Raw genomic sequence first — 207,810 nt, 5'->3', positions numbered from 1 at the left:
GTCGGTGACAGAGGGCAGCCCCGTCTGCCCAGACTGACTTATTACCGGCGGTGCAAACTAAGCTCTCACTGTGGCCGTACACGGAACAGAACTGACTGAAAACAACTGAGATAATCAGACACAACAGTCAATTATAGCATCCAGTTTACCTCATGCAATACTCGGTGACATGGTGGCATGTTACATGCAGAGCAGCCAGGCTTCATGTTTATGATTCAGATGCAAAGGTAAAATCTCTCCAGCTCTCCTTTTTGTGTGTGGCATGACCAGGGCATGCCCCAGCTCCCTCAGGTACAGTAAATCCAGTCATATGCCCAACGTTCTAATAACCTCCAGTTTGAGAAGTTCCATATTCAGATGGTGAAGGCAGCAATGGCAGCTTTTCTTCTTTAAAATGACAGTGTCCCAATCCACCCTGACTGTGTCGTTATGTCTTTATGTTTAGGAGCCATTGTAAATATAAGATCTCCAGTGTGGTTTTGTTTCCTCCTTTGCTTCAAATCACGGTGGAAGAGCCTTAGAACCAGAGAAATCAGTCTGTACATGGTCTTTTATTTTGAAAATTCACCAGCGTGTTTGAGCTACTACTCTGCTAAACTTCCTCCCCTGATCTCTTCAGCTTCACGCTGAACAATAGGCTTGGGCATTTTTACTGATTCAGAAAGCCAAGCAGCTTTTCTGAGCCTTCCAAAATCAGCAGCTTATTCTGTGAGCAGGGGAAAACTTCCAAGGGGAAGTGTCTACAAAGCTTACCCTGTAGGAATTAGAAAAAAGTTGAGAAGAAGTAAAACTAAACAGGAAACTTGAGAACCAAAGATTACAAAATAAAACAGGAAATGAAAGGACAGCAGTCAATACAAAACTTTCGGATAAAACAAAGGTTACTTTATGCATCTTTTGTTCTGGAAAAACAGTTTCTCATTATTTTAACAACGTTAAAGAAGTAGACATGGATGTCATGACGCAACTACAAAGCCTCCCTCGGTGAATAAGTAAACTAAATTTGATGAGTCAGCTTGGAAGGTTGTTCCTCACTGTCAGTGGAAAATTTGTCAAGTTACTGAAATCAGATCATATCTCATACAGGCAACTTTTGTGGAGCCAGTAAATCTTGGGGAGAAGATTGGAACAACATGCTATAAGATACTCCTGTCCTGTCCAACTCTGGGTCGTGCTGGTACTCGTCTGGACTTTTTTCAGGCTGATATCAGAGGCAGCAGAGGGCACATGAGTCATGAACCAGCCCTTTCACCTTCTCTCTGTGGGGACGGATGGAAGAATGAGATCTTTCCAGTCTCCTTTTTGTCCCTTTTATAAACTTCATGTTTATCTTTATTTGTTGGTCTGGCTTCTTTCTTCTCTGACCTTTCGTGTTATTGGATGCATGAAGTTTGGTAGTTTAGTCATGTTGTCGCAGCTTTCATGACTGAGTGTTTCCGACTCTCTGATGATGTTTGTCAGAGACCGATTGGGCCAAAAATGAAGACTTTGTGTATCTAATCTATATTGGGACAAAACCATAATGCTGTTTCCATTACATGTTTGAGAAGAAACAGCGATAATCTTTATTTTTGTCTAATGTAGTTTGACTTCTTCACCATGAACTCAGTCGCATCACACGTTTAATGCTTTGTTTTGATTTTACTTGATGTACTTTTAAATATCTCACATCATTTAGTTATGTTATTTCCCATCCATTTATCGAGCCAGAAAAGATTACTAGAGATAAAGCGACAGAGGGTCAAATGAAAACTGGACAAAATAAGGAGAGCCGTGGAGACAAAAAGATTCATTGAAACACAGATTCAGGCAAACAGAGACAGAAAAGAAGGAGAGCGGAGGATTTCCTGTCTCGAGGTTTCAGACGATGAGTCTGTGAGAGAATAGGCATCCTGCCGCTTGTGAAGTTTTACTACAATCTGGAGGATCATTCACTGCCCAACAGAGAAGAGAACAGACAAATATGACGTGCATTTCACATTTGCACTGAATGATTAAATATTCTGTGTATTTCTGCATGTTTAACAGCCAAAGAATTCAAAGATGAGGCACAAAGTTAACTTCCAATTAATACAGTTAGACTCAAAGTCTCTGACATCAGGAGCTCCATCTGGTTATAACCTGATTCACTTGTGCCTTGAACTGTTGTTGTGTTTTGGTGCTATATAAATACAATTGAATTGAATTGAACTTGTTGATGATTGTTTTTGTAGTTGACCACTGGTCACTAGAGTGGTCATTCAATGTGACTCAGTGATACTCGTACATGTTTGAGATATAATTCTTTGCTTTTTTACACGCCGTGCATTGCTATACTTTACTTTAATTTGCTTTGCTCTTTGGACTACTTTTGGAGGTTGATCTGATATATCAACGATCAACGGACCCTGACCCTAACCCTAACCGTAACCCTTTAATAAACAGTAAGCAGAATTGATATTGTCCTTGCAACATTGGAATTTCATAAATGCACGAATGGCTTGGCGCGCAAAGGAATAACGTCACAACAATGTGATTGGTCACTTGCAATGTTGAACCTGGAACAACATTTTCATGATGGTCTGGGAACAACACCAACACGAGGATATCAGATCATCCACTTTTGGATTATTCAACAAATACACAACAACACCAACAAGCATTTGAACCCCAGATGCATTCATCTGTATGTGTGTGTGATTTAAATGTTTATTAAAAAATAAAATGCTGCGACTGCTCAGTCAGAGTAGAAAATAAAGTGAATTTGAGCCTCTCTGTCACCTGTTTATAGACAAGCTTCAATTGGAGTTGGCACACGCTCCACCTCACTGCTAGCTTTCTATTAGCATCATAGATTGTAGAGTTGTTTGCATTCGTAGGTGTCTCTCGAGCTTTAATGTCATATTTACAGGTGTACATTGTTCTTTCAGGATTGAGTACAGTTTGTTCTTTGCATCACGTTGTTTTCACTTCTCAAAAGTCATAGATCTCTCTGCACATCACACGATTTAAGCTCAAATGATTATTACTGAAGGCATGTTTAAAGATCCTCCTTTTCTATCCAACTGTCAAAGGAATAATTGTTTATTCATTGATTAGTACCGTAATATAACAGCTAAATTTATTACAGTAATGTGTTATAGTACTGTATCCTTGGTTAAAGTTAACTATCCAGATACATTTTAAGATATTTTATTTAAAAAAACAAGTAGAAAATTTTTAACTTGCACTGAATTCATGTGAAATTAAACACCTTCATCTTCTATGTGTTTCTACAGAATTCATCGTTTTAGCTGACAATAAGGGATAAAATCCATAAAAATCCAACATGATGTTTCACACTGTAGGTGAACTTTGTAAAGTATCAAGTATAAATATAAAAAAAATAGACAAGCATTATAGACAGGATATATAAATGTTTAAAGTCTACATCAGGTTCATAAGTGTACATTTCAAAATGTAAAACATATATCTGATTATTTTTGACACAAACATTAGCACACAAAATCCAGCCCTTTGTTGTGTCCTGTCTATTTATTCAGTGCCAATCTTTGCTGTTTCTACTGTGTGAGAAAAAAACACACTTGTAATCACTGCAGATGAACAAACACATGGCTTTTCTCACATTGCTTGGAAAGGTTGAATCTAAACAGAACTCAATTAAAGCTGTCGCTACCAGCTGTGACAACACTGCATTTAAGTTTACTGTAGCAGCTCCACCTGCTGCTGTCTAATAACCAGGTGATGGACATTCAGACGTTTCTGCCAGCACCACATTTAACGGGGTTTGGTCCTTTGTGCTACATGGCACGATGAACTGGAGGGAGGCCAAGGTCTCAAAGGCACAAAACAACAAGTCCAGATGATGTTGGTTGTTATGGCAAACATGGCACACAGTGTAATGGTACCAGAGACAGCACACAGCCAAAGATTTTATGTTCGAGCCAGGAAAGCTGAACACAAACCTAAACAACAGCAGGGCACTTTTACCACATCCAGCACTCAATGCCAAATAACCGCACCAGAGGATGGAGACGTGTTCGCTTACACCAAAAACACGAAGAAAAGTTTAAATGGAAGAAAAAGCTGCACTTCAGAGTGTTTGTTTGAATCAAAGACTAAGTCCTTACTTAGATGAAGTGAAATTGTTCAAAGAGAATGCATTATATCTTTGCTTATTTTCTGTTATATAGCCATACAGTTGGAGGATGATCATATTAAACATGTAACAAGTAATCCATGTAATCCTCAGGCTTTTCTTCTCTTGTAGAACCAGTTCACCCCCGAAAAGGTGCTAGAAAGAGGGAGGTAAAGTGACAACATTAAAAGTAAGCAAATAAATATCAAATGTCCATGCCATCGGAGATGTGAGCGGAGGAGGTGAGGAAAGGATGTGATGTGAAAGGAGATGAGGTAAAGGGGACAAAACACAAAACATGACACATGATTCCTTGCATCTTCATTTTAAAGTGATGCCAATTAAAAAGCTGCACCACAAAAGGTTTTTGTTACAGCCCAACACTTGATGTCAAATGTAACAAATGTAGCAAATCTAACAAATGTAACATCTGTAACAATCTAACAAAGATCACAATATTCTTATCTTTAAGGTCAGTTTTAATTAAAGCAACTTTTGGATTACAAGGAGGAGTTGTTCAAAGAGTAATGCCCACTGATTTTCTATTAAAGCTTTGTCCCATGACTGTTTTTTATATTCTGAAGGTAAAAGGATACACCTGCATACACAACAAGATGCAGGACACAAATAGTCTTGTAGTAAAACAGGAAATAACCAAAAACATAACTGATACTGAAACACAAGACTAATCCTAAAGTAAGGACAGGGGAACGGTGCATATAAAAAGAGTAACAGTATGTCTGGAGCTCTATCACTGTGCACTGCAGCATGTGTAATACCGTGTGTCCACACAGTGACTGGCGGGCACAGTCAGCAGGGTGTGGAATAATGTCTGAACCTGCTGGTACTATGATGCTGTGATGGACGAGGTGATGATCCTCTGCACACTTTCTAACAGTCAGCACCTGCAAAAACAGTGACAGGCTGCAACCTGAGAAGCTTTGACTCATTAAAGGAAATAACAGAGGGAAGGTTTTACACATGCAAACTGGATGGAAGAATGGATTGATGACAGGATGAATGGATAGTTTGTGTCTACTTTGCTACGATAAATTCATTACAAAAAAATCTTTCGATCCAATTCAGTTTTATTTAGATCGCACTAGTGGCACGGTCTTGGGTTTAGGGCCCACTATTTTGAGTTTTTAAAATTTCACTGCTTTTGTTTCTAGTCTATTATTATTATGTTTTGGTTTCCTTGGCGTTTATGAGTTTTTCCTGATTGCTTTTAGTTTCCTGTTGTATTAGTTTATGTCTCTAATTTAATAATAAATGACTTGAGGTTTATTAGCTCCCTTCCTGTTCCGTTTGTCATCTCCCCGTGTTTTGTTCGTTTGTGTCACTTTGAAGTCGTGTCTCCATGTTTGTTAGTCTTTGTCTCATCTCTCTGTGTCCTCTCTAATGTCCCATGCATGTAGTCGGTCTGGTCTCTGTGTCTTAGTCAGGTTTGCATCTCTGTGTTTAGAATCTCGGGCAGCTCGACTTGCGTGAAGAAAAAATATTGCCGTAAACAGTTTATTTTGTGACACCACGAAACAAACGATAGATGTTTTTATATCATCATCCGATACATATTGTTATATCGAACAGCCCTAGCGTCCCTCATGCTATGATTCTGATTCATATAGTTTAGTCTTCCTATTCTGGTGATTTATGAGTTTCAGCAATAAACCTATTTATTATTTTCACTCTTTGCTTCCGGAGCCCCTCTTCTGGGTAACTCGCCACACAGCGTTACCCATAACAGCCAAATCACAGCAGCCGCCTCATGATGTTTTATGGACCCTAGCTCATTTTTATGCCATCCATCCATCTTCTTCCACTTTATCCGAGGCCGGCGCAGGGGCAGCAGCCTAAGCAGAGAAGCCCAGACCTCCCTCTCCCCAGCCACCTCCTCTTGCTTATCTGGGGGAACACCAAGACGTTCCCAGGCCAGCCAAGAGATATAATCTCTCCAGCGTGTCTTGGGTCTGTCCCGGGGCCTCCTCCTTCTGGGACATGCCCAGAACACCTCACCCAGGAGGCGCCCAGGAGGCATCCTTGTCAGATGCCCGAAACTCCCCAACTGGCTCCTTTCGATGTGGAGGAGCAGCGGCTCCACTCTGAGCCCCTCCCAATCGACTGAACTTCTCACCCTACCTCTAAGGAAGAGGCCAGCCACCCTTCGGAGGAAGCTCATTTCCGCCGCTTGTATCTCGTTCTTTTGGTGACTACCCACAGCTCATGACCATAGGCAAGGGTAGGGACGTAGATCAATCGGTAAATTGAGAGCTTCGCTTTTATGCTCAGCTCTCTCCTTCATCACGACGGACCGGTGCAGCATCCACATCACTGCGGCTGCAGCACCAATCCGTCTGTCGATCTGTGTGTGACACTGCAGTAAAATGTATATGCTTTAAGCTGCTGTATTGTTGTGTCTTATATTTGTTTACATGTAAGCATTATGAACTGTTTCTGTCATGGTCCAGGGTCTTTGACCTGTTTCAGTTGTTTCTCAGCCTCCACCACTCTCAGCACTGGAGCCCCCCAGGGGTGTGTTCTGAGCCCCCTGCTGTACTCTTTGTACACATATGACTGTGTGGCCACTACCAGCTCCACCACCATCATCAAGTTTGCTGACGACACCGTCGTGGTGGGCCTGATCTCTGATAACAACGAGACGGCCTACCTGAAGGAGATTAGGAATCTGGAGAACTGGTGCCAGAGGAACAACCTCCTTCTAAACGTCAGTAAGACAAAGGAGCTGATAGTGGACTTCAGCACTAAGCAGGAGAGGAACTACCAGACCCCCGTCATCAACGAGTGCCCAGTGGAGAGAGTGGACAGCTTCAAATACCTCGGAGTTCACATCACGCAGGACCTGTCATGGTCCTGTCACATCAACTCCGTGGTGAAAAAGGCCCGACAGCGTCTCTACCACCTCAGACGCTTGAGAGACTTCCAACTGCCCTCCAAGGTGCTCAGGAACTTTTACTCGTGCACCATAGAGAGCATCCTGGCGGGAAACATCTTAACCTGGTTCGGGAACAGCACCATGCAGGACAGACGACGAGCTCTACAGAGGGTTGTGCGGTCAGCTGAGCGCACCATCCGCTCCGAGCTCCCTGACCTGCACTCAATCTACAGCAGGCGGTGCTGGACCAAGGCCAGGAAGATGGTGAAGGACCTCAGCCATCCCAACAACAGACTGTTCTCTCTGTTGAGGTCAGGAAAGCGATTCCGCTCCCTGAAGACCAACACAGAGAGACTGAGGAGGAGCTTCTTCCCGCAGGCGATACGGTCTCTCAATCACACCACCACACAGTACTGACCCACACATACAGTTCTTACACACACACTGGACTTTCTGGACTTTGGTTTTGCACAACACTGGTCACTATATTCTTCATTTCCAGTTAATACTTGTACAGTTGCTGTTATTGTGTATATATTTATTTATATTTAGATTTCTTCATACATTCTTATATAGTTCTATATTGTGTATTTTGTTGTACAGTTATTTTATTTTCAACTTTAATTTATATATTTTATCTTATTCTTCCCAGTTAAATTTACCCTTCATTCTAATTTGTGTTGTACAGTTATTTCATTTTTAACCTTAATTTATATTTTATTCCTTCCTAGTTAAATTTACCCTTTTTAATTTTTCATATTTATTTCCTATCTTATTCATAGCCTTTTCCTTTTTTGTTCTCTTTAGGTCACGAGCAGTTGTCCAAGCATTTCACTGCATATCGTACTGTGTATGACTGTGTACGTGACAAATAAAAATTTGAATTTGAATTCATTTGTTGTTTGCTTCTTTGAAAGTATGAGTTAATCATCTTCTAGTTTCTGAACACGTCATTTTCCAGTGACTCTGAGTTTGTATTTATAGTTGTGGATTTCTGGTCTGTCCTAGTCTCTTCTCTGTGTTTTGTTATTCCTTCAGTCTCCCCGGTCATGTCTCCATGTCTGTTTCTCCTTGGTCTCAGTGTCAAGCTTGTGTGTCTTAGTTTGTTTTTTCAAGTGTGTGTTACTTCTTGTTTTACTCGATGGTCTCCTGTGTATTCTGTTGCTTTTGCTTCCCATGTCTAATTTCTCTGGATTAGTGTCAGCTGTGATCCCACCCTTGGCCTGTTCCCTCGTTATCCTCCTTGTGTATAAATTGTCTGCATTGTCCTCTGTTTTCTGTTATATTCTTCCCATATTTTTTCCTTCTTGTCTTAAAGGTTTGATTCTTCCTAGTTTTTTTTTGTTATTTTGTTCTTTAGTTTAATAAAACTACATATTCGTTTACTCCCTCTCTTCCAAGTCCTGCGTATAGGTCCTACCTCTGCCAGCCACACAGCCGCCATGACAGTTTGATTTTCTGTCATAGAGCAAAGAGGTGAGAAATAGGAGCCGTCTTTGAATATGTAGCAGAAGAACATTCTCACATATCACTAATTATATTTGCCTATGGGAACTGTTCTTCGTCAGTTAATTCAGTTTATTATTGATTGAATTAAGTTATTGTAAATAAATGGTAGGAGAAATATATAATCATTAAAATAGGGATTATGCTTTTCATATCCACAAGTCCGCTTGAGTCCCAGTGATTTAAATTTCATCATTAGAAGGTTAGCATGATGATACACAGTGTATTTAATCCATATCCAGACATATCTGATGTTTGCACCGTTTAATCAAGAAAATCAAACAGATTATGTGAATATTCAGTTTTAGCTGGTTGACACATTTTACTCAATCACACAATAACTGCTCACTAATTAAGTACTTTACATTATAATACACCAACTACAAGGACGTCAAGCTAACTTCAAAGGAACGACGACTTGACTGTGTGAGTCTATAACAGAAAATAGCCAAGAACTAACAACAGATTTACATTTGCCGCTGTGATACGCTTTAACTGCAACTTTTAAAATCCCAAACTGTAACTTGCGCCGTAAGCTGACGTGTACCTCGCTTGAATCAACTACATGTTGCATCAGCACAGCCCACATTGACCGCGGCTTTCCTGTTCAGTGCTCTTGTTTTATCTTGTATATTTCCAAAGGACTTTTTTTTTTCTTCAACCAATTTTTGAATCAATTGGAGGAGAACTGATTAGCTTGAAGAGAGAAACTCCACTGACAACTAGTGTTTTGGCCTTGAAGTTGCAGAGAAAACTGAGGTCTACATTCAAGGAAGTGCCAAAGTTAAAATCAAGCTTAAAGAGATTGATAAGATGCAATTTCAATATGAAGATCAACAGGAGACCGAAAATCTGTTTCATCTTCAATGAAAAAATGATCCAACCTACAAATTTGGTCCACTTCAGCCCAGAGTTAACCAAACATCAGTATGATTCTCAAAAAACATTGTATTGTTACCAACTGAACACCGCTGACCATGAGCAGGTATCATTTCAATGGTCTGTTTTTTTTTAAAGTTATGTGGTACAGAAAATTCAAAATGTAAAATAAAACTGCCCTGGGGTGTTTTCTGTTTAGTTTTAAAGAGATAATAATGTGATATTTTATGAAGCAGTCTCATTGTTAACGTACAGTAGCATGTAAATTATGATATCTCCTACCGTCAGTGTTTCTGACAGGAATGCTTTCAGTGAGGGAGTAAAAGCATATCTTTCCTTTAAAAAGTGGAATTTACTGCAGTTACATCCTCAGAAAAACCTTTTAGAGTCTAAAAACTTGTCATAAACTGAGGAAGATTTCCCACCACTGGGATAATCATGTTTATACAGCATTATCTGCTTCATTCTAACTGTATCATAGAAGTTATTTAATGTGTGATAACAGCAGCTATGAAGATTAACGAGGTCACTTAGCGAATTAATTATTCAGGAAAATGTTTTAAAAAGGAGTTTTAAAGCGACTGGTGGTAATTCACTAATTAAATCTCTATAATTGGAAAGATGTTGGTGGATTATTAATAAAGAATTTAACACATCCTCGTTTTCAGAGTGTCTGGCTCTGTGGCCAGTCAGTGGCTGGGCTTAGACATGTGGGCAGGGTAAATGTATGTTTGACAGTTATAGAGAGGAATTTGTAGGAGGTCAACCTGCAGCCGGTGGTTCCTGACAGGCTTTTAAATCCTTGTGTAAACACACTACAGCTCCCCAAACTGCAGGGTAACATTAACCCTCATCAATCAAACTTCACCACACACTCTCAACACATCGCAGTGCTTCATGCTACAATCTTAGCACATAGACATTTGCTCTTCAATCATAAAGAAACCTAAAGGTTAATGCTGTTGTAAATCATTCTTCTGCACATTTTCTTTCACAATTAGTGTTGAAAAAAGCCTGAAGATGTATAGTAACTGTACTATAGTGGAAAAGCCTGAACTGTTTGATGAACTGGTTTTATTATTTTCTCATGCTTTTTATCCGTTTAATAGTTGTCTTAATTTGCCGATCTTAATTTTGTTGTTACTTTTTGGATGTTGTTAATTCTGTCAGCCTTCAAAATTACAAAATTAACTGTTTTCATTTTCATTTTTCACTGGTTGATTAGCTTCAGGAACCAAATGTATTTGTTTATGGCTCAGTCACAACAGAGTAAAACTAGGATGTCAGTCTCTTTGAGAAAAAATATTTTTCTGCTTTGTGATCAATTAGTTCGGATGAACAAGGTGTGTTAATTGCCGAACATGTTGCAATCAATCTGAATCAGTCTGCAGTAATCAAGGCTTTTTGTCTGTGGCGTGTCTCGTTGTAGTAGGGGACGGGACTCAGCTGTTTATATTCTGGTTGTATTCTGGTTATATTCCTATATAAAAGAAAACAGCTGAGCACATAGTGAGTGGTATTTTCAGTTAAATTGCAGTTCTGCAGCAACTTTGTATTTGCAACTTTGATTTATCAAAGTTAAACACTGTATTATCATAAACGGTTTAGTCGCCATTAGTATGGCGTTATTTTTGTGCCACTATTCTGAGCGCACGTAAAAAAGGTTTGCAGGTGCAAGTGTTGCATTTTGAGGAGAAATTTATTTTGAGTGAAGAAAAGCTGAATTTGAGTGAATTTCCTGTGTGCAAAAAATGTATTTCAGTGTTTGCTATTATCCACACACACAACAGCAGCCCCTCTCGCTCAGTTTTTGCATTTGCTCTCACTCGCAATGTGTTGCTCACGCTCTCAACATTTCTGCCCGTGCGCGCTCAATACTTTCTGTACACAAAACCAGTGTGCCTTTTGTGTGCCACTGGCTCAATACAAAACCAGCCAATTACAGACTTGGATGCAAAAATATCTGATTGGCTGTTTTGGTCTCCAATCAGCTCGAAATGCAATATCGCAGAATCCATTTTGTCCAAAACTCAAACGAGGCAGTGGTGGAGGAACACAGAGTGGCGGAGTTTGAAATATTACTTTTTCTGGGTCACAAAATAAACTTTTAAGATATTTTCATGCGAGAATGGTGCTGTGTAAACTTCTAATACCTGCTCGATTCATCAAGACATCACATATTTCCATAATTGCTCTAACGTTTTCGGAGATGCCTGTTACCCACCAGTTGACCGCATAGCTGGACTGGCCATTGGGCATACCGGGCATTTGCCTGGTGGACTGATGGTGATTTTTCATTTTTATGTTTGTTTGTCTTTGTAATGGTATTAACAATGAAAGGTGGTGGATTAGCCAATTGGTCATGATCAACTCTGGGCTGGACCAATTAAAATACATCTGTATTGAGAGGAAAAGGAACGCGATTCGTCCTGTAGTTCAGCTAGAATGAAAAAAAGACAAAGCTGGAGTTATTCTGTCCTTACGTTGCTCAGCTGCCTCTTCTCCCCTCATTCTCTCCCCTCCCTCTCCTGTTGCTACTTCAATCATGAAACTGATCAATGATCAGCTGATCGTCTCTCTTGTTTGTTTATCTTCCACTTTGCGCCAGAAACAGGAAACCAGCGGACGTCGCGCTAAACAACAGCAGCACGTTCAAGTTTGATCAGCTGTTGTTAGAATTTATTTAAAATTAATTTCTAGTATCAGCTGATGTTTGCTGGAGCCACAGAAAGCTGCTGCTCATGATATCGGTTTGGAAACATGAAGGTGATACAAATCATACATATATACCAACAAGACAGTGTACATCACTGTTGCAACAGCGTTTGTTTTAGTTCAAAGGCTTTATGGTTTTTCCTGTAATACCTGGTGGTGTAGTCGGTGATTTTTCTGTCAGTTCAGCCTTTTATATTATGTTTAACCCGAGTGACCACCCGGTCAACTGGTGGGTAACAGGCATCTCCGAAAACGTTAGAGCACTTATGTGATGTCTTGATGAATCGAGCAGGTATTAGAAGTTTACACAGCACCATTCTCGCATGAAAATATCTTAAAAGTTTATTTTGTAACCCAGAAAGAGTAATATTTCAAACTCCGCCACTCTGTGTTCCTCCACCACTGCCTCGTTTGAGTTTTGGACGAAATGGATTCTGGGATATTGCATTTCGTCATTTCGAGCTGATTGGAGACCAAAACAGCCAATCAGATTTTTTTGCATCCAAGTCTGTGATTGGCTGGTTTTGTGGCACAACTATAACGGCGTACACAAAGAGTTGAGCGCGCACGGGCAGAAATGTTGAGAGCGCGAGCAACACATTGTGAGCGAGCGCAAATGCAAAAACTGAGCGAGAGGGGCTGCTGTTGTGTGTGTGGATAATAGCAAACACTGAAATACATTTTTTGCACACAGGAATGAATTTTGTTCACTCAAATTCAGCTTTTCTTCACTCAAAATAAATTTCTCCTCAAAATGCAACACTTGCACCTGCAAACCTTTTTTTTATATGTGCGCTCAGAATAGTGGCGCAAAAATAACGCCATACATTAGAGCCCGTTCTCCCTCCCAATGAATAATATACCGATGATTTGTCACGTCCCGAGACATTCCATGGGAACGCGAAGGTGACCGTCCTCGTTCCTATGCTACACGCCATATTGTGCATGAAATTGAAAAAAATAACGCTTGTATTCCAGCCCTAACCCTAATCTTATCTCTAACGTTAACCACCACCTTAGATAGTTAGAAAGTGTTTTCCACAGCGGTTTAAGTGAAATAAACATACATGTGTAGGTTCATTACAAACGGTTATCATGTTTCCTCATTTTTCCAAACTCGTAGGGACGTGTTGGGTGGCCGAAAGCGTAATATACTGACGATTTGTCATCGTAGCATTGTTGCATGTTAAGATGGTGACTGACTGTGAGTGGTCACAGACCTGATCCCTGTCTTTGAAGCAGCAAAACTTTTAAATGCAACAAGAGTCCCTGTTCGCTGCATGCTGTCTTAATAATGTTATTGTTGTAGTCTCCAACCACAGTTTACTTTATTGAGACTGTTGCTTTAGGTTTAGACCTTAGAAATACTTAATTAGCTTTCATGGTATGAAACAGCTGCAACAAACAGGACAAAACACAAACAAGAGGAGAGAGTAAAGAAAAGTTAATGAATAGCAAGAGAATAGAGGAGAGGTGCTCAGTGCATCATGAAAAGTCCCACAGCAGTGTCGACCTATAGCAGCAAAGGTTTAGAGTCACCTGAGCCACACCTAACTGTAAGCTGTAAAGATTTAGGCCAAAAGTACTGCACTAGGTTTTGACAAAAAAGTACAGGGTTAGGAAAAAGTAGGCTTTGATTATATGGATGGATATATGGATTATAACAATCTGCAAGAAGGTTGTCAGTCCCATACGAGTTAACAGGAGTGCCCACTGGTAATTTGTATGAGAGCGATAACCACTGATAACAGCCATTCAGTCTGGTGATGTTTCAAGTGTGTAGAAGATCCCAGCTTAATGACAGACCTACTTTCCAGGTACTTATTATTCTCAAAAAGGAGGCCGTTACCATGATTCCACAGAAAGGAATTAGTTTAGGGACTATCAAAGACCGATGTGCATGGCCTGAAAATACTCATGTACATTTACACTTTGCAAATTTTAGGACATGCTGACAGCACCTAAAGGTTAATAAAACAAGTGTTTGAATGTTGATTTATTAATGTCAGGACTGGCTTTAGCACATAATAAACTCAGAAACTTTACTGCCAAATAGTAACAGGAACAAAAAATAGAAACAAAACAAACATATCATCATGCATGCACTTGCTTGCCTCTTTATAGCCTGTTGTTCATCACTCTAACAGACATCCCTTGTAATTGTTCTTCTCACCAGCAGATCATAAATAACCAATAAATCACAGCCAGAGTCTTTATAAACCAATCAGCTCTGCATGTGTGTGTAGTACAGCACTTGGCTCTGAGGACCCCAAACCATATAAAATCTCTTATCTTATCTATGTTTTCTTTCCAGATTGGCTGGCAGTCACAAAGGTTGCAAACACACTCGTAAACCATAAATACACACTCAGCCATTGTTCCATGTTTCCCTTGGAGCAGATGTATGTTATCAGACTCCAAAACCATGACATGGGCCAAAAGCCATTAGTGCTGCATGAAAAAAGGGGGTGTCCCTCCTAGTCCACACAGCCAAGATACCCGCTGAGGATTGTCAGGAAAAATTATGCGTAGTATTAGTTATGACAGATGGGTTTAAATTGTAGGTTTCAACACAATCTACACGATCTGCTGGTGATTGTGGAGTTCGAGGACTGTTTGGTCCGCGCATCCCTGTAGGATGCTTCTTTAATGGTGTCTTGTGCAACAGATGCTATTCACTCATTAAACTCCAGTAACGCCCAGTTTCAAACATTCACACACGCTAGTAACATATTGTTACAGTCCATTTCTAGTCTGATCAAACTTTCTCCCTCTTCACTCAATCGTTGTTCATTTATCTCCATTTCTGTGTCAGTACAATTTTCTGTTGGTTCCCAGGCTGGTGCAGCAGGTGGAAGTAAACGCATCATTCAAGTTTAAGGATTTACTGCAAAAGTTAAAAAGCCACTTAAATGGTGGAGGTTGAGTTATGGAGTGGGTAGATCAGGCTGGTGAGTTTTCTTTGCAGAGATGAATCTCAGGAAGTATTTGATGATGCTCTTGACAGAGCGCTCGTCCATAAGTGCACAACAGGAAGATAAACTGATGGATCACAGGTGTGTCAGCCAGAGATCCAACAGCAGGAGGTCCTGCCACTGTCACATCTCAGACACACACACACATGCTACAAATTGAAGTCAGCTAATTGTACCTTAACTACACAGGAAGAAGAAAGCACGACTGATGTCTTTCTTCTTCCTTTTTATCTGCCCATGTGGAGCTAATTGAAGTACCCTGTAATAGAAGTAGCAAAATAATTGTAATTGTAGTGTATTACTGACTTAGTAAGCTGTTAAATTACTGCATTCTCCAAAAAAGTAATAATAGTAACATACTAGACCCAGCATCGTTTTTTTAAATTATTATTATTATTTAATTGAATGAGCTTAGTATAAGTAAACAAACCCTTTACATGTATTCTTGGGAGGTCTAGTAGTCGTGGTCTAAACTTAGCACTTACTTTCATAGCCTGGCCCTGTGATATAGTGTAAAGTGTTTTGTGGATCATCTTTTGTGAGTTGTGCTGCTGCGATAACAGTAATCATGATTTAACAATGACTAATGACGAGTTTAGAGAACTGGGTCAAGTAGTAGGTCAACTTTTTCATTTTCTAAAAAGTATTGTCACAAAAACAGAAGGTCGAAACGATGCTTTGCTATGTTTGCATGCAGTTGTTGTTATTATTGTTATTATCCATAAAGCGGGTTCTTTAGCTCAGTTTGTGTGTGGACACGTAATCAAAGTGAGACTGCACTCAGCTGCCACTCGTACCACACTTTTGAAAATAACAGCTGATGAAACAAGCTGTGGTTTTGTGTTTTTGTGCAATGGGCAGTGAGTTAAAGTGAGTCACATCCTGTTTTCTTTCTATAGTCTAACTTTAAACTAGATTATGTAATTCTGTAAAAACCATATAGACACTGAGGAAGAACTACATATTTCATATCCTTTTTTAGATAATCATGACGTTAGCAGTTTCCTCTTTTTTCTGGAAACAAAGTGGCACTATAAAGTTTTAGACGACATCGCGGAGACGCTTGAACAAGCGCACTGTTTGGACTCAAAGAGACGACCAAAATAATGAAGCTCCTGCTGCTCATCCTCACGCTGATGACAGGTAAGACTACTGATTAGTAATATTACACATTCATTATTATAATAATTTCATGTATATGATGACCAGAAATTGTTGCCATTTACAGTCATGATAAAAACAAAGTAAGCTTTAAATTTTAGATTCTGTAAATCCTAAGGGTTAACATGTCACAACATAATGAAAGGTCTTAATATTAGGTATAAACAGCCTTAGATGAACAACGACACATGATTTATTACATGACGTCATTTCAGAGAAGACATCAGCAGTGATCTTAGAGAAGCAACTGCTGCTGCCCATCAATTTGTGAAGGGTTTGTAAGACTATTTCAAGTCATACAATTTGAAGTCCATCATTCAAAATTTAGAGTGATTATTCATGAGTGGAAAACACCCAATCTTCTCAGAGGTGAATATCCCAACACCTTTATACCAAGGTCATCTGCAAAAACTGGACATTAATTTAAATGTTTTCTTCTTCATTTGTTGATTCATTTTTTCAAACATTTCTCTGACTTGGAGGTTTAGAAGTCTTATAATCAGAAAAATGAGCAAATTGGAAAAAAGTTGAACTGTGCTGTGAGAGTAGTGGTGCCACTCTTAACGACCTTGAGCATCTACATGAAATGAAAGCCTTCCTGATAGACCAAAAATACGAAAAGATCAGACTAATGATTGAATCAGGTTCTTCCATCAGGGCAGAGGTTTGGTCTCTAATATGTACAGGGGGGGTGGGGGACTCCGGGCCTCAAGGGCCGCTGTCCTGTAGGTTTTACATATCACCTTGGTTTAACACACCTGAATCAAATGATTGGTCCATCACCAGACCTCTGGAGAACTTCAAGACATGTTAAGGAGGTATTTTTTGCCATTTAAATCAGCTGTGTTGGATCAATGACACAACTAAAACCTGACACCGGCCCTTAAGGCCTGGAGTTCGCCCACCTCTGATGTAGAGACCGTCCCATCTTCTATTGTTTTGAGAGAAGAGGTTTTGACCAATTTTCAAAAAGCAAAAATCACAAACCTGTTGGAAAAGTTCAACATGCAGTTTACTCATAGTGACGACTGTGTAGCAACATCATCTCTCTCAAATCAGAAATACTAAAAATATTCAAAACAACTTTTTGTCTTTGATCTGCAGGTCGTGGTGCCGATGGTGATGATGAAGATGAAGTGGAGGCATGCAAACAAGGATGGGTTCAATTCATCTGCAAATATCCTGGAGCAAATAAAAAATATGACCACGTCAATGTAGTTTTTCCCAATAGAACAAGCTTACGAAGCTCTCTGAAGGATGTTTGGGAAGATAAAGGCAGATTTTCTCTGTACCATGATACAAAACATAAAACTCTGATGGTGGGCATCAGAGATCTTAAACAAGCAGACTTTGGGACGTACAGATGTGAATTTGATCAAGGCTCAAACAGATCTCCTGTCATAAAGAAATTGGATTGTGGTAAGAAATGTGATTATTATTGTTGTTGTTGATGTTATTAGTACAACACAAGAAATTAATAACTAAAATCAGATTTCCTCACCTGTATTTTGGTATTATATAGTTTGTTTCTATCACACAACATAAATCATAGTTTGGAAATGTAAAGATTTATTACAGATTACAGGTTAAACGCATGTTTACATTACTTTGTTTGTTTTTTAATCTCAGAAGTTACTTTACATCTCAGACTTTTGAAAGGAAATTTCACAGTTTGCTCGTGTCTTCATCTGTTTCACACCTTTGTCAGCACACGAGGAAGTTAAAAATGTTAAAGTAGTGTGTGACAAAGTACAAGTTACATGTTGTGATATAATGAAGCACATTCAAATACTTTATTGTCCTTGTTTGGGGGGTTTTGTCTTTATTTTTATACAGAAAACTGCCAGCAGCCATTTACTCAAACTGTGACCAGAGCAGCTAACATCAAGTGTGATTATCCAGATGATGATTTCAAGTCCGGGGTCCAGTTTTTCTGCAGAGGGGAGAATTTCACCTGTAACGATATTTTGTCAACAAAAGGTCAGAGGTTAAACGGGAAATTCAGACTCACAAACACCAACAGAGGCTTCAACGTGTCCATCAGGGATGTTTCCTCACAGGACGCTGGTGTCTACTGGTGTGGAGTGGGATCAAAGGATGGAAGCTACAGAGTTTCACTCAAACAAATAAAACTGGAGGTTGAAGGTGAGAAAAATAATCTAGTATGTGTGTTTCTATTTATGTGCTCCACATGTTTTCATGTCTTGCTCATGTATTAAAATGCACATCAGTCATAGTAGAAACTCCTACAGTACGAGGTAGAGGGTTGGGTTTTTTTGGGGGTTTTTTTGCATAATCTGGTCAAAGGGTTTGACTAGTTTCTAATTATTTGCAGGGAATGATTTAGTCTTTTATTTACATTTTTAACATTTATTTGTTTCATTTCTTTGCCTTCTCTTTTTGATAGCACATCTCTTTTTACACACACACACACACACACACACACATACACACACACACACACACACACACACACACACACACACACACACACACACACACACACACACACAGTGTGTGCAATGAGTGCATTGGTTCTCTTTTGTTGACGTTCTTGACAATCTAACAGTTTTGTGTACAAATGTTGAAGAAAGAGGAACATATAGTATATTTGATAGAAGAATACAAATTAAATGTTATTTAGAATCTTTAAACAAAGAGTGAAACAGGACATTTCAGACACACAACCTTTGTTTTCGGACTATTCTTTGCTATTGAAAGCTCATTATAAATGGCCAAATGTGAACAAATAATCCATGTGAGACAAAAATTCGTGCTTCAAAATCCTCTACTTTTTTCTAATGTTTGATCTATAAGTAATGAGAGTAACTCAGAGATGATATCCCTATTATGGTCATCTAATACATTTGAAATAAATACAGGCAGTAAAAAAATGGTACAATCATTTCATTGTATTTTATATATTATGTCTCATGAAAAAAGAAACTAAACTTGGCAGCGATGTTTCCAAATAATGAACTTTTTTTAAATTCACTAAATATTGTTAATTTATCTGTAATAATGGCAGCTTGTTAATTTACTATTGTTTCAATGCACAACTTACATACTTTTGTGTACCCAGACCCCTCCACTACATCCTCCACTACATCACTGAATCCTTCATCTCCAGCCACCAATTCTACAACCCAGACACCTCCTGTGACAGGTCCCTGTGAGAAAGTGCTCTTATTGATAGATTAAAAGAGTCTGTCAGCATATTTATGTGAATTCTATTAAACTGACAGTTCTAGCAGACATGTCTGTGTTTACAGCTCTATTGTGATATTTCTTTCTGATTTTTGTCTTACAGCTGGTTCTCCTTTAACTGTGGTCATCACTGCGGCTGTCCTCGTTGCTCTCCTGCTACTTGTGGTTATTGCGGTTTTCACCTACAAATGTAGGTAAAATATAAATTTAAAATGCCCATTCTAACATAGTCATGTATAAAGTATCTAAAATATATTTACTTTTCAGTAGTCAGACACATTTAGCGGTTCATATATTAGTCAATTAAATTAAAAGAAACAAATGTAAGTCTGTCAGTTTGGACAGTTTTTTGTTAGGTAAAGAAAAATGTTTTTCACTTCTTTATGCTTTCTTATTTTTCTCTGTCAGGTTTTTCATGGTCAAAACACAGAAAGAATGGAGAGGCACAGAACAAAGAAGTATGTATACATGTCTGTGTGTGTGTGCGCGCGCATATATATATATATATATCTTAGGGGTGCAACGATACACAAAATTCACGGTTCGGTTCGGTTCAATACTTTGGTGTCACTGTTCGATATTTTTTCGATACAAAAAAGGTTCATGCCTTTTTAATTTGTAATATATATATTACAATATTATTACAATAAATATATATATATTACTTTATTATTACATATATTGTTTTCCCGTGTAAAAACTGTTTTTCAGTAAAATTTCATAACCAGTCTAAATCAGGTTTACACATACGGCATTTAACAGAACAGTGTGTGCACTTTAGTGAAAACCTGTTTGCAAGAAACTCAAATATAAAATCAAGTTTACATACATGTTGTTGTCTCTGGCTGCTGCTGGTTATGTTTTTTGTTTTTTTTGCCTGTCCCGTTTGGCTCTTTTGCATCAGAATTGTTGTCTAAAGGCAAAGAAAGATGCCCAACGGATTTACTTTACCAAATTGACCATCCCAGCCTTGCCGTAATGGTCCATTTGATTCACCTTTTATTGTTTATTTTATTTTCACTTACTGAATACGGGACAGACTTGACTGGGGGAAAGAAGGGGAGAAAGAAAGAGGGAAAGAGAAACAGCTGAGAAGAGGGACGGGGGAGAAGGGCAAAAGACAAAAACCAACAGAACGGGCAGAGAAAAAAAAAAAGCATATATCAATCACCTGGATCACCTGCTGAGAAAGAAAAAAGAAAACAAGCAGAAGAGAACAAGAGTAATAGAATAAACAGCATCACAATGATATATGGGAATATGACAGTAAATACTAAATATTAAACATTATTGTGCAGCACATAAGATCAACAGAACACAGTGTGCTTTGAGGTAGGAGCCAAAAAGGGTGTAGTTTGTGGGTGTGATCACCCGTGTGTACACCTGTGAGCATGGACGCGCTTGTTTTTTGTTTTTTAAAAGGTTCCTTCATGTAATAATCTGCTAGAGGGTGTGGGGGGGCCACAGCCCCGTCCTCCAGGGCATGAAGCAGGTATGGAGGAGATCAAAACTCCAGACATCCAGAGGCCCCCAGAACACAAGAGACCAAGGAAGACCAACAGAGGGGCAGCCGCGCCACTGTCCCAGAAAGAGCTGAGGAGAGTCCCAGATGAGGGCTCACTCAGCAGCCGCGGAGCAGAAGCCAGGGGGGGTTGCAGTGACGCACTCGTGAGCTCCGCCGGCAGCCAGCTGCGCCTGAGTGACCGAGCCCCAGGCCGAGAGGCCGGGGGCACCCCACCTCCGAAGTGGCCCGAGCGAGCCCCAGGCTCCAGGCCCCGATAAGCGGCCGCCAAGGAGTGAGCCGGTGTGTACCTGGACGCCCATCCCCGGACACAAAGAACCACCAACGCACCGATGTCTGAGGGAGTCCGCCACTGGCAGGGGAAGTGGTGGTAGGGGGAGATAGACCTCCAAACCTTGGAGGGCCTGAGATGTCCCCAGAGAGGTGGCGCCTGACACCCAACCTGACATATAGACACAGACATACAGGCACACACAGACACAAACATCCATTCCCACCCTCATGCTCTCATATGCACTTACTCCACACTCAACCAACGTGGAGACAGACATAAAGAGACGCTGTACACACGATCACACTCCCCAAGCGTACTCTATGAACCGGGTCTAGGTACCCTTGCCCCTGGAGGGGGGAACTGCACCCAGACCCAGGTGGTGTTACCCTTTTCCCTGCGGTGGGGGGAGGCAGACCGCCCCGACTCTGCAGCAGCAGGAAGGCCCCACACTCCAGACCGCAGTCGGACGGCCAACTCCTCCTCCTAGCCCCCCCGCTCCAGCAGGTCGCAGAGAATGGGGTGCTGGTTATGTTTACAGTGATGCCGGTTTCAACTGCAGTGCTCCTGAAAGCCCCTGAGCTGGATTTGCACCTGGGCAGTAATTAGCAGGTTTTAGTGATAGAGAGCAATTCCATTTTTTAAGGTCTTTAGTACATGTAATGCTTACTATTAAGATTGGATATAAACCTTTTTTGTGTTTGTCATTTTTTAGGATAATATCCAAGAGGCAATACACGAGTCTTCCCAGAAGTCCGTCACAAGACCTGCAATGAAAACAGTTTATGCCACTACCAACTTCCCCACAAACCCAGCTTTCTTCATGCATGAATCCAAAGTCAAGGTTTAAAACATCTCTGGTGAGGCTGACTCTGATACAGATTGTAGTCAGTGGAAACCAGGCCAGCATGATACGAAGTCTACAGCAAATCATCCATCCAGAGTTTCAATTGACAATTTCTTTTTTTTTCTTTTTTTTCTTTTTTTTTTCTTATTGGGGGGGGTGTGTAGAGGAAGAACATTATATATATATATATATATATATATATATATATATATATATATATATATATATATATATATATATATATATATATATATATATTTTTTTTATTTTTTTTTTTTATTATTATTTTTTTTTTTTTTCAATTGACAATTTCTACTCCCTGTCGTTGCAATGCCACTGCGGCACTGAGAAGGGTTAAGTCCTGACTGCTCCTCTATTTACTGCTTGCTTTCTAGCTATTAAAATTTGATGATCTGGGAAATTTCAAACCTTTTCTTGATGCATCCAAAATCTATAAGAACTTTTCAGCTGTACAGATCTAGGGCAGTGACCTGGGTGGGAATGAATGTGATTATTTTGCCAGATCCTATGTTATTTACGTTTATATTTTTTTCCTTTATTTCACTTTTGTAATCCTTCTCTTCTCTATTTGTTTATATGTATGAAGGAAATATTCTTAATAAAAAAGCCATTGTTTAAAATGATGATCTGAAAAATGTAAGATGTAAAAAATATGCAAAAAAACATTAAAAGAATAGAAAAAAAAATCAGAAAGATGGCAGAATACTTGTTCACAGCACTATATTAAAAAAATGCAAGCCTATTATAGGCCAAAAAAGGGAAGACATGGTGTGTTTGCCACCCACGGTTACCTGGACAAGCAAGGACAGAGCAGGAATCTGCCCCCCACTGTTGATCCAAACCAGCAAATCTACTTAAAGATAATAGGCTACGTTCACACTGTCTTAATGCTCAATTCCGATTTTTTGATCAAATCCGATTTTTTTGTCTGCTCGTTCACACTACAAATAAAATGCGACAGCAAACGTGCTCTAGTGTGAACGCTCAAAGCGGCCGCATGCGCAAAAGAAGACGTCACACACAACGCGCTCTGGTTAGACCCAGAGCAAACAATATTGTTTGACTGATGGCCCTTAATATAAAGACTTCGGACTTTACGTTTCCCAATTTTTACTTTAAGTTATTTTGTTATTTACATAATAATGTAAATAACCTAATAATGATCCTTATTCCTGTTTTAGAGGAGCGGTGCTTCAAAGGATAGCTGCAGATTTCTGTCAGAATCTGCAGATTATACAGTACAAAGAAAATGTTCACGTTGTCTTCCCAACAGTTTCACTGACATCTACACTGGATGGCCAGGAAGCGTTCGCGGTGTCTTCTCCGGGGCTGATAATTAGCGTCTGTCTTGTGTCAGTGACGTAAAAGACAGATTTAATGCGACATGACCGTCAAACAGCAGTCGCTTCCTAAAACATCGGATATGTATCGTGATGCGCTTTCGCCTGCAGTGTGAACGTAGCCTTAGTGTCATGGTTGGCTGTGTGGCAGGCAGGCAGGAAAAAAGGACCCAAACTTGACACTGAGAGAGACATGAAGAATATGACACAAAACAGAGAAGACAGTGACTTAAACTGAAGGCCAGAACACCAAATAAAGTAAAGAGAACAAAACTAAGAATAACCCTTAATACCAAATCAAACCAGCACAACTCAAAAACCCAAACAAATCATATATTTAGAAAAACAGAAAAAGCTGGGTCACAATGACCCAGAACCGTGACAATTAGAGCTGCACCAGGAACCTTTTTATGCTATTTTTAAAATTATTATTCATTTGTTACTTCCCAAATGTGCACTTTTACTTGCCTGTTCGCAGCTTTTTTTTTTTTTTTACCTTTGTTTCTGTTTTTTGTGCATGGTCGCCATGACGTCAGGTTCAGTCGATGCTACTTTCAGCTGCTCCTTTGTTACAAAGGGTTTCCAAAGTACATTGCCATTTTTTTTATCCCCATCCTGACACAACCCCCATGGGATGTGTTTCCTCCCAGGATGAAACCATTCATGTTTTTAAGCAATTCTTCTTCATCATCATATTAATGATTGTACCTTTTTATTTTGTTCTTTTCTTTCTCAGTTACAGTTTGTATTGTAGTTGATTTGGAAAATTTAAAAAAGCTTCTGATGATGCTATTAAAAAAGTTTTGCATTTGCATCTCGTGTGGTCTTCTCGGTTTATTACAAACTGTATGTGTTTAAAGACTAAAAAACAATATTTAGTGCTTGCACCAATGCATCTGAATACATCAAGACTTAACATACAATACAACATATTTACAGAGGATGGTGCTGTCAGACTGAAATCTATAAACAACAATTTTAGTTTAATTGTTGTTTAAGATTTATAAATACAGTAGGACACCATGACCCTGCTTGTCCTGAAAAACACATTTCTTGTAATAAAAACTCTCTCCATGTCTGCTGTCGTCCCTGGTTTTTAGTTCTTTGGAGCTTTGCATTCTTGCTTATTATTAGATGTTTTCTCTTTGTTTACTTTGGGCTTTATTTTCTTATTTATTTAATTAAATTCATGTTTCATGTTTTCCAATGTCATTAATGGTTATTTGTTAAAACTTCTTCACATTCTGCGTTTGGCTTCTTACCCTGTCTCACTGTCTGAACGTGCCCACCTGTGTCTCCTTCCCCCAGCTGCTGTAAAACCTGTGACGCTTAATCAGACTGCATCAGCCTTATCAAATATGCCAATCCTGCACTTAATTTTATAAACAATGAACGTATAGTATAGTTATGATGGAATGGTGCAAGGACCCATACAGAAGTCTGCTGGTTTTGGCGTAGCACCTGCCAGAGCAGAGGAGTTGGACAGAACCTGGTGTGAGGGCTCTGCGATGATTTTGCCTGCCTGTTTCCTGACTGGATTTGAATTGAGGGCAAGTCTGCTTCAATAATTTCTTTCTATAGAGCTCACTGTCCTGTTTTATGGCTGATCCAAATTATGCAGTGATGGACGAGCAGACTGGATTATTGCAGTATATTTTACTAGGACACTGTGGATCCCAGAAACCTGAAGGTTTCCACAGCAGACAGCGCTGTTAAGTAACTTCATGGGGGACAACGGCTCCTCCTGTCATCTCTCTTCGAGTTCTGAGCATAATCATCTCTAACTGCACCACAAGGCCAGCTGTTCAACCCACGACTGTATGCAAACTCATTGCTAATGAGTCAGATGACTGTCATGTCACGGCTGCAAACTGAACTGCAGTCGTTTGTGTAGAGGGAGAAGAGCAGACGAGAGGTCACACCCCTGAAAGGGGAAGTGCTGATTAACACCAGCCACACCTGCTGCTTCCTGTCTGTTAGAATAATGTGCGTTGTCTTCATGTCTTCACATTTTTAACTTTTTTGTGATCTCGCTCTAGCTGTGTGTGTCTTTGCCTGCCACACACAGCGTATCATGACATAAAACTACTGCATTCATGCAGTTTGTCTTTCATGCAGTCTGGTCAACAGTAGCAGGTGAGGAGTAATCAGGAGTTCGTGGAGAGTGTTAGGTTGAGGCAGAAACACGGCGAGGAAGAGGAAGATGGGGGCAGGGTTACTTTTAGTTTGCCCAAAATATAAACTGAGGAAACACGGCTGTGCACACAACCACATCACCCCAGACATGAAAAGAAGAACTCAGAGTTTCAATTTCTTAAAGATGACTTCAGCATTCAGGACCAACAACATGAAAAGCAGTTTCCTGCTCATTATGTTCCTGCTGACAGGTAAAAACTATAACTATGGCTTTATTACTGATATTAGAGACAGAGAGATCTGTTACTGCATCTTAAGCAAGTAGCTTGAATCAGTACATCCTGTGGGCTGGTATGGCTACAGCTCTCTTTGAATATCTTGAACATGAGCTTAACAGACTCACTGCTCCACTTTTTTAACCACGGCACATTTTTCAACTTAACAAACATAAGCTATAACCAGATAATACGTTATTATTTTCTGCACTTTATTGTAATGCAGGAGTGAAAGTAAAATTAAAAGTGAGTGACGCTCCTGGAGGTTTGAATTATCCAGCTAATTAAAAATATGCAATAAAAGTCACATCAGACATGTTTTGGCCTCATCACAATTATAGAAAAAGATGGAATAAGTCCAAATACAGTTGCCAAAGTTCAGATTTATTGTTTTTATTATTGATATATGATAATATCAAATAATATGGTATTAATTAATCTTATTGATGTACTAATGCAGACAGACTGTGTTAGAACGTGTCTTTAGAGTTTTGTTTGAACCTGATTTATTTTAAGTGACTGAGGTGAAGTAAATATTTGTCCTCAGCCTGTGAGATGTCACAACAGAATGAATGCAGAACATGGGTTGAAGTCACCTGCAATACACTAAAAACTAAAGAAACACATTATGTAAAGTGTGAAAGCAACCAAATCCCAAAGGGGGTCTTCATGGAACTTAAAAGTGAGGAATCCTGTAAGAAAATGTGCAAAAATTCATCTGGCAAAGAGAAACCATCTGGTAAGAATTTCATTTTTGAAAATCCAGTCATCTTATATCTAAAGTTTTGCTTATTTTAATTTAAAAATGTCAAATGTAAGAAACACACAAAATTAGTTTAGTTTTACTTTTTTTCTCCAGCCTGAAAGCAAAAGTCTGACAAGTCTAATTACTAAATGATTTTCTCCTCCAAGTCTTCATTTTTAATAAGATAAAGTTGCATTTAACAGTAAAAGGCAAATTTAATGAAAATTAAATAATTTACAACTTCAAATACAATAATTTGGATAACTCATATGACATACACCTTAATGTATTTCATTTGATTATTTGCTCAATCTACCTTTTTTCCTTTGTAGTGAAAAGCGTATGCCTGAAGCAATTTAATCAAATTGCATACAGAACAACTAAAACCACGATCAAATGTGATTATGAAGGAGACAACAAACCATTTTTTTTCTGCAAAGAGAAGAACTCTGTCTGTGAGAACATGGTAGAATCTCCTCAACAGTCAAACAGCAGATTCACTTTCACAAAGACAAACAGAAACTTCAGCCTGTCCATCAGTAACGTGTCCTCACAGGATGAAGGTGTCTACTGGTGTGGAGTGAAATTTAAAAAAGAGGTCGCGCTCCAAAAAATACAACTGAATGTGGAACGTGAGTAACTCTCGTAATGTCTTCCAGTTGTTCAAGGTTCAAGGTTCTTTATTTGTCACATGCATAGTTATACAAGTATAACACAGTGAAATGCAGCCTGACACGCTCCTCGACATGTGCAAAAATGTGTGTGGGGGGGGGAAGAACATTATATATATATATATATATATATATAGTATATAAACTGGGTGAATGTGCAGTAGTAGCAGCAAGCAGGTGAATTCTGTACATTAATATGAATAGACATCTGACTATTTTACAGGATAGACAATAAACATATTTAAAATTAAAGGAATTGAAATGTACATTGTGCCTTGGTTTAGAGTGTCTGGAAGAGTCCTGACTCAGTCAATTATAGATGATGTGAGAGGGCGGGTGTGTGTGTTTAGGGCACGGATGGCTTGGGGATAGAAGCTCCCCTTGAGTCTCTCTGTCCTTGCCCGGAAGATGCGGAACCTTCTACCAGATTGCAGAAGTTGGAACAGTTTGTTGCCAGGATGGGACGGGTCCTTCAGTATCTGCGCTGCTCTAGTCCGGCATCTTCTGGTGTAGGTGTCCTGAAGCGGGGGGAGAGCAATCCTGCAGCAGCGTTCTGCTGTACGGATCACTCTCTGGAGAGCTTTTTGGTCCTTCACACAGCTGTTCCCGAACCACGATGTCATGTTCTGTGTGAGGATGCTCTCCACAGCGCCTGTATAGAAAATCCTGAGGATCTTTGGAGAGACCCTGAACTTCCTCAGTTGTCGTACGTGATACAGGCGCTGCCTAGCCTTTTTGGTCTGGACCTGAATGTGGGCAGCCCATGTCAGGTCTGAGGAGATGTGGACACCGAGATACTTGAAGGACTGCACCCTCTCCACTGGAGCTCCATTGATGATAATGGGCTTGTAGTCTCTGTGCTGACTCCTTCTGAAGTCCACCACCAGCTCCTTGGTCTTGCCGACGTTCAGCTGGAGGTGGTTGTCCTGGCAACATGATGCCAGATTCTTCACTTCATCCATGTAGGCCGCCTCATCGTTGTTGGAGATGGCACCCAACACCACTGTGTCGTCAGCAAACTTCACAATGGTGTTGGAGCCATGGGTGGCCACACAGTCTGAAGTGTAGAGGGAGTAGAGCAGTGGCGAGAGGACACATCCCTCTCAGTTGCAGTTTCCATTTTATTTAAAGGCATGCCTAAATACAGTGTTTTCAAGTACTTGCTTTCTTCTGTTTTCTACAGATATTACTAATTTCACAAGATCACCAACTGCTGGTCAGAACTTCACATACTGGTGTAAATGCAAAGAGAAGGTCTCAAAATCAATCTGTAAGGGAGACGATCCATCTATATGTCAAACTCTAGTAACGACCAATGAGCCTGATAAGAACAAGAAGATTTCCATAAATGATAAAGACAAGACAAATATTACTGTTACAATAAGAAATGTAACAGCAGATGACAGCGGGACATACTGGTGTCGAGCGAAAAACGACAACCAACAAATCTGCAACAGACTGATCCTGACTGTAGGTGAGTCACGCTGTTTTATTCTGTGGGTGTTATCTGACATGTTCACAATGTACAGGATATTACAGAGCAGTAATAATTCACACAAACTTTATCTATAATAACAACATACGTTTGTCCTGTTAAATTTCAGCCAATAAAAAGTCTTCGAAAGTGAAGACTTCTGATATCTGATAATAAAAACTCAATAAACCCTTTAATTTTATGTAAAGAAGCAAACCAGGAAAACGTTACATGAGCGGAAGTGGTTTGATACAGAAACAGCTTTAAGACAGTAACGTGGGCGTGTTCAGCTGATAACCTTTAGTGTCATTAAGGACTGAGATTGTACAACTAAAATGATTTAACATTAACTTTAAAATAACTACACAGAATCTTAAATCTGTGTGCTTCCACAACTTTCAGTCTGCTCTGATTGCAGACCTGTGAGACCTGCAGTGAGTCCTGTATATGCTGCGAAAGAATCAGTTTAACAGGCTCTGTATGGTTTCATCAGCCACTTTTAGAAGTCAGTCCCATTACTCTAAAACAGACTACCAAGCATACAGAGTACCTACAGCAATGCTGCTACATTTGTTTTCATTTCCTGCTCCTCCCTTTGAGTTGTGATGTCTGAAAATTATCAACCAAAGCTAAAAATCTGCGGTTCCAGCTTCGAGATCAGGGCTTAAAGGAAAGATAGACATTTACACAAGTGTGAAGAATCATTATCAACGGTTCTAAGTGTCCCAATGAGCTATGAAAGTGTGATGTCAAGCTATGAACATTAGCAGGATGCTAAATTCAAATAAATGCAGCATTAATCGGTTATATTCATGCAGTTAATTTCTGCTGCATTAATTGTGTGTTTTTGTCTCTGTGACAATAAACCATAGGTAAAAGTTGGATCAGGTCAATTTTAGAAACTACTGACACAAATTTGGGATTAAAATGTATTATTAAGGTCCTTGTTTTAACAGAAGGATCAAAAAAGAAGAAAATAAACTTTTTAAACTGACACATTTTGTCTTATTTATCAAATTAATTAAAATAAAAATCAATAAAAATTTCAAACATTTTCATAATTACAACTTCCTTGACCTTCATTTTTCTTTCAGGATCACCAACAACATCCACGTCTACCATTTCATCAACTACAGCGACGACTACAGCTGCAGCTGCAGCTGCTGGGACACGTGGTGAGAGAGGACTTTTAGTTTGTTTTAGTTTTTACTTTTTCATTTAAGTAAAATTCACTTTAAATTCCTCAGCATAGAAATGTGTGCGTCACAAACGTTTTCTTTTTAACTGATGCTGAATATGTTTCCGTTTTATTTGTGAGGCGTCTCTGAGGCCATCATTTCTGTGATCGTCTGTGTGGCTGTGCTGCTTTTTGTGATACTGATGATCCTAATCTATAAACGTAAGTTACTGTTTGTTTGCACAACATTACTAGATATGCTAATTTGTACCCACAAACCACATTCATGTACTTCCTTATCTCACACTGTCTAAAAACACAGCAGCAAAAGTATCCTGACATTACTTCATTAAAGCTGATAATCTTTGTAAATGTCCACTTAAATCCAAAACATAAACTGCTCGTTTATGTTTTGCTGTCTTTGTTTTCTGTTTAACAGGATTTTCACGTTCAAAAAACACAGGAAATGGTGCAGCAGCATGCCGTACCAAAGAGGTTTGTGTGGAAATGTTGCTTTTTTTTACTGTGCAACACTTCTGCAGCAAACAGGATCAAAACCTCGTTTTCTTCCCAGTGTGTTCATCCGAAGTTCACCGTGCATAGGATCTCTTTTCTTTATCTGGCTTCACTTTCCCAGAATAGGTGTCAGCATGTTCACATGAAGGAGGCGCTGTTGGCAGCATGTCACTGATCAGGAACAGTTTTAATCTCGTTCATTCATCTGCAATCACAGCTCATGGTCATTAGTTTTTAGTTTGCTGTCTTACCTTAGACATAACCAACTCAGCATAGCCAGTGTTGGGAAGGTTACTTTTAAAATGTATTCCACTACAGATTACAGAATACATGTCCCGAAATCTACAGTGGGATGCAAAAGTTTGGGCAACCTTGTTAATAGTCATTGTTTTCCTGTATAAATCGATGGTTGTTACAATAACAAATGTCAGTTAATTATATCATATAGGAGACACACAACGTGATATTTGAGAAGTGAAATGAAGTTTATGGATTTAAAGAAAGCAAAGACTTCACCATAAATAGACATGTAAATGTTATTTCCACACACAACAGTTGTGTAGTCAGAGTTCTCTCACATGACCAAAAATAATGATCATATTACTTCAGTAAAGAAATCAAATACACTGCTTAAAAAAATAATAATTTCTCATTCTTCCCGTGAAGGACTGTACCTATGAGGAGATACAGGAGCGCCTCCAGCTGCCAGACTCAGAAAATGCAACAAACACAATTTATGCCACCGTCAGCTCTCCAAACCCTGTGCCCTCAACACATTATGCTACCATTAACTTTCAAAACTCCGATAAAGCTGCTGCTGAGACAGTCAGACTCGGCTACTCTGCCTGTGAATATTCTACTGTGAAGTTTCCCAAATGTCGAACTGACTCGAGTGACACCCAACTGTACCCGCCGACTGAGGAGCCGCTCTACTCAACAGTCAACAAGCTAAGAAAATGAGATCATTTATTTAAAGAATATAACAGATTTATGAATAAAAATAATGTATTTAGTGTTTGAGTCACAGTGATTTTGTGATGGTGTTTTGGTGCTGATCTGTTCTGAGATCTTAGATTTTATTTCCCTGTGAAGATAATTATTAAAGCCTATCAGGAAGATACGGACCTGCCTCTTTCACAGGAGGAGAAGCCAACAAAGAGGTCAAGTGCTTTTGTACCACACTGTGGTACGATACACAACATCCACACTTAGAGCCACTGACTTTAACCACAATGAATATGAAAGTATCCTAAGCATCTGGATTGAATAATAATATATCAAAAGAATTAGCTGTTATTTATAACTTAACTCTCTACAGCACAGCATTGCTGCTGGGCAACAACATGCCCAGTACATGTGAAATGAACTGAGCCAACCAATCAGAGTGTTGGAAAAAGTATCAAATTTCAGTCCTATAAGATGTTCGAGTCACTGTCGAGCAGTATTAGGACGGTGGGGCATCCTGTTCTGACACATGGTCACAGGACCAGATGATGTGTGAAGCTGCCATTGTAAGTGTAATTAAAATGACAAACTGTAAATAAAAGAGTACATGTGAGTGTAAGAAGATATAGAGGGTTTTTTTCATGTTTCATGCTGTGTTTTCATTTTGAATGTTAAAAAAAAAGTTTTTTCCTTCTTTCCATTGCCCTTGTGTGATAAAGGGAACTTTTTAAGGGAGCCATATGTAATACACACACACACACACACACAGATATATATATATGCATGTATGTATATACCACTCCTATGTTCTTTGTCCCACTTCAGTCTAAGATCGTCTGTAACCATGTAACCATGTAACCAAAACTATGAATTGTAATTTTAAATGGTTTAAAAGTATAGAATAGCATATGTAGGCAAGTATATTTCTCCTTTTGTTATCAAGAAGCAAAGACAGAAAGGGGAAAAAAAGAACAAACAGGGCAGGGTTTGGTGGTTGAATCATCCGTCCCCACCAATGCCAAAACCAAATCTACGCCCTTGGACTATAAAAGTCAAAGTGAATTGAATCAAGAGTAAAGATGAGGATTCCTGTGTGCACAGAAACAAAAAAGTGATGTGTCTGAAGTGCAATGTGCACCTCTGTTTTACAGCACAGAACTCTCTCTTCAACACTTTCTATTGTTTTTATTGCTTTCAGTTGTGTTATGATCTATGAGTTATGTTTATATATATACTGTTGTTGCACAATGTTTCCTCTAAGCAATGAAAAATATCTTGAAGAGGTTGTCTGGAATACATTTTTTGTATCAGTCAGTAAATGATGTTAAATCATTTCCAGCATGTACCACGAAAATGTGTGCAGTAGTAGTTAAACAGTTTGCTTGACTTCAATATTTTCATGCTTAAATATATCCACGGTGCTGTGTGTATCGGACATATTGTTTACATCAGTGTTTTTGCTTTGTAAGAGATAATTTACCCCTGCTGTACATAGAAACCGCCTGGAAGCTGTCCGTCTGTCTACGGTGCAGTTTTATGAGTTATAATGTGACCAGTTTTAATCGGGGGGATAATTTATCATGTTTATTCAACAACTGTTTGTCAGTTTTATATTTGTCATACATTTCATTAAGAAAACACGAACTGCACGAGTATTCTGTCTGTGATATTAGAATCAATTTGTCAGTTTGTTACTATTCTCCTTTTAATGAGGTTTTTAATGAGCAGCAGATACAGTAGATGGCAGCATTGAGCTCTTGGTTGCCTCAGAAAACACAACCTAAAAATCTGTGGCAAAACAGAAAAACAAGCAATTCCATAAAGCAGGTTTTAGAGATCCCAGCAATGAAATCAACATTAGAGTCTAACAGGAGGTCAAAGGGGAGACAAGACTATATACACTTCAAAAAAAAAAGAGATCGCTTGGAAGAACTGAACATTGTTTATTGAGACAAAATAATTAATGTATTTGGTGATTTGACTTATTTCAGACACAACAGAATGCAGAAGGGAAAAACTACTGGTTCATAACTAAACAAGGCAGAGGACACCAAGAGGGGGAAACACTGAGTAGCGAAAGACCGCGTGGGGCCTGAAAACGATGTGCAGGGAGTTCGCTGTTCCCTACAGCTCTAGTGACCCTCGAGCTCCCGGCTAGCTATCAAGGAGCACTTCGGAGCACTTTTGCAAATATGTGATATCTTGATAAACCGAGAAGATATTTGAAGTTTACACAGCTGCATTCTTGCCTGAAAATATCTTAAAAGTTTATTTTGTGACACAAAAAGAGTAATAAGAGTAATATTAAAACTTAGTAGCTGCTGCCATAAAAAATCAGAGTAGAAACTTATATTTTTTACTGTAACAACCACAAACATGTTTAATGAATCACATTTCATAACTTTAAATGCAAATATAAATGGTCAATTTTAAAATCATATGCACAAGTTTTGCAAACCACAAAGTTATTTGCAGCCATTTACCTTTTACCCTTTTTTTATAACCATTTCAAACTATTTACATAACAATCAGCTGTTCTACATTCAATAAGATGCCACACAAATTATTTGTGCCACTCCAAAAATTTATGTCCACTAAAGGAGAACATCACAGCCTGATACCTGCAGATCTATCATTCCTGTTTCTACCTGGAGACAGCAGTCGCCTCATTGTTCGGACACACAACACAAAACTATCCACAACACTACACACTAATTACACAAGACAACACATGAACTACACTGACTACTTTATTCTTCCTCAGCCAAGCAGCAGCACTCATGCGATTGTTTTGCCCTCTTAGCTCCAGGTGTTGTGCCAAAAAGAGATCCCTGTCAGAAAGCGATTGCCATCCGGAGCGCGCACAGCTGCTTAAAGCTGTAGCGCCCAGATTACTTACAGCTACATCTGATATAAGGTGCCGTAAACTGATCACAATAGTAATGCGACCGCATTTTCTTGTTAGTAACGGTAACGGCGTTGTAATGATAGGAATAGTAATTAGTTAGATTACTCATTACTGAAAAAAGTAACGGCGTTATTCCCAACACGTATGCTGTGTGTGTTTTCTCAATGCTAGTTCAGAGTCTGTTCCTAGTTTTTGGTTATGCTTTCTGATTTTTTTAGTGTTGAAATACCTACAGCAGTAAAGTTGCCTCTCTCAGTTTTCCCCTCTTGTGTTTGGGTCCTATCCTGCCTGCTGAACATGAAAAGATGTGATGCAACACAGGTTTTAAACAGCTGTGAAAATCACTGAATTCTGTTTTTAAAAGCATATTTACAACACAAATATTTCAGAGTCATTCTAGTATAGACTGTACTGCAAAATCATGTGAGTCATATCCTGTTATTTTAAATTGATGATGCAACACTATTAAAAATATATAAAGACAGCGAAGCATGAGTCAGCTTCTTTTCCTAATTTCTATTTAGTCATCACCACCACTGTCTTCATTTCTCCCACGCCCCAGTAAAAACTGTATCAGTTAAAAACTAAATAAAGATTTCAACTAAAAAAATCCCCCAAAACAAACAAAAAAAGCCTTTACTTCATGTTACAACTCATAAAGTCATTTTCTGAACTGCTATTCCTGTTTGTGGACTTCCTGTTAATTTAAACTCAAACCACATCTAGTTTACTGACGCAAAGTAATGAGATATGAAGGTGGGAGGAGTTCTTTTTAAAAGTAAAACAGGGTGAGGACAGACAGAAATTCACTAACATCAGTCGAGCTCAGGAGACAATCAAGATTTGAAGATGAGCATCCAAAAACAACAGATGAAGTTGCTGCTATTCATCCTCTCACTGATGGCAGGTAAAAGGTTTCTACCACATCATATCTGGTATTACATGCTAGTCGCTGCTATACTGTTATGACATCATGTTATGGAAACATTTATTACAACATACATTTTTGCCTCCAGTACAGTTTTCTATATAGTCAGTACAGTTTCAGTGATGTGCTTCTGTACTGTGTTTATAACTGATAACTATATGAGTTTACAGAAGCATGCGTTCATGCAGACAGATTAAAATACTGAGAGAATAAAATCCCTCTCAGTAAAGAGACAGTTCAGTTGTTTTTATGTGTTAGACAATAAAACTTTTATTATTGTGCTTTTTTTCAGAAATATAAAACAGTAACTGTGAATCTTCAAAGCAAATTTTCAGTATCATAAATTAATTTATTAAATCATTTTGCAGAGAATAGTCTAAGAAGCTTAGAAAGAAAAGCGTCTGGAGTTTGACCCACACTCATTTTCACACCTTGGCCCACGTGATTAGGTAGAGGATCAATAAGGTGTCCGTGACCTTCTTGCGGACACTCCCATAGGGCTTAAAATCTGGGACTCCACCATTTGCTCTTAGAACTCAATTCAATTCAATTCAAATTTATTTATACCAAATCACAACAACAATCGCCTCAAATATATATTTATATTGTACAGTATATCCTATAATAATAGATACAGAGAAAAACCCAACAATCATATGACCCCCCTATGAGCAAGCACTTTGGCGACAGTGGGAAGGAAAAACTTCCTTTTAACAGGAAGAAACCTCCGGCAGAACCAGGCTCAGGGAGGGGCGGGGCCATCTGCTGTGACCGGCTGGAGTGAGAGAAGGAAGACAGGATAAAGACATGCTGTGGAAGAGAGACAGAGGTTAATAACAGATATGATTCAATGCAGAGAGGTCTGTTAACACACAGTGAGTGAGAAAGGTGACTGGAAAGGAAAAACTCAATGCATCATGGGAATCCCCAGCAGCCTATGTCTATTGCAGCATAACTAAGGGAGGATTCAGGGTCACCTGGTCCAGCCCTAACTATATGCTTTAGCAAAAAGGAAAGTTTGAAGCCTAATCTTAAAAGTAGAGATAGTGTCTGTCTCCAGAATCCAAACTGGAAGCTGGTTCCACAGAAGAGGGGCCTGAAAACTGAAGGCTCTGCCTCCCATTCTACTTTTAAATACTCTAGGAACAACAAGTAGGCCTGCAGAGCGAGAGCGAAGTGCTCTAATAGGGTGATATGGTACTACAAGGTCATTAAGATAAGATGGGGTCTGATTATTTAAGACCTTGTATGTGAGGAGCAGGATTTTGAATTAAATTCTGGATTTAACAGGAAGCCAATGAAGAGAAACCAAATGTTGCCATGTTGAGGCTGTCATTTTTTGCATCTACATGGATGTTGAAATCACCCACAATAATTATTTTATCTGAGCTCAGAACTAAATCAGATAAAAAGTCTGAGAAATCAGACAGAAACTCTGTGTTAGGCCCAGGTGGACGATAGATGATAACAAGTAAGACTGGTTTCTGAGTTTTACAGCTGGGGTGGACGAGGCTAAGCATCAGGCTTTCAAATGAAGCTTGGCTTAGAACTGAAGAAGCTTCTCGGATGAAACATCTTCAAGAAAAGTCCAGACGCTTTTCTTTCCAAACTCCTTATACTACAATGACCTGGATGACTGAGAACCTTGACAGACATTTTGCAATTCATTTGTTATATATCGAGCTAAAAGGCACGGCTACAACACAAAAACACAACATTTCAAAATTGTTCACAAAGAATGAAACTGAACAAGAAGAAATAAAACACTTGTATGTTTTGTCATACACCATAATTATGCATTCATATTAATCTAACTAATTTAGATCAAACTGGCCATTTAAAACAAATGTAATAAGAGACATTAAAATAAATAACTGTGTGTGACTTTTGACATCTGACATGATGTGAATATTTGTCTTTAGGTTGTGAGCGGATGTCAGAAGCAGCACCCTGCGAAGGAGAGTGGGTTAAATTCATCTTCAATCAAAAAACAAATGGAAGATTTCAAATGGAAAAAGTTGTTAATCTTCCTCAAAAAAACAAAATAAACCCTGGCAAGTTGATCGTCAAGGAGCTTAATAATGCCGACAGCAACGGAAAACAATCCAAAGACACAGAATTTGAAGTTGGTACGAAGTTGTGGGTTTTTTGGTCCCATAAAAGAAACTTTATTTGCAATGTTAAATAAGATAAATGTAATGAAGAGTAAAATATCTGATACACACTTTACTGTGTTTTATCTTGGTTTTCTTTTTTCCCTTTAGATAAAGATGGGTGCCCCAAACCATTTAATCAAACTGCATACAGAAATAATAACACCACCATCACCTGTGATTCTCCTGATGGAAAATACAAGCCCGCTTTTTTCTGCAAAGAGGATAACTCCACTTGTCAGAACGTTTTACCAAAAAGCCCTTCTCCGCAGCCAAACTGGAGAATCATGTCAACAAACACCAGCAGCAGCATTTCCATCAGTCATGTGTCCTCACAGGATGCTGGAGTCTACTGGTGTGGAGTGAAATCAGGTGACAAAGAGTTTTCTCTTCAACAAATACATCTAGAGGTTAAAGGTGAGTAATTCACATCTTCACCCTCTTATGTTTAAATTTTATATCAGGGCATGACTAAAATACTACATGTTATAGTGCAGATGTAAATGAAGAAGTTCCATGTTACTGAAGAGCTTTACGATAAGAACACAGAAGGCAGGGACTTTACTCCCGATACTGCAAAAATGAACTTGAATTTGAATTTATTTATTTAAAAGGGACAGTGCAGTTTAACATAGTCCAAGTACAAACATGAAGCTGATGTAACGCACATAAGTTTATAGCTATTGCTAATTGTCAACAATTGTCCCTTGTTGGGCTTACAATCAAAATAGATACATTTTACAATAAAGCATACACTTTCATAAAACCAAATGACATCATAAATACAATTACAGTTAATAGACAATAAATTAAAATAATATTAAAATTAGTTAAAATGGCTACATCTCTGATTTCCTTTTAACCAAACTTTAACCTTCAATGTAAAGGATCTGATGTCTGTAATCAATTTGATTTTGGTTGGAAGTGTGTTCCACAGATGGCAACGCCTTTATGGAAAAAGCTGACTGACCAAATAGATCTTATATTAGTCCATGTTTTATCCTTTGAATCCCCTCTTGCATTTGCCATTCAATTGGGAAGGGAGACACAACAGTGTCAGAATGAGGCTCTCTGTGTTGTACGCAATGTCAATCAGTCTATTTCACTTGCTGGTTTTATCTGTAAATATATTGCAATATAATAGCTTGCAGTTGCCGTTCACCTTGCGATTACTATCTTGTCTCTGGATGTATCCATCCTATTTATACATTTAAAGACTAATTTAAGAAAACATAAATGATTAAAACTCTTAAAACTAAGTAGATTATATTTCTTTAAAATGTGACAGTGATGCCACCGAACAGAGTTTTTATCCATTATTTTTAAAGATTGGTTATATAAGGACACCACAGGCTGAATTATAGATGGTGTTGCCTGGGTCCAAACTGTCATACAATATGAAAAATGAGAGAATATCATAGAATGCATAAATAACTGAGCCTCTGAACTAGGTATATAGTGCCGAATCAACTTAAAACAATTCAGATTAGCGTTGACCGTCTTAGAAATCTTCTTTACATGCTTGTCAAATTTAAGATGTGAATCTAAAATTATTCCCAGAAACTTAAAATCTTTGACCTTTTTTATTTCTTTGTTCCTTAACTTGATTTTAAAATCATCAGATGAACTTAGTTTCCTAATAGAAAAACACATAGAAACTGTTTTTTTCTTTATTCAATACAAGATGATTATGTTCCAGCCATTGTTGGACATCATTTAGATGTGCCGATAAGGTGTCTGCTGCTTCACCAGGTGACTTAGCTGGTACGTGTATAACTGCATCATCTGCATAAAGTTGGCAGCTAGCTTTTGGACAACTGGCAGGCAAATCATTTATAAACAAACTTTCTCGTTTGGCTCTCAGCGAAGGCGGTCGCACTTTTCTCCTCTCCTCTCCCTTATCTTCCCTGCTTATGTCCTTGTCTTGTCTCGTGTTTTTTACTACTTTTCCCTGGAACATTCTCTCACAGTCTGTTCTCTAAAACCTAAAAGAGGAATTATGGATTGGATCAACTGCTCCCTAAATGCAATTGACACCCCTTTCTCAACGAGAAGTTTGGGCTCGGGTGAGCCTGAGTGCTGAAGATATCTACCTATTCGGAACCATGATAACAGGGTTCTTGCTGATCGGAGCTGGCTTGGCCCTGACTTATCGAAGAATTAAGAAAGCGGAACCGGCTGTTCAAACCCCCACAGGGCTGCCCGCTGGGATTGGAACGATGGGAAGAGGCATGAGTTTCTCAAAATGGGCTCATTGAGTGCAGCACGGATAAGATCTTGGAGAGGCTACGGCTGCTGTGAATACTCAGAATAAGATCTCTGACTGCAGACTGGATATATCTCGAAAGGGCTAGCCCAGAATAACATCTCTGGGCGCAAATTGGTGGACATCTCGGGGAGGCACACTGCCGTGAGTTCTCAGAAATCGGCTCCTTGAGCACAAGAAATGACAACATCACAGAACGCAAGTATGGCGAAGCTCGCGGCTCTCCAAGGCTGCCATATCGCGCCATTGGCCCCTCTGGCCAACACCAGTAGGAGGTAGGGTAAAGTGTCTTGCCCAAGGACACAACGACCAGGACAGAGAGCCCAGGGATCGAACCAGCGACCTTCCGGTTACAGATGCGCTTCCCAACCCCCTGAGCCACGGTCGGCCCCGTGTTTAGTTTGTTCCTTCCCATTCCATGCAGGCCACCTGGGTTGGCTGGTAGACTGTTTACTTAGCCTGGCAGGGCGAAGGACACTGTCTCAGCTGAACTATGGACACGCACACATACACTTACACTGATAAGCACACACTCATCCCCCTCCCTTTCCAAACGCCTTTGATGCTTGATTCCTGCGGGGGAACACGGCGGGGCTGTGTGCCGCGCTGGAATGGTAGCGCTGTGCAGGGCGGCTGCTGTGTTCGCTTCGGATTACTCCTCACCCCCCACCCACCCCTGTGGCTTGTCATGTCTTTCACAATGTTGTGCTGTGGACAATTATGTGCTTTTTGTGCAGAGGAGTTTTTTTGTTTCCTGTTCTCGTGCTGTCCTACCATGGAAGCACAGCATGAGTAGAGGTCTCTTTTTTTCCCTCTTGTACTTTCCCATTGTAGTGTACATTTCAGTGTTTTTCTGTAATGCTACCGATCTCCGACTTGTATCCCCATGTGATGTCTGTGTTGTGTAAGGTCGGGGGGGGGCATTTCACTGCAGGACAACCTGCATGTGGCAAATAAAGCTTTGATTGATTGATTGATTAAATAGCAATGGGCCAAGTACAGATCATTGGGATCACAATACCCATTCTGTTTTCCAACATGGATGACTTTTCTTTATCAACCCTCACACACTGCTCTCTTTTGTGAAGATAGGACTCAAACCAATCAACTGCTTGCTTTGCAAAGTCAAATTTTATCAACTTGGAAAGAAGTATGTCGTGGCTGACAGTGTCAAAAGCCTATTTTTGGTCAAGGAACACTGCACCCACAACTTTACCATTATCCAGATTACACTTAATATTTTCAACAAAATAGCAATTTGCCATTTCTGTGGAAAATTTTGGTCTAAAACCAAACTGCATTGGATGAAGCAGTTGATTAGTCTCTAAGTAATCAATTAACTGTGCTGCCACAGCCTTCTCAAGCACATTTGAAAGAACAGAGTATGGAAACTGGACGATAATTACATATCAAGTCACGCTCCCCTCCTTTAAAGACTGGAGTAACTACAGCCCCTTTCCACTCATGCTAGAATGCTAGAAATTATAAATATGTTTGCAACAAAACATTTTTCTTTTAATAGAAACATTTGAAGATCATTTTAAAATAACTTTATTGTGACGTTAAAGGATAAAGTAAGACATGTTTTAAGTATTTTGTCGAGGTCCAGTTTATAAAAAGCTGTGAAAAAATGTTGTTTTTTTAATGTATCACTCTGAATGTATCACTCTCATGCACATATCTTTCTTTCTACATAGCACTTTAATTCTTATTGTCTGCACTGAAGCACCGCAGCAATTTCCTAATGTTGTAAACCTCAACATCTGGCAATAAACCCATTCTGATTCTGATTCTGATTCTGATTCTGATTCTGATTCTGAAATGTTTTCAGTGTTTTCAATATTTTTTTTTAGAGTATTTTTCATTATTAATATTTTCAAACTTTATTTTTGTAAAATTCCTCAACAGAGACCTTCTGGATGGTTAAAAAAAACAAACCTGTGGGTTAATATTTTCTCTTTGGTCTTTCTTTTATTTTACAGATGGCTTAGAAGTTATCATCAGTGTTACTGTGTCTGTAGCTGTGCTCCTGCTGTTTCTGATAGCACTGATCCTCATCTACAAACGTAAGAATGTTCGCAGTTTCAAGATATCTTTTTTATTTCATTAAATTAATGGTCTTTGGCAATTCGTAGTTAAACCAGATTTACATTAAAACCAAACTATGAACTACTAATAAATAATTCTGCTTGGTTGCTATTTTAGGAAATGGTGCAGCAGGACGTCATGTCAAAGAGGTTCGTGATGAAATTATTTCTTTTTTTACTTTTATTTATCAAAACTGAGTTGAATTGAAAATCACAACAGCAGTCACCTCAGGGCACTTTATATTAAAATAAAGCCCTACAGTAATGGAGAGAAAACCCCAACAATGAGATGGCCCCTTATAAGCAAGCGCTTTGGCGACAGTAGGAAAGACAAACTCCCTTTTAACAGGAAGAAACTTCCAGTAGAACCATGGTCAGGGAGAGGAGATCATCTGCTACAGCTGGTTGGGGGTGAGGGGAGGGAGACAGGACAAAAGACATGCTGTGGAAGAGAACTACAATGAGTAGTAATAATAAGTAATGATTCAGTGCAAAGAAGTGTATAAACACATAGTGAGTGAGAAAGCTGACTGAAGGAGAAACACTCAATGCATGATGGGAATCACCCCCACAGCCTACACCTACTGCAGCATAACTGGGAGAGGATTGAGGGTCACCTAATCCAGCCCTCATCTGGTTTCACAGAAGAGGGGCCTGACAGCTAAAGGCTCTGTCGTCTTCCTTATGAAGCAAGAACTACACAGTCGACAGACGGATGTTAAAGTTGTTTCTTAATGTTTGTGACATTTCTGCAGGTTTATTGTAAATTCTTATTTATTACATGGTGAACTTTGCTTACTTGGACTTTCCAAGTCATCATGTTACACTATAATCCTATAATTGCTGTGCTGTTAGGTCAGTGGAATAGGTTGTAGTGGAAAAAGGTTGTGAGATTCAGTCTCCCCAGTGATTTAGCTTTCAATAATCTCTCACTCTTCTTGTAACTGTTTGTTTTATTTTTTCATTATAAACATAATATAAAGACGTGAGTCTAGACAACAATGTAAACTCTCCAATGTCTGCAAAACGTCAATTTTGGAATCATTTCAGACTTCACGACAAGACAAAAAAATGTCAGCTGATGGTTATTCAAGGCTGAATAGTAGAAAAAAATTGTAAAAAAAAAGCATATTTTTTGTTTCTGGCAACATAGGAACAATTTTTATGGATAGTGTTTAGACATAAACTCATTTTCTGCTTATTGTTGAAGGACTGTATCTGTGACGAGAGACAGGAGAACCTCCAGAACCCAGAAAATGCAGTGAACTCGATTTCCATCAGTGCCAATAATCCCATAAACCACACTGCCTCGCCACATTACGCTGCCATCAACTTTCAAGTGAGGTCTGAAAAAGCTGGCAGTGTGATACTCCAACCCAGCTCCTCTGCCTGTGAGTATTCTGCTGTGAAGTTCAGCAAGTGTCCAGACGACCTGACCGTGACCGAACCACACAGACTGGTGAAGTAGATCCTCCACTTATCAGGCAAAATGAAAATGAAAAAAAGATCAGCTCTGTGAGGAACATGTTTGTTGTAAAATTGTTAAAAATTAGCAAGGAATCATGTGATTACTTTTGGGTTTCGGGATTTAAACCAAGCTATTTAGATGAAAGTCTCACATTTTTGTGACAGTATTCGTCTGTTCGGGGGTCTTAGACTTCTGCCAGATTATCTACCGGTTCACATCAGCAGTGAAATGCATTGTGTCTCAATGGACCTGAGATAATGTGTTATACCATGCTGTGGTATCATGCACAGAGTTGAACACAGTTCATTCAGCCCAATGCAGAGTTTAAACCAGTTCAGAGCACAGTTAGTGGAGGTGAATTTAAGCTGATACTAAAATGGAAATGAGGCACACGGGGAAATTTCGTCAAATTAAAGTCTGGTCTTCAATCACATCTTAATTGTTGTTATATTTACAGTTGAATGTGATGGTTTACAGAGACAAAAGTACAAAAAACGTGATGCACAAATACTTACGAAGCTAACTGTGTCACCACATGGACAGGTCGATCCACCGTTCTCTACCAGTCAGAATAGTGGGCGGTTACTCAGGGAGTGAACTGGTCAGCAGTCCCACATAACATGAAAACAATCAAAAGTGATGTTGTGAGTTTGACACACAAACCAGCTTTTCAGGATTGAGATCATCAGCAGTTGCACCAGTTTGTTTTTACAGTGCTGTTAATGATGTAAAGTTGGGAAATAAATACAGACTGTGGGGGATGTGTCATTATTATCTTTTTGTCATCAATTGCATCATGTCTCTGTGGAAGTCAGAGTTTCAGGCTGCATGTGAGAACGGTGTAGACTCAACTGATTCTCCTCGCAATAAAAGAATTTTCTATGAAAGTACTAAACGTCTATTTCTGTCACACTGTGCCACACACTTCCTGTTATTTATACTTAAACCACTTATTTCCTCTTTATCAACAAGAAGCAATAAGGTTGGTGAGAAAATAAACTTAAAAGGGAAGGACAGAGAGAGATGAGGGAACAAAGTTTTAGGTCAGAGAAGAGAAACAATCAAGAAACAACACTGGACGCCAAACACCCGAGAGACAAACAGCCAAAGGCAAACTAGTCTGACCGACCATTCTAAGTACTAAGACACATTTTAACCATAAATGTAGACAACAATTAGTTTCGTATACTTGATGATATATAGTTTGTTGTGAGGAGGCAGTGCTAACCACTGTGACCACACTCTGACACACACTTGTACATCCACACTCAAGATGAAATCTCAAACCAAATAAGGGAAACGATCAAACCTGGTGATGGTTTTTAGTCTTTACTTTCAAATTTTCTCCCCTGGTGCAGAAATATTGGAGAAAACTGTTAATGTGCTTGATTTGTCTGTAAGAGTTAATATGCGAGATTAGTGTCATCCTGGTTTGACAAACAGCAGATCGAGTTGTGTTTATTTCTTCCAGCTGTTTGTGTGTATTAAATGTGATTCATAATTCAGTTCTTGAATTTGAATGAATTGGCTTTGATAATGAACACAAAGAGAGGGTCAGACAGATGGTACAACATGAATACTTTTGTGAGACAAGTGAGCTGTTCCGCACAAAGTCACTAAACAAAGATTGTAAACAGATATAAACGCACACTTTCTATCATTTTTGTGTCTTGAAAGTGTACAAATGTTCTGTCTTTACTTTCAAAGGTTGTGTGTTTGGTCATGGGACTGCTTATATGTGCTTCTTTTAAAACCACAGCTATTTTAATCACCACCACCATCTTTTTCTACTCCATCACTTCCTCATTCTCAAATCACACCCTCAAATATTTGAGTTATGAGTTAACCACAGCAAACATTTCTGGCACAACTTCACCTACTTTCAAGGTTTGAACCAGCTGACATATACCGGGTTAGTATTGGTTAATTGGTTAAGTCACGCCCAAGTAAATACTGGACTAAGTCATTAATGATGAAGACGGGGTGAGGAGACATAATCCACACCTGTCTTAAAATACATGCATGAAATACATAAAAGGAATATTACAAATATACAAAAAATGATAACAAAGAAAAACATTTAATTCAAAAAAGAAGTCAGTGCAGCAGTTAGATTTAAAAACAAGAGGACATCATCACATGGATAAACATTTGTGGAAAGGTCCTCATTTATGTCTCTCAAATTCAGACTTAAAACGAGACATCTAGAATGTTACTCCCTCTTTTACTGAAAAAATAAATAGAAATAGATAAATAGACAAACATTACCCGTGTGAGAATGATTGACAGAGCAAAGTAACTGGTAAAAAAGAATAAAAAAAGGGTACAGTTCACAAAAACTCATTGATAGAAAAATCCTCATTCATACCTCTAGGGTGCAGACTCGTAAAACTGAATATCCAAAATGATTCTCTATTAAAATTAATATTACCACCTCATTGGTTTAGTTTAATGGCTAGATCATTACATCATTCGTCTTTGAGGAAGTTGAGTCATGATTTAACCTCATATAACTCTGAACGAGGTGGGACTATTTCGACCAAATGATATTATCTCATGTTAGTTTACAGTGACAGGATATTTGTAGAATGTGACAATCAAATATGTGATTGAAAAGAGCTACAAGTGATTGCATAAGGGAATGTTTTCATTGAGCATGCAGACATCACTCCCTCTGTGATTACATTTGACTAATGACATCAGCACTGCTTGATGTGCTGGAGGATATTAATGAGCTTTAGTTGACAAAACGACAACAAGGAACACTGAGCCGCCATCTTAAATAGCGGCTCGGGCAATCAGACAGATCAACGGCAGGTGGTTGATGAGGCCAGGTGCCTGGGCCACGGGCGGGAGGTGAGAACTGCCAAGATGAGCTCGGGCCAGGCAGACAGAAGAGAGGGAGAGACAGCAACACAAACACATGGACTGAAACTAGGTCAGCCAGGGAGACATGGAGACCATCACAAGACAATAATGAAACTAATAAAAGTAACTTACTATAATTTACTCTACTTATCTAAAAATCTTTAAAAACACTGGGTGCAAAGTGTTTTGACAACCAAGCAAATACAAATACTACATTTAAACAGAAAGATGGACATTAGTGTCAAAGAGTAAAGTTAGGACAGAAGACAAAAAACAACATAGTGGACACAAATAAAATTATTAATAGAACCGAGTAAACAAGAATAATAAAAAAGATTTGCAAATGACTTAAACCCATAAGCGATGATCATGGACCAATGAAAAAACATGATAAGTAACATCACAGTATGATCTAAGGAGCTTGGAAAGAAAAGCGTCTGGACTTCTGTAAGTCGCTTGAAGACGTTTCACCTCTCATCCGAGAAGCTTCTTCAGTTCTAAGGTCAAATGGTGGAGAGTCCCAGATTTAAGCCCTGTGGGAGTTTCCCACTGAGAGGGACAAAGGCCCCCCTAATGATCCTCTACCTAATCACATGAGCCAAGGTGTGAAAATGGGTGTAGGTCACAGGAGCTTGCAAAGAAAAGCGTCTGGACTTCTTTAAGTTGCTTGAAGACGTTTCACCTCTCATCCGAGAAGCTTCTTCAGTTCTAAGGTCAAATGGTGGAGAGTCCCAGATATAAACCTAGTGGGAGTAACCCCCCACAGAGGGACAAAAGGACCCCCTCATGATCCTCTAATCGCCTGAGCCAAGGTGGGAAACTGGGTGTAGGTCACAATCAGCCAGAGTTTCAGGTGTGTTCATTGTGAAACCTGGCCCCACCCTATCATGTGATTTCCTGAGGTCAGATGGCCCAGGATGTGAGTGGGTGTTAAGGCGTCTGGGGAGGGAACTCAAAACTGGATTATAGATGGCAGACAGTTGTTGTCTTAAACCACCACCTCTGTTCAAAGATGGTCGCTCACAGTGGACATAGATGGCTTCTTTCACTCCTCTTTCAAACCATCTGTCCTCTCTGTCCAAAATGTGAACATTGGCATCCTCGAAAGAGTGACCTTTGTCCTTTGGACTGCCGTTTCTTGTCCCGTGGAGGTGGCAAAATAATTTTGGAAATTGTTGGACTCATCCTGTGGTTAGATCTAATCATAATTCCTGTTTATAATGATCACTGGTGTCGTTATCAGGTCTGTCATTACTCTGTAAAACTTTTTCAGTTTTAGAGGCCATAAAGCTATTTCATGTTTACAGTTTGTAGTTATAATCGTCAGTTTCAGAATCTGCAGACAGAAAGGATTCGTTTTTATTGTAGTGGTCGCACGGTGGGTGAAATAACAACTTTAATTTAAAAGATGTAGTTTTGATGATATTTTATATGTAAAATATCAGATGACTCGTGTAGTTATTCCTGTAATAAAAATGAAAACACTCAAGATGATCTTCAGAAGCGGGATGCCTTTTATTATCATTTTATTATAAAACAGAAACCAAACTCAGGTGCTGCTTCTCCACTTCCCACATTAAACCAAACTGTTTTGGCAGAAGATAATTCAATAGCAATTAAATAATACAATATGACATATAACCATACAAAAACTGGCACATAGCAGCTCACCTGTATCATATATTCAGTGTCAAAGCCCAGTGCGCCCATGTCTTAATGAAGATACTGTTACTATGCCACAAGTATAAATGTACACTTCAGTCTGACACACTGGTTCAATCACATTAACACCATTTGACAAACATTTCACTGTGACATGTATGGTTTCAACAGAGAGAAGTCTAAAAACATGTCTCTGTTTCATCGTGGTGAAGAGTGACCTGATCGTAAAAGCGACTCTCGATTTACTGGTTGATCTACGTCCCCACCCTCACCTCTGGTCACGAGCTTTGGCTGGTGACCGAAAGAATGAGATTGTGGATGCAAGCAGCGGATATGAGCTCACTCTGAAGGGCGGTTGGCCTCTCCCTTAGTGATAGGGTGAAGAGGTCAGCCATCAGGATGGGTGGCTGGCTCCTTCACATTGAAAGGAGCCAGTTGTTGAGGTGATTCGGGCTTCTGACTAGGATGCCTACTGGGCACCTCCTAAGTCAGGTGGTCTGGGCATGTCCCACCAGGAGGAGGACATGCTGTAGAGATTATATCTCTCGACTGGCCTGGAAACACCTTGATGTTACCTGGGCAAGCTATAGGCGACTATAAAAAAAAAAAGCTATAAAAAACGATACGTAAATCGCTCCGTGTGCTCTGCTGAAATAAGAATCTGCCTCCTTGTTACCTGCTTTGACCTGTTTGTGACAATCATCTTGTGTTATGCCATCATCACACTGTTATCCACTGGACTTTTTTTTATTTTAGGCCAACTCATTACCACAGTGAGTAGTACCACGGGGTCAGGGGTGGAGGGGCGATTTTTGAATGTATACTGGTAAAAAACACATTTGTTGGGATGTTAGAGACTGGAACTCTCTACTGTGCAGTTTTTGTTGTTTGCTTTTCTAAAGTTGTGATCATGTAGTGTTAAAGTTTCATTAATGTTTGCTGGTTTTATTGTAAGTTGATGACATGAGAGTGGATATTAAATAGCATTAAATGAATAAAAATAAATGAACTGTTTTGTCTTTCATGTTATATTCCTTTAAGACAACAAACAAACATATTTTAAGAGACTGTGATAGTAACAATTTTTGCAAAAAAATGAGAGCTAACCGATATGGACAACAAATACAAGTCTTGTGCACATTACACCTACAGGAGCTGTTCAGCTACGGAAATACCACAAAGCTCCAGGTGCAGTTTTTTACTGATGGTGTTTGCTGATGATAATGAGAGAAGAGGTGTGGAAGTCTGCAGTCACTGAGTCAGTAATGTTAGTCGCTGTTATGCGCTGTGGCCTCAGCAAACTTCATGTGACCCGGGTGCGAGATGTACATTAAATGAAACGATGGTGGTCTGCCTCTCCCCACCGCAGGGAAAAGGGTAACACCACCTGGGTCTGGGTGCAGTTCCCCCCTCCAGGGGCAAGGGTACCTAGACCCGGTTTGTAGAGTACGCTTGGGGAGTGTGATCATGTGTACAGCGTCTCTTTATGTCTGTCTCCACGTTGGTTGAGTGTGGAGTGAGTGCATATGAGAGCATGGGGGGGGGGGGGGGGGGGGGGGGGGGAATGGATGTTTGTGTCTGTGTGTGCCTGTATGTCTGTGTCTATATGTCAGGTTGGGTATCAGACGCCACCTCTCTGGGGACACCTCAGGCCCTCCAAGGTTTGGAGGCCTATCTCCGCCCACCACCACTTCCCCTGCCAGTGGCGGACTCCCTCAGACATCGGTGCGTTGGTGGTTCTTTGTGTCTGGGGGTGGGCGTCCAGGTACACACCGGCTCACTCCTTGGCGGCCGCTTATCGGGGCCTGGAGCCTAGGGCTCGCTTGGGCCCCTTCGGAGGTGGGGTGCCCCCGGCCTGGGGCTCGGTCACTCAGGCACAGCTGGGGGCCGGCGGAGCTCATGGGCGCGTCACTGCAACTCCCCCTGACTTCTGCTCCGCGGCTGCTGAGTGAGCCCTCATCTGGGACTCTCCTCAGCTCTTACTGGAACAGTGGCGCGGCTGCCCCTCTGTTGGTCTTCCTTGGTCTCTTGTGTTCTGGGGGCCTCTGGATGTCTGGAGTTTTGATCTCCTCCATACCCGCTTCACACCCCGGAGGACGGGGCTGTGGCCCCCCCACACACTCCCTAGCAGATCGTTACATGGAGAAACCTTTGGAATGCAAGCGCGCGGATCCACACAGGTATGCACACGGGTGTTCACTGCTCGTAGACCCAAATTACACCTTTCTTGGCTGCTACTTCGAAGCACATCTGTCCTGCGTGCTGCACAACAACATTGAATATTTAGTATTTACTGCTGTTTACACTTAGCTAGATTAATGCGATGGTGTTGTGTTTAGTATGTTGCTTTGTTTTTTTTTCTGCTTGTTTTCTATTCTTCTCTCAACAGGTGATCCAGGAGATTTTTATTTTTTTTCTCCCCCCCTTTCTCACTGTCCCTCTCCCCTTCTGTTTTTCCTTTCCTTCCTCTTTCTTTCTCCCTTTCCTATCCCTCACTCATGTCTGTCCCGTCTGTAACATCTGAAAATAAAATATAATAAATAATAAAAACAAAGATCGACCAAATGGACCAATACGGCAATGCCACGATGATCCATTTGGCAAAGTAAATCCATTGGGTATCCTTGTTGGTCTTCAGACAACAATTCTGATGGCTAAAGAACCAAATGGGACAGGCAAAAAAAAAAAAAAAAAAAAAAAAAAGAATCGATTAAGCTAGGTGGCTAATATGTATAGCCATGTAAATGTGTTAATAATGTCGGTTTAAATGCTTTCCCATGATTATTTTCATGTTGGCTGGAAATAAAATACTTTTATATAAAATAAAATACCCCTTGTTATTAGTGCAGATTACTGCAACTTCTGCATGACAGGCGTGTCTGTTACACGCTTTGTTGTGATATCGGGTGTAGGCAGTGATTAAGATGCTAGTTGTGTTCAATACATTCCAATTTTATTTATATAGTGCCAAATCACAACAATAGTTGCCTCAAGGTGCTTTTTATTTTAAAGTAAAGACCCTGCAACCCCGCTGTGAGCAAGCATTTGGCGACAGTGAGAGGGAAGAACTCCCTTTTAACAGGAAGAGCCAGAGATGAATAAAAACAAATGATTTCATGCAAATGTATTTGTGTGGTCACACTTTGTCCAGTCTGCAAACTAGACAGAAAACAGAACAAACGTATCAATATTGAAGAAGAAAAAAAAAAAAAAGAAAAAAAAATGAAACGATGGTGACCATGCACGTTTTATCTTTGCTTTTAACTTAATATGCTTTTAGCCATAGAACCAACAACCCTTGAACCTGTACGTGTAAAAGGAAACATTCTTGTAAACCACAGAAAACATCAGAGGAAGTGGTTTGATACTGAAGGGTGGTGGCTAATTTTGTGTGTTTGAGATGAATTACTACCTGCAAAGAGATTTTGAACTCTAATGAGACTACCTATTGTAATGAGATATATAAATAAAGTATATACGTACTGTGTAGTATAAACCACAGGAATAGTGAACTGACTAAAGGGATAAATTTCGTAACATAAAAAAGGGCAGATTTTTAGAGTAGAATACAAAAGAGTAGAATATGAGTAGAGTATAAATTATCTCAAAAAAGAAGTATTAAAAAAACTCTTGTCTTAGCCCCAGTGGGTCTGTGATATGAAGGGAAACTAAGCAGGTTTTTATTTTTGTACAAAATTATCTCTGAGATTACAGTTAGCTGAAGCTGTTGATGTAAGCTATCATTTCCCAATAAGCAAAACCAGCTACTCTTTTAGTTTAGTTAAAAACAGCTTTTAAAACTAGAGGTCTTAAATCTGCAAACCTGGATCACTAAAATGGTCCAAACCTGCAGTTTCTCTCTCTCTTTTTAAATCAAATGTGCAATCAAATGATCCCAGGAGTGACATTTTACAAAACATTAAGTGTCTGAATCATCCCAACACTGAATTCTTGTTTTGGTCATGAAAAAATATTCAATTTAGTTACATTTTTTGTAAATGCACTTTAAATTGTAATGCACACATAATAAGACACTGGAACTGATTTTAATGTATCTTTAAATGGCTCATTAGTTGTTTACAGAACATAATTGTACTTTTTTAGACACTGAAAGGATTTGCCAGTAATTGACAAAATCTTAAATATGTGAAATGATTTTTCATGCTGCCCATAAAAACATGTAAAACGTATCTAAAGTATGAAAAAGAAAGTCGATATAATAAATGCTACTGCCACAACTGTTGGACATGACTGCCAGGCTGTCACAGCTTTCCAGTTCAACCAGGGAAATTTTCACCAACTCATTCACCCTGACGCACACAGCATTTATTTCCTGTTTACTGGCAATCAAAAGAAGTAAGTTACACAGAGGGAGGAGCTGTGTTTAAGGAAAAAAATTAAAAAGGACAGACAGGAAGGTGGGGCAAGAAAGTTTAAAATCACATACGGGTGAAATTCAAGAAACAACCCTGGAGAGTCTCAGACAAACCAGTGAAAGCAAACAAGCCGAGGATACATCAGACTCTTAAAGAAGCATCAGCACGCAGCACGGTGATGTTACTGCTACTACTCATCTTCTCACTGACAGGTAAAAAGATAACTAACACTTGTTAATACAACAGACTACTGAATGTTACATTGCAATACATATGCTGCTGGTGATTATGTGTTTTGGAATGGTTTAAGCTTTTTATTTTTATTTTTATTTTTTTTCAATTTCTTACTTTTTAAGTCTGTTCATATATTTTAAAAATGGCAAAAAGGTTTTTACAACTCAATCAAACAATCACATTTTAATCATATATAATATATAAATAGAAAAACTAAAATTGTGCTCATGCACGTTAATAAAATATACCATCTTAAAAATGTTAACATTAATTATGTGCACCATTTTTTTTCTTTTACATAACACATCTTCACCTTGTTTATTAAAGCTTTTAGGAAGTAAAACGTCTGATTGGATAATCTCGGGTCGTACCATCTGAACATAGCACCCTGAGTCTATCGCTACAACAAACACTGAATTTAAATAGTTACATGGATGAGACATCATGAACCAGGCAACAAATCAAAAACAGGTCTTAGTGTACAAATATCTTTGTGGTATAAGAAGTGCTAAAAATTGTATTTCTCTCATACATTTCAAGAACAAACATGCGTGCATGAAATTAATGTTGACTTTGACTACGTGGCTGCAGCTCCAGATTCTTACAAAGAGATTTTTTTCATTTTCAGGTTGTGAATCTGAAGTGAGAGCATGTCACCATCGATGGGCTGAAATCACCTGCAAATATCCTGAAACAAATAACATATATCAGTACACTGATGTAGTTCTTTCCAATGGAACACCTGTACAAACCTCTAAGAAGGACGTGTGGGAAGATAATGGCAGATTTTGCCTCTACCATGATACAAAAAATAAAAATCTCAAGGTTGCAATAAAACATGTTAAAGAGCGAGAGTTTGGGAAGTACAGGTGCAGGTTTTTTCAAAGATCGAACTTATCTGACATACAGGAAGGAAAACTGGAGACTGGTAAGAAATATCATCATCATCACCATCATCCTTGTGTCAGACACCAGACGAGGCACACACAGGAAATCAGAATATTTGATTAAAAAAATCGATACAGAATAAAACAGGAGTTTCGGAAACACTGGGAACTTTTTTTCTGGCTCATGAGCAGTCCTGAGCTGCAGTACAAACTTTTCTAAAACATTTCCACAGTTAGTGAGTCCCCATCTATTCAAAGTAATGGAGCCAAGGACATTTCAAAAAGTCACCTGAACATAAAAGAAACTTGACAAGTCCTTAAAATAAACTGCTTTAATTCTCTGATTTGTTTACAGAGCATATAAACTGCCCGCGAACATATCTCAGCGTGTACAGAACAGCGAACAGCACCATCACATGTGATTATCCAGATGTTTACGAGTCCCACATAAAGTTCTTCTGTAAAAAGAACCGTTTTACCTGTGAGGACATTTTATCAACGTCAAAAGGGACGTTTACTCGCACAGGCAGCAGCCGTGCCTTTAACATTTCCATCAGTCATGTGACCTCACAGGATGCTGGTGATTACTGGTGTGGAGTGGAATCAAATGATGGAAGTTACAGATTATCACACACACAAATACACCTGAAAGTTATAGGTGAGTATTCCACATGTTCAGTATCACAGGTTTAAATGATAAAAGCTGGCTGATAAGCTGAAGGCAAATATTTGTCTTTTTGTCTTCAGATATTGAACCTTTGCCATCAACTATTGGGCAGAACTTCACTTACCAGTGTAAGTACAACCGGGATGCCTCCTCATGTATAAAATTCATCTGCAAAGGAGAAGATTCAACTGTATGCAAACAGCTAGTAACCACCACAGAGCCTGACGTGAACCAGAGATTTATAATGAAAGAGAACAACGGGAGTATCACCATTACAGTGAGAGAAGTAACAGCAAACGATAGTGGGATATACTGGTGTGGAGCAAGAGTCCCTCACAAACACAATCAAACACATGACGACTTCTTTGATGGGTTTAATTTGACTCTAGGTAAGTTGTGCTGTTTGTTGTGTGGGTGACTGTCAAGATCAACCTATCAAAGAAAATATATGTCACTTTTTAAGACATTTGCTTGTAGTCAGTCAGAAATCAAAAGGAAATGTGAGGTAACACAGACTGTTTTCTCCTGGACTATAAGTGGAATATTTGGGCTATGCTACAAACATAATTAACAGCAATAGCAGTGTAATATTTTGTGATATAACAACATCACGTCTTTAGTTTCCCTAGTGCACATAAGAATGGATAGAAATTAAGAAAGGCTTTAAGGTACTGGTTAAAAAACTTGACCCAGGATACAACATCATAAATAAAAGTTTCTTTTAAATTTTACTGTGTGACAGTCCTGTGCAGGCTTAACCTGTAGAGTTACAAGGTTTAGTAACAAAATACCAGCATTTTAAATATTACACTTAAGCTAGGACACTTTTGTCTTTGCATTTGTCTTATGTTGCATCACCACATAAGTCCTCCTTTCCCAACATTGTGTCATCAGTGATAGCAAATCCTTGGGAAAAGTGAAAAATGCCCTAATTATATTTGCCCTAATATGCAGCCTGCAAGCTGCAAGCAGATGATGAAATGTTCCCTTTTCTCTAACATATCATCAGAAATATCCCAAATTTCCTTAAAATATGACATCATTTTAAAAGGTTGATCTCCCACCCCTACTAACTTATACTTAAAAGTGCAGTCAAGACCTTTAGTTAATTATTTAACATCAATATTATCGATAATGATCTACACCAGAAACTGTGTATTAAAAACATACATTGGTTTCTAGACTTTTGAAGTCTGACTGATAAGGTTTTGGGTGCCACCATGTTGTGTGTTCCATACACTGTAACAATGAAACACACAGAAACACATCTGCTTATTAGACTGCTAATGCTAGCATTCTATTACCTGCATGGCGTGCACCACATAGCAGGCTGTACAAATCTGTTCAGTCACGCACACCTCAAATGCTACTGAAAGGTCTGGATCAGAACTAGTGAAAGTCAGGTCAAGGGATTAATTAATAGGTGCATTATTTGCATCGGTTACAAAGTCTGCAAAAGTATATTCTGCAAAAGCACTTGACAAAGTTCACTGTATGAATGTAATAACCTCTGAGGCTGTTGCTGTTTATGCTTCAGTCTTCCTGCACCACCTTCACCACCTGCAGAGGTGTGACGTGAATATTTACAGGTTTATCTTGATGAACATTCATTTTCCTATATATATTTAATATGAAGGGGAAATCTCAGAACACAATACTTTTTAGAAAAACTTTTCCCTCACAGTGCAGTCTTCTTGATATTCAAGGAAAACATATAACACGTTCACAGCGTCAGTGTTTTCACCTGGGAGGGCACTAGTCCTAGAGTCCATCAGCCTTAAACATCTTTACTTAGCACAGTTTAATCTGCACGATATCTGAAACTCTCTGTAACTAGCTTTACTGCAACAGAAGAATTTAGTTTAGAGATGTTATTATAATGTCTAGTGTCTGTACTGCTGAACCTTTGACGATATGTTGCTGTGCAGGATGTGAAAAATGATTTCAAAATATTTCTGTCTCAAAACAAACAAAAAACCCCAAACAGATTCTCATCGTTTGATCTTTTTCTTAAAGGAATAAGACTTAATATTCAAAATTGTGTGTTTTGCATATTAACGTCAGTTGTTTCAGTTATATAAGACATACGACTTTCTGAACACTCTCCTTTTCTTCAAGGTCTGAAACAAGGAAGTATTCTCCATCCACATGAGAATAAGAATTTTGGTGAGAGTGTACATTTACTATCTCGCAGAAAACAAACAGACATTTTCACGACATCCTCGGACATTGTTGTGTGATGATTGCATGTGAATCAGTTTCCAGTCATCCTGACTCTTTTTGTTTTTTCTGAGGCAGTCGTCGTGTTGACCGTCTGTATGGCTTTTCTGCTGCCAGTGCTGCTGATGGTTGTGATAGTTTTGATCCTTATTTACAAACGTAAGTTCATTTATCACTTACCTTCATTTTTACATCTATATCTAATCATACATCTGGCAGAAAGTTGCCGTGAGCAGGGGGGCAGACAGGTGAGATTTCCAGATCTAAGATGTCAAGACGGAGTGAGCAGCAGAAGGCGGTGGTTAGTTTCTAGCAGGTAAAAAGTTGGCGAGAAGGACCAGTGACAGAGGAGGCCGAACAGCACTACAGTGGTACTAACAATCTGGCGGAAAGTGAAGGTCTCAGCCGGTCCTTAAATACTGACAGGTTATTACTAGAGATGAGCCGTAGTTGAGGGAAGCTGGATGTGAGAATCGGAGCTTCCGGAGTGCATTGTGGAAAAATATGCCAAACAACAACACACACACTGGATCCTGACAGATGTCAAATGAAGAGCTAGTTAAGTCTCAGTTCAGTCATGTGTCGAAATGAATCTACGTTGTTCTGTTTCTTTTCGATTTCTCAGGCCTTTCATCTTCAAAGGATACAGGAAGTGAAGCAACAGCACAGTATATCAAAGAGGTGAGTGAATGGTGCTCTATGTGTGACTGTGGCAGTGTGCTATGATCCATGCAATCACAGGGAGGTTTCTGATGCAGTACCATATACTTGGCTGCCAGCAACCACATGCCAACCAATCAGTCAATGCATATTTTTTTCCTAAAGACCTGTGGTTGCCAGGGGGGTCACTGACACCTCTCTAGTCCACTGTGTGCAGGGAATAAGCAGTTTCCTGGCAACTGCCAGCACCAACAGCAACCAGTCAGAGAATACACATGAAAGTAGAGTCACTGCCACATCATCACTCGCCAGTCTCTAGACCTGTGCGGCCGAGGCCTGACCTTATAGTACCTGCTAACACTGACTGATTGAAAGCTCTCCCAAGTGAAAAAAAATAGTGAACTGATTTAATGGATGCATGATTAATAATCCCTGGTTTAGCTTTTTTGGCCATTTTCATATCATTTTATTTGCCAGCGTTCTGAACTAAGCATTGCTTAACAGTTTTAGCAACACCAATTTGAATTTCAAGATGTACAGATAATGATTGATGGTAAACCTCATCAGATCAAATATAAACAGTTCAAACTGTATTTTCTTCTCCTCTTTCTGGAAAGGACAATATCTATGAAGAAATAGAGGAGCATTTCCAGAGTCCAGGCTCAGAATATGCCACAAACACAGTTTATCTCACCGTCGATCATCCTACAAACCATCCTGCCTCACTCCATTACTCCACCATCAACTTTCCGATCAGCTCTGACATAGCTGCTGCTGAGACACTGATCCTCACACCCAGCTCATCGACCTGCAAATATTCGACTGTGAAGCACAGCACGAGTCTGACGACGTCGACTGCCACACACCCACCCAGACCTCCACAGGAGCCTCTCTACTCAAAAGTCAACAAGTTGAAGCCAAGACAGAAATAAGGTCTGTGAAGAAATATGAAATACATTGACTGATTTATGTCAAATCGTGTATAGTAATTAAAATAACAAAGAGGTGCAAAACAAGTGTATCAAAATGTTGGCAACATGCTCCCAAACTGAAAAGGAAGTGCGCTGACGTAGAGCTTGACATGTTTTGAAACCAGTCTGATAAGATGAAACTTGCGGTGTTCTGTTGCGTAGATAAATTCTGTCTACATTTCCTTCCTTGAGGTGTTTTTGGTTACAAAATATGAATTTGCTTGCATACGTTTCTTGTTTGTCCTTGTGCTTTCATGAATGCTGGTCTAGTGATAGGATTCACACAATACTGTAATATTTTTATGGTCACAGTTCCCACATTTCTTAGTGGAATCTTGTGATATTTGGAAATGATAAAAATAGGTTAAATCCAAGATTTGGAAGGAAATCTATTTTCAAATCAAACTGGAAATGTCTTTAATCTCTTGACGTGGTTATGTGAAGTCCATATTCAGCAAAAAAGCCTTGATCATGTTCATGTTGCAGTAAGTCAGAGTAAGCCTTTACCTCAAACTGAATTAAATAAAAATTACAGAAAAGTTTATTTAAATACACATAGCAGCATCATTTTTAATAAAATGACATCAGGATGCTGAGCCTCCACTGGTTTAAATCTGCACTCTCCATCATTCTCCCTTTTAGACTCTCAGTGATGCGATCCACCCCTGTCAACCTCAAACCCACCTCAGCTGGAGCCATCCAAACCTCAGTCTACATCCTCACCACCACCACCTGGACTCTGGTGGGTCCTGTCCTAAAACTGCTGGGATTGTGTTCTGCCATGATGAGCTGCTGGAGTCTGACTGCCAAATACAATCATTTCTCTATGTCAGTAAATCATGTTCTTTTAAGTGAACTCTCCTTATTGAAACACTTTTGAGACACATCCCTGGTGTCCTTTTAACAACCCCACAGACTGCAGTGATGGGAATAACGGCGTTACTTTTTTCAAGCAGCTGCGCACGCTCCCGCGGACGGTAATCACGATCACTGTCTAACACAACACCTGGAGCTCAGGGGGCAAAACAATCACATGAGTGCTGCTGTTTGACTGAGGAAGAATAAAGTAGTCGTGGTAAGCCAATCACATGACCACTTCAAGACAAAGCAACAAGGTGACATATACCAGTTTATAAACTGTGTTGATAGGCCACGTAAAACCAGAGTCGTGATAAAAAATATATACGCGGCGTTTTTTCCTCAATAGTTTCGTCACATTTACTGTCTAAGGACAGCGCAGCGAGACCTCTCTGCTTATGAGCAAAAAAACAAACAAAAAAACCCAAAGTTTTAGGAGTGACGCGAGAGAGAGAGAGAGAGAGAGAGAGAGTTTTGAGATGTGAGAGATTTGAGAGATTAGCGTGTTTGGAGTGTGTAGTTAATGTGTTGTCTTGTGTAGTTAGTGTGTAGTGTTGTGGATAGTTTTGTGTTGTGTGTCAGAACAATGAGGCGACTGCTGTCTCCAGGTAGAAACAGCAGTGATACACCTGCTGCTGTCAGACCTGCAGGTATCAGGCTGTGATGTTCTCCTTTATACTGGACAGAAATTATTTTTTTGGAGAGGCACAAATAATTTGTGTGACATCTTATTGAATGTAGAACAGCTGATTGTTGTGTAAATAGTTTGAAATGGTTATTTAAAAAATCAAGGTAAAAGGTAAATGGCTGCAAATAATTTTGTTGTTTGCAAAACTTGTACATAGGATTTTAAAATTGACCATTTATATTTGCATTTAAAGTTATGAAATATGATTCAATAAACATGTTTGTGGTTGTTACAGTAAAAAATATAAGTTTTTCTACTCTGTTTTTATGTTTTTTGTCTGACTTTAGATCAATTGTGTTAATACAGTCTGTCAAAATGAAAACATGACTGTAAATTCAGACACGTGAGGTTGTGCTGAGTAGAATGATACCAAACAAGACAAAGTAAATAGTTTTTAAAGGTAAAATGTGGAGGAAACATCAAAAGTAGTTAAAAATGGCCAATTATACCCTGGAACCCAGAGGGTTAAACATTTTTAAGTACCGCAATAGTTATTTTTCAGGGAATTAGTTACTTTTAGAATATTGTAACTCAGTTACTAACTCAGTTACTTTTTGAAGAAGTAACTAGTAACTATAATTAATTACTTTTTCAAAGTAACTTGCCCAACACTGACAGACTGTACATATGAACAATTCACAAACGATTTCAGCATTTGTCTTCTAAGTCACTTGTGCCAATGTTGAATGATTTGCATTTTACAGGGATCACAGAAAAACCTCAGCTAGAGGTTCAGATTACTTGGTATGTTTTACTGGGGAGAATGAGACAGATGTGCTGTGGGTGCTACTTTTTACAACATCTGAGGTTAGTTTAACACAACAAGATCACTGTTTAGAGCAAAAATTAATTACTTAAAAACACTGTTTTTGTTTAACTGGTGATATTTCCATGCATAAGGTTGATGGGGAAGTGGCAGCAGGCACGTTTAGACAAAGCTGTGAGAAAATGTTCTTGTCTCATTTTTCCCATCATATTGTTCTCACTCCAGTGTTATTTGAGGGTCGCCAACCTTGCAGCTAAAGCATACAGTGTACATTATCTGTACTGATGGAGTGAAGTCCAGTCCACTAATACCACCTGCAGTAAAGAGCCATTATCTAGAACCAGATTAACTTCCGACACATCTTTACTTGGCTTACTGATCAGATTTTAAATCCCATTTCATGTACAATACATCTGAAACTTTGAACACTTTTCTGTTCCTGCTTCTTGTAAATAAACTATTACCTAAATAAAATGTTGTTGTGTATTTATATTGAGCTGACACCAATGAGAAAACTGTCTGTTTATACACCTTGAGCTTTAGAAATCATCACTCCTATCATTTGGTTCTTAGTTCTTACTTGGTGGTACAAGCAAGAACTAACCCAACTAACATCAACTGTACCAACCTGATTCAAACCTGTTTTTAATATCTATAATCAAACAAAATGATATATAAATGACATATATAAGTATGATGGGCCGTCTGGACCAAAAATGCCAGGGCTGGTTTGTTTTTTTGCCATGTCGGAGTTGCACAGCAGTTGCACAGCAGTTGCACAGCAGTTGCACAGCAATCAGCAGTTAAATTAACATGTCATTTGTCGATCTAGGCGGAAAAAAGTTCTTCAAAATTAGTTTGAAAATTTCATGAACGATGCAAGCTGGTAGATTGGGAAACCAGCAGAATAATAATAATAATAATAATGGATTGGATTTATATAGCGCTTTTCAAGGCACCCAAAGCGCTTTACAATACCACTATTCATTCACTCTCACATTCACACACTGGTGTAGGCAAGCTACAGTTGTAGCCACAGCTGCCCTGGGGCAGACTGACAGAAGCGAGGCTGCCATATCGCGCCATCGGCCCCTCTGGCCAACACCAGTAGGCAAGTAGGGTAAAGTGTCTTGCCCAGGGACACAACAACCAGGACAGAGAGCCCAGGGATCGAACCGGCGAACCATCATAGATACATTTATATTAATCATACGTACAATTCATCATAATATTAATATCACTACAGCTTTACTACTACTATATTTATAGTATAGTAGTATAGTTGCAGACTTTTTTCCCCCATAAAGTTAGCTTAGTACTGTCAAACAGGAGCCGCCTTTATATGTTGAAATCCATGAAGCTCAGTTTATATTACTGAACTGTGCAAACAAAAGAAACCCGTCTCCTTCTAACTGATAAAAGCAGTTTTCTATAATACCTACAAACTGCTATTTTTGTCACGCAGTTTCAAGACTTCCCGTTAATCAAAGCGTGATATGATTCTCCACCACACACGCCATTTATTTCCTGTTTACCACCAATTAGAGGAAGCAACATACAAAGCGGAAGGAGCTGTTTAAGACAAAAAAAAATGGACAGATTGAAAAGTGGGGCAGGAAGATTTTAGGTAACTTAAAACCGAAATTAATGAAAGATCACTGCAGACCAACAGACTGAGGAGGGAAAAAGACATCAGGAAACAAACCGCAGATAAATAATTCAGACTTCAAGATCTTAAACAAACATCCAAAACCAGATAATGAAGTTTCTGCTGCTACTCGTCCTCTCAATAACAACAGGTACAAACATTCATTTGCTAACACATTAACACTCAGAGTTTATCTGAATGTATAATATTATATATAACAAACGTATTTTTGATGTGGTGTAATCTTTTTTAAGACCGCTTAACACTAAAGGGATGCAAACTGTATGTAGAAACAGTCTGACAGTGAACCTGAAGGAAATCCAGCTGCAAATAATAAAATACTCAAACTCACAAACTGAACAATAATTTTGAAAAGACACTGTACAATATTTTAATTTACTTAAAAATTTGCTGTCACATACACACAGTTGTGATAATCATAAACACACAATTAATGATGAATTTAAACATTTACATGTGGTGCAGGGACAATTCTTAATATGTGCAAATTTTATAAAAATCATCATGTTAAACATATCACTGTGGTGCAAATATATTATTTCTGTGGGATAAGAAATACTAAATAATGCCTTTCATTCGTCTTCATCACTTCATCTACTATCTAGTAAAAATCTAGTAATTTCTGTGACACAAATGTCTATCTTTAGTTTTTTTTATGTGAAAAAAATGGGTTCACAGTAAAAGAAAACAATCTCTGCATTAACAAACCATTTCTGATTTATAATTATAGGACGTACATTTTTCTGTCACTTTTTTATTATTATTATTGTTAATTATTTCTTACAATATAAGCTCAAATATTTGTGCTGACAGCATTTCTTTATTAGGTCCAGAAAAACTGAGACGTGCTGGACTGGAAGGGCAGTTTCACTTATGTCTGAACCATGAAATGATTACCAGAATATTTTTTTTAACTGGAGCATTTATTAAACTTTCTGACAATTGAAGAAATACTTTAATTTGTATATTTGCTAATTCTGGCATTTTTTTCTGTTTATTACTTAAAAATGTATTATGCACATTTTTTTGTTTTAGATTTTTCAAGAGGACTCACACTGATGATATAGAAGTCACAAAATCTCACATATCAAACGTGAGACACTATAGAGGTTAAGATCAAACCGGACTGCGTGTGGCTGACAGTGTAAAATGAGAATGAGATTCCTTTTGGAGAACATGATGTAATATAACAGTTTCTTTGATTTGCAGGTTGTGAGGTCAGCTTTGGAATGAAAGCATGTCACCAAGGATGGTTTCAAGACACCTGCAAATATCCTGAAATAAATAAATCACATCAAGACAATGATATAGTCGATTCCAATGAAACAACCATTCAAAGCTCTGAGAAAGATGTGTGGGAAACTGAAGGCAGATTTTACCATGATACAAATAGGAAAAATCACCAGGCAGCCATTAAAGACCTTAAAGATAAGTGTAAATTAAACCGAAGATCAAACTCGACTGACAGAAAAGACGAGGAACCAGAACCTGGTAAGAAATGTAGCACATCTATCATTATTATTATTATTAGTAGTAGTAGTAGTAGTATTATTATTATAAAAATGAACTGGATCATGAGAGACCTAAGAGATCTATTCCCCATGTATTTCAAATCATTGCCAAAAGACTTAGGAAAATTAATTTGAACATGAAAGAAGCATTCCAAGTCCTCATAAGATGACAAATATTTGATTTCACTGTTTTGTTTACAGAGCTTGAGAGCTGCCAACGAACACTGAATCTCATTTTGTACAAGAAAACATGTGACTCTCCTGGAGATGATTACATGTCTGGGTTCACGTTTTTCTGCAGAAAGAACAATTTCACCTGTGAAGATATTTTATTAACAAATCATCCTCAAAAGTCGAAAGGATTAATTATTCTCACCAGCCATGGCTTTAGCGCCTCTATCAGTCATGTGTCCCGATGGGATACTGGTGTCTACTGGTGCGCAGTGGTATCAAATAAGGGAAGATTTTCACTCAAACAAGTAAAAATTAACCTCTTAACCCCAGCGCCCCTATGTGAGTATTACGCATTTTCAGCTTCTGAGTTTCAAATACACAAAAACAAGTCTCAAATATATCATGTTTTTCTTTTTTTCTATTTTCTACTCCTATAGATGCAATAAAGAAATCAGCCACTGTTGGACAGACCGTCACCTATTGGTGTAAATACAAACAGGATATCTCCTCACTTAAAAAATTTTTCTGTAAGGGAGACGAGCCATCTATATGTAAGCCTCTCATAAACAACATAAACAGGTTTTCTATGAATGATAACCATAGAAAGAATAACCTTACTATAACAATGAGAGAAATAACATTAGATGACAGTGGGACATACTGGTGTGGAGCAGAAAGACCCGACAACCAAACAAGCAACGTTTTCTTTGGCAGATTGTTCCTGACTGTAGGTGAGTCACGATTTTTATATTATTTCAAATTATAATAATTCCGTAAGGACTATCAACAAAATGAGTCACTTTGAGATGTACAGTAAACCACAAAAGGAGTTCCATGACAGGAATTCTTAAAACGTATTTAAACGTAGTTTCTAACGTAAAAAGCTAAAGTTTGCCCAAACATGAAAGATGGATGTGTCCACTGACCTGTCATCTGTTTCTTTCTAAACTTTTTAAAAGTCTGAATGTTTGGATTTTGGACACCGTCAGGTTGTTTTTTGGAACCAGAGGTGATCATACTTACATAATATGATGGAGTGCAAAATTATTAGTTAATTCTAGCAAGCTGCAATTTTGAACTATATGACTGCAACACACAAATATCTGTTCATCAATGCTGAGAAGGACTATAATGCTATAAATGTACTAATGAAATAGCGCAAACGTGGATGATCTGCACCACACAAAAGGTGCTGCAGTCACAGCAGCTGCTAACTGTGAGAAATCCAATTATTATTTTAAAAAGAGTTACCCGCATACAGCTGATGTGAAGAAAGGGATTTTTAGTAGCAGCCGTCTCTGTTTTAAGACCGGATGTACAGTTGTACATTTCCCGTAACTTTATTTTGCAGTCAGCTGCTACTGTGAAGACGGACTCCAAAATCATGTCCAAAATACAAAGAGCAGAAGGTGGGAACAATCACCATTGCTGTGTCATAAAAAATCTAATGATCAATTTTGATGTTTGAAGAGTGTGCAATCGATTGTTTGTTTACACCACTCAACAAAAGCAGAACTGCATTACAGAATCAGAAGACACATCGTCCACATTCAGAAGCACATCTCTGTATAGTGACAGTTATTATGATTTAAACAGGCAAATGTTCAGTATTCAAGCTAAAGGTGAACAATAGTCAAACCAGATGTTCCCCCGTTATGTCGATATCAGCTAGTCAAGTACACACCTACACAGCATGTTAACAAACCGTGAAAAAAAGCCACACAAAAAATGAACGATTGCTGGTAAGGGTTTTACACATTAGTATTTACAAAGGGTATGTTGTGACTTACCTTCAAAATTACAGCGGTCCTTCACTATAACATGGTTCACCTTTTGCGGCCTCGCTATTTCGCTGATTTTTATTAGTGCACTTTTGCATTTTTATTTTTTTTTTACAGTGCATTGTGTTCTGCTTCCTAATCAGTTGTAGATCATTGTCGATCTCCTCCGTGCCGTCTCTCCTGTACAGAATCGCTACATCGATCGCTAGCAGTGTGACTCTGAAGTGCAATACTGTATGTTTGTAAGTTTCCCCCCAATAAACACAATGCCGACGAAACGTTTTTCAAAGGCACCTGCGGTAGCATCCAAAAGGCAGAGGAAGCGCAAAAAGTTGGACTTCTGATTCATTAGTGTTGAATTCTCTCGCAGCTGCTCTATTCCCATGCTCTGGACCTGAAAACTGGGTTTGATCTTTGGTTTCATTCAATAATACTGGACTTATCTTTCTACAAAGGTTTGAACCTTGAGAGAAATGTAAATTGCTGTTGATTCATTCATTTGGTTGACTTGTTTTGGGAAACCTGACCGTAAACAAGGCATGAATATCGCACTGGAAACAAAGCGCTATACAGTTTTCCCACCGGAAGCAGCATATGCTAAGGTGCACATAGTCTATTAGAGGAACTATAGATTGTGTTAGTTCCACATTGGCATCATTTATTATCCCCAAAGTTTGCTGCTTGATCAACACACTTAGTCTTGATTTTAAACCACATGGTCGTTCTCTAAGTGGAGTGACTGAAATAAATAATTGTTTGTTCTCACTACGAACATGATAAACTGATTTCCAACCAAGACCCATTCCTGTAAAAAGTCAGTTCTGTTATTATAACTCTAACAGCAACACAGCTCAGCAGTAGCATGTACAGCTGCTGCTGTTTTTGTTTTCATTTCCTGCACCTCCTGTAACCCACAGAAATGCAATAGCAGGAAATTATCAGCCACAACTGAAATCGCTGACATCGCATCAGTTTTGAAATTCTTTTTTTAAATCTTTGTCTTCTGTCATTTAAAATGTAGTTTAAATTAACCTCATCAAGTTCACATTTTTCAGGGTAATGCAACACTGACAACGACACTTCCTATTCATAAAACATTGTCTATTTTTTCAGCGACACTAGTTTGACACAGTGTAGTTTGCGGACTTCTTCAGTGGTTTTCATTACATTGTAGGCTCCCTGATAGTCAACAATTTCCAAGATATTGGGTTTTCTTTCTTTTGTTTTTAATTTAAGGTGATTCTTTAAGTGGCTCCATGGTGCAATACTTTACAAATGCATCTAAAACACAAAAGATTCTCAGTTCATGAGTGGGAGGAGACACAAACTGCAGGGTTACATCAGCAAGGGTGTCTGGTATAATAACTCAAGACATGCCAAATCAAATATCTGAAATGTATTTAAAAGTTGTTTTTTAAAGTTTTAAAAGCAAAAAAAATGTTTAGCAGTAGAACTCAATGATATAGGTTTTTATTTCATATGTTTCACTTATAGAAAAGAAAAGGCTTTAATGACGAGGACTGTCTCTTGTTGTTCAAGGCGAGTCTTTCATGCAAAATTTCAGGGTACAACATAAAAGCACACAAACTGTCACAAAGCATCTTTGTACTGAGTTGAGCAAAAGCTTTTTTAGCATTATAAATCACCGTGCATTTTAGTAGTCATTCATGTTGCTGTACCTAGAGTGCTGTGTGGAAGTCTGAGGTAACACACACACACACAACTTTTTTGTAACTATTGTGTAAACCTCAGAAAAAAGCAATCAGGATCATTAATCAAGCTGGATTTAGAGACCACACTAATGTTCTACTTTTAAAGACTAAAATCATGAAGTTCATGGAATTCATAAAATATAAAACTGCCAAATTATATACATGTATAATTATGATATGTTATGTTATGTTACTCTGTTATGTACAGAGGATGTTGTTTTCCACAGAGAATAACCTGGGGCGAAATCTGAACACTTAATGTTAACAGTTAAAACCTGTTGTGTTTCCATTTGTGGAGTAAAACTGTGGAACATTGGGTTTTTTTATTTTAAAACCTGCTTTTAGAAAAAGAAGAAATTAATGAAATTGATGACTGATTGTATACATTATTATGCAAATTCATATCAGATTCCTATCTAGCGTTATATTTATACATAGATTTTTCATTTCTTTTTCCTCTTATTTTGTGTGTGGGGTGAGTGTTTACAAGCACTGAGGGGAAGTGGGGGTAATGATGAATATCAAATCAAATTAAATCACTTTTAGTGTCACATCACGTGCAGGTACACTGGTACAGTACATGTGAGTGAAATTCTTGTGTGCGAGCTTCACAAGCAACAGAGGTGTGCAAAAATACAATAACATAAGAACAAGCAAAATATAAGAATGGCTAAATCTGAGAGTTATATGAATAAATATATGTACAATATAAGAGTTTATATGCCTTACTGAATGTGTATACTAAATATGTATATTTACGTGTCTGTATATGTGTGTGTGTGTGTGTGTGTGTGTGTGTGTGTGTGTGTGTGTGTGTGTGTGTGTGTGTGTGTGTGTGTGTGTGTAATTTTACAAATTAAATAGAGTAAACAATAAAATAAAATATATAAAATACACAGAGGTTGGTAGTAGGATATTGAGCAAAACAAGTGGCATTAATGTACAGTATGGAGTGCATAATGTTGAAATTCCAGTAGTGAAGGCGAGGTGTCTATGAAGTGTTCAGCAGTCTGATTGCCTGGTGGAAGAAGCTGTCTCTCAGTCTGCTGGTTCGGGATCGGATACTGAATATGGTGAATTGATAGCGTGTTCAACATTGGGTAGGAAGTATGTACATACATGTTGTCTGTGAAGGTTCTCAGTCATCCAGGTCATCGTAGTCAAAGGAGTTTGCAAAGAAAAGCGTCTGGACTTAAGTTACTTGAAGACGTTTCACCTCTCATCCGAGAAGCTTCTTCAGTTCTAAGGTCAAATGGTGGAGAATCCCAGATATAAACCTAGTGGGAGTAACCCCCCACAGAGGGACAAAAGGACCCCCTGATGATCCTCTAATCGCCTGAGCCAAGGTGTGAAACTGGGTGTGGGCCCCAATCAGCCAGAGTTTCGGGTGTGTTCATTGTGAAACCTGGCCCCACCTTATCATGCGAATTCCTGAGATCAGATGGCCCAGGATGTGAGTGGGCGTTAAGGCGTCTGGGAAGGGATCTCAAAACTGGATTATAGATGGCAGAGAGTTGGTGTCGTAAGCCCCGCCTCTGTTCAAAGATGGTCGCTCACAGTGGACATAGATGCTTCTTTCACTCCTCTTTCAAACCATCTGTCCTCTCTGTCCAAAATGTGAACATTGGCATCCTCGAAAGAGTGTCCTTTATCCTTAAGATGCAGATGGACTGCTGAGTCTTGTCCTGTGGAGGTGGCTCTTCTATGTTGTGCCATGCGCTTGTGAAGTGGCTGTTTGGTCTCTCCAATGTAGAGGTCTGGGCATTCCTCGCTGCACTGTACAGCAAACACCACATTGTTAAGTCTGTGTTTTGGCGTTTTATCTTTCGGGTGAACCAGTTTTTTTGCTGCTCAGACAAAAAACTGGTGAAGATGAAGTCCAGATGCTTTTCTTTGCAAGCTCCTTTGACTACATACATGTTCCTACTCCATAATTGAGTGGGTATTTGATGCCCTTTATATTTTGTTTATTTTGTGTTAGTAAGTGTATACATTTGTCATGAGCAAGATGGCCCCTGTTTGTTTACTTTTCATGTTGTGCTAGTGTCTTTGCTACACTTTTGTCCAGCGCACTTCGCATTTATGATCTCCATGCGTTATTGGCAATCAAATCTGCTATGGATAATTTTCAGAGTCAACGAAACAAGGTTGTTTTCCCACCGCCGCTTGAGCGCGGCGCAGCACCCGGTTTACCTCCATTCTTGCTGGTCAGCTCTTTTTTGCTTCCAAGGCCTCATCGGAGGAAGCAGAGAACTTGGTCTTCAGGGGCTTACTCTTGGGCTGCTGCTGGTAAGATACGCCAGAAACTTGTTGGAGCTGGATTAATCCCCACGACTCCCTGTGTTTACCATCCGGGCTGTCACCTGAAAGCATGGAAAGCCACGGCTCATTGCAGTAGGAACCCTGATTTGCTGTGTGGCTTACCACATTGTGCGGACTCTACCCCTGTCCCGGTGGGATGCAAAAAGTGAATTGATGCCCGCTCAATTGCCAACAAGTCTTATATTTTAAATGACTTGTTCTGTGCAAAGAAGCTTGACTTCATGTTTATGAGACGTGGCAACGTGAGAATGAAGTCTCACGTCTTTTAGAGCTTTGTCCCGCAGACTGTTCATTTCTCTGTGCACCTCTGATATCTGGACGAGGAGGTGGAACAGCTGTAATTTTTAAAAAGACATTTTTATGCCAGATGATCTCTTTGAGCTGTTACAATTCTTTCGAGATGATCATGATAAAAATTGGAAGAGATTAGCCCCTCTACGGTATCTTAATTTATCGTCCACCTGGGTCTGCTGCAGCTTTTCTTTCAGACTTGCAAGAACTTTTAACTTCCACTATTAAACTGGTCATGGTCATCATTGTTTGAGACTTCAACATTCATGCAGAGGACTCATCAAATAGTACAACTAAGGAATTCCTGAGCATCATGCACTCTTAATTTTGTTCAGCATGTATCAGCCCCTACTCACACTGCATGGCATACTCTGGACTTGGTCTTCACTTATGGCATTTCCCTTGACCAGTTGGATTTAAATGACGTCGTTTTTAGCGATCATAAGACAGTCTCTTTTGATGTATCTGTCAACTCAGAGTCTCTTCCACAAGGGTTTATTAGGCGCAGGCGTTTTATTGATGACTTTTATTTCTAAATGTTCTCCCTTTTTTGATTTTAAGACTTCTTTTGACGATGTTGAGCTCCACATTAACTCTTTTAATGAACACTATCTTGCCATTCTCCATCAGGTTGCTCCTTTTGAAACTAGGCATTGTTCTGTTCGGTCCCGTACACCCTGGTTAAATAATCAATCTTGTGGTCTTCGACGCTCCTGTCAGAAAGCAGAGCGTCTCTGGAAGTTCACTGGTCTGGTTGTCCATCGTGAGCAATTCAAAGATCTTCTTCACTTATAAAACGAGTCTGTGAAAAAGGCTAGATCCTCTTATTTCAATAATCTTATAAATCGTCATAAGAATAACTCAAGAATTCTATTTGATACCATCAACAGTATTGTTTCTCCTCCAACTCAGCATGCTCAGTTACTTTCTGATTAAGATTGTAATACTTTTCTCCATCACTTTGTAAATAAGGTGATGGACTTGAGATCCAAAATCTCCTAAAGTGCCTCCCCTTATGAAGATGCCCCTCGGTGTCCTGGGTCATGTACTTCCTTTTCTCCAATCACACTTAATGATTTAATTACAGTGATAGGTAAAATGAAATCCTCACCATTACTTCCCTTTGTCCTGTCTGGGACTCTCAGCAGCATTGGTCCCACATTGCTATCCGTCATCAACAGCACACTGAGGCAAGGTTGTGTTCCATCCTATTTTAAACATGCTGAGGTAACTCCTCTATTGAAAAAACAGCTCTACTAGTAATTACCAGCCTATTTCAAAATTGCCATTTTTAACAAATTACTGTAAAGAAATGTAGAAAATCTGTTCAGGTCCTTAGTATGCAGATTATAGATTGCTGACCCTTTTCAGTCTGGCTTTCAAAAGCATCACTCCACTGAGACGGCTCTCTTAAGGGTCTATAATGATTTATTAATGGCTTCTGATGCAGGGGATTGTTCTGTGATCGTTTTGCTTGACCTCAGTGCAGCCTTTGATACCATCCATCCATCCATTCGCTTCCACTTATCCTTGTCAGGGCGCTGGAGCCTATCCCAGCTGTCATAGGGCGAGAGGCGGGGTACACTCTGGACAGTTCGCATGTCTGTCGCAGTGCTAACACACAGGGATAGACAATCATTCGCACTCACATTCGCTCCTGCATTTTCACCTATAGGCAATTTAGATTTTTTAATTAACCTATCCCCACAAAGTGCATGTCTTTGGACTGTGAGAGGAAGCCGGAGTACCCGGGGAGAACCCACGCTGTGAGGTAACAGTGCTAACCACCATGCTGCCTTTGATACCATTGACCATAAAATTCTACTTAACAAGTTGAAGGTTTTGGCTGGCCTATCTGGATCTGCCTGGTTTTCTTCCTAATTATCAGATAGGACCTTTTCTGTTAGGACTGACAGGTTTACCTCTAACATCACCCCCCTAACCTGTGGGGTTCCACAGGGTTCAGTTTTGGGTCTATTATGATTTTCTTTTTATATTCTTCCTTTAGCTGGCATAATTCAATCTTATTATGTCTATGCCGATGACATTCAGCTGCATATGTCCTTTAAGCCTCACCAGCTGGGTAGGCTGTCCACCTTAGTCCAGTGTTTAACTCAAATCTCTGATTGGCTTTCTAACAATTACCTTATTTTAAACAAAAATAAAACAGAGACCATGACTGTAGCTCCTTAAGAACTACAGTCTAAAATCAGTCAAGTTATTGCCTCTTTCTTTCCTTCTGCCAAGTCAAATATTCGAAATCTTGGAGTAAGCTTTGATTCTTCTCTGGACCTCCTTCCTGCTTCTTTCATTTAAGGAACATTTCTAAACTCCAACATATGGGTTCCTCAGCTGAATTATAAAACATTGTTCATGTATTTGTGTCATCGTGTTTAGATTATTGTAGCGCCCTGTTTACCAGCTTGGACAAATCATCTCTTTCTCGCCTCTAAGCTATACAAAATGCAGCGGCCAGGCTACTACCATGCTCTAGCAAGCGTGCTCACATTACCCCCATTTTATATTATTTACATTGGCTCCAAATAGATTTTAGAATTCGTTTTAAAATTCTTGTTTTAACATAGAGCACTAAATGGCCATGCCCCAGATTATTTATCCAAGCTTCTTATAAAAGCACACAGCCCCACTCCCCCCCATCATCCTGACTGACACCCCCATCACCTCTGTGGACTCATTCCGCTTCCTGGGTACCACCATCACCCAGGACCTGAAGTGGGAGCCCACCATCACCTCCGTCATCAAGAAAGCTCAGCAGAGGATGTACTTCCTGAGGCAGCTGAAGAAATTCAACCTGCCAACACGGACGATGATGCAGTTCTACACCGCAATCATCGAGTCCATCCTCACCTCCTCCATCACCGTGTGGTACGCTGGAGCCACTATCAGGGACAAACAGAGACTGCAGCGTGTTGTGCGCTCTGCTGAGAAGGTGATTGGCTGCAGACTCCCATCTCTGCAGGACCTGTACACCTCCAGGACATTGCGGCGTGCAGCCCGGATCTCAGCTGACCCTTCTCACCCTGGACACAGTCTGTTTGACCTGCTCCCCTCAGGCAGGAGGCTCCGGTCCATTCGCACCAGAACCTCTCGCCATAAGAACAGTTTCTTCCCCTCTGCTGTTGGACACATGAACAATAACCATATGACTGTTCCCACCACTAACACATGACCCTACGCTGTGTCACTGCATCATTCCATGTTTGGCACTGATCACCACCTGCACTCATGTATATATCTTTCTACGTAACACTCTTAATTCTTATTCTCATGTATAGCTCATGCACATATCTTTCTACGTAGCACTTTTAATTCTTATTCTTACTGTTATTTTTTCATGTCTATTTAAGCGCAACTTATGACACTATGTTTGCACTGAAGCACCGCAGCAATTTCCTGATGTTGTAAACCTGCTCAACATTTGGCAATAAACCCCTTTCTGATTCTGATTCTGATTCTGAAAATACACCACTGCCTGTTGTCTTTGGTTCCAGGCTCAGAGTTTGTTGGTTGTTCCCCGAACATGACTGAACATTGCATATGCATTTATATTTGATTTGTTTGTCTTATATGAAGAAAATAAAACGTTTTTCCTCATGAACAGATGCAAACACAGCACCTGATGCAGCTTCTAAAAGTCATGGTAAGAGATTACACTTAATGTTTTAATTCTTGGTTGTCACTACGAACATGATAAACTGAGTTCCAACCAAGACCCATTCCATACATTTAATGTTTTAAAACTGTTGCTGAACACGAGTGAGGTGAAGATGTTCACGAGGTTTAAAAAGAACAGTTTCATTTAAATTTCTCTACAGTCTCAAATAAAATTACACAAGCGTCCACAGTCTGGGAGATAAAGCCATGCTGACTTTTTGTTTGCCTTCATTTCCTCAGATGTAGGGATTGTTGTGATCGTCTGTGTCACTTTGCTGCTGCTGCTGCTGCTGGTGTTTGTGATCGTCTTGATCCTTATCTACAAACGTAAGTACATTTTATTATTCATTTGTGGAGCACAGAACGACCATCACTTCCTTCCCTGTGTTTTGTACATATGATGTCTAAAATCCCACAGCAGACAGGATGATGTTAGCAGCTTCTATTCATTTTTATTTGCTTTTTGAAATTGATATTTTAATATGTAAATACTACATTATCAATGAAACTCTTACAGTTCTTTCTTTAAATGTCATGGAGCTGGTGGAAGAAATTGAATTTATTTTTATGAGATTTGTAGAAATTTGATCAATTTGCACTATTTCTTTTCTGTTTGGCAGGAATTTCAAAATTACAAAACACAGGAAATGAAGCAGCTGTGCAGAATATAAAAGAGGTGAGTGACTTAGGCTGTGTCATGTGTCATGTCTGTTCACTGTATTGCATTGTAATGTATTAGTATTATTAATGTAATGCCTCAGAAGTCTGATGGTTGAGCTGGGAGTGACTCCTCAGTTGAGCTTGTTACAGTAACAATAACTAAGCATTAAGTTGGAAAAGCAGAGATATGAAGGATTTTTCTCTCTTTAGAAAAGGTAGAACCTTTAATTCATCAGTGCTTGCTGTTTTTGTTTGAAAACACAGCTGCAGCGCACTCACATCCAGAGCCTGGATAAAGCTCTTAAACATGTCTGACAGTTTTACTACTATTTACATTCACAGCTGTGGAGTGTTAAGTCAGGCTTGGTGGGACTGCTATATTTTTATGAACTGGAAGTCTGACTTGAGCCAGTTCAAGATACCTGATTTAAAATGGAACACAAGTCAGAGTTGTCACAGATCTAACTATAAAATCTATATGGATGAATTGTAAAAAGTCAGAATCAGGATAACTATTCTTTTATTGTCATTAAACATCAGATGTTCAACGAAATTAGAAGCAACTCCCAGCTGCAGCATTTTGAATAGATAACAATAAAAACACAACCTATGGGTATTGCACTTGTCACACTTGTTGCTGGAGTGAGCAGGTCAGTCTGTAGCGTAGAGGGTGTAGAGCAGTGGGCTCAGCACACACACTCGTGGGGAGCCACTGCTCAGTGCACAACTGGAGGAGAGGCGGGGGCCTCCATAGAGCTGTCATACTTGGAGAAACTATACAGTGAGACCAAAACCACTTTTTGTTCAGGCGTTTTAATCCTGTATTGTTGATCATTATAATGTGGTAGTTTATGGAGATTACCTTGCTTTTGGGTTAAGGTGCAGGTGGAGAGAATCTCAAGTTTCTGGCACTTTTGGGTGGGGATTTTTCAGCTGGGTTGCTTCTTGCTTTCATGTGATGAAGCCCATTTTACCAATGAAAATGTGATTGTTAGAGGAAACCAGTTTCTTAATGATCTTGTGTGAATATGCTCAAGAAATTATGACCTAACCATTGCCAGATCAGTGCATCAATGTTAAGTTGTAGCCAGCTGGCTAACTGGATCTTGCTTGATAATGTTATCACAAGAAAAGTCACAATTGAAATGAGTTGGCCAGGAATTTTATTTGCGCTTTGCATGGAAAAGGCTTCCTGTTAGATCAAATATAAACTGTTCAACGGTGTGTTTTCATTCTTTCCTGCAGGAGAATATCTATGAAGAGTTCCAGGAGCACCTTGAGTATCCAGACTCAGAAACTGCAACAAACACAGTTTATCTCACTGTGAATCCCCCAAACCAGCCTGACTCACTGCATTACTCTACCATCAACTTTCAAAGCAGGTCTAACAGAGCTGGTGGTGAGACACCGACTGTCAAACCCAGCTCCTCTGCCTACAAATATTCTGCTGTGACGTTCAGCAAACATCCGACCAACTCATCTGTTAATCAGCTACACAGACCTACAGAGGAGTCTTTGTACTCCAGAGTCAAAAGGACTGGAAAAAACTAAAACGGGAATTAGAGTTCATTTCTCTTGTTAGAAATGTATAAATTACAGAACCTGCATGGCCAAGAATTCAGGTCATTACATCTGTGTTAAATCACTCAACTAATGTGAGGACTTGCGATCTTTTTACACTGATCCATACTGAGCTCTTAGATATCAACTGGTAGAGTCCCAGCGATACAAGGCACACTTGATGCTGCTTTGTTTGAACAGGCGTTCCCGCTGACCAGCCTGTTTGGACTTTGGGATTAGACTTGTTCAAGTTTAAACCCATCATGGGTTGGCTCAGGCAGCCTGGGCTGGGGTGTAGGCATGTGTTTCAGCTAACTAACATTAGCAAAAGTCAAATTCAGGTTACTGTAAATATTATTTAAGCAATGATTTAAAAAATCCTAAACAGTCCTGATTTTTATCTTTCGATCACTCAATGTCATCTATCTGGAAAAGTGCACACATTACTCTGCTGTACAACCACAGTGTCACTCTTGATATCAACAAAAATCAAAAATTATTTCTATAGCACATAATAATGCAACAAAGTTGATCAAAGTGCTTTGCAGTTGGTCAGACCAATAGTATAAGACAGTTAGAATAAAAACAGTCAAGAAGGAGGGCGAGAAAACAATATGGGTAAACAGCATAACTAGCCACGAAATTACCAACTAGTTTGAATTAAAAGCCAGACTAAAACAAGAAGTTTTAAGATGCAATTTAAATGACTGGATGGAGTCGAAGGAACAAATATAAGGAGCGAGGTTATTCTAGAGTCAGGGTGCTACGATAGCAAAGGCCTGATCACCTCTGGACTTCAGACGAGACCTCGGTTGCGTCAGGAGCATCTGATTGGAAGATCTTAGTGCTCTATTAGGAATATACAAATGGAGGAGTTCAGACAGATAGCTGGGAGCCAAATTGTTTAGAATTTAAAAGGTAAGCAAGATAATTTTGAAATTGATACGATCTTCAACAGGGAGCCAGTGTAAGTTGACTAAAACTAGTATGATTTGACAGCTGCGTTTTGAACTAACTGGAGCCGGTGAAGAGAAGAGAAGAATATGGGCGGCCCGAGTAGAGGGAATTTCTTCCCTACCTTCCCTTTTTCAATTAGAACTCCCAGTGGCTCCTTTCATGGAGGAGGAGTGGCTCTACTTCAAGCCCCTGCTGAGTGGTCCTCACTTTATCTCACTTATCTCATTTCTATCACTTTTATCCACAATCACATTCTTTCATTTAGTGACTGAAAAAAATTATAATCAGTTATTTCTGTACCTTAATAATAATCATATCCTCTCACAGCATAAACTTGGTTTTCAGATTGAAATACTTCCCAACTAATGCTCTCTTAAAATCCCGTGTTCTCTGCCGATCGTGGTCATCTTAAAGTGGTGATAGCTGTAGGTCTGACTAAAGCTTTTGACTTGGTTCATTCTTCTTTCTTTCTTTTTTTTTTTTTTGATCTTTAGCCATCAGAATTGTTGTTTGAAGGCCAAGAAAGATGCCAAGCGGCTTTACTTTACCAACTGGATCATCATGGCCTTGCCATATTGGTCCATTTGATTGACCTTTATTATAATCATGTATTTATTTTATTTGGTTTTCGGATGTTACAGACAGGACAGACATGACTGGGGGAAAGGACAGAGAGAAAGAATGAATGAAAGAGAGGGAGAGAAAGAAAAATAGAGCGGGGAGAAGAGACGGTGAGAAAGGGGGGAAGAAAAAAAAGGAAAAACAAACACAACACCTGGATCACCTGTATGGAGATTAAAAAAACAGAAGAGAAAACAAACAAGAAAGAGCAACATAATAAATACAAGTTCATCCTTCTTTCTTTAGATGAGCTTAGTGTTATTGGTCTTTCCCAACATGCACTGATGTGGTTTCAGTCTTCTCTTTCTCTTATTGCGCTTCACCAGAGATGATCATTGTTTTCATTCAACATTAAATAAAGATTGTCTTCATTTTCTTAATATTGTATATATATATTGATATATATATATATATATATATTGATATATATATATATATATATATATATATATATATATATATATATATATATATATATATTGATATTGATATATATTGATATATATATATATATTGATATGCAGATTTCTGTTAGGCTGTTCTTTTTACTATGTTTTACAGACTCTGTCATCTTACAGACTTACATCTTCACCTTGGTTTAAGACATAAGTTTGTGATATACCACTCGTACCAATTCATCATTAAATGTAGTGACTTTGACTTGATTTTCTTAACTTGATTGTCTAAAACAATTTTTTTGTTCCTTCTGTTTCAAGTCGTGCTCTAAAATGTTCCGTTGAGATCCTCATTAAGGTCTCTTTTGTACTGACAGAAGTTTGTGAAAAACCTTTATGTTTTAGGTTCCTGCTGATTGGAATTTGTCACCTTTAATCTTTTTGTCTTTAGCAGCTGAATCAGTTGTTGTTGTTCTGAATTAGTTATATATGATCTGCCTTTGTTGTATTATGTGTTCTGTATTGTTCTGTACAAATGTTTGTTTAGACGTTGAGGAGTTCATCCCATTAAAATGAATTTGAAGGAAAGAGCTTAAAAATTAATTCCTGGTTGCTTCAAAAGTTTCTGAGCAGAAATCTGCCCTTGATCATGACAGGGTTGAAGCTTCATCGATTGCTGTTTATTTTAAATCGTGTTTATATTTATGTCAAGCTCCATTTGTGTATTTTTTTAAAGACAAAAGAGATCATAATTTTTTTAAGATGTTCAAATTTTATTAGGCAGAGGAGGTGTCCTTAAAGAATGAATCTGTAGTTATATGTAGTTTTGTGGACTGTATAATAAAGCAAGTTTCAGGTAGCCGTGATATCTGTCCATCGTTCAGTTTCATTTAACATCAATCATCAGTTCAAGTAATCAAATGAAGTCCAGGAGTCAACTCTGAGCATGAAAGAGTGTCGTTGGCAGTACATGACAAACAATTATAAAACTTGGACAGGTGAGCTGCCAGCAGAGTGATATATTTTAGAAAAAAAAATCTATATATACCAAGAGGTTAGACACATAAATGCAGACTTCACAACCAAAGCAGCAGTATGTAAGAGTAGTGCTGTGCAGTTATATAGCATTTATAATAGCTCCTTGAATAATTGTTAGGGTCTGCAGTGAGCAGTGTTGGGAAGGTTACTTTTAAAATGTATTCCGTTACAGAATACAGAATACATGCCCCAAAATGTATTCTGTAACGTATTCCGTTACGTTACTCAATGAGAGTAACGTATTCTGAATACTTGGGATTACTTAATATATTATCATGCTTTTTACAACAACGTGAATGTACTATTGCTGTGTGATTTATTACTGAAGGTCCGCGACTCCGAACTGTAGTAAAGGGACCTCTGTCTAATACGGCGGGGTCCCTGTCGGCTCGTAGCCGAAAACTAGCTTTACTTTGTTGTGTGGGTCAACTTTTCTTGCGAGAGACAGAGAGAGGCGTTGAAAGGCTGCTCCAACGGAACTTATTGTTTTCGGAGGAAAACACGAACACGGTGTACAGTCGAGTCTTAATAGCTTACTTATGTTACGAGATCGATCAACTTTAGACCAGACAACAAACGACAGAGGCTCCGGAAAAGTGCAATCAAACGATGAGTTTTATTGTCACAGGAGAACACATCAACATATGTCTTCTAATCAAAATACATGTTGTGAATACTTATAAAGCAGTGGGGTACACGCCCCCCCATGGCGTCAATGACAGATTAAAATAGGTTCCAGACATTAGTCACAGTTACTCGTACATCTTGTACATCTTTTAATAGCTATAAGCAGACATAGAACTTCTCTTTTCTATAACACCTTCCATACAAGGTAATAATCTTAAGCCCTCGGGGTCTCTGAGGCTAATTATTGACTCTGCTCATCTGTTACCAAGTAGAATAAAATGCAACAGGTTTGCAACAAGAAGCTGGAAACCTTGGGGCCTCTGCTCAGGCCTATTCCTAGATTATATGTATTATGTGTACTGTAAGCATGCATTGCAGTTATCCTTCTATGTTCTAGTTTCCCCTCAGCATGGATCATCTGGACACTCTCACCAGTGAAGCTTAAAACCTTCTAGAATGGAACATCAACTCTTAACCAAGCACATTTATGCATTGTGTATAAAATGAACTCAACCTGTAAAAATAGAAAGGTCAATGTGATGACAGACATATTCAATGCAATATAAACCCCGTAGGAAATATTACTGATAAATGATACTGTAAAACAAGTTATTAATACATTCTTCATAAGGCAGATTATATGGTAGCAATAAAAGAATCTCTGAATCCCAACACTTACAACTGGGCTCGTCAGGCACTCTTCTTGGCTGCAGTGGTTATTATTATATTTACATGCTTCCAGCTCCCGTTTTTCCTCGATGAGGACTCGTACCTTTCCACTCCCCTTTTTCTCCCTCCTCGCGCTCACAGACCCATAACGTGTATGGCAGTCCATTCTCCCTGCAACACGGACTACAGTCAAAGGATCTTGCAAAGAAAAGCGTCTGGACTTCTTTAAGTTACTTGAAGACGTTTCACCTCTCATCCGAGAAGCTTCTTCAGTTCTAAGGCCAAATGGTGGAGAGTCCCAGATATAAACCTAGTGGGAGTGACCCCCCACAGAGGGACAAAAGGACCCCCTGATGATCCTCTAATCGCCTGAGCCAAGGTGTGAAACTGGGTGTGGGTCCCAATCAGCCAGAGTTTCGGGTGTGTTCATTGTGAAACCTGGCCCCACCTTATCATGCGAATTCCTGAGGTCAGATGGCCCAGGATGTGAGTGGGCGTTAAGGCGTCAGGGAAGGGATCTCAAAACTGGATTATAGATGGCAGAGAGTTGGTGTCGTAAACCACCGCCTCTGTTCAAAGATGGTCGCTCACAGTGGACATAGATGCTTCTTTCACTCCTCTTTCAAACCATCTGTCCTCTCTGTCCAAAATGTGAACATTGGCATCCTCGAAAGAGTGTCCTTTATCCTTAAGATGCAGATGGACTGCTGAGTCTTGTCCTGTGGAGGTGGCTCTTCTGTGAAGTGGCAGTTTGGTCTCTCCAATGTAGAGGTCTGGGCATTCCTCGCTGCACTGTGCAGCATACACCACATTGTTAAGTCTGTGTTTTGGCGTTTTGTCTTTGGGGTGGACCAGTTTTTGTCTGAGCGTGTTGCTGGGTCTGAAATGCACCGGGATGTCATGCTTGGAGAAAACTCTCCTGAGTTTTTCTGATACACTGGCTACATAGGGGATGACATGTTGTTACGTCTGTCTTTCTTGACATCCCGGTGCATTTCAGTCTGTCTCGAGCAGCCCGCTGGAAAGGTGTATTTTCGAGCAGGCGTCAAATATGAAACAGGGGCGCCACCTGGTGGACAAATAAAAAAATTACAACTCTAAGGCCCCTAGTTCAAAATGAAACTGAAAGTGGAAACATGACGATTACATTAGCGGTAATTATTTTGCAGTGAAAAATAGCGTTTATAATGGGTTTCAATGGGACACACATCGACCACTTGGCACAATAGTGTAAGTTTATCTGTAGCTTAGCCACTGAAGCTAATTTAAGGAAGTCAGACTGAAATTTTAAAATTAAATGTAACCGAACTTTTTTTTGGAAAATCTGGCTATATTCCATTCAACACAGTGCAAATGGCTTGGATACGAAGAACACAAAAGCCACAAAAAGGTCCCAAGACAATCTACGGGTATTATCCTCACAAAAACATGAAAAAGATCTGGATACTTCATTATGTATTTAATGACACATTAAGCACAGAGTGTGGTTAAAAATGAACCGAGTCTCCTGCCCTTAAAACCTAAAATGTCAGAGTTTCAGTCTGCAGTGTAAAGAGATTCATTTACTTATAACTGATTCCATTCCTAGTTTTTATTATAGAACTATTAAGTTATTTCTGATGTTCAGTCACATGCTTCTACCAAACTGCCCTTTTCACACCCAAACGAGCCACTTATTTCCTGTTTAATGCAAAAAGTTGTGTTTGTGTTTGTCAGAGGGGGCGGTGGTGTATGGGCCATGAGAGGAAGAGGGAGGCATGGTTAGAATGGTAGGAGTGAAAAATTTTGGCCACAAAAACTGAAAATCAGCAAACAAAACTGCCGAGCAACAGACTGGAGACACAAACTGAAGACAAACAACGAAGACATAAAGCTTCAAAACCAGTATAATGAAGTTACTGCTCCTACTCATCCTCTCTCTGACCACAGGTAATACGATTACTAACAATTGCTTACAGTGATAACAGACTTGAATATTAATTATTATATTACTGATATATAACGTTTTTTTCCAACACATTTTGTTCTAGTTTGTTTTAGTTCTAGTTTGACCTTTTTTAATCTGTTCGTATAAAAACTATGTGTAAAATTCTACGGTAATACAAAAATCATCTATGATTACACAAAGCTCGAGGCTCACAAACTCAAAAAAGGCTTGTAAGCATAGCAGCTTATTTTCTTTCATTTTCAGGTCGTGAGGCTGAAGTGAGAGCATGTCACCATCGATGGGCTGAAATCACCTGCAAATATCCTGAAACAAATAACAAATATCAGTACATTGATGTAGTTCTTTCCAGTGGAACACCTGTACAAACCTCTAAGAAGGACGTGTGGGAAGAAAATGGCAGATTTCGCCTCTACCATGATACAAAAAATAAAAATCTCAAGGTTGCAATAAAACAGGTTAAAGAGCAAGAGTTTGGGAAGTACAGGTGCAGGTTTTTCCAAAGATCGAACTTAACTGACATACAGGAAGGAAAACTGGAGACTGGTAAGAAATCTGACATCTGTTCAAATAATAATAATAATAATTATATATTAATCAATTTCCATAATCTGCAAGTCCTCATCGATTTAAAGTCACTGCCTATGGAGCTAAATTTTAAATACTTTAATTCTCTGATTTGTTTACAGAGCATGTAAACTGCCCGCAAACATTTCTCAGCGTGTACAGAACAGCTAACAGCACCATCACATGTGATTATCCAGATGTTTACGAGTCCCACATAAAGTTCTTCTGTAAAAAGAACCGTTTTACCTGTGAGGACAATTTATCAACGTCAAAAGGGACGTTTACTCGCACAGGCAGCAGCCGTGCCTTTAACATTTCCATCAGTCATGCGACCTCACAGGATGCTGGTGATTACTGGTGTGGAGTGGAATCAAATGATGGAAGTTACAGATTATCACACACACAAATACACCTGAAAGTTATAGGTGAGTATTCCACATGTTCAGTATCACAGGTTTAAATGATAAAAGCTGGCTGATAAGCTGAAGGCAAATATTTGTCTTTTTGTCTTCAGATATTGAACCTTTGACATCAACTATTGGACAGAACTTCACTTACCAGTGTAAGTACAACCGGGATGCCTCCTCATGTATAAAATTCATCTGCAAAGGAGAAGATTCAACTGTATGCAAACAGCTAGTAACCAGCACAGAGCCTGGCGTGAACCAGAGGTTTATAATGAAAGAGAACAACAGGAGTATCACCATTACAGTGAGAGAAGTAACAGCAAACGATAGTGGGATATACTGGTGTGGAGCAAGAGTCCCTCACAAAGACAATCAAACACATGACGACTTCTTTGATGGATTTAATTTGACTGTAGGTAAGTTGCTTGTACAATTTATCACTAATTCTTAACATGTTTCTGTTCTATTGAGTTTCATAGAACTCTTACAAAATAATGTTAGCAATAATATTTGATTTATCTCTTGCATTAGGTAAACATCTTTTATGTTTCACTTGTGCAAGAGATGGTTTTAATTAGTATCTTAAAAATACAGAAAAGAAGTGACAAAGCTGGATGAAGACGTTCACACAGTTTATAAAAACATAAAGAAAAAGCTTTAACAGTGAGGACTGTGGTTTTTCTCAGAAACAGGTCTTCTAACCACAGCAACCACCCCAGCTCCTCAGAGTTCTGGTGAGAGACTTTATTTAATTTATTTAATATCTTAAATCTGCTATGAAGGCAAGTGCTGAAGCTGGATTAAGATGTTCACACTGTTTATGAAAACGTAGAAATAAACTGATGATGTGAAAGTCTTAAAACTTTCAAAAGGTTTATCTTTCCTATGTTCTTCAGCACCGGCAGTTGAACAATAATGTCATGCTGAATAATTTTCTGGTCTAAATTTCTGTGATGTAGTGATGACCTTGATCCTATGTGTGGCTGTGTTGCAGCTGATGTTTGCAATCATTTTATTCCTTGTCTATAAACGTGAGTACATTCATTTTCATTTCTCAAAAATAAGACAATATTGAGATTCTTCCATATTTTGCACAGATAACATCTAAAAATCCACAGCAGACAGAGTGACATTAGCAGAGTCCCCAAATTCTCCATCCCATGACTTCTGAACACAAGTTATGATTATCTTTTCAAATTTCTTGTTAAATCAGATTAAATCAAAATGGAAAATAGTTCAGTGATAATGATCAGTGCAACTCTGGCAGTTCTTTGCTGGACAGTTTTTCAGAAGCAGCCAGTGGAGGCAGCTGCATATCAGTTTAGTGAAATGTGTTTATTTTCTCTTTTCACTTTGCAGGAGTCTCACATTTAAAAAATGCTGAAAATGGAGCTGGAGCATCGTATGTCAAACAGGTGGGTGCATGTGTCTGATATGAAGTATAGTTAATGCAGCAATGTTTTGATACAACCATTAGTTAACTTTTTCATGTATTAGTCAATTTTTATACTGAGGAGAGAGCAGCAACAAAGGTACAAAAAACAATGATGTGGTGGATTTGGATGAGAGGGGAGAGTTATCATAGTAAGCTGAATCCATGAAAGGATGCACTATATGGATTTCAGTCACCCAAATTAAACCACAGACTTTCTAGTCTTTTAGTAAAACCATATAATTTGTCAGACAATCAACTAAAAACTCCCCAAAAGCACAAAAGAAATCAAGAAATCCAGTTCATTACCTCTTAACTAGTAGAGAATATTCCAAACTAAACCTCCTCATCAGCCTATCCAGTATGATAGGTATGAGTATTCATCCATCACCTCTGTGGATTTGTCATCCTGAGAGAAACCACTCAATGAGGGTTTATTATGGTGATGTTGCTAAGCCTCACTGTTTAATGAGTATTGTTGAGAGTAGAGGCAGCAATGTTGTACCAAGTGATCTAAAATAACTATGTAGTGCTATTTCACATAAAAGATTGCACTCATAAATGCAGCAATTTATAAACAACCAATTAGTTAAAACAAAAGTATTTTCCACACAACGAGGAAGTAACGTTGATTAAATTTTAGGGACATAATTTTATTATTGACTCTCCTCATCAGGCCAGCTATTAATCTCTAACTGCATGGACATTATTTAAGCTCGTATCCAAAAAACAGAAATAATGTTGACATATTGCTCAACATGTCTTGCAGCCTGTCTGAAGAGATTAAATTTGTAGCGTTCTGTAGAAAACCACTGCCTATGTTTCCTCTGCTGAGAGGTTTGTGGCTTTGTAATCCATCAGATAAAACTCCAGCGACATTTTACATCAAGATGTTCTGAGTCCTGCTTTCATTTTGCTTGTCTGAACTAGATTCAAGGTACTTGGTTAGTACTGTTGTCTCACCAGTGGAGATTCTAGAGTCTGTTGTAGCTCAAGTAAATATTAACAGGGGGCACCTCGATCCAGTGTTTGTCACCATTATGTTTTAAATCCGACACCAACAACAAGCACAGACCAAATTCAAATTTTATTTGTCACATACACAGTACAACATGTAGTGAAATGCTTGTGTATGAGCTGTGGACAGGCAGCAGACGTAGCCATGCCATTCCAGGGCTTGGTTTTAGCATGGGGGGTGTCTAGCCAGGAGACCCTTACTGGATAACCAGTTGCTGGTTTTTTCTACCATCAGCTTGAAAAAACACAGCAATTAGTGCATGTAGTAGGTGTTAAAGGTACCACGCTGCAGTGTTTTGAATCACATCTATCTCAAAGACTCCAATTTGTGCATGTAAATGGAGAGTCCTCTTCACACACTAAGGTCAATTATGAAGTTCCGCAGGGTTTTGTTCTGGTACCATTTCTGCTACATTATACATGTGTCTGTTAGGCAGTATCATTAGAGGGCATGGTATACATTTTCACTGTATACACACCAATTGGTAACTGCAGGCATGTCTTAAAGTCCAGGATGGCCTCTAATTTTCTGCTTCTAAATTCAGATAAAACTGACGTTATTTTACTCGGCCCTGAAAATCTTAGAAATATGGTATCTAAGCAGATTCTTACCCTGGATGGCATTACCTTGGCCTCCAGTAACGCTGTGAGGAATCGTGCAGTTGGTCTTGACCAATAAATGTCCTTCAACGCACATATTAAACAAATATGTAAGACTGCTTTCTTCCATTTGTGCAACATCTCTACAGTTAGAAATATCCTGTCTCAGAGTGATGCTGAAAAACTAGTTCATGCATTTATTACTTCCAGGCTGGACGACTGTAATTCATTATTACCAGGATGTCCTGAAACCCTGAAAAGCCTTCAGTTAATCCAAAATGCTGCAGCAAGAGTCCTGACAGGGACTAGAAAGAGAGAGCAGATTTCCTCTTCATTGGCTTCCTGTTAAATCCATAGTCAAATTCAAAATCCTGCTCCTCACATACAAGTCTAGAATAATCAGGCCCCATCTTATCTTAACGAAGTTATAGTACCATATCACCCCATTAGAACACTTAGCTCTCTGACTGCGGGCTTGCTTGTTGTTCCCAAACCTTCAGTTTTCAGGCCCCTGTTCTGTGGAACCAGCTTTGGATTTGGGAGACAGACACCCGCTCTGTGTAAAAGCATATAGTTAGGGCTGGATCAGGCGACCCTGAATCCTCCTTAAGTCATGCTGAGGTAGGATTCACCCCCAGCATGTCGCAGCAGCAGCTCCCTGAGCCTGTTAAAAGGGAGTTTTTCCTTCACACTGTTTCAAAAGCATTTGCTCATGTGATTGTTTGAATTTTTCTCTCTTTTCTTGTATTACAATATGCTTTTTATTCTGCTTTTTATTGTAGGATAATGGCAACAACAAATACCTTGAGGTAGCTGTTTTTACACACACACACACACACACACACACAGACAGACAGACAGACAGACAGACAGACAGACAGACAGACAGACAGACAGACAGACAGATAGATAGATAGATAGATAGATAGATAGATAGATAGATAGATAGATAGATAGATAGACAGACAGATAGATAGATGCTATTCTACTACAGATGACAAAATTTAGGTACTGTTTCATCATAGAAGATTGAATGTAATGAACCTTTAGCCATGCTAAAAGAGGAATATGTTAAGTTAAATTCAAATTTCCTTTCTTTTTTATAAACTTAACGATGTAGTTTTAGTGCCAACAGCTAACAGTATGTTATAGTCGAAGTATAAAGGAAAAAAATGAAAGGAATCACTGAGTGAAGAGCAAAACATTACTTCAGAATGCTGTGTGGCTGCCTGTGTGTATACCTTATTGTATGTATTCTCTATTGTCTCAAACACAGGTACCCAGTAGTAACAATTTGGTATAATTATTATTTTAGTTGTAATTTGTAGTGCAGTTTATATCACAAGTGTTGTGACTGTGTCTAAACAATGTTTGTCGTTCTCTTACTGAAGGTCTGTGCTGGTGAGGATACACAGGAGCACCTTCAGGTGTCAGAGTCAGAAAATGCAGCAAACTCAATTTAAGTTAGAGCCAACCTTCACTCTGTGCTTTCTCGCCACATTATGCAAACATCAACTTTCAAAGCTGTTCTGTCAAAGCTGCTGGTGAGGTACTCAAACCCAGCTCCTCAGCCTGTGAATGTTCTACTGTGGAGTTCAGCAAATGTTCAACCAGCCCGACTACCTTTCTATCAGCTAAAACAACAAAGGGGAATGTTTTTCTGATTACTGCACATTGCCAAAAAATGAGGTTTAAAGTTAACACAGTCAAACAAGAAATACTTTTTATTCTCAGAGTTCATAACAGAGTTGGGCAAAAATAAATATCATTTTTAAAAATACTGCCCTTTGTTCCTAGAATAGTCTGTAGAACAAAATAAAACTGTTAGAACTTGTTACTGTGACTTAATAGACTTAATAATTTAAGTCAATTTAAAGGATCAACAAAATAGATATGAGACAACGAGATTACTCTTAAAATTGATTTGAAATTCATTGTTTTGTGGTTGGGTACGGGCTGGTTGTATTCACTCAAACATGTACGGTTTGACAGCTGTATTTGTGTGACAGCTGATTTTTGTAATTGTTACAATTTCTCCTCCTCTCTTGGGCACATAAAATGTTACTAAATAAGGAGAAATAAAAAACAAAGAATTTAACACCCTGCTTCTGGCTTGATAAGCAAAAGAAATTCCATAGAAATTCCTCGAACACGTTTTAAGACCAGAGGAGACGTTTTAGAGCGGTGGCCCCCAGGTTGTGGAATGCGCTCCCTCCATCATTACGTTGCCTTGATTGTATTTATTCTTTTAAAAAGCAGCTTAAGACTCATTTGTGCTGAACGTTTGACTGTGTTGTTTTTTATGTATATCTGTTTTTATATTACTGCGAAGCACTTTGTGGTTGTGCTATATAAATAAATTGAATTGAATTTTTCTGACTGTAATTATTAGGAATAATAGGAATATTCACAATAAACAATAAAAAGTCATACCATTCCCCTGGTTCTTTCTCTAACGTCTTTATTGTTCTACTAAATCTCAACTTTAGCAATTTCATGTAAATGTTTTATAAAACTATTCGTTGGTGCTTAGAAAGTAGTCAGCCTAGACCCAGTGGGAAATCAGGGTTGTAATACAGTGCTACAACCCTGCTACAGTTAGCTCTGCGATCACAGCCAGGTCCAGCTGCTGAAGACAATCATCAGCTTCCAGTCAGCAAAACTGTTGGGTCTGCGCTTCAGCAGGCCTGCTAGTTCAGACTTATTCCTGTGAACAAAGCAAGACAGAACACTTTAACCGTTTGATAAGCAAAAACTGGTGATCATCTCCCCTCACCCCTGTATGTGGCTTAGCTTCCTCCAAAGGTTTACCCTATACAAACACAGGTGAGGAGATAAAGAGCAGGAAGTAAATCATCCTCACTAAATAAGGACACGAGAACCTTACTTGAAATGTCTGCAGGTAAAAACTATAGCTAACTGTCTCCCCCACCATTCAGCAGGCCGGGGAGGGGAACAGAAACAGAGAATGTCTTTGATCACACAATTAAAGTAACACAATGACAACATTTAACAATTTCAACCTAACAAAAACCTTTTTTACGCAAAACTACAAAATTAATTATGACAGGTTTTATTAAAGAGTTAAAGAAACCAGAATTTCAAGTTAACGTCCTGTTATTTGATAAGATTATGAACCAAAATTAGATTGTTATGATCTTAAAGATACATTCTTTAATAAAACATGCATTATAATCAGAAGGAATTTTTAGCATTTTGAAATACATACATACATACATACATAGTTGTCACATGTCTATCTGCTGGTCTTGCAGTGACCACTAGACAGTATTTATTTTGGGCTTTCAGTCAGTGTGTTCAAAGGGTTCAACACAAACCACGGGACAGCAGAAATAAAAATGTCTGTAAGGCTTTTTTCTCTTCACAAGTTGAACTTCTTCATCAGTCTTTTAATCGTGTTGTTTAACAGAGGTGACAAAATAGACACTCTTCACTAAAGTAGAAGTACAAACACTTATCTTAAAAATACTCTGGTAAAAACTGAAGTCCTGAACCAGCTTCTTTATTCAAGTAACTGTGAAAAATTACACACCCTAAAAGTGCCCAAAATATTTTGAGTTTCGTGTTTTCAGAACTGTGTACATACATGGTGTATGTGTATACATTATAAACATATCTAATATAATTATATCTATTAAAATTATATTGTATGTCTTCTATTCCTTTTCATTGGGGTCTCGTGTCATGTGTAAAAACATGATTTACTGTTTATCCATCCATTCGCTTCCGCTTATTCTTTTTTGGGGGGCGCTGGAGCCTATCCCAGCTGTCATAGGGCGAGAGGTACAAAAAGTGCGTAACTGTGCAAAAAGGTGTGCCATTAAATAACCATCTGTTTTGCAGACAAGATTGCAAGAGATACACAAACTGTATTAAACCCAATTTAAAAAAAGATGGTTGATTCAGTGACTTTCCCTAGAAAATTGAGAATTTGATTCAGAGAATGAAAAGCAGTGTTTTAGCTGTGTCATGTGAAGGCTGTGTGCAGGCAGGAGTGGTGAAATGGAGGACCTACAGTGCAGACTCCAGAGACAAAATGTGAACTCAAAAGTAACAAACTTCAAAATATAAACATGAACTCAGGCAGAACACACAGCATGAATGCGACACTGACACAGAGAAACACATGGCTAAAATACACAGAGGGAGCAATCAGGCAATGGGTAACAGGAGGGAAACACAGCTGGGGCAAATCAGGCCTAACGAGACAGGGGAAGCAAAACCAGACACATTAACATAAGACATCACTTCAAAGTAAAACAGGAAACATAACACAGAGATGCGGACTTGACACGGGGATACAGCAACTATGGATCACAGACAGAAAAGCAGAACACTAAAACTCTAACAAAACCCACATAAAGAACCTAAACTAAGAATAATCCTATAACCCATAAGACAAAGCTAGAATATAATGAAATAAACAAAATCAAAGAACCAAAAACACAAAACACTGGGTGGACGACCCAGGCACCCTAACAAGCTGTCCATCTTTCTCAAACTTACACATACCAATAACTTCCTCTTTACTAAAAATGAGAGTGTGTGATGTTGAAAGGGGGCATTAAAAACAATTTCAAAATGGGAAGTACAAACAGGAAGGAGCAGCAAGAAAATGTAGGTTCCATAAACCATGAAGTTAAGAATAGACACTGGAGAGCAACTCAGCAGCCAACAAGCAAATGGGAAATAACTGCATTTGAATACTTTAGTCATACAGATGTTAAAGAACAAAACAAACATAATGAAGTTACTTCTACTGCTCATCCTCTCACTAATGACAGGTAAAAAGATTACTAACCCTGATATTATATAATAATGAGTGCTGTACTGTATATTACATTATATGTTCTTATTATGGTGTTAAATCATACACAGTAGGACGTTTGAGTTTGAGCTTTTTATTTTCTGCTTATGTACTGTCTTCATAACTTATAATAATTTACTTTGAAACAGGCCATCTTTTGGCAAAAATAACGAGTTTTCACAGACTTAAATATGATTTGCAGACCTCATTTAATCCTCTAGTAAAACTAATGACATTATCACTCAGTAAAATACTTGTAATAAAAATGTTGACATTTACTTCTGATGATGCTGTTGCTACTACTATTGCTTTAAGCCAGTTTAGAGTGCAAAACCAAGCCAGGCTTAATTCAAAGTTGATACCAACCATGGGTGAAACAATGTGGGAGACAGAGGATTACAGAAGCAAATAGTCTGAGTTCATTTTTAGCTGTTTTACAGCTTTTTTTAACCTCATTTAGAAGAATTAGAAGACTAACACTTAATTTCACATCTGTGTTATTTTTGTGAAATTTCTCTTTGCCAAAATTTTAATTGTTATGTGTAATGTCCTATGAAATGGGCACTCATTATATACACTAAAACACAGTGTCTTCAAACTAGAAGCATTTAAGCTTCTATTTTTATTTAAAGTGTAAAGTTTTGTGTGTGTGTGTTTACGTCAGAGGTTTTGTGTCCACGTTTAGGAAACGCCCCTGAGCAGATGTAAGAGGAAACCACAGATTTGGAAAGGCAGAGAGTGAAAAAAAAAACTATTTTAATGAACAATGTGTTTTAACAACAACATAACTCCAAGACAATAGAACAGGAACATGAGCTCAGTGGCATCAAACAGGAACAGAAGAACACAACCAGTAAAGGCAAAATGACACACAAAAGCAAAAGGCAAAGTAAAACGGGAAGTGACAAGAAAAAGGAAAACTACAATGAGCTCATGATGTAACAAGCCAATTGTGACAGATTACAAGTAACTTTAAAAAAGAAAGAAAAAAAGGTCTCTATGCCCTCCTGTAGGCCCCCCACCCACAGGAAGCACTGTGGGGGTAGGGTGGATTGCGTGTTGTGGCAGCCGAGGGCAGAGGCCCTGACGGACCGATCCCTGGCAACCGAGGCTGGCGGTGTGGATATGAAACATCAGCTCTCTGGTGGGGTAGGATCCTGGGTCAGTATGTGAGGTTGAGAGGTACCAGCCAGATATAATCAGGCTCACCTCTACACACGGTTTGAGCTCTGGAACCAGTGTCCTTGTTGAGAGGCAGCAGGCTGGGGTGCGTAGCCTGGTGTCCCCTCGGCTTCCTTGCCTGTATGTCGGGGCTTTTGAATGAGAGGGTTTGTTCTCAGTGCGTCCAGGTCAGGGAACGGGTCCAGCCTGTCATCTGTGCAGAACAATAGATCAGAGACAATGCATTCGATTTTGTCGCTCAAAGTATTCTGTGGGACATGATCCACTATTATGGGGTATCTGGTCGGTTGTTGCAAGCTATTTGGTTCTTATACAACTGCTGCAAGAGCCTGGTTTGCATTGCCAGCAATAATTTGGACTATTTCCTGGTGGGTTTTGAACGCTGCTCTTTGTCATTGATTGTATTCTTAATTCTTGTAGACAGAATTTCTAGGCATAGCCAGATGGTGGAAGGTTGTTCAGTGACTTGTGCAGTCACAGGGTCTTGTTCAGAGGGAAGCGGGAGGTCGATAGATGGATTGGTACTGTGGCTGCAGAGATGAGGCCGCTGTACTGCAGCTTCCATTGTGCAGAAAAGAGTGCTGTGAGAGCAGTGTTGGGGAGTAACAGAATACACGTACGAGCCCAGTTGTAAGTAAGCTGTTAAGACTTAGAAGTACACTGTGTTTGTGGTTGTGGTTTGGGAACACGGTGTTGTATTCTGGTCTCATGCACGACAGACTACAGAATACCCCAACGGGGTAGTTAGGTTTATTAACAAGTCATGTGACTCAGATTGCCTCTCTGTCATGTACAACAACAACAACATACAGCCTAACGTTCCGGCCCGACACTCACTTACTGGTGTCACACTCTAAAACGTCCGTGTAGCAACACAACCTACTGTGGAACACAATGCATCCTGTAGACAATAATTCACATTATTACATCCCTTCTTTTTTTTTTTGAAAAAACAAAAGTTTGTTTTTGTTTTGTTTTTTCTTCTTCTTACTGAGGGAGAAAACAATATGAAATACTCAAAGAATACAAAAGCATTCCACTATTAAAACATGTACAGTTCTGCAAACTATAGTGAACATTCATTTCCAAAGAATACACAACTCTTCCCTTCAGACAATACAGGCTGCCAAGTCCTCGTTATGTAACACAGTCCTTGTGTCATGATTCTGCTGTGCGGCAGGCAGGAATTGGACCCAAATGCAAGCTCACGGAGGCAGGAATGAACTCAAAACAGCTTTATTGCTGGAGAGAAAAAACATACAAACTAAACTGGAGACTGTAACGTATTACACGGAGAAACACACGGCCATGAATGAGGGAGAACGCGACACTGAACTGAGGGACACGTGGACATAAATACAGAGGGTTAACGAGGGAAGTAGGAGCACACGGGGAACACAGCTGACACTGATAATCATAACGAGACACGGCAGGAGTAAACACAACACTGACGGGAGACTGTCAAAGTAAAACAGGAAGTACACAGAGGTGCAGACAGGAGGAGAGGGAGAGAGCACGGGGAGAACACAGACATAATGGGCTGGGGAAACATGGAATAAAACACAAGGAGGGGAGACGAGGACTCACCGATACACAGATGGGCACACAGGGGCTAAAGTCACATGGGGAAATCAAATAGGGAACATCTTAACAGAACCACCCAGGAACCAAGGCATAAATAAAGAACAAAATACAAAACACACGAAGAAAGCTGGGCCAACATGGCCCAGGATCATGACACCTTGTACCAAAGTGATGGAAGCACTCTGCAGCCTGGTCTCAACCTGACACCCCCTGAAACCTTGTCAGTCTTAATCTGCTGCTCACGAGTGTCTGACTGAGCTGCCACTGAGTGGCTCAGCACCCCAGTGTCTGTCATGACGTTTTCTTAATGCCTGCACGCCTCAGGTGCCTCCTCATTCCCCCTCAGGACATTCCCAGAGTCCAACTGCACCTCATAGGACCTCAGGTGAATAGTCCACTCTCCCGCTCCAAGAGGAATGCCGGTCAAAATGCTGAACTCTGACACTGTTCCGTAGCTTCAAAGAGTTCATGTTTTGGTGCTTCAGTTTCATCGCAAACTCCTGCAGGGCTGGAATGACTTTCGGCCTCAGCAGGTTCATCCTGGTTGGCAAAAGGGTCTGTGTCCTTCTGCTGAGAAGCCTCTGAGCTGGCCTTGTGATGGTGTGCTGCGATGGTCAAGAATCGCAAGATACGGGTCATGCTCTGCCATTTTTGCCTTGAGCAGCAGCCTCTTTGCTGTCTTCACTGCCGATGCAGCTTTCCCATTTCTCTGAGGGTAACCTGATGAAGATGTTTTGTGCTGGAAGTCCCACAGTCGACTAAATCTCTCAAATTCACCAGGCGTATACTGTGAACCATTATCTGAATCTGAAATTACTGAATGCACATAAGCATTCTTTGCAACCGTTTGGGTTTCTTACAATGGTCTCTGAGGGTTTGTGATCACTGTGTACTACCATTTTACGACCATATGTGTACTGATGAAACTTCTCCATACAGAAAACTACAGTTTTCTGGGCATAACCTTGCTCTGTACGTGTAAGTGCTCTACTCACAAAAGCCAGGGGCTTACGCTTCTGCACGAGTGCTGCACCGAACCCTTTGTCCAAAGCGTCACATTATACGGTCAGCCCAGAGGCAGTAGTATCTCAGGACTGGAGCCTCTGCTATACTCTCTTTCTGTCTCTGGAATGCGTCCTCGTGTCGAGGTGTCCAGTTCCACTCACTGTATTTGTGTGTCAGTTGTCTCAGTATGTCACAGTGGTCAGACAGATGTGGGCAAAACTTTGCTAAGTAGTTCACCATACCTGACAGTCTCTGTACTGCCTTCGTGAATGTAGGTCTGGACATTTGCTCTATAGCCCTAACCTTCTCTGGGTCTATTTTCAGACTGTTGCTTGTCAGCTGATGTCCAATGTACGTAGTCTCCTTCTGTTCAAGTTTAAACTTTTCTGCGTTCAACGTAATGTTTTTCTGCCTGCAATGAGTCAAAAACTTTCTCAGCTTCCCGTCATGGTCACGTACTGCTTCAGCATCTGTGTCTCTGGGGTCAGTAATCAGCACATCATCTGCAATGATGTAGATCCCTGCCAGTCCATCCAAAGCTTGGGTGAGCTTTCTCTGGAACACTTCTGGAGCTGGACTTATCCCCATCGGCATCCTCAGCCATCTGTAGCTTCCAAACGGAGTCGAAAATGTTGTCAGGTAGCTTCACTCCTCCTCCAATTTCACGTGCCAGAATCTACTCTTCATGTCGCAGACAGCCTTTGATAGATCAGGCAGGGCTTTGTTTAAGAGTTTTGGATCAATGCACACCGTTAAGTTCCCAGTCTGCTTTTGGACCACAACCATCCCACTGATCCAGTCTGTGCTGCATTCTACTGGTGTGATGATCCCTCTGCGCTGAAGATCTTAAAGCTCCTTCTTTAATGGAATATCTATTTCCTACCCAGCAGAGTAGTAAGGTTTATTAGCAAGTCATGTGACAACAACAACATACAGCCTAACGTTCCGGCCCAACACTCACTTACTTGTGTCACACTGTCACACGTGTACACATGGAGCCCGACTTATTAGACAGAGGTCTCTTTACTACGGTTAGGAGCTGTAAATTCCGACACCACTTCACATTTAAAGTGAATCTGACCTGCCAGCAAACAAGCTGCTCTCAGCTGGAAGTAAGTTCTTTTTAAAAAACTAGCGTTAGCCTAATGCAACTAACTTGTTTTAGTTGTGGTAGTTACCTGGGTTATGTGCCACCAAAGTATCTTTGATGTACTATTGCTGTCTGATTTATTACTATTAATGAATGTTGCATTAACAACCTGCTAGCTGCAAATAATCATGTGCAGTTATGAAAGCAGACAAAAAGAAAACATCACTGATACAGGAATAGTTTTCTACGAGATCGCTGCAAAAGTGCAGCCTTACCTAATGTCCACCTACTGTTACTCATTTTAAATAAAGATTTAAAAATCTAGTTGGTGTTGGTATGGCGAATAATCTTCAGTAATAGTAATAAATCACACAGCAATAGTACATTCATGTAGTTGTAAAAAGCATGATCATATATTAGTAATCCAAAGTATTCAGAATACGTTACTCTCATTGAGTAACAGAATACGTTGCAAAATACATTTTGAGGCATGTATTCTTTAATCTGTAGTGGAATACATTTTAAAAGTAACCTTCCCTAAATACCATCTTCGGACACCCCTGTGCGATTTTATTTCAGTGACCTTTATCATGTGAATGTTTGCTTTAGGTTGTGAGCTGCTGTCAGAAGAGAAGATTTGCACAAAAGGATGGGTTGAATTCACCTGCAAACAAAACACAACTAGAAAATGTCAAATGACTAAGGCTTCAACAACTGAGCAAAACACTCTCAGAGTGATCATTAAGCAACATCAGACGAAGAATTCATCAGCTGACAGAGAGGAATTAGAATTTAAAATTGGTAAGAAGGAATAATTTCTTATTCACATTCATATATGCTGTGGCTGATTTTAATTCACATTGGTCAACACATTCATAGTTTGGATTACTGTATCTAAATAAATGGATCATGTGAGCCTTTCCTTTCCAGAGAAAAAGACATTTGTGAGTAATACTTTTTTTTTTCCCAGCAAAACAATGCCCAAAAGCATTTCATCAAATTGCATACAGAACAGCTAAAACCACCATCAGATGTGATTATCCAGAAGACAAATACAAGTCGTGGATCAAGTTTTTCTGCAAAGGGGAAGGTTTCACCTGCGAGGACAATTTATCAACAAAATCTTATCCAAAGTCAAACAGGACATTCACTCCCTCAAACATCAGCCATAGCTTCAATATGTCCATCAGTAATGTGTCCTCTCAGGATGATGGTATTTACTGGTGCGGCGTAAGATCACCTGAGGGGATTCATCATGCTGCACTCACAAAAATAAAACTAAGTATTAAAAGTAAATAACTTATCTTTTCCACTTTAAAGGTTTACGTTTTATATTTAGGAACTACTAACGTATGTTTGCCTCTGTTTTCCACAGATATTAAGAGCTTCACAAGATCACCAGCTGTTGGAGAGAACTTCACGTACTGGTGTAAATATAACCAGACTCTCTCAAATTGTACAAAATTTATCTGTAAGGGAGAAGATCCATCTATATGTACACCTTTAGTAAGCACCAGAGATCCCAATAGGAACAAGAGGTTTTGGATGAATGACAATAAAAAAAAGAAAAATATCACCATGACAGTGAGAGAAGTGACAGCGGACGACAGTGGGACATACTGGTGTGGAGCAGAAAGCACCAATGAACACCAAAGTAACAGGTTCTTCAACAGATTGTCCCTGACTGTAGGTGAGCCGTGCTATTTTATTATCTGACCCTGGGTCATAATGCACAGCATATTAAAGCAGGCTCATTTTGCACATATATTTTACTTTTAATTCATTATTTATAATGTTTTATTTTTTGCAGTTTTAATAAAATCATTTTAAAAATAAAAATATTAAAAAATAAAGACTTTTAATCGTAACTGTTAGCAAGAAAATGACTTTAAAAGAATTTAAAAGAAACGAACATGCCAAAAAGGTTTGACACAGAACGAGCTTTAAGAAAAGAGGATGTGCTTATACTCGGCACTAAAAATGTGTGTTTTCTGATTATGAGGTATTACTACATTAGGTTAATAAATGGTAAATGGACGGGTTCTTGTATTGCACTTTTCTACTCTGAGCACTCAGAGCGCTTTATACAACTTGTTCATTCAACAAATCAAATCCATTCACACAAGCACTTTTCTAGGTTTTCAGTGCAACCTAACTTACATTCTATTACACATTCACACTCTGATGGATGCATCGGAGAGCAACCAGCGGTTAGTATCTTGCACAAGGATATTTGGCATGCAGACTGGAGCAGACTGGGATCGAACCCCATCGAACACAAGACTTTTACTGGCTAACTTCACTTCACTTTGCTAACATTACATTTTGTAATGCCACTTTAAAAAGTGGAGAGGAAAACGAGATGGTAACCTCTAAGCTGGTGTCTAAAAATTATAAATATTCTTTTTTTCCAAATTGATGATATTATTTTATCCTTTAATTAAACTCTGTTAATCTAATGCCTCAAAGTAGAGTCTGAATGCACATTTGTTTCCTTCGGTTTCCACCAATCATTTACGTCTGCTGTTTTTTCAACTACAGGACCCACTGCATCTGCTGAGAGTCATGGTGAGAGAGTACATGTGGTATCCTAAAACTTCTGCAGCTTATGAGAACTGGGAAAGTTTGTGGCTGTTCACATAACAATTTTTATTTTTTAAATTTCTTAAAAACTGCTCCTTTCACATTTTCCAACAAAGACAGTTCGGGATGTCAATGCTGGGATGATGAATAATGCTGGAAAATTGTTGTTTGGTTTATGCTGCAGGCATTTCTGACGTTGGAATTGTTGTAATCATAATAACTGGGTTGGTGTTTCTGGTCGTTTTCATCCTTGTTTACAGACGTAAGAACTTTCACTAAATCCTTTGTACATCATCAGTCACACAAACATGTTTGCTGCTTTTCTCCAAAAAAAGAAAAAACACATCCCTGTACTTTTGTACAAATGCTATCTAACAATCTGCAGTATACATGATGCATGACATTAGCTGACATAGATTTTTTAAAGTTATGAAAGATATCATCTTTGCTGAGTTCTCATCATATCAGACATTTAAAAACAATCAAACTAGAAAAAATGTAAATCTTTAACAGATAATTTTGCTTATTTCTTGATTTTCTGCTTCGTTTCTGCCAGGAATCTCCTTTTCAAAATGCAGAGGAGCTAATGCAGCATTGCAACATGCCAAAGAGGTTAGTGTGGAATTTTAGTTTGTTTATTTATTTATTTTCATGTATAACTGGTGACAATCCAGGAAACATAGTTGAAATGTCTCCCCAGTTAAAACCTCCTGGACTGAACTGCAGACACACAGATGTTGGCTCATAAAGGATGAAATATATTTCACATTACGGCAATAATGAAAGAAAATATACATTCCTTTAAAATATATTTTACTGGCAACTAATGATTACAACTAATCAGCACATTGCAACATAACCTGCCGCAATGTTTTTTTAATCATTTTGAAAATGATTGTAGGGTGTATTTATCATAAAACATGACAGCAATAAATCATACAGATGAATAAACATCCAAAAGTTTTATGTGATTTTATATGAAGTTTTTAAACTATATTTTTTTATTTTGTAGTTGAAGGACTGTACGTATGAGGAGATACAGGAGCGCCCCCAGCAACCAGACCAGCCAGAAAATGCACTGACCTCGATTTATGTCACTGCTAGCGTCCCCACAGATGTAGCTGCCTCACCACTTTACGATTGTATCAACTTTGAAAGCTGCTCTGACAAAGCGGGTGGTGAGGCGCTGAAACGCAGCTCCTCTGCCTGTGAATATTCTACTTTGACATTAAGCAAATGTCCAACCAACCCGACAATCACTCAACCATCCAGACCTGCAGAGGAGACTCTCTGCTCAGTAATCAATGAGCCTGAGCCAAAATGAAATGTGCTTTTTAAAGCGTGTTATATTCTGTGGAGCTGGGCAGGTGTAGGTGTGTGGTGCTGCTCTTTCTTCCACTCTCTCTCTCTTTTCTCTCCAGGGCCCACATGCCGCTCTTTTCCCCAGTCGGCACCTGGACCCACTCGGCCATTAACCCCGACATTATAAAATCCAGGTGTTGTTTTCTAGTGTATGAAACCGAGGTTGAGCAAAAGAAGAGCCCGGTAATGTATTTTGGAGTTGTGTTTGTGGGAGCAGTGTTGAAATCTAGTGATGGGCAAATTAAGCTTGTTTTGAAAAAGTGTTTGTTACCCAGTTTTTCAACACGGTGCTATTTGGCGACATCTGGTGGCCAAGAATATGAAGAGCAGCTTGGAAAAGGAAAAATGAACTGCTAATGATGCTCACACTCAGCTCGCGCAATCGGACTACTGTTGTGGTCCTCTTAATATGTCTTTGGGGAGTTTTTTCTCTTTCTTTTTTTTGTGCGTGCATATTTCTTATGTATGTTTTTGGTTTGGCTTTTGACTTAAGATAACACAACGTTATTATATTTGCTTTTTTATTTAGTAATAGCAGAATGTCCTTCTTTCCTGGTGAATTGTGTCATGTTTTTCTTTTTGTTTTGATATTGATATAACAGCACTGCTGTCTCTTTGTGTCGATAAGAATAAAGTTTATAATTTAAAAGTTTCTGTATTATTTTGCTTGTTTCTTTCTCTCCCAGCTCTACTTTTGTTGCTCCCCACACCCTCCTCGGGCCTCCGTCTTGGGGACATAACAAAGAGTTTAGATGAAATCTGCAAATGATGTCATAATTGGTGGAAAGTATTTCCCAGAAGGATGACTGGCTCAGTGATTTTATTTAGCACAATGACTGGTTCATAAAATGTGAGCTGGTCACACAGACTGTAAATAACACATTGTGTGGAAGAAAGAAAGGGTCATAGATTCCTTTATCAATTCATCTATCAGTAATCGATCAGGGAATTTAAAAAAAAGAAACTAATAACCAGAACTTATCTAAACTAAGAACAAATCAGTCTGTGTGTGCTGTCGACTCAACCACTCAATTAACTTTTACCAGGCCATTCTTTGACATCTTACTGTCAGTGACAAGTTAACAGGTCCGTGTATCACAGTGATGTAGTTAGCATCACTTCCTGCTTTCAAGATAAGTGTTTTTCTGCATGTCTGTGGTCATGCAGCAGTTTATTTGTGCCACTTCTTGATCCCACAGGTTTTTAGTTGGAAGTTAACTCATCGTTATTTTTGCTGCATTGCCAACACCAACCTCTCTCAGGGTTAGAACAGTTCCTGTTCCTGGCTCTGCTTCTGCAGAAATGATGCAGGCTCATTTGAGCTTACAGGGTTTACAGATTACATCAATTTACAGATGAAACTGGGCCTTAAACATCTGGTTTGCAGGATGAAAACGACAGATTTTGTGACGTGAAACTAAAGATTTGATTAAATTGGCTTGGTTAGTGATTCACATTTACATTACTACTATAAATATTCTAAAACGATTTTAGAGTTCAGCAAACTACCTGACGTTGTGAATGAATGTGGTGGGAAACATGTCGCTTTCCCATCATTCGACATGTTGTCTTCGAGGTGTTTTCAGTCGAGGTTTAAGAGACTAAAATATTTTCTTTCATCTCCAGTTCAGACAGTGTTCAAATTTTCTGGAATCAGTGTCATTCGACATCATGTGGTCACATACAAATAAACGTTGCTTTGCTTTTGTGAAATATTCTTCATAGCCTAACCTTGACGTGATGGTGCAGTAAAAACTAAAAGTATGAAGCTATTTCTCAGAGGTGGGACCAAGTCATTGTTTTGCAAGTCTCAAGTAAGTCTCAAGTCTTTATCCTCAAGTCTCAAGTCAAGTCTCAAGTAATGTCAGGCAAGTCAGAGTCGAGTCTCAAGTCACTGGTGTAAAAGTCCGAGTCAAGTCACAAGTCTGAAACTTTGAATTTCAAGTCCTTTTGAGTCTTTAAAAAAAAAAAACAACGAAAAAATAATGTTGCAGTTATATGCTAAATGTAAATATTAGACCATGTAATTTTAAAATCTGTGTTTTTCTCAACACATGACAAAATAGTGAACTTAGAAAATATACACAAATTGTGAAATTGCACCTCTTTAAAATGCAGCTCAATTAAACCTAGCTCCAAGAATAATTTTCACCGACAGTTCTGAGATAAGCTGCATGTTATTCTTGGATGCGGTTGTAGGACCGGCTTTAAAACCGCATGACAAAAATATCATACACATTAAAAAAAAACTGTATCACCAACGTAGCCTGGACAACATTTGCTAGTTAGATGAAGTCAGCTATCTCATCGTAGCATATTTATAATCATACGGTTCTTGGAGTGAGTGCACACACTCATGAAGTTTCGTAACTTCCGGTCACTGCAACAAGCCCAGGTACAGTTTACCGACGGATGGGTGCAGGACCTTGAAATGCACCGTGTAGAACGAAAGACCATCGTACGTATCATAAGTTTACCAGTCTCACAAATCGTCTTCATAAATACACATTCATTAACCGTTTATTAATAGGACCTTTGAGCTCAACGGTAATTAATTAGTAGTGGAAATAATTTCTGGTAGCATCACAGAAATGTAGCAGTGACAATAATACTGTATGCTGTAATCGTACTGGGCAATTAGTGATACAAAAAACCTGTTTTATCCTGTGAATAAAAGTATATGTTTTTGTCAATGTACCATAATAACAGAAGCGAAACGCAATATTGTGTCAGGACAATTCACTATTTATGCACAATAAATAAAGGAGCATAGCGCGACAATTTCTGTTCAGCGCCAGACTTACTTGTAACCTATATCACCAATTATGTTATGAAAATGACGTATTAACTACAACAGCAGACTGACCTTCGTGTAAATGCTTGGAGCAGACTAACCTGTGAGCTGGAGTGTTCTGGGACGTTATATTTGATCTTTGAATGGCTGCAATCCAGGCCATCCATCGCGTCTTTGTTACTTCGGAAACATGGCTCGAACAATTTCTCTTCAACGACGTAATCCGATAACAACCGATCTCTTTACCCGTCGGCTTCCCGTGGCTGTCGTGTGACCGGCTATTGCAGTTAATAATACAACGGCTTCTTGACATTTTTGTGTTTCTTTTTATCGCTGTGATTTCAATTGAAAGCCTGCGTGCGCTAGTACCTCTTGCCACGAGTTCCCAGAATCCTTTGCGGTTCTACCCGTGAATGACGTCACATTTTCAATCTCTATATAATATGCGTGTTAAATTTTATATTTGGGGTAAAATATCAAGTCTTTTCAAGTAAACCGGTTCAAGTCCAATTCAAGTCCCAAGTCATTGGTGTAAAAGTCCAAGTCAAGTCACAAGTCTTAGAACATTTTTTCAAGTCAAGTCTAAAGTCATAAAATTAATGACTCGAGTCTGACTCGAGTCCAAGTCATGTGACTCGAGTCCACACCTCTGCTATTTCTGTCGTGCTGTCTGATCATTTCCTTTGTCCCACGCAACACTTACCTCATCTTTACTGCCAATGATAAGATCGTAACCTATGACAAAATAACATTAAACAGAAAAGTTAGTGTGAGGAAACTTTAGGTATTATGTGACAGAAATTTAAGCGACCAACAGAAGAGCCAGCGTGACAAAAGGAAGCTAACTGCAGATCTGAAACCAACATAATGAACTTACTGCTACTACTCATCCTCTCACTGACGACAGGTAAAAACATTACTAACACATACTTACAGATATCTCACACTAAGCAACACTACATATACATATGTGACACAGATGTCTGATTATCTATAGTGTTAACTGTATGAGAAGGGGTCCTACCTACTAAACACAGAAAATTCAATAACAGGACATAACAGGATACTAACATTTCTCTTTGATCTGCAGGTTGTGCTGCCTATGGTGATGATGAAGATGTTTTGATGGCATGCAAACAAGGATGGGTTCAATTCATCTGCAAATATCCTGAAGCAAATAAAAAATATGACCACGTCAATGTAGTTTTTCCCAATAGAACAAGCTTACGAAGCTCTCTGAAGGATGTTTGGGACAATAAAGGCAGATTTTCTCTGTACCATGATACAAAACATAAAACTCTCACGGTGGGCATCAGAGATCTTAAACAAGCAGACTTTGGGATATACAGATGTGAATTTGATCAAGGCTCAAACAGATCTCCTGTCAAAAAGAAATTGAAATCTGGTAAGAAATGTGATTATTATTGTTGTTGTTGATGTTATTAGTACAACACAAGAAATTAATAACTAAAATCAGATTTCCTCACCTGTATTTTGGTATTATATAGTTTGTTTCTATCACACAACATAAATCATAGTTTGGAAATGTAAAGATTTATTACAGATTACAGGTTAAACGCATGTTTACATTACTTTGTTTGTTTTTTAATCTCAGAAGTTACTTTACATCTCAGACTTTTGAAAGAAAATTTCACAGTTTGCTCGTGTCTTCATCTGTTTCACACCTTTGTCAGCACACGAGGAAGTTAAAAATGTTAAAGTAGTGTGTGACAAACGCTCTGGTGACAAAGTACAAGTTACATGTTGTGATATAATGAATGACATTCAAATACTTTATCGTCCTGCTTTGGGGGGTTTTGTCTTTATTTTTATACAGAAAACTGCCAGCAGCCATTTACTCAAACTGTGACCAGAGCAGCTAACATCAAGTGTGATTATCCAGATGATGATTTCAAGTCCGGGGTCCAGTTTTTCTGCAGAGGGGAGAATTTCACCTGTAACGATATTTTGTCAACAAAAGGTCAGAGGTTAAACGGGAAATTCAGACTCACAAACACCAACAGAGGCTTCAACGTGTCCATCAGGGATGTTTCCTCACAGGACGCTGGTGTCTACTGGTGTGGAGTGGGATCAAAGGATGGAAGCTACAGAGTTTCAGTCAGACAAATAAAACTGGAGGTTGAAGGTGCTGTAGGTTTATTATTAATCATGTATCATATATTTAAGTCCATATATCAAACCAATTAAAAAGTCCAGGAAACATTTTTTCAGGATCTAAGAGTCAAAACATTCTGGTGTGTTTCTGTGAAGGACCAGTGTTACTTTTGCTACCTGATGCATGTTTGATGTATGTCTTAATCTTTTGTTGGACAAATACAGTTAAATATAATTCTCACTGTTTGTTTATAGAGCCATCAAGAGCATCACCAACTTTCACACAGTCAGCTGTTGTTCCTCACGAGAGCTCTGGTAAGAATCTGTGTTTGTCCACAAAGGGAGTGATGACTTTGAAGTCTCTAACATGGTCATGCGGGCCCTGTGTGAGAGCACTTTGGGGAGACATATGTCCAGCAGAGTAAGTCTGTAGTCAGAGAAACCCACACTGGGCATGTGGTCATGAAATGTAGCAGCCTATACCACAGGCTGACATTTTAGTCCTCCAGTCAGATACTGCTGCTGCAAAGTGGTCTGCTATATTTATTTAAGGGTTTAGGCATGCCTAGATTTAGGAGAGCATATGCCCACACTCTAGGTGTAGACTGCCCTACTCGGGCCCAGATATGGCCCAAATTACACACAAGTGCTGGGACCCACAGTGCAGGTCACACATGTGTCTCTTGGTGCATTACCACCAGTGAATGGTATGGAGCGAGGACCACAATGCTGCTCTAAGGGTTTCACCAAATTCAACTGGTGTATTTATCTAAATTATATCTATGATGGGTCAGTGTTACTTTTGCTACCTGATGTATATTTGATGTATGTCTTAATCTTTTGTTGGACAAATACATTTAATTATAATTCTCACTTTTTTTTACAGAGCCATCAACAGCATCACCAACTTTCACACAGTCAGCTGTTGTTCCTCACGTGAGCTCTGGTAAGAATCTGTGTTTGTCCACAAAGGGTGTGACCACTTTGAAGCCTCTAAGCCAGCAGACATGGTCCTGTGGGTCTGATGTAAGAGTATGTCCAGCAGAGGTAGTCTGTAGTCAGAGAAGCCCACACTGGACTATGTCACAATGAAATGCAGCAGCGTATACCATTGGCTGCACATTTTAGTCCTTCAATTAAATATCGTTGCTGAAAAGTTCAAGGTGGTCTGGTACATTTATTTAAAATGGCCATAATCTCTCCTTTGTTTAGGCATCCCTGCATTTAGGAAGGCATATACCCACACTCTAGATGTAGACTGCTCCACTTAGGCCCAGATATGCCCCAAATCACACACAAGTACTGGGACTGGGCACATGTGTGACCACAGTGCAGGTCACACATGAGCCTCATGGTACCTTACCACCAGTGAATGGCATGGAGCGTGAGCTGAATTTAGATTAATTACAGCTCGATTCCTAAAAATGTTGTTTTGATTGAGCATCAAAGGGCTGTACAGCGGTTCCTCGTTTATCGCGGGAGTTCTAAAAATAACCCAGGACAGGTTAAATCCAGAAAGTAGCCAACTTCATTTTTTACAATTAATATAGATGTTTTAAGGCTGTAAAACCCCTCACGACACACTTTATACACTTTTCTATGACAGGCGTGAACATTTTCACACTTTTCTGTCTTGTTTAAACTCTCAAAGTTCAAACCTTAGTAGAAAAATAAGTCCAGTATTATAGAACGAAACCAAAGATCAAACCCTGTGTTCAGGTCCAGAACATGGGAACAGAGCAGCTGCCAGAGAATTCAGCATTAATGAATCAATGGTACAGATGTAGAGGAAGCAAGAAGAATGAGTTGAGTAAAGTTTGATTTATCTGACTGTTTTGTTTCGCTTAATGTGCCTTATAATCCGGTGCACCTAATGGTCTGAAAAATACGGTAATTTCTACTTTCCTTTAGCACGTCCAGAAGTCAGACTTTTTGTCTGATAGTTATCATCTTCCTCTGCTTTCAGCAGACAAAACGGTGCGAAAAGTTTCATCGACATTGTTGTGTTTGTTGGGGAGAAAACTTACAAACATACAGCACTGTACTTCAGAGTCACACTGCTAGCGATGGAAGAATTATGTAAATTTGACAAGCTGAACGCATTTTGTACTGAACAGGAGACACAGCACGGAGGAGATGCAGAACACAACGTGTTGTAAAAAAACAACAACAACAACCCATGCAAAATTGCACAAGAAAATCCGCAAAACAGCGAGGCCTCAAAAAGTGAACCGCTTTATAGTGAAGGACCACTGTATTGCCCAAAAATATGTTTAACAAAGTGAATATGAACTTAGTTGAACTCTAAACTGAGCTGATTCAATCTCACATAGAAAACTGAGTTTTAAGTTCCAGAACATTACAATTACAATGACTTTAATGTCTGTGTTGTTAATTAACACTTGGGAATCTACCAGGGATCAGTCCATTGTTTAGTCCACCTCAGCAGGTTAGCACAGAAAGAACTGGTGCAGATGCAAAAAGAGGTCATGCAAAGTCCACACAGAAAGATGGTCCAGTCCTGCTGTGAGACAACAGTGCCAGCTACTGCATCGAGTTTTTGAATTTTAAACATTATAAAGTCTCGCCTGAAATTAGAGCAAATGCAATAAGACAGTTGATTTATGAGATTAGCTAGACTCAGTAAGACTGTTTTGGTGATTGGTTGCGGAAAAGATGTTGACATTTTGATTTTATTTTGTTTCAACATGTGAACATATTATAAAAGTAAATGCTGAGTTTGAATCAGTAACTCTCTAAAGACAATTAAAAACTATATTTAGTCCCGTTAAGAATCTTAAAGTGATTTCAGACTCATCTTCACATAGTTTGAAACATGATGCCAGCTGGAACAGACATTTTTCCATCGGTGTCTAAAGTTTACACCCTTTTGTTTATTTTGCAGGTGTCTTCGAGCTGCTCATTACTGTAATGAAGTGTATAACTGTGCTGGTGCTTCTGGGAGTTTCAATCCTTATCTTCAAACGTGAGAATGTTCATTAATCTCTGTCAAATTGTAATTGTGTGACAGCAATAATGTGTGTGATGGTTATTATGTGTTGTTGAGCTAGAAATTCAGTAGTAAAAGTTTTAGGTAAAAATGTTTTACCTTATTTGCAGTTTTAAGTCCAATTTGTCTGAATAGCATTTATTATTAGGATTATGAATCAACTATTTCAACAACATTTTTCGTTCTCTTGTTGAAGGACTGTGTGTCCAAGGAGATACAGGAGCGCCTCCAGCAGCCAGAAGATGCAGCAAACTCAATTTGTGTCACTCCCAGCATTCCCACAGGTGTTGCTGCCTCACCACATTATGCTAGCATCAACTTTCAAAGCTGCTCTGGTAGTGAGCACTGAAACCCGGCTCCTCTGCCTGTAAATATATATTACAATCTTAAATTAAGCAAATTTCCAACCAACCAACTGTCTCTCAACCATCCAGACCAACAGAGCAGAAACACCACTCAGCAGTCAATGAGCCTGAGCAATAATAGACATAAGGACAGCTCTGCCACTTAGTCATTTTTGAGGTTATTTAATGTAAACAAATGTTGTACTCATTAATATCCATAGATTAACATGTAATTACAAACAAATCTGGGCAGTTTATAATGTGCCAGCTGGTTAACTGCTGCTGAATATAAGCAAAGATGATGGCAAAGCGATACTCGCCATGGAAGGATTTCTTGCTCCTGATAACGCTCCAGTGCTCTGTAGAAAAACCCCGCTCAAAAGCCTTACACACCTTGGCTAACTCCTTAACTCCAACATCCCTGCTCTCCTCCCTCTGGTGTTCATTGACCTGTCGCTCATTCAGTCTTAACTTAAATCCGACCTCGCATTTTAAAGAGCTGTACAAATTATTCGGACTAGTGTGTACCACCTCCAGGAGCACCGAAATTAGACTTTAAAGTCCACGATTTATAAGTTCATCCACCAGGATTAATGTAATTGGGCCTCCACTGAATCTTTCTTACTTTGAATTGTTGTTTGGCAGGAGACTGTGTGTTGGACCTACTTAAGGAAAACTTAGAGTAAGACCCAAGCTCAAGGAAAAGTTGCTTGGCCTGAATACTTTGCCCGAGGCCAGGAATTTCAGCAGCTTATGTTCAACCTGCAGAACTGTGCAGGTGGACAGAGGGAGGGACAGTATCTGGAGTGGGCAGTTAAATGGTAATGATAAATGGTCTGGTTCTTATATAGCACCTACTCTTTCTGAATACTCAAAGCGTTTTCTGTCTAACATTCATATACAATCATCATCTAAGTGTACGTTTGTGTCACAGAGGCCGAGATTTGCTACAAAAAATATTTTATAATAATGCATGTTTTAAATGGTCATGAAAGCCATTGTTCATATTTACATTTCATGTTGTGTTTTCCTTTTTCTTTGCTTCTGTGTATTGTGCTGGGTTTAATGTCACATCCTACTTTCTTATGTAGCCTAAATGTGAAGTTGCTTTAAAAAGAAAAAACAGGAATACATCATGTAGTTCACGTGTCTGTGTATTGTCACCACTGCTGTTGCCATGTTCCACAGTAATTAGAAAAACTCGTAGCTTCCTGCCGTTACCACTGATCAGCATTTAAGATCTGTGCAGGGCAGCTGAAACCCATTCAGTAATTATGCTGTCACCAGAGTTACTGAACTTCATTTTGGGGGGTGGTAATATTGGATGATGAATTAAGATGGAAATGTCATATTGAACATGTTAGAAAAAAGATGGTTAAAAATATTTATATTTCGAGTAATGTCAGAGATACTAGATTATAAGGCAATGCGTATTTTATATTTCTCACTAATTTCCCCCAATCTCAATTATTGTGTTGAAGTGTGGGGGAATACATATATAAGTAATATAAAACCTTTATACTTGTTTCAGAAGAAAGCGGTACGAATGGTTCATAATGTTAAATACAGAGATCATACAAATGAACTGTTTATAAAATTGAAATTGCTGAAATTAGAAGATTTGGTGAAATTACAGACATTATTAATTATGTTCAAGGCAAATAATAATACATTACCTCTTAAGTTACAAAGTTTGTTTGTATTGTGTTTAGGAAGTGGGGACAGTGAAGGAAGTTTTATTTTAAGCATTAGTCTACCAGGAACACAAATCACAGCAGCAGTCACCTCAAAGCACTTTATATTGCACAGTAGATACAATATTGTATTGTACAATAGTCCTTCTATTATTGTACAATTATAGATACAGAGAAAAACCCAACAATCATGTGACCCCCTATGAGCAAGCACTTTGGCGACAGTGGGAAGGAAAAACTCCCTTTTAACTCATTCACTGCCAGCCATTTTCAAATCAGGCAACTCCCCACTGCCAGGCTTTTTGAGCATTTTTACTCATTTTTGAAGAGTCACAGAAAACTGTGTGTTATGATCATATAAACGCTGAACCTACCAAAATGAAGAACAGACTCTCTTCTTTCATCCAAAAAAAAAAGCTTGTTTCTACCATTTTCCATTCTTTAGTAATCAGCTGTAGAAGAGAGGTGGGTTCCACCAAAAATGCCTGTTTTGACCAAAAAAAGGGAGAAAACGAGCTTTTTGTGAAAAATACATTTCAAGCAGAAAAGTGCCTTTGACACTAATATTTCTTGCTTTGTGACACCTCTAACATATAAAATAGTTTTTCACTTCTATAAAACAGAAATAACACTGAGAAAGGTTATGTTTTATCAAAACAATTTATTTACAAATATATGAAAAAATAAAATTCACTGACAAGCTGCCCGAGGTTGTATTCTGGCCCCTCCCATTGAAAAACTTAATTGACGTCTATAGACGTCAATGGCAGTCAACGTAAGTTTTTCAATTGACGTCTATAGACGTCAATGGCAGTGAATGAGTTAACAGGAAGAAACCTCCAGCAGAACCAGGCTCAGGGAGGGGCGGGGCCATCTGCTATGACCAGTTGGGGTGAGAGAAGGAAAACAGGATAAAGACATGCTGTGGAAGAGAAACAGAGATTAATAACTCTTGGTGGCGCTGTCACTTGGTGTTTGCTCGCTCTGCGGTAGAGTATCACTTCCTGTTCCTGCTCAAACACAGTGGTGTTTCTGAGTAGCTTATTTGCTTAGCAATTTAATTAACAACTTTTAAATACATTCTTTTTCATAGTATAATCTTCACGTGCTTCATCCGAAGCACACTTTCTGTGTACTCACTACCTAATTTATAGCCAAAGTATTCACTCACTTTCTCTGTACTGTTTCGCTAGCTTAGCCTAGCTCGTAGCCAACTCGTTAGCACCATGGCTACTTCACCTGTCCTTTCTGCACTTTCCTGCTCATTGTGTCAGATGTTTAGTTACTCCTCGGCCTCCTTTAGCAATAATGATATCTGTAACAAATGTAGCATATTTGCAGCTCTGGAGGCCAGGATTACTGAATTGGAGACTCGGCTTCGCACTCTTCATTCACCCATAGCTAGCCAGGCCCCTGTAGCTGGTGCAGCCGAAGATAGCATAGGCCCCGCTAGCTGTTCCCCGGCAGACGCCAAGCAGCTGGGGAAAGAGGGTGGGTGACGGTGAGGAGGAAGCATAGTCCTAAACAGAAGCCCCAGGTACACCACCAACCCGTTCATGTGTCTAACCGTTTTTCCCCACTCGGCGACACACCCGCCGGGGGTCAAACTCTGGTAATTGGTGATTCTGTTCTCAGACATGTGAAGCTAGAGACACCAGCAACCATAGTCAATTGTCTTCCAGGGGCCAGAGCAGGCGACATTGAAGGAAATTTAAAACTGCTGGCTAAGGGTAAACGTAAATTCAGTAAAATCATAATTCACGTCGGCAGTAATGATACCCGGTTACGCCAATCGGAGGTCACTAAAATCAATATTGAATCGGTGTGCAACTTTGCCAAAACAATGTTGGACTCTGTAGTTTTCTCTGGTCCCCTCCCCAATCAGACCAGGAGTGACATGTTAGACGGATATTCTTCTTAAATTGCTGGCTGTCTGAGTGGTGTCCCAGAAACGATGTGGGCTTCATAGATAATTGGCAAACCTTCTGGAGGGAACCTGGTCTTGTTAGGAGCAGAGATGGGCAGTAACGCGTTACTTGTAACGCGTTACTGTAATCTGATTACCTTTTTCAAGTAACGAGTAAAGTAAGGGATTACTATTGCAAAATCGGTAATTAGATTACCGTTACTTTCCCGTAGGAACGCTGCGTTACTGCGTTACTAAAACCGTGATTTTTTTTGCGAGAATGTCTCATGACAGTGACGTAAGCAAGTGCGACGTTGGTGACAGCAGCTGTGTGCAGATCAACAATGGATAATATATCGAGTGCGGGAGAGAGTATGAGCGTGCAGCGTTTAAAGTGTGGAAGTACTGACCTTACTTTGAGTTTGATTCCATAAAAAGTGACAAAAACATTAGCGTCCATCGTGCGTGGGAAGAAAACTTCTTTTTACAGCGAAAAAAAACCCCTAAACTTCCGAGCAAGCACCGAGTAGCTACGACGTGATGGGAAACTCACAGAGACACTCGCGCGGATTCTTCAACTGACCGCAGCACACCTACACCAGGGTAACCCTCCGCCTACCCTGCTCCTGCTTTACAGGTGAAAATAGAGCAAAAGGACCGCTGAGTCTTTGACTTTATTTATTTTCTGCTGTGTTTTACTTGCATCTGTTTGAAAGAGTGAGTGAAAACACAAAAAATATTTTATTTTATGTGCTGGAATGTGTAGAAAATAGGTTTAAATGTTAAACTAATTTATTCAAGTCAGAGAATGTTGCATATAATTAAATGTTTTGCTTGATGCATAAAGTTAAAAGATTAAAACTGATAAAACAAGTTAAAAAAAGAGACTTTTCCATTTGATTACATTTTGTATGATGGATTATGTAGAAAAAGTAGAATTGGGCTGAAAGATCTATCACTTTATCACCTCTTCAGGTTGTAAATCGTGTTTTTAAAAAGTAACTAAGTAACTAAGTAACTAAGTAATTAATTACTTTTGAAAATAAGTAATCAGTAAAGTAACGGGATTACTTTTTGGGGGGAGTAATCAGTAATTAGTTACTGATTACTTTTTTCAAGTAACTTGACCAACACTGGTTAGGAGAGACCGCATCCATCCCACTTTGGATGGAGCAGCTCTCATTTCTAGAAATATGGACAAATTTATTAAACCCCCCAAAATATGACTATCCAGAGTTGGGACCAGGAAGCAGAGTTGCAGTCTTACACGCCTCTCTGCAGCATCTCTCCTCCTGCTACCCACCCAAAAACCCATCTCCATAGATACTGTGTCAGCTTCCAAAAAGACAAAAAACAAACTAAAAACCAGCAACAAACAACTTAAACATAAATAATTACAAAGAAAGAACAATACAGTATCCACATCTGAACCAAAGAATAAAAAAACAGTTAAATGTGGATTATTAAATATTAGGTCTCTCTCCTCCAAGTCTCTGTTAGTACATGACTTAATAATTGATCAACAAATCGATTTACTCTGCCTTACAGAAACCTGGTTGCAGCAGGATGATTATGTTAGTTTAAATGAATCAACACCCCCGAGTCATTCTAACTACCAGAAACCTCGAAGCACAGGCCGAGGGGGCGGTGTGGCAGCAATTTTTCACACCAGCCTATTAATTAATGAAAGACCAAGACAGACTTTTAATTCACTTGAAAGCCTGAAAGCTTAGCCTCAGAAACCAGTCTTACTTGTTATCATCTATCGTCCACCTGGGCCTTACACAGAGTTTCTGTCTGATTTCTCAGACTTTATATCTAATTTAGTTCTGAGCTCAGATAAAATAATTATTGTGGGTGATTTCAACATCCATGTAGATGCTAAAAATGACAGCCTCAACATGGCCTTTAATCTGTTATTAGACTCAACTGGCTTCTCTCAAAATGTAAAAGAACCCACCCACCACTTTAATCACACTCTAGACCTTGTTTTAATATATGGCATAGAAACTGAACATTTAACAGTGTTTCCTGAAAACCCTCTCCTGTCTGATCATTTCCTGATAACATTTACATTTACAATAATTGATTACACAGCGGTGGAGAGTAGACTTTATCACAGTAGATGTCTTTCTGAAAGCGCTGTAAGTAAGTTTAAGAATATAATCCACCCACTGTTATCATCTTCAATGCCCTGTACCAACACAGAGCAGAGCAGCTATCTGAACGCTACTCCAACAGAGGTCGATTATCTTGTTAATAATTTTACCTCCTCACTACGTACGACTCTGGATACTGTAGCTCCTGTGAAAACTAAGGTCTCTAATCAGAAGTACATGACTCTGTGGTATAATTCTGAAACACGTACCCTAAAGCAGATGACTCGTAATCTGGAGAGGAAATGGCGTGTCACAAATTTAGAGGATCATCATTTAGCCTGGAGAAATAGTTTGCTGCTTTATAAGAAAGCCCTCCGCAAAGCCAGAACATCTTACTATTCATCACTGATTGAAGAAAATAAGAACCACCCCAGGTTTCTCTTCAGCTCTGTAGCCAGGCTGACAAAAAGTCAGAGCTCTTTTGAGCCAACCATCCCTTTAACGTTAACTAGTAATGACTTCATGAACTTCTTCGGTTTCTAACAAATGGTCAGCAGCCAGCTGGAGCTTAAGCAATCATAACACACAGTGGCGGTCCTAGCCTGTTTGGCTCCCTGGATTGTACATTAACATAAAACTGTTGTCGGAACCACACACACACATGAAGTACATATGTGTATGCATTGTATGCAAACGGCTACCAAACAGCCATCATAATACATCATAGAATGAGAACAGGACAAATCAACAATTGACAAGGACTAATTAATATTAAAATCATAATGTTTGGAGTTTAGTCTGTTACTGTTGCTATATTTACCATTTCTTCTTGGCGCAACTGTAACGCACATTATTTAGGGATTAATATTAAAGTATTCTGATTCTGATTGTTTCAGGATGAGCTGCCATTATCCATTGACACATCTGCTTGCATCTTTTGCTCGTTTCTCCTCTTCTTTTCTCTTTTTTCTAAACTGAGCACCTGATGACTTTGAACTTGTCTTGTCCATCTTCCATTGGTTTTAATTTCGCACTCCAGTATGAACACAAGTCCCCCAACTCCAGGATCACCACAACATAACCTAATAGACCTACTGTCATGGACCCGGGCCATGTGGGCCCGGTATTCTCGGTTTTTGTATGTTTTGTATTTCATCCCCTAGTCATGCCTTGGTTCCTAGGTTCTTCTGTTAAGATGTTCCTTATTTGGTTACCTCCTGTGTGCCCCTGTGTAACTGTGAGCCCTCGTGTTTTATTCCATGTCTTCCTCAGCCCGTTATGTCTGTGTTTTTCCCCGTGCTCTCTCTCCTCCTGTTTGAACCTCTGTACTTCCTGTTTGACTCTGCCTGTCTCCCGTCAGTGTTATGTTCACCCCGCCCTGTCTCGTTATGGTTATCTGTGTCAGCTGTGTTCCCCGTGTGTTCCCACTTTCCTCGTTAACCCTCTGTGTATTTCTGTCTGCGTCTCCCTCTGTTCGGCGTCGCGTTCTCCCTCATGTTGTGTGGATCTTCCTGTGTCTACCTGCGAGTGTTAGTTTACTTTTCCCCAGTTTAGTTTTGTATTTCCTGTGTTCTGCCGTGCCAGCATTAAAGCTGTGTTTCTCGAGTTCATCCCCGTGTCTGTGAGTTATGCATTTGGGTCCTCCTCCTGCTTGCCACACAGCGATCCATGACACCTACAGCTTAGTTCACAGATTCACTTTGTCTAAGGTTTATTTCTGGGAGTTCACACAACCCAGGATTCAAATCATGAATACATAATGGGCTTGGATTTACATCATTATAAATGAAATTTGCTCTATTTGGAAGCAGCCGCCCCCCCTCCCCTGTGTGAGACTTTAAATCATCAAACTGTAAATTATAAATTTTAAATTGTTATTGATGCCTTTACCCCGAGTCCTAAAGAGTATATTTATTTTCTTACGCTTCTTATATTTATTGTTTGTTTACTTGCATTGCTGTAACTGGAGCCTCGTCGTCTCGCCTCTCTATATACTGGATTGTATGTAGCAGAGATGACAATAAAGTTTACTGTGACTTCAGCAGCGAGCACGCGCACCGAGGGCTCTTGCGCTCACTTTTCGTGTATAGAATTTCGAGAAAACATCGGTGCAAATTATAAGTCTGTATCATGATGTCTGGTGTTTTCGTGTTTGTTGGTTTGTTTTTATTTTTGTTTTATTTTGCAAGTTGGTTATTAGATGCTGCCCCCGCCGCCCCGCCCTCTCCTCTCTGTGCAGCAAGCCGCAGGCGCACCTCACAAACGGAGGGCGCCCTTACTCCCAGCAAATGGGCGACAGAAAACCGATCGGTGCCTATGCCATTCCCAATATGCGCTGGCTGATGTTGGAGCAGCATAAGTACGAGCAATTTTTTATTTTGCCGATGACCATGATGCCGCCCCCCGCCACGATGCCGCCCCGGGCAACCGCCCGTGTCGCCCGTATCAAAAACCGCTACTGATAACACAGAAGAACAAATGAACACCACCACCCTGAGGTGTGGAGCAGTGAAAGAAATGCACAAAATTATAACCTGGGTCATAAAACTGTCTTGCAAATCCAAACTGGGAGCTGGTTCCAAAGAAGAGGGGCTTTTTGTGCCCCTGCCTTACTTCTGCCTTCTGTCTTTAGAATTATTCACCACATGTAAATCATTGGGGAAAATATGCTTCACTGTGGGAGAGTGGTTAGAGTTTTGCAAAAAGATTCAATAATATTTGCAAATTGTGTCTAACTATTGGAAAACTATTGCATGTCAAGAGTGGTTCTGTTTCACAGACCACTTATTTCCTGTTTGGTGCTAAAAGATGTAATGTATAAGAGGAGGAGTGTATGCTTAGAAAGTGCAAAGGGGAAGTACAGACAGAAAGTCAGAAGACTAAATTTTGACCAACAGACCGGAGAGACAAACTAACTGCAGATAAATAAGCCTTCAAACCCAAACCAACACGATGAAGTTACTGCTAATGCTCATCCTCCTACTTATATCAGGTGAGGAGATCAGAATACATATGATGCAATAATAATAACTATGTTGTAAATTGTTATGTTATGCATTTTTAATCTCTTTTGCATCATTGCCTCGAACAATTACCATTAATATACGATCCTCCTTCTGTGGAATTTGCCTGCAGGCCAAGCCTCTTCTGCTTCGACTCTGTTTTTATCTTTAGTCTTTACTCTCAGAGCTTTAAACACCACAAGACTGCAGCAGAAACTGATGAAATACTCGAGTATAATCAATCAGATTCTCCAGTTTCGTAATGATTGAGTTTTGATATTGATAAATATTTTAATTCACGCAGCAGCTTTCTGTTCTGGATTTAAATGCACTAAGTTTATTACTATAATTTAGAAGCTATTTTCAGTTCTTTTAAATTATAGTAACAAACCAAAGTAACCAAATTGTTACTTTAAGCTGTTAAACAGCTTTGTGTCACTGCTTGTCTTGATTGCCAATGTAGGGTCAATAATTCTAAATAAAGAAAGATACTTTGGGTGTGATCAACTCGCGTAACAGTGCACGGCCCAGAACTCACGCAACTCATATGACCAGAAATAGAAGAAACGTTTAGTATTTATATTCTGGATTTTTTTTTGTTACATTTATATAAAAAAAGATGATTGATGATGATGATGATGTCTTTAAGATGATTGCATCAACCCCTGTGATTATCTTACAATGACTGACATGATGTGAGTGTTTGTCTTTAGATTGTGAGTCAGAAACGAAGAGATTCACATCAGAATGGACCGAATTCACCTGCAACTGTCAAAAAACACCTGGAAAATGTCAAATGGTCCATGTAGCTGATCGTAGCTCAAAAACTGAAAAAAAGACTCTCAGAGTAATCCTCAAACAAGATGAGAACAAGGACCCCAAAAAGAATGATGACAAAAAAGAACTGCAATTTAAACTTGGTAAGAGACTCGCTTTAAAATTCAAGTGTTTTTATTTGTTGTTTGTTTGTTTTTACTGTATAAAACAATATTTTTATAAGAACCATCAACAATGAAAAAGACAAACAAAAAAGCTTCCAATAGTAAAAATTTTATCTGCCAATTCAAGAAATTACACTTATTATTAATGCACTATTTATTTTTTTAGAGACATTTTATTTACTTACTTACTCATTTCCTACAACCATTTTGTTAGAATTGTTTACGTTTTTCTTTGTTGTTTTCTTTGCAGAAGAAAATGGCTGTCCAAAGCAATTCAATCAAACTGCATACAAAACAGCTAAAACCACCATCAGATGCGATCATCCTGAAAATAAACCTGAGTTGTGGTTTTTCTGCAAAGAGAAATCTTCTGTCTGTAACAACATTTTATCAGACAGAATATCCTTTCACACAAACACATACAGTGTCTCCATCAGTAATGTGTCCAGTGAGGACAAGGGTGCCTACTGGTGTGGAGTAAAGTTCACTGAGAACAATCATCATGTCGCACTAACAAAAGTAAAATTGAAAGTCGAAGGTGAGTAAATTCACATGTTCAGCCCCCGAGGTCTAAATTTTAGGAAATGGCACAACTAAAATACTGTCTGCTGGCAAATTCTTTCTTTAGAGATTAAAAATTTCAAAAGAAGCCCAGTTGTTGGACAGAACTTCACTTACTGGTGTAAATACGACCAGACTGTCTCCTCAACAACAAAGTTCATCTGTAAGGGAGAAGATCCATCCATATGTCAAGCTCTCATAAACACCAGCCAGCCTGGTATGAACAACAGGTTTTTCATGACTGATAACATAAAAGAGAAAAACATCACGATAACAGTGAGAGAAGTAACATCAGCAGACAGCGGGACGTACTGGTGTGGAGCGGAAACAAAACAACAACGCAGCAACAAGTTCTTCAACAGACTGTCCCTGACAGGTGAGACGTGCTGTTTTATTCTGTGGCTGTCATCTGACCCGTGGTCATTAAGCACAAGACAGACATATGTTTTTTTTTTACCTATTTTATTATACATTATTCATAATAACTAGAAATAAACTGTATGAACCCTTAAACTGCATACTTACACAAACATAGTAACATACAAAAGTTTTATATGACAGGAAGCTGTTTGAGCTTTAAGATAGGAAAATAATAATAATAACTGTTTTTTACTCTCAGCAACAAAGCACAACGTTTTAAAAAATTACCAAGATGAATTTTTAAAAAGCTGTGACATTTAAGCAAGAGTGTCAATTTATTAACAAAACCATCCCACCAGAGATCACAACACAAGAAGAAATCAAAATAACAAACACAAGAAAAAACACTTTTAATTTGCAAACTTCAACAGATATTTTTTATTTTTTGCTTTCAGTACAACCAGCACCACCTTCATCCGCTACCCCTTTAACTACAACAACCACCACAACTGCTGAGAGTCATGGTGTGACAGTAGAGCTGGAGACAGATGGTAAGTCTGAAGATGTCCACGTTGTTTAGTTTTACCTTTTAACATCTGTAAAACTCATTTATTTCCTCAGGACATAAAGTTATGATACATGTGCGTGTTTTACATTTAATTTATGAATTCTATCATATGTAACATGAACCAAAGGCTCTGCTGCAAGTCGTTGTGAGATGTGTGATACACCCTGAAAATTCTGCTGTTCATAAGAAATGGGGAAGTTTCAAGATGGTCACACGTATAAAACATTCACATTGTTTTTATACTATTTTCTTTCAATTGTTCAACAAAGACAGTTTGAGACGTTTATGATGGAAATGTTTATTCTGGTTTTGTGTTGCAGTCATCTTTGGGATTACCACTGCTGTGATCATTGGCGTGGCTGTGTTTCTGATCGGTTTCTTCCTTATTTACAAACGTGAGAACATGCATTATTGCACATCATGAAACACAACTATATACAGGCTATTTTTACCCACATAAACACACCCATGTACTTCTCTATTTGTAATGTCTACTGCTAAAATTTCAAGTTAATAATAGTTTGAAAATTTCTATTTAAATCACACTGAACAAAACCAAATTACTAGAAAATACTCAACATGTGATTTTGCTTGTTCCCTAATTTTTCTTACTTGTTTCTGCCAGGAGTTTCATGTACAAAAAACAAAGGAATTAGTGCATCGCTGCAGCACGTCAAAGAGGTTAGTGTGAAAATGTCTTTAATATAACTGGTGCACAGAGTCTGACCCAGCAATCATGGATAATTGAACAGAGCTGCACACACGCAGATGTCGGCTTACAAAAGTGTTCTAGTCAGGCGTCTCTTATAAAGCTTCAAATGTTTTTCACATTATTGCAAGAAAGAAAAAAATGCTTTAATACATCTGAATGACAATTAAATTAATAACAGCAACTCAACACATCACAACTGAACTTCTTTGAGAATAATTTCAGAAAATATTTAAACTACAGTTTGAATTTGCTAAATGACATAATTTTTTATATATATATATATGTATATATATTAAAAATTATGAAGAGTTGGACAGCACCAGGGCCCGACATGGTTCACGCCTACTGGCTGAAGAAGCTAACTGCACTCCACGAGCGTCTGGCAGCACAAATGAACCAGCTGCTAGTTAACGAGAGACACCCGGAATGGCTAACTGAAGGCCGGACGGTCCTGATCCCCAAGGACCCCAAGAAGGGACCGGTCCCCTCCAACTACCGACCAATAACCTGCCTCAGTACTACATGGAAGCTCCTGTCAGGCATCATATCGGCTAAGATGAACAGGCACATGGGTCAATACATGAGCGGGACACAGAAAGGAATTGGCAAGAATACCAGAGGCGCAAAACACCAGCTACTGGTAGACAGAACAATCAGCCGAGACTGCAAGACCAGACTGACCAACCTGTGCACTGCCTGGATTGATTACAAGAAGGCCTATGACTCAATGCCCCACAGCTGGATACTGGAATGCCTAGAATTGTACAAGATCAATGGGACCCTAAGAGCCTTCATCAGGAACTCAATGGGGATGTGGCGTACAACACTAGAGGCCAACTCCAAGCCCATAGCACAAGTCACCATCAAGTGCGGGATCTACCAAGGAGATGCTCTGTCCCCACTGCTGTTCTGCATAGGCCTGAACCCCCTCAGTGAGATCATTAACAAGACTGGCTACGGATACCGACTACGGAACGGAGCAGTTGTCAGCCACCTCCTGTACATGGATGACATCAAGCTGTATGCCAAGAGTGAACGAGACATCGATTCACTGATCCACACTACCAGGCTATACAGCAATGACATTGGAATGTCGTTCAGACTGGAGAAGTGTAGTCGGATGGTAACAAAGAGAGGGAAGGTAGTCAGAACTGAGGGGATTGAACTACCAGAAGGCAACATTGCAGACATAGAGGACAGTTACAAGTACCTGGGGATCCCGCAGGCAAATGGGAACCATGAAGAGGCCGCTAGAAAAGCTGCAACCACCAAGTACCTGCAGAGGGTCAGGCAAGTCCTGAGGAGTCAGCTGAATGGTAAGAACAAGATCCGGGCCATCAACATCTACGCCCTGCCCGTGATCAGGTACCCTGCTGGGGTAATAGGCTGGCCAAAGGAGGAGATAGAAGCCACTGACATAAAGACAAGAAAGCTCCTTACCATGCATGGAGGGTTTCACCCCAAGTCCAGCACCCTGAGGCTGTACGCTAAGCGGAAGGAAGGGGGCCGGGGACTGGTGAGTGTCAGCACCACAGTCCAGGATGAGACAACGAACATCCAAGAATACATTGGGAAGATGGCCCCAACTGACCGAGTGCTCAGTGAATACCTCAGGCAGCAGAAACCCAAGAAAGAGGAGGGAGACGAGGAACCATCATGGAAGGACAGGCCCCTGCACGGTATGTACCACCGGCAGATAGAGGAGGTGGCTGATATCCAGAAATCCTACCAGTGGCTGGACAAAGCTGGACTGAAAGACAGCACAGAGGCACTAATCATGGCAGCACAAGAACAAGCTCTGAGCACAAGATCCATAGAGGCTGGGGTCTATCACACCAGGCAAGACCCCAGGTGCAGGCTGTGTAAAGATGCCCCAGAGACAATCCAGCATATATATATATATATATATATATATATATATATATATATATATAAAACTGATGACTTTTTATCTTATTAGCCATTCTGAGTATAATTTGCATGTATATTGTTAATTTTTCGGATGCTATGTGTTGTTTTTTAACTTAATTTTTCATCGCATTCAATTGCAGGACTCTGCCTATGAGGAAATCCAGGAGCGCCTCCAGACGCCAGGAAATGCAGTGGATTCGATTTATGTCACTGCCGGCATGCACACAGATGTCACCTCAGTACATTACTCTACCATCAACTTTCAGAGCCACTCTCGGGAAGCTGGTGGTGAGGAAGTGAATCCCAGCACGTCTGCCTGTGAATATTCTACTGTGGATTTCAGAAAATGTCCAGATAACTCAACCATCACTCAAGCATCCAGACCAGCAGAGGAGAATCTCTACTCAGCAGTCAATGAGCTAGAGCAAATACGAAAATAAGATCAGCTCTGTCAGGAATTTCTAGATGATTTCAGCATTATACATCCAACTTGTAGAATTAGTTTTAGTGAAAATGTGTTAATGTGATGTTATGATTAAATAACGTTAAATATGACTCAGGGGTTCAGCAACTTGTCTTAGGATGTTGAAAATTTGGTTCAGAATGAAGAGTTAGTAAAACAAACTGTAAAACTATGTAGCTGCAAAAACCGCGTATAACCACGAGGAGAGAGAGGTTTTGACTGACTGCTATAGATAGATAGATAGATAGATAGATAGATAGTTAGTAGGGGTGCAACAATACACAAAATTCATGGTTCGGTTCGATACTTTGGTGTCATGGTTCGATATTTTTTTGATACAAAAAAATGTTCATGACTTTTTAATTATTATTTGATTAGTCAGTCTAGACTCAATGCTTGAGGTAGTTAAGCTGAGTGATAATGTTGTGTGTGTGTATTTGTGTATGAGTGTGTGTGTGTGTGTGTGTGTGTGTGTGTGTGTGTGTGTGCGCGCGTGTGTGTGTGTGTGCGCGCGTGTGTGTGTGTGTGTGCGCGTGTGTGTGTTTATCAGTCCAGTCCCTTTTTGTTGAGGAGACGGATGGCTTGTGGAAAAAAGCTGTTGCACAGTCTGGATGTGTGTGCCCGAATGCTTCGGTACCTTTTTCCAGATTTTTAGGTTTTGTATTGTTGATTGTAATTTATGCTTAGAAATATTTAACCATATATGCTTAGAGGTGTATAATCAATTGTGTAGTGATAGGATGTGTGATCTTTAGCAGGCTGCAAAGGCTTGGTGTGTATTCCACACTGGAATGCACACCTACATCCTGGGAGCATGGGAAGAGGTCGTACCTTGTTTTATTGTTTTATGGTAGGATTAACGTAGTTGAGTCTAAGTGCCTTTTACATATAGATGAACTGTTGGATTTTCCAGACCAGCAGGTTAAGGGAAGTTGTTTATGGGGTCACACTCTGACCCCACGCACACACACACACACACACACACACACACACACACACACACACACACACACACACACACACACACACACACACACAGTATTCTTTGTTCACATGTATACCTATGTAAGATGTTATATGTTAATGACCCTATGCATGTTCATGTAACCACAATAAAAGGAGTGCTATGGGGAACCTGGCTGAGAGTCTGACGGAGGTCAAGTGGTGGAACGACACTTGGCTCCAGGCAGGTCTCCCTCATGCATGAGTAACAAGAAGAACTTTGCCTACTTGGTGTTCAATGCTTTTGCTGTGTTTTTTAATTGTCTCGTTCCAGCGGTGGGCCTGTGCTAGACGGACCCAACACAGATGGTAGGAGTGTGAAGAGTGTGTGAGAGGGGTGTGTCCGATCAGCCACAATGCTGGTGGCTTTGCGAATACAGCGTGTAGTGTAGATGTCCTCAATAGAGGGGAGAGAGACCCCGATGATCTTCTCTACTGTTCCCACTATCCGCTGTAGGGTCTTGCGGCACAGTTCCCAAACCAGACATTGATACAGCCACTCAGGATACTCTCGATAGTTCCTCTATAGAAGGTTGTCAGGATTGGTGGTGGAAGCTGGGCCCTTCTCAGTCTTCTCAGAAAGAAGAGACGCTGTTGGGCTTTCTTGTGCAGGGAGCTGGTGTTGAGGGACCAGCTGAGGTCCTTCTCCAGGTGGACACCCAGGAATTTGTTGCTGTCGACGATCTTCACAGAGGAGCCGTTGATGCTCAGCGGTGAGTGGTCGCCTCGTGTCTTCCTAAAGTCAACAACCATCTCTTTTGTCTTGTCAACATTCAGAGACAGATTGTTGTCTTTACACCAGTCCGTTAGCCTCTGCACTTCCTCTCTGTACGCTGACTCGTCGTTCTTGCTAATGAGACCCACCACGGCCGTGTCATCAGCGAACTTAATGATGTAATTCGAACTGTGTGTTGCTACACAGTCATGAGTCAGCAGTGTGAACAGCAGAGGACTGAGCACACAGCCTTGTGGGGCCCCAGTGCTCAGTGTGGTGGTGCTGGAGGTGCAGTTCCCGATCCGTACTGACTGAGGCCTTCCGGTCAGAAAGTCCAGGATCCAGTTGCAGAGGGAGGTGTTCAGGCCCAACAGGCTCAGCTTTCCGATCAGTTGTTGGGGGATGATCGTGTTGAATGCTGAGCTGAAATCTATGTACAGCATTCAAACATGTGTATCCTTCTTTTCCAAGTGTGTGAGGGCAAGATGGAGTGCAGTAGAGATGGCGTCGTCCATTGAGTGGTTATGGCGGTACGCAAATTGCAGTGGGTCCAGTGAGGGGGGCAGCAGGGTCTTGATGTGTCTCATGACGAGCCGCTCGAAGCACTTCATGATGGTGGGTGTAAGTGCAACAGGACGGTAGTCGTTGAGACAGGACACAGAAGACTTCTTGGGCACGGGGACGATGGTGGTGGCCTTGAAGCACGTGGGAACGACAGCACTGCTCAGAGAGATGTTGAAGATGTCGGTGAGAACATCTGCCAGCTGTTCAGCACATTCTCTGAGCACTCTGCCTGGGATGTTGTCTGGTCCAGCAGCTTTACCTGGTCGTTCGGAGGAGAGGTGGACTTCCTCGCCGCCACGTCGTTCTGCCTGTCGAACCGAGCGTAGAAGCTGTTCAGCGCATCTGGGAGGGAGCCGTCACCGTCACAGGCAGGTGATGTCATCCTGTAGTTAGTGATGACTTGTAAGCCCTGCCACATGCACCGTGTGTCGCCGCTGTCCTTGAAGTGGTTGTGGATTCTCTGGACGTATACACGCTTCGCCTCTCTGATGGCCCGAGAAAGTTCGGCCCTAGCTCTTCTAAGCGCCACCTTATCTCCCGCTTTGAAGGCAGAGTCTCGGGTCCTCAGAAGTGCACGCACTTCCGCAGTAATCGACGGTTTCTGGTTGGGTCGTGAGATGATGGTCTGTCTTGCTAGTTTGCGCTGCGCTCAGTGGATCTGCACTTGACAGTGCAGCCTAGGCGAAGTAGTCGAATGCAGATCCACTGAGCGCTCAACACAGACAGCATTGTCAGAAGAAAAGTTGATAAAATAAATTTAAAAAATTGCATTGTTCGATACATATGCGTACCGAACCAAAAGCACTGTATCGAACGGTTCAATATCGATACGAGTATTGTTGCACCCCTAATAGATAGATAGATAGATAGATAGATAGATAGATAGATAGATAGATTTTAGTTGGACAGGGTGGGATTAAGTGAGCGTATGCTTCTTCATATTTCTTTTTGACACCTCTGCTTTACATAATAGATTTTTTAAGATGAATGTCATTTGGTTTTTTGCTTTTGAACCACAGATTCACGACAGGGTCATTCCTGCTGTGGCTCCCTGTTTGTATGTGATGGTGTTGTTACTGTTTCAAGTCACTTCAAACAAATCGTGCTACAACAAGTCAGCTAAGCTGTTATTAAACTGTTATTGAGTTGACATCTTTATTTACTCTTACTGACTGGGGGAAAAGGAGCAATGGATCATGAAGAAAAATCTGTTTTGTTGTTATGTGTTATGTTAGTATGTCGCTGTGCATTTATAAAATCTGAATGCATGACTACTCATATTCATCTATGTCATGCAACATTCAAATCACATTTGCTCTACGCTGCATAAATTCAAGCCAGTGATGAAGAACCAAAAACTGCAGTTCCTCTAATGACCACCTGACGTTGTCTAGATAGAGATTGGTCACCAAAGACGTCTGTGTTAAAACACTCAACTTTACAGAAGAAATAAAGATGTTTTGTTTGCTAATGTCACATTGAGAATGATACTCAAGGAAGATTAATACAACTGAAATATTTAATATACTATAACAGTATTTCTGATGATAATTAGCACGGCCCACAGCAGGCGTTTTGTGTTCTGCTGAAGCTCCTCGAAGACAAACTGTCAGCTTTTGCGTTTTTTCAACAAAACATTTTATTTTAAGCTTGTTGTTCATCATCAGCATCTTGGTAGCAAGCTAACCACCCAGCTCTAGGTATAAGTAATCACTTATGCCAACTTATACACAACTGGCTGCATGTGGATTTATAAAAAAGTGTGCGTGTGTGTGTGTGTGTGTGTGTGTGTGTGTGACTGCTCTAAAATGTACAGCATATGCAGCCTTTTGTTACCATCTCTCGCTGCATTCAGAATAAATGTTCTAAACAAGTGAATGCATTTGTTTTAAAATTCTGTATCTGTCCTCTTGAATTTTGATTTTTCTTTCTATCACATGCTTGTGTCTGTAATTATGGAATAATTTAAGGTATTTGCAGTTCATCTTTTAGTTCGAAATGAAGTCATCGTTGTTGCAGCTACCTCTCCAACACTGCCTTCTTCCAGAGTTAGACCACATTCTACTTTAACCTTCTGTTCATCTAACCTCAAAGCAAAGAACCAGGCACAGAGTGTTTTCAGAAGAAACTGCAACACAGTGGGATGTTGTGAAAAAAGATTGCATAACCAGTGTGTCATAGACTTCCTGTTATTTTCTTTCTCTCATACACCACATCATGTATACAATGAGAGGATGCAAAGTATGATGAGAAAAGAGTTGCGTTCAAAAGAAAATTAAGAACAATTGAGAGAAATTTACGAAACAACACTGGCGAGCGACAGACTGAAGAGACAAAGTGACCGAAGGAAACTAACTGCAGACTTCCAAAACCAACACGATGAAGTTCCTGCGACTCGTCGTCTCTCTGATGACAGGATCACTAAAGATCCTGTATATGCATATATATGTTTACTATATTTCAGTGTCTGAACTCTACAAGTCCTATCTGTATAAGAAGGACGTCTACAACCAATTGAAGTTCTCAGACACACAAATTCAATAACTGTACATCACATTTCTCTTTGCTCTGCAGGTTATGAGGCCTTCTTTGAAGTGGCTGCATATGCAGCATCATGGGTTCAATTCAGCTGCAGATAACCAAAAACAAATAAAAAAAATATGATTATATTGATACATTTATTCCCAGCAGAACAACCTTAGCAAGCTCACAGAAGGATGTGTCAGAAAATACAGGCTGATTTTCTCTGTAACATGAAAAAAAAATAAAAATCTCAAGGTGGTCATTAAACATCTTGAACAGGCAGGTCGTGGGTACTACAAATGTATTTTATCAAAGATCAAACTTATGTCCTGTCATTAAGAACATGTTATTGGAACCTGGTAAGAAATGTGTGGATGTTGTTAAGAAGGAGTAGTAGTAGTGATAGTAGCAGTACATGTGGTGTTTAACTATTCTTTAGTAGCTAAAAAGAACAATAAACAGTTCCAATATAATGAAAACCTTTCGCTTAGTGTAATCAGTCAGAGCTCGCTGAAAGAATTCGGATCATCCTTTCTGGAACTAAAAACTGAAACTCAGAGTTACCATCTTTTGACTTCCTCAAGTTTAAATTTACACTTACAATTTGTTGAAGCTGCTTTCTGGAACACAGCCCCGGTCTTCAGCTCTCAGAAATCTCTATTACAAACATTTCATCAGGTTTACCAGCTAAAGTGGATCTGTTATATGTTTTTGTGACTTTTTTCACATACATGTAAACATGTATGCTCTTGAATACCATTCTGGTCGTTTAGTTTTGGAGTAACCAACCAAATCAACAGTTCACTGCACAACCTCATCAGCTGGCACAGAGTCAACTGTTGGTTGTTTTTGAGGCCTAAAGACTAATATTGCATTAGATATATGACCAAAGTTTAAACAATAGTATGAATCTACTTTTAAACTGGTGCATGTTCATAATAAACACTGCCAGCGTTTTAAATAATGAGAAGGTTCAGGTCTCAGACTGTTCTACAAACTGTTTTAGGAGGGTTTATTTTCTAATATTGGAGCAGCATGTCACAGAGTTTTCATTCCTAATGTAGTAAAGTGTGAGTGGAAGTGTAGAAGGCATGCTTTTGTTTACCCAGTTAGTCCAAAAGGGAACAGAAATCTGAAAAACATGATCTGTCTCGCCTCTGATGCACAGAAGCCCCACCCACTAACAGTTCAAGACTTCCTTAAAAGGAAAGCTGTCTTAAAGGGGGAGGAGCTAAATAGTTTCTTTCAGATAGAGCATAAACTAAATCAAGTCTCCATAAGCAGCACTGTAAACAGACTGATTACATTCATCCATTCAGTTTCTAAAACTACGTATTCAGGGTCTCAGAAGGCCGGGGCCTCTACCCAAGCTGAGGGTATTTGAATTTGATCTGTAAAACATGCTCTACTAGAATATATCTGCATAATTTTTAAAATATGGAGCAAAATGCATCTCCTTCAAAGCAGAGTATTGATGATAGATTGATTAAATATGGATTGATTTCTATTTCTGGTTTTGTCCACAGACCCGGGGTCTGTGATTTCAGTTGTGGTTCACTGTCTGCATGTGCTGATGTTGCTGCTTATAGTCATCACATGGTTTGTCTTCAGATATCTCTGACATTTTTTCAATTTCGGAAAATCATTTATAATAAGATCTTTCTCATTTTATTTTACATACAATCACAAAATCAAAAACATAAAATGCAGAAATTATTGCATGGTTCATGCTAAATAGAAATGAGGATTTGTGGCCAAAATCATTAAAATACAATGATAAAACCTTTCTTTTTTTAATGTGTCTGAAGAGGAATGGAGCACAAAGGAAAATAAATGAGCTAGTGTGTAGCATAAAATTGTACTACATAATATCTACACAAAAAAGCACAGCACAGTACCACACTCAGTGAAAATTCACCATCCAAGGCTGAAAAGTTAAGCCAACACAAGTACCAAAAGCTGCAGCTCCTCTAATGACTAATTCAGGTTTTCTCCAAATAGACTCCTGTGTTAAACCTCTCAACTTTATGGCAGAAGATGGAGACCATGGTCATGGTCTCCACAGCTTAATGTTACCTTTAACACATTTTTTTCTATTCCCTTTTTACTTGTACGTTGCCTTTAAGCATGTTCAGTATGTGTTTATGTATTGCTCTGGCCCTGATTATATGAAACTAGCATTTACATAAATCATTTCATTAGTTAAAAAGCAGAGAGATGCCAGTTAACACAACTTTCATCTGAGAGAAAGATGTCGCTGCTACTAGTACTGTTCAAAGAGGCAGACGAACATCTTAGATCCAACATTTAACTGCTGAAGATTAATAACATTTAAATTAGAAATATCTTTGACAAGTATTTCTGTGGATAGTTAGCGAGGCCTGCAGCACAGGTGGTCCTTCTGTTGTCTCGAAAACTTGCTAAACAGTTTTTACATTTAATTGACAAGTTTTATTTAAAACCTGTAATTTACTTCAGAGCAACACACTTTACACCTTAATAAGAAGTGAAAAGCCAACAGATCTAAAACATGTAGTAAATATAGGCTTTTGTCAGCAACACTTGCTGTTTTAAAAAATGAATATTATAAAATGTGAACACACATTTATTTTAGTCTGTGAGTCACTGGCTTTAGTTTCTTCTTAAATATTGTTTTTCTGTGTGACATTATTTCACACATCATGGAGCAATTCATTTGTGCGTCCTTTCATAATGTACAAAATGGATTTTTATTAATAAATTAACTCCTCTTTTTTTCATTACATTGGAGCTTTTATTTGTGTGTGTGTTTTGGGTTTTTTAGGGCCTCATTTAACCATCTGAGGTGGGATTACATCAGATTGACTTCAGTTTGTGGAGAGCTCAAAGTGGCTAACACTTCACTTTTCTGAGTGAAATTCTAGCAGTCGTAGCGTACAGCCTGGACAGACTTCTACAAGTCTCAAAGTACACAAGCTTTTTTGCGCCACAGACCGGAATTTACAGAGAATTACTGGCAGCTGTGGTTGCCAGAATTTCACGGTGAAAGATGAACTGTAAATGTAGAACACAAAACGGTATCCTATTTTGGTAAAAATTAAAAGCACGGTATGTTTCGAGTAATTAACATACAGTTGTAACTTGTAAATTCAAATGAAAAAAGCAGCAAAGATTGTCATTCATACAGAGTTATTATGTAAATTGTAGGGTGATTAATTGTAGATAATGTTACAGATTTTTCCTGTTGTTTTCTAAGACAGTGTGCCATATTACTGTAAATTAATATATTTTCAAGTAGTGTAAAAATAAAAGCAAATCACCGTTTGTCAATCATCATCATTTACTCTTTTTGATTTAATGGTAATTTACCGTTGCCATTTTACAGTTTTCTAGGGTAATTTTTACATACATTTCTTACAGTGCAGTTGCAAAAAAAAAAGAAATTTAGAAAACCATAAATTTCACACCCAAGGCTCAACTCTCGCGGCCTGGTTGCAAATGACTCACAGACGGGTCCGTGGCCTGGTGGTTGAGGACCGCTGCCTTATAGGACAATTAATTACTAGTTCTTTTCTAATAATGTGTCACTGAAGTATAGATCATGAATGTTGCTGGTTATTTCCTGTCATGTTTAAAAGCTGAGGCTCACATTACTCTGTTGAACCATTCAGTCCTCAGCTCCATTGAAAACAAATCCTTCATGTTTTTTTCACAATTTTATTGTCCTATAACGTAAAAAATACAAAAAAAAAGATTCTATATATTTCTACACTTTTCCATTGATATTACATTAATCCAGACAATGTTATAACAATGCAAAATGCAAACAATGCATTAGTTGTATGACGTCCTTATACGCTCTGTTGTTTGTGCTACGTGTTACCCCAGAACTCTAAATACAAACATAATATAAATATAATAAAAACATAATACAAATTTGATTTGTCACAGTTGTTTATTTATGTGAAAAATACAAATTTTGTTTATAAACATCTAAAAGAACCAGCTCGAATAACCTGTAAAGGATGTAATCATGCTCAGTTTTACTTTAATATACCAATTTATTTATAAATCTTACAAAACTAGGGAAAAGTCTGCACTTCACACAGACAGCTGACTGAAAAGCACGTCACACTCAGTGAACAAATTTCCTTCGTGAGTGAAACACAGATGTCTGCTGTGGTGTTGTGATGTCCCATTTTCATATAGCATAAAACCAAATGTATGTTTTTTTAGATCCTGAACAAATCCATGAGAAAATCTGAAAGACCCAGGAGGCTGCTGCTACAACTTTAATTCATGTGAACTAATTTAAACCGAACTCCTGCTGGAAGGAACAAAATATGAAGAACAAAATAACTGAAAATGAAACCTGACACTGTACAAACACAGATCAGTTTAATGTGCTGTGCCTAAAGCTCATCGATAAAAACATTCTCATGAACATCTCCAGCATGTTTCTAGCTCATATCCATGCTCTCTGTGGCTCCTATACCCCCACCCTCCCCTCCCTTGATGCTCTGGTAGATAGACGCCATGTCAGTGCTGGTTTTGATTTGATTGGCAAATTCGGCCATGCTGGGGCTTCTTTCCACCTCAGGTACAGCCAGCAGGGCGGCGACAGCACGCATGGCCGAGCGCCGCAGCTCCTCCTGCTTTTCAAACTCCTGCTTCACAGAACCGGCCTTCACCTGCAGGTGGAGGAAGGAGACGGAGACTTCATTTCAAGGCAGAGGGAAACTCAAGGTTACAACTCCAGGTTTGTAAAGATCTCTGTGTATTTTACCTTTAAACTATAAAAAAAGGTTCATAGAGAGTAAGGATGCGGTTTTTATAAATAATTTCTGGTAAGTTGTGTTTAAGAGACCATCAACTCCAATCCATGCAGTTTTTTTTTATTTTCTGAATCATAATGTTTTAATGAAGTGTTGATTTCTAAGACTGTGTGTCTGTTTGAGTACTTTGGTGGTGACGGTCGCTTTAAGTGGTTCCACCAGCCTGTCCAGTCTCTGGAGAACAGCAGCAGGACACAGAGAGACCAGTCTGGCCAGCATCAGGAAGGTCAACATCTGCACAGTGATATTAAAAACAAGGAGAAAATGATCAAAAATAAATCATTATTTTCTGATTGCTGGTGCTACTGAACACCCCAGAAATCATTCCACAGGACAGAAGGTAAAGAGGTGGATCATTTTTACTTTAACTATTTTTCCACCCACTCTGATATCATAGTGGTCTTTGAGTCCTTCCTCTACATGATCCAGGAACTGCAGGATGTCCAGCCCCTCCAGGCAGCTGTCCAGAAGACTGTACATACACTCAAATGCAGCTTTACGCACATCCAACCCATCATCAACAGTGTGCTTGAACGGACCCATCTCCACCTGCAGCACACAAACAGTAAAACGTCTGCACAGAGCATGAACAGAAACGCCTGCTGCTTCTAAATCAGCTAACTCACTTCTCTGATGAGGTCCTTCCTGATCTGGGTCTCCTTGTAGAGGTGAGGCAGCACTCTTCCCAGGAGACCGCGGATCAGAGACGGTTTGTTATGAGCTGCTGAGTTAAACATTACCAAGGCGATACGTCGCACATTGATGTCCTCATCCTGCAGGGTCTTCAGGAAGTCACCTGTCACACAGAGATGACATCACAGCTTTTTATTTTTCAGAGCCTCATCTGGGTTTTTATATTTGAGTCAGCATTAGACTTCAGTTTATATTTAAGATTAAATGAACATTTGTTTTGGTTTTTAAGTGGGATCATATGAGGAACTTATCTGTAGTCAGTGTATCACTTATCTGTCAACACATCCAAGCATCAATCTGTGGGGCTGAAAAATGCTACCAACAAAGAAGGGGGAAAACTGCAGTTCCTATAATGGCCACACAGGTTTGAGACAAATGAGAAGACTCCACTCAGGCAAGTCTGCTGGACCAGACAGGGTGAGTCCTCGTGTTCTCAAGGCCTGTGTATAAACTGTTCCTGATGAGTTTGAGTTTGCAGACAGTCCTGGTGCTGTGGAAGACATCTGTCCCAGTGGCCCCCAGGACTACAGACCCTTGGAAAGTCTCATCCTTGACCTGCTATGAGCTACAGTCAGGCCTCATCAGGATCCCCTTCATTTCGCTTACCAGCCCTGCGTCGGAGCAGAGGACCCTATTCATCTACCTGCTCAATTGTGCAGAATCCTCTGCAGCTCAACGTGACAAAAACCAAAGAATTGATTGTGGACTTTATGGGGATCAGGAAACCTGTTTCAATCCAGGAGGACAAAGTGGAGGACTATAAATACCTCAGAATAAACGTTGATAATAAGCTGGACTGGGTTAAAAACACCACTACACTCTACCAGAGTGGCCAGCGCCATCCTCTATGCCGTTGCATGCTGGGACAGCAGGCTGAGGAACAACTTATTCTATGCTGTTCTTATTGTCTTGGGGACACTGTAACCACATAATTTCCTCAGGGATTAATAAAGTATTCTGATTCTGCTTGAAAGGCGAGTCAATCTGATTATGAGACATGTTATACTATGTGTAATGATACTACCGGTACAAGCCTGTATTTCAATGCAGTGTGATTCTTCAGGAATTGAAAGGGAGAGCATACATCTACAATGAGTGATGTTACATCTGACAGCATTGACAAAATGAGGCTTGTTTCTCTGACATGAGATCACTGCTTCGTGATGTGCCTCGAGCTGTTGAAAAGATGCAGGAATTTTAATTTTCTGTGTGAACTGGATCTGGCGTGACTCTGAGGATCATCACAAGCTTGCAAGGAGATTATAAGAACATTATGGAGCCAACAAGGTGAAAAATATCCGCAGTTAGGGAGCATTTAGACATGATATCTCCTAATAATGACACACATCTTCTCAAATCAATCTCAGAGAGGATGGTTGGTTAGAGGTGTCTGTGTGTATAGCAAAAATAAAATACAGAACCTGATATCCGCTGGTATGCACCCCACATGTATTATCACAGCTGGGCTGCTGTACATCGAATGAACAGTAGATGTCATTACTTCAAAATGAGCAATTGTTCGGAAAGATTCGACACATTCATGGAGCTTCATCGCACCATCACCATCTACAAGTGTTCCAGTCTACCCGTTGGACCAGGTCAGCAATTAAAGTTTTAGGTTTAGAACTTGCTTTCACGCAGCCTTTTCCAAAGGGAAACACCAGAATTGCTCGGCTACCTCTGCAAATCTGCATATGTGAGCCATTAACGTTTCACCATGAAACTGAATCTTAGAAAAATGTTCCCACTTTACTGTAAAAAGATGAAGAGTAATGATGTAACATGGGATGCAAACATTTACCTATGCAGTCTTTCAGCAGTGAATCTATAGGTGCCGGGTGGTCAACAATAGTGAACTTGATGGCTGTTACCACGGTGCTGCGAGCTAAAGGAGAACCTGTGGAGACAATGTAACAAAAATAAAGATTTTTGTATATATTTTTTTCTCATTCATATTGAAGCCATATTAATACAAAATGTCAAGACCATGTACAGAAACAGAGATTGACCATGAAGATGTTAATTCTGCATTATTTGTTGCATCTGACATAAAAAACAAAAATATAAAACAGTTCTTAAATATCATCCTACCAGTTTTAAGTTGTTGTTTAAGTCGAGGCAGAAGTGCTGCCGGATTGACTAAAGTGAGTTTTCCCAAACATTCAGCCACCAGGTTCCTGGTGCCCTCCTCCTGACACTCGCAGTTCTGAAACAGCAAGGCCCACACAGACTCTACATGGGGCGAGAGACTGGAGGCTGGACAGACACTGAACAAAGAGAGAGGGGAGGAAGGAAACTTTAAGAAAACTTTAAACTTATTTTATTCAACATATGTCATGCAAATTTTGTTGCAAAGCTTTGCAAAGTTTTTTGGCAAAATCTATCATTTTTATCAGCTTAAATATTAAACTGTTACTGCAAAATTCACACTTAAACTGCAGTGAACTCATAAATGATGCTTTTCAATGATCACCTGCTTCAGAGAACAACAACAGATTATGGTGAATTAAATGCACACACACACATTTAGCCAAACATTCAACAGAACACACACCTGATGACTTCTTTGAGGGAGTGAAGGAGCAGGTACTGTCTCCGTGGCTGGGCTGAGATCTCCTTCAGGAGGAAGGGCAGGTAATCGCTCAGGCAGCCGACGGCCATGCTGCCTAAAGCGCAGGAGGCTGCCGTCTTCACCTGAAATCACAAACAAGATGTCCACACAGTCGGCTGTCTGAGCTTATTTAACCTTTGTCGCATTAATTCATCGACTGAACTAACCCACTCTACTCTCCACACAGTTTGCTCCACAGAGCTAAAGCAACATCTCATTCTGAAGGATCTTTTTTACTGATTGTCAGATCTCTAAATCTTCTTTAAGCTCTGTTTTCACACCTCCTGTTTCTGGCCGTTGTGAAACAACTATCAGACACTGAAGAAGCACTTACCTAATAAGTAGTAAAACAAACAACTGGCACTGATATCAAAGCAGTAAAAGGGTAAAAAACAAAACGGACTTTTTGACTAATTAGGTTTCAATATCAAGGAAATGTAACTGTGATGTGGGGGAAACAATCAGTTTTCCTTTGTGGAAAATAAACAATCGGATTTGGAGAAGCTCTTCTTTTAACTAAAAGATAAATTTATTCATTGTGAATGAAAAATTTAAATATTCAGATGTGGATAGTGTGTCCTACCTCTTCACTGGTGGAAGAGAAAGCCTCCAAGATGACTCCCTGCACCTCCTTACTTCCTCCCAGACTGCCCTTCCTCCCCACCTCCCCCAGACACAACAGGGCGAGGACACGAGCAGCCTCTGGAGAGCCGGGATTCTTCACCTGAGGAGAGGAGAGGGCAGAATTTCAATGAGGTAAGTGTTAAAGTAATAACAGCAAAGAAAACAAAGGTGGCTTCTAAGAGGACAGTTTCAGATCAAATTTTATAAAACAAACAAACACGAAATTTGTCTAACAAATTTATATCTCATGTCTGTTTGTGTCACATTCTTAGAGGAAACCTCCATTGAAGCTAAAGCAGAGTACAAATGCCAGACTCTCACACCTGCTGTATGAAGCCGGCCACAGTGCCAGGAGTCTCTTTGGGAGAAGCAGAGGACAGAGCAGCCACACAGTGAGCGACTGAGTGGTAGGACTGCCTATGGACGATGCTGCCATCTGCAGAAGACTGAGATCTGTGAAACGGCTCCATGAGAGACTTCAGCAACTGACTGAGAGGAGAGGAGAGGAGAGGAGAGGAGAGGAGAGGAGAGGAGAGGAGAGGAGAGGATTATAATCCCGGGTGTAGTATTTGTGTTGATATGTTGCTAACACTAAATGGACTGATCTGATTAAATCTTCCAGTTATAGTTTAACAAAGGTGCTGGGAAAAATGTTCTGATTCATATCAAACAATATAATTAAAGATCTTTAAGAAAAATTACAGATAGAAATAAAAAATCTTGAGCAAACAGGAAGAGTGCAGACGGAAAACGTAGACCTGTCAGAGTAGAATCCAACCAAGCATTTGCGCTGACCATTATTATATTATTCTGTAAAAAATATATCATACACGAAAATAAGTGTACTGCAGTGATTGAGGCATTTCACCCCAACTGAATGTTCGTCTGGTCTGGATCCAAGATCAAGCTTTGCCTGAACAAAAAGCATTTTCAGGTATATGGACAGTATGTACACAAATGATAGAATATAATTAATCTGATGAAGGTCACATGGACTGAAATATACACACAGTCGGAGGAAGACACACTATACATCTTGCTCATATGTTAATCGGCAGTACAGGAACATCAACATGACTTGCTGATGCAATGTTGGGTTAGTTGAGGCTAACCAGGTCACTTGTGGTCATGATTAACATGTTTTAAACAAGACTTTAGCAGCTTGTGAGTGCAGAGTCTGACTCTTATCTGACAAACCTTCAGGGGAAAGACTTGCTTTACTGCCACTTTAAATAGAAGATGTTATCAGGTTGTGTCATTCTCCTGGTTTGGTTTAATTATCTCAAAGTCAACACAGAACAAACTGACTCATGCTTATTTTCTCAGACCAGACAAACTTCTCCAAAGCCAGAGAAGACATTACATAACAGACTGAGTATTCCTCCCTCCGAATACTGAACTGATATTTATCTGTAAAAACTTTGGAGTTCCCCTGCAGATGGTAATTACATGAATATTCATTTCTTGGAGATAACACTCACACTGACGTCTACACCCAGGGGATGTGATTTAATGTGGACTCCTGGGAATCTGATGGTGTTTCAATGCGCTGTTTCATATTCTTGCTGTCTAATAATATAAAATAATGACTTCTAATCACTTAAACACATTTGAACTGTGGCTTTTGGAAGGTTTTCATGGCATTTGATGAGATAACTACTGTTTACATGCCTGAGGGAAACACTGGAATGATGCACTGCTGCTCTTTTAAAAATGTGGGCTAAATTAGAGGCTTTCCAACAACTATTTAAAAACATTTGATTCATATCAGTGATTAAAATTCATTATAGTTTAACGAAAACATTATAAATAAGCCATTAGCAATAATCCTCAGCACTAAACAGCTTTCCCAGTCCAAAACTGTTGATCTGTCCAGTGTTATTAGGATAAATGACCCAAAGAGATTCACAACCACATCCTATCTCACCTGTAGCTCAGATTACTGGTTTTGGACAGCACCAGTGCTTGCAAGTACTCGAGTATTGCTTCCAGAGTGCTACCCTGCAGGAGCGGTGAATGGATGAGTCTGAAGACTCCCGGCAGAACAGACGAGCTGATCTTAGCCAGAGTCGAGGGGTAGGCTTTGGCCATACCGGTGAGCAAGGTGATGGACACCTAAACAAAGGCAAACTACAGGTAGATTCAACCACAACATGTTTCATGTGTCCAACAATGTCTGCAGGCAACATCCTGTTTTAAGGAAAGCTGACTCAGCGGCCTGTGAACTTTTGAGTCATGCAGCTACGCTAACAGAGAACAAGGAGAAAAAATCTAAATAAAAATCAAAATGAGCAGAATAAGATCCCCGCTTTCCACCAACACATGTAATCTGAGCCCTAAACTTTATGTTTGATATTCCTTAACCCACTTCCTAAATGTATATGTTTTTCTTGGTGTGAACTATATGATGGAACAAAAAGAACCACCTCCAAAAATCTGCAATTACACATTTTTTACCATAATACGACATAAAATAGGCACATTACTGCTTTCTAAAAGGCAATCTCAAAAAGTAAAACTTCCTGTCACTGTCTGTCTAAGTTCAAATGTCATGCACATGCACGTTGATTCATTTATGAAAAAAAATTTTATTCTATAGATTTAATTCTTGACCTGATTCATGTGCATGTTCGGTTCAGTGCCTGTACCTGTGAAACATGCATGTCACTCTCATCCACCAGAGTAGGAAGTTCGCTCAGCACGGGCTCCAGGGCTGCAGGTTTAATGCTGGCAGCGTGATGAGTGACCAGCGCCGTCAGACACGCCAGCGTCCCGAGCTTCAACGCCCGCTGATTCTTCCTCAAGAAAGATCCCAGCACAGAGAGCGCTTCTGGCAGGATGGGTGACATGTCGATCTGTAGAAAAGGACAGGAAGTTACTAAAATCTTTCAAATTAAATAATGTGTTCATTAAATTAAAAAAACAAAACGAAAGTCATAATAAACCTTTAACGGAGAGGCAGCGATGAGGGTGATGGTCCTAACTGCTGTTAGTCTTGTGATCTCATTCTTTAATCTCTCCAGAAAGATCGCCAAGACTGCCTGAACTTCTGCCCTCAGGTGGTCACCAAGGTGACAAACAATGTGACCCATACAGGAAATCGCTCGTTCTTTTACTTCCTGGTCGATGTCTGTTGCTTTGAGCCGCTTCATCGTTACAGAAAACACCTTTGGGAAAAATAAATAAATTAAAATTATAAAGAAAAGGTAGAACCTGTTCCACACATCAGGAAAGCCTTGTGAAGGCACCAGCACAGCAGCACAAAATTCCTGGTGCCAAAGTATGAACCAGCGATGTCAGAGACCATGAAGAGGGAGCAGTCACAGAACCTTTTGATCACAGTTTGTTTCAGATGTTTTTAAAATCTATAATTCTGTAGAAATACTTTGATTCAGGCAAGCAGGAAAGCACCGGCAAAGTCATGTTTGTTCATTTTCCTTAGACAAATCACAGTATTTAACCTGCCATTCACAGTCGTTTTTCATTAATTCTTTGCTCCCACAACACATGAAAAATGATAAATAGACAGGATGCTATGGAGCACAATTAAATTAAACCGCCTCAGACCAGAAAGCAAAACAGTCCTGAGCTATTTCACCTCTTTAACGAACGGTTTAGGGTCAAATCCTCCTGCTTGTCCCTGCGGTCTCATCACTTTGACCAGGTGCTGGATGACCAGCAGAGCCTCTGAGGTGATTTTATAGAACGTGTCCTCAATGCATGCAATCACTGGGGGCAGCAGCACCTGCAGGGGTCACAGCACAAGTTAGTCTTTACATTCTCATTATTGTTGAAAAATTTAGTGATTCAACTTTTTAAAGCTGCAGAGCCCCCGAGTCATTATGAGAGACAGTGTACAGGTTTCAAAACAAAGCCTTAAAAGAAGTTTTTGAAACCTGCATGTGTGGCTGAAAGGCCTGAGGAGGGTGGGAGAGGAGCAGGACGTTGAAGAAGGAGAGCGCATCGATCCTCATGGTGGACAGGGTGGATTTGTCTGTCAGGGAGAAGACGATGCCTGCAGGAAGGAGGGGACAGGAACAGAAAGAAAAAAAGAAAGAAAGAGTGGGAGTAAGGAGCCAAAATACAGCAGCTGAAGTGAAAGAGAAAAGCTACTGGGAGACTTAGGAACAGCCGGTTGTAGGAAATGTGTGAGTTTTAGATCTTAAAGATCTTAAAGATCTCCCTTAAAGTCTATGTGACTTTGCTGAAAAGAGAGTGAAAGTTTCTGACCAGTTTGACGGTTAAGAATTAATTTGTAATGCATGTGTGTGTGTGTGTTCCTGTCTAGCTATCTTTGTGAGGACCGAAATCTGCATTCTACTATACTTGTGAGAACCAACAGTCATTTGTGAGGACACGCAACCCGGTCCTCACAAATTTGAAGGCATTTAAAGGCATTTTTGGGGCTCAAAATGTGGTTTTAGTGTCTGGGTTACAATTAGGTTATGGTTAGGTTTAGGGTAAGGGTTAGGCAATCATTTTTAATGGTTAGGGTAAGGGGCTAGGGAAAACATTATGTCACTGAAGGACCTCACTAAGATAGTTGAATGGGGTTGTGTGTGTGTGTAGGTGTGTGCCTACCAGGTATCAGGGCAGGTATATGCTCTTCCAGGGCTCCCGGTACAGTGTGAGCCAGCTCAGTGAGGAGACAGAAGCAACCCTGTCGGGATTTGATGCTCTTCTCCTTCAGCTGTCTGTGGAGGGCCTTTACAGTCGCCGGCACCTGGACACACAAATCGCCGCACAATTTATTTCTGCAATTCATATTTACGAGACGCTCAGCAGAACTGGAAGACTGCAACATCTTAGATATGGACACGTTTGTTTAAAGGCGAAGAAGCTCAAGCAGGTTTTTTCAGACAGAAAGTGAAGGGTCTGTTTAGGCTCATATATGGGATAAGCATGCAGGCATTTGGAATTGTAAATCATAGAGAGCTACTCTGATGGAGTCCAAGAATAAAAAGATGATGCTAGAAATGAGCAAAGATCAGCTGATTTGCCTGGACTGTTAGGTAGTCTCGACTCTGTAGCCTGCCTTTTAAATTTAAATACCAAACATCTTTGAATTTTAGGTAAGTCAATGACACCTTTAAAAATGTAATTTAAATTTATCTACTTTTCAGCTCTACTTGTGAAACTCAATTAAACTCCATCCAAAAACTTCTCAGCACCTGTTTTTTCAGCAAGGCGACTGCCGGCTCCTCCTCTCTTCTCACCCCGGGATCTGAACCAGACACGATGAGGCTGTGGCGACTCGATGCCACCCGTGTTTGTCTCAGCAACGTTGAAAAAGCAGTGAAGACGTCGGCCCTGACGTTCTCCTCGCGCTCCTTGAATCGTGCCAGCAGAGCGGGGCAGATGGAGGAGTAGAAGGAGAGCAGGAGGTCCAGACGCGTGCTGATCAACGCCTCCAGACACTTGATGGAAGAGCGCCGCACCTTCCAGCTCATGTCATCGTCATCACTGTACTCGTCGTCTGACTCTGAGTGAAGTCGTGAAACGAGAATAAACTCGATTTGCTTCATACAGGTGACGGATGGAAGACAGCAAAACTCAAAAGATCTCACATTTTGTTGTGTGAAGTTTGTAATAGTTTTAAGAATCGACAGACTCAATCTGAACAAAAACAGCCGCTTTTGTTGAAAAGTTCTTTCTAAATCAGATAAACTCACTTAAAGAATACAGGTACAAAAATCATCCATATGCAGCCTAAATGTCTTTAACTTCAGTGTTTTTAATGTAGTCTGTGTTCATACAAACATTTCATGCTTCAATGTCAGTTATAAAGACCTGCTTTAAAGACTGATATTTATGTTTTAAAATACATATGAAAATGTAAACACCAACAACATAGAGGCCTATTTGGGAACCAAGAAAACAGCATTAAAGAATAAAGGTTGTCCTGCTGTGGTGTCAGCTGCAGGTAAGGACTGTTGTTCTCTCTGAGCTCTCATTTGTTCACATTTTCACGCCACTGAAAATGGACAAATGATCAGTTATCATTTGGCCATTTGGAATGTAACCATGGATGTACAGATCGTAATCGCTGGATTAATTCAAAACTAGACACCTAAAACATGATGATTGATTACCATCATGTTCTGTATGTTCCTGTTATTTGCTTCCTGTTAATAGTTTTTCTGCTAAATTTCTATTCACAGACACACAGATCTCACACACCTTCCTCAAGCTCATCATCTATGTCCATTCTATCTTCATCCTCCTCCTCGTTGTCATCATAGTTGTAGTTGGGGTCAAAGGTCATATACTTAAGACAAAGCTGAGTCACTGTGGCAATGTGAGGCGACATCTCCTTTGGACACCTGCCAATCAGGAAGTAACAGAAAGAGCCACAGTAAGGACACGGAGTGTGGGTATGTACGCCTGTGGGTCATGCTGAGGGGACAATGACCTGTTTACAACATGGACTGAACAGAGGTCCCAATAGTGCAGACCTTACCAAAGTGTGGGGCCCGCCCCCCTATGGGGGGGGGGGGGGGGGGGGGGGGTGCAGAGCCATTACAGGGGGGGGCGTATGAAAAGGGGGGGAAAAAAACAAAACGCTTGGACACTGCTAGCACGGGGCGCCTCCACAAACGCAAAGCAGGAGATGAAGCATCGCTGAATATGTTTCCAAACCAACTTCATTCTAAGCCAAAGACTTGAAAATATGGTGAAGCATATCTGCTCTTTGGCTTCACCTGCACAAGTGCTGAGGTAGGTCTCCCTGCAGGGTTGGTTTTCCCTGCGTCGGGAGCAGCGCTGGGCTGTTCAAATCACGGACTAACAGTATCCCACAGCTGTTTATGCTTTTAAATCCATTTTGCACAGAGAGGCATTTTTTGAAAAATGTATTGATAGCAATGTTGAATATTATTACACATGAAAAAAAAAACAACTACACGTAAAATAATCACACGGTGACGCCTCTGCCTTTCTAAATAGAGAGACAGTAACTGCGTGTGTGTATGTAAGTGTGTAAAAAGTGCAGACAGTCAGATTAACAGTATTTTGTCTCTATCTGCCATTCTGCAATTCATCTCATGTAAACAATAACGTGGCGCACAGCGTGACGTGAAAAAAGGCTCATACCTTTGACATTGCGTGACGAAGTCTGTATTCCTCGTCCACACGTAAACGCAAAAAAGGAGTTTTAAAAAATCTCCGTTTTAGGTGATTCCAAACGCCGTTTACGTGTGGACGAAACAGCTGCGTGTTCAAAAATACCCGTGTAGGTGTGGATGTAGCGTAAAAGAGTTAGTAGCTTATTTTATTACTACCTGTAATTTATTGCAGTTTACTTGTATTTCCTTAATTGTTTACTAAATGTTTGAGGTGTGAAAGGGAGCAAAATATGGGTGTGTGTGGTTGGAGGATGTGTTTGTGCGTGTGCATGAGAAGGGGGGGGGCATTTTTCTTGTAAAGCAAAGGGGGGCTTAGCAAAAAAAGTTTGGGAAACACTGCTATAGTGAATGTATATAAAGACTTGCTTCAAGGTAACAATTAGAACAGGGTTAGGTCTGTAGAGCTTCTGGTTATAGTCAGTGTAACTCTGTGGGAAATCAGCGTGAAAATATTGTCCCCTAAAGTGATGGAAACATGACTTTGTTTGTACCTGCGTATAAAAGCTTCAAAGGCCTGGAAACAATACTCTCTCAGCTCATCATCTTCTACTCCGGTGAACTTTACCACCATTGGGATCAACTTCTCTAAATGTTCACCTACAAACCACAAAGAATGGGAAAAGAATCTACACTTTAGATGTTTTTCTTCACTAAATGACACAAAAAATGCATGAAGAACCAAATTTTAAAAAGATCCACGAGTCTGCAGCCATGTGGGGGCTTCATACAGTGCAAGGGCACCAGATGAAGGGCCAAGAGCCGACTTCCCCCTACAGGGAAAGTTGGAGGAAAGTCATCATCTTAGCTATCAGTGCTAAATTGAATTCTAGATCATCTGAAAGGCATTTACATGTCTGAGTGTGGAACATTTGCTACATTAGTGAAACTAAGAAGATGTATTCTATAAAAAACAGTCAGAATACAGGAGCGCTGGACTATCAACATCTGAAACCTTTCAGAAGACCGGTCACTGTCCTACTAGTTTGTTTCCCCATTCAGCACTGAAGGCGGCATAAACACAGCATCAGCTCACCGACTCGATGGCCGCCCTGACGACTAATGGTTGCCAGGCACTGGATGTATGTTCTTGTCATTGATGTGGGCGGACCCTTGGCCAGCTCTTTCATCAGGTGTTCTGTCAGCTGGGAGAAGAGGGCAGGGCTGCAGCAGGGCACCAGGTGACCGAGAGCTAAGATGGAGCGCTTCCTGACCGCCATTCTGGGGCTGGTTAACTGCAGCATCCAAATGACGAATGAATGAAGAAACATTAACGAGCAGATAAAGGGACAAATGAGTAAAAATACAATCAAATAAACTGTACAACAAAATGAATGAAAGTCATCATAAAGCTGTTAAAGCATACAGTAAATATACTGAAAGCAACGTGAAATGAGAGAAAGTGATGTGCACGATTCTTATAAAAACGGTTTCTTATAATAATATGAAAAATATCCTGCTATCTTAAGTATACTAATAATTATGTCTAAAAACAGATGACAGTGATTTTTTGGGTTGTCATGGTAGCACTACACTGTAAAACCACAGTTAACATTTGAGCGGCTGAGTGTTTCTCACCTGAGGCAGCAGGCTGGAGAGCAGAGAGCTGTGGAAACTGACCAGTGCACCACTCAGCCTGTGGAAAAAAAGCAAACAGTGAAAAGCTTAAAAGTTCAGCAACGTGTACCGTGTGTGTGTGTGTGTGTGTGTGTGTGTGTGTGTGTGTGTGTGTGTGTGTGTGTGTGTGTGTGTGTGTGTGTGTGTGTTTGAGCTGGTACTTTTCTAATGTGGGACAGTCATCACGTTTGGACCGAGATCTTGTTTTTACCTTCCCAACATGTCCGACAGGATGTCCAGGGCCTCTAACTGCACAGACACATCATCGTGTTTCCCCATGGCACCAATCAGCTGGGAGGTAATCTTCTTACACACGCTGCCTGTCAGAGTCAAACCTGTGGATCCAACCCAAAACAAGGATGTTTAAAGAACTTTGAGCTTTCACTGCCTTCAAATAATCAGACATCCTGATTTCAGCTCACATTAAGGACTGTAGTTGCTGAATAATTGTGACAATTAAGCCCAGATGGCAGCGAAAGTGTGCAAAAATTAATGGTGAAAAAGTGACAATTTACAATTATTGGTTATTATTTAGTGAAAACACAAATATGGCATGTTGTAGCTGTGTAGGTAATTTCAGACACTTTTACATGCAGTCCCAGGAAAATTACAAACTTATTAAAGTAAAATATGAATGACTGTCTACAATGTAAGCTTTGCTTCTATGCCATGTATTATTGATGCTCTTCATACTCTCGAAGTTGCCCCTTTAACATGAGATGGAAATCCACCATTAAAAGCTGATCATCACGACGAGGAGACAGGTGGGAGGACAGTGAGCGCTCACCTGAGGATGTGAGTGGCAGCTCTGCGATCACGGTCTTCAGTCCCATGCTGGAAATGTCCCTCAGCTGCTCTTTGTCCGACGTCATGTTTGAACACAGCACGTCCACCATCGTCTCCACCTGGGGCTCCTTCACTTTGCTCACCAGAGGCGCCAGGCTTAAAAACAAACACACCAAGTTAAAAAATGTCATAATTTTGTTTCAAACCACTATTTGTTTAAATAATTATGTGATAGAAATATGACCTGTAGTATCTAACCAAGCACTTTGCAAAAACAAAAAGGTGGCTATCTAACACACAGCCTGCTACACAGACACCATCAATACTTTAAGTCCAGCAGAAATGAAGGTACCACTCTCATTTTAGTGCATTAACACTCTTATAGCTTGCCTTCAAGACCTTGAAAGGGACAAAATCATTGACCGCCTTACATATCACCGCCTTTACCCAGGGGATGCCATACCCTGCATTTACGGACTTCCTAAGATCCAAAAGGAAGCTGTCCCACTCAGACCCATTGTCAGTAGCATAAACTCAGCCACTTACAACATCTCGAAACACCTTGCTACTGTCCTAGCACCTCTTGTGGGGAACACCCCACATCACATCAAGAACTCCACCGACTTCACCGACAAGGTCCAGAAACTTACCCTGGACCCAGATGAAACCATGGTGTCCTTTGATGTAGTCTCCCTCTTCACTTGCATACCCACCACGGAGGCAGTGGAGACTGTCAGAAAACAACTACAAGAAGACAGCTCCTTGGAGGACAGGACCAACTTCACACCCGATCAGATTTGCACACTGTTAGACCTCTGCCTCACCACTACATATTTCAAATATAACGAGGGTTTCTACAGACAAAAACATGGCTGCGCCATGGGCTCCCCCGTGTCACCTTTTGTAGCCAACCTTTACATGGAGGAAGTGGGCCATCTAACCTCAGGAAATCACATGATAGGGTGGGGCCAGGTTTCAGAATGAGCTCACCCGAAACCCTGGCTGATTGGGACCTACACCCGCTTTCACACCTTGGCTCATGTGATTAGGTAGAGGCTCGTCAGGGGGTCCTTTGTCCCTCTTTGGGGGGAAACTCCCACTGGGTTTAAATCTGGGACTCTCCACCATTTGACCTTAGAACTGAAGAAGCTTCTCGGATGAGAGGTGAAACGTCTTCAAGCAACTTAAACAAGTCCAGACGCTTTTCTTTCCAAGCTCCTTAGCCTACGATGACCTGGATGACTGAGAACCTTCACAGACATATTAACACTCTTATCCTTATTTAATTCAATTCAGGTCAATTCTGTTTTATTTATACAGCGCCAAATCACAACAACAGTCACCTCAAGGTGCTTTATAGTGTAAGGTAGACCCTACAATAATACTTACAGAGAAAAACCCAACAATCATATGACCCCCTATGAGCAAGCACTTTGGTAACAGTGGGAGGCTCCCCGCTGAACTCTGATATAATGCTGTCACTTTCCATTACCTTTATTCAAAAGACAAAAGTTTCCAGAAACAGACTTTCGAGTAAATGGGAGTAGATGATACAGTAAAACTTAAAATAGTCTATAACTCAAGGGTTGGGGATAATGCAGCCCTCTGGTGGTTAAACCTAGTTAACCCTTCCACAGAGGATAGTTACAAAGAGCACCTTTCTAGGAATCCAAATAATAAATAAAATACAGTTTACATGAACTAAAGGGCCCGTGGTTGAAGCTAACCTTTGACCCCTGACCAGACTGTGGAGTTAAGGAAAGAAAACACACCAGGACACTGACTTCTGGCACCGGTTCACACTGTGCGTACGAGCGAGATTTTTACCATTTCACAGCCAGGTTCTGCACCTCCCCATTCTTGTCTTCCAGCAGTTTGAGCAGCATGGTCACAACTCTTCTCTCGCTGTCCTCGTCCAGCTTAATGCTGTCCTTCTGCAGCTCCAGCATCAGGTCATTGGTGGCCATGAACCTGCACACACACACACACACACACACACACACACACACACACACACACACACACACACACACACACACATAGAGACCAAAGTTAATAAACTGATCTGTGAATCCTTTCAGTAATCCTTCTTTTCATTACTGCCTCAAAAAAGGGTCAAATAATGAATTAAGTGTCTAGATTTGTTTAGATGTCTATTTATTCTTTAATTAGATGCTTTTTCGACACTTCTGTTACAATTGTGGTCTTTCAGTAAAGATGTGCACATTACTTGTCCAATAAATATTTAGCTCATCAATTCAATGACAACAAAGAGAGAGGTAGAGGTTGGTATTATTAAGTAATTCAAATCTATACTTGTGTTGTTGTTGGCTTATAGATGTGTTTATAACACTCAAAGAGTTATCAAAAGATGTAAAACAGTTGCAGAATATACTTTTCTTGGTCATACATGGCAGTAAACCCAATATGTGTTCTCCAGTGTTAAAAACATCTCCAAAGATATTTTGCAATGTATTAAAAGATTTTTAAGACAAAATAAAATAACAAAAATCTCCAACATTCTTGAACCTACTGCTATCTACCTGGACAACAACGACTCACTTTATCAAAATATAAAACTATTTAGATCATGAATTTATCATGTTAGCAAAAAATCCCTACTTCCAATTTCTGTAATTGAGTACTTTAAAAAAAAATCACAGCCGACACAGATATTTACAAACATATTTTGATAATGATTAAATTAGTCAATAATATTAATATAATATTTGGAGTTTTTTATGAAAACGTAACCTTGGTTAGGTAAAATTGTTACATCTATTTTTTGTTTTCAGGTAGAGAAAACTAATAAATGATGTGTCGATTAAATAAAAGTAATTAAGACTGTATAGAGGGCACTATTGTCTCCTCTGTGGTAAAATGGCACACACAAGTCGGGGTTTTAAAAAAGTGTCATCTCACTGTGAGAGCTGCTCACTGTTTCTTACCTGAAGTCTTTGTCAGTGGAGGTCATTTTCTCCAACAGGTTGGAGATGTGGTAGGACACACTCGACATCTTTCCACTGTTTAGGCTGTCACTCAGGCTGAGAAAAAGTTTTTTTCCAACGGTAAACTCAGAAAACTGGCCACCAGATTTAAGCCGACAACATGGCGAGGCTAGGGGGGGCAGAGAGGAGAGCTGACGGCCTGATGGAACCCGACACTCGGCGTGCCCGGCCAAAAATAGACGGCAAGGGAAAGTGGTTCAGCTTTGTGGCGCCGCCGTGTGGACACACGGAGTCCAACCGGCCATACGGAGGCGGTAATGTGCCGATAAACCGAGTTTCAAGTCTTATTTTTACGCTAATTTGCCGAAAAAAATGCCGACGGTTATCGGTTAGCATTAACCGTTTGGAGTTTTATCCCAACTTTATTGATAAACAAATTCAACAACAATTACAGTAGCCGTTTAGATTTTTTTCTCCTCAACTTTATTGATAACTCACACATGCAGCACAGTTTGGGTTAACTGTGTTCTTCATGTAACCACGTAATAATAACAATAACAACAATAATAATAATTATTATTATATAATATAATAATAATAATAATAATAATAATAATAATAATAATTAACAAATTATTATTATTATATCGAAGTTTGGGTGAGGTTTGAGTGGAAACAAAAACAGAGTCACTTGACAAAAAAAGACAAAATTATGACAAGAAACTGCCCATATTTAATGAAAGAGATATTTGTATGTTTAAAAATCAGTTCAAAAAGAGAAAATGTAGCTTTTTTAAATATTTTCACTAATCTGGGAGGGATCGGATTTTAATTTATTTAGAATGTGTTCATATTTAGCTTCTAAACAAGGTTAAGGTGATCTCGTCTAAACGCTTATGCGGAACACTTGTTTACTGGTTGTTGTTTCCGCCGGTATGAAGTGCAGTTGGACTCTGTGGGAAGCGGTTATCTTACTTGTTGCCACGTCGGAGTAGTCGGTGAAGCCGGTTTCTTTTAAAAAAGGAGGATTACTCGTGTTGTTCGGGGTTTCTGTGTCAGTCACGGTCATGGTGAGTTTGATAACTTTGCATTTAGGCCACCGGTGAAGCTGTTCGCTGACATTTGTGGCATTTTCCCGGTTACCGTTAGCTGCTGACGTGCCCAAGTCCAAGTAGCTCCTTAGCAAAGTGGCTAGTAGTAGCAGGAAAATCAATGAACATTTTAATTCATGTGCAGTATTTGTGATTATATAATGTTTGCTCATTTCAGGTTTCTGTTATTAATACCGTGGACACCTCTCACGAGGACATGATTGTAAGTTTTCCATTTTTTTCCCTTTTTCATTTAACCGAAACTAGCTGCTAATCACAGCTGATGTTAGCCTTCTTGTTTTAAGTACCTGTAAGTGAGCTTTTACGCGTGATAACTAGAGATAGAAACATGTGTACAATGAAACGTCAGTAAATATTATCACTGTAACGTGTTATCCATTGTCCTTAAACCCAGTTGTAACAAACTGATATTGCTGCGATCTGACACTGCTAGCTGATCATCAGAGACTGATACTGTTCTGTTAGGATCATTGTCCTAATTCATGACCCTGTTTCAGTCAAGTTTTAGCTGTCGGACTGATGACTTCACATTTGACTCCAGAATAAAAAATATCTGGGGGTTTTCTTGGATAACAAAATTAGATTTGAGAAACAAATTAATTCAGTTGTTCAGCGGTCCTTGTTTTAAATTAAGGCTCATATCCAAGGTGAGATTATTTTTATCCTTTAAAAACTTGGAACGAGCAATCCATGCGTTTGCCTTATTTCAGCTGGATTACTGTAATTCACTTTATGTTGGTGTCAGTCAGTCCAGTTTGGCAGGACACTTGTACAAAATGCTGCAGCCGTCTTTTGACTCCTGTGAAGAGACACCAACATTTTACCCTGGTGCTTGCTTCCCTTCATTGGCTTCCAGTGCAAAATTAAAATAAAATTTAAAATCTTACTTTTGACTTAATAATCGCTAAATTGTCAGGCACCAGACTATTTGTCTGACCTTTTGCAGCTTTATATGTCCTCTAGAGGCCTTTGATCAAGTGATCATTTACTCCTTACCTTACACAAGTCTAGGATGGTTCATAGAGGGAATTGGGCATTTGCGGTTGTGGCACCGAAAACGTGGAACGATCTACCTCTCCACATTACAAAAGCCCCAACTGTCAATCCTTTTAAATCCCATTTTGAAACATATATTTTCGCTTTGGCTTTTTATACTGCACGAGAGTTACCAATTCTTTTTATCCTAATTTTCTTTTAATTTTCTTACCTGTTGTTGCTGTTAATGCCACTGTTTAATTATTACGTTGTGCAGCGCTTTGGTCAACTCTCTGTTGTTATTAAATGTGCTTTATAAATAAATAAATAATAAATAGAATACTTTGGTATACAGAGGAGTTTATGGTCGACTTGTAACTGCAGGGTTTCCATGTGCAGTGGCTGCACAGCAAGCCCAAATCAGCACCTCTTAACCATTGTGCTGACAGTTGGTCAGAGATGTTTGTGCTAGTACGCTGAGTTTGGTTTTCACTAGACTTCTACACCTGATCTTGTCTGTCCAAAGAACATTATTCCAGAAGTGCTACCATGTTCTTTAGGGAGAGACGAGGCTTTCTCCAAACAAACCAGACTTGTTCAGTTGTACTCTCTTGTGCATTTCACATACTGACCAATACATGTAGCGTTTCATAGAAACAATAGGGTGTACTAAGTTTATTTCAAAGATCTACTTAAAGTTTTTTTTAAACGGACTTTTTTCACATGTCTATATGTCACTATGTTTCATAAAGTCCAGACTACTAAACTAAATTACATATAAAAGAACATTTGAGTTGATTAAATTAACAATAAAACCAGGATTGTCAGTGGGTGACGACACACAGCAGAACATCATCAGCCCACTCTGAACCTGTTTTGTGTTAATTCACACAAACAGTGATTTTCACTGTTGATTGTGATCATTAAGTCATACATGATGAAGCACATTGAGCTGAGCTCCATCTTTGGCAAAGGCTATTAAAATAATAATTTCAGAAACAAATCATTAACAACTTGCCACTGATACCCTGTGACTGTTGCCACAGATACATTTGAACTTGACTTAGCTGTACGTTTGTTATAAACTGTAACCTGTACGTCTGCTGTAGGACTTTTGTGTTTTACACGTTTATCTGAAGTAACCCCTCAAAAACATGAAAGGGACACAATAACATTAACTAACTTAAGAGGGCAGTGGTAGACCAACATGTTCAATGAGGTAACGACAATGTTTGTGTCAAAGCCGGTTTTGAATACAGTGCATTCATAGATATGGCTTCATTTCCCTGTTGGAAAGAACAGTCTGATGGCAGCTGTGAAAATACTCTTAATGTGCAAACTGATTTATTGTGTTTACTTTTGGCTGCTGACTACAGCCACAGAAAGCACATTATTTAGATTTAAGGCTGATTCTCCAGCAAAGGAAGATGTGCAAAAGCTCCTCAGTATCCGAACTATCCCTTTTAAGAGAATAAAGTATTTTCTTTTGACTAAATCATTGTTGCAGCATTTATCCTTTTTATTTTCAGTTAGATGATGTTTAAACTATCACAGAACAATCACCATGAGCATTTTTAAGTTCATTTTACTTTTGACTTTGACTTGTTGCTGAAAATGTATAAAATATTCTTTAAATTGAAAGGTAGAGGTGGAGGTTCTCACTCAGGTTTTTACATTTTGCTCTGTCTGTTTCAGCACGATGCCCAGATGGACTACTACGGGACTCGGCTCGCCACCTGTTCTTCTGACCGCACCGTCAAGATCTTTGACGTCAGAAACGGAGGCCAGATCCTTGTGGCAGACCTCAGAGGGTAAGAAGTAGGGCTGGCCCATATCATACCATTCACGGTAATACCGGTATAATGTTGGGCAACAATAAGAAAATGAAATATTGTTATAGACTATGGATAACTGCATTTCGTTGCCCTGTACCTGTGCATGTGCAATGACAATAAAGTTGAATTCTATTCTATTCTATAAACGTGCGTGCCTTTGTTTTCATATTCACATGGTGGAAAAAGCATGGCGGCGGCAGAGAATGAGAAGGGCGAAAGCTGATCGTTGAATGAAACAGATGAACCAGAACTAGTTTGTAAAAATGCTGCAGCTTCACTGGTGTGTAACTGGTTTGGCTTTTGTCCCTCAGATACACAACAAAGCACTATTTTTGGCAGAGCATGCTAGCGGGTCGTCGTTATTACCGTGTTTTTTGGAAAATACGGCGCACTTAAAATCAATCCTTTGATTTTTCTGACAATCAACAGTGCCCCTTATAATCCCGTGTGCCTTATGTATGAACTCTGGTTGTGTTTACTGACCTCAAAACGATTTTATGTACACGGCGCTCGAAAATCTGTTAAATGTTTTAGTACGACTTTGCTAAGCTACGAAGCCGCACCGCTTGATGGATTGTCGGAGCATTACGGCTATCGTAGGCAGGAGCCTCGCGGAGTGATACGTGCTGAGCTTCAACATAATGTTACCATACTGTGTGTGTTTAACCTCTGTTTAAGTTTTGTGGATATTATACAAGGTTATGCTGAGGATATGTCGGCCAGTTTCCACTAGAAATGCCTTTTGGTTAAACTGTCAGCGAGGAATTTGCATTTGCACGGTAAAATTTTTTATATCGCTTTAATATTTTGTCTAGTGTCAATTATATCGTCAGTTATATCGTTATCGAAATTTTCGAATGTATATCGTAATAAATATTTTTGGTCATATCGCCCTGCTCTACTATGAAGCCTCAGTTTGTTGAGCAAACCAAGAGTCTAAAGCTAAAAAATGAACTTGTATCACTTGTGGTGATGAAATATAACTTGTTGGCACTTTTGTCTGCTGTAATTTAATTGCCAGGTGACAAATCCAGGTACTAAGTGAAAAACAGAACTAATTTGCATCTCTTGTGTTTTGTAGCCACGAGGGTCCCGTGTGGCAGGTAGCGTGGGCTCATCCAATGTTCGGCAACATCCTGGCTTCCTGTTCCTACGACCGAAAAGTCATTATTTGGAAAGAAGAGAACGGATCCTGGGACAAGATGTACGAGTACACCGGACACGAGTCGTCAGGTGGGTTTGATACAAGTTTAATCTCAATTCTTGTCTTATACATGCAGGTGGCTTCACACAAGAAAAGATCAGATCCTCACAGATTATTTAATTCATGTTCTTTGTATTTACAATTACAACACTATACATTTAATATCTTTTATTGAACACTTAGGACATTTACTGGATCTCCATGGATACAAGAATAAATCCAGGGTGCTCAGTCCAAGGCTTTTCAGAAATTAACCAAAAAGGCCTCTGATTCATTTTCCTTATTCAACCTGCCACATTTTTGTGTCGGTATAACAGGGCTGGGCCATATCATACCATTCATGGTAATACCGGTATAATGTTGGGCAACGATAAATAAAATGAAATCTATACATGGTTATGCTGAGGATATGTCGGCCAGTTTCCACTGGAAATGCCTTTTGGTTAAACTGTCAGCAAGGAATTTGCATTTGCACGGTAAAATTTTTATATAACTTTAATGCACATAAAAAAAAACAGCTGCCACCTGCCCTCAGAGGTTGATAACAGTCTTTCTAAATGGTAGAAGGAAAAAGTCTGAATCTCAAACTTTAGGTTTTTAACCAACCTCATAGCAAAATGCCACCAAAGTTGAAGTATATGTAATAATTTTACTAACTTGTCGAATATATATGAAATATATTTAAATATTTTTAACTTTTAGTGGATTTTCCTGTATTCACATTATTGTTCTCACCACAAAGAAAATCACTTTGCTTTAGGTGTAAACACAAAATCTGGGTTGGGCAATGTGTTTTCACAGAAGATCCAGCCATCACTGTCTGTGTATTGACTGACCTTTTTTGTTATTTGTGGTGTATCAGTGTTATGGTTTTTAACCATCATTTTCTAGTTCCTCATTTCTGTAGCTCCACTTTGTAATTGCCCTTCACCACAGTGTCTTTTATCAGATGCCTCACTGTGGGTTTTGGGGGGGGGTGTGGCTCTACCTGTCAGCCACTTTACCTTATAGTGGCATCTTGCATGTTATGTTTCCTTTTTAATTGCTCAATTTTATTGTAGTGATTATGAGAATTTTTCTCAGTAGGTTAGTGTGTTTTGATCTGGAGTCCCTCTGGCTGTTTTTTCCCCTCCTTGTACTCTTTTATTTGTTTCTTTTTGTCCCTTCCTCAGAAATCCGGTGTTGTAGATTGTGTCCTCGGTAGAATTAGAAGTTTAACAGATCAGTTTGGTGTGTCAGCTCACAAAATAATGAAGCACAATTTATTGCATTAAGATTTGATAGACTCCTCAGGCCTCTGTCTCATTGAGCCTCCTCCTGTGTTTCCACAGTGAACTCAGTCTGCTGGGGTCCATATGAGTTTGGTCTAATCCTGGCCTGTGGCAGTTCAGACGGAGCAATTTCCCTTCTCACGTTCACTGGAGATCAGCAGTGGGATGTCAAGAAGATCAGCAATGCTCACACTGTGAGACTTACAAACTGCTCTGAATGTTTGAAATGTCACTTTAGCAGCATCCTGCATTGGATGTAACACACTGTTGTGATTCTGCTGCAGATTGGCTGCAACGCTGTAAGCTGGGCTCCCGCTATAGTTCCAGGCAGCTTGATTGATCAGCCATCGGGACAGAAGCCAAACTACGTCAAGCGCTTCGTCTCCGGAGGCTGCGACAACCTGGTCAAACTCTGGAAGTAAGTGCTCATGTTTTCTGAAAATCTCTGAAGGAAATTACAGTTCATACCATAGGTGCATCTACTAAAACTTTTGGACACGTTCTAATCTCAGTAAAAAGGTCAAAGGTCAACTTTTCTGAAACCCACAAAGGATTTTCAAATTTATACTATAGGTGCATACCAGGAGGTTGATGGGTAGCACTGGCAGTGTTCCTGCAACACACTCAAAGTTTCAGAAGCATTTAAGAAATTATTATTATTATAACATAGTTGTGTAAGACATGAACACTTGACCAATCAGAAGCATTGAACACTACAAAAGAAACCTGAGGAGTACAAACATATTTCAGTGGAACATAAATCAGATGTTCGCTCTTCAGAAAGTTTCGGTTCTCTGGGGAAAGTTCACTGATCTTGATATTTAATGTCACCACAGCACAAACACGGTGATCCTTGTGTGACAAGTGTGGTAGTGGTGAGTGGAACCTCGCAGCAGAAAGGCTTCTGGTTTAAAAACGTGGCTAGAGCCTTCCTGTGCCTAGTTTGCATGTTCTTTCAGTACCCTTGTGGGTACTCCTCCTTCCTCCCACATACCACAAGACACACTGGGTTAGTTGGTTATCCTAATTGGCTGAATCCAAGGAAGATACATTTCTTGCTTGAAGTATAGACAATAAAGCTCTGCATGAGTGTGTGGTTCAGGGTGGCTTGTGGTCTGAAGCATTTTCTTGTTTTGTTTTTGGTTTTTTTCTTAAACCTAATTGTCACTGATTGATATTTCCTGCCTGCAGAGAGGAGGATGGGCAGTGGAAGGAGGATCAGAAGCTGGAGGCTCACAGTGATTGGGTGAGAGATGTTGGCTGGGCTCCATCTATTGGTCTTCCCACCAGCACCATTGCCAGCTGTTCTCAGGTGAGATTTGATGTGATTACACATGCAGAACATGCAATTTATTCTGCTTTCCAGCACCTAAAACATAAAGTGTTCATTCAGACATTATAAATAAAGTTTTGATAACTTAGGTACAAGTTTTTCACCACTAGATGGAGCCAGAGTGTGCCTCCGGTTCAGTCAAGTGTGAGATTAAAGATCCACCAGTTCATAAGCGGGTTACATTAATCTGTAGTGCTTCATAAAATGTGGTATCATATAAAAGCAAGTGTTATTGGCAGCTTGCAAAAAAGTATTTGAATAAAATCAAACCATTCCTGTTTTTCTTCCACTGGGGTTATGTGGGAAATTGTTTTCCATTCTTCCAGGATGGACGAGTATTTATCTGGACGTGTGACGACCCTGCAGGCAACACCTGGACGGCCAAACTGCTCCACAAGTTCAACGATGTGGTGTGGCACGTCAGCTGGTCGATCACTGGAAATATACTGGCCGTTTCAGGAGGAGACAACAAGGTAGAAAATACACATTTACACCAAATCCACATAAAATTATAGATATCATTTGATTTCCTTCTGTCTGACTTGGTTATATGCAAACTAAACATGCCACAGTCTGGAAGAATATATTTTATTGATATGGTTTTATCAACCTGCAGTGAGCTCTGCCCTTATTTTTTTTTAACCTTATTGATTCAGGATATTATGGCTGTTTCTCAAAGCTAATATTTAACTCTAAAGAATAAGTTGAATTAGATTTGAGCGCTGACTCTGATTTTATTTATAGTTTATTTATTAAACTATTTATGAACTTTTCAGGTAACGCTGTGGAAGGAGTCGATGGATGGTCAGTGGGCGTGTATCAGTGATGTCAGCAAAGGCCAGGGCGCAGTCTCCACCATCACAGACACACAGCAGAATGAGCAGTGACCCTCGAATTAAAACACACACACCCATTCCGTGACCCCTGACCCTTCGATGATGACCCTCAGCCTTCAGAGATGAAAGAATAAACATGCTGGACATTTGGACTGAAAACAAGACGCCCACAGTGATGAAGCCTGGTCTATAATCTGAGTTTTAGGCTTCAGCATGAGTTGGGTGCCTGCTGAAAATCAACAAGGAGAATTTATTAGAGGGAAAGAAACCATTACAACTCAAAGAATCATCGCTCTCTGTATTTTTACTTTAACGTTTAGAAATCCGGACACAACTTTGTTTGTTTAGTCTTTAGCTTCATCAAAGTTTAGTTCTTCCTGCTCTGCTCCAGAAATATTCCACCTCCACTGCTGGAGAACAAAATTACCATCACCCTTAATGCTCCCAGCATCCTCAGGGGCAGTCGTCCTGACTTTCAACACTTTATTCTAATTACTAGTTCACTCAAATTGGCTTTGGGTGAACCAAGAAAACTATAAAAACAAAGCAGGTGAGCCCACCTTCACACCTAAAACAAACTCTCATGTTCTCATAGTGAAACAAAACATGACTTGACTGCCTGGTTTGGATTTACATTTAATGATAAGTGGATAAATGTTTTATTTGGTAAAATGTTTGCAGACTCTTTTCAGCTGTTAAATGAATAATCTGCCTTAACAACCATGAATGGAGCGATCGTTTTTCTCCAGGTGTATAATCAGAATCCATTGATTTTTTTTTTCATGTTTGATGTAATTAAATAACTGTTTAATATTAAAACAATTTTAATGTCTTTTTTTCATTTATATAATAACCATGGCTGGGCAAAAGAGTCCTTTTCTACTAACATACTCTTACTACAGGTCTCATTCATTAACACACATTCATAAATAGCTTTTTTGCTAAACATTCACACCCTTTGATGTATCTGGGTCAACTTGTAGTTTAGTATCTTGATCAAGAACACTCGGTAATGCTGAGTCAGGGATCGAACTCCTGGCCTTCTTGTTAATGCAATGACCCTAAGCCACAGCTGAGGGGTCACCAATGGAGGTAGATCAGCATGTTCGATTTGGCTCAGATTTTAGTCCGGATATTTTTCCCAGATGCCGTAAAAATGCACGGCGTCAACGTTAGCGCCGTCCAGCCCCACGCACGGGGCGATCCGCGTTAATGCGTGTGTGCGTGTGTGTATCCAGTAAAAAGAAACAGTTTGTTTCCACCTACAGAATGGTAAATGGACTTGTTCTTATATGGCGCTTTTCTACTCTTATATGAGCACTCAAAGCGCTTCATACAACTAATTCATTCACCGTTTCCAAGTTGTTAAATGCTTGCTATCTATCATTCAAACTCCGATGGATGCATCGGAGACTAACATGAGGTTAGTATCTTGCCCAAGGATATTTGGCAAGCACACCAGAGGAGTCTGGGATCGAACCAGGAACCTTCCAGTTAGTAGCTGACCTGCGCTACCACCTGAGCTACAGCCAAGAACACTTATTCGCTTCCAGCTCTGTTTGTTTTTACCGATCCTGGGGGAAATATGTAGATATTTATCTGCTAAATGCTCCACCGTGCGCACCGCTGTTTAGCAGAAGTTTCCTGTTGGGATGCAGAGACTCTCCCGTCAGTCACAGTTTACCTGCCGACCTGTTCTCTGCTTTTTCCGTGTGGCAGACAGTCCATGTCTTTCTTTTTTTTTTAACCTGGGCGTTTCCTTTAACTGCCTGATTGGTAGCCAATCGCATTCTCGGCTAACAAAAACATTCTCCTCCTTGCGCATAGCTGTTACAGGTATGTCTCGTTTGATACGCTGTTCCTTTTGTATAAGCCGCCTGTTGCAGAGACTGCCTCCTCTGTGAAGACGCCGGACCGGTATGTAACTTCTGAACTCATCATTTTTGGTTTGAACATCGTTTTATAACTGGCCTAACTGGTGGTCAAACAGCTGTATAGAAATAAACGCGCTCAATATTTGATATCTTTAAAATGCATTTCTTTGCTCTTGCTTGCTTTGGTAAATATTTAGGGATGGTCAGCCCTACAAATAATTCATACACTTTATATCTGCTGGACTGTTGGAGTAGACGTTAGTCTGTTGTTACTCTTTGACACGGTGACAGTCCAACCAGTTTATCCTGTGGCACACCTGCGCCTGAGACCTCTACCAGGAACCAGGATTTCGTCGGATCCGGGTAACTTCGAAATTTTCGGCTAAAGTGTTTCATTTCTTGCCGCGGTCCATCCCACAGTATCTTATGCACATTAAAGATCAACAGGCATGAAGTCACCGCCCACTGTTCTGTCAGTTCTCCGAAAAAACCCCATCACAATTCCTGGAAAAACCCTCCAGCTCTTTGTGCAGACAGAAGGAGCGTCTGAAGTTTTTCCACTAGCGTGAAAATACTTTGCGTTTTCCAGGGGGTTAATATGAAATTCTTAGAGGCAACGTTATCATCTGAGTAACAATTTTATATTTTTAAATAAGCAGCACAGCACCCATTTGTACTTTCTGGCCTACATACTAGAGAGTATTCAGGGAATTTAAAATAGAAAGTAGCTCGTCCACAGAAGGACTGGTAGCTCCCCTTACGATAAGGGTTCAGATCACGCGAACAGGTGTGAAATGTGTGTGTTTAGTTAGTTTGTTTGTTTGCTTGTTTTAATCAATTTTAAATCATGCTTTTTATTTGTTTTTATTTCTAATGTCTCTGTAAAGCACTTTGAATCACCTTGTTGTTGAATTGTGCTATACAAATAAATTTGCCTTGCCTTGCCTTACATACAGGGCTGAACTGGTAATCTGTCATTTGCCTGATATGCTGATACACTTGTTTCCCCACGATTCAACACATACTTCCACCAACAGAGCAAGAAAAAGACGGAAAGTGTAATTAGAGAGAATAAAGCATTAAGTGACTATTAGTTAATTAGGTTTAACTATTTTTTCTTTTGTTTTTCAGGGAATAAAACATTTAATTGACATCAGTCCTGTTTCTTTCTGTCTAATCGAGCCAGGTTTTCGAAGTAGAATTTGAATATTATATGACAGTTTTTTTTTTAATTCTATTTCAATTTTTTGCTTGTACTATTCAGCTTTACCACTGCTTTGTGGAACTGTACAAATATTTACACTGTGTGCTGCTTTGAATGAGCACAGTGGGCCGCCTGGACCAAAAATGCTGATGATTTTTGTTTTTTTGTCCCAGTGCAGATCAGCCAGTAATTTAAAAATTGTTCTTATGTAATTCTTAAGATTCTTGTTATGATAAATGCCTCAGGAGGGTTTTTTTTTTTTTTTAAATCATCTTCATATGGGTACTGAGAGGAAACACCCATAATGGTGTGGCACGTGGAAACCAAGTAAACTGGTTTCCAACACAAATGATTGCTTACTTACTCAAGAGAGAATGCTTGCCCTCAGGATTAATGATGGAGGTGAACATTGTCTTCCACTGGAAGATATTATAATGCAAGAAGAAACTAAAAGGAAAAAAGCAAGGCTCTCGATGAAGTATCAGACACCGGCTAAGGAGATGAGGAAGAGGGCATCCGCTTCCAATAATCACTCTATCAAATGTGAGCTCTCAAGAGTTAAATTAATGAGCCAATACTACACATCAAATGCGAACAGGATTATAGTTGCAACAACGTGATCTGCTTCACTGAAATGTGGCTAAACTGTAATCAGACTTTGGAACTGTGCATTTAATCTGAGCTGTCAGAGATGAAATATAAACAGGAAAGTCAGCAACGAGCAGACCTGTACAAAAAATCTTCAGACAGTGGATTTAGACAGCTTGCAGTCATGGTGGTGTATGCCTCAGGTCCCTACAGTAAGTTCATATATTGGACACATACAATTCTGTGCAGGCACAATCAACTGATCACCCAGGATTTTTTTTTTTTGAGACTTCAACATACTGTTTATACTTTCTGATCTTACAACAATATGTTGACTGTCCAACTCGTTCTACAAGGATTCTTGGCTGATATTATGGCAACATTTAAAACAGTTATAATGTGGTATGCAACCCACATTTGTTAGTCTGGAGCCTCTCGAGCGTGTGTTCTTTCATCATTGTTATTTTGTTTATGTAAAGGACATGTAGCTACATGATACAGCATACTAAATAATAAGATACAATAGTTCTATTGATGTTTTTCATATGCATGTTTTTGTAAGAATGTGAGATAATAACTACCAGTATTTTATTATGACTTAATTTGTGATTTGGTGAAGTTAAGACAATGATCCACTATTTTAGAATATAAAGTAATTCAATTCTAGTCAATTCCAATTCCATTCTTAGGCTGCTGGCCCAGATAAGCATAAGAAAATGGATGGAGGAATGTAAACACCTGATGCATAGTTGTGTAGTTTTTGTAAGCGAGTAGTAGGCTACATAAGAACAGCGGCAGTTCCAGAGGTCATGTCTGAACACGAAAAAGGAATTGTCAAGCTAAAACCTGTCAAATGAATCCAGGACCCTGTACACAGTTCAACAAAGCCAGGGTATTTTTTCCTTTATCTGCATCACCCTAACATGCAGGTAACATCTGACCAATCGCACTGACTGATGTACCAGCAGTTACTGGATGAGTAAGGATGGAAGAGTAAACTATAATTATAGAAATAATACAAAGATGTTACACGCATAATACAGAATGAATGCAACACAGCTGCTCCAGTTAAATTAATGAGGTTTCAACAGTTACCCACAACACTGAATTTAAACGCTTTGATCTATAAGACCGTGAAAGAGCTACTATATCATACTATATTTAAAAAACTGTCGCTTGGAGTTCACAGAAAACAAAATAAAGTGGCCGCTAACAATTTCCTACTAATCCTCACGGAAAACTACTGGAGAACTTTAAATGCTGTCTGCACAAACAGCTCTGAGGGATCTTCCAGGAATAGTGATGTTTTGTTTTGTTTTTTCAAAGAACTGACAGGAGAGTGGGCGGTGATTTCACGCCTGTTGATCTCTAGTGTGCACACCTGCCTAACATCAGTGCTGTGCTGATTGGTCCAACAAACTGGATTCAACAGTGCGCGGGACTCCAGCAGCTGTGCTATAAAACAGGTGGATCTGGTTGGGATTAAGTTACCTAAAACACTTCTATAATGCATGTAAGAAGCCTTTTCAAAAAAAAGAACTGAGAAGGACGCAGGTGAGGTGAGAGAAGGCGGAGAAGGATCTGCCTCCTGTTGCTGCTGCAGAGAGATGCACAGAGACAGAGATGGCCACTGGCTTAGATACGAACTCTGGTCGGAGAATCGGAGCGTCTAAAGTGCGGTCAGTGATGTCAGGCAGGACGGTCGCTCTCCTTTTCTTCTCTCCTGTCATTGGGCACTCTGAAGACCGTGCAATATTAAATAAACATTGCCTTATAAAATAAACATACAAATAATCTCACACAGTCAATAGGCAAAGGCAAAAAAGTAATAAATAAAATTATATACTAAATCTAAACTAAGGCATAAAAATTGAGCTTCACTCTGCCTCTGAGGTTTACTGGTCCATGTACATGTCTGTTGGTTTGTGAAAAAAAGTGTTTCTTTTAAATATTAATATAATTGAATTAACACAGTATTTTACTTTATTTCTTTTAATCTGAAAAATGTTAAGATTCACCAGTTTGCTGCAGAAATTGCCTCCATGTGAAATGGGATGGCAGCATTTGATTAACTTCAGCAGGCTTAAACATGGTATCAGACTAAGTTGACAGTTTATCTGTATATTTTAATACAACGTCTGATTACTGCTGATTTTGTTTTCTGTGTAAAACAAACAGTGGTGGATGGAGCAGCTACAAATTTTGCTTTTCTTCACGTTGGAGTCTGTTGATTAGGGGCTCTGATGAAGGGCTCCCTGTAACTTGTTCCCCAGTAATGGTTTAAAGGATGATCGCAAGAACAGCAGTGCTATATTCTGTCTCGTTTTGCATAGTGCATTAAATGTTAATGGACTCGTCACTGCCCCCAAATGCAGAAGAGCAGTCAGTACCGACAGGAAGTTGATTAAGAAAAAATGCAATTGCAACCAATTTAGATAAGTTCAAAAACATTTTGAAAATAGAGAGAGTAAGCCCCTCAGGAGAACATTGTAACAGAAATACAAGAAACTTCTAACACAGGTTAGGCAAAGAACAATACCAAAGAACTAGAAATCACCAAAATCTAACTGAAACAAAAAATTCACATAATTAAAAACATAAGCACTCGGTCACGAGACTCAGGACAAAGACTATAAACCCCTCAGCTGTATGCAAACACAGGAAACACAGCTGCTGATAAAAGACAGACGGGCGTGGTGTGGTTTCCATATGCTGTATGTATGTGTGTGCGTGTGTGTTTGTGTGTGTGGTTGAGAACTTCCTGCTGCTTAGACAGTTTGTCTTTGCAGAAGTCAGCGTCAGTGTGTTTGCTGGCAGATTAGCCGCTTCTTTCATTTTTCATTCTGCTGTTTTAGCCACACTCGTGAGTATTATTTTAAAATTTTTCGTTTTACTACTTTTATAAAGTGAATACGTATCTGCATTAGTTAGAATTACTCGCTTTTAAAATCAGTAACAGCGTTTTTGCTTTCATTATAAGGGGAGTCAAAATGAAACCTGAGTACTGCTGTTTGTGCCGCTGTAATGCTCGAACACCCACAGTGTCTGTGACTGAACAAAGAGCTGAAGATGTTACATCCTGCCAGTTAATTAATGTGCATTCAGGGAATCCCTCAGTTAAAAAGTTTTTATTCAAGTGAAATAAAAGGCACTAAATAACTTTTAAGTATTTGATCTTACTCATAAGATATCCATTATTTGAAAGTAGTATGAGCTGCACTTCTGAAAGTGTTTAGAGTAGTTCAGAATACTGCATATGCATTATTGATACGAAACTATTTCTGTCATTCAAAACCATTAAAATGTTCCACGCTGCATAAGCAATATTTTTACTTTTGCTACATTGAGCTAACTCGAGCCGGGCCTTTCAGTGTGAGGTTTGAATGTTCTCCATTTGCCTTTGAGTGTGACTTGTAGTTAAAAGCACTTTGAGAGATCAGTAACACTAGTAAGGTGAAAAAAGCAATACATCAAAGTAACAACATTATAGTTGCACCCATGAGCTAATAAATAATGTACAGAAAGACCAACTAGAATCCATTTTTTCTGAGCAGGACCCAACCACACACGACCTCCTCACACTGCTTTGAAGGCCCAGACTAGTTTGGAATAAGTGATTTTATGTTTTAGTTAATGTTGTAGTTTGAAAACGGTAGTTCAGATGAAGTTTTTTAGATATAGCAGTGAGAATACAGTTTAACAGTCATCACATATTATATAATAATAATAGGCTTTCATGTTTTAGCTACATTGGACACGATACTGTGTGATAGTAGAATTTCTTTTTCAAAAACAAGTGTAAAACCTAAAAATATATTATCCCTGCTCTCTGAATTTACTTACTTTTAAAAATGTTACTGTAATGAGAAACCGCATTAGAGGAACTGGAGTGCCAGGAACTTCTCCATTTTCAATTCCAAATGTTGCTCCTGTGCTGTTAAGTAGAGGCCTTCACCTGGGAAGTTGTAGCTTGAAAGTCATCAGTGACTTATTTTAGTATATTCATGATGCAAAATAACCAACCACAGTTTTTTCAGTGTTTAAGTTTTAGTTTCTCTTTCTTCCCTTTGCTTTGGTTTCTTCTTTTTTCTGCCACGCTTCTCCATTTTCTTCCTCTGTTTTGATTCAGCAGACATTTGAACAATTCATCACACACTGTGTGTTGGTCGTCTAAAACAGAGTTGATCTCTTGCAGAATCAAGTCAGAATGAAGATAGCAGCCTTTAATGGCAAGAACCTGGGACATAAGAAAGTCCATGACAAGTCTGTCGTCAAACACCTCACCAAGGTGATAATAATTTTACCTTTACAACAGAAAGCTTTAAATACAACATCAATGACAAAATGTGTAACACTTAAATGATGTGTTTCCTCCAGATCATATCTCGGTACAGTGTGATTGTCCTGCTGGAGGTGGTGGATAAGAGCGGCAAAGCCATGGAAACGTTACTTCAAGAACTCAACAAAACTGAGTGAGTTCCCTGCAGTGATAGTGTGTGTATTTAATTATTTTATTTACAACATTTTTATGTAGAAAACTGCATGTTTAAGTTGCTTCTGTTTTCCTCAGCACTAACAGAAAACGCCCCTACAAAAAAACTGCCAGCAAACAACTGGGACGAGACACCTACAAGGAGCAGTATGTCTGTTTCTACAGGTGTGTGAGTCTAAGTTCACTCGAATACAACATCTCAGTGGTTATTAATCAGACTTTAATTTGTGAGATTCATGGCCAGACACACTGATGTCTGACTATTTGTGTTTATCTCTCAGACCAGATGAAGTGACGCTGAAGGACTCACACCAGTATGAAGATAATCAGGCTGGAGATGAAGATGCCTTTGCCAGAGAGCCCTTCATCCTGCGGTTTGATTGTCCAACTACAGGTTTGTGCTTTTTACTGTGTTTGAGTAACGCTTTAAGTTACAAAACAAAACAAGTGGAAGTGCCAAACACCCTGAGATCTGTGTATTGGCTCAGCAAAGGGGAAAGAATCACAGCTCACAATCATTTCTAATTTTCTTAGTGTATTTGCTGTGATCAGCTGACCTGCTGCTCTTTGTGGATTTACAGAACTGAATTCAATAAGATGTACACAGTTTGACAAGCTATAATGGCTGATGTCTATCCCCTGCATTGACACTACACTGTTTATTATCTTTACACTAGACAGAATACAGCTGGTATAAAGTCAGAATTTAGTGAATGGATCTAAACATCATCAGTTTAAGTTTCACCTAAATCTGACCACGAGCACTACAGTCACTGTGCACCAGTCCAACACAGAGCTTTGCTGTGAATCCACATTAACTCAACCTAACCTTATTATCCTGGACAAAGCTGCTGTTACGACCCGGCCTCGGGGCGACGTTCCATCTAAGCTGCACGCGTGCGCAATCGTTGTGCACAAAAAAATCTAACCGGAACTAAAATGTAAATAAATAAGTTAAAATTCATGTTGTTTCGCAGTGTGAGTCAGTGAGTGACCGGTGACTGCTCCATGATGCGATTCACATTCGTATATATGCAGCTAAGCAACGTCGACAGGCTATGACAGCGTCCTTGTGTGCCGACGCCGGTGTTTTAGCTGGCAAAGCGGCGTGGCTCATGTGGAGTGAATGACAACGTGTACAACCATTGGAGATGTGAGCAGGACAGACGGAACAACTGACGGGAAAAGTGTGGACTTTATACCAGTTTTTAAATTGTGTTGATAGGTCACGTAAAACCAGAGTTCTGATAAAATTTTTTGCAATGTTTGGTTTTCTTCCTGAATACTATCGTTGTTTATATTTACTGCAGGAAGAAACAGTAAAATCAGCGTTTTATACGTTTTATTGGGGGGGGGGTTAAAAGGGAGAGTGCAGTTTTACTTAGTCCAAGTACAAAACATAAAGCTGATGTAACGCACATAGGTTTATAGCTATTGCTACTTTTCACCAATCGTCCCTTAGTTTTAGGAGTGACAGCGGTGTTTTGAGATGTGAGAGATTCGCGACGTTTTGTGTTTGGAGTCTAAAGTTAGTGTGTTGTCTTGTGTAGTTAGTGTGTAGTGTAGTCAGTAGTTTTGTTGTGTGTGTCAGAACAATGAGGCGACTGCTGAATGTCACAGGTGTTACAGCAGTGATACATCTCCTCTTGTCAGGCCTGCAGGTATCAGGCTGTTGTTCTCCTTTATCTCATAGTGGACAGAAATAATTTTTTGGAGCGGCACAAATAATCTGTGTGGCATCAGATTTGATGCAGAACAGCTGATTGTTCTGTAAATAGTTTGAAATGTTTATTTAAAACTGCCTTGGCTGCATTATTAGGTAAACAGCTGAAAAAAACTTTGTTGTTTGCAAAACTCAGTAACTTTTAAGTAACTATATAAATAATTGCCCAGCATTGGTCATTATTTACTGTATTTTGCAGACAGAGAGTTACAGGACTCTCTCCTAGACCACAGACTCATAATACAAGTCAGAGCTTTATAAAAAAAACTATTTTACTTTTACTTTATTTTTACTTCCAATGGTGTTAACATACTACACAGGTCGTGAACAAGATTCTTTCACATTTTCATTGTAAGTGGGCTAAAGCAGTTAATTAAAAGTAATCTAACATAAATGCAAACGCTGTAATTTGATTATTTTAATAAACATGTCATACAGAAATGAAAGAGAACATTTTGTTCATTTGTTTGTTTCTACACGAGCTTTGTGTGATTTGTAAGTATCTGAGGCTGAGACCACAGAACTGTAAAACATGATTGTTGTGTAATCATGTTTTACACAACAATCATTGTGTATTATGTAATTTAATTATCCATAAAATCGTCACATTCTCTGTAAGAACTATTGAACAGCGTATATTTTAAAGGCTTTAAAACCAAGTAAGTAGAAGTTGCTCATAGGGGGTCATATGATTGTTGGGTTTTTCTCTGTATCTACAACATAAAGCGCCTTGAGGCGACTTTTGTTGTGATTTGGCGCCATATGAATAAAATTGAATTGAATTGAAACATCGCTAATGTCACAAAACTTTGCCGACATGTGGCCAACAGTAATGTTTTAATGTTCTTCATTATTAAACATTTGCACATAAATAAGTTACATAATATTCAGTACTTACATTTGAAAGTTTACTCCTTGGCTGCCCCGCTTCCGCCGTTTTTTTTGGCAAAATTATCCACACCCACCGCCGCACTAGGAAGTCTGGGATATGTTGGGCCATGAAGGATACGCCGACCCATCCTTAAAATTCAGGGAAATGAAGGACACATTTGGGGCTGCATTTTGAGCAGCCTTTGAATTGGGACAGCCTTCGTCGCGTTGATGTGACGTAATCGGCCTTAAAATGCGGCCTTTAAGGCTGCAGACCCTGAATTGGGATACAGCCAAAAACACACACACCAATGGGAGGAGCCACACATCAAAACAGGTGGCATGCGATCACAAACCACAACATTTCTTGGAATCAAAGCACTACCTAATATTTTCATGTAACATTTGAATAACACAATATTAGTATAGCTTAGTTTGTTTTGCTGGATGTTTCCCAGTATCAAAATACACTAATCCAATATTTGATTAAAATGATATTACATGGGGCGACCGTGGCTCAGGGGGTTGGGAAGCGTATCTGTAACCGGAAGGTCGCCGGTTCCATCCCCAGGCTCTCTGTCCTGGTCGTTGTGTCCTTGGGCAAGACACTTTACCCTACTTGCCTACTGGTGTTGGCCAGAGGGGCCGATGGCGCGATATGGCAGCCTCGCTTCTGTCAGTCTGCCCCAGGGCAGCTGTGGCTACAACTGTAGCTGCCTCCACCAGTGTGTGAATGTGAGAGTGAATGAATAGTGGCGTTGTAAAGTGCTTTGGGTGCCTTGAAAAGCGCTATATAAATCCAATCCATTATTATTACACGCAAGCTTTAAATTTGCAGTTTATCAAGCACCACTGAACATCATTACCTTTAAATCTAAGCTCTCTTCTTCCTCTCCTGTCTTGTCTTTCTTACCTTTCTCCATCTCTGAGTGAAGTTAGCTCTCTTTCTTTTCTCTCCCTTTGAAACAGAGCTGCTGGATCTTTAACTAGCGACACAGTGCACACAAACAGTTTGTGTACGTGCTGATGTGTTGAGCAGATAGAAGCGCTGCATTTAAAATTACCTGCCACTAGGGCTGCCACAAACGATTATTTTGATAGTCGACTAGTCACCGATTATTTTTGCGATTAGTCGACTAATCAGATCATCATCCATTGGACGTAAAACGTACAGCTTATTGCACCAGCAGCATCTGCTCTTATATAACTATCATTAGCTTACAGCTTGAAGTGTTTCAGGTATGTGCTAACTAAAAATAAAGACAAGATGATAGTTTATTAAAGTTTAATGAAATCTGCAGATTGTTTCGGTGAAGTTTAATAAACTCCTTGCTATCTAAAATATAACGGGACACCGGAGTATATTCTCGAACATCTCACACTTCTGATAATCAGCTGTCTGCTTGATGTTTATTCAGCTGTGTAAAAACTATAACTTTATTTAGTGCCCAATAAACACAGGTTATACCCTGTATTAGCCATTTCTGTCCTTTAGATTCTTACTTCATATTTTTCACACTAACAACCTTGGCAGTGTAGTCAAACAGAGGGAGCCTGTTACCTGAGCCTGACAGTGATGCCTGATAGTGTAGCACTCCACCTTCTCATCTAAATATAAAAAACTGTATTTCAGTTATGGACGATCTGGTCCTGATCCCAGTCCACACAAAGCCAGAGGACTCTCTGAAGGAGCTGGACGAGCTGCATGATGTAGTTGAAGACATCAGGAAGAAATGGAAAACTGATGTAAGTTTTATGTTTTGATTAAAAAATTCAGACCAATTCAGTTGTATTTGTATAGAGCCAATTCAACACAACAGTTGTTTCAAGGGGCGTTATAGTAAATAAAAAAAAAATGCATGATGACCCACTCCACCCTGCCTTTCCCCCAGCCTGCTTGTGTCACAGTTTGTTTCTGCAATAAAGAGAGGGTTTGGCTTATTTCAAATAAGCAACACTGCACCTGGTCAGGTCTTGCTAGTGATTATACTGACTACATACCTTATAGCAAGGTTAAGTTCTTGACTATGCGGCCTGGTGTGTGACACGTATGACCATGAAATTACCTGGGATTTGTTGCCTTTTAGAATATTTGTAGAATATAGCTGAATATTTTCTCTTACAGCAGAAATCTTCAAGCTGAAATACTACAATATCTTTCTAAAACTAAACAATTACTTTTAGTTTCTAAACCTAACCAAGCAGCGAATAAACAACAAACTGTGAACTAAGCTCCAAAACAGGACACAGATCAAACTCCCTTCATTCAGAATCTTAATAAATAACTTTATCTGACCTTTGTTTTAAAGCAGATCCTGAATATCTCACCTTGTTAATCCATATAGTGACTCAGATTATAATATATTTTTAACTACTTGATTTTGTCATCCTTTAGACAGACCGATAAGGAAGGAAGTCTTCAAGCTGCTTTGCTCATTAACAAATGAAAAGAAAACTTTAAAAACACAAGTGCATAAATCTTTGTATCCTACAGTGAAGTGATGCTCAATAAATGACAGCTCTTCACGGGATCGCATAATAACGAATATATCCTACCATATAAATCTTTGTGCTGTTATTTAAAGAATACATTAATACCATTAGACATTAGAGTGTCACATACTGGCTGTAACAAACATCTGTCATTGTACTAAGTGAGTTCTGCTCTCTTTTGGCATTTTTTGGCAGAATATAATGCTTTTGGGGGACTTTAATGCTGATGGACGATATCTCTCCAAGAAGAAGAAGGAAAAGATTCGCATCTGCTCTTCTTCCTACAACTGGCTCATTGATGACAATGTCGACACCACAGCTAGCAACAAAAATGATAACACCTACGACAGGTGACACACATATAGCACTTTCTATGCCCGAGTTTAAAAAACTTTTTATATAATCACTATATAATGGCACGACCTTTTGGGATATTTCTAATTTCTATTTCTTTGCTTCTGGTGTTTTGAAAAATTGTGCATAATGACCAAAAGGAAATAAGAGTTAGTTGTTATTTGTTTGTTAGAGTTTGTCTGTTTTGTCTGTATTGGGAACGTGCACATGAGGCTGGATGACTCACGAATTCTGATTAAATCTACCTGTGTGTACATTAAATTTGTGTGAAAAAAGTGCAGGAATTCAGGAAATAAATCAGTATAGCTGTAGTGGAGGCATGTAGTCCCAGACTCTTAATGTTTTAAAGATTTTTTTCTCAGAGTGCCTCTCACATAAGAAATAATATTGGCATCAGTGACTTTCAATTTGAGACAGAAAATGGAGAAATAAAACTATTGGCGCTTCACGCTATAAAGTAGACAGACAGAAATGAAGTTCTTAACTGTTTAAAAGAAATGCATCTCCTCTTTGTCAAACAGAATTGTTGTGTATGGACAGACCATGCTGAACGCCATCGTACCCAACTCGGCCAAGTCCTTCAACTTCCAGCAGGAGTTTGACCTGACCGATGAGGAGGTGAGTTTTTTCTAAGCTCAAGATACAAATGATTTGACAGGTTTTAGCATTTTAAAGGACACCATAAGTGTTGTCATTCAACTTTTTAAGGCCCTGGGCATCAGTGACCATTACCCTGTGGAGGTGGAGCTGAAGACCAAAGATGCGTCTGGGGAAGGACAATCTAAGAAAAAAGGTTATTTTTTCATCTCTGACTCTTACTTTATTTATATTTGACAGCAGGAATGGAGATTGATAAGAATTTAGTGATTCTGATGCCATTATTGATATCATTGAGTTCTCATTGGCTCCGCTTTAAGGGTCACCACCGTCTCTAAATGAATATATTTGTGCAAATTAATTACACGCTGTGTGGTCAAAGGTTACATGCTGACCTCAATGCTATGATCAGCATTGAGGTCATAACTCAAAAGAGTAACATATTACACAGAACACTCTTATTAAAAGTAATGCAGTACATTACTACCATTACTTCCAGGAGAAACTAAGTACTTATACTACACATTACATTTCTTTTTTCTATAAAATTACCTTAAACAAAATGTCTCATAAATACCACATACAGTGGGATGCAAAAGTTTGGCAACCTTGTTAATAGTCATTATTTTCCTGTGTAAATCGTTGGTTGTTACAATAAAAAATGTCAGTTAAATATATCATATAGGAGACACACAGTGATATTTGAGAAGTGGTAAGCTCAATGTAACAGGATAAACCCGAGGCTACAATCCCACGAACCAGCATAAATCCCTATCCTAATGAGGACACACATACAGTGCTGGTATTTGCTTTTTAGGCATGAACACAAAGCCTGCAACACAAAGCAAAGATGAAAACCAGACCAAAGACACTTTAAAACAATCGCCACGTGAGTCTACTGTAGGAACATGAACCAGGAGAAGTGGAAGCTACATCCTGACTACTCATCACTGCTTTTGTTACCTGTGGCAGATCAGGGACTGGCTATTGGGCTGGGATCGGCATCCAGTCAGCTTTAACATCACTCTATTGAACACTTTTTATGATTTTCAAACTCACCCCAACCGCTCGCAGCAGATGGCCCCGCCCCTCCCTGAGCCTGGTTCTGCTGGAGGTTTCTTCCTGTTAAAAGGAAGTTTTTCCTTCCCACTTTCGCCAAAGTGCTTGCTCATAGGGGGTCATATGATTGTCTCTGTATGTACCCTACAGGGTCTACCTTACAATATAAAGCACCTTGAAGTGACTGTTGTTGTGATTTGACCCTGTATAAATAAAACTGAATTAAGGAAATATATTTCTAAAGGTGCTATTGACATAAAATTCTCACCAGATGTCAGTAACAGCCCATCCAATGCACACATTCAATGAAATCAAAGTATACATGTCCATAATTTATGTCTAAAATGACACGGGGAAAATGTTTTCAACATGCTCACTGAATTTTATTTCATGCTTTGAACAAAACCCTTTGTTGGTGATAACGGCATCAAGATGCCTACTGCACGGAGAAACTAGTCACATGCATTGGGTGCAGGTGTGATTTTGTCCCATTCTTTCAGACATCCAGTCTTCAAATCCTGAACTGGAACCTTCAGTGGTTTAGAAATTCTTCGGTAACCAGTGTTATCAGTATGTTTTGCAACAACAAGGCTGCAAAGGTGTAGAGTTTGCTCATTGGCTTCATCCTTCATGAGATGTTTCCTGTGTGACACCTTAGTAATGAAACATGGTTCTATAAGCCATTAGTTGAGACTAAACCAGCTGATTTTAATTTGCACTAAATGGCTTTTTTTTTTTCATTCCTGTCCCGTTTGGCGCTGCAGTAATCAGAATTATTGTCTGAAGGCCAATTAAAATGAAAAACAAGTGGATCATTGTGGCTTTGCCATACTGGTCCACTTGATTGAGCTTTATTATTTATTTATTTTTTTACTTTTACAACTTATTACAATTGGAACAGACAGGGCTAGGGGATAGAAAAGGGAAAGATGTAGACAAGTTCAAGAAAAGGGGAGGGAAAGAAAAACAGCAGGGAAGAAGGACAGTAAGAAAACTAAAAGCGTCTTTTTGCCTGTTCCTTTGTTCATGTGTTCAATACCTTTTCGTTTGTCATTTCTCTTTATTACACATAACTTTAATGGGTTGTTACTGACATCTGGTGAGAATTTCATGACAACAGCACGTTTAGAAATATATTAACTTAGAAAATTGTTGACATGTGCAGTACTTATTTTACCCATTGTATTTCCTCTTTCTAATATTAACAACAGGACAACAGGAGCAAAAAAGAAAGCAAGGACAAGCATCCAACATGCCAACCAAGAGAGGACGTCGGGCTGTTAAGTGTTAAACTTTAACAATCTTGCTATTAATTTTTAAAATTTGGGTTACTCCAGTTAATTTTTAAACTCAGTTTTTCTTCAGATTTAACAGAAAACCACATCAGGTGGTTCAACGTGATAAAAAAATAACTCTGTTTGTCTTCTTTACTGAATTTACTGTGGAAAAGACAAATGAGTGTAAAGATATGTAAGAAATAATTGTTGTTTTATTATATGTTTTCCAGACACCTTCCATGGTAAACATGAACTTATTTTGGTTTCTCTTGGTCACTGTATAGATAGCATACCCCACAGGGTCTACCTTGGGCTATTTTGCTATTTAGAGTGGGAACGTATGTATAAATATTTTACTTCTGAGCTAAGGGCATTAGTAGGAAATAAAATGTATTAACATTTTTAATAATGGAAATGACCATAAATTGTTGAAGAGCATGCTGATAAGTGAATAAATGTTTTGTTTGGGAAAATATTTGCAGATTCATTTCAGCTGTTAAATTGAGAATCTGCCTGAATAACCAGGAATGGAGGGATTGAAGCATATTTTGTTCCACCAGTTGAATAATGATGGACTGTTTTTTCATATTTGATGCAATTAAATGACTGTTTACATTAAACCTGTCATGGTGAATTGGATTAAAGGACTCAGGTGCGAGACTCCTTGCAGAATGACAGTGGATTTATTTACAGTGAAAAGGTGAGTTAACAGTTCGAGTCTATAATCCAAAAAGGGCAGTGCAGTGATACGGCGACCTCTCCTCACGGTGACAGTGCAGTAATAATCCACAACAACTCCTGGTGCCGGCTCCTCCTCCAATCCCTGAACCCTGGAGGCAGATGAGAAAAAACACACGCTCAATAACGAAAACGTCCTCTCCTTCACAAACCGGGTATGCTAATCATGACTACGCTACCCGGTTTAGTTCAACGTTCCAGCGGTGGTTGTGACTCAACCGCCCCGTTAAATAGGTCTGCGCTGGCAAGGTAATTCTGCACAGGTGCGATGATTCTAGCTCAGGACACTCCCCTCCGGTCAACTGCCGTTCCGTGCCACGGCTTCCGGAAGTACATGTTCCAGCAGAAAAACACATGCACAGGATGGAGAGGAGAGCACGACACAGTACACACAAACACCACAACAAATTGGCAAGACGATCAGTGAGGACCGTCTAGCCATGACAAAACCAATTCTTGCTGTTTTTAGTTTTTACAATAACCATGGGCAGGCTGGGGTACTCGAGAAAACAGATGTATGAGTGCCACTTATGACTAGTCCTTTATTTGTAAATCGACTGTACTTGAATAATTGAGTTTCTACTGAAGTTTAAGAATAGCCACATATTTTGTGAGGGATTATTCTGACGGGTCACCATAGCAGGTAGATCAGCATGTTTGATTTGGTTCTATTTTAGTGTTTGTTTTTTGTTTTTTAAATTTAAGCGTTAACTGTATTGACAGAAATACACTTCCGTATGATTATGTTTTGTGAAATTACAATACTCACACTACCTATCCATATCACAACATTTTATATGAGTACCACACATTGCTGTGGCCAAACAGAAGCCAGGAAGAAATCAAGTGTCATGAGTCACTTTGTTGCCATTGTTGCTGCACAGTCTTCCCTTGAAAATATGACAGGAAGGAAACAGTGTAACGTCACAGTGTTTGCCAAAATGATTCTTGAGGACGTTGTTGAGGAAGGTAGTGTGTGTGAAGCTTTGATTTTTATACATGAAAAAAATTTGGTCTCACACGCAAACATTGTTTTCCATCCTCTTTACTCTCTTTGTAGCTTAGTGTTTGTATGTTGGTTGTATTTTGTTTTCATGTCTCAAGGAACCTTTTAACTTAACGATCGTGGCTCAAGAGTTGGGAGTTCGCCTTGTAATCGGAAGGTTGCCGGTTCGAGCCCTGGCTTAGACAGTCTCGGTTGTTGTGTCCTTGGGCAAGACACTTCTCCCGTTGCCTACTGGTGGTGGTCAGAGGGCCCGGTGGCGCCAGTGTCCGGCAGCCTCACCTCTGTCAGTGCGCCCCAGGGTGGCTGTGGCTACAATGTAGCTGCCATCACCTGTGTGTGGATGGGTGGATGACTGGATGTGTAAAGCGCTTTGGGGTCCTTCGGGACTAGTAAAACGCTATACAAATACAGGCCATTTAACTTCTGATTTTGCATTTTAAGTCAGTAGTTTAATTTTATTAACTCTATTTTAATGATTTGGCTTGGTCTTCAATAAGAAAGCTTTATGCTTTTAATATTCACGGTTTGTTGAGTAGTATTACTTAGTTTCAGAACCTTTCTGGCCATTAGCTCAAGGTAATGTTTTTGGATATCATTCACTCACAGAAAATATGTTCAATAAAAAGAACCTAATTCACAAGTTGCTTCATGTTATGAGTAGCACTTGGCCAGGGTGGGACAAAAGAACTCACTTTTAACAGGAGTGTGCTGCACAATATGTACACCCTACTGAACATACTCACTTTAAATAAAACAGCAATGAAAATGCAACTTTCTTGTGTTCTTGTGTTTAAAGAGAATTATACCACAGAGTCATGTACTTCTGATTAGAGACCTTAGTTTTCACAGGAGCTACAGTATCCAGAGTCGTACGTAGTGAGGAGGTAAAATTATTAACAAGATAATCGACCTCTGTTGGAGTAGCGTTCAGATAGCTGCTCTGCTCTGTGTTGGTACAGGGCATTGAAGATGATAACAGTGGGTGGATTATATTCTTAAACTTACTTACAGCGCTTTCAGAAAGACATCTACTGTGATAAAGTCTACTCTCCACCGCTGTGTAATCAATTATTGTAAATGTTATCAGGAAATGATCAGACAGGAGAGGGTTTTCAGGAAACACTGTTAAATGTTCAATTTCTATGCCATATGTTAAAACAAGATCTAGAGTGTGATTAAAGTGGTGGGTGGGTTCTTTTACATTTTGAGAGAAGCCAGTTGAGTCTAATAACAGATTAAATGCCATGTTGAGGCTGTCATTTTTAGCATCTACATGGATGTTAAAATCACCCACAATAATTATTTTATCTGAGCTCAGAACTAAATTAGATATAAAGTCTGAGAAATCAGACAGAAACTCTGTGTAAGGCCCAGGTGGACGATAGATGATAACAAGTAAGACTGGTTTCTGAGGCTAAGCATCAGGCTTTCAAGTGAATTAAAAGTCTGTCTTGGTCTTTCATTAATTAATAGGCTGGTGTGAAAAATTGCTGCCACACCGCCCCCTCGGCCTGTGCTTCGAGGTTTCTGGTAGTTAGAATGACTCGGGGGTGTTGATTCATTTAAACTAACATAATCATCCTGCTGCAACCAGGTTTCTGTAAGGCAGAGTAAATCAATTTGTTGATCAATTATTAAGTCATGTACTAACAGAGACTTGGAGGAGAGAGACCTAATGTTTAATAATCCACATTTCACTGTTTTTTTATTCTTTGGTTCAGGTGTGGATACTGTATTGTTCTTTCTTTGTGATTTTTTATGTTTAAGTTGTTTGTTGCTGGTTTTTAGTTTGTTTTTTGTCTGTTTGGGAGCTGACACAGTCTGTGTGGAGATGGGTTTTTGGGGGGGTAGCAGGAGGAGAGAAGCTGCAGAGAGGCGTGTAAGACTGCAACTCTGCTTCCTGGTCCCAACTCTGGATAGTCAAATTTTGGGGGGTTTAATAAATTTGTCCATATTTCTAGAAATGAGAGCTTCTCCATCCAAAGTGGGATGGATGCCGTCTCTCCTAACAAGACCAGGTTTCCCCCAGAAGGTTTGCCAATTATCTATGAAGCCCACATCGTTTCTGGGACACCACTCAGACTTCACTTCTGTGAAGGCCTCTCCAGGGAGGTGGGTGTGGCGCCCAGCAAAGGTAAGCTGGTACTCCAGCCGAGAGTGGGGCTAAGAATTCAGGTCTGATTGCTACAGTGTTTGCTTAAAAAAAGTCTTGAGAGCATTGTTAAGGAAGCAAATGTTGTTTTAAAAATACTAAATAACAATAAAGAAACAGAAGCAAACAGAGGTGCAACCCAAAGCAGAGTAAAGAACAATAACACGTACAAGTCATCTGTCCGTGTTAGTAGTGTTGTACCGTCTGTGAACATAAAGAAAGGTCATAACATCACTACTTCCATACGGCTTAAAACCCTGCTCAACTTAAGGTACCACATCTTGTTAACTTACCTTATATATTTCATTTTTAACTATAACTGAAACTGCAAACACATATTTAAAGTTTGGAACATAAGTTTTTGTACGTCTAATGATGCAAAGCTAATAATGTTAATGATGCTGATACCCTAAATATTAATGATCCAGTTATTTCTTGGTCTTTCATTCAACCAACCACTTTGATCAAGTTGCATCACTGGTGGGATTCTTTAAGTTTCTGTCAAAGATTTATGCAGTTGACAAAAACATTCATCAAAAACATTTAACATCTGATTAATAATTCTTATTATTTTGACATGATTTGAATGATTTGCAAGCTTTTTCAAAATCCCTTTACCCTTATAGTGTACTTCTTCATATTACATACAAATATGTAATTGTCATGGTGCTGGGTCGTTGACCCAGCGTTTTGTGTTTGGCATTATGTTTATTATTATTACTGATTTGATGTTTAATTTCTTCATGGTTATCTTATTAGTATGTAGGTTTCATTCTCAGGGTTTCCAGTTCGTGGTTTATTTCCTGTGTCATTCTCCTGGTGCTTCGTTCATGTCCCTGAGTTTGTGTTTGTGAATTTCCTGTTTTACTCCACTGTGTTAGCTTGTCTCTTCCTGTCATCTTGTGAATTGGGATCAGCTGTGCTCCCCTCCTGTGTGTCATTACCTGATTTTCTTGTGTGTGTGTATATAGTGGGTGCGTTCTGCTCGTCTGCGTTTCATTGGGGTGTTTGTTCCTTAGGCTGCATCTCTCTGCCCTTCACGCCGTCATGTTATTATTTCAGGTTTGCTCTTTAGTTTTCTTCACTAACTTCTCATGCCTCATTGCCTGTTTTTGTTATTCTGCCACTTTGTAAATAAACGTTCATTCATATCATCAGTCTTTTGCCTGCATTTTAGGTAGTGATGGGCAGATGAAGCTTCATAAAGCACTTCATCCAATTGGTTCATCCCCGCGCAAAGCTTCTGGAAGCTTCATTTGCTCTAGTAGGACATCTACTGGACGTAAAAATATTAGTTGGCATGAATTTGAAGAGTGTGGCACACAGCCTGTAAATGTCAACAACAAAAGGAGTGTGTAAAACATGTATATTGTAGTGATGGCAGTATACTGTGTATATTTATACTGGCATTTATCTTACTATTAAATTAGAAAAGTAGTGTTACTGTAGTTAGAGCCGTTTCTAGTATTAAATTGTCATGGCTTCAGTTTTTTTGACTTATTAGAGATTTAACTGAAAACCACATCAGGTAATTCTCTGTGGTAAATGAAACACCCTCTGTTAGTCTTTAGTATTTATAGTACTCAAAAAATCAGGATGAATGTACTGTAGAAATTAAAAATTAGTTTACAGATATTAGTATTGCATGGAATTAATTTTCCATGGTAAACCTGAATTTCAATATATAGATGGACAGATGGATAGATAGGTTTTAAAGTCATAATAAATATTATTCGTGCACAGAAACAATATTTGAAACATTTTCTTTATTCTGCATTGAGAGCAAACATTGACAGAGGCATAGCTTACACACTTACAGTGTGCTGACGCAAAACTTTGTGTAAGATTTAACTTTTTCCCCCCTGGAGAATCCTCCTGAACCAGTTAACGTATTTTGAGATATCTGTATAGACATTGGGGACATCCGGATAGTCACACTGTCCCAAGTTTTCACCAATCTTCCTGTTGAAAGAAACAATACCGACAGCCATTCCCTTGCAGACCAGAGGGCCACCAGAATCACCCTGTAAGGAGGAAGTATTTACTTTTTTCATGTGATACTTAATGCAGAGTGCTCATATATTTCTCAACCACAGAGCAGTTAGCAAGAATTTTCAAGGAAAGGACAGAAAACATACCTGACAGAATCCTTTATTTGTGTTGTATCCACCTGCACAGATAATATTGGGAGGACTTTTGGATCCAGGAAACTTTTGAGCCCAAGCATTCTGGCAGACTTGTGGGCTGATGACAGACACATCCACCACTCTCAGGTCGTCAACAACATTACCACGAGTGTTTATCTTACCCCATCCAGCCACTTGGCACTTCTCATTTTCATTTAATGTCATTTCACGGAGGGGAAGTCGAATGAATTGAATTGTTTTGTTTGGTTGGACAGGTGTAGACAGCTAGAGGCACAAATTTAAAGAGTAAAGATTAAAAATAAGTGAAAACATGTAACAGCAACACCTATCATTTATCTTTTTTTTTTAAGTAAGCACTTTTTCCCTCAATTAGAAATTTGTTTTTCAATAAGTGCATTGTAAATCCAGACACTCAAAAATAAAACTTCCAGTGTGGTGTGAGAAAACAAAAAGATAAAAACCTTACTTTTAAAAGCATAATGTCGTATCCAGAGTCAACATCCTGAAAATATGGGTGTTTGTATTTGTCAGCAATCTGTATCACAAGCTTATCAGCACTCCTCAGATGGTGGTTACCAAGGACTACGTACCTAGGATTCCTGAATAAAATATAATAATGAGATCATCAGTAGATTTTCTGCAGTTACATAAACAACATGATGAAAATATTAATACATTTTTATAGTTAAATTCAATTTTATGTATTTACTGAATTTATTCAAAATTTTTTATGGTTTTAGTTTGTAAGGGAAGAACTTAAATAATTATTATTACATTATACAGTACTAAATATACATGTCATGTGTATGTATATATATATATGTATATATATATATATATATGTATATGTATATATATGTATATGTATATATATGTATATGTATATATATGTATATATATGTGTATATGTATATATATGTATATGTATATATATGTATATATATATATGTGTATATATATATATATATATATATATATGTATATATATATATGTGTATATATGTATATATATATATGTATATATATATATATGTATATATATATGTGTATATATATGTATATATATATGTGTATATGTATATGTGTATATATATATATGTGTATATATGTATATATATATGTGTGTATATATATATGTATATATATATGTATATGTATATATATGTCATATATCTATATGTAGAGAGAGAATTTATATATATAAGAAATAAATAAGAAATTTCCTTGGAGGAAAGATTACTTACACATCGCAGTGTGCAGCAGTCATTACAAAGTTCTCAGACACAAGAAATCCTCCACAAATATGGTAGCCTCTGGAATCCAGCACTGATGCCATATACAGCATTTCGTTGTCTGGGGCTATTTGCCCATTTATAATTTCACTTCCGAGGACTAGTAGCATTAGGAGGAAACAAAGTTAATAAAAATTATTTAAAAAATATTAATATTCCACACAAGTATTCATGGTGCAACTTACCATTTTGCCCGAGGAATGTCAGCGCATAAATGACCACAAATGACTGCAGAGCAAACATCTTGGTGGTGAAATGCTCGATCTGTTATGTTGAGGCCGACGGGTCAGTCCTTTTAAGCAGTTTGTACCAACCAACATCTGACTTTTAACCACTTCCTGTGAGTAACATGTTTTTGAAATTTTCCACAGCAAATACTTCACTATCACTATCACCATATGTTATATGTGCACCCATTTCTCATTAACAGTATTGAATTTCAAACAAACTACAGCTAAATCTTCTGCTTACTGAGAAATGCTCCCTTTGTTTTTCTTTGGGTGGACAAGATGCTTTAGCTTGGAACTAGAAAAATTAAAATCAAAGTGAAGGGCTCAAATAGATACTTGAGGATTTTCACTTTTGTTTTATTTTATTTTGCAGTTATTCGCACTAAACCCAAACAACCACCATCTTCACTCATGGCACTCCCACTGGCATCAGCTGGAGACCTGCCAAGGTAGAAGCTGACTGGAACAACAAAAATTGTTCTCTGATAACAAGACTGTTGTTGGAGCTCTTTGTCCCTCCTTCACGACCAACTGGGCTCACTGGAGACTTGTTGACCTCTTCTTTCAGCTGAACATGGGACACACACACATATGCATGTAATTGACACAAATCCCCCCCCCCCCCCTCCAAGAAAAAAGCTTCTCCCAGCTGACGTATGTGACAGGTCCAGACCAGCGCTGTAGGATGGCAGCAGGACGGGATGGCTGTTTGTCTACACTGGCTCACTCCATACTCCCACCCTGTTGCTTGTCATGTCTTTTGATGGTGTAAGATGTTTAGATTAATGTGCTTTATGTGCTGAGGTGTTTTTTTTACTGACCTCAAGCTGCTCTCCTAGTGGAGCCCAGTCTGAGTAGAGTCCTTTTTTTTCCTCCTCCTGTCCCAGATGTTGTGTATGTTCATTGTTTTGCTACCTATTCTGACCTGTCTTACCAATGTGATGTTTGTGTAATACAGCGGCTTGCAAAAGTATTCGGCCCCCTTGAACTTTTCCACATTTTGTCACATTACAGCCACAAACATGAATCAATTTTATTGGAATTCCACGTGAAAGACCAACACAAAGTGGTGTACACGTGAGAAGTGGAACGAAAATCATACATGATTCCAAACATTTTTTACAAATAAATAACTGCAAAGTGGGGTGTGCGTAATTATTCAGCCCCCTGAGTCAGCACTTTGTAGAACCACCTTTTGCTGCAATTACAGCTGCCAGTCTTTTAGGGTCTGTCTCTACCAGCTTTGCACATCTAGAGACTGAAATCCTTGCCCATTCTTCTTTGCAAAACAGCACCACAACTGCTCTGTGACGCCTCAGAGGTTGTCTAAGAGAATACTGGGAGCAACAAATTGATTTACTCTGCCTTACAGAAACCTGGTTGCAGCAGGATTATTATGCTGTACAGTGCAGCGAGGAATGCCCAGACCTCTACATTGGAGAGACCAAACAGCCACTTCACAAGCGCATGGCACAACACAGAAGAGCCACCTCCACAGGACAAGACTCAGCAGTCCATCTGCATCTTAAGGACAAAGGTCACTCTTTCGAGGATGCCAATGTTCACATTTTGGACAGAGAGGACAGATGGTTTGAAAGAGGAGTGAAAGAAGCCATCTATGTCCACTGTGAGCGACCATCTTTGAACAGAGGCGGGGGTTTACGACACCAACTCTCTGCCATCTATAATCCAGTTTTGAGATCCCTTCCCAGACGCCTTAACGCCCACTCGCATCCTGGGCCATCTGACCTCAGGAATTCGCATGATAAGGTGGGGCCAGGTTTCACAATGAACACACCCGAAACTCTGGCTGATTGGGACCCACACCCAGTTTCACACCTTGGCTCAGGCGATTAGAGGATCATCAGGGGGTCCTTTTGTCCCTCTGTGGGGGGTCACTCCCACTAGGTTTATATCTGGGACTCTCCACCATTTGACCTTAGAACTGAAGAAGCTTCTCGGATGAGAGGTGAAACGTCTTCAAGCAACTTAAACAAGTCCAGACGCTTTTCTTTGCAAGCTCCTTTGACTACGATGACCTGGATGACTGAGAACCTTCACAGACATTATTATGTTAGTTTAAATGAATCAACACCCCCGAGTCATTCTAACTACCAGAAATCTCGAAGCACAGGCCGAGGGGGAGGTGTGGCAGCAATTTTTCACACCAGCCTATTAATTAATGAAAGACCAAGACAGACTTTTAATTCATTTGAAAGCCTGATGCTTAGCCTCGTCCACCCCAGCTGTGAAACTCAGAAACCAGTCTTACTTGTTATCATCTATCGTCCACCTGGGCCTTACACAGAGTTTCTGTCTGATTTCTCAGACTTTATATCTAATTTAGTCCTGAGCTCAGATAAAATAATTATTGTGGGTGATTTTAACATCCATGTAGATGCTAAAAATGACAGCCTCAACATGGCATTTAATCTTTTATTAGACTCAATTGGTTTCTCTCAAAATGTAAAAGAACCCACCCAACTCTTTAATCACACTCTAGATCTTGTTTTAACATATGGCATAGAAACTGAACATTTAACAGTGTTTCCTGAAAACCCTCTCCTGTCTGATCATTTCCTGATAACATTTACATTTACAATATTTGATTACACAGCAGTGGAGAGTAGACTTTATCACAGTAGATGTCTTTCTGAAAGCGCTGTAACTAAGTTTAAGAATATAATCCACCCACTGATATCATCTTCAATGCCCTGTACCAACACAGAGCAGAGCAGCTATCTGAACGCTACTCCAACAGAGGTCAATCATCTTGTTAATAATTTTACCTCCTCACTACGTACGACTCTGGATACTGTAGCTCCTGTGAAAACTAAGGTCTCTAATCAGAAGTACCTGACTCCGTGGTATAATTCTCAAACACGTAGCCTAAAGCAAATGACTCGTAATCTGGAGAGGAAATGGCGTGTCACAAATTTAGAGGATCATCGTTTTGCCTGGAGAAATAGCTTGCTGCTTTATAAGAAAGCCCTCCGCAAAGCCAGAACATCTTACTATTCATCACTGATTGAAGAAAATAAGAACAACCCCAGGTTTCTCTTCAGCACTGTAGCCAGGCTGACAAAAAGTCAGAGCTCTTGTGAGCCAACAATCCCTTTAACGTTAACTAGTAATGACTTCATGAACTTCTTCACAAATAAAATTTTTATCATTAGAGAAAAAATTACCAGTAATCATCCCACAGATGTAATATTATCTACAGCTACTCTTAGTACCATTGATGTTAAGTTAGACTCTTTTTCTCCAATTGATCTTTCTGAGTTAACTTCAATAATTACTTCCTCCAAACCATCAACGTGTCTTTTAGACCCCATTCCTACAAAACTGCTCAAAGAAGTCCTGCCATTAATTAATTCATCGATCTTAAATATGATCAACCAGGTCGCTGGTTCGATCCCCGGGCTCTCTGTCCTGGTCGTTGTGTCCTTGGGCAAGACACTTTACCCTACTGCCTACTGGTGTTGGCCAGAGGGGCCGATGGCGCGATATGGCAGCCTCGCTTCTGTCAGTCTGCCCCAGGGAAGCTGTGGCTACAACCGTAGCTTGCCTCCACCAGTGTTTGAATGTGAGAGTGAATAAATAGTGGCATTGTAAAGCGCTTTGGGTGCCTTGAAAAGCGCTATATAAATCCAATCCATTATTATTATTATTATCTCTAATGATCGGCTATGTACCACAGGCCTTCAAGCTAGCTGTAGTTAAACCTTTACTCAAAAAGCCATCTCTAGACCCAGCAGTCTTAGCTAATTATAGGCCAATCTCCAACCTTCCTTTCATATCAAAAATCCTTGAAAGAGTAGTTGTCAAACAGCTAACAGATCACCTGCAGAGGAATGGTTTATTTGAAGAGTTTCAGTCAGGTTTCAGAGCTCATCACAGCACAGAAACAGCTTTAGTGAAGGTTACAAATGATCTTCTTATGGCCTCTGACAGTGGACTCATCTCTGTGCTTGTCCTGCTAGACCTTAGTGCAGCATTCGATACTGTCGACCATAATATCCTATTAGAGCGATTAGAACATGCTGTAGGTATTACAGGTACAGCGCTGCAGTGGTTTGTATCATATCTATCTAATAGACTCCAGTTTGTGCATGTAAATGGAGAGTCCTCTTCACACACTGAGGTTAATTATGGAGTTCCACAGGGTTCAGTGCTAGGACCAATTCTGTTTACATTATACATGCTTCCCTTAGGCAGCATCATTAGAAGACATAGCATACATTTTCACTGCTATGCAGATGACACCCAGCTCTATCTGTCCATGAAGCCAGATAACACACACCAATTAGTTAAACTGCAGGAATGTCTTAAAGACATAAAGACCTGGATGGCCGCTAACTTTCTGCTTCTTAATTCAGATAAAACTGAGGTTATTGTACTCGGCCCTGAAAAGCTTAGAAATATGGTATCTAACCAGATTCTTACTCTGGATGGCATTACCTTGGCCTCCAGTAACGCTGTGAGGAACCTTGGAGTCATTTTTGACCAGGACATGTCCTTCAATGCACATATTAAACAAATATGTAAGATTGCTTTCTTCCATTTGTGCAACATCTCTAAAGTTAGAAAAATCCTGTCTCAGAGTGACGCTGAAAAACTAGTTCATGCATTTATTACTTCCAGGCTGGACGACTGTAATTCATTATTATCAGGATGTCCAAAAAACTCTCTGAAAAGCCTTCAGCTGATCCAAAATGCTGCAGCAAGAGTACTGACAGGGACTAGAAAGAGAGAGCAGATTTCTCCTGTTTTGGCTTCCCTTCATTGGCTTCCTGTTAAATCCAGAATTGAATTCAAAATCCTGCTCCTCACATACAAGGTCTTAAATAATCAGGCCCCATCTTATCTTAATGACCTTGTAGTACCATATCACCCTATTAGAGCACTTCGCTCTCGCTCTGCAGGCCTACTTGTTGTTCCTAGAGTATTTAAAAGTAGAATGGGAGGGAGAGCCTTCAGTTTTCAGGCCCCTCTTCTGTGGAACCAGCTTCCAGTTTGGATTCAGGAGACAGACACTATCTCTACTTTTAAGATTAGGCTTAAAACTTTCCTTTTTGCTAAAGCATATAGTTAGGGCTGGATCAGGTGACCCTGAATCCTCCCTTAGTTATGCTGCAATAGACGTAGGCTGCCGGGGGATTCCCATGATGCATTGAGTTTTTCCTTTCCAGTCACCTTTCTCACTCACTATGTATTAACAGACCTCTCTGCATTGAATCATATCTGTTATTAACCTCTGTCTCTCTTCCACAGCATGTCTTTATCCTGTCTTCCTTCTCTCACCCCAACCGGTCGCAGCAGATGGCCGCCCCTCCCTGAGCCTGGTTCTGCCGGAGGTTTCTTCCTGTTAAAAGGGAGTTTTTCCTTCCCACTGTTGTCAAAGTGCTGCTCATAGGGGGTCATATGATTGATGGGGTTTTCTCTGTACCTATGAAGCGCCTTGAGGCAACTTATGTTGTGATTTGGCGCTATATAAATAAAATTGAATTGAATTGAATTGAACAACACCATGAAGTCCAAAGAACACACCAGACAGGTCAGGGATAACGTTATTGAGAAATTTAAAGCAGGCTTAGGCTACAAAAAGATTTCCCAAGCGTTGAACATCCCACGGAGCACTGTTCAAGCCATCATTCAGAAATGGAAGGAGTATGGCACAACTGTAAACCTACCAAGACAAGGCCGTCCACCTAAACTCACAGGCCGAACAAGCAGAGCGCTGATCAGAAATGCAGCCAAGAGGCCCATGGTGACTCTGGACGAGCTGCAGAGATCTACAGCTCAGGTGGGGGAATCTGTCCATAGGACAACTATTAGTCGTGCACTGCACAAAGTTGGCCTTTATGGAAGAGTGGCAAGAAGAAAGCCATTGTTAACAGAAAACCATAAGAAGTCCCGTTTGCAGTTTGCCACAAGCCATGTGGGGGACACAGCAAACATGTGGAAGAAGGTGCTCTGGTCAGATGAGACCAAAACGGAACTTTTTGGCCAAAATGCAAAACGCTATGTGTGGTGGAAAACTAACACTGCACATCACTGTGAACACACCATCCCCACTGTCAGATATGGTGGTGGCAGCATCATGCTCTGGGGGTGCTTCTCTTCAGCAGGGACAGGGAACCTGGTCAGAGTTGATGGGAAGATGGATGGAGCCAAATACAGGGCAGTCTTGGAAGAAAACCTCTTGGAGTCTGCAAAAGACTTGAGACTGGGGCGGAGGTTCACCTTCCAGCAGGACAACAACCCTAAACATAAAGCCAGGGCAACAATGGGATGGTTTCACACAAAACATATCCATGTGTTAGAATGGCCCAGTCAAACTCCAGATCTAAATCCAATCCAGAATCTGTGGCAAGATCTGAAACTGCTGTTCACAAACGCTGTCCATCTAATCTGACTGGAAAAGTTCAAGGTTCTTGGTCTGGCAGCAGCAAAACAGTTCAGAAGGCCAACCATGACGGCGAAGAAGCCCAGCTAATGGTCTGGAAAGTGGCCAGTGCCGGCGAGGTGCTGGCACAGGATGTGGACGTGCAAACCGAGCAGGACCCGATGGCGGCGTGGCAGACGCAGGAGACGAGGTAGGACCAGCTGCTTTTCAGCTGCTTCTCCACTCCACACTCAACTCCTCTCTTAAGCCAGAATCACAATGTCTACTAAAATAAATGTATCACATAACCTTGTGGCCATAAAATATAGAAACTGCAATTAACCCAGCCCTCATAAATGTGGCATCAATAGAAAGCCCAGGATGTCCCTTGACAGTACAGCAGGAGTCATAGAAATTGCATATATAGTGCTTGACATAGAGGGCTCAGACTCATGTCCTTAACAGAGGACAGATGATTTGCTGGGTATTAGGAGGTTATCATCCGTCTGGGTTCTTGGCTAGCCTTGCATTAGCATGTTGTTTGTGCAGATGCTTGTTGTTTTAGCATCGTAATGCAGTTGTTTCTATCCTGGATGCAGGTTCCACTTTACCATCCCACTGTTGTCCTTTTGTGCAATAAAATAAAAGGAATGTCCATATCTCCTCCGTCTTCTCCTGAAACCTATCCACCACCCATCTCCAGTATGTAAACTGAAATTAGCTGATTGTAGCACAGGAAGAAAAAAGGGTTTCCCCGTGATAATTTTTCTTTTGGTTTTTTTTTCCTGCCATGTCAATAACTGAAGAACCTTTGTAAAGTAAATTATGGTATAATTATAGCTGTAATGTACTTACTGAAATTAGTACAGCCGCACATTAAATTACTGAAAAATGAAATGTGATTACAGTAGTCTGTCACTCTAACATACCACACCCAACACTGTCACCTAACACTTTTTGAACACTGTCACATCAATATTATTTGAATCCTAATAGTTTTATTCTTACATTTAAAAAACTTAATTTTCATCCACAGCTGTGAGGACTATAGCACGTTACTTAGTCCCTATGGACCCCAAAGCACTTTACACTACATTCAGTCATCCTCACACACATTCATACACCGGTGATGGCAGCTACAGCTGCCCTGGGCCGGACACTGGCGCCACTGGGCCCTCTGACCAACATCAGTAGGGAATGGGTGAAGTGAAGTGTCTTGCCCAACGACAAACGACCGAGACTGTCGGAGCCAGGGCTCGAACCGGCAACCTTCCGATTACAAGACGAATTGCCAATTCTTGAGCCACGATCGCCCCACCTGTGCCAGGTTTAAGTCCAGCATGGCCCAGGGGCTCCAGCAGTGCGGCTACTCGCTGTACATGCTGCACCCAGGTGTCGCTGTGGATGATAACGTCATCCTAATAAAGCAGCAAAAGCCACGTGTACAAGCAGCACCCATTCCATGTGTCGTTGGAAGGTGGCTGGTGCTCTGAGCAAGCTGAACAGAAGTGTGATAATTTCGTAAACACCGTACATTGTGAAGAAGGCAGTGGAGAGTCTGCCAGTAGCCCTTGGTTAAATAAAGTGTAGAGACAAAATGTCGGTCCAAGCGCTCATCGACACGGGCATCAGATCGGCATCAAACTGTAACACTTAATAAACATACACAGATACAGAGTGGTGCAGGAAACATTATGATAACAGTGAACAAACTGATCAATGTGAGCTGAATGCCACATGATCTCACTGGTATCTTCTGATAAGTGGGGTGTGGAAATACTAGTGACTTTGCTGGAAAAGGGAATGGGCATTTAGAGTTTTTGCTAGTGAATTTTCTCTGTGTTCAAATGTTTTCATGCATACTGCTATACATGGAGCACATCAAACTGATTTAAGGTGGATGTGAAGGACGTTAAGAATGGATGTTTTTTAGGGTTTTTGCACAGATGCATTGTGGATACATCTCTGGCCTGATGAAAAACTGACATGGAACCATTGTGGTAAAACAGATGGCATAAAAAGTGAATGTAACTACCACAGTTTTCTGAAATCTTCTTTTGAAATTTCAACATGATCACTGTCACCATACTGGTTGCAACAAAGAAAAAAGAAGAAATAAAGAAAAAAAGGAAACAACAGTTTGCTCAACTTGTCAATTACAAGGCATGCCAATGAGCTCAACACTGATAATCCTCCTTTCTTATATGTAACGGAGGGAAGGTGATCTTATTTCCACTGTGTTTTCTAAAGGAAGGAAACCTTCCTCCAAACGGACAGAGCAGTGGAGCCGCCAAGGGAAAGCACACGATTAAAATATAATTTATTATATTTAAATAGTTAAAAATGTAAAATGAATTAAAACAACCCTGGCCAAGGGGTAACACAATAAAAATCAATAAAACACAACATTAAAAGTCCAGTGGCATCCGCCACGGTATAAAAGTCACAAAGAACTAAGAAATCCAGCGAAGTCCTCGCCTTCCTCCCCGCATTCCGCATCACGGTACGCTGAAGAAAGGGAGGGAGCGGCAGTCACTATTCTTTTCAGGCAGTTTTCATTCGTAAAAATGGGATAAGTCAAAAGACTTACCCCGGGTGGGCAGAGCTCTCAACTCCGCCCGCCGCTTCTTTAAAACTGCAAATCGGCACCAGCTTTCTCGCCGCCTCTGCTCTCCCGCAGTGCACAAGCTGGGCTCTTGTTGCTACTGCCGTCCGACTGTTCGCTCCGCGTCGCTGGTGCTGTATCATCCTCCCCTCCAACGCCAAGCTCCAACCGTCTTATGTGTCACTGAGCACTCTGTAAATTACCCTCCCTTTCCTCTCAGGTGTGTCCAATTAGTAAAAACGGGGGAAAGGGCGGAGTCTCTCCACACTGTAAACCCCAACAGTCTACCTGACTTATAAAGTTTGTGGATATAACAATTAAAATTCCTCACAAAGTTGAAACAACTTAAAACTTTTCTGTTCGGTTAACGATTCAAACAGTTATAATTGTACATGGCTTAGAAGTTAAGAGTAAATACTGCTTTCTTAATTATGATTTTTGAGTAAGTGTTTTTTCCGAGCTCCGCATGTGGACGTCATGACGTTCTCTATCTAAAACAATTGGAATATAGCAAGGTGTTGTATATTTAGTGCGCTGATAAGGTTTTCAATATTTTTTTTTCTTCCAAGACTGAAGACCGAAGACAAAAAGACAGAAGAAAAAAAAATTGAGACTGCAATTAATTTCAGGTGGAGACAGTAAACACAGGTGAGTTGAAAGATCTATTGAAGAGTCCTTTCTTCATGGCCATTAAAACATTTTTAGGTTAAAAGACCTGTGTCATGAATCGCTGTGCGGCAGGCAGGGGTTGGACCCAAAATGCAGGACTCAGACTCAGGGGATGAACTCAAAATCACAGCTTTAATTGCTGCTCACAGAAAACGAGCATACAAAACTAAACTGGGAAAATATAAACTCACAGCTTGCAGAGAGGCACACGAGGAAACACACAGCTTGAGGGACGACGCAGCACTGACTCAGAGAAACACAGGGTTTAAATACAATGGGAAGTAACGAGGGGAATGAGACACAGAAGGAGAGCACAGCTGGGAGAAATCAGAACTGACGAGACAAGGGAGCAAAGTAGGATACACTCACATGAGACACAGACCTTCAAAGTAAAACAGGAATTAGCACAGATGCAAACTAGACTAGGGGAGACAGAGCAACTAAGAAACACAGAGGGCAGCTACCAAATACTCAGAACTAAACAGAATACAAGAACACCAAACTAAGACACTACACTAAAGAATAAGCTGGGACAACAAAGAGAACTAAGAACATAATACAAAAAACTCAGAGGCACAAGAAACTCAAAACACTGGGTCACTGACCCAGGACCATGACAACCTGTTTTTTTTTTTAAAATCACGCCCTGGCTTTGTCACACTGAATCATGTTGAAAAGATCTATTTTCATGGCTCCCCCCATTACCATTTCCTTGTACTTCTTTCTACCAGTCTATTTTATTTTGTGACATTAACATCTTAAATGTACCCCTAATTATTAATAGCTGTGTTAGTATTTATAATGCATTTTTTTTTTTATCATGTGCAGATCTACCAAGGGTCAGTGGCACAGTTCACCTTTTGTGGTAAGTTATAACACTTCATATGTGGTCACATAAGTAAGTTGTTTCATCAGTTGTTCAGTTCTTATAAAATGTTGTATAATTGTACCAAATCACTGAGGATACATCCAATGTGTAAATCACAATCAACAATTTTACTGTGATATTCGCTCATGTTTAGAGAATCTCCATTATCTTTGTTACTGAGTTTCCATTTTTGTAGGGCCAAATTTGTATTAAAAATTAATATTTTCATATGATGTGAAATGACTCAATCATTTCTAATTTTTAGAAGAAACCATTCATTAAGTCCCTTAAGGTGAAGATTTCATATATTGATAATGATAAAATTAACACAAATTAAAAGTTTCACTGATAAACACACAATTTTTCCTTGCTTTGAACCCCATGTTCTATATAGATTACAGCTCTGATCTGGAGAACACTATTTTAAAATACTGTGTAGGGTTTTTGTCAAATGATTAAGAAACAGACTCTCTGTCACAATAGACAGAAAGGTTGTATCTTAAAAGAAAAGTCTCCAAAATTTAGTAGAGTCTGATGTCATGCAGTTTCATAAACATGTATTCTCCCCAAAGAATGACACCTGAAAACTTTGCGTTAAATGAACTTTTCTTTTCCCTTTTTAGGAGGCGCCTGATATCAACGTGAAACGCACTGCAGTACTTCGTGCCCTTCCTGTATACCTGTGGGAGGAGGACCCAGAATTCTTTTAGACATGTAATGTAAGTGTATTTTTGCATTACTTAAATTCTGCCAGTAAGATAAAATGCTATGGATTTTTTAAAATACAATGTAATACCCTAGCAGCTACCAAACTGTACAAACAAAATACCCTCTCTTTACACTCAAAAAAATGAAACGTTGACTTTAATTAAAATTATTTTGTCAACAGGTTCCACGAAATTGAATTATGTTAGTTTAAAGCAAAAATCTTTAGTTCATCTAATTTAAAAAAACTACTTAAGATTAACAAGACATATTTAAGACTAACTAAATCAAGTTATGTTGTATGAACATAGATGATATATTTTCAGGTTAGATAGTTTAGATTAGTTACTTCAACACATTTCTTATTTGTGGCAGTAAAATGTTAAATTTAAGTTAGATTAATTCAAATATTATATTTTCAGCCACCTTGTGCTTTATTAATTAGTTTTACATAAATCTATTTTGTCAACAGGTTCCACACAAATGAATTAAGTACATCCAACTTATTTTTTAAAATTTATTTTATTGCCAACACATTCAGTGAGCATTTGTGTAAACCCAGTCCAAAATAAAACACAACAGCTCATTAGGGTTAGTAATTAACAGTATGTAGACAGATGCAACATCAAGACTTTAAATTAAATGTCTGTATCTACCAGAAATAGAAGAAAAGAAAAAAAAAAAACGCATTGAAGATCACATAACACATTGATAAGATGACACTTGAGTCATGCACATGTGATGCTAGTAAGGTCTGTGAGTGTTTTTTTCTTTTAGTGTCTAAAATGGATAGCAAAGTTGCTATTTGCAATGATTGCTTAGGGTCAGTCCAGTAACACAATGCCAATGAAGTGCTTTCCTTTAACAATGCAAAGTGAAGTGTCCACCTCAACAGCCACAATTTAAAAAAAAAAAAAAAGTAACAACAACAACAAAACAACAACAATAATAATAATAATAATAATAATAATAATAATAAATAGTCCACTGATATTAGCAATCAAAGAAAATTACATCACCATCCCAAATAAAACTTTAACAAAACATGCCAACATTATGGTCTAACAATAAAACAGCTTGTCAGCGTTCAGTTTTTTTGCAACAGCACAGCAGTAACCATTTAACACTCGCCACTGTCAACATTTATTTTACCAGTGTTTGGGCAAAAAACTTCAGATGGAAACATTTTAACATGGAAACAATTGTTCGTCTTTAAAAGTCCACAAAATATACATTCATCCTGCATTCCCAACTTGGATGATCTGATATCCTCGTGTTGGTGTTGTTCCCAGACCATCATGAAAATGTTGTTCCAGGTTCAACATTGCAAGTGACCAATCACATTGTTGTGACGTTATTCTATTCCAAGCCATTCGTGCATTTATGAAATTCCAATGTTGCAAGGACAATATCAATTCTGCTTACTGTTTATTAAAGGGTTACGGTTAGGGTTAGGGTCAGTTGATCGGCGGACAGAGGCGGTTTCACGCAGCTTAAGTACAGTTTTTTGTTTTACGCCGGTTCTTCCCGAAGTCGCAAAAGTATGACGTCACAACATTCTGATTGGTCACTTGCAATGTTGATCCTGGAACAACATTTAGTATGATGATCTGGGAACAACACCAACACGAGGATATCAGATCAACCTCCTAACTTACCCTTAATTTTAGTATGTATTGCAATTACCTTTACAATGCACACAATGTAACACAAACTGAATATGAACATATTTCCACCTCATAACAATATGCCTTGAACGCTAATATACACACCACCCTTCAACATTTCTGGTGCAGTATCATCTCTCAATTAAATCCTTTAAATCTCAATACTTTTGATTGTCTCTTAGCTTTCAGTCTTGAGGTTAACTGAGATTCAGTGCATATATCCCACCCATTAAGAGTGCACATGCAGAGGCCAGGTCTTCCAGGTCATGCAGGACACACTAGATGGTTATACCCACTGTAGGGTAATTTCCAATAAACCAAGTTCAAAAAAGAAGAGTCTATGGCTGACGCGTGTTCCTGGTTTCCAAAAGAAATGCTTCCAGTTGCATTATGATTTGAAGACTGTTTATTTATTACAAACGGAAGATGTAACAATGAACTCCTTCCTAAAAAGCATGAAAGTTCCAAAAAATAGCAGTTATCCAGAACTAGCTGTGCACACGGTCAGAAAACCGTGAGACTCCTAACCTCTCTGTCCATGCTCCTCCCCTTCCCTCTCACACAGGGTTTCATGCTACTATTGCACTTACATAATTAAAGTGAGAGGTACCCCCTTTTAGGTTCCAATCCCAAAACAGTGACTTAAAATTACTTTATGTAAACACATATATTTTCACATTTATTAATCCTGAAAAGATGACTTATGTAATGAATCTATGAATTATAAAACAAACATGAACTCAATCGTAAATAAAAATATAAAGCAGACGTCTGGCGCTTACACCCACATCGGCTGGAGGAGTGCTGGCATCAGCTCTTTCGATGGTAAAGATAGCAAGGGTAATTTGTTCCAGCTCCCTCTGAACAGCTGTAGCTTAGACACAAAAACATAGAAAAATGGCATCCAGTTTTAAAAAAAGAAAGAAAAAGGGCCAAAGCTACCCTTTAATGACGTAAACACAATATTAGGAACATGCACCCCAGTGCGCCACTATTTTAGACTACAGATTCAACGATAAATATAAATAGTTTGGGTATACAAGAAGATTTCCCAAAACATTTAAACAGGTTCCATGCAAATTACAACAACAACAACATTACAACATGCAACAACATTAGTTATTCAAAATTTGGTTTAATACAGATAAAAAACTAAACTAAAATTACCAACCAATTATTCTTTGAAGAGGATGCTTGGGTCTTCATTCAGGTAAAAAGGTAGTGCCCTGAGGACACACTCCCTCCCCTTTTCAATGGTTTCCTTCTGTAGAGAGTGGCAGAGATACAGGAAGAGAAAACAGATATACTTTAGGATGACAGAAACTCACATTATACGCAAAATGAATGACATATCCACTGCACAGATAGACATGTACACAAGACCAACTAATCATCACATGGACATGAATAGTTAACCTGTTGGGCAGGGTTTCCACCACATTAGATATGTCCATAATGGAGGTAAAGACAAACTAATACATCATCTTTTTTGCATTCAAAACATAACATAAAAACATTCACTTCTGGTTTAACCTAAATCAAGGGATCAGATTTTACATATGTTTAGGTAATTTAAATTTTCCAACGTTTTGAGTACCAAACTTTGTCTTGCTTAATATAAATGTAAGTGCACTGTGCAGCTACCATACACTAGCTGTTTAAATTTGAAAATGATCTTATTAGCCATAATATTTTGCTACCAACAGAATAACGCACCTGTGTGGCTGGGGCCAAAGTTTGTCTAATTTTCTTCCCTGCAACGCCTCCTTTTTTCTTGAAGACTTTTATGAGCTGGTCAGTGTATTGGTCAAGTTGTGTAAAAAGCCTTGGAACATGTGCAGCAGTAGTAATCCTCACATATTCTGCTTCCACCTGAAAATATGTCAACAAACACAACATACTGTACTGTAAATATACATACTATATGTACACATATACAAACTAAAACTAATGTAGTAAGACCTCATTAAAGCTATAATTTTAACACAAACATTTACACAAAATGCTAATGGAGCCATTACAGCTTTTATTGTTATTTATCAAGTTCCAAAAAATATTGATCACAGCTGATCTGAAAAGAATTTCATGCCTCAGGCCCTTGAACTGCAACCTTTACCATGGTTCAGATGTGGAGAAGAAATAACAGGGGCATGGGATGGGTCACAAAAGAAAACTTAACTTATAAAACAGTTTTGTTTTTAAAAGTATAACAGTTCACATACCACATACAAGCTCAGCAATACCACATACACCACATCAGTATAGGAGGGAGCAGGTAAAGGCAGGATCTGAGATTTATAAAGAAAAAAAATAATTAATTCCTTAATTTCAAGAAGCAAATTATTGTTTGAATTACAACTAAATAAAATACTACTCAGAAGAAAAGCAAGAGATTGACACTGCCATGTGCTAACTTTCTATAGAAGCAATTATCACCAGGTCTGTCGACCTCCATTGTCTGTCCACTCATATGTCTTGAATAATTTTATTAAAAAAATTAAGTGTGTACTTTCACAAACTGTAATTTATAACTACATTGATATGTATAACTCCGCTAGGAAACATGCTGTATTTACAGACCATTTTTACATAATACAGATTACTGATAGAGCAGAACAATGGTGTCACAGTGGCTTTCGCCCTTGACTTTTTGGATTTTAAATGTCACTTTATGCTATCCTTGCTATCCTATTCGATATTTCCGACTCTCGGATTACAGAAAAGGAATCCCAAGAAAGCAAATGGAAAAATAACCCCTTGAAAGAATAACCCCATGAACCCCTGTAGCTAATCCCTTAATAAAACAAAAAACAATAAAAATGTTTCTTACACAGTCCACAAAATAAGCATGTCCAGGACCCAGTAAAACTAATGTAAAACAAGCACACGCAAACGATATAACATGTCTTGTAAGACAAACGCAAAATATAACCATGCTGGACATATAGATACTACACAACATAGTCAAAGAAAAAAGTGGTCTTACCTCTCAAAGAAACAGCAGCTTGGCGCCAAAACAGCCTTTTTCAGTTAAATTTGAAGTCTTGCGCATGAGCAGGCACAAGCCGTGAAACCTTCTTGTTCTGCGCGGTTTCATTACAACTGTTTTTGCATTACTGCCACCTTGTGGATATACAAGGTATATCGATCCTAATTGACTTAACTTAAATGTTATGCGATCAAGTAACACATTAGTATTATGTACGTTGAATAATAGACACAATTACGTAGACTTGATTAGAAAAACATATGTTAACTTAACAAAAACATATATTTTAAGTAAAATGAAAATAAATAATTAATATACACTGAACAATCCACCTCATTCATTTTTTTGAGTGTAGAAAACCCTCACACACACACACACACACACACACACACACACACACACACACACACACACACACACACACACAGGTCAGGAGCAGGGCACAGGCGTATCACAGCACTATGGCTATGCTGCAGGTGGCCCAAAAACCAGGCTGAAGTCAAGATTTAGTTTCTTTTTGAGATAAAGTCATGAAATAAAAAATTACATTTTTTTTAGAAAAATAACAAAAATACAAATTATGTAATGCAAGAAGCTAACACGTTAATGTCCATTTTTCAAAAAAAGTAGAGTACCCTAACTCATTACAAAGTAACCCACTACACTGCTGAATGTTTTGCTAGATTACAGGTCATGCTTGTCACATTCTCTCAAAACAACCTTACTTATTTAATTGGGGCGATCATGGCTCAAGAGTTGGGAGTTCGCCTTGTAATCAGAAGGTTGCCGGTTCGAGCCCTGGCTCCGACAGGCTCGGTCGTTTGTCGTTGGGCAAGACTCTTCACCCATTCCCTACTGATGTTGGTCAGAGGGCCCGCTGGTGCCAGTGTCCGGCAGCCTCGCCTCTGTAAGTGCGCCCCATGGTGGCTGTGGCTACAATGTAGCTGCCATCACCAGTGTGTGAATGTCTGGATGACTGAATGTGTAAAGCGCTATACAAATACAGGCCATTTACCATTGATACTCTGTCTATTCCAGGCGGACGCATTGGATGAGTCGACCCTCATTGACACTTCAGTTGCCCTTCTCACAGTGGTTACCGACGGCGCTTCCCAGTCCAGTCCATTTTACTTCCTCAAGCATGGCTGTTGTGGTGAAAGGCGACTAGGTGATGCGTGATATTCCCAGATTTGCAAATGCATTTGCTTTATTATTTGGCTTGATCTATGCTCTGCATTTAGACTACCCCAGGAAGCTGGTTCACACATTTGCCTTTGTCCAAAATATCTTCATGGGGCTTGATGACGGCAAACCCCTGAAACCCCTGCCTACATGCTCTTAAGGAATATAAGGCAATGTTTGTTAGGACACGCACTCTGTTACTGAGCACTTTGTTTGAAGCACTTTAAGCACTTTAAGTTTACTACAGGCTTTGGGTGGATTTAACTCCATCAGTTTACCTAATTTTCCTATACTTGACTGCCTTATCTGGTTATTTGGAAGCTGATCGTCTTTGTACCCATTTTAAAAAATTGTTTTTCATTTCTATTTTAAAAAAAAGTGATTAGTATTTGACTTTTTGTTTTGCATTTTTGTGTATTTTGAGAAAGATGCAATTAGGACTGATGTCGTCCTTTGTGATTTTATAAAAAGATAAATGTTCTACACAGAATTTATAATGCTCACTTTATGGTGCCGATGTCCATGTTAGTTGTTTTATAAAAACATTTGTGATGTTTTTAAATTTTCATGAAAAAATGTTAAATAAACAAAATGTAAAGTAACTGAATTTCCATACTTTTTTTTTTTTAGTAGTCTACACTCAAACATTGAAACATAAATATCTTTTAATTAATAATCAGATAATTTGAGTTGTAATATAATTGCATTGTGTTGCATCAAAATAATAAACTACAAGAAACACAAAAATATTGAAATTAAAGTATACAGTCTTTGAGTAAAGCTCAATTAATAAAATATAAAATATAATTTAAAATTTTTAGGTTAACAATAAATACAAATTTTGAGTACCCCATACTTAGAAGATATGAGTTTTTGTACTTAAATCTTTTGAGGTAATCAGTTTCCACAAAAGTTTTAAGTTCAGTCAACTTGTTCGGGTTTACAGTGCAGGACAATTTGACGGTATAACCAAAACATGCAATCTAAATAAAACACTGCACAAAATATGACCAATACATGCAATATAAAAAATAAGTACACTTCACATTAAAATACAGCACAGCAAAACAACATCCGTCCTTCCCTGGAAGACATATACATTTTATGACAAAATTTGATCAAATAAACTTCATGTTTTTGTCAATGTGATCACAAAAAAGTGACTGAGTCCATCCACTCAGCAGGAAAGTGTTAGGTACATCTGTGTGGCAGGCAGAGGGTAAGAGGCCAACAACTTTGACCACAATGTGGGACATACAAGAGAATAAAGAAAAAAAGGGTTGCAACAGGGAATGAAACTGTTTACTCAACTTGTCAATTACAAGTCATGCCAACGAGCTCAACAGTGACGATCCTCCTTTCTTATACACTTCATGACAAAATTTTATCAAATAAACTTCATGTTTTTTTAATATGATCAGATAAATGGGACTGAGTCCATCCACTCAGCAGGAAAGTGTTAGGTAAATATATCACCCTCCACCGAGGGAGCTCGTGACGTACTACCCAGCTTTCTTTAGACCGCGAAGGCCGGGTCCTCAGGTGGAAGCAGCCTCTGAATTTGGACACCCCCGCTGTTTCCGGGCCGGCCAATAATAACGGTGATTTAACGTATTTTATCTGATAAATAAACCCTGTAAAATGTATTTATCACCCCCCCCAACAGACCTTTTGAATGTCTCCCTAGTAGGCTACGGCCACAACACCTCACTCTTGGAGCACTTTTTTGCCACATGTATCGCAAACCACGTCTCAGGTGTTTGTGGAGGTACAATACGTCCGCACAATTACGCTCAGCCATTGTCGTGAGTGCGCACGCAAGGTGCTGCGAGACATTTATACAGCCGTATTTCGCACATGACTATGAAGGGCGGAAGAAGAAGTAGTTCCTTTGAATGTAGACAATCCGAATGTTATAGTTTCTTTCCACTGTCTTCCTGTTAATTGTTAACCATTCCTCGCCGTCAGTCCCCTGACCGTGGTCGGGAGACGCGAGGGGAGATGTTTCCTCCAGGGCCGAAGTTTGTCCTCCTTCGGGGTTAACTCCCTTCACTTTTGTGGAGTAGTGAGACAGACAGAAATCAGCCGAGGCCCCGGAGAGTAATGAAGAGATGAGGCTTTAATAACAGTACTGCACACTTCGAAACACACTGCATAGCCTGTAGCCCGTTAGAACGCTGCTCCCGGTCGCCCTCTCTACCCATGACACACTCTCTCCATTTTTTTCCCACTTTAGTTTTCTTCAGTAACTTCTCATGCCTCATTGCCTGTTTTTGTCATTCTGCCACTTTGTAAATAAACGTTCATTCATATCATCAGTCTTTTGCCTGCATTTTAGGTAGTGATGGGTAGATGAGGCCTCGTGAAGCATTTCAGCACATTGTATCGATACTTTGTCGACACAGTGTTGCTGTTTTGCTCCATACTGTCACCTGCTGGACCTTAAATATCATTGCAGGCAACTTACTTGAGACTGGAGACAAGACATCGAGAGTGCAGCGGGAAGATGACGAGGCTCCTTGGAGAGTTCAGTGGGGAGCAGTCCTGATACTGGTGGCTGACTTGGCACTGAAGAATGCTGACATGACAATAAATGTTTTGCCCCACACTGTATGATTGTCATGTTACAGACAGGGCAGTGAGCGTGTCCTGTCGTCCTACATGGCAGCCTGCACCGGCATATCATTTTGTCTGTAAGAGAGAAAAGTTGTGAATAGCAACTTTTAAGGCAACAAAGAGACTGCAGAAGTGCTGAAAAGAAGTGCATATTTATAACTTTAACTATGAGGTATATTTAATGCCAACATAACTCTGAAAGGCAAAGCATTTTTAATGTGTCCATTTATATGCTCCACGATCTTTGCCCTGACTTCGCTCCTTCCTGAACTGCTGTTTATTTGATGGCAAAAATTTAAAACGAAGACAAAGAGGATTTGGGTTTTTAATGGAAGTTGAAAGTGGGGCAGAGAGGGCAGTGAAAGAGTCTTCTGCAACATGTTGTGCATTCCTGCAATTCTGGCTTGGAGGCAGAATTCCAATTTGATATGTGCATCTAAAACAAAGAGAAAAACAGATAAACACCATATACACATTTAAGTTCAGGTTTTAGCAGAACTAACACATTAGTTAGCGTGTAAGAAATTTGGGGAGAAAATTCTTTACAAAAACATAATTTACAAGACACTTTTATTTGTTACATACGTATATATTGACATATAACAGACAATTTAACAAAGGCTAACTAAAATCTGGGCAATAAAAAAGCAGAACAGAATGTAATAGAGAATATTAGTATTTATAAATATATAAATCTCTTTGTGACGAACTTTACAATGTTGATGCAGGTGGAAGGAAAGACATGAAGTGCGATATGCAGTAAATGGAACAATGTGCATTGATGTTACAGATGGTTAAAAGTAGTGAAGGGAATTTGTTTAATAACAAGCAACTGACCATTAAATGCTAACCAGAGGTGTCAAAAGTGCACACATTCCTTACTAAAGTTTAGATACCTCGGGGGTCTGACCGTTGTTGTAATGCTAACAAAGTGCCAACGTAATCAGTGTAAGCAAACTAGATGACTCCTAGAATTATGAAATTATCAATGGCAAAATTATATATGAAAGACTCTGTCTCAACCTTATGATCCACTTGCAAGGTTTCCACTGTATCCACGCAGGGAACGTATTTGAGCACACTGTGGAGGTCACGTGTTTCCGGTTACTATGGAGGTCGCAATATGCCGCTCCCCAGTGGCTGCAGCCAGACCCTCCTCATTAATTCTGCTATGTAAATCTGTATGCATTACTGTAGGGTCTACCTTACAATATAAAGCCCCTTGAGGGGACTGTTGTTGTGATTCGGCGCCGTATAAGAAGATTAAGATATTATTCTTCATACAATCTGCATAATCACCACTGAAACAAAAACCAGGAGAAAGAAACATCCATCCATCCATTCGTTTCCGCTCATCCTTTTTCAGGGTCGCGGGGGAGCCTGCAGCTGTCATAGGGCGAGAGGCAGGGTACACCAGGGACAGGTCGCCAGTTTGTCGCAGGGCTGACACACAGGGACAGACAACCATTCGCACTCACATTCACTCCCGCATTCACACCTATGGGCAATTTAGACTAATCAATTAACCTATCCCCAAAAAAGAAACAGATAAACGAATTCAGATAGGAAAATGTTCATGAATCACTGATTTATGTGAAACATTTGTTTGTACAATTTTTACTTTGTGGGGAAGGACTGTTTGTAAATGATGAGCACTGGTGGCAGCATGCTGATGGGTCTTTTTGTGAGCTGAGCCATCACAAAGCCTCTGCAACATGGCCAAAGTGTTCTTTATTATTTTTCAGGAAGATTCCGTTTTTTCTTTAGAGTGCCTCTCACAGCTTACGTCTAATGTTAGGGACATGAAGGAATTTAAAATTGAGAGAAAAATGAAGGGATAAAATTATGATGGCTTCACACTGTAAAGTGCCACACTATAAAAAGTACTTCATAACTTTTTTTTTATGTCTCCTCTTTGTCAAACAGAATTGTTGTGTATGGAGAGACCATGTCGAACGCCATCGTCCCCAACTCGGCCAAGTCTTTCAACTTACAGCAAGAGTTTAAGCTGACTGATGAGGAGGTGAGACTCACTTATGTGTTTTCTGAGCTCAAAGGCAGAAATGATTTGACTATTTTATTGTAAGGGACAGCATCGGTGTTGTCGTTCAACTATATTTACTCTCTAAGGCACTCAGCTTCAGTGACCATTACCCCGTGGACGTGGAACTTCAGACCAGAGCAGGAAGACAGAAAAGGATGGCTGTGCCTGACGGGACAGAGATGACATCTGGAGAAGTACAGTCTCAGAAGAAAGGTGTCTGAGACGGTTTAATAAAAATGTTTTAGTTATTTTATAAAGGAGCAAATACCTCATGAATCTCATGGCTGATTTCAGTTCAGTTACATTCTAATTAATTATGTAGAGTTGCTGTTTGTTTAGGAATCAAAGTGATGTGACATATCTCATTTTAACTGAAATATACTAACAGTAACAAATTTATAGCAAACATGTTCTGCAGTGTTGTATTCTGGATGCTACTGAATGCAGATTTTATTTTTCCTCCTTCTAATAATAAACAACAGGGAAACAGAAGAAGACCAAACCGGCAGGGTCACCAAAGACAGACAACAGAAGAATGTGGGAGCAAAAAGGAAGCAAAGGCGGGCATCCAACACGCTAACCAAGAGAAGACGTCAGGATGTTCAATGTTCATGATCTTACTATTAAATTAGAAAAGTAGTGTTACTGTAGTTAGAGCCGTTTCTAGTATTAAATTGTCATGGCTTCAGTTTTTTGACTTATTAGAGATTTAACTGAAAACCACATCAGGTAATTCTCTGTGGTAAAAGAAACACCCTCTGTTAGTCTTTAGTATTTATAGTACTCAAAAAAGCAGGATGAATGTACTGTAGAAATGAAAAATTAGTTTACAGATATTAGTATTGCATGGAACTAATTTGCCATGGTAAACCTGAATTTCAATATATAGATAGATAGATGGATGGATAGGTTTTAAAGTCATAATAAATATTGTTCATGCACAGAAACAATATTTGAAACATTTTCTTTATTCTGCATTGAGAGCAAACATTGACAGAGGCATAGCTTTCACACTTACAGTGTGCTGACGCAAAACTTTGTGTAAGAAAACAATACTTGAAACATTTTCTTTATTCTGCATTGAGAACAAACACTGACAGAGGCATAGCTTTCACACTTACAGTGTGCTGACGCAAAGCTTTGTGTAAGATTTAACTTTTTCCCCCCTGGAGAATCCTCCTGAACCAGTTAAGGTATTTTGAGATATCTGTATAGACATTGGGGACATCCGGATAGTTACAATTTCCCAGCTCGGTTCCAGGAAGCAGTTTGTTGAAAGAAACAATACCGACAGCCATTCCCTTGCAGACCAGAGGGCCACCAGAATCACCCTGTAAGGAGGAAGTATTTACTTTTTTCATGTGATACTTAATGCAGAGTGCTCATATATTTCTCAACCACAGAGCAGTTACCAAGAATTTTTAAGGAAAGGACAGAAAACATACCTGACAGAATCCTTTATTTGTGCTGTATCCACCTGCACAGATAACATTGGGAGGACTTTTGTATCCAGGAACCTTTTGAGCCCAAGCATTCTGGCAGACTTGTGGGCCGATGACAGACACATCCACCACTCTCAGGTTGTCAACAACATTACCGTAAGTGTTTATCTTACCCCATCCAGCCACTTGGCACTTCTCATTTTCATTTAATGTCATTTCACGGAGGGGAAGTCGAATGAATTGAATTGTATTGCATGGTTGGACAGGTCTAGACAGCTAGAGGCACAGAATTAAAGAGTAAAGATTAAAAATAAGTGAAAACATGTAACAGCAACACAGAACATCTATCATTTATCTTTTTTTTAAGTAAGCACTTTTTCCCTCAATTAGAAATTTGTTTTTCAATAAGTGCATTGTAAATTCAAACACTCAAAAATATAAAACTTCCAGTGTGAAGTGAGAAAACAAAAAGATAAAAACCTTACTTTTAAAAGCATGATGTCGTATCCAGAGTCAACATCCTGATAATATGGGTGTTTGTATTTGTCGGCAATCTGTATCACGAGCTTATCAGCACTCCTCAGATGGTGGTTACCAAGGACTACATACCTAAGATTCCTGAATAAAATATAATAATGAGATCATCAGTAGATTTTCTGCAGTTACATAAACAACATGATGAAAATATTAATACATTTTTATAGTTAAATTAAATTTTATGTATTCACTGAATTTATTCAAAATTTTTTATGGTTTTAGTTTGTAAAGGAAGAACTTAAATAATTATTATTACATTATACAGTACTAAATATACATGTCATGTGTATATAAAAAACACCCAGCACGCCCCTGCGGGCGGTTTATCCTTCAAGCTCGGGTCCTCTACCAGAGGCCTGGGAGCTTGAGGGTCCTGCGCAGTATCTTAGCTGTTCCCAGGACTGCGCTCTTCTGGACAGAGATTTCCGATGTTGTTCCCGGGATCTGCTGGAGCCACTCGCCTAGCTTGGGAGACACCGCACCTAGTGCTCCGATTACCACGGGGACCACCGTTACCTTCACCCTCCACATCCTCTCGAGCTCTTCTCTGAGCCCTTGGTATTTCTCCAGCTTCTCGTGTTCCTTCTTCCTGATATTGCTGTCATTCAGAACCGCTACATCGATCACTACGGCCGTCTTCTTCTGTTTGTCTACCACCACTATGTCCGGTTGGTTAGCCACCACCATTTTGTCCGTCTGTATCTGGAAGTCCCACAGGATCTTAGCTCGGTCATTCTCCACCACCCTTGGGGGCATCTCCCATTTTGACCTCGGGACTTCCAGGTTGTAATCAGCACAGATGTTCCTGTACACTATGCCGGCCACTTGGTTATGGCGTTCCATGTATGCCTTGCCTGCTAGCATCCTGCACCCTGCTGTTATGTGCTGGATTGTCTCTGGGGCATCTTTACACAGCCTGCACCTGGGGTCTTGCCTGGTGTGATAGACCCCAGCCTCTATGGATCTTGTGCTCAGAGCTTGTTCTTGTGCTGCCATGATTAGTGCCTCTGTGCTGTCTTTCAGTCCAGCTTTGTCCAGCCACTGGTAGGATTTCTGGATATCAGCCACCTCCTCTATCTGCCGGTGGTACATACCGTGCAGGGGCCTGTCCTTCCATGATGGTTCCTCGTCTCCATCCTCTTTCTTGGGTTTCTGCTGCCTGAGGTATTCACTGAGCACTCGGTCAGTTGGGGCCATCTTCCCAATGTATTCTTGGATGTTCCTTGTCTCATCCTGGACTGTGGTGCTGACACTCACCAGTCCCCGGCCCCCTTCCTTCCGCTTAGCGTACAGCCTCAGGGTGCTGGACTTGGGGTGAAACCCTCCATGCATGGTCAGGAGCTTTCTTGTTTTGATGTCAGTGGCTTCTATCTCCTCCTTTGGCCAGCCTATTACCCCAGCAGGGTACCTGATCACGGGCAGGGCGTACGTGTTGATGGCCTGGATCTTGTTCTTACCATTCAGCTGACTCCTCAGGACTTGCCTGACCCTCTGCAGGTACTTGGTGGTTGCAGCTTTTCTAGCGGCCTCTTCATGGTTCCCATTCGCCTGTGGGATCCCCAGGTACTTGTAACTGTCCTCTATGTCTGCAATGTTGCCTTCTGGTAGTTCAGTCCCCTCAGTTCTGACTACCTTCCCTCTCTTTGTTACCATCCGACTACACTTCTCCAGTCCGAACGACATTCCAATGTCATTGCTGTATAGCCTGGTAGTGTGGATCAGTGAATCTATGTCTCGTTCACTCTTGGCATACAGCTTGATGTCATCCATGTACAGGAGGTGGCTGACAACTGCTCCGTTCCGTAGTCGGTATCCGTAGCCAGTCTTGTTAATGATCTCACTCATATATATATATATAATATGGATATATATATATATATATATATATATATAATATGGATATATATATATATATATATATATATATATATATATATATATATATATATATATATATATATATATATATATAGATATATATATATATATATATATATATATAGATATAGATATATATATATATATAGATATATATAGATATAGATATATATAGATATATATATCATATATCTATATGTAGAGAGAGAATTTATATATATAAGAAATAAATAAGAAATTTCCTTGGTGGAATGATTACTTACAGGTCACAGTGTGCAGCAGTCATTACAAGGTTCTCAGACACAAGAAATCCTCCACAAATATGGTAGCCGTTGTAATCCTGCACTGATGCCATATACAGCATTTCGTTGTCTGGGGCTATTTGCCCATTTATAATTTCACTTCCGAGGACTAGTAGCATTAGGAGGAAACAAAATTAATAAAAAATTATTTAAAAAATATTAATATTCCACACAAGTATTCATGGTGCAACTTACCATTTTGCCCGAGGAATGTCAGCGCATAAATGACCGCAAATGACTGCAGAGCAAACATCTTGGTGGTGAAATGCTCGATCTGTTATGTTGAGGCCGACGGGTCAGTCCTTTTAAGCAGTTTGTACCAACCAACATCTGACTTTTAACCACTTCCTGTGAGTAACATGTTTTTGAAATTTTCCACAGCAAATACTTCACTATCACTATCACCATATGTTATATGTGCACCCATTTCTCATTAACAGTATTGAATTTCAAACAAACTACAGCTAAATCTTCTGCTTACTGAGAAATGCTCCCTTTGTTTTTCTTTGGGTGGACAAGATGCTTTAGCTTGGAACTAGAAAAATTAAAATCAAAGTGAAGGGCTCAAATAGATACTTGAGGATTTTCACTTTTGTTTTATTTTATTTTGCAGTTATTCGCACTAAACCCAAACAACCACCATCTTCACTCATGGCACTCCCACTGGCATCAGCTGGAGACCTGCCAAGGTAGAAGCTGACTGGAACAACAAAAATTGTTCTCTGATAAAAAGACTGTTGTTGCAGCTCTTTGTCCCTCCTTCACGACCAACTGGGCTCACTGGAGACTTGTTGACCTCTTCTTACAGCTGAACATGGGACACACACACATATGCATGTAACTGACACAGACCCCCCCCCCCTCCAAGAAAAAAGCTTCTCCCAGCTGACGTATGTGACAGGTCCGGACCAGCGCTGTAGGATGGCAGCAGGACGGGATGGCTGTTTGTCTACACTGGCTCACTCCATACTCCCACCCTGTTGCTTGTCATGTCTTTTGATGGTGTAAGATGTTTAGATTAATGTGCTTTATGTGCTGAGGTGTTTTTTTACTGACCTCAAGCTGCTCTCCTAGTGGAGCCCAGTCTGAGTAGAGTCCTTTTTTTTCCTCCTACTGTCCCAGATTTTGTGTATTTTCATTGTTTTGCTACCTATTCTGACCTGTCTTACCAATGTGATGTTTGTGTAATACAGCGGCTTGCAAAAGTATTTGGCCCCCTTGAACTTTTCCACATTTTGTCACATTACAGCCACAAACATGAATCAATTTTATTGGAATTCCACGTGAAAGACCAACACAAAGTGGTGCACACGTGAGAAGTGGAACGAAAATCATACATGATTCCAAACATTTTTTACAAATAAATAACTGCAAAGTGGGGTGTGCGTAATTATTCAGCCCCCTGAGTCAATACTTGCTGCAATTACAGCTGCC

The 207,810-nt window shown here is 39.4% G+C and overlaps 12 protein-coding genes and 3 long non-coding RNA genes across 18 annotated transcripts; 10 read left to right on the top strand and 5 right to left on the bottom strand.

Annotated features, from left to right (window-relative positions):
- Positions 1-16,143: 16,143 nt before the first annotated feature.
- Positions 16,144-22,202, top strand: LOC146710348 (polymeric immunoglobulin receptor-like). Its single transcript, XM_085458110.1, has 7 exons — positions 16,144-16,228; positions 17,351-17,665; positions 18,083-18,391; positions 19,329-19,418; positions 19,557-19,643; positions 19,862-19,911; positions 21,962-22,202. The coding sequence occupies exons 1-7, from the start codon at positions 16,192-16,194 to the stop codon at positions 22,094-22,096; spliced, it is 1,023 nt and encodes a 340-aa protein (XP_085314236.1). The 5' UTR covers positions 16,144-16,191; the 3' UTR covers positions 22,097-22,202.
- A 3,542-nt stretch (positions 22,203-25,744) lies between these two features.
- Positions 25,745-32,015, top strand: LOC146710347 (uncharacterized). The gene is made up of 8 exons (XM_085457749.1): positions 25,745-25,841; positions 26,413-26,604; positions 26,943-27,242; positions 28,465-28,755; positions 29,850-29,930; positions 30,074-30,154; positions 30,372-30,427; positions 31,115-32,015. Exons 1-8 carry the CDS (start codon positions 25,775-25,777, stop codon positions 31,406-31,408), a joined length of 1,362 nt encoding a protein of 453 aa, XP_085313875.1. The 5' UTR covers positions 25,745-25,774; the 3' UTR covers positions 31,409-32,015.
- A 5,201-nt stretch (positions 32,016-37,216) lies between these two features.
- Positions 37,217-44,061, top strand: LOC146710346 (uncharacterized). Its single transcript, XM_085458109.1, has 5 exons — positions 37,217-37,358; positions 37,494-37,799; positions 41,631-41,714; positions 41,854-41,885; positions 42,946-44,061. Exons 1-5 carry the CDS (start codon positions 37,238-37,240, stop codon positions 43,201-43,203), a joined length of 801 nt encoding a protein of 266 aa, XP_085314235.1. The 5' UTR covers positions 37,217-37,237; the 3' UTR covers positions 43,204-44,061.
- A 3,830-nt stretch (positions 44,062-47,891) lies between these two features.
- LOC146710345 (polymeric immunoglobulin receptor-like) lies at positions 47,892-60,519 on the top strand. Its single transcript, XM_085457989.1, has 9 exons — positions 47,892-48,087; positions 52,972-53,271; positions 53,586-53,888; positions 53,978-54,286; positions 56,016-56,063; positions 56,196-56,276; positions 56,743-56,798; positions 57,395-57,710; positions 58,391-60,519. The coding sequence occupies exons 1-8, from the start codon at positions 47,892-47,894 to the stop codon at positions 57,707-57,709; spliced, it is 1,608 nt and encodes a 535-aa protein (XP_085314115.1). The 3' UTR covers position 57,710; positions 58,391-60,519.
- A 2,427-nt stretch (positions 60,520-62,946) lies between these two features.
- Positions 62,947-77,372, top strand: LOC146710344 (uncharacterized). The gene is made up of 7 exons (XM_085457748.1): positions 62,947-63,220; positions 63,442-63,753; positions 63,852-64,145; positions 73,143-73,181; positions 73,436-73,522; positions 73,816-73,871; positions 75,101-77,372. Exons 1-7 carry the CDS (start codon positions 62,959-62,961, stop codon positions 75,404-75,406), a joined length of 1,356 nt encoding a protein of 451 aa, XP_085313874.1. The 5' UTR covers positions 62,947-62,958; the 3' UTR covers positions 75,407-77,372.
- A 5,958-nt stretch (positions 77,373-83,330) lies between these two features.
- LOC146710343 (uncharacterized) lies at positions 83,331-88,111 on the top strand. Its single transcript, XR_014920595.1, has 5 exons — positions 83,331-83,375; positions 83,601-83,672; positions 84,001-84,056; positions 86,473-86,499; positions 87,082-88,111. It is a non-coding gene; the product is annotated as an uncharacterized LOC146710343 (long non-coding RNA).
- A 2,265-nt stretch (positions 88,112-90,376) lies between these two features.
- On the top strand, positions 90,377-99,982 carry LOC146710342 (uncharacterized). Its single transcript, XM_085457747.1, has 8 exons — positions 90,377-90,495; positions 95,989-96,180; positions 96,350-96,670; positions 96,755-97,069; positions 97,921-97,947; positions 98,147-98,224; positions 98,519-98,574; positions 98,975-99,982. Exons 1-8 carry the CDS (start codon positions 90,432-90,434, stop codon positions 99,284-99,286), a joined length of 1,365 nt encoding a protein of 454 aa, XP_085313873.1. The 5' UTR covers positions 90,377-90,431; the 3' UTR covers positions 99,287-99,982.
- A 3,003-nt stretch (positions 99,983-102,985) lies between these two features.
- LOC146710341 (uncharacterized) lies at positions 102,986-122,328 on the top strand. Its single transcript, XM_085457988.1, has 13 exons — positions 102,986-103,025; positions 103,209-103,523; positions 103,956-104,264; positions 104,575-104,654; positions 105,206-105,259; positions 107,440-107,578; positions 117,002-117,208; positions 117,480-117,767; positions 117,858-118,166; positions 118,606-118,701; positions 119,039-119,113; positions 119,344-119,399; positions 121,482-122,328. The coding sequence occupies exons 1-13, from the start codon at positions 102,986-102,988 to the stop codon at positions 121,779-121,781; spliced, it is 2,268 nt and encodes a 755-aa protein (XP_085314114.1). The 3' UTR covers positions 121,782-122,328.
- A 50-nt stretch (positions 122,329-122,378) lies between these two features.
- On the bottom strand, positions 122,379-122,652 carry LOC146710340 (uncharacterized). Its single transcript, XR_014920594.1, has 2 exons — positions 122,604-122,652; positions 122,379-122,572 (listed from the first exon to the last, which is right to left on the bottom strand). It is a non-coding gene; the product is annotated as an uncharacterized LOC146710340 (long non-coding RNA).
- Positions 122,653-130,608: 7,956 nt separating this feature from the next.
- cand2 (cullin-associated and neddylation-dissociated 2 (putative)) lies at positions 130,609-148,069 on the bottom strand. Its single transcript, XM_085457740.1, has 24 exons — positions 147,823-148,069; positions 146,702-146,845; positions 144,876-145,030; positions 144,300-144,423; positions 144,050-144,107; positions 143,508-143,706; positions 142,966-143,071; positions 141,531-141,673; positions 140,522-140,832; positions 139,932-140,073; positions 139,247-139,365; positions 138,949-139,095; positions 138,296-138,517; positions 137,999-138,205; positions 137,278-137,465; positions 135,674-135,839; positions 135,310-135,450; positions 134,670-134,809; positions 134,207-134,382; positions 133,917-134,012; positions 132,049-132,218; positions 131,807-131,971; positions 131,549-131,656; positions 130,609-131,278 (listed from the first exon to the last, which is right to left on the bottom strand). Exons 1-24 carry the CDS (start codon positions 147,888-147,890, stop codon positions 131,048-131,050), a joined length of 3,726 nt encoding a protein of 1,241 aa, XP_085313866.1. The 5' UTR covers positions 147,891-148,069; the 3' UTR covers positions 130,609-131,047.
- Positions 147,983-157,220, top strand: sec13 (SEC13 homolog, nuclear pore and COPII coat complex component). The gene is made up of 10 exons (XM_085457987.1): positions 147,983-148,000; positions 148,062-148,136; positions 149,092-149,136; positions 151,605-151,720; positions 152,826-152,977; positions 154,280-154,413; positions 154,504-154,637; positions 155,411-155,531; positions 155,879-156,025; positions 156,329-157,220. Exons 1-10 carry the CDS (start codon positions 147,983-147,985, stop codon positions 156,437-156,439), a joined length of 1,053 nt encoding a protein of 350 aa, XP_085314113.1. The 3' UTR covers positions 156,440-157,220.
- A 998-nt stretch (positions 157,221-158,218) lies between these two features.
- Positions 158,219-173,541, top strand: LOC146710337 (deoxyribonuclease-1-like). 3 transcript variants are annotated; one of them, XM_085457743.1, is made up of 10 exons: positions 158,219-158,305; positions 164,250-164,342; positions 164,432-164,526; positions 164,625-164,711; positions 164,828-164,940; positions 168,773-168,885; positions 169,828-169,982; positions 170,508-170,604; positions 170,695-170,779; positions 172,854-173,541. In XM_085457743.1, exons 2-10 carry the CDS (start codon positions 164,262-164,264, stop codon positions 172,931-172,933), a joined length of 906 nt encoding a protein of 301 aa, XP_085313869.1. In that variant the 5' UTR covers positions 158,219-158,305; positions 164,250-164,261; the 3' UTR covers positions 172,934-173,541. The 3 variants fall into 3 exon arrangements, with proteins under 3 accessions (XP_085313869.1, XP_085313868.1, XP_085313867.1); XM_085457742.1 differs by lacking the exon at positions 158,219-158,305 and adding an exon at positions 162,795-162,917 and having other exon boundaries at positions 164,634-164,711; XM_085457741.1 differs by lacking the exon at positions 158,219-158,305 and adding an exon at positions 162,796-162,917.
- A 5,035-nt stretch (positions 173,542-178,576) lies between these two features.
- LOC146710336 (granzyme B(G,H)-like) lies at positions 178,577-180,543 on the bottom strand. Its single transcript, XM_085457745.1, has 5 exons — positions 180,440-180,543; positions 180,207-180,354; positions 179,429-179,561; positions 178,954-179,226; positions 178,577-178,839 (listed from the first exon to the last, which is right to left on the bottom strand). The coding sequence occupies exons 1-5, from the start codon at positions 180,495-180,497 to the stop codon at positions 178,663-178,665; spliced, it is 789 nt and encodes a 262-aa protein (XP_085313871.1). The 5' UTR covers positions 180,498-180,543; the 3' UTR covers positions 178,577-178,662.
- Positions 180,544-192,552: 12,009 nt separating this feature from the next.
- Positions 192,553-196,727, bottom strand: LOC146710335 (uncharacterized). Of its 2 annotated transcripts, none has more exons than XR_014920593.1 (5): positions 196,217-196,727; positions 195,609-195,674; positions 195,103-195,258; positions 194,558-194,650; positions 192,553-194,260 (listed from the first exon to the last, which is right to left on the bottom strand). It is a non-coding gene; the product is annotated as an uncharacterized LOC146710335 (long non-coding RNA). The 2 variants fall into 2 exon arrangements; XR_014920592.1 differs by having other exon boundaries at positions 196,373-196,727.
- Positions 196,728-203,169: 6,442 nt separating this feature from the next.
- LOC146710334 (granzyme B-like) lies at positions 203,170-206,681 on the bottom strand. The gene is made up of 5 exons (XM_085457744.1): positions 206,572-206,681; positions 206,338-206,485; positions 204,145-204,277; positions 203,663-203,935; positions 203,170-203,548 (listed from the first exon to the last, which is right to left on the bottom strand). The coding sequence occupies exons 1-5, from the start codon at positions 206,627-206,629 to the stop codon at positions 203,369-203,371; spliced, it is 792 nt and encodes a 263-aa protein (XP_085313870.1). The 5' UTR covers positions 206,630-206,681; the 3' UTR covers positions 203,170-203,368.
- Between the last annotated feature and the right edge of the window lie 1,129 nt (positions 206,682-207,810).

This window comes from Copadichromis virginalis, linkage group LG5, assembly GCF_057382275.1.
Source record: "Copadichromis virginalis isolate Kocher_CV1m ecotype Utaka linkage group LG5, C_Virginalis_male_GT1.1, whole genome shotgun sequence".
In the NCBI taxonomy this organism is placed as follows: Eukaryota; Metazoa; Chordata; class Actinopteri; order Cichliformes; family Cichlidae; genus Copadichromis; species Copadichromis virginalis.
Note: the sequence above shows the minus strand (reverse complement) of the source record. Positions and strands in the feature narration are given on the sequence as shown.

What these genes read in the sequence shown, in the direction of transcription:
- LOC146710348 (XM_085458110.1), top strand. Translation starts at nt 16,192, where the DNA reads ATGAAGCTCCTGCTGCTCATCCTCACGCTGATGACAG. An exon ending in CATAAAGAAATTGGATTGTG is followed by an intron (nt 17,666 to 18,082) that starts GTAAGAAATGTG and finishes ATTTTTATACAG; the next exon opens with AAAACTGCCAGCAGCCATTT. An exon ending in AATAAAACTGGAGGTTGAAG is followed by an intron (nt 18,392 to 19,328) that starts GTGAGAAAAATA and finishes TTGTGTACCCAG; the next exon opens with ACCCCTCCACTACATCCTCC.
- LOC146710347 (XM_085457749.1), top strand. Translation starts at nt 25,775, where the DNA reads ATGACTTCAGCATTCAGGACCAACAACATGAAAAGCAGTTTCCTGCTC. An exon ending in TGGCAAAGAGAAACCATCTG is followed by an intron (nt 26,605 to 26,942) that starts GTAAGAATTTCA and finishes TTTCCTTTGTAG; the next exon opens with TGAAAAGCGTATGCCTGAAG. An exon ending in CAGCATGCCGTACCAAAGAG is followed by an intron (nt 30,428 to 31,114) that starts GTTTGTGTGGAA and finishes CTTCCCGTGAAG; the next exon opens with GACTGTACCTATGAGGAGAT.
- LOC146710346 (XM_085458109.1), top strand. Translation starts at nt 37,238, where the DNA reads ATGGAAAAAGTTGTTAATCTTCCTCAAAAAAACAAAATAAACCCTGGC. An exon ending in AGACACAGAATTTGAAGTTG is followed by an intron (nt 37,359 to 37,493) that starts GTACGAAGTTGT and finishes TTTTCCCTTTAG; the next exon opens with ATAAAGATGGGTGCCCCAAA. An exon ending in CAGGACGTCATGTCAAAGAG is followed by an intron (nt 41,886 to 42,945) that starts GTTCGTGATGAA and finishes TTATTGTTGAAG; the next exon opens with GACTGTATCTGTGACGAGAG.
- LOC146710345 (XM_085457989.1), top strand. Translation starts at nt 47,892, where the DNA reads ATGGTTTCAACAGAGAGAAGTCTAAAAACATGTCTCTGTTTCATCGTG. An exon ending in TGAGCTCACTCTGAAGGGCG is followed by an intron (nt 48,088 to 52,971) that starts GTTGGCCTCTCC and finishes TTTCATTTTCAG; the next exon opens with GTTGTGAATCTGAAGTGAGA. An exon ending in AATACACCTGAAAGTTATAG is followed by an intron (nt 53,889 to 53,977) that starts GTGAGTATTCCA and finishes TTTTGTCTTCAG; the next exon opens with ATATTGAACCTTTGCCATCA.
- LOC146710344 (XM_085457748.1), top strand. Translation starts at nt 62,959, where the DNA reads ATGAAAGCATGTCACCAAGGATGGTTTCAAGACACCTGCAAATATCCT. An exon ending in AGACGAGGAACCAGAACCTG is followed by an intron (nt 63,221 to 63,441) that starts GTAAGAAATGTA and finishes TTTTGTTTACAG; the next exon opens with AGCTTGAGAGCTGCCAACGA. An exon ending in TGCAGCTTCTAAAAGTCATG is followed by an intron (nt 73,182 to 73,435) that starts GTAAGAGATTAC and finishes TCATTTCCTCAG; the next exon opens with ATGTAGGGATTGTTGTGATC.
- LOC146710342 (XM_085457747.1), top strand. Translation starts at nt 90,432, where the DNA reads ATGTTAAAGAACAAAACAAACATAATGAAGTTACTTCTACTGCTCATC. An exon ending in GGAATTAGAATTTAAAATTG is followed by an intron (nt 96,181 to 96,349) that starts GTAAGAAGGAAT and finishes TTTTTTTCCCAG; the next exon opens with CAAAACAATGCCCAAAAGCA. An exon ending in AATAAAACTAAGTATTAAAA is followed by an intron (nt 96,671 to 96,754) that starts GTAAATAACTTA and finishes TGTTTTCCACAG; the next exon opens with ATATTAAGAGCTTCACAAGA.
- LOC146710341 (XM_085457988.1), top strand. Translation starts at nt 102,986, where the DNA reads ATGAACTTACTGCTACTACTCATCCTCTCACTGACGACAG. An exon ending in CATGGTCCTGTGGGTCTGAT is followed by an intron (nt 105,260 to 107,439) that starts GTAAGAGTATGT and finishes CTCTTGTTGAAG; the next exon opens with GACTGTGTGTCCAAGGAGAT. An exon ending in AGTAGAGCTGGAGACAGATG is followed by an intron (nt 118,702 to 119,038) that starts GTAAGTCTGAAG and finishes TTTGTGTTGCAG; the next exon opens with TCATCTTTGGGATTACCACT.
- cand2 (XM_085457740.1), bottom strand. Translation starts at nt 147,890, where the DNA reads ATGTCGAGTGTGTCCTACCACATCTCCAACCTGTTGGAGAAAATGACC. An exon ending in CCTTTCAGCCACACATGCAG is followed by an intron (nt 139,096 to 139,246) that starts GTTTCAAAAACT and finishes TGACCCCTGCAG; the next exon opens with GTGCTGCTGCCCCCAGTGAT. An exon ending in CTAAACCGTTCGTTAAAGAG is followed by an intron (nt 138,518 to 138,948) that starts GTGAAATAGCTC and finishes TTTTTCCCAAAG; the next exon opens with GTGTTTTCTGTAACGATGAA.
- sec13 (XM_085457987.1), top strand. An exon ending in CTTGTGGCAGACCTCAGAGG is followed by an intron (nt 151,721 to 152,825) that starts GTAAGAAGTAGG and finishes TGTGTTTTGTAG; the next exon opens with CCACGAGGGTCCCGTGTGGC. An exon ending in AGATCAGCAATGCTCACACT is followed by an intron (nt 154,414 to 154,503) that starts GTGAGACTTACA and finishes ATTCTGCTGCAG; the next exon opens with ATTGGCTGCAACGCTGTAAG.
- LOC146710337 (XM_085457743.1), top strand. Translation starts at nt 164,262, where the DNA reads ATGAAGATAGCAGCCTTTAATGGCAAGAACCTGGGACATAAGAAAGTC. An exon ending in CAAGAACTCAACAAAACTGA is followed by an intron (nt 164,527 to 164,624) that starts GTGAGTTCCCTG and finishes TGTTTTCCTCAG; the next exon opens with CACTAACAGAAAACGCCCCT. An exon ending in TTGACCTGACCGATGAGGAG is followed by an intron (nt 170,605 to 170,694) that starts GTGAGTTTTTTC and finishes CAACTTTTTAAG; the next exon opens with GCCCTGGGCATCAGTGACCA.
- LOC146710336 (XM_085457745.1), bottom strand. Translation starts at nt 180,497, where the DNA reads ATGTTTGCTCTGCAGTCATTTGTGGTCATTTATGCGCTGACATTCCTC. An exon ending in ACTGCTGCACACTGCGATGT is followed by an intron (nt 179,562 to 180,206) that starts GTAAGTAATCTT and finishes TATTTTATTCAG; the next exon opens with GAATCCTAGGTACGTAGTCC. An exon ending in CAAATAAAGGATTCTGTCAG is followed by an intron (nt 178,840 to 178,953) that starts GTATGTTTTCTG and finishes TCCTCCTTACAG; the next exon opens with GGTGATTCTGGTGGCCCTCT.
- LOC146710334 (XM_085457744.1), bottom strand. Translation starts at nt 206,629, where the DNA reads ATGTTTGCTCTGCAGTCATTTGCGGTCATTTATGCGCTGACATTCCTC. An exon ending in ACTGCTGCACACTGTGACCT is followed by an intron (nt 204,278 to 206,337) that starts GTAAGTAATCAT and finishes TATTTTATTCAG; the next exon opens with GAATCTTAGGTATGTAGTCC. An exon ending in ACGACATCATGCTTTTAAAA is followed by an intron (nt 203,936 to 204,144) that starts GTAAGGTTTTTA and finishes CTGTGCCTCTAG; the next exon opens with CTGTCTAGACCTGTCCAACC.